General features: G+C 42.3%; 6 protein-coding genes, 2 long non-coding RNA genes and 2 pseudogenes across 28 annotated transcripts in view; 3 read left to right on the forward strand and 7 right to left on the reverse strand.

Moving 5' to 3' along the window:
- The window catches only part of CNTRL (centriolin), a 103,041-nt gene extending 98,017 nt beyond the window's left edge, over positions 1-5,024 (forward strand). For all 13 annotated transcript variants that reach the window (XM_054520555.2, XM_024252857.3, XM_063714025.1 and 10 more), the window contains one exon: positions 1,315-5,024. In XM_054520555.2, coding sequence (XP_054376530.2) covers positions 1,315-1,338 — 24 coding nt within the window. In that variant the 3' untranslated portion in view covers positions 1,339-5,024. The remainder of the gene's footprint in view (positions 1-1,314) is intronic.
- On the reverse strand, positions 832-994 carry LOC112135078 (U2 spliceosomal RNA; annotated as a pseudogene).
- Positions 5,025-5,080: 56 nt separating the features above from the next.
- Positions 5,081-26,065, reverse strand: RAB14 (RAB14, member RAS oncogene family). Its single transcript, NM_001132550.1, is given in 8 exon segments — positions 5,081-5,733; positions 7,085-7,115; positions 7,462-7,549; positions 11,107-11,173; positions 14,719-14,896; positions 16,335-16,388; positions 17,519-17,577; positions 25,839-26,065. Coding segments are annotated over 7 exon segments (648 nt in total). The 5' UTR covers positions 17,571-17,577; positions 25,839-26,065; the 3' UTR covers positions 5,081-5,555.
- A 32,756-nt stretch (positions 26,066-58,821) lies between these two features.
- On the reverse strand, positions 58,822-59,868 carry LOC100432913 (V-type proton ATPase subunit B, brain isoform-like; annotated as a pseudogene).
- Positions 59,869-88,003: 28,135 nt separating this feature from the next.
- On the forward strand, positions 88,004-152,717 carry GSN (gelsolin). 7 transcript variants are annotated; one of them, XM_063713874.1, is made up of 19 exons: positions 88,004-88,046; positions 101,331-101,423; positions 119,895-119,965; positions 121,796-122,000; positions 122,744-122,898; positions 130,503-130,664; positions 132,159-132,308; positions 133,753-133,842; positions 136,927-137,059; positions 138,247-138,335; positions 138,506-138,721; positions 141,117-141,250; positions 144,380-144,470; positions 146,378-146,548; positions 147,173-147,347; positions 148,756-148,880; positions 149,103-149,180; positions 151,257-151,317; positions 152,300-152,715. In XM_063713874.1, the coding sequence occupies exons 3-19, from the start codon at positions 119,942-119,944 to the stop codon at positions 152,467-152,469; spliced, it is 2,229 nt and encodes a 742-aa protein (XP_063569944.1). In that variant the 5' UTR covers positions 88,004-88,046; positions 101,331-101,423; positions 119,895-119,941; the 3' UTR covers positions 152,470-152,715.
- Positions 99,900-106,838, reverse strand: LOC129048009 (uncharacterized). Of its 3 annotated transcripts, none has more exons than XR_008509983.2 (3): positions 106,582-106,838; positions 104,788-104,976; positions 99,900-100,302 (listed from the first exon to the last, which is right to left on the reverse strand). It is a non-coding gene; the product is annotated as an uncharacterized LOC129048009 (long non-coding RNA). The 3 variants fall into 3 exon arrangements; XR_008509985.2 differs by having other exon boundaries at positions 102,841-104,976; XR_008509984.2 differs by lacking the exon at positions 99,900-100,302 and adding an exon at positions 104,047-104,692.
- LOC103891532 (putative uncharacterized protein GSN-AS1) lies at positions 101,420-102,113 on the reverse strand. Its single transcript, XM_054520568.2, has one exon. The coding sequence runs from the start codon at positions 101,909-101,911 to the stop codon at positions 101,420-101,422; it is 492 nt and encodes a 163-aa protein (XP_054376543.2). The 5' UTR covers positions 101,912-102,113.
- A 6,271-nt stretch (positions 152,718-158,988) lies between the features above and the next one.
- STOM (stomatin) lies at positions 158,989-190,197 on the reverse strand. Its single transcript, XM_002820164.5, has 7 exons — positions 190,046-190,197; positions 175,998-176,101; positions 174,501-174,573; positions 173,119-173,201; positions 169,008-169,211; positions 167,941-168,075; positions 158,989-161,316 (listed from the first exon to the last, which is right to left on the reverse strand). Exons 1-7 carry the CDS (start codon positions 190,104-190,106, stop codon positions 161,110-161,112), a joined length of 867 nt encoding a protein of 288 aa, XP_002820210.1. The 5' UTR covers positions 190,107-190,197; the 3' UTR covers positions 158,989-161,109.
- A 22-nt stretch (positions 190,198-190,219) lies between these two features.
- LOC112134993 (uncharacterized) lies at positions 190,220-197,823 on the forward strand. The gene is made up of 3 exons (XR_002916317.3): positions 190,220-190,728; positions 195,145-195,239; positions 195,591-197,823. It is a non-coding gene; the product is annotated as an uncharacterized LOC112134993 (long non-coding RNA).
- A 38,903-nt stretch (positions 197,824-236,726) lies between these two features.
- LOC134759738 (glycosyltransferase 6 domain-containing protein 1-like) lies at positions 236,727-239,550 on the reverse strand. Its single transcript, XM_063714026.1, has 2 exons — positions 239,264-239,550; positions 236,727-237,076 (listed from the first exon to the last, which is right to left on the reverse strand). Exons 1-2 carry the CDS (start codon positions 239,539-239,541, stop codon positions 236,935-236,937), a joined length of 420 nt encoding a protein of 139 aa, XP_063570096.1. The 5' UTR covers positions 239,542-239,550; the 3' UTR covers positions 236,727-236,934.
- Positions 239,551-286,967: the final 47,417 nt, after the last annotated feature.

The following is a 286,967-nucleotide window of genomic DNA, read 5'->3' on the forward strand; positions in this document are numbered from 1 at the left end:
AATATAAAGAGCTTAGACCTGTGAGGCCAATATGAGTCCTAGTTTAGTATGTCTCCCTGCATTTTGTAACTTAACATTTACAAAGTTGGAATTCAGACCTCTCAACCTAGGGTCTATAAAAACCCTGAATTTCACAAAGGTTTTCTGTGTGAGCTTAGACAAGGTTAATAAGCATTTAAGAGGAACATGAAATATACTCATGGAACTGGTAAGTAGTAGCACACACAACTGTCAGAGATAGGTAACAGCTTCCATTTTCGAGTGCCTATTGTGTGCACATACAAAACTTTATCATCTCATTTAATTTTTACATCCTTGGAGGTAGGACTTATCCTTTTATATAGATAAGGAATCTGTACAAAATGATAAACAATTTGGTCAAGGACATAGCAAAGGACAACAGCAGGACTTACGGGCTAATCTGTCTTTACCACAGAGCAGTATATTTTAATGGTGGAGCCACAAGGAGCTTTCAAGGACAGTTGCCTCTTTAATATGCCCAAGGTGGGCAAGTGACTTACCTAGGTCACACAGCTAATTAGCAGCAGGGCCATTAGCAGGGCCATCTGAATATGATTATCTTAACACCATCTGTGGTGGGACCCAGTCAGGTAAAGGCCAAAATCATCATGGGCCTCAGGGCAGGGTTCGAGGAGGAGTGTGAGAGACTGGGCACTGAATAGGGAAGGTTTGGGGATAAGACAGCCCAGAGTAGTGACAGAAGAGTGCACAAGGGCTTAAAAGCCAGGTTCAATTACCAGCTCAAGGTGGCAGCCAGTTATTTAGTTGCTTTAAAGGCAACCAACGCACAATGGGTAGGGGCAAGACTGGTAGAATTATTTAGAAGTCTGGGGTTGTAATCCAGGCCTATGTGGGATAAAAGCCCGAACTAGTTAACAGTTAGGGGGCTGGCTTCTGAGCGTAACATTTTATTTCCCTTTTTTTCTCTTAAGAACAGATACTACACTTGATCTTAGCCAAAAGGCTGAGAGCTCCTTCCAACAAGTTCTACAAGGTCCATCAGAACCACTAGACAGTTACTGACACTGATGCCATCCCTGCTCACAGGATAGATGTTACAGATTTCTTTTTTAAACTAGAACTTTTAATTGGAGGATCTTGAATTTTAGCAGTTTTAACAATAACCGTTTAATTTTTTCTCTCAGAATTTTATACACTGGTTCATCTTAAAACATTTTTCCAAAGAGGTACTCAAGTATGTAATTTACCTATAAGCCATCATGGCATCATTTAGTTAAGACTGTTTTTACTGTTTCAAGAATTTGATTTATCCTTTCTTTTGTCTTACTGTAGGAAAAGAATGCCTCAGCCAGATGAGGAATACTGTCTTGTGTAAATATATTCAAGGAAAACACCTCCACTACCTCACTGACTTCATAATTGGAATGTCACATGGTTTTTTTAATCAAGATGCAGTGAACTGAGATTCTGAAACTCCACTGTAGTTTACTTTGCCTGTACCATTAATGCCAATGTTTTTATAAATCACTTATACATAGTACATATGGGAATAGTTGCATATGGGAATTTAAACCAACATGTGGCTGAGCCTTTTTTTTTTTAATCTTCGTAACATGTTTTTTTAAAAAAACCAGTGATTTTAACTGCATATTTGAACCTACAAACTGGTAAATCTTATTAACAAAAAGAATGTACTTAAGGCCCTCTTTATTTATAGTGTCGAGTTATTTTTGAATTTTGCTTAAAATCTATTTTTCATATGAAAATAAAAGATAACAATCAACTTGGGTCTGTCCTCTGACTTTACACTTCACAGGTCATTCTATGGAAAAGCCATCAAATTTTTACCTTAATTCCAAGTAAGTAATCTTTCAGGTGGTTTTCTTTTACCTGGAGGCTGAAGTACATTATACTTATCAATGAAGGTTTCATCATTTGGAAATACATCAATTATAAAACTATTATGCTTCAGATGCCTTTCCTTAGCCAACATATTCTTTGGTGGAAAATCAGGAAAACTTTGTACCTTGGAGAATCTGACCCAGTGATAAATTCAAATTGTGTTGCCTTTTAAAATTTTGAACTACCATAATTAACAGCTCAACTCCATGATGTATACATTTCTTTAAAAACTAGAATAGTAACTGCTCTCACAGTCTGGCATAATTATTCCCAAGGGGGAAACATGTAATAAGTTTTAAAATATTCTCAGGAACTCTTTTCTAGATCACTACTAGACAGCTTTTGAGTCACAACAGGTATGTTACCCTGTTACTATAATACAGAACAGCACAGTGCAGTAATCCCTCACCCCCAAGGTTTTTTATTCCAAAACAGTTATTTGGCTAGAAGTAGACCATTAAGATACGGGATCAATGGAGTTACAATAAAGACAATTAAAGTGACAACTTATTAATACACAGTAAGTTCTAGAAGGCATCTACTTTCAAAACAAAACGATTTCTTTTTTATTTACATTTTTTGTTTCAAGTCTTAGCAAAATGCTAAAAGGCCTGGCCTAGTCACAATTACTGACATCCTTCTGGGACACAATTTTCTGGGCCTGTGTTGAATGAGGATAAATTATCTTTTCTCTAAAATGCCACATGAACCCTCTCTATACTCCCACATGAAGAGGAATGGAAGGTAATTATTTGGTCTTTCTTTTCTTCTGTTTAAGGGAATGAACTGAACCACTCATTTTTTTTAAAGTCACACTTAAAACAGCAGACACATAGGCAAAAAAGTTCCCCAAAACTACTGTCTTACGGAATTTGAGAAGGGAGGTAATGTATGAAGCTTAACAGCTGGCTTCAAAAGACATCTTTCCAAAGAAATTGTACTACCTCTATTACGTGTAAACCACCAACCAAAAAAAAAAAAAAAGTTACTCCATCAAACACGTTATTATCCATAAAAAAGACTTCAACATTGTACTGGAAGACCTATTTAAGGATAAATAGTACTAAGCACCAATTACTAATCTGAGGGCCTCCTCACAGGTCCAAGGGCAATGAGTAACCTTGAGAAGCAGGTGACTGCACAAGCAGTAAGCTATGGATTAAAAATTAAAAGGATTTCACATTCTTTCCAAAGTGTACTGCCCAGTGTCTGGCACACACATGTTACAATATGACAATTTGCTCTATTTGTGAGCACGTGAGTTTACTACAGGGGATTACACATGCATATGATAGAATCTGGCTCCCGGTACAGTCAAAGGAGAACAGCATCAGCCACCAAATGTGCTGATCTTACACTGAAAAAGGTTGACTGAAAACATTTCAAGGGTAATGTAAACACAAGAATAAAACCGTGGCTCTATTACTTAGTGATGTGGTTTTATATGCTACATATGTAGACCTCTCTTTATACAATGAATATGGACAGTGCTGCAAGAAAAACTGATGACACATCAAATTGTTCACCTAAAGAAAAACCCTATTATAGTTCAGAAAATAATGCAACCAATTTTAATTTAATCTAGATACAGGTACTTTATTTACAAATATTTAGATTAATAGCATTTTGTTACATCAAATGAAGAGTACAGCAGTCTGAATAAATCCTTCGGTCACAAAAACAATAAAACCCACTGTAACTAACTTTGGGAGTCAGGGTATTGCACCTCAACAAGCCGCAGTCTTTAGTTTGTGATTGCTACCTTATATCCCAATGGGTGGTTGGTTTGTTTTGTTTTTGTAAATATACACACACACCAGCAGGTCATGGTCCCTGGGTGAGTCCCTTGTGATGCAACAGTGTAAGCAAAATGGATCACTGTATGTCTTTAACAGAATATACCAATCTACTCCAGAAATCTTATTTTTAAAAAAGTTAAAGACAAAAATAAAAATAAATCCACAAATCAACCAAAGCCTATTTTCTGCACATTCCAGTTTTGGCTTTTATTTAACATTGACTATACAATACTCTGGTACTACCACATGTTTACAACCCAGAAAGATGTACTTTTATGTTAGTGTCTGTAAAGAGGGATTTAAAATGTGTATTTTAAACACAGCAGTTGAGCTGAGTGCATTTTCTATAGTACGCTGAGGTGTTACCTGTTCTACTTCAAATAAATTCTCAATTCCCAGCCACTGAATCATAAACGCAATAAAAAAAAGAAACAGAAATGAAGAACTTAATAAAACATGTTTGTTGTCCAAAGAAATAAGATTGTTTATCTTGCTATACAGTATTAATTCAGTGGCCAAACCACCTGGTGCAAAGTAATAACTTACTTTGTATCAGCACAAGCACTGAAACACCTTTAAAAACACTTTCCCTTTTACGAAACAATTTATGCCAACATGACATAAAACAGCCCCTCATACTGTGAACACAGGGATATCTTATTTCACTGTAGGGTTAAAAATGCACAATTTAAAATCCCTTAACAGCAGACCTGTGGTTCTGACTGTCCAGTTCAGAATCTGACCATTCCAAGAAGATAAAGGTATAAAAGCTTAAAATGTGCAATAATAAACCCAGCCTTTTTTCTTTTTCTATACAGTAAGGCAAGAATGCAGCCTGTAATGCAAAAACGTTTACAAAAAGAGAAAAGCAGGTTAGCACATTGTCGATTGCACAAGAACAGTTAAGAAAATCAGCAGGTAAGCAACAGTGCAAAGATGGAACAGAATCTGCTAGTGTTAATCCTCTGATGCTAGGAGCTCTTTCCAGCATAATGTCCCCAAACACTGCCAGCACCAAGGGGTGGAGCCAGTACTACTTGTGAACTGCAGTTGTGTCTATTTCTTTGTGTGAAATGGAAGGGAGTAACATGGTCACATATAGGTCATACTGTACAAACTGGTATTTTATACTGTTCCAATGCCAGTAATCAATTTATTTTCTTCATTAAAATAATATACACAGAATGTATTGTTAGTTCGATTCCTTCAAATTTTATACATATTTACTTTCTGTTAAAGAGAAAAGGATAAAATGGTATAAAAAAAGATAAAGCTATTAATTAAGCACGAGAGAGAAGATAAATGGATATTTTCCCTGTGCGAGGCTAAGACAGAAGCAAACCTTGTCAAGAAAAATGCCACCCACACAACAGGAAATTTATCCAAAACAAAACAAAAGCAGTTATAGAACCCCTTCTCTACCATCAGAAGTCATTTCACAGCAATAAAACTTATTGGTTACAACAGACATACTTGAACAGTTAAGGATGGGAAGAAAGGCTTAAGAGATCACCAAATTAAACCGTACAGTGAGACAAAGCCTTGCCAAAGGGAGGGTAAAAATCATGAAGTCCAGCATCAGTGCTCAGTTTAAATCATATATTGGTGACATACTTATCACGAGGACAAGGGGGAAAAAAAGTCTAGATTTACCATGCAGGAGAGATTTATTACTCTACTTGCCTTTGATAACCTGATTACATCTAGTTGTTTAGCAGTTTAGTATTGTGTTAAACTGTTTTTACAACAGAGTTTTTTCTTTTTTTTTAATTAAACCCAGTAAGATGTACAGAAGACAATGAGGCAGTAAAAAGTACTGCTTCCAACAGACAGAGGTGAAAGGTCAAATGAGGGGCCACGGCAAAGAGGTCACTAGCAGCCACAGCCTTCTCTCTGGGGTTGGGGTTCACTGGTTAGCCGGCCTCCCTGCGGGGCTGAAGGTTTGTGTTGTACACCAGACTCAGCAGCATTCAGATCCAAGCTTCCATCCTGAATGTTCTGATAGATTTTCTTGGCAGCCTCAAGGAAGGCATCTTCTACATTCTCTCCCCTAAGAGGCAATTGATAACTTTACTGGAGAACCACAGTTTTCTACAAAAGACAAGACACTGACCTTTTGCTAATCTTTAGTTAACTGCCATGATGTCTTCAACTTAACCACTGTCATCTAATAAGAGATTACCAGAACACTGAGCTAAGAGAACATGAAAAACTATTTTCCTTTTTTTTTTGAGACGGAGTCTCACTCTGTCACCAGGCTGGAGTGCAGTGGCCCAATCTCAGCTCACTGCAACCTCCACCTTCCCAGGTTCAAGCGATTCTCCTGCTTCAGCCTCCTGAGTAGCTGGGACTACAGGTGCACACCACCAAGCCCAGCTAATTTTTGTATTTTTAGTAGAGACAGGGTTTCACCATGTTGGCCAGGAGGGTCTCGATCTCCTGACCTCGTGATCCACCTGCCTTGGCTTCCCAAAGTGCTGGGATTACAGGTGTAAGCCACCACGCCCGACCGGAAAACTACTTTCTATGGAAAGCATGCATACATACATACATGTACTGAAAACCCTTTCTACAAACCCTATTTGGACAACTACATGTGTTATATGCAATCATTAAAATACTGTATGTTAATACACACCATGACGATTGAGATAGGTCATTTCTGTGATAACCGAGAGGATACTCCAAACAGAAATGAAATCTCTCCAAACATGCTGAAAAGAATTCCAAGAATAATATAGTCTGCTCAGCCAAGCATGAACTGAGCTGTTTTTAGTCGGGTGATGGTGACATAATCATGCTTAGCCACGTTAACACCTCCATTCAGTTTTCTTTGGACTAATAGCACAGCTGAGACTAAACGAAAACAGGTTAGCCTCTCCTCACCACAAGAAATTTTTGGCCTAATAAATGAAGAATAATGATGGGTGTACCACAGTTCAATAGCAGACATGGAAGAACAATTAGAAAATGTTCACTATACTTCTGAGTAGACACTATTCCCTTAAATCATGCTTTTTAATGTGATCAGAAGTATTACAGGAAGAACAGATTGACCAAGCTTATGTCTGAGATGCCAAACTCAACCTCACTTGTGAAAAGTCAAACACTGTCATTTGTGAAAAGTCAAACACTTTTGAAATGTAAACAAAGTTTCATTTATTAACCTGGGTTACCAACAGGCATAATCAAGGTACAATCTTTTAAGTAACAAAAATTCATATTATTTTGAAATGTAAAAAAGGAAGCAAGGAGATGTTTGCTGTTCTTCCTGCAGTAAGCATTACACATTTATAGATAGTACTTTATATGTGTATATACATTATATACTTTTCATATATACGGTTCTACTTTGAGAAACTTGAATATAATTGAAATATCTATATTTTGGTCACACTTACGTTTTTGCACTCGCTTCGAGGAACAATAAGCCTAAAAATAAAATTCAGACTATAATTAGGACACTTCAAACTAACTCACAAGTGCATTTCTTTAGTAACATCTGAAAAAGTTTCCCATAAGTTTTTAGTACTCCTCCCATAGTATTTTATGAAAAAGTATGTAAGTTTGAGGTGGAGAGTATATTTGTCACTAAATAACTGTACTGCTCCAACATAAATCACACAGAAATAGAAACACATTTTGTTACTTCCTCATTCTTCAGATTTCTGAGGAGTCTGCATTAAAAAAAAATGCAAAAAAAACCCACAAAACTGTCAATCCCACCTTTCCTTAATAATTCTCCCAATTGTGACCATTAAGTCTTAAAGAAACCCACCGTTTTCTTCAGCAAACTGTTTGGCTTCTTCATATGTAACATCTCTCTGTGCCTCCAAATCTGCTTTATTTCCTATGAGAATTATTACCTAATTTGTGATCAAAAGAAAGACACCTTATAACAAAAGCAGTAATTTAAACCAACCATGCAAATTCTGAAATCCAAAAATCCTGATAGAAAAAATAACTGGGCCTAAAAAGAAAACCAAGTACTAGCAATTATCCACTAGACAGGGCTACAGATTCATGAAGTCATTACTACAAAGGACCTTAGCAATGATCTAGGCCAGGGGCTGACAAACTTTCTATAAAGAATAAATAGTATATTCTTCAGGTTTGTGGGCCTCATATGGTCTCTGTTACATGTTCTTTGCTGGTTTTTTTTTTTGTTGTTGTTTTTAACAACCCTTTAAAAATCTAAAAATCATCCTTAGTTCACAAGCCAGTCAAAAACAGGCTGTGGGCTGAATGTGGCCCATAGGCCATACATACTTTGGTGACACCTGGTCTAGTCCAAAGATTACGATATAGCTGAGTAAGATTATTAAGGGTTCATGGACAAGCTCCAGGGGATCTGTAAATACCCTGAAATACTGTAAATACTGTAATTGTGGGCATTCCCTAGAGGAGAAGATTCATGGCTTCCATCAGATTTTCAAACAGTTCTGAGATCCTCAAAAAGTTTGAAAGCCACTAGGTTCAACTCCTTTAGGCTACCAGTGAGGAAATTGAAGCTCAAATAAGGCAAAAGGACTTGCTGAAGGTCACTCAGTGAGTCAGTGGTAGGAGGACATTAGATCTCAGGTAGAAACCCAAACTGTGATCTTGAGACAAATACTATCCTATCCCACACTATCCCTAGACAGGATTGAGTTTATAGTTAACAGTAACTGATAACAGACGTCTATGTGTATATACAAGGGGCAGCTGGGAGTAGGGGAGGGGTTTGGGGGCACATATGCAGTAAGTTCAAATCCAAGGCAAAATATCACCCACCCACCTATATCCACCTTGGAACCACTCATACAAGTGAAGTTAGGCCAAAGTTAAAGGCAGCTCTGCAAAGTTGTAAGAAAAAAATATGTACCCTTGGGAAACAGCAAAGGGCTTTGGCCTTTACCTGGGGTGGGGAGGGGGGTTATGGATAAACTGTCTTTGTACATTTATGAGCTTATTTGACACCAATTGGTAAAATCCTTCCCTTTTTCTCCCTTCCAAACAAATATGGTAATCTAGATATGAACACTTTAGGAATGGATGGTTTCAACTAAAAGGCACTTCAGCCATTAACTTTTTTTTCATGTAAAATTACAGCTCCTGGCTCTTCCACTTTCAAAAATGTGTGTCCATAAACCAAATAATCATTTTGATCTGAATGTAAACCTCATGCAAGGACAGTTAAGTAGTACAACAAAAGTGAGCATTCTTTAAACAGTGTGGACAAAGTGCCCACTGTGAAGGGGAAGAAACTTTCATACACTATCCATTAATCTTTTAAAAGAATAAAATAATGATACTTAAAAAGGACATCAATTTATAAAAAATCAAGTCTGGTAAAGCCACAATGACTAGCATAGGGCCATTATAAGATAGGTACTCAAAACAAGAAATACTGCCCCACTCCTGATTCCCTATGAATCTCCAAATAAGGCTTCTTATCTCCCTGAAAGGGAAGACATAAAATGGCATGCTAATTACAGAGATACAAAACATGCCCACAACAAAATGGTAGAGAATACAACTTCTACACAGAAATCAAGGGCAATTTTATAGAAAATGAAGCACTTAAGAAAAACTACAATTTTTTTTCTCCTGATCTGGTTCTATTTCAAAGTACATAAATGAGGCAGGAAGGACATAGGGCGGGAAGGTTAATTTTATTATACTCCTCCACGGGCCCTCTACAATGAGTTTTGTTTTTAATATTTTACTTGAAAGAGCTATAGACTCACAGAGGCTTACAAAAAATAACAGTGAGGTCCTGTGTACCCTTCACCAAACTTCCCTAATGGTAGGATGTTATGTAACTATAATACACTCTCAAAACCAGGAAACTGACATTGGTACAATCCCCAGCCCTTACTCAGATTTCAGTTTTTACACATTCTCAGGCACATGTGCGTTCGTGCACAGGTGGTTGTATGTAATTTTATCTCAGGTGCAGATCTCCATCATCACTATCAGGATACAGAACTGTTCCATCACTACAAAGAAACTGCTTCTGTGCTGCCCTCTATGTCGTCATACCACTACCACCCTCCACCCCCTTTGCTAATCCCTGGCAATCACTAATCTATTCCCCATCTCTACAATTTTGTCATTTTGAGAATGTTTTCTAAATGAAATCATACAGTATATAAACTTTTGAGATTGGCTTTTTTACTGGGCATGATGCCCTTGAGACCCAACTCAACTGCTGCATATATAAAGAATTCATTCCTACGTACGGCTTAGTAGTACTCCACTATAGAGATGTTCTGAACTGTTTAACCATTCACCTGTCAATGGCCAGGTTGGGAAACACCTAGGTTTCCAGTTTTGGGTTCCTGCAAATAAAGCTGCTATGAACACCCATCTATAGGTGTGTATGTAAACCTTGGGTTTAATGCGATAATGGAAATGAAAGTTTCAGGCACAGTCCCTAGCATGATAGGCAAACAATGTTAACTGACTCTCAATATGATTAAACCAACATTTCCTGATAAAAGCTAATCTTACCACTGATTACACAGTTCTTGAAGGAGGCCTCTACCAAGTGTTGGGGGTATAAAGCCAAGTGAGACACAAGCCTTGTTCCTAAGAAACTCAAGTCACAGCTCAGTGTGTCTTTCCTCACATTGTTCCTGGCATACCCTCAACAATATCTACTGAAACTTCACTCACCCCTCAAGGACCAGCTCAAACTCTGTAAAGCTGCTTTCTCTCCAGACGGCACTGATCATCCTAGGCTCTCCAGCACTGTGCCAGTCCCTCTATTTCTAATTCATGCTTCAATCTACTTTGCAGCACAGTTACCTGCATACCTGCTGGTTCTCTCCCTGCTAGACTATAAGCTCTTTGGGACCAAGGATCCATGTTTATCTTTGTATACTGCAGAGTCTAGCATGGTGGCTGGCCTTTAAAATCTCAATAAATATAATCTCAGTCTGGTTAAGAAGCTAATGTTTTAACACATATAGAATCCTTTTTATTTTTGACTGAAATTTTTATCCTTAATTCTCCTCTTGTAGTTGAAATTTTTATTGAGGTAACGCAGATTCACATGCAGTTGTAAGAAACAGTACAGAAAGATCTCTTCTACATTTTGCCCAGTATCCTCCAATGCTAAAGTTTTATGAAATTAATGCAGATCCCTTTTAAAATCATAATTTCAGATTTCATAGTCTTCACTTCACATGAGATCACCACTACATTCATAATAGTAATGACAAACATGAACAAAAAACCTAGGTATAATAAAATGCAAAACCTGGTTTAATAAGAACTGAAAAATAACTGTTAGGTTTTCTTCAACTAATTGAAGAATACAATAAAAATTCTCTCATTCTTAGTACCTGAAGACAAAAATCTCACCAGTAAATGGCTTCCCTTTTTGGGTTAGCTTAGTTCTTAAATTTTCTGCATAATAAGATGCCATTTAACTTACAGTATTTGGATTGGTGAGATTCCTTGCATCTGTCAACCAGCTGCTTAAGTGGTTATATGTACTTCTTCTGCAAAAATAAAAGTTTAAATTTGTGACTGCCATATAATTATAGAAAAAAAAACTTCAATATTTAAAATACATATTTAATCAACATATCCTAAAATAATAATTTTGCTTTGACCAGTTACTCAGAACAGTAGTTGTGAAATACAACTGCATACTTTTCAAAAATCTAGCCAAACCTATTATTTTTAAATAAACAACTCAACAACTTTGATAATTACAGGTCAGGAGTAAATTGTTTACTCCTAAAAGCATACCGTAAACAGACCAATAAGCAAGCAAGGAACAACACAGTAAATTGATAGAAACGCCAATGTGGAGTCAAAACTCAAATTACTTTGAAATCATACAGATTTTCAATCACAAAGCACAAAGTTGTATCAAAATGCCTAACCATGACACATTTAATGGAAGACACTTTTGCTTGTCTTTAAATTTTAATTTCATTAAAAACCAAGTCACACTATTATAAGCTGGCATACAATTCACCTTTCCTTAATAATTTAAAGAGCAAGCTAACCATAACAGCATAAAATTGACTTTGAAGACATCTGACAAGAATTCAAGTCCCCAGATATCAGTGAAAAAGTTCGTCCTAACTTTGTACTCTTATCTATCAGGCAGCTAAATCATTCTGGAATTCTAACTGTCCTATTTTTCTACTTTCTCCAAGCAAGAGTTTAAAAACTCATAGGCTCATTTGCACTAGCCAAGTAAGCTCTAAGATAAGTAAACAAACCCAAATATTTGTAATAGTATACACAGTAGAATCTACCAAAGGGGTCAAAGATAATAACATTTTTGAGGTTAAAAATGTTTCTGATTTATAGACTCACAGAATATTAGTCTATCTTACTTGTTTAACATGTGAGGAAACGGAAGCCCATAAAGACTTAACTGGTGTCAAAACCAGGCCTAGAACTCTTTTACAAATACCACATGTCCTTTAAGTGTTTCTAGTTTAGTCCTGTGAATATATTTCATGATCTCTACCTGCCAGTTCTCATAGAAAATTTGTTATTCAAAGTATATAGTTCTTTCCCAATGAGAACTGAAAAGAACTCCTTAGTCAGACTTTTATTGTGTTACATATTATTCATAAATCACCACTTAGATGTCAAAAAAAAGTCATATATATCAAAATAGCCCCTTTCCCCCCAATGTTTTAGAATTTTCTAAGTAAACAATGATAAAATATCATTTTTAAAAAGCACAAGCCTTATCTGTGTTTGATATTTGTATTACTGGCATACCCTGACTTTACACAACAGGTATGTTTTACTACTTCATGCATAAACCTTAAACAAGTCTGAACATTTCTACTGACTTTGATGAATTTTAAAATTTCAAAGCTGACACGGAGAGTGAAGTACACAGAAAAGCCTAGTACCAAGATCATATAAACCATATTACTTACAAGTACCATAACTTCTGCCAATGATTCTGGTAATCGTTATTAATTTAAAATTCACTATCATTATAATTTTAAATCTATAAATAAATATTATTCAAATATTAATTGGTGGTACTAGTACTAAAAAAAGTGCTAAAATACTAGATATGTCAAAATGTTATAGCAAAACAATTGTCACGACAGGCTACGCTGTCAATTTAGAAAAGCACCCTGTAACAATGAGAGTTAATGACAAAAATAAAAAGGGACTTCTACGTTTGTAAAATGTCAAAGAGTAACAGAAAAAAATTGGTGTCATGACTGCAACATCAAAGTCACTATAAAGTATCACTTTAGCACCTGACTAAAGCCTGGGGTACTACCTCTTTTCCAGTAACAGTTTTTATTACAATATAATGAACATATCATAAAGCTTATCCTTTTAAAGTATGTAATTTAGTTGTTTTAAGGATAGTTACAAACTTGCGCACTGATCACCACTATCTAATTCTAGAACATTTTCATCACCCCAAAGAGAAACTCTGAACTCACTTAGAAGTCACTCACTCCCCATCCTCTGGCAATCCACTTTCTTTCTCTACAAATTAACCAGAATATAAATTCTCGATATTTCGTAAATGAAATCATACAGTATGCATCTCTTAATGTCTGGTTTCTTCCACTTAGCATAATGTTTTCAAGTTTCATCTATGTTGTGGCATGTATCAGTATTTCCTTCTTCCTTATAGCTGAGTAACATTTCATTGTATGGATATATCACAGTGTTTATCCATTCATCAGTTGATGTACGTTCTGATTGTTCCCAGCTGAAGTACTTTTTTTGATGACTTGAATAGACACAGATTTTACCAAAAGTTAACTATGCTTAAAAGATATGCTTAAAAGCAAAAACAATATTCTTAGCACACATCACCATACTTAAATTTTATTGAGTTTTTAATTATGTGAAGTCCTCAGAAATGCATTCCTTATAAAATTAGACAGTTCTGTGTAGGCAGCCAGGTTTATTAACAGTCTTCCCATAATACTCTTGATCATATCACTGATTGCCTGGCTATAATGAAGGGCATTAAGGCTTGTTTCCCTCTGAGGCCACCCAATTCTAGAATTTACTGAAAACTTTAGGCACTATAATTATAATTAGTCAGTATCTTTATTCTAAGGCAGCATTTCCCAAAGTGTGTTCCTCAATAAAATAAGCTTAGGAAACACCAAATTAAATAAAGTCATACAGCAAAGAATTTCTTACTGCAGAACCTCCCGGAGTCTTAATATGCTAATGCACATTATGACACATCAAGAGGAAACCTTATAAGGCATTTTCCGAAAGGAAATATGCTTTAAACTCTTAATTATCACTTAGTCCCACTCACCCATCTTTACCCCCAAGAAACAGTCACATTGCTTTTGACTGGCACTTTACATCAACATGAAAGGGGATCCAGTTCATTTTCTAGCTTACAGTAGACAAACAGTGCAGGGTCTAATCAAGTGGCACAGTTTTCCATGTTCTCCAAAGTCAAACCTTTATGTACAGTAGTTTTATTACTTTACATCAAGTGCTTTGGAATTCCAGAAACAGTCATGTTGAAATAAATTTAAACCTACTGCATGTAGTATTTGAAGTCATTTCTATCCATTTTAAGAGAAAAAAAATAAGTAAATAAATACTCAAACACCTTCAGATGCAAGCATAAAATTTTTTATAATCTACCATGCTGGATTAGCAAAACTCTTTGCTTGGCCTTCTTTTGAGAGGTGTAAACTTTAACACTAGAGACTAAATAGAGTAAGTCCCAAGAGTGAGTTGCTTGCTTTCTACTTAAAAGAACATTTTATATAAAATATTATTTCTCCTCAAATCATTCAACTGAAGATGCTTTTCAGAACTGTATGCTTCTATTAGCTTCACCCGATATCTCCCTAAATTTTTCTTCAGTCATAAAAACTTTCGGAAAATATCAATATGTTATATATCAAGTTTTACATGGCAACTTAAGAAACCATAAAAAACAAGTAAGTTCATTCACAGTCATACAATTACAAACTAAAAAAAATGCCTAAGTCCATTTTTTTAAAAAATGCCCAAAGTAGATTTATTTTCCCCATATGAAGGTTGAAAAATTATCTCTTACCTAGTGATATCATAGACCATAAGAGCTCCCGCAGCTCCTCTGTAGTAGCTCCGTGTAACAGCCCTAAATCGCTCCTGTCCTGCCGTATCCCAAATCTGCAGTTTTATTTTTTGGCCACTAACTTCGATTATTCTTGTACCAAATTCAACACCAATTGTGTGAGGACAATCAGCCATAACTGTTAGGGAGGAAAAAAAGTAATAGCCCAATTTTCAGAAAACTTCAAATTAAGCCTAGAGGGGGAAAATCCACTAAATAAGCAAATGGCTTACTAATACTTACAGGCTATAAATAGACTAAAGCTACTGCTAAAAAAAAAATTAACAAACACTCAGAAGTAAGAAGTCAGGGAAATGTGACTGTACTAGAATCGGGGTCAGCAAACTTCTAGAAAGGACCAAGCAGAAAATATTTTAAATTTTGCAGGTCAAAAGGTCTTTGCCACAAACTACTCAACTCTGCCACTGAGGCATAAAAGCAGACAGAGACAATATGTAAAACAGGCATGGTTGTATTCCAATAAATTTTATTCACAAAAACAGGCAGTGACTGGATTTGCCCCACTGGCCACCGTTTGCTAACCCCTCGACTAAAATAATCTGCTAAGTAAAAAATAAGGATTTTAATTAATTCTTCACAATATCAACATTGTACCATTTAGCCTTCTTACAATCATTATCTGTAACAGATCAATCAATGGTCTTGGTACCCTAGTTGTTAGTTAAACAGATTCTTATCCCAGAAAATATCAGTGTCTCAAAGAAAATCAGCATGTTTTATATATATATGCATATATTTTAGAGACAGGGTCTTGCTCTGTCACCCATGTTGGAGTGCAGTAGCACAAGCATAGCTCACTGTAACCTCCAACTTCTGGGTTCAAGCAAGCCTCCCACGTAAGTCTCCCAAAGCACTACTGAGATTATAGGCACGAGACACCACACCTGGCTAACATATACTACTTATTATACGATGACAAGTTATATATGTCTAAGCCAATGAACAAATTTATTAGTCCTTTCCTTATAATGAGGCCACTTAAAACCTAAACCCACCATTCTCCAGTACAAGGACACAGACTGCTGGGCACTTCATAAAATGTTACATCAAACCTCTGTGGTAAGCAGCACAAAAATGTCAAAGAAATAATTTCAACTATACAGAAACACTTTCAACTATATTTAGCGTATCAGTTACAACACATTGGTCCCTTCTATCGCCCAAGAAAGAGTAGAAAGAATTCCATTTTAAGTATTTCAAATCTGTTATTTAACAAACGATACATGCAGCAAATTTCTCCTAATAAGATAATTAATTCCTGTAACAGAAAGTCAGAGAATAAAAAAATTAAGTTTGACATTATTTTATGTATTTTTAAAAATTATTTTAACATCAAGAAATCAAAACAAGCGAATCACATTATATAATGTGTATAAAAATCAACACTAAAATATGCTGGCATATTTCATTTTGTCTGTACCCATTTAAAAAAAAGTACAAATATAGGGAAAGGTTATATTTAAATGCATGAAGTACACTGAAAATGACACTTTCTAAAAAGTAGAAACATGGTGATAAAGAAAACTATTAATGTTTACCTCATGTATTGAACTTACATTTTTTTTCTGTAAATTGATGAAGCAAGCAAGATTTTCCTACTCCCATGTCCCCTGTTTAAAAAAAAAGAAGTTTCAGGTGGCAATTACATTTCTCAGTTTTATGCAATGACTGCTATATTCCTTACCATATAACATATCACAAGTTTCTGGGACACTTAACAAATTTTTATTTTCCTACTTTATAATGATTCAAAAGTTTTCACTGTGAGACACAAATGGAATATTATTCCCAAATCTTCAGCAGGGACAGAATTTGGCTGTAAATTATTACTGTTAATAAATAGCCACCAGCTGAGAAGTGCTTATTTTTTTAATGGAATTTTTTTACTTTGAGCTGTTTCAAAATTTTATGTTTTTGTTTTTTGTTTTTTTCCTTTAACTCATGCATAGAAACAAAAAATTTCAAAAAGTGACAAATGGGGTAGCATGTAACAAGCAGAAATAACAAACTGAGTTCTGGAAGCTTGATTCACTAGGTCCCTGTCTTATACTTCTTGTATTATTCTATGAAAGAAAAGAATTTGCATTACATGAAAACCCCAGGAGAAAAGATGTCATCTCTGACTGTACTATAGCAATGTTAACCCTTGATGAAGGAAACATTAGAAAGGACACATTAAGTTCAACATGAAAGCAAATTGTTCTAATGTGAACAATTCATTGAAAAACGTGTACTTTCAAGTGTAGTTTTATGTTTGGATAAATAGCATTAAGACTTAATTTGAGCAAAACCTTCTTGAAACTTAAAAAAAACACCAATTAAGAAAAATACTATATTTTATATATATTACACAATTGATTTGGAATCAAACAATATTCTCTACCAATTTTTCCTTATAACGGAAACCCAGGGGCATCTGAGAGCTTTCACAGTATTTTAGGAATGTTTCTACACTCCTTGAAACACTGATACTTCCTAGCATCAACAAGCTTTCAAGCAGCCTTCAAGAACAATGAACATCACTTCACAAGGTACCCACCAGCACTGTACCACAGAAATATCCATGGCCACAATGCAAAAGCTGCATTGCTAATGCAAAAATAAATCTTATAAAAGGAGTTTTAGTTTTACAGTAAGAAAATCACTCACTCCTGAAGTGGTACTGTTTAAGTATTAACATATAAATATTTTGTATGTTAACCTTCTTTTGGGAACAAGAGTGTAAGTTAAATAAACTTACCAATAATAATATATTTAAAGATGTAAGAGTAGTTGTATGGTGCAGTTGCCATGGTGGCACTAAAAACAAAGAAATCTCTGTTACTTCAGAAGGGAAGCATATACAAGTAATTCAAACAGATCACTGTATCCTTTAAAGGTAGAAAAGGACACTGAATACAAACAAATGTTGGTTACAGTAAGTCAAAATAAAACTGCATTTCATAAACTGATCAAATACACAAATTCTCTTGGATGAATGATGCTTACACATTCTCATGTGCTATCCACAGAAATATAAGAAACCATTTATACCAAAACTCCAATATTTCACTTAATATCCACTAGAACTTAAAAGTATAATTTTAAAAAAATCCAATAAGTATTAATCTGAAAATTGTCAAACAAAAAAATCTTTATGTATTTAAGTTAAACATCACTATAAATAGTCTCTTCTCCCCTTAAAGTCCCCTTCCCTGTTAACTGATCAAGTAAGTTACTAATGATCTACTTGTTCAGAACTCTGATTTTAAACAGAATGGTATATAAAGGAACCACTTAATTTATAAACACAAAACAACGTTTTTACTCTACTTTAAATCAACAGTTAGCAGAGCAAAGAGCAATCGTATGATTTCCAAATCAATGTTGGAACTAGACTGAATCACATGAAACTGTTCTTCCTATAGATTTTTCAAGTCAATGTTTATTGGCATTTTCATACAGCTCAACCTAATACAGGACTTGCACATTATCACACACACACACACATTTTTTGAAGACCAGGCTGGTCTTGAGTCTTGAACTCCTGGCCTTAAGCGTTCCTCCCATCTCAGTCTCCCAAAGTGGTAGGATTACAGGCATGAGCCACTGCTGGGCCCAGCCAGATTAACAACATAGTAAGTGCTTCCCATACACTATTCTAGGGACTGAAAGAAATAATGTCATAAAATTGTACTTATGGTTGCAAAATTTGAAAGCTTGTGTATTAGAAGATATTTCAAAAGATCACAGCCCATTTCTTACCCTCAAATAGACTTAACCTAAAGAATTCTAATTTCTCTTCTACTTAAAAAGAAAACAAAAAACTTTCCAATTTATTCAAATGAATGATCTGAATGTGTAAGACACAGTGCTAGGTCCTAGAGAGAAACAAGGGGGTGAACTGTAAAACTGGTAATAACTTTCAATAAAGTTTATTCTCAAACCAGCTTTCAGCTTAAGACAAAAATTATTTATACATATGAAGATTTCACCCATTTAAAAAAATCTGACTTACAGTATTTTTAAGCCTGGTTTTAGTGTTTCTCTCAATGTCACATTACACAAGCCAGACATTTAATATGACTGGAGAAATTTATTTACTGAAATTACCACCTTACTATATACAATATTTCAAGCAAAAGTTCTATATAATTAATAACATTTAACCCATAGAAAGAATATATATTTAAAACAAGTGTATTATTATAAGGGAAGAGGAAGTTGTTAATTACAGTAAAGTATTAATCACTTCCACACACTACAGTCTTCTCACTTAGCTATCTGTATTACATTTAGTGAAAGTAGAAGCCTTGTTACCCATTCCAGTTTGGCATGTTCTAACACATTTATAATCAGTCTCCTGCATCACAGAAAACTCCCTTAACCAGTTCTTTCAGGAAAGGGAGTTTTTCTAGTTAGATTAACTGATTTTGAACATCACAACAACTTTATTCCCTTTTCCAGGCACTAGGGACTCAAAACTTTTAAGAATGAACTTGGTCCTGAGACTAAAATTGGTCTGGATTATTTACCTGATCTCTGAACCAGATGCCAAACACAAGGGGGAAAAGTAATCTCTTACATTAAAAATATTTAAAGATTATTAACTTCTTAACCTGAATTCTTCCCAGACTCTTCTAATCAATTTTTAATTATTCTAAATTCTTTCCCCATTCAAACCTGGGTAAAAGTAATCACTAAGTCACCTTCAAATTACTGTCTCTTCTGTGCTCTTCTCCCTTGATTTTCCTAATTTCTTTCCCTCTTCTAACTAAAGGTTGTAGCTGTACATACTTTGCTCCTTCTATTTTATGTTAAAGCTATGACTTCTAACAATCCCAAATTTCTACTTCAAATGCTTTAAAGAGTATCATAAAATTGTGACCCAATTTTAGTTGTACTAATTTGTGTACTTGCTAATTATCATACATTCATTAAATGTGAGATAACTAATTTTGAAAATGTATCTTAAAATTACAAACATTCATATAGTAGAAACTACTTCCAAATAAAAGAAATGATCACTATTTCAGATTGAATACCAGGGCTCTGTCTCACCACACCACACATTTTTCTTGCTCGTTTCTTTAAAAATTACAAATAAAAACCATAAAAGCAGAATTAAAGGAAAACTACTCAAACTTGCTAATTTCAGTAAACAAAGGCAGAAAACATCTAACACTGTAGCCACCAACACTCACAACAGGTCTTCCCTTTCTTATTCTAAGAAGATACTGTCTAGATTTAAATATATTTCCATAGTTGACTGATACTAATACATTTCAGTCAAAAGTATTTGCAGTAGAATTATATTCAAATAATAAATATGCTTAATGTTGCTTTAACAAAAGATTTCTCAGTCTCATTTCTTGAACATGAAACATACCATTGTTAAGGTGAGGAATATATTTTTACCTAACTTTGGAAGGGAAAAAATTCTTCCCCTATTATTTAACAGTACTTTTGTTTTAGAGAACTCTTGAGTCTAAAAAAAAGGAGAAATGCTGGTCTAGTTCAAACTCTGAAAACATGAGCCCACTTAACATTACAATCCCCATAAATGAAAAAAAAAAATCTTGGTAATATTCTATAACTTATATACAACTACCGGGACAATTAAAATTCACTTTATTCCACACTTTACAAAAAGTATTCGAATCAAGTTCATATGTAAGTAAAAGATCTTTATTGCCTTTAAAGGAAAAAAAGTACTACATATTTAGACAACAGGCATTTAACACATAATCAACAATTTGCAAACTAATAAGAAATACAATTGTTAGTTACTATTTATTGGGTACTTGACATATGCCAGGCAATTTGCTAAATATTTTACATACAATTTCATTTAATCCTTACTACTATCCTATAACATAGTTAATTATTATCCTCATTTTACAGATGAGGACACAGACTCAAGAGGTAACATGCCCAGGTCACACAGCCAAGTCTGTACTGAACCTAGGACTGTTTTAACTGCAGAGATCTCCCCTCTTAACCACCACACCATCCTGCCCTCTCCACCGTCGTGCCTCCTCCACATGGTTATGAGATGTACCATGTAGCTCTGCAGTATTCACTCGCTTAATTATAATTTAATATTCTGAATAAGATACATGAATTACATTCAGAGGATGCACTGCAGTCAGAATTTATAGATATAAATGACTGGTAATACTAGTAATACTAACTTATAATACTATAATTCATCTACTTAGAAAAAGTTTCTTGAGGACACTTGAGAGTAAACCATGTAATGATCTATACTACTTTTTATAATTCTTACTTAATTCTCACAACTCTGCAGTCATTATCATTATGTCCATGCAAAAAATTGAAGAAACTGAGGTTTGGAGAAATTCACTCATTTGGCCAGTGTTATAAAGTTTGTAAATGGTAGACCTAGAACTTGAACCCAGGCCTGATTCCAAAGACCATGATTTTCTCTAAGGTATTATTAGCTTATTTCAGGCATGTACAGGTAGACTGATAAAATAAAAATCAGAGAAAGAGGAAGGATATTAGTGCATGTAAAATTTAGCTATAAACTACCCTTGCCACCAAGAGAAGTATTTACTAAACTCATAGTAAACACTAACAATTGTGCCATGTATTCAACTGACTCCTTAAAAATATTAATACGCTTAATATTGCTTTAATAAAGGATTTCTCAACCTCATCTCCTGAACATGAAACATACCAGTTTTCACCACTGTGGAAACATACCATTTCACCACTGTGAAAACATACCATTTTTCACCACCATTTTCACCACTGTTAAGGTGAAAAATGTATTTTAAAATGGGGTATGCCATCTTATAAAATTCTGCATATTTCTTTCACTCAACAAAATCATAGACATGTCAGTACATTTAGATCTAAATGGTTACTGAACACATTTTCATGTCAGTACATTTAGATCTAAATGGTTACTGAACACATATTAAACACTAATTATTGTTGTGACAAAAATAGAATGCATGGTTTCTATTTACTGAATCAGACACCTTTCTTAGATTACACAGACATATAAACGACTAGTTTTGAAATGTGTAGGTACACATGTGAAGGTACCTACATACTGCTTGTGGAGCTCCATACATACCGCTTGTGGAAACGTGCCAACATTTTGGAAAGTAATCAGTATATTTAAAAATCTTAACAATAATCCAAATCATCCTTTGGCCCAGAAAGTATCCTACATATACAAAAGCTTCAGCCCGTAAGGCTACAGGTATTAGTGCATTTAATGCACCATTTTTACAGCAAAAAACTGGAAATAATCTATCAGCAAGGAAATGACTGAATAAAGTACATCTATACTACAAAATAATATCCATCTAGTTTAGAAACCATTTTGATCGATATGCACTAACCTGGAAATACATCCGTGATTTTGTTAAGTGAAAAAACACGCTGCAGAGTTTTATGCAATAGCATACCCCACTTTCAAACACACACACACACACACACTCTCTCAACCCTATATTCATATAATATGGAATACACACCAAATTGTGAAAAACACATGGACAGGAGAAAAAGGGAAGAGAGGTATTATTAACTTTTCTTTATATATCCCTGCACTGACTTATTATAATGAATTAAAAATAAAATGTTCTCTACCGATAAATAATTCAAAAGCACTTTTCTATGTAATTTTAATACAGGTTAAAGAATACCCAAACAAAAACAAACAAATCTCCCACTCATAACATTCCCAACATTATTTCCGCATTTACTGATAATAAGAGGAATATCTTATGAAGCCAGTAATACGACTGGCCTCAAAATAAAAAAACCAACACTCAATAGTAGAGGGCATATTTTTGGGGTTTTTTTAATAGCTTAACTACTTACTGTTTGCTCTGATTTTAAAAACTGTTATACAGCTATTCTACTCCTTAGAACCTATGATGTTACTGTATAATTTTTACATAGCTGATCCAAGACATAACAAGGGAAAAGCAACCCACTAAATATTCCAGGTAATTTAATTCTTATCCTTGGTATTTCCATTGATAAGTTTTTTCTGTTTGTTTTTTAACATGCACGACGTTTTGTTAAAAATACTAGAGCTGAGACGGACTGCTTCTGTGGTTCCAATATAAACATATCTGTTAAGTATCTACTAAGCACAAAGCATTGTGCCAGGCTTTGGCAAGATAGCAATGATCAAAAAAGCCAACACTGTCTCTGCCTTCGTGGAACTCAAGAACAGAAGCATGCTGACTTGCTTCAGAGGCCCACTAAAATGGACCACTACTACCTGATTTGTCAGTCAGGTGGATAAAACTTCTGTAGTTAATCTAATAATCTAATCTAATAAAAATAAGTGGTCAATTTCCTCAACAGTAGTACAAATAGCCCACTCACTTAAAAAAAAACCTAACTTTTGACAATATACTTAATGTCACTTTTATATAAATAATGTGAATGATTTTAAAAAGCTAGATTGCTTAATGTGGCAAGAAAAGTAACTTCGATGATCTTCTATATACAGGAAATAAAGTATTCTAATACTGGATCTCTGTTCACAGAAAGAAAGCACTTAACAACCAAAAAGCCAAAAAAAACCCCTGCACTTACTGCTAAAGTTAAAAGGATTAATAGTGAAAATTTTACTACTGATAATGTGTCTGAGATTTGCTTCAAAATAATTTGGCAGGGAGGAGGCAAGTGTATATTGATGAAGCAAGACTGATCACTGTTGACACTGGCTGATAGGTATATGAATGCTCAGTATGCTACTTTATTTTGTATATATTTAAAATTGTCTACAATAAGCAGCTTTTTAAAAGTCAAGTACAGTACCTCTAATACTTCTATTTGTCAAACTGTTGTCTTTAGCCATGCCTGGCATTTTTTACCACATAAAAATGTTTCAAGCCTCTTTTAAAAAACATGAAACATCTCTCAATAGCCCAAGTTTTCACATTTTATTTACCTTAATCAAGTTTCCTCCACTAGCACAATATCTTACTGTAACTATGCAAAGATATTTGATAGTGATAAAAATGAACACTCCAAATTCTGTTGCAAAGTTGAAGTATGCAACAATGATAAAGTTTAACTGTAATACAAAAAAAGCAACAACTTTATAAGATGTAGCTTTAATTTCAAGGAATTTTTAAATAGCTATTATAATCTAAGGTTTTACGTCTTTACAATAACTGCCATTTATTGAGGGCCTAACACATGCCAGCTACTTTATAAACAGTCTCTAATCCTAAAAACTCATTTTTCAAATAAGGAAACTGAAGTATCTACCCGTGGTCATACTACTACTAAATGGAGAGCTAGAATTAAGGCCCAGGTTTAACTCTACATGTAGCTCTCCAAAGCTATGCTCCTCTCTCATTCATTCAAAAGATATTAAACACCCACTATGTGCCTGGCACTGTTACAGGCACTGATCTACTATATGCCAAGCAACGTGCTAAGGGCTTTCTTTAAACCCCATTTAATCCTAGCAACAACTCTAAGATGCAGGTCCAATTATCCCCTTTATAGATAAGGACACTGAGTCCGAAAGGTTAAGTAACTTGCTTAAGATCACTTAACTAGGAAGTGGCAGTAGTGGAGGGGGAACCCTTGACAGTATGACTCCAAAACTCTTAACCACGACATTCCTCTAGGCATGATCAAGTAAAACTGCCTAAACAGAACTTGGAAGAAAAAATTTGGAAAGGCTTGGGGGAATAAAGGGGTAGGAGCTGGATTACTGCAAGGTCAAGTTTGTCCTCAACAATCAAATCTAAATAAAAGGCAGTTGTTCCTCTACAATATTTACCTTAGAAAAATAAAAGAATTTTTTTAAGGCAGTTGGGATAGTAGCGAAATGAGCAGTAAACTTTGCAAGAGTTCAAATCTGGGCTCTGACACTTGCTGTGGGGTCACCAGGAAGGCACCTGTCCTCTTGGAACCCGTTTCTTCTTCAAATATGAAACTGAAATCCTGGCATCTCTCCTTTGGGGTTTGTAAGCATGAGGATTTGCCAGTGTAGTGGTTGACTTTATGGACTTTAGGTCATAAAAGGGTAATCAGCTGTCATCCAATGCGAACACAGTAAAAAAGGAATTAAGTTGTAACTACATTATAAATGGTCATGTCTGTAACCCTAGCCTAATTTTTGAGTGTAGTACAGAAACCACCAGCCACAGTGTGAGCCGAAGCCAGTTTGTAATGTACCATCATCAGCCAGACACACATCACAACTTTAGGCCTCAGTTTCCTCACTTAGGAAGTGGAGACAACTTATCTCCGAGGGCTAGGCGGGGCAAGATAAATACGTATAAAGACACCTAAATATGTACCTGGCCCACAGTTAAAACGCTGAAAACACTCCAACTCTTGTCGTCTTCTCTTAGATTCTAGAAATGCCACAACTTTCTCTTATTTCTAGATGCTCTGTAGGTTCAGGGCCGTAGAGGCTGTCCACGGGCCTCATAGGAACGCACCAAAACCAGGACATCGCAAGCACAGGCGCACAGACCCAGACCCCGGCCCCGGCCCGGCTGCAGGGCCGGGCTCCCCACATTGACAAGGACACCGGAGCTGCCCCGAGACGCCGAGAGGGCTGCGAAGAGCTGCCTTTGTACTCAGAGCCAGACGCGGCCTACGGGACGGGACCGCCACGTCTGGGGCTTGCGAGCTGCAGGGCGGCGAGGCACGCGTAGGTACATCCTGCGGGGGCGGGCTGCGGTCGCGGGGAACAGCGGCGAGGAGAGGGGGGCCCGCGGGAGATGCGCTCTTGCCCAGCCGCGCCGAGAAGGCGGGGAAGGCGAGGCCGGAACACACCCTTCCCTGAACGCCTCGGAGCGCCCCGCCGGTTGGGAAGGGCAGGAGGCTCTGGCCGGAGCCGCGCAGGGGACACCTCCGCCCCCGCCCGGGAGTCCTGTCAGGCCGGCGCCGCGGCGCTCACCGCCGACCCACGGGCTAGCCACGGCCTGACGGGGCCTGGCCCCGGGGCGCCGCCCGCCTGCGGCCCGGTCTCTGCCGTCGCCACACACGCCCCTCTGAAGGACCCAGCGCGAGGAGGTATCAGCCGGCCGGACACTGCGGAAGGCCCGGGTTACCTGGGGGGTTGCTGGTGGCTGGGCAGCTTTCCGGGCGGGAGGGGGGCGTCAGGACCAAGAACAGGAGTGCGGACACAGCGGGAGAGGGGGCGGGGGCGGTCGGCCGAGGCCCCGGCAGGTACACTGGCAGGCCGAGAGGTGCAGACGCGCCGGCAGCAGTAGCGGCAGTAGCGGTGGCAGCGGTGACTGCTCCTGTGGCTCCCTCAGGATCTTCCTCGGGCTGGTCCAAGATGGCGGCGCTCCCTGCACAGGGTTTCCTGTCACCCTCGCAATGGGCCGGACCACAAAAGAAGGGGGGAAGATGCGCGCGCAGCTGGCGGAGCCCGGAAGAGGGTGGCCGAGGCCGGCCCGCTAGCCACGCCCCTTCCTCAGCCCTCACCTCTGGACTTGTCGCGCCGCCGCTGAGGCCCGCCCCACGGGCGCTCACGCCTGGAGGGAAGGTGGAAAGCGCGTATACGCAAGCGCAGTCGCGTGTCCTCGCCTCTTGGGGGAGCTACTGCGCAGGTCTGCGTGGAACCTGGTGGGGGGCGCCTGCGTCTTGGAGAACTAGGGTTGTCGCTCATGGAGACTTTTGAACTATTTTTAAAGCCAACTTTTACCACTTATTGGACGCTTACCGTATACTGGCCACCATGCTAAGCATGCATTTACTGCATTCATTCAACGTCTATTTATGGGGGCATTTACTGTATATACTGCTATATGCTTCGTATATACCGGCCCTGTCCAACAAACCTCGGAGGCACGCATCCCCATTGTATCCATGGCGAAACTGAGGCTCAGGTTGGTCAACTCGCTTGTCCAAGATCACGCAGCTAGGAAGTGACCCTGCATTTCATCTCTATTTTGACTTCACTTTGGGGGTGCCTTTGACGGGGAGAGAGAAATGTTATATTTTTCACAATTTGTCTACCACCTGCCGTCTTCCAACTTGCTATGCCATTATCACTGCCCCAGAAGGTTTCGTGCTTTTCGGGTGCAGGGACACGTTTTGACTTTCTTGGGCCCTGGGCACTTTTGCCTTGTGGCTTGTACATTACACACACACATATATTTCACACACAAGTAAGTTAATATATGTATAAATATTTAACTTATATTTTACAACTGCGTTGATATAAAGATGACGTATCAATATTATATAACAAAATATTTTCTCTGACCTAAAATTTCATTTTTTTCTTCTGACTTTAAAAGAACGTAAGCCGGCCGGGCGCGGTGGCTCACGCCTGTAATCCCAGCACTTTGGGAGGCCACGACGGGCGGATCACGAGGTCAGGAGATCGAGACCATCTTGGCTAACACGGTGAAACCCCGTCTCTACTAAAAATACAAAAAAATTAGCAGGGCGTGGTGCCGGGCGCCTGTAGTCCCAGCTACTCGGGAGACTGAGGCAAGAGAACGGCGTGAACCCGGGAGGCGGGGCTTTCAGTGAGCCGAGATCGCGCCACTGCACTCCAGCCTGGGCGACAGAGCGAGACTCCGTCTCAAAAAAAAAAAAAAAAAAGGAATGTAAGCCAGGAGGGCTGGTATTCTGCGCGCCTGTAATCCTAGCTACTGGGGAGGCTGAGGAGAGAGGATCGCTTGAACCCAGGGGTTCTGGGCCGTAGTGCACTGTGTCACTAGATAGAGTGTCTGTACTTAAGTTCAGGAGGGAGGGACCCCCCCAGGTTGCCTAAGGAGGGATGAACCGGCCCAGGTCGGAAACGGAGCAGGTCAAAACTCCCGTGCTGATCAGTAATGGGATCATACCTGTGAACAGCCACTGCACTGCAGCCTGGGCAACATGGGGAGACCCTGTCTCTAAAATAAGTAAATAAATATTCATTTTTCTTGGCCCCTAAAAGTATTGGAGGCCCTAAGCACTGTGCATACTGTGCTGTGCCTAATGGATAAGGTGGCCCTGCCTTAGTCCCCTACCCCCAAATTAAATCAATCTTTCTCTTAGCATTCAGGACCTTTTATGAACTGGTTCTGCCATGAACAAGTGAGATTTCACTGGAAAAGTGTGTGACAGTTTGTACATCTCATATTTTCTGAGAGATCTGGGTTCGAATTCCTGCTCTATAATCTAATGGTATGCAGTTGTGTATGTGACTTGATTTCTCAGATTGTCAGTCTTTTCTGCAATATGAAAATAGTAATATCTCACATGGATCTTTGTGAAAATTAAATGGGATAGTATATGCAAAATATCTGGTATATAATAAGAAATGGAAATGATTATTACATGATAATCTAATCTAAGGTGATATTGAAATCCTTTTGCAACCCTGGAGGTCTAGACTTCTATTTCCACATTCTTTAATAAGTACAGTTTGTTGTCACACTTTAACATTTTTGAAATTAAGAAATTTGCCTGTGCCAAGTAAAGGAGAAAACTGTGAACCAATGATCATTAATTGCCCAGGTGTGAACTTAGACCTGGCTAGTAAGTTTCCTTATAGCCAATTGTCACCTGAAGGGAGATCTTTATGTAAGCTGATGTTTATTCAACACTTACTATGTACCAGGAACTGTCCTAAGAATCATGCATATTTTCTTATTTAATCCTTACCATATCCCCATGAAGTCAGTACTATATTTACCCCGTTTTATGAATGAAAAAACTGAGCGTCATACAGATCTAAAGTCGTTTAGGTGAAAATTGGGTGGGACTTGAATCTGGCCACATGTAACCTCAGGGCTGTACTAAGCCTTATTCCATTTCCTCCCTTATTTGTGCTTGTTTCACAATAGCCAGCTTAAATGCAAGGTCTCTAACTGCTGCTTTCCTATGTGAAAGACATTACACTTTGATGCAGCTTTGAACAGAAACATTCTTGTGGATGCAGAGTGCCTATCACATGCTAAGGAATGCAATTAAAAAACAGTAGGAATGATCAATTCTTGTAATAAGTCCCAGAATTTTCAAAGTTAGGAGAGTGTATGTGACCAGTTGCAGCATAATTAAGAGGGACTGTCCATTGGGTGCCAAACATCCATTGGGGTTTCTACTTAACTTTTTTAAAAAGTTGTTTCTATAAGAAGAGATGTATACATGGAATATTCACTGCAACACTGTTTGTAATAACAAAAAACTAGAGACAAACGAAATGTCTATCACTAGAAAGCTGTAATAGTAAATTATAGTACATCTATATTGTGAAATACTATGCAGCCATCAAAAAGAATGAGGCCCATGTATATGTCCTGATATGGAACAATGTCTAGGAAATACTTGGAAGGAAAAAAGCAAGGTACAGGAAACTAAATAGTATGCCAACATTTGTTAAACTATAAGAGGAGGGCAAAGAAGACATGTATGTTTATGTAACTAGACATTGAGAGGGGTTTATTCCATGTATACATCTCTTCTTACTCTCTTGGATCTGTTGCTGAAGCCCAAACTTGAAAACAAAAAGTCCACAAGGAGCTCACATTCTACACTGAAAGAACTGCCAGTGGCTGGGGCCAGCTACCTTCTAGCAGGGCATTTGAAGAGCAGTTGTTGAAGAAGCGAGCTCTTCCACTAACTTCTACCTCCACTCCACTACTCCCTCACCTATTCCCCATTTCCAACCCCGTCCCCACAGACACACCATCACCAGTAATCTGTGGAAAGAAAGATTGGAGACATGGGAGGGAAGTCAGCCTTTAGGGAAATTGTAATGTCATGGAAAGAGACCCCTTCTTTCTGTCCCCCCATGGAGACTGTGTCCTCATCTAGAACCAAGGGAGAGGGGCTCCAAAAGAATCACTAGTGAGGATTGGGTGTGCCTGCAGGAAGATGGGACTGACAACTCCCTGGATATCTGTCTGTTTGGGCAGCACTGATCTGCTCTGCCCCATTGCTTCCTGCACAAAGGAGAACACAGATGGAGAGAGACAGCACTGGAGGGGCTTTGGATGGTGTAGGGAGAGCCTTAGACGAAGACGGGCTGAAGTTGCTTCCCCTTATCCCTTCTTCCCACCTTGACTTTCTAGTCCCAGATTGGAGTATGGCAAAGAAGTGTCCATCAGAGAGGAGTGTGGCATCATGACACAAGCTAACCATCTGCTGGAAGATATAGCAAATGTGTGAGGGGTCACCTATTCCTGGGAAGATGCCTGGAATCCTCCAGGTGTGCAGGTTGTTTGTCACCTGCTCTGGCTTCATTTCTGCTTGTATTTTTATAAATTGTTTTGTAAAAGTAGATGTTATTTTATCCTTCATCTCTTCCCAGAGCCTAAACAAAGTCATTTTCAGATCTCTCTATTGTGTTTATTTAAACAAAATTAATTCATCTCCTTATTCTAGGCTTAATTTTATTTGTTCATTTTCCTCTTATGCTTGTGAATTTTGGTTCATAGGCTTATCTTGAATTGGAGATTCCCCCCTACCCCTATGCTCACATCTTTTTTGCGTAGTGGTTTTGGAGTTGCCACCAAACCACACTCAGACTTTAAAATACTGGTGTCCCAGTTCCTGAAGCAGTATTGAAGATTTAGAAGAACTAATACAATTTGTACTCTAAATTTTATTACCACATGTGTGTTCTACCTAATTTAAAAAACTAATATATTTTATTGTAGTTGATTAACTTCCAGAAATGGTCAAAAAAGCTAGTTTAACCAAAAAAAGTTGAGATCAGGTGCGGTCATGGTGGTATGGCCATCGACAATCACCAAAAAAGAAACGGCAATTAATATACTTCAAAATTTAGTAGGTTGACAAAGAAATAAAAATCAAGGGCATGAGACTCATTCGTCTCTGGGTATGAAAAAGGATTAGATTCAGCTTATCACACTAAAAAAGGTGATGCATAAATGTAATGATAAGTACATTCTATATTCAATTGTAAAAGAAATTGTGTGTCCATTGAAATAGTGCCCTTTCATCTCCCCATACACCTTATACCACCCCCTCCCAAAAAATATCCTCTCGTGTCATAGCTTATGAGGGCATGACATTCATAAGGTAAAAAGCATGCTTGAAATTTTCCCAGGAAAGCACCCCACCGGAGACTCATTTATTGTCATTGAAGCATTCCTTTGGCTGACAACCAGAAGTGGGTGGTTTCGATTTAAGAGGCCATGTTACATGAAAAAGAAATATCTTTGAAATTTGTTTGTTTGTTTGTTTGTTTTGAGACTGAGTCTGGCTCTGTCACCCAGGCTGGAATGCAGTGATCTTGGCTCACTGCAACCTCCACCTCCCAGGCTCAGGCCACCCTCCCACCTCAGCCTGGGACCACAGGCATGTGCCACCATGCTTGGTAAACATCTTTCAACTTTAGATTCACACTCAGTGGGGCATAATGACCACACCGGGAGATCCACATGGAAACTGAGACCTACTGAGAAAACAGATTTAACTCTTTCATTGCATGCTTACTCCAAGGCATGCACTTATTCAGAAAAAGGGAAGAGAGATTGATATCTAAATTATTTCTTTATTGCTTTTTCTTACTTTGTACATTTAGTTGAAATAATGCGAGTTAAAAGCATGTGTGATGTAACACAACTGAATTAAAGTGATGATGAAGGTGGCTGTTGAGAACTGAGACTTTACTCTACTTGCAAGCTAACAAGCGAGCCTGCCAGTTTCATGGATACAGGCAGAAGATGTGAGACTTCTGAGTCAAAGACAGAGGTCTGTATTATTCACAGCACAGCAAGCAGCATGAGCATCAGCATATGTGCATCAGTTCTCTTTGTGCCAAAGACCCATGGGCAGTGATATGAAGGGGTACCAGCACACACAGTGGATTGTATTACAGAAGAACCCTGAGCTTAGGGAAATCACATCTTTTATAATGGGAAGTAATTATATCTATTTTTGGTGTAGAGGGAAACACTATCTCTATCCTCCAAGCCTGCCCTACAAACATCCTTGAAAAGACAGTCTAGGACAAAGGGCAGTCAGTGCCTATGCTCACAAAATGTACAGAAACATGAGACCCCTGGAAGGTCATCTCCCAACAGGGGCAGGATTTTTTGTCTTGTAGAATATAGTACTGTATTTGGTGGAGGGAGTTAATGAGTAAATGGTATGCTATGGAGGAAAATATATGGTTTTGAGACTCAAACTGACTTCAGTTTCATTTCCTGTGACCTTAGACAAATCACTTAACTTCTCTCTCTTTTTTTTTTTCTTCCTGTCTCACTTTGTCACACAGGCTGGAGTGCAATGGCACGATATCAGCTCACTGCAGCCTCCACCTCCTGGGCTCAAGCAATACTCCCACCTCAGCCCCCCGAGTAGCTGAGACCACAGGTACATACCACCACATCTGGCTAATATGTGTATGTGTGTGTGTGTGTGTGTGTGTGTGTATTTTTTGTAGAGACAGAGTTTCTTGATGTTGCCCAGATTGGTCTTGAACTCTTGAGCTCAAGGGATCCACCCACCTCGGCCTCCCAAAGTGCTGGGATTACAGGCATAAGCCACTGTGCCTGGCCCAAATCACTTAACTTTGCTGAGCCTCAACTATAAAATGAGATAATAGATTTTCCCCTCGCCCATACACACACGGAATTGTTGTTTAGATTAACTGGGAAAGTGTAACTGAAAGTGTGTGGTACAATATCTAGAATATTCCACGCATTCAACAAATGCCTGGTCCTTCTCTCCTACCTTTATTCACTGATTCCCTCATCCATGTGAATCAGGCACACACTTAGGTTCCTGCCAGAGCCCTGAACCCATTCCCCAGTTGGAAAGCACTTCCTGAGTACCTGCTTAGAATACATGGGTTCAGATGCTGCAAACAAGAGACTAAAAAATGACAGTGGCTTTCACAAGATAGAAATGTATTCTTCCCTCACATGGAAGTCTGGGTAAGTAGTACAGAGGTGATATAGCAGCTTGAAGGCAGCAAGATGTAAGTTCCTCCTTGGTTATGGCACTGCCACCCCCAAATCATGCCTCTATATCATGGCTCAAAATACTTACTCCAGCTAACACCAGGAGAGGGGAGAAAAAGAAGTAGATAGCACGTGCCTTCCTGTTAAGTGTATGATCCAGAAGTTGTACCTATTGCTTTTGCTGACATCCCATTGGTAGGTCACATGGTCACACCTAGCTGCAAGGGATGCAGAGAAATTTAGTCTTTGTTCTGGGGAGGATTATTACTAATGAGGGAAGAAAAGAATGGATACTGAGAAACAACCAGCTATTTTTGCCATACCATCCTTCATTGCCTAAAAGGGGGGCAGGTGTTAGAGCACCTTGAAGGTCCAGGGAGGCTGACGTTAAACCCTGAGGCCACCAAGGTGAGGACAGGGACCATCAGTGGACCATGAAATCTTTCCCACCAGAGCAGTTCCCTTTGGATCCCCATTTGGGGCCCTATGCAGGACTCTGAATAAATAGCATTCCTTTGCCTTGTCTGACTTCTGAACAAGTTGAGAAATTGACAAAAAGATGCAGAGGAAGGCCAGAATATTTTCTTTATTAGTGATATTGCCAGGTTGGAGAAGAAACTTTTAGGGTTGGTAGCTGAAGGGTGCCACTAATAGTGAACCCCAGAAGTGGCCTGCAAAGACTAGGGCAGGCCTCCTGCTGAAGGGAGCAGGGCTGAGGAGCAGCTCCCTCCCTATCAGAAGAAGTGCTGAGTTGGGCATGACCAGGTATTCTCAAATGTACAATCCTTCATCTTTCCAGGAATGGATAAAGCACAGAGAGGAACCAGGAATGTGCTCAGAAAAAAATCCTTCCTCACTGAAACCAGGACTAGGGAAAGGAGATTCCCCTCTACCATCCATGGTGAGCAAAGAGTGGGGCTTAGAATTAGCAGCAAGGGGTGGGGAGGGGGGAGGAAATACCAGTGGAAGTAAGCATAATAGTGCCTACAAATACATGAGGGACCCAAACTGACAAGTCAGAAATCATCCAACACTGTAATTGGATTTCAGTCCCAGCCTTGCTTCTTAGTAGCTGTGTGGCTTTGGAAAGTTACTTAAGGTCTCTAATTCTTCATTTCCTTGTCTCAAAAATCAGGAAATAGCAGCATTTAATACCTATGTGAATTATTAAGAGAAAATGAGGCAGAGCATGAGAAGCTCTTAGCATAGTGCCTGGTAGGGAATAAACACTCAGGAAATAGAAGCTGCTAGAATTATTTCTAAGAGCCAATACGTAGCTCCTGAAAGCAGTTTCCCCAAGTAAGTTAGGAAAGAAGAAAACCTTTATCTGCTATCATGGAATTCAACAGAGATCAGAAAGTTTTCTTTAGAGTAATACAAATAATTGGGGAGAAGAGATGAAGAATGAGAAACAGGCCTCTCTACATAGCATCTGGAACAATCTGGGCTAGGCCTTCACTTTCTCATATTCTCTGTGCCATGAACACACACACACGCACGCATACACGCACCATAGACCAGTCAAGATTCATCTAGAGCTGATATAATAAATCCCTGCTGTCAGGAGACGATATTGCCTTTATAGATATATTAGTTAGGAGAGGCTAGGTTTTACTATGTAAGAAATGACTCCAAAATCTCAGTGGATTTAAACCTTATCACAAAGGTGTGCTTCTTGCTCACTCTCTATGTCCATAATGTGTCAACTACTTCCCTGTTCCACACCATCTTCACTTTAGGACTCAGGCTGACGGAGCACACTGCCTCTCTGTGTCTCTCCCTTTCTCTCTCTGGAACGTTGTCAGATGTCACGGCGGAGGGAAAAGAGACCTGGTGAGTGACGTGCTAAGTCTTCAAGCTTCTGCTCCAAAGTAGCACATGTCACTTACGCTCACATTTTCTTAGCCAGAGCAAGTCTTATAGCCTCATATTGATAGAGTTGGGGTGCATAATTCTCCTTTGGGGAGGTGAATATAGCTGAATGTAACTCAGTCTACCACAGTGGACTCCCCAAGAGCCAGAGAGACAGCCACTAAGAGCTGCTAATATCTGGCTGATCTGGGGCCTTCTCTGCCTCAGTTTTATCCTCTGTGAAATGGAGATACCAGCACCCATCCTGTGAACCTTACAGAGAAGGGCTAGGAACCCACGTGGGATCACCGACATGCATGTGGTTGGGAAACTGTAAAGTACCACACTTGCATGAGAGGGTTTCAATACCAGTATGAGTGCATTGGAAGGGATAAGAACACATTATAAAATATTTCACCCCCTCTCTGCCCACAGGAATGACTTGCCGAGCTTTTTAGCCCATAACCAGGCACTGTGTAAACCACTTCACCTCATTCAGTCTTTGCAATTATACCACAAGGTAAGTAATGTTATTAACTCCACTCACAGATGTGGAAACAACTGAGTGTCCATTGAGGAATGAATGGATGACAAAATGTGATGCATGCCACATTTGGGGATATTGTTGGTAATAATGGGATGTTATTCAGCCTGAAAAAGGAAGGAAATTCTGACACAGGCGACAACAAGGATGAACTATTATGCTAAATGAATTTAGCCAGTCACAAAGAGACACATAGTATAGGATTCCACTTATATGAAGTACGTAGAATAGTCAAATACAGAGACACAGAAAATTGAAAGGTGGTTCCCCTGGTGGATAGAGGAATGGGGAGGTATTATTTAATGAGTACAGTTTCAGTTTGGGATGATGAAAAAGTTCTGAAGATGGATAGTGGTGGCAGTTATACAACAATGCTATTAATGCTATTAAATAGTACACTTAAATGCTATTAAATAGTACACTTAATAGTGGCTATTAAATAGTACACTTAATAGTGGCTATTAAATAGTACACTTAATGCTATTAAATAGTACACTTAATGCTATTAAATAGTACACTTAAAAGTGGCTAAAATGGTAAATTTTATATTATCTATATTTTACCACATAAAAAAGCATATGACAGCAAAAACAAACAAAACCGAAAAAACCCACAAGTCTTAAAATGCCTTGAAACTTTGAGCAATTTGGCTCACACAACAGATCCTTTAGCCACTATGTAAGTAGGTGATGGCATTTGAGTAGTCTGATATTGCTTATAAATACTTCCAGGTGTAAAATTTGCTATTAATAATTAATTGGGGATCTGGCTGGGATAAGGGTAAGGTGGATAAAGCACTGAACTGGGAATGAGAGCTTGAGGTTAGGACTTAGCTGAAACCAGCTGTGTGACCTTGGCTGGGTAGCTTCCCCTGTCTGGGCCTCAATTTTCCTATCTGGAATGTAGAGAGGTTAGTTGATCTTTTCAGTTCAATTTTATTTTTCAGACCAAAGGACCACAGTCTTGCAGGGCAGTTCAAGTAGATGGGGCTCTATCCCCTCTTCCATTCTCTCCCAATAACCACCTCCCCACCAAAAGAAAAAACCCATAGCAAAAAAATATATTTTTTGAAGGGGTTTATGAATTGGACTTCTGTTTAAAAACTTTAAAAACAGCTGGATAAGAGAATCTCTGAGGGCTCTGATATTCTGTATTTGCTTACTGGTGAAGCTGTGAGATTAAGGAGAGGCCGCTGGGTTAACCGTGCATTCATTCATCAATGACTAATGATTGGGCTCAAACCTGGGCTCCTGTCTCCTCCTGTCCACTGAAGCCCTTCAGTGACCACCTTCCCGTTTTTCTGTAGAGGCCCTTATATTGGCCGATGGGGAAGAGACTATGGATACCTTTTAACTGCGCCCTCATAATGCAGATAAAAAAACATAACAAAACAGATATCCCAGCAGGTACACAAGCAAGCATTTTCAGAGCTGAGACTGGAAACCAGACTCTCTAATCCTTATCAGTTGTTTCTCCAAGATTTAAATTCCAACTCTGCAGTTTATTAGCTCTGAGACTTGGGCAAGCATCTTAATCTCTCTTGGCCTCAGTTTCCTCATCTGTAAGATAGGTATAGTGGTCCCTAGTTTATTGGATTGTCGTGAAGGTTATAAATGTGTGTAAAATCCCCTCCACCGTAGCCCTCTATCATTTCCCACCCTCTTCTCTCCCTGCCAGGGAGTCAGCGCCCTCCTGGAGGAGGCTTATAATACAGCCTTCAAGGTTGACTCTGGGCATTGCTTCAGTACAGATTAGAAATTATTTTAGAATCCCCAGAGCATGGTATCTGCGACAAATTAAGCTAGACATAATTTTAAAGTAAGTCTTTCGGTCTCACTTGTTGGACTTTTTTTTTTTTTTTCTTCTGAGACAGAGTCTTGCTCTGTTGCCCAAGATGGAGTGCAGTGGCATGATCTCCACTCACTGCAACCTCCTACTCCCTGATTCAAGCAATTCTCCTGCCTCAGACTCCCGAGTAGCTGGGACTACAGGTGCGCGTGCCACCACACCTGGCTAATTTTTGTATTTTTTTTTTTTTTAGTAGAGTAGGGGTTTCGCCATGTTGGCCAGGCTGGTCTCGAACTTCTGACCTCAAGTGATCCACCCGCCTCGGCCTCCCAAAGTGCTGGGATCACAGGCGTCAGCCACCGCACCTGGCTCTTGCTCTTGACAAAGATCTTTTTCCCGTCCAGAGATTGGACGGGAAAAGGCAGCGTGAAGGAAGGAGAATTTCTTCCTGCCCATATATTTATTTTGAATGTTACAGGTTTAATGTCTGCCCTCCCTCACCCTGAGCTGAGTGGGAAAGGTACCATTTCTGGTGGGTTCACTGCTCGATACCCGGCCTAAGTATATACAAGTTATAAAATCAGAAACAAAATATAATTAGTCTCATCAATAAATGAACCCAGGGCAGCTGGGCTTCACGGAGGAGTGACAAATGGCTTCAAGCAGTCTACATTTTAGGACAATAGCTGGGGTCACTGGCTTCCAAAAACTATTGGGAAAACCACTTCCGGCTTCCTGTATCCCTTGGTCTATTCTGGTATCAAAACGAGAAATCCAGAGGAGCCGATTCAGGCGTACTCCACCAGAGGGCGCAGCAGGCCCACGCCAGGCTCTCTCGACTGCCAGAACTCCCAGCCTGTGGCTACTGCTCCCATTTGTGTTGCTCACGCACACCTGGCTTGGCAGCATTGTTTCGTCAGTCTCTTTGTTAGTTCCTCTGTTTTCCCAAGCCAGAAGAAAGTGAAGAAGTTTGCAGTCAGGTGGGCTTGGATTAAAATCCTGACTCTACCATCAGCTGAGATCTTGGCAAATTAGCATTGTGAGCTGTTGTATTAATATTAATTGGTGACTTCTTCCCAAGGCTGGGGAATCACAAAATTATAGACTCTTGGCATAAGAAGGGGCCTTTGAGATCAGCCTTTAGAGCCCCCACGTGTCATGGATGGGGACACTGAGGCTCAGGCTAGACCAGAGCCCAAGTCTCTCAGCACATGGGCTGGTGTCCTCTCAGCTACACCCAGCTGCCTTCTTTCCAAAATCCATAAAATGATAAAGAGCATTCGTCAATGAATGAATGAATGAAAAGATTAAAACCCTTTCAACCCACGAGCTCATACCTTCTTTTAGAGCAAGGACTTTGGATCCAGACAAAAGCACAGACTGCTGTATCCCTCATCCAGCTTCAGCAATTACTTGACCTGTTCAGTCTCAGTTTCCTTATCTGAATGGTGCAGGGCATACTATGGGGATCATAAAAGCGCCTACCTCACAGGGTTTCGTGAAGATTCAACGAGTGCATGCCTAAAATGCCAGCTCAGGCACCTAGAAGGCATTGAGAAAATGCTAGTTCTTTTTTTCTCCCTTCTCTCCTCCTCCTCCTCCTTTCCTTCCTTCCTTCCTTCCTTCCTCCTCTTCTTCTTTCTTCCTTCCTTCTCCTTCCTTCCCTCTCTTTCCTTCTTTTTCTCTCTTTCTCTCCTCCTCCTTCCTCTTCCTCTTCTCCTTCCCCTTCCTCTTCTCCTTCTCCTTCTCCTTCTTCTTCCTCTTCTTCTTCTTCCATAAGCCAGAAACCAAAGGGTACATGTTAGTTCTACATTTTAAAATCTAGGTTCCATAATCTTTCTGAGTCTCAGTGTTCTTGTCTATAAAGTGGAGAATTTTCAAAGCATTGTGGGAGGATTACATGGCACTACATATATAATAAAACCCACAAAACAGGGCCTGGTTCATGGTAGTGTATAAAATACATTAATAATAAATACTAGTTTATCCTCTTTCATGAAGTAAGGAATGACTGTTTCTAAGAACAAAGAGGGATAAGGCTGCATTCCTACCAATTCCAAAGACTTAGCAGATAGCATTCCCAGGAACACATTTCTCCTGAGTTATCCTATGTCATATTCCTACAGAGCTCTTGTCCAAGGTCTCACAAGCTAACCCACTTTGAAGCCACCCCCAGGAGCTACTGCATTAGTCAAGTCCTTATCTTTTCTCTTCTGGATCTCTGTTGTAGCATCTATGCCTTAGATGGATGAGCGATGCCACCTGGCTGGAGATGTACCTCCTGGGAGTACCTTACTGGGCTGCAGCCACTTGTTAGGACGGAATATAGGCTCCTCGTTGTATGAGCTTCCTAGGGCTGCTATAATAAAAGTACCATGAACTGGGTGGCTTGCAATAACAAAAATGTATTCTCTCACAGTTCTGGAGGCTGGAAGTCCAAAATCAAGGTGTCAGCAGAGCTGTGCTCCCTCTGAGACTGAGTAAATCCTTCCTTGCCCTTGCCCAACTTCTGGTGGTAGCTGGCAATCCTTGTTGTTCTTGGATTCTGGCTGCATCACTCCAGGCTCTACCTGTCATTGTCACATGGCTATCTTCTCCCTGTGTTTGTATCTCCTCTTATAAGGGCACCAGTCATATTGAATTAAGGAACCCCCCCCCCACTCATATATGACCCATCTTAATTTCCATCTAAATTGCATTTGCAAAGACCTCATTTCCAAAAAAGATCAGATTCAAAGGTACCAGGGGTTAGAACTTCAACATACCTTTTTTTTTTCTTTTTGTTGGGGGACACAATTCAACCCATAACATTGGTTAAAAGATCTCTAAAACACCTGAAAATTGGCCGGGTTGGTGGCTCACACTTATAATCCCAGCACTTTGGGAGGCCGAGGTGGATGGATCACCTGAGGTCAGGAGTTCGAGACCAACCTGGCCAACATGGTGAAACCCCATCTCTAATAAAAATACTAAAATTAGCCAGGTGTGGTGGCGAGTGCCTATAATCCCAACTACTTGAGCGGCTGAGGCAGAAGAATTGCTTGAACTCAGGAGGCGGAGTTTGTAGTGAGCCAAGATCACGCCACTGCACTCCAGCCTGGGTGACAGAGTAAGACTCTGTTTCAAAAAAAAAAAAAAAACCTGAAGATTTTAAGAGCTCTCCAATTTACTAGTATTTATAATGTACATGTAAATCAACCAATAGAATCAACATGGTTATGTTAATTTATTGGAAAATTATAATGTTTACGATTAGAAATTATATTACAAGCCATATATTTCAAGTATCATATAAATAATAATTATACCTATAATTGTTTGTAATTTATTAACTGTTAGAATAGTTAATTAATTTTGAAAAAAATAGCTGGGTGAGTGAAACAAAACATTTCTGTGGACTGAAAGGCTCTTAGGCCATCACTTTTCTTATTTATTTATTTATTATTTTTTTCAGCCTCTGCCTCCCGGGTTCTAACGATTCTCCTGCTTCAGCCTCCCAAGTAGCTGGGCTTGCCAACAGGCCTGGCTAATTTTTGTATTTTTAGTAGAGACGGGTTTTTGCCATGTTGGCCAGACTGGTCTCAAACTTCTGACCTCAGGTGATCCACCCGCCTCAGCCTCCCAAAGTTCTGGAATTACAGACGTGATCCTTTGCACCCAGCCCATCACTTTTCAACTCCTGCCTCATGGACCGTCAGAGTGATCATTCTACAAAGCCAATCCAACTATGTCACTCCCATGCTTAGTAACTCTCCATTTTGGCCAACAGCTATCAGGAACAGCTGACAAATCAAACTGCCAACAAACACCTCCAGCTACATCTCCACCACTTCCTGAAGCCTGTACTCAGGGAAAACCTTGCTGCTTTAATCTGACACAGGACAGACATTCACTGGCCAAGACTTTGCTTGTTATATTTCCCCCAGAAACAGTCCCTAACTCTCCCACCTGCCTGCTTTTCTCTGTTTCTTATCCTTCATGGCCCGGCTCAAAAGCCACTTCCTCTGTGATGCCTGCGAGGCCTTGTAATATCCTCCTACCCCCAGGTTCCGTAGTACCTTGCTTCTGTATTTTGCAGGACTTCTTGTTTTCTTGGTATTATAGTGAGATTATTCTATTACCCACTTCTCCCACTAGGCTGGGAGTTCCAGGAAGACAGGAATTTTACCTTGGTCATTGTATTAGTTTGCTAGGACTGCCGTAACAAATAGTACAGGCTCAGTGGCTTAAACAACAGAAAATTATTTTATTCTGGAGGGTAGAAGTCCAAGATCAAGATGTGCAAGCGCTGCATTCTTCTGAGGGTTGGTTTCTTCCTTGGCTTGTGGATGGCTGTCTTCTTCCATCATGGTCTTCCCTCTTGTCTGCCTCCTGATTTCCTCTTCTTTTTTTAGTTCTGGGTTTTGTCCCCCACTTTATTTAGATTTTTAAAGTATTTTTCTAACTTAAGGAGATTTCTTTTTTAAAATTCAACTTTGGCCGGGCACAGTGGCTCACGCCTGTAATCCCAGCACTTTGGGAGGCTGAGGCGGGTGGATCACGAGGTCAGGAGTTTGAGACCAGCCTGGCCAACATGGTGAAACCCTGTCTCTACTAAAAATACAAAAAAAAATTAGCTGGGTGTGGTGGTGGGCACCTGTAATCCCAGCTACTCAGGAGGCTGAGGCAGGAGAATCATTTGAACCTGAGAGGCGGAGATTGCAGTGAGCCAGGATCGCGCCATTGCATTCCAGCCTGGGCAACAGGGCAAGACTCTGTCTCAAAAGAAAAAAATTTAACTTTTAAGTTCAGGAGTACCTGTGCAGGTTTGTTACAGAGGTAAACTTCTGTCCTGGGGGTTTGTTGTACAAATTATTTTGTCACCCAGGTATTAAGTCTAGTACTCATTAGTTCTTTTTCCTGAGCCACTCCCTCCTCCCAACCTAAACCCTCCAATAGGCCCCTAATCTCCTCTTCTTATAGAGATACCATTCATACTGGATTAGGGCCCACCTTAGTGACCTCATTTTAATTTAATTACCTCATTAAAGACCCTGTCTCTAAATACAGTCACATTCTGAGGTACTGGGGGTTAGGACTTCATTTCAATTGGGATGTGGCTGAGTGGCACAATTCAGCCCACAACAGCCATTTCTTTAAATTTTTTAAATTTAATTAAATTTTTAAATATTTCAAATAATATACGAATATATTATTATTATTATTATTATTATAGCCTCAAACAAAACAAGCCCTCCTTTTCCTGCTGTTTTCTACCCAGCTGTTAATACTGCTACCAGGTCTGTTTCAAGCTTTTGCGTATATAAGGGTACATACATAAAGATATAACTTTCGTGTATGTTTCTCTTTTATATAAGTATGATCAAATTGCCCATATTGTTTTGCATATCCTGATCTTATTCATTCTTTTTATGTATATGTATTTTGCAGGAGTCTACCTCATGTCCAGTCTACCTCATGCCCTGAATCACAGTTTAGCTATGATTAAGCATGTTCAGAACATTTATTGAGCTCTTAAGAAGGATGGTCATGGAGTATAGGTCTGCTATGAATTGTCTGGCAGTCATTTAATATTGTATTATATTTTAGGTCTGTCAACCTGAAATAAACAGCAGAGAGACCAGTTCTCCAAAACAAAGACTTTATTTGGGAATAACAGGGAATTGCGATTTTGGGTGCACATGCTATGGTGGACCATAGGTGCACCAAAGGGGACGGGGCAAGAGGAAGCTTTTAAGAAAAAGGAGGAGAGACCAGGCTCGGTGGCTCACGCCTGTAATCCCAGTGCTTTGGGAGGCTGAGGTAGGCGGATCACCGGAGGTCAGGGGTTCGAGACCAGCCTGGCCAATATGGCAAAACCCTGTAACTACTAAAAATACAAAAATGAGCTGGGCATCATGACGTGCACCCGTAATTGCAGCTACTCAGGAGGCTGAGGCACGAGAATCACTTGAACTCAGGAGGCGGAGGTTGCAGTGAGCCAATATTGCACCACTGCACTCCAGCCTAGGTAACAGAGTGAGTCTCTGTCTCACAAAAAAAAAAAAAAAAGAAAGGAGGAAACGTACATGTAAGCTAATTTGAAAAAAAGACCATTGGTTACAGGAGCTTGTTGCAGGAGTTGGCATTAGCTTATTGGTGGAGACAGCCACTGTTGGACAAATGTCCCTGTGCAAGCCAGGTGGCTTATGTGGAATTTCTTGGATAGTTTCTGTTATAGGCATACATGCATGAGGACCCTTCCTTCGTGGCCTCCCAGCTCCATTTTGTGAGAGTTTAGCCTAAGTGACTCCATTTTGTTATTGGCAACTTTCACAAGTTTCATTTTTCTTGTATGTAAAATGGAGGACAATAATATTCATCTCCCAGGGTCCTCAAATGATCTGGTATTTGGAGGTTACCCTACCAGTTTTGTCCAAGCATTCATCCTGCATGACACCTGAAGTCTAATATCTTTATTCAGTTTCACTTCCTTGATGTTTCTCAGAGTCCTGGGGATGCTTTGTTGATGCACAGATCCACCTGGTGGGGGCCAACTCCTCTGGCCGGGCAGTTCTGCCGGGGCTCTGTATCTGCTGCTGCTGCGCTTGCTGCTTCTCTTTACCCGGTCTCCTGGCTCAGTTCCCCAAAACACACCAAATACCAGAAGGTTCAAGTTAGGGGATTTTTTTTTTTTTTAAATAGAGACGAGTCTCACCATGTTGCCCAGGCTGGTCTTGAACTCCTAGGCTCAAGTGATCCTCCTGCCTTGGCTTCCCAAGGTGTGGGATTACAGGGGGGAGCCACAGCACACCACCAAGTTAAGGGATTTTTACCAAAGCCTTCCTGATAGCATTGAGACAGGAATGATACAGCGTTGACCCAGGAGAACAGCACATTCCAGGCAGCAGTTTTATATGACTAGCAAAAGGCAACTGTTAAAATAGCTGCAGAAGCTAGGGGCTGAGAAGACCCTGAAAAACCACGGTGTGGGTCAAGCTGGCTAAGACCAACTAGACCCAACATGGCGCTGGATTTGACTTAGGTCTCACTTAGGACCTCATTATATGGTCATTAATATACTCAATCACACACCCACCAGTGCCAGGACAGATCCTGGAACACCCATATTTGGTGTAAAAATGAGTGGCACCAGAATTCTGAGAAATCTTCACATTTTTCCAGGAACCTTCATGAATATTCCACCTCTTGGTTAAAGAAACCCATGTAGATGGAAACTGCAAACTTCCCTTTCTTTTTTTTCTTCTGCAAACTTTCCCTTTCTTTCCCACACTCCCCTTTCTTTTCTTTTCTTTTCTTTTTTTTTTTTTTTTTGAGACAAAGTTTTGCTCTTGTTGCCCAGGCTGGAGTGCAATGGCACGATCTCGGCTCACCGCAACCTCTGCCTCCCAGGTTCTAGTGATTCTCCTGCCTCAGCTTCCCGACTAGCTGGGATTACAGGCATGCGCCACTGCGCCTGGCTAATTTTTAGTATTTTTAGTAGAGATGGGGTTTCTCCATGTTGGTCAGGCTGGTCTCAAACTCCCGACCTCAGGTGATCCACCCACCTCGGCCTCCCAAAGTGCTGGGATTACAGGCGTGAGTCACTGCACCCAGCTCACACTGCCTTTTCTTGAGTGTGTACTTTTTGTCTTGCAATAACTCTCCAAACTTTCACTATTTTCTGATTTGTCATTGAATTCCTTCCCGCAATGGCGTCAAAAGCCTGGACACCGGCTGGGGCCGAGGTCCTACAGGTATTTGGAGACCTCCCCTAGCCCACTGGTATCTGCATCATTAGTATTCTTACTATTCTCACCTCAGAGATCACAGTAGGTGAAGCTCTTCCCATACTTTCTGTCACTGCATACCCCAGAAGCCGAGGGGGTAGGTTCTGTTAACACATCCATTTTGCAGGTGAAGAATCAGAGGCTCAGGCAGGTTGAGGAACTTTCCCAAGGTCACTCAGCCAATGGGTGGGAGAGCAAGGTCCCGTCCAAAGCATTTTCCAAGGTTTGGCTAGAATCAGTGGTGGAACCACAGCTAATTTCAACTGTTTCACACAAAGACATTAGGTAACTAAACCACCTAGTGAGACAGTTATTCTATTTTCAATTATTTTCCCTTCCTTTTGATTAAATCAAGGAAAGTTTCCGGTTATTTCTAATATGCCAGTAAAAGTTCTCTAATTCCAATCTCCCTTTCTAACAAAGACAGAACAGGCAACCGTATCTAGCCAGAACTTAATCACGTTGTTTTGTTTTCCTTGTATTTATTTTTATGGAAATGAAGTTGATTTTCTATTGATGTAGCAATAGAAATTTTCTTTAAAAATACCAGTTGTTAAAAGTGAATAGATGTACAGAAAAATATTAAGTAAACAATAGTGTGATTCGTTTGTTGAAATGTCAAAAATTGTGAGATCTGGGGCTTCAGGCTTGGCAACAGTGTACGTAATAAAGAGGAACTTAAGCCTGTATGGCAGACTCCATCTCCTGCCCTCTTCAGCGCTGAGGGGCCGCCTCTCTCCCTTATTCTGGCAGAGACCCCGAGGAGGGGCGCCTCGGCCCAGTCCAAGAAAAGCCAGTTAACATCACAAACTCAACCTTTCCATGATGCCACTTTATTGTCCGAAACTTCTCCATTTGAAGGGGATTTCCATCTCCCTTTACATAACAAAAGTCCCCTGACCATGTTCTTCCCAAAATAAAAAAAAGAGCAGCCTGTTTTTCCTTCAGACGCAATTAAATGGCAGCCTGCTTTGCAAGGGCAGTTTATTGAAGGCCTGATCTTCATTAGGTCTTAAGAGCAGCCCCAATTCCCAGCCCAGCCCCCAGAAGGAGAGAGGTAAACTCCCTGATCTAAGTGAAGACTTTCTACAGTGCAGCTTTGATGGTGCCCTCTCCCATGCTAGTGTGCCATGTTTCTCTGGGATATGTTTCTCTCCTTGGCTTGGCATTCAAGGCCCTTCACAATCAGCCCAATACGGAGAGGTAAAAGAGCATTGGGCCAGAACCCTGGATATCAGGGTTCTAGTGCTAGAGTGACCCCAATTTGCTGTGTGCCCTCTGCCGGTTCCCTCCCCTCTTCAGGCCTGTTTTCCCATTCATAGAAAGAAGAGATGGGATTAGGTGGGTCTCTTCCAGGGCTGATATTCTCTGGGCCACAGCGAGAGTCTGAGCTAGTTGACCAGCACACAGTCAAAGAGGCTGAGCTAGCCAGAGCTGAGGCCCAACTCTCAGGCTTGACCACCTCAACCTGGCCACTAAGACGACTTTGATGCTCTGCCACTTTCAACTGATTTTGTGCCTAAGTGTGTTATGTCAGAAAAAACAGGTCTGCTGGGAATTAAGCTGGCCTGCCCTGCTTCTTAAGGGGTCTCCTTGATAAATATCCAAGCCCTACAGAGTGAGGAAGCTGCTCACATCTGACCCCTCAACACTCTCTCCTCCCATCCCAAAGGACTGGTTCCAGCAGGAAAGTCTCCTGTTCTGTCTTTTAAAAGGGAGAATAGGTGGGTTTTTTTTAAGTTGCTATAAAACAGATGCCCAGTATACAAATGTTTGGATCATATGAAATGTATAAAGAAGAGAGTAACAGGCAACTGAAATATTTTCCACCCGCCTCTGCCACGATGCCCTTTATAAACATTTTTGTGTTCATTCTTTCAAGTTTTCTCTAAGAAATAGACAAACATCTTTTTAATGAAGATAGGATCATACTAGAAATACAGTTATAATTTTTAAAAGGTAAAATCATGACTCTTAAAGAAATATAAAATGAGTGCTTGTCAAAGATTTTATTTTACTCGGTTATTAATGAAATAATATATTAAAGCCAGTTCAAAGGAGAATCTGATTAACAGACAAGTATATATAGGCAATCAAGAATGCAGAAATAAATTTGATACATGAAAAATTGGTTATTATTTTTGGGGCAATAAAATGCGATGTTTGGAATTGTCTCTGTACATTTATTTATTGTACATTTATGGGACAAAATTTGCATTTCTATGGGCAAGGATAATTTGCATTACAATTACCTCTAGGGGGCGTATCTGAGTCCCACGGCACCAAAGTATGTTAGCAGTGGTGAATCCACATGGATCTGCATCAACCTCAATTCCTGCCTCCTCAGGGGAAAGAATTTTTCTGAGGTGTTTAAGGCAGAGTAAGAGACTGAGGCAAATTTTAGATCAGGAGTAAAAGTTTATTAAAAATTTTTAGAGCAGGAACAAAAGGAAGTAAAAAGTTACACTTGGAAGAGAGCCAAGTGGGTAACGTGAGAGAGTCCAGTGTGCGGTTTGACCTTGGACTTGGGGTCTTACACAATGGCATGCTGCCAGGGTTGCGTTACTGTTCCCCTGATTCTTCCCTTGGGGTGGGCTCTCTGCGTGCACAGTGGTCTGCCAGCACTTGAGAGGGGCGCATGTGCAGTGTGTTTACTGAAGTTGTACACATGCTCACTTGAGGCATTTTTTCCCTTACCAGTCCGGCGTTCCTACAGGAAGGACATATAGCAGTTAAACTCCGCCATTTTGCCTCTGAGTGCGCATGCTTGAGCCCACTTGCCCAATTCCGGAGCTCTTATCAGGAAGCTGCTGTTCACCGGCTTCAGGTGTTTTCTATTGGGAAACTGCCTTTCCCTAGCACTGGCTTTGACCAATTCTCATTTTAGAGAGATAGTATAATAACCACCTGATGATCACCTAACATTCTGAGTGAGAGGGGTCCTTCTCCTGCCCTGCTCATGTCTGACTACCTACCTACTGTAACATTACTATTACTTTTCTAGAACTCATAGAGTTGTGAAATAGCCTAGTGTGAGACAGGAAAAGACTCCTATAGAATCAGGTAACCCCCAAAGAATCTAGACAACACACAGCATGCCATTAAAAGGACACCTGATAAACGTTCACAATTTGTCACTGAAATATATATCATGGTTACAATAGCTAATATTTGGGGAATGCTTACTCAGGGAGTGTCAGGCACTGTTGTAAGTACTTTATATAAGTATTATCTCACTTTTTATAGGTATTGTTTTACTTATAAAGTACTTTATAAGTATATTATTATTATTTTGAGACAGAGTCTCACTCTGTTGCCTAGGCTGGAGTGCGGTGGCACAATGTCAGCTCACTGCAAACCCTGCCTTCTGGGTTCAAGCCATTCTCGTGCGTCAGCCTCCCGAGAAGCTGGGATTACAGGCGTGTGCCACCACGCCGGCTAAATATTTTTAGTAGAGACAGAGTTTTGCTATGTTGCCGAGACTGGTCTTAAACTCTTGGGCTCAAGTAATCCACCCACCTCAGCCTCCCAAAGTGCTGGAATTACAAGCATGACCGACCGTGCCCAGCCTGAGAGTTTTTTTGTTTTTGTTTTTTAAGAGAATTTCCCTACATCTTTGCCAATAATAAGTAATATCAATCTTTTCAGTATTTGCCAGTCTGATAGGTTAAAAAAAAAAGGGTATCTCGGTGTTGTTTGAATATACATTTATTTATTTATTTTATCTTTTTTTGAGACGGAGTCTCGCTTTGTCGCCCAGTCCGGAGTGCAGTGGTGCGATCTTGGCTCACTGCAACCTCCATCTCCCGGGTTCATGCCATGCTCCTGCCTCAGCCTCCCGAGTAGCTGGGACTACAGGCACCCGCCACCACGCCTGGCTAATTTTTTTTTATTTTTAGTAGAGACGGGGTTCCACTGTGTTAGCCAGGAATGGTCTCAATCTCTTGACCTCGTGATCTGCCCGCCTCAGCCTCCCAAAGTGCTGGGATTACAGGCGTGAGCCACCGCGCTCGGCCTATACATTTATTTTTATCACAAGAATTCTTCAGGACTGTTTTGCAAAGATAATTATCAGTGCCAGAGATTACTTTGTTCCTCTTCCTCTCCCCCTGGTGGTAGAGCTATAAACTCAAAGTAAGGTACAAGGCCATCCTGCAGGTTAGGGGCAGAACTAGGATTCTCCCCAGGGTTTCTGGCTTCTTCCTGAAATAGAGCCTTTCCTGTGGGCTTTCCTGCTACCAATGTTGCTTTTAGTCTGAATACCAGTGGGAATGACTGGGGACCCATCAGTAGTAAACTTGTCCTTCAGTTGGTCAATCAATGGAGATATGATTAGCTAGGCTACCTGAAAAAAAAAAAAACAAAAGAAAACTGAATTTGTATGTATCACTAATGGGCCAAACACTTAAAATAAATAAATAAATAAATAAATAAATAAATTTATTGAGACAGGGTCTCGCTCTGTCACTTAAGCTGGAGTGCAGCGGCACAATCATAGCTCACTGCAGCCCTATTCTCCTGGGCTCAAGTGATGCTCCTATCTCAGCCTCCAGAGTAGCTGGGACCACAGAGGCATGCCACTATGCTGGATAATTTTTAAAATTGTTTGTTGAGACGGGATCTCCCTATGTTGCCTAGGCTAGTCTCGAACTCCTGGGTTCAAGTGATCCTCCCACCTCAGCCTCCCAAAGTGCTGGGATTACAGGCATGAGCTACCATGCTCAGCCAAATGTAAAATAAATAAATAGACTACAAGAAAAATGAGTAAGTTAGTTCTATAGTTTCTTCTATAATTTATAAAACAAATCATAAATGAAAGTTTTAACCAATTGGACTACAAAATGCTTTAAAATGTCTACATGACAAAACAAAAACAAATTTTTTTGTAAAAAGTAACTACAAATGGACTTGAAAGACAAAAGGAGAATTCACCCCCGATCCCAGTCTTTTAAACACAAAAGCGCATATCCGAAATCATTTATGCATTCACCACTTGTCAGGCCAATTATAGGATTAGCAAAGATAATGCCCGTGAGCCCGGGCTGTTCAAAGGCATTTTGCATCAGCCTAGGCACGGCTGTTAGAGCTGTCATTATGATCTTTGTGATTTCCAGCTCTGCAGCCAAAATGTGTCTGGAAAAAGCATCAGACATGGATACAGGTGTGAAGGGGGAGGTGTCCATTAATCACTTTTCCTCCAAAGTGGAAAAGAACTCAGGTTTTCAAACTAGCCACACCCAGATTTGAATCGGGTTCTGCAGCATTTGCCTTTCCTTTGATGAGATGTACACCATCTCGAACGCTTATCTCCTTGCTTGTAAAACGGGTCTATTGAGACCTGCATCTCCGAATGTTTTTGAGGAATGAATAAGATGATTAGTGTAGACTGCCCAGCACACAGCCTCACACTTATTTTGTTTTTTCTTTTTTTTTTTGGAGACAGAGTCTTACTCTGCTGCCCAGGCTGGAGTGTGGTGGCACAATCTCGGCTCACTGCAACCTCCAACTGCCAGGTTCAAATGATTCTCCTGCCTCAGCCTCCCAAGTAGCTGGGACTACCAGCACCCGCCACCATGCCTGGCTAATTTTTGTATTTTTAGTAAAGACGGGGTTTCACCGTATTGGCCAGGCTGGTCTCGAACTCCTGACCTTGTGATTCCTCCTGCCTCAGCCTCCCAAAGTGCTGGGATTACAGGCATGAGCCACTGCGCCCGGCGGAGCCTGGCGCTTATTAGACAATCAAAAAATGTGTACTCCCCTCCCATTGCCTTCTCTGGGAGCTCACCCAGACTCTTCAAGTCATTCCTCCATCAATATTGGTTGGGCAACTATGCATGCTGGGTACCGTGCAGGTGCTGCAGAGACCAGCATTAGCATGGGAGAGGCACTTTCTGCCTTCCTGGAGCTTACAGTCTCACTAGGACATCAGACACGGGACAGATAATTTTACAAAAACAAATTAGTTAGAATTGAAGGAAAGCTATGAGGAAAAGCAACCCAGATTGTATCAGGAGCCTCTTGACTGAGTCATAGGGGATGAGGTGGCAGGAAGGTGTTCAGAAAGGTCCTCAGAGAAAGGGACCTGATGGATGGGGGAATTTGTGTTTGTTGGAGCCGTCCAGGCTGAGAGAAGACCTGGTAATGTCTGAACAAGATGGCACAGGGTTACCTGGGGTAAATTAATAAGAAATATAAATATTGGTCTCTGCCCCAGTCCCTGGCACAGAGCTCCTAAAATTCTTACAATTTCCTGAGACATAGGTGAGCTAGGAGCATCTTTTATTCTAGTATTTGATCTTTGACCCTGGCTCCTGACACAGAGCTCCTAATTCCTTGGAATTTCCTAGATGATAGGAGTATCTTTGTTTCAATAAGGCAACTCTTATTGGGCTCCTGGATGGGGGCTGGTCACCAGAAAGGCCAAGCCACTGTTAGAAGCTTGGAGCTTTCAGCCCCACCTCCATTCTCCAAAGAGGGAGAAGGGCTGAAATGCAGTTAATAATTGATCATGCCTACGTGATGAAGGCTCTATAAATATCCCTGAAGTATGAGGTTCAGTGAGCTTCTGGGTTGGCCAACACATCTGAGTGCCAGGAGGTGGTGCACCCCAACTCTATGGGGACAGAAGCTCCTGCAATCAGCACCTCTCCAGACGTTGCCCCATGTGTCTTTTCATCTGGCTGTTCATCTGTATCCATTATTTTAACTTTTATTAAGACACTGAAGGCTTGGCATGGTGGCTCACACTTGTAATCCTAGCACTTTGGGAGGCCGAGGTGGGAGGATCATCTGAGGTCAGGAGTTTGAGACCAGCCTGGCCAATATGGTGAAACCCCGACTCTACTAAAAATACAAAAATTAGCCAGGCGTGGTGGTGCGTGCCTGTAAACGCAGCTACTAAGGAGGCTGAGACAGGAGGATTGCTTGAACCCAGGAGGTGGAGTTTGCAGTGAGCCGAGGTGGCGCCACTGCCCTCCAGCCTGGGCAACAGAGCGAGACTCCATCTCAAAAAAAAAAAAAAAAAAAAAAGACACTGGTAAACGTGTTTCCCTGAGTTCTGTGAGCCTCACTAGCAAATTAATTGGACCCAAGTTGGTGGTAGTGGGAGCCTCGATTTATAGCTCATCGGTCAGAAGTGTAGATGATAACCTACTACTTGTGTATCTAAAGTGGGGAACAGTCTTGTGGGACTGAGCCCTTCACCTGTGGAATCCAACACAGTCTTTAGATAGATAGTATTAGAATTGAATTCAGTAAGAGGACACCCAGCAGATGTCCCCTGGAGAATTGCTTGGTGTGAGGGGAAATACACCCCCACATTTGTGTCAGAGTGTTGTGTTGAGTGGTACGTGAGAATAGATACACACTTCAGTTTTTTGGGTTTTTTTTTTCTATATTTATTACCTGGGGATACCAAGCGAAGGCCAGTGTGGCTGGAGCCTGGGGAGGGCAGTTGCCACTCAGGCTCAGCACTCCCAGCTTAGGAATTCTGGCTCCAGCACCCCACATGGATTCATCCCAGCTTCAGCCTCCCACATGGATTCATCCCAGCTTTAGCCTCCCACATGGATTCATCCCAGCTTCAGGCTGGACATCCTGGGGCCAGGAATGCACTACTTCTGGGGTGACCTGGTCCATATGGGGGCTAGTTAGTGTGCCCAGAATTTCAAGTGCAGCCTGCTGGCTGCTGCACCACTGCAACGAGGAAGTGGACACCCAGCTGCAAGTTCTTGATCTTAATGGTGATGCAGTCACTCACTCTCCTTTGCCAAGGCTCACTTTCCCATCTCTGATATTTATCCTGTGTTGTAATTACCTACTCAAATGTCTACCTCCATTATCTTAGGAAGCTAAGGAGAAGGAAGTATGCCTTCCTCCTCCTTCTGTCCCCAGCTCCTAGCACAGACCCTGCACACCCGAGGTGCTGCAGAGAGCACATTTGTCGAATGAATCATAAACGATACTTTGCAAATATTTACTTATTTGCAAATATTTACTTATTTGATCTTAGATAACTGTTACCCCCCAGTTCTATGTTTTGTTCTATGTTTTGTTGAGCATCTACTGTGTGCTAGACACATTACGTATGGAATCTCATTGATTTATATATATACATATATGTACATATATATATATATTTTTTTTTTTTTTTTTGAGATAGGGTCTTGCTGTGTTACCCAGACTGGAGTGCAGTGGTGTGATCTTGGCTCACTGCAACCTCTGCCTCCCAAGCTCGAGTGATCCTCTCACCTCAGCCTCCCAGGTAGCTGGGACTACAGATGTGTGCCACCATACCTGGCTAATTTTTGTAGAGATGAAGTTTCACCATTTTGCCCAGGCTGGTCTCAAACTCCTGGACTCAAGCGATCTGCCTGCCTCAGTCTCCCAAAGTGCTGGAATTACAGGCGAGAGCCACTGTGCCCGGCCCTTAGCCCTTTATTTTAAAGAAATTCAGATAAACAGACAAGTTGAAAGAACAGTACAGTAAACACCCACACATCCTTCATCTAGATTCAGTAATTTTGCCACAGTTTTTAAATCTCTGTGTGCATGTATGTACACACAGACACACACGCACACATACACACATGCTCACTTTCTTTTTCTCTTCCTGAACCATTTGAAAGTTGCTGATATTAAGACTCTTCACTCCTAATATCTTTAGCAAATATCTCCTAAGAAGAAGGCCACTTTCTACATAATCATGATGCCATTGTCACAATCAATAAACATAAGACACAAAAGTAGTGTCTAAGAACAGCCCATGTTTGCATTCTCCTGTTGGCCTGATATATCCTTTATAGCTTTTTAATTTTCATCCAGTAGTATAGAGAGCACATAATTGTCATAACTCTCAAGTCTCCATTAACCTGGAACAGTTCCCTCCCCCTACTTTTTCTTCAGTCTTTCATAATGAAATTAAAAATTTTATTATTGTTATTTTTTTTGAGACAGTCTTGCACTGTCGCCCAGGCTGGAGTGCAGTGGCATAATCTCAGCTCACTGCAACCTCCGCCTCCTGGGTTCAAGCGATTCTCCTGCCTCAGCCTCCTGAGCAGCTGGGACTGCGGGCATGCACCACCACACCTGGCTAATTTTGTATTTTTAGTAGAATTGGGGTTTCGCCGTGTTGGCCAGGCTGGTCTCAAACTTCTGACCTCAGGTGATCCACCTGCCTCAGCGTCCCAAAGTGCTGGGATTACAGACATGAGCCACCATGCCCAGCCTCATAATGAAATTTTGAGAAATCCAAGCCAGTTGTTTTATAAATGTTCCACAATTTAGGTTTGTCATTATAAGATTAAGTTATACATTTTTGGGCCAAAATGCTATTCAGGTGATTCTATGTCTTTCCAGGGTGTCACACATGTTGTCAGCTTGTCTCATTACTGGGGATGCTAAGTTTGATCGGTTGGTTAAAGTGGTGGTTATCAGAAATCTTCATTGTAAAGTTACCCATTTATCTTTGTAATTAAGTAATTTCTGGGGAGACACTTTGAGACTATGTGGATCCAACAACTTCTCACCCAGTGTTTTAGCATTCACTGATAATTTTACCTGAATCAATTATTTCTATCATGGTTGCAAAATAGTGTTTTTCTAATTTCATCTACACTTTTTCTTTTTCTTTTTGGTTAGAGTATCACTATATACTCATGGATTCTTTTTTTACACACTCATGGACTGTATAAATTCAATGTGTAGAAATCCTTTTTGATTCAATGTGTAGAAATCCTTTGAGTAGAGGGATATTTTTTAATTCAATGTGTAGAAATCCTTTGTGATCATTTTTCATTTTGATGTTCAAATTGTCTCATATTTGACCAGTGTGAGCTGCTTGTTTGAGCTGGCTGCCGTGTGCTTTGATGTGGCTCCAATAGCTTTGAACCTTCTTTGTTTTCTGGTACAAGATATTCCAGGCTCAAATTTTACCCTTATTTTATGGAGGAGGAAAAGGAGGCTCAGAGAGAGAAAACGGCTTGCTTTCTCACAGTGTTTGGGAGATCCTGCTCAAGCTCAGGACATTCAATTCCAAATTTTTAGGAAAGTAGCTAAACTGGAAGGCCAGGCAATCCTATAGTGCAGAAAGGACCTCATGAAGAGATGTAGCTAAATCCTTAGCTGTCTGCACACAGAGCTTGCCCAATAAGATGGAGACATCTGGATGCTAACTTTGAACTTAGATAATTAGTAACACATTTCAAAGATATTTTATTTATTGAGGAAGTTGTAATGTGGGGGAGAAGAGCCTGGGTTTTGGAGTAAGGAAGAACCAAGGTTTCCTTTAAGACTAAAGCAGATTCAGCCCTTGTGTGTCTCTGGGTAAGTTACTTCGCCTTGTTGAATCCCAGACTTTTTCTGTTGGTAAAATGGGGTACTCATACCCACCTCATAGTTAAATGGGTTCATTCATAGAAAGTGCCTAGTGTAGTGTCTGGCACATGCTGATGCTCAATAGACAAAAGCTACCTTTACCATCAGTGCCGTTGCTATTATTATTATTAAAATCTGAGAAAATCCTGTTATTCAGTGGGTTAATGTGATAGAAAAAGCAATAGATTTAGATTCTTAAAGACCCTCGTCCACCCTCTGTGACCTAGGATAAGTCCTGTTCCCACTCTCGTGAACTTCATTTTATTCACACGTAAATCAGTGTTCATAATCTCTTCCCTGCAAACTTCACAGCGTCACTCAACAGATTTCATGAGCACTTACTACGTACAGGGTAATCACATCCCTAACGCTAAAACCAAAGGGTAAGCATCGCTGTACTCCTCCTTTAATACGTGATCAATTGGCAGTCCAGGGCCAACGAGAAGCAAAGCTGGGATTCCATCAGGCTCTCTCTGACCTCCATGTTTGTCCTTTTCCATAGGTCACACTGTTCAGAAGGAGAAAGAAGAGCTCGCTGTGAAAAACGCTCTGCAAAGCTGCAGAGCCCTGTGAAGGTGAAAGAGTACTATCATCAGCAAATGGCATTCCTTCCGTGGAAAATGTCACTGGGAGGAAAGCAGGTGACTTTGGATTTCTTTTTTCTTCTTTTCTATCCTTGTAAAGGATTTCCTTCTTCTCTATCTTTTGATAACTCCTGAAAGCCTTAGGTTAATATTATCTACCAAGGACTCCTACAGTTCAAACAAGAACTGGGTGAAGGTAGCGGAGATCGAGCCAGCCCAGAACCAACTGCCTCAACTGAAGAAACTGATCAGAATAGCCCTTTGAAGCTGTAATTCACTTCAGACATGATTTTGAAGAAGAAGAAAAAACAAAAAACAAAAAACAGTAACGTCTGTGGGTATCAGAACTCCAGCCAATTCAACTGAGAGCTGGGAAGAGGGAAGAGAAAGTGCTGCAAGTTTTCAACAGAGTGACCACAGAGTCCTACAGTATGAGCTCTCGTGGTGATGTAGCAGGCAGGCTTCTATTGTTTTAAAGATGGGGAATCATGAAAAAGAGAGAGAGAGAGAAGGGAAAGATGGGAAAAAATTTGAATCTTAAAAATATAAAAGCAGGCCAGGTGCAGTAGCTCACACCTGTAATCCTAGCACTTTGGGGCGCCGTAGCGGGCGGATCACCTGAGGTCAGGAGTTCGAGACCAGCCTGGCCTACATGGTGAAACCCCATGTCTACTAAAAATATAAAAATTAGCCAGGCATGGTGGTGGGTGCCTGTAAATCCAGCTACTTGGGAATCTGAGGCAGGAGAATCGCTTGAACCCAGGAGGCGGAGGTTGAAGTGAGCTGAGATTATGCCACTGCACTCCAGCCTGGGTGACAGAGCGAGACTCTGTCTCAAATATATATATGTATATAAAAGCATTTGCAGCTGTTCCAGATTAATATGGGAGGAAGTGATGGGAAAGACCAGAAGATTTGATAATCCCAAATCTAACTTGTTATAATGTGGTACAACGTAGACTGGTTTTCCTTGAGGTCAGGAACTGGACCTGCTTCATGACTGTCCAGTGCTGAGCACAGGGTGTGGCATCTGGTGGGATCTTAGGAAACATTTATGTGATGAGGAAATCTAGGGAGATTGAAGAAGATTGAAAATCTTTTTGACACCTTAGGGCCCTCACTATGATTGCAAAAATTATTAGTCTGTATAGATTAAAGCCAGGCTTCTGATTTATTTGGTGGGGCTGGTTAGTCAGTTATCCCTTTTTCACTGCCTCAGGCACTCTTGGCAGTTACATAAGTAAAAAGCCATGTGTGTATGCATGATAGGGATGAACGTATCAGTTAAGGGGCAGACTCCAATTTTGCAACCTCTTTAAAAAATATATTTTATTGTGGTTAGAACATGTAACATGATAACTACCCATTTAACAAATTTTCAAGTGTACAATATGGTATCATCGACTATAGATGTAATATTGTACAGCAGATCTATGGAGCTTATTCAATCTTGCTATCCTGAGCCAAGAAAATAAAAAGTATTTGTGTTTGTGAAATTGATTGGAAGAACTCTGCCTAAGGAAAGGCAACAGTTAGGTCTCAGGCAGGCCGGAAACCAAAACTCCATGGATCATAGAAGTAGAGACTTATGGGCACTTCCTTTCAAGAACCTCCGCTTTCCTTGATGTTTGCTTTGTGGCTGAGGAGCCAAAGTGGCTGGATGGCACTCTCAGCTTACAATTCAGAGGAACCATTGTTGAGTCCCCTGATAGAAGCTTTCATCCCTTGGGCTTTGTGGTGGATTAAAGACAGCTACAAATTCCCTATCACTTCTCTGTTGAGAGGGGAAATGTGTTTCCTCAGCCCTTGAATCTGGGTTGGCCTGAGACTGCTTAACTAACAATATGTGGTAGAAGTGATGCTCTCTGTCAGCTTTGAGGTAGGCCTTTAATAAGACTAACAACCTCCTCTTCCTCCCTCTTGGAGCCCTGAGCTGCCACATAAGAAGTCCAGGCTAGCCAGGTGCGGTGGCTCATGCCTGTAATCCCAATACTTAGGGAGACTGAGGCAGGTGGATCACAAGATCAAGAGTTCAAGACCAGCCTGATTAACATGGTGAAACCCCGTCTCTACTAAAAATACAAAAAATTAGTCGGGCTGGTGGCATGCACCTGTAATCCCAGTTACTCAGGAGGCTGAGGCAGGAGAATCTCTTGAACCCAGGAGGCAGAGGTTGCAGTGAGCTGAGATCATGCCATTGCACTCTAGCCTGGGTGACAGAGCGAGATTCCATCTCAAAAAAAAAAAAAAAAAAAAAAAAAAAAAATCCAGGCTCTTCTGCCAGACACACAGAATAAGACCACTGAGGCACGGGAGGTCAAATAAAGATGCTATCTTTGATGTTCAGTCCAGTTAAACCTTCAGATGTTTCCAACCTCACCTAGCAACTGGCTGCAACCTCATAAGAGACTCCAAGCAAGAACAAGTGAGCTGAGCCCAGCCAACCCACAGAACCATGAGAGATAACAATGTTTTACTGTTTTAAGCCACAGAGTTTTGGAGTGGTTTGTTGTACAGCAACAGATAACCAAAAGAGACCCTAAAACCTATAGTAGCAAGGCCTAGAGTCTCAGGACAGGAAGTCTGACATTTGGAGAGCAGATGTTAGGTGTCACCTTGAGCAATTCCGCCCCTTTGTTCCTGAAGCAATTGTTTTGATTGGGATTCAGTTTGCCTTCATTGAGCAACAGAAAACCCCAGACAATAATGCCTTGAACAAATCGAAAGTTTCTTTCTCTCACAAAAGTCTGGGTAAGTGATCCAGACTGGAATAGTGCTCTAAGATGTCAGGGACCCTGGTTCTTCATGTTTTTTAATGCAGTGCATGACCTAAGCCTCGTGGGTCAAGATGACACTTCAGGCAGTAGGACAGAGGAAGGGATGCAAACACAAAGGGTGCTTTCTCCTGTAGAAGGTTATTTAAAGCCACCACATGTCGCTTTTTCTTGTATTCCATTGGTTAATATGTATCTCATGGCCGTGCCTAGCTGCAAAGGAGACTAGAAAATGGTATCTTGATTTTGGGTGGCCACGCATCCAGCTCTAAATTCTACTACTTCTAGTAAGAAAGACTATTGGGAGACACTTAGCAGTGCCTGCCTCACTGCTACATCTTGAAAAGTAATAGAGAGACACAGGAAATGGTATCACATATGGGATGCTGACTCACAGCACCGATCCCTTCCAGAGGGGAGCAAGCAGTTATCTCCCCATGGGCACTGTGAGCCTCCACAAGGCCGTTCTAGTCAGGTCAGAGAAGGGTGAATGATATCGTTGGCAGGCATGGTAAGAGTAGGAATTTGAGTAATTGAGCCATTTCTACCTTCTCCTCCACCTGCATGTTCATATATAGTGGCTAAGTCTGTATAAGTGTAACCTGGGAAGCCTTGTCAACCAGGAACCTCTTCTCTGGCTGTAGAAACTCCTTGAAGTGCTTCAGTAGACGAACTCCTATCTGTTAGGATAACCAATACATGTTTCTCATATTGGTACGCCAGAAATTCGGCTGTGGTTAGTACCGGGTGAGGGATGACAATCCACCCAATAGTTGGGTCATTAGCCAAGTTCAAAAACAGGCAGATGTTGTCCATTGAGCCATTTTCTTCAACACCAGATTTGAAGAACCAGGCAGTTTCCATGTTTACATCCCTAGCAGCAAATACAATTGGAAAATTTTCCTCAGTGTAGTCTACATCTTTGGATTCATTTAGCAAACCAGTCTGGTGGCAGATTTGAGCTGCAGTCTTTGTGTAGTAACCCAGCAGCAGAGAAGATAAAAATTTTCTGCCCCGGCAATACTGTTCGTACCAACTATGGCTGAAATGCTGGTCCGAATCATGTCCTCTGGGTAGATTTGACGTTGAGGATTGGTTGGCCATCCCATGATATCAAAGAAATCTTCAGCCAGTACAAGAGGACCTCTGTCAATGGGTTTTCCCGATCCAATTAATACCCAACAAAGCATATCCTCAGACACTGATGTTTGGAGAATATCCCCAATCCCTTGAAATACCTGAACCACTGCCTTGGAGCCACCAACTTCTAGAATTTGCCCATGTCTCTATGCCATCTAGTAATGTCCAGTGGACAATCTCAGCATCTATGGGAAACTTAACGTGATCTAAGATCACTAGTAGACCATGGACTCTTGATACTGTGATGTATGTAAGGCAAGGCTGGGAGAGGTAGTTCCGACTAACTGCCAGCACCTGCTCCTGAACTCCCATCACCAGCGGGCTTGGGTAGTTTGGGTGTGGCCCATTCATAACCCCACACATCGCCTGCAGCGCCATCATCTTGACATAGCATTTTCCCTGTGTGTCTCCACATTGTCTTCCCTCTGTATTTGTCTGTTTCTGTGTCCAAATTCCCCTTTTTAAGTGACATCAGTCACATTATATTACTATTAGGGCCCAGCCTGATTATCTCATTTTAACTTGATTATTTCTGTAAAGACCCTATTTCCAATTAAGATTGCATTCAAACATCCTAGAGGTCAGGACTTCAACACTGTTTTGTGTGGGGGTTGGGGATTCAACTCATAACAATTCAACTCATAACAAAGTCTGTTGTCTGCAATCAGCTCTTGGGTGCTGATATCTGTATGCTCTGTAACAGAAGCAAACCTAAGCAAAGAAAGAGAATGTACTGGAAGTATATTGGGTGGCTCCTGGAACCAAAAGAGAACTTCAACAAACAGGCCTCCGGAGAGGCAAAAATTCCTGGACATCGCCTTAGGGCCTGCCTTCCAGATGATTCTGTGTCAATATCCTTCTGGCCAAGTATCCTTTTTCTCAAGATACAAATTCTTGGAAGAGTCAGTTGGGTTAGCCTGTGGTGGAACCAGGACCTGTTTGGGGCTTGTGAGTGGGATCAACTGACGGACAGTCCTGCTAGAGTCTCATGGGGTACAGGAGGGGCAGTTCTCCAAAAGAAAGTGAGGGGCGGCTACTAAAGATGGGGGAGGCATGTGTTGTGCAGATGAAACCGCAGGAGTTTGCTACACATTGTACTTTGTTTAAGAAAGACTTCCAGCTCAGGCAGCTGTGTTTCTAAATGTTATGGCACTTAAAGGAGCCATTTAGTCATCTGGAAAATGCAGAGTTGTGGGGAAATGCAGTGTCATGTGTTAAAAAGAGCACTCTTGGTGAAATCAGGAGAGCAGGTTTTGTTTGGCTTTTTTAAATATTTGCAGATGGTATAATTCCATCTTGAAAACAAGGGAATCAACTGAAAAGCTCTTGGAAACAAGAAAGTTCAACCAAGTATCAAGTTACCAACTGGAAATAAAAATGATGCCATACAGATCAATTAGAAAGAAAGCATAAAAGAACCAAAGACATTATTCAACTTAGCTACAAAGGCAGCTTGTAAAAGAATAAACTTGGAAAGAAGTGCAAAGGGCATCTATTAAGAGAAAACATCAGATTCTCCTCGGAGGCGTAAAAGACAAAGGGTAGAAAGACTTGGGATAATAAAGATGCCATTTCTCCCTAGATAAATGGATTAATTCACTGAAAGATTTCAGGTGAGCAAACAAAATCAAATCTGAGCCAATCAAAATCCTAATCAGGTCTTTTAACTTGAAAATATGAGTCTAAAACTCATAGGAAGAGTCCCTGTCCGTGGATGTCAGATCCTCAGCCAAAAAGCTTCCCCCCAGGTTTTGATTTTTGGTTTTGTCATTTAATGATCTGTGAGACCTTGGGGCAGGTAATGTAACCTCTTTGGGCCTTAGTTTTTTCTCCTGTGAAGAGGGATAATCCTATCTTTCTGCTTCACAGAGCTGTAGCAATGATCATGTGAGAGAAAGTATTTGGAAGTGTCTCATAAACTGAAAGCACGTTTCATGCTATAGTTGCTATTTTTATTCTTCCATGATGCCAGATAAATAGGAAAAATCACAATGCAAAAGGAGTCCATTGCTCTGCAAGAAGATAAACACCTCTGATTAAACTCGGATACATGATGATTTGTAAATATTTGATTCCTGTGAAGGAGAGAAAAAAGCTAATGCAAGCTGTTTGCTGCTCAGTAAGTGAGGGCTCACTCTCTGGTTATGGAACTGAGCAAAATGCTTATGGCCTCCCCTCTGTCTCCAACCCCAAACCCCTGTGTTGTCATTTGTAGAGTGAAAGGTTTTGGACTTCAGGGTGTTTGACAGCATGAACTTTGGAGTCTCTACAGATCTTGGTTCAAAATGTAGTGCCAGCAATTACTTTGGACAACTTATTATTTCTTTTCTTGGATTCCAAAATCCATCAGACAGGCATGATAATAATCTCTATTATTATATCTATTAGTATTTCTTAAAGGGATGATAATAATATCTACCTCATCAATCTTCAGGAAGACTTGAGAGTTAAATGGGATAATAAATACTAAGTGCCTGGAATCTAGTAAAAGCTCAATAAATGAGCATTATAAGTAATTAACTATCATAATTACTATCATTATTATTACTCTAAGGGCCTTTGCAGCTTTAAAATCTAAGATAATATGTCAGAGAAAAGCTAAAACAGGGAGGAAACAGAAAAGATTCCCTTAATAGGGCTTGAATCAGTACTTGCAAGGGAGAGATTTTTCTGGAAGATGGCTTGTGTATTCATCATAAGGCCTCATTTAACCTTGGTGACTCACAGAGTTTGGCTGGGCCTGCTGTCCTCTGGAAAAGGGGGATAGAGGAGTAAGGAACCAAAGGGGGCTAGACAGGGGAAAGCCATGGCCTGGAGACCACAGTGGATGGTTCCTTAGAGAGTCTAGTCCAAGGTTTTTAACTTTATAAAATATATGTTAAACTGAGGAATTTCTTTTTCTGCAAATAAGTTTTGAGGTAGGCACTGTTGGTTGCCAAACCAAAGCTATGCCCTTTTCATTCCTTGACAGCGCAGCTCTGATAATTGTTCAGGATCAGACAGCTGAGTGGCTCAGGAGAGAATGGTGCAGCCTCAGGACAAGGGGCAGGAGGAAGCCTGATTATTCTGGCCAGTGATTGGTTTAGACATGGGCATGTGATACAATTCTGGCCAATGAGATATCAGGGGATGTAAGGCAGGTCATCTTTTCCTTAAGAAAGAGGAAAATTTTCCTAGAAACCCGGCCTGCTCCTGGGCTTCTGGGTAAATTTTCCTCATCCTTAAGGAAAGGGTGACTGACGTACCTACATCTCTGGCAGGAACATAAAACAGCACAACCCCTATGGAGGGTACATTAGTTTCCTATCACTGCTGTAACAAATTACCATAAACTTGGTGACTTAACACAACACAATTTATTCTCTTAAAGTTCTGGAGTTCAGCAGTCTCCCTGGGCTAGAATGAAGGTGTTGGCAGGGCTGTGCTCCCTCTGAAGGCTCCGGGGAGAATCCACTTCCCTGCCTTTTCTGGCTTCTAGAGTTTCGCTCCTTGCATTCCTTGGCACATGGCTCCTTCCTTCATCTTCAAGGCCAGCCACGTAGCATCTTCCGATCTCTGTTCTGTCTTCATACTGCCTTCTCCTCCATGGTAAAATCTCCTTCTGCCCCTCCTTTATAAGGAAAGTTACGATTACATTTAGAGATCACTTCGATAATTCAAGACACTCTCCGCATCTTAAGATTCTTAATCACATCTGCAAAGTCCCTTTTGCCATATAAGCTAACATCGCAAGGTTCCAGGAATTAGGATCTGGTTATCTGTGGGGGCCATTCATTAGCCTACCACAGAGGGGATTTTGGTACTAACTAGCAAAATTACTTGTACATTTATTTTTTTCAAGGTCGGGGTTATTGAGGTATAATTTACATATAGTAAAATTCATTTTTGACGGGGGTGGGAGCAGTGTTTTGCTCTTGTTGCCTAGGCTGGAGTGCAATGGTGCAATCTTGGCTCACTGCAACCTCTGACTCCTGGTTTTAAGAGATTCTCCTGCCTCAGCCTCCTGAGTAGCTGGAATTACAGGCATGCACCACCATGCCCAGCTAATTTTTGTATTTTTAGTAGAAACAGAGTTTCACCAGGTTGGCCAGGCTGGTCTCGAACTCCTGACCTCAGGTGATCCATCTACCTTGGCCTCCCAAAGTGCTGGGATTACAGGTGTGAGCCACTGCACCTAGCCATATTTTTAGTGCACAATTGTATGAGTTTTGATCAGCACATATAGTTGTGTAATTATATCACAATCAAAATGTACACTAGTTTCAAGAAATTAATTTATGTTGCCCCTTAGTAGTCAAACCACCCCCTTGGCTTAGCCCCTGGCAACCACTGGTCTGTTCTCTGTCCCTGTAATATTGCCTTTTTGAGAATGTCATATAAATGGAATCATAGCATATGTAGCTTTTTAAATCTGGCTTCTTTCCCTTAGCACAGTGCATTTGAAATTCATCCATGTTGTAGTAGGTCAGAAGTTTGTTCCTTTTAATCAGTGGGTAGCAATTAGATTAAATAGATGTATCACAATGTATTCATCAGATGAAAGAAACTTGAATTGCTTCTAGTTTTTGGTGATTATGAATAAAGCTTCTATAAATGTTCAGGTACAGACAAATGTTGTGAAAATATGTTTTCATGTCTCTTGAGTAAATATGTAGGAAAAGGATTGTTGGCCATTTTATAAATATATTACATGTTACATTTTATAAGGGACTGGCAAAATGTTTTCCAAAGTGGCTGTGCCATTTTGCATTCCCACTAGTAATGTATGAGAGTTCCAGTTGCTCCACGTCCTCATCAGCATTTAGCATTGTCAGTTTTCTTTCTCTTAATTTTAGCCATTCTGAGAGGTAGGCAGTGGTGTAGTGATCCCATTTCTAGATAGCTATCACAGATATGCAGTAGCAAAAATATTAAAAGGTGCATGTGCTGGGCTAGCCACTGCAGCTCCATTTGTAATAGCAAGATAATGGAAACCCAAATTTTAATCAATGGAAAACTAATTGAATAAATGATGGTACATCCCCCAAATGAAGTATTATGCAGCTGCTACAAGGAACAAGAAATTACTCCACTACTATGTGTGATCTCCAGGATATATTTTTAAGTAAAAAGAGAAAAGTATGTATATAGTATGCAATCATTTATCTACAAATAAGAGAAAAACTATAAAAATTTAATAAAATATTACCATAGCAAAAGGGAAGGAATAGAAAGGAAGCTACAGGGATGGAAGCTAGGCTTCTAAAAATATAGCTTGCATTGTAGATTTAACTTTGGAACAATGTAAACATTTTGTGTAATTACACACAAAATTAAGAAAAAATCAAATTCCTAGGAAGTAAAAATAATGTTAAATTAAAATGACCCTGTGTGTCCAGTTGATGACATAACCACACAAAGAAGACTTTAGTGACCTTAAATCACTATCATTTGATTCCATACTCCTAGAAGACTATATCTGGCAAAAAGAGCTGTGTATTACAGGATTAAAATAATAATTATGTTGATATCCTTAAAATTAAGATATTTGGCATAGTTGATAGGAGATATAAATCTAAGATTGATAAGATTGAGTAAAAACTCTATAATCCTCCACTTCAATTGGAAGTATCAGTATGGATGCATTATACCTTCTCTTTCTTTTTTTTTTTTTTTGAGTCAGGTCTCGCTCTGTCACCCATGCAGGAGTGCAGTGGCATGATCAGGGGTCACTGCAGCCTTGACCTCCCGGGCTCAAGCAATCCTCATGCCTCAGCCCCTCTAGTAGCTGGAACTACAGGTGTGCACCACCATGCCCAGTTAATTTTTTAAAAACATATTATTAGAGACAAGGTCTCACTTTGTTGCCCAGGCTGGTCTCCAACTCCTGAGTTCAAGTGATGCTCCTGCCTCGGCCTCCCAAAGAATTGGGATTATAGGCATGAACCACTGAGCTTGGTCCCTTTTATCTTTAGAAAACAATATACATCTCCTAGCTATGCCTACTAAAAATAATTGAAATTCAAGTAAACTGTGAAAAGAAAAACACTTTTTAAAAAAGAGACAAGGTCTTGCTAAGTTGCCCAGGCTGGAGTGCAGTGGCTATTCACAGGTGCAATCATGGCTCTCTATAGCCTTGAACTCTTGGGCTCAAGTGACCCTCTTGCCTCAGCCTCTTGAGTAGCTAGGACTACAGATGTGTGCCACCATGTCCAGCTTGAAAAACACATTTTAAAGACAACCAGAGAAATATAAATGTTATAGTATATTTACTGAAACTCAGAAATGATTGTCAATATGTTAAACTGTGATAATGGTATTGTATTTTTTAAAAAGAACTTGTACCTTTTAGAGATATGTTCTGAAATATTTATAGAAGAAATAATATGATATCTAGGATTTGCCTCAAAATTATCTGAGGGCAGGGGAAGGAAAGGTAATGTGAACACGTAGATGATTCAGGATGAGTATTTAGTGGCAATTGTAAAAGCTGGATGGTGGGTACATTAGGATCATTATACTACTCTTTCTACATTTGAGTGGTTTTAACATTTTCCATAATAAAAAAGATTTTTTTTTAAAAAAAAGGAGATGTGAAGAAAGGAGATGTGAAGATAGTTGTCTGAGGATGCTATGCTCAGAGCTGCTGCAGTCACTTTGTGAGAATGAAAGAGCAAGCTTAAGGCCTAAAGCATCCAATTTGATAGATATTCCATTTCTATAAATTCAAATTTCTTAACTTAATTATAAAGCTAGTTAATGCAAAAATGAGGCAATTATGATGGACACAAATATTGAAACTAGGGTTTATCCATGTATATTCATGAGACTTTTTTGGTTGCAACTAATAGAAACCTTAGCATAGTTTAGGCAAAATTTGGAGATTTATTATGGAGATTCAGAATTCTAGGACAGAAGTGCCACCAAGACTCATGAAGAACATAGTTCACAATATCAGGTCCCTCCATATCCTTTCTCCAGCTCTCATCACTGCTCTTCAGCGTTACCATGACTGTCTATCACCACCCTCTCATTGCAGACCAGCTTCCTTCATTTTCCAGCCCACATCATGGAAAACTTGCACAAGTCCAAGTTCAGCCATTCGGATAGAGACAGATTTTTTTCTCCAGACCCAGTTCCAAAACTTCTGGAAGAAGAGCTTGATTGGTCCGGAAGCTGAGATTGTCCCATCCAGTGGGGAGGGCCCACTCCTAAGTGAGTCATGGCCAGAGTTTAAGGCGTGTGTGACATGGCTGCTCCTGTGGTTCCTGTGGTGTTCCTGTAGGGAGAAGAGCAATTCCCAGAGACGTGTAGGTGGGAAGTGGGAGGCAGACAGAGCCATAGGTATCTATGTAGTTGAGTCAGGCCAGATCATGAGTTCATGAATGGGTGCAAAAATTGCTGAGAATGATGCCTTGGGCAGGTTGAATTTTGGTTGACTGGGGAAAGCCAGCCAGCGGGGCAAGGAAGACTCGGTTCCCAGCTTCCTCGGTTCTTGGTTCCCGGTTCCAGGGTGCTCACAGGGGCTTGCTCAAGTTCAGTGGTCATTGCAGCCCATGGATAGTCAGGAACCAGCCAGACCAGAGGTGCTCCGGCCTTGGTGCTCAGGGAAAGAAAGGCTATATCAGTGCTCAAGGGCCCATCTACTCCCACGCAAGGGAGCCCCCACCACACTGCTGTCTGGCATTTGTCCCGCATTGTTCCACTTCTTACAACACCATCAGGCTTAAAAATACAACGCAACAACTGTAGCCTTCCAACTGTGCAGCCTCTGACTTCCACCTTCCATTCTAGTGACATAGTATTGAGAACATCCTGACTCACACCCATAAGTAGTTGCAAACTGAAATCGTTTTTCTTCATCTTCCATTGCAATGTCAGTCAGGCTTTTAAGCTACTTTTCAATTAAACTGATCCAGAAGCTTGAGAGAGAAGTGAGTAGAAAATGTTTTATTTGAGTTGAAATCACTAATCTAGCCAATAGCTGTGGGTATTCTGTAGTATTCATTTGAATCAGGAGGAAAAGAGCATCCAAGATTTAAAATAAGTACAAAAAGCATTCAAAATAGAATAATCAAATCACCAAATCAAATAATCAAATTGACTTAGTTGTTACACTGGGATCCTAATGAACCCCAATGTTAGCCCTACTTGACTCACAAGATTCTGGTAATGGGTCACTGATAAAGCCCAGGTAAAGCAACCTCACCCCGCCACCACCTCCAGTGCCCACCACACCCCGCCACTGCAAGGGAGTCTCACCAATGAAGGCCATCCACGAAAAGGGGCAGTCTTCAGTTCATTAGGAGAATATGTATATGCTATGCTATGTATTTGCATAGAAATGAATAAGGTGCTTCCACATTCTCTCCTTTATTTGATCCCAACAAAGGGAGTTAGATAGGACAGATGTTATTTTATAAAGGAGACGACTGAGTCTCAGAGAAGTGCTATAAAGTATCCCCGTTAGCCAATGATAAATAAAGAAGAAAACAATTGTTATAACTTCAAGCCCTTGACTCTTCTTTTGGCAGAGAGGGGGGCGGGACAGAGTCTCACTCTGTTGCCCAGGCTGGAGTGCAATGACGCGATCTCAGCTCACTGCAACCTCTGCCTCCCAGGTTCAAGCAATTCTCCTGCCTCAGCCTCCTGAGTAGCTGGGATTACAGGTGTTCACCACCACACCCAAGCCCTTGTCTCTTTCCTTAATCCTCCCTCGCTCTCTTTCGTCTCCCTCCTTCTCCCTTCTTTCCTTCCCTTCCTTCACTTCCCTTCTCTTGCCTTCCTTCTTTCCTTTTTCTCTCCCCCTCTCCCTTCCCCCTCTTGTCCCTCCTTCCTTCCATAAGCATTTATTGAGTCTTACTATGGGTGAAGACCTAGGCTTGAAACTGGGGGTTTGAAAATACATGAGATCTGGTTACTGCTCTGAAAGAACACAGCGGGGGAACAGATGTATTCAAAGCTAAAAATGGATACACTATGGAGGCATTCAGAGGCAAGGAGGACATTGAACTGGGCCTTGAAGGATAAGTAACACGACCAGGTAGAGATCGTGGAAATGGGAAAGGCATCCTAGGCAGAGGGAACAGAGAGAGCAAATGCCTTAGAAGACACACAAGCATAGATTGTTGGTGGGGCAGGCAGGGCAGAAACCCTGGTGTCTGGGGAAGAAGGCAAGTAGGTGAGGCTGGTGCTAGATCAAGGAAGGCCTTGGAGGCTGTGCTAAGAGGTTTGGAAGGTGATGGGGGCTGTTGAAGATTTTTAGGCAGGGAAATGGCAGGGTTATGTTTTTAAGAAAGATCATTTAGAGGCATGATGTAGTGGATGATTAGCACGAGATGAGATTGGGGGCACTGAGGCCAGTTAGGGGACTCTTGTGACAATCTAGATATAAGATGATAACATAGGAGCTGAGGCAATGGGAGATGGTGAGGAGGGGCTTATTTCAAAAGATTGAGGAGATAGACTTGATAGGACTTGGCAACAGAGGTGCAGGCAGGATGATGTCTAAGGAGATGCGAGAGACCGGGTGTGGTGGCTCACACCTGTAATCCCAGCACTCTGGGAGGCTGAGGCGAGTGGATCACCTGACTCCAGGAGTTTGAGATCATCCTGAGCAACATGGTGAAACCCTGTCTGTACAAAAAAAAAAAATTTTTTTTAATACAAAAATTTAGCCAGGCATGGTGGCATGTGCCTGTGGTCCAAGATACTCGGGAGGCTGAGGCAGGAGGATCACCTGAGCCCAGGAGGTGGAGGCTGCAGTGAGCCGTGATCATGCCACTGCATTCCAGCCTGGGTGACAGCCTGAGACCCTGTCTCAAAAAATAAAAAATAAAAAAATAAGATGCAAGAAAGTAACCATGAAGTGGTTCATGCCACTTAATTCCTTCCCAAATAACATGTCCTTATCATCTCTTCTTTTCAGAGGATATATTTCTATTTATCTATTCTTTCTCTCTGACACGACTTTCTCAAGACTGGTTCTCCTTCTTTCTGGTTTGGGCAGCAATATTTTTTTCCACTTCCTGTTTTCTGGTGTCTGATTCCTCAATAAACAAGGTCATGGTGAGAAATAGCCACATGTATACCTGGGGACTTTCTGCCCTGGTCACCAGTGACTGGACCAGGTGGGCACCTGAGCAAGCTGGGCCAATCAGAGTCCTTCTCTGTGTTCTTGAAATTAGGGAAAGAAAATGGCTGCTGCTTTCTTGAAAGAAATGGAAACTAGGTGGCTTTGGCTGATGATTCAAGTGGCTGTTTCCTGAGAAGTAAAAAAGCTGGTTTTTAGTGAGTGAGAATAATGACGTCTATGCTCAGGGAGAAACAGATGAGAGAAGAAAGAGGGCTGTGTGGTTCCCATAGAACTTGGAGATGATGCTGCCTTATCCTGAAGCTAGGATGTGAGTCTAGCCTTTGGCTCCCTGTTGCTTGAGCTAGCTCTGGTCATACTTTCATACATTTGTCTACAGATGCTGTTACAAAACTCACACACCAATGACTGTATCTTCTGGAAGTACCTTTGCATTTGTGCAATTTACTCTCTAGATCCTTCTCTTTTTTTTTTTTTTTTTGAGATGGAGTCTCACTCTGTCGCCCAGGCTGGAGTGCAGTGGCGCAATCTTGGCTCACTGCAACCTCCACCTCCTGGGTTCAAGTGAATCTCCTGCCTCAGCCTCCTGAGTAGCTGGGATTACAGGCACCCACCACTACACCCAGCTAATTTTTTGTATTTTTAGTAGATACGGGGTTTCACCATGTTGGCCAGGCTGGTTTCGAGCTCCTGACCTTGTGATTTGCCCACCTCGGCCTCCCAAGATGGCATGAGCCACGGCGCCCAGCCGATCCATCCCTTTTTGGCTTATCACGCCTGTTTGGTGTGTGTGTGTGTGTCTGCTTTGAGATAGGGTCTGGCTCTGTCACCCAGGCTGTAGTGCAGTTGTGTGATCTTGGCTCACTGCAACCTCTGCTTCCTAGGCTCAATCCATCCTCCTACCTTAGCCTCCCAAGTAGCTGAGACTATAGGCATGTGCCACCACACCTGGCTAATTTTTTGTATTTTTAGTAGAGACGGGGTTTCACCATGTTGGCCAGGCTGGTCTCGAACTCCTGACCTCATGATTCACCTGCTTCGGCCTCCCAAAATGCTGGGGTTACAGGTGTGAGCCACCACGCCCCTCCGATCCTTCCCTTTTTTGCTTATCACGCCTGTTTGGTGTGTGTGTGTGTGTGTGTGTGTGTGTGTATGCTTTGAGATAGGTCTGGCTCCTACCTTAGCCTCCCAAGTAGCTGGGACTACAGGAACTTGCCACCATGCCTGACTAATTTTTTGTATTTTTTTTTGTAGAGTTGGGGTTTTGCCACGTTGTCCAGACTGGTCTTAAACTCCTGAGCTCTAGCTATCCTCCTGCCTTGGCATCCCAGCATGCTGAGATTACAGGCATGAGCCACTGCACCCGGCCCTGTTTGTTTTTTAAGTAAATTTTTTAATTGAAGTATAACATACATGCAGCTGATGTTCTTTTTTTTTTTTTTTTTTTTTTAGCGTTTACCCAGGCTAAAGTGCAGTGGCATGATCTTAGTTCACTGCAACCTCCGTCTCCCGGGTTCAAGTGGTTCTCCTGCCTCAGCCTCCCAATTAGCTGAGTTTATAGGCACCTGCCACCACACTTAGCTAATTTTTAATTTTTAATTCTTTTCATTTTTAGTTGAGACAGAGTTTCACCATGTTGGCCAGGCTGGTTTCGAACTCCTGGCCTCAAGTGATCCACCCAACTTGGCCTCCCAAAATGCTAGGATTATAGGCGTGAGCTACCATGCCCAGCCTGATGTTCATTTTTAAACAACTCATTTGCAATTATTTTTAAAATCATCATTCTAAATTAAATATAAGAAATAATATTGTTATATCGCCTCTAAACATTGACTGAAAAATGTGCTGATGCTGGTAGGTAATGGACAAATGGAAGTGTTGAGGGTAGGTGAATGGGTGTGGAGAAAGACATACAAATGGCTGGGTGCGATGGCTCACACCTGTAATCCCAGCACTTTGGGAGGCCGAGGCAGGAAGATCACCTGAGGTCAGAGTTCCAGACCAGCCTGGCCAATGTGGTGAAACCCTGTCTCTATTAAAAATACAAAAAAATTAGCTGGGCGTGGTGGCAGACACCTGTAATCCCAGCTACTCAGGAGGCTGAGGCAGGAGAATCACTTGAATCCGGGAGGCAGAGGTTGCAGTGAGCTGAGATCATGCCATTGCACTCCAGCCTGGGCGACAAGAGCAAAACTCTGTCTCCAAAACAAACAAACAAACAAAAGACATACAAATAATTCAAGTATAATTTGAAAAATTAGAAGCATTTATTCAACAAATGCTTATTCAATGCCCACTATGTACCAGACACTGTAAAAAAAAATGCCAGGAAGTCAGTCCCATGGAACTTAAGTGTTGATGGGGGTATATAAAAAGAGATGTGGCCAAACCAGGAAGGGTCAATTCATTTTACCCCAGGGATAAGAAATGGGGAAGGTAGCATTTGAGCTGGGCTTAAAAGGAGAAGTAGAATTTTGACAGTTGAGTAGGTAGAAAAAGGGCATTATATGTTCAGAAACCAGCGTGAGCTAAGGTATGGGGGAGTGATGGTTCAAGGACAAGCTTGGGGAGCTGGGAGAAGACTCCTGTGGCCAGTGGTGGATTATGAGTTTGGGAAGGTGGACAGTGGCAGGAAATGAAGCTGGAGGGGCTCCAGGAGGCAGATTTCAAAAGATCTTGAATGCCACATATGACAGAGACATTTACTGTTCACCAAGTATCTATCTACCTACTTTCCACATTTCCTAGTCTTTTGGCAGTTGGAGGAACCACATGACTACTTTCACCAATGGGCTATAGGCAAAAGCCACACATGTTAGTTCTGGGCTAAAGCGTAAAAGAGTGAGTGTGAGCTCTGCCTTAGCTTTCCTGCCTTGCTGTAATGAACAAGGCAGCCACGTCTTCCAAGTGCAACTTTAATATGGTGGCCCCTGCATCAGTCTGGGGTCCGTGAGTGATTATGTGGAGCACATGCATTGGATATGTGTCATGAGCAAGAAATAAACTTTTGCTGTATTAAGACACTAGGATTTTGGGGGGCCAATTAGTTACTATAATATAACCTAACTTTTCCTGACTGATACAGCAGAGTAAGAAATTCAGAATTTACCCTGGAGGTGGAGAGTAGCTTGTCTTAGTCAGTTTGGGGGGCTATAGGAAAATACCATGAACTGGATGGCTTATAAACAAAAGACATTTATTTCTCACAGTTCTGGAAGCTGGAAGTCTAAGATCAGGGTGCCAGCATAGCTGGGCTCTGGTGAGAGCCCTCTTCTGGGTTGCAGACTACCAGCTTCTCATTGTGCCTCACATGGTGGGACGAGAGCTAGCTGGGTCTTTAGCCTCTTCTTATAAGGACACTAATCCCATTCATGAGGGCTCCCCTCATAACTGAATTACCTCCCAAAGGCCCCACTTCCAAATAGCATCACATTGGGGTTAGAATATCAGCCTACAAATTTTGGTGGTCACAAGCTTCCAGTCCATTGCATAACCCTTGACAGGTTTTAAGCAGGTGAGTAACGTTGTCAGATTTGGCAGACAACTGCCATCCAGATTGTCCCTATCCATTTGTAACAGTGGTGCCGTTAGCCATTGTCTCCTCTCAGGAGGGTTTGAGCTTGTTCAGTTCAGCTCCCATATTTCTTGTTATCTTTCCCTTACCAAGTACAGAGGCCCAGAGCTTTCTTTTCACCACTGCTCTGGGCCCAGAGCCCCATTCCACTGCTACGAGCTTATGGGTTTTGTCCTGCAGCATTATGTATCAGCAACCTGGAGTCACGGGACAGGTTCATCTCGAAGTTATATGGTATGAGTGGGCATCTCTCCAGCTTGGCAGGCATCAGTGTGTTCACTGCTAATGGAGTGACATATTTACCAGCTGCCCACAGTGGAACAAAGTGCATAGATGAATTTGGTGCAGGAACAGGCAGTTCTGTCTCTATTTGGTGCAGGAACTGGCGGTTCTCTCTCTGGTTATGGCTGAGAGATCTGTGACAATGACTCAAGTCTCATCCTGCTTCTTGTTGCTCAAACCATGTCCCTTGAAGCCCTTCTTTGCTGGTTCCATTCACCTGTCTCCACTGAACTTCAGGTCCTCTTCCTTTTTGGTAAACTACCCTACATCAGCTCCCAGGCTGGCAGAGCTCTTGGGGTGACCCTCCCTTCACTTTCTTCTCCTCCTTTCCTCTGGTCTCCTACTGTTTTGAGAAAATCCTTCTTTCTCCTTTTTTGGCTTCCTCAATAGTACTTCCTTCTTTCTCTCTACCAGTTCCTCTGTTCTCTCGTTCTTTAGCAGAAGACTTGATGACCTATTAGATCTAGAGTCTGGATCATCAGCAATTAAAACAAGCCAAAAAAGAAAAAAGATAATTTCCTTTTCCTTAAGTGGTCAGGAGCGCTCAGCCTTCAAACTGCATAATACAGTTGGGGCAAAAATTGTGGCAGGTAGGCAAAGAAAGGGAAGCAACTACAAAACAGCTCAGCTTTGATCCTAAACAGTTTTAGCCTCCACAGCCTGCTACATGCGTAATAGCAAGACTTGGCTTCCCGTGAAACAAGATCACCTGCTCTAAATGCCTTCGGCTTTATACCATTTACAGAGTCTCTCAGTCCTGGGTTTCATTCTTATTTAAATGTAAGTTATTTCTCTTCCCTTTTCTCTCTCCCAAGTTCCTGCTCCCTCAAACTCCTGTCTCCGGGGTCCACCACACAGGAGGAAAGAATTATTTAAAAGCAGAGCCTCTTTACGTAAAGAGGTCATGCTTCTCTTTAGGATGATTTTAGCCTTTCTTCTCCAGACCAGGCTGTGGTCTTTGGCTTTGCACAACCAAAAGACCTTTAGAAAGATTCTTCTCTCCCCTAAAAGAGCAATTTTCTCCCAAAGATGAATTCTTCTGCTAGCCCTTTTAGCAATGAGCACACATAGCAATATGTTTGTGTCTCCACCACATGTTTTATTTCTAATATTATTATTATTATTTTGAATAGCTAATACATATATCTAGTTTAAAATTCAAAAGCAACAAAAGGATATACACAGAAGAATCTCCTTTTGCCCCACCTGCCAGCTACCTAGTATTCTCCCCAGGGGTGATTAGTGTTACCAGTTTCTTATATACCCTTACAAAAGTATTTTACGTAAGTACAAGCAAATACATATATCTTCATTTTATTTATGTATTTGTTTGTTTGTTTATTTATTTTGAGACAGAGTCTCTCTGTCGCCCAGGCTGGAGTGCAGTGGCGTGATCTCGGCTCACTGCAAGCTCCGCCTCCTGGGTTCACACCATTCTCCTGCCTCAGCCTCCCGAGTAGCTGGGACTACAGGCACCCGCCACCATGCCCGGCTAATTTTTTGCATTTTTAGTAGAGACAGGGTTTCCATATTAGCCAGGATGGTCTCCATCTCCTGACCTTGTGATCTGCCCGCCTCGGCCTCCCAAAGTGCTGGGATTACAGGCGTGAGCCACCATGCCCGGCCATTTATTTGTTTTTGAGACAGGGTCTCGCTATGTCATCCAGTCTAGAGTGCAGTGGCACAACAGTCAGTGCATCCTCAACTTCCTGGGCTCAAGTGATCCTTCCACCTAGTCCCTGAGTATCTGGGAGTAGCCGTGTGCCACCATGCCTGGCTAATTTTTGTATTTTTTATAGAGACGGGATATCACTGTGTTTCCCAGGCTGGTCTCAAACTCCTGGCCTCAAGTGGTCCTCCCGTCTCAGTCTCCCAAAGTGCTGAGATTACGGGCATAAGCCACCATGCCTCGCTCATGTATCTATTCTTTCCCCTCTTTATTTTTAACACATATGCTGATATTCCATGCACATAAAAATACAGATATAGCTTGAAAATGCCCCTATTTTACTACATAAGGATTTCCCCATTCTTTTTTTATAATGGAATGGCATTCTACTATGTGCATGTATTATGATTTATTTAAATAAATTTATTTATTTAAATAATCCTCTTTTGGTGAACCTTTAGGTGATTTCCATTATTTTGCTATTGCAAGCAATGCTTAATAACTTGTAAATATGCCATTTTGCCCATTTGAGTACATCTGTAGGAAAAATTCCTGGGAGTGGAACTGCTGGATCATAGAGAATAGCTGTTCCAATTGTCCTTTTTCATCTTGCATCAATTTACACTCTAACTAGACATCAAGAAATTCTGTTTTCCCACACAGTGCTTTACATGATTTCTAGAAAAATCCTTCTGGGATCATGAGGGAATTGTTTGGAGGGAGAGGACCTAGAGATACCTATGAGAGAGATGGTGAGTTCTCGGTAAAGTGGGGCGGGGGGAGATCTACTCTCTTCAGGGGTCAAAGGAGCCTTTTTAGAGGAAGATATTTTGAATTGGGTCTTAAGAAATCAAGAGCTTACTAAGCAAAAGCGGGAGGGGAAGGCTATGTGCCTGTGCTGGCTCTTCTTGGGAGTTTAATCTGTTTAATCTGAAGAGATTTTCTTTTTTTGAGAAGAAAAACATTGTATGCCTGAGGATATACCTTGCAGAAATTACCTATAGGATTAAGGAGCCAAAAGAAAACATGATGTATATATGCACTTGAATATTATTTAGCCATTAAAAAGAATGAAATTTTGTCATTTGCAGCAACATGGGTGGAACTGAAAGTCATTATGTTAGGTGAAATAAGCTAGGCACAGAAAGACAAATATTGCATGTTCCTACTCATCTGTGAGAGTGAAAACCATGGGTCTCGAGGATGTAGAAAGTAGAATTGTGGCTGGGGAGGGTAAGGAGGAAGAGAGGATGAAGAGAAGTTGGCTGAAGGCTACAAAAATGTAGTCAGATAAAAGAAATAAGTTCTAGGCTGGGCTCGGTGGCTTATGCCTGTAATCCCAGCACTTTGGGAGGCTGAGGTAGGTGGATCACCTGAGGTCAGGAGTTCAAGACCAGTCTGGCCAACATGGTGAAACCCCATCTCTACTAAAAATACAACAACAACAACAAAAATTAGCTGGCCGTGGTGGCAGACGTCTGTAGTCCCAGCTACTCAGGAGGCTGAGACAGGAGAATCGCTTGAACCCAGAAGGTAGAGGCTGCAGTGAGCCGAGATCGTGCCACTGCACTCCAGCCTGGGCAAAACAGAATGAGACTACATCTCAAAAAAAGAAAAAAAAAAGGAATAAGTTCTAGAATTGATAGTACAGTAAATTATAATTAACAATAATTTATTGTATATTTCAAAATAGCTAGAACAGAAGATTTGTAATGTTCCCAACACAAAAAAGATAAATGTTTGAGGCAATAGAGATCCAAATTACCCTGATTCAATCATTACACACATTACACATTGTATATGCATGTGTCAAAATATCATATGTACCCCAAAATACGTACAACTATTATTTATCAATTAAAAAAAAGTAAGAAACAGGAAATCATTTGATAAAGGTCAAGTAATCATTATATATGTACTCTATGGAAAAGAAAAGTATGATAATTAATAGTAACTATAATAATAGTAGCTATAATTTATTAAGAGCTACCATGTGTCAGGCATTAGTTTAAATATTACACATACATTTTAAAAAGCCCATTTAATCCGCATACCAATTCTCTGCATAAGGCACTATAATTTCCAGTTTGCAAATGAGAAAATCGAGAATCAAAGATGATAAGTAACTTCCCAAAGTTAACCTAACAAGGAATTTTCAGAGCAAGGCTTCCAAAAAGGTATGTGACCCCTGAAAGCCTGTACTCTCACTTGCTAGAATAACCCCTTCCATTAGCTCATTGAACTCTCAAGAATTCTAGGGGAGGTTTCCTGGAGATGAAGTGATTACAGGTGAGAAAACTGAGGCTCAGCCAGATGTGGTGGCTCCCGTCTGTAATCCCAGCACTTTGAGAGGCCAAGGCAGGCAGATCACTTGAGGTCAGGAGTTCGAGACCAGCCTGGCCAACATGGCGAAACCCCATCTCTACTAAAGATACAAAAATTAGGTGGGCGTGTTGGTGTGCACCTGTAATCTCAGCTACTCAGGAGGCTGAGGCAGGAGAATCACTTGAACCTGGGAGGTGGAAGTTGCAGTGAGCCAAGATTGTGTCACTGCACTCCAGCCTAGGTAACAGAGTGAGACCCTGTCTCAAAACAAAACAAAAAAATGAAACAAAACAAAAAGCCAGAGGCTCAGGAGGTTAAATGACTTGTTCAGAAAAAGTATAAAGAACATATTGCAACGTGGAAAAATGTTTGCTTAATAATGTAAGGAGGAAAAAACGATTGTCTATAATTGCTTAAATGTGATGATGACAACTATGTAAAAATAGAAACATCTGTGGGTGTGCTGACTACCCATCCGGAGTATTCTAGGGCAGTCCTCGGTTTACAGTGTCAGACTGTTGTCAGTCCTATATCTGGTGCTATGCTCTGATTTCAGGGAACTTGGGGAAACATGACTACTTTACGTAAAGATAAAGACTATATTGAATAAGAGGCTGAGGAAGGCGGATTACTTGAGGCCAGGAGTTCAAGGCCGAGGCCATCCTGGCCAACATGGTGAAACCCTGTCTCTACTAAAAATACAAATATTAGCTGGGCGTGGTGGCGTGTGCCTGTAATCCCAGCTACTCGGGAGGCTGAGGCATGAGAATTGCTTGAACCCAGGAGGAGGAGGTTGCAGTGAGCCGGGATTGCACCACTGCACTCCAGCCTGGGTGACAGAGTGAGACTCCTTATCAAAAAAAAAAAAAAAAAAAAAAGACTACATTGAAGATATTTAAGTAGTTACTGATTTTTTTTTTTAAATATGAAACTTGGAAAGACTAAGGGGTGATATCTGATACAAATCTAGAAGATTGCAGAAGCAGACATTTTGAGAAGGTATCTTAGCCTTACTAATTAATGTAAATTGATATCAACATCTTGCCTACTCATTAAAAGGTTACTCCAGTTATTGGATTTCTGTGGTGATTGTTTTTTAAAGGTTAGCCTTGACCAATTCTATTATAAGTTTTTTTTTTCCCCAGCAGCATAAGTGAGCAGAATCAAGAGAGGAGACTGATATTTATTTCAAATAGTAAAAATAAAAAATATCAATTAGTTTCTTCAGAAAGTTTACTTGGAATGTCTTTATTTGATCGTCTGTTCATCCTGCCTTCATGTTAGTTCATCTCTTTATTCATTTCATTCATCCATTCATTCATTCAACATTTACTAGTCTCCTAATGTATACCAAATTCTGTGTTGGGCACTGGGAGCATAATAGTGAACAAGACTTGGTCCCTGCCCATGAGGGATTCACTGATAGAGCTAGAAACATAAACAGGTAAGTATAACACAGTGTGATAAGTGTCGTTGCAATTCATTCAATTCAGTGTGTATTGAAGGTCTGATCTGTCCAGGGTGCTGTGCTGGGCATTTTTACAGGAAGCAGAGATTGAGATATCTGGCCCTGCCCTCAGGGAGCTCAAAGTCTAGTGTGGGAGATGGTAAACAACCCAGTAATGAAATCATTACAAATAACCATCACTTACAAGGGAATTAAGCAGAGTTCTGGAGTGGAGAATAACAAGACAGGGGAGCCTATTTCAGCAGAATGGTCCGGGAAGTACTATGATGGAGGCATGTGCAAAGAACTGTGGAACCACAGAGGGGCTGCTAATGTAATACACCCTGGAGGAGACAGGGAAGGCTTTGCAAGGAGGGTGCTCTAAAACTGAGCCTGAAAAAATAAAGGAGAGTTAAACAGGGGGAAAGTGTCAGGACAGGCAGTCCCAAGAAAGAGAGCTGGGGTGCCAAGGCTTGAAGGTTTTGGGGTGATACAAAGCATGGCTTGCCAGGAACCAGCAGGATTCTGTGGCATAGGGGCATGAGGTTCAGGTGGGAAGGGGATGAGATGAGGCTGGAGGGATAAAGCAAGGCCAGATCATGTGTGGCCACCAACGCCAGGCTAAAGCAGCTCAGCGCTTGTCTGGATTAGTGATAAAACGTAGAGCTTACCAGCCCGTGACTGTTGGCACTGGGGATTCCCAGAGCCTTTCATGGGTCTCATGAAGCCAGACTACATCTGCTGTATTAATATTTTATGCCATGATCAAGTAGTATACTTTAAAATAGAAATCACAGCTTGCTGCTGAAGATTTAACTGCTTTTCTTTTTCAGCTCTAGGGAAAAACAGGCTTGAAAGTCTTTCTGGGGTACTTCACCTTAAACTGTTTAAAGGCTCCTCCCCCATCCCTACAGGGGGACATGTAGGGCATCTGGAGACAAGAAAGAGGGACAGGTATACAAACAAATTTGATACAAGATTTCTAGCCAGCTAAGACTTTGGAGAATGGCTGTGTGAGAAGCTGAGCATAAGTCTGGACTAAGCATAGAGGAAGCTGGACAGCTCCCTGAGACCCCGGGGGGGCTCACCTAAGGACCTGAATCTGCAGGGTCATCTGGCTGAGGTCAAGGTCAAAGCAGCAAGACTGCGCCAGGGAGAAAGCAAAACTCTAGACTGCCTGCTTGGTGTGACCAAGGGGTTCAATGGGGGATGAACCCCTTTTCGCTGGGACTGCCTCAGCCTCAGAATTTGGGGAGCATTCAGGAGGAGAGGAAATCTCCATCAGGGAAATGTGCTTCTTGCTCATTAGATACTGGTTTCTCAAGTTGGAGGTTTTGGTTTGAGAAAAAATGAAATGAAGTGATTGCATTTGCACTGTACATTTTTGAAGACATTCTTACAGATTCCAGATGTAAAGTAAGACAACCTAGAGTGACTTGACCTAAGAGCTAACGTTTTGAAAGGCAATTGAATGGCTCTTATGAAACAAATGCTCTCTGGTTCTGCCTGGGACAGGAAACCTGTGCTGGGGCTAGTGCAGCACAACCAGGGGCTGGAAAAGCTCCTGGTTTTATGAGCCAGGTATAATCTCTCTTGGAGGTACTTTGTTCTATTGTCCCAGTTTGTCGATGACACAAGGGAGACTCAGAGGAGTGGATGACTTGCCCAGGGTCGTTTGCAAGGTAGAGGAGACACAGGGTGGAACTCGGATGTTCTACTTCCCTGGGCAAAGCTTTTAGAACTTCACAGCAAAGTCTGCTACGGCTGACAACAGTGATGAGAGAGGAGAAAAACCAGGAAAAAGAAACAGAAGCTCAAAAGAACAGGGAGAAGGGAATGTAGGAAGGAGAAAGTGGAAGGGGAGGAGGAGAAAGGAGGGAGATCAACTTTGGACTAAAACTTTAATCCAATCATCAGTTTTTTTGTTTGTTTTAAGTTTCTCTAAATTCCTAAGAAGGTAATGCATTGCTGGCCCGATTGTGTTTCAACTCCAAGAAACAGCACAACATTTGAAAAGCCCATTGTTCGGTGTTGTGATAATATAACTCTCTGTAAATGGTGCAGTCCACTGTACAAAGTACTGCCCCCTCCCATCCCACTGGTGACCTGCGGGGACAGCTGAATGCCTTCTGGTCCGCTGAGCCCAGAAGAGTGGGGCTGGGCTTTCAGAAACAGCTGGGCTGATTCATCTAGAACAAAAGCCAGCTCTTCCTGCTAAATCCCTGGCAGGCATGGGCTGTTAGGGCTGTGGGCCCCTGTGCCCCTCCACAGGAAACGTCTTGATTTTGCTCCAACAGTGTCAGTCTCCTGTGAGAGCCTGCGACAGCTTCCTCCTGCCCAGTGCCTTCAGCCCGGCATGCTCCCAGCCCCACATGAAAAGCAGTGGCTTTGGAGCAAAACCTGGGTTCCAGTCCCAGCTCTGCCATTCCCTAGTTGTGAAATGTAAATAAGAGATTTCACCTTGCTGTGCCTCAGTTTCTCGATCTATGAACTGGGAGTGAGAGTAGTTCCAACCTCAGAAATTTGTTGTCAGCTTTGGAGGAGATAATGCCCAGAGCAGGCACCCATGAATATGGTTTCCTTCCGTTTTTTATAAGACCCATCCATCTTGCCATCTGGCTTGGTCTCCCATAACTCAGTGGATGTACCCTGTATCCCTGACACACTGGCTCAAGCTCATTCACCTTAAACACCTCTACGCCCGTGCCTAGGGGGTTCCCATGATGACACCAGCCACTGTTGACAGAGCCCTTTATATGCCTCAGGCCTTGACATAGAGAATTCATTTAATTTCCCCATAATTCTTTGAGTGGATATTATTATCAGAGGAAGAAACCAAGGCTCAGAGAGGTTGAGTAACTCAGGCTGTCCTGTCCTTCAAGGCCTCTGAGTACAAAAATAGCACCATCTCCAAGATTTTTTTGGTGTGGGTGTGTTTAAGGGATTTTATGAATTACTTTTTGTTTCTAAAGCACAACAGTTCACAATCTTTCTGAAAGTAGTTCCACATTTCTTGAACAGCTCCAAATACCTTCCATAGAAGGTTGTTCCAAAGAAACAACGAGTTGTAGTCAACCATTATATGAAGTGTACAGAGAGGGGCCTAACATCAGACCCTAACATTGTCGAGATGAAATTAAATAATTGTTGATCCTCAGTAGGTAGCATGGAAAAGACCTTACCTTTCCCTTGGCCTTCTTTCACTCTGGCTGTAGAAAGAATCTGGGCTTTGGAGACAGACCTGGATTCAAATCCCAGCTCTACCACTCACCTAGCTGTGGAAGCTTAAGCAGATTACTTATCCTTTTTGAACCTATTTATTTTATTTGTAAAATTGGAGATAAGAATACCTAACTTAGAGGGTAATTGTCAGGCTCAATTGAAATAATAAATTGACCAGCATAGAGTAAGCACTCAGAATGTGGTAGTTATAATTATGCTTTTAGTTATTATTTTGCATGCCACTGTCACAGGGCCAGCTCTGTTAAGCTGTAGAGGAAGAACCTCCAGGCAGTTTTGCTCTTTCCTGAAAAATCTAACCTGGGAGGCTGGCTAGCTGGGAAATCCTCTGCTGTGTAACAGTGAAGTCACTGATGCTTATGCTGTTTAGCATCTTACTGGTATTTATTGGGCATAATTACAGAATCATAGCTGCTAGGAATCCAAGACTTAGGGCTGAGCTGGCAGTGCTTTTATGGAACACATAGTTTTAAGTTCTCATTAAAATAGTGGGACAAACACATTCCTGCCTGGGGCATTCAGAACATGTCTAGATTAATGGCTCTTGAAATTCAAAGAGCAACCCTCTCTTGAGTCCTCCTTTAGTGTCCCCAATCACTCTATCTGACCAAACTCATCTGTGGTCACTTTCCTCATTCACCAATTCATTAATCCAATAAAAATGTGCTAAACGTCTGCTCTGTGCCAAGCACTATTTGACACTGGGATGATGTTGGAAAACCAAGCAAACACATTTTCTCCTTCCACTGAGCTGCCAATCTAATGAGATATACACATAAATGTACAATCTGAATGCAGTGACTCGAATGGGGGAAGCCCAGGGTTTTGAGCAGTGGTGTGCCGGTAAATGTTAAACGACAGGCTCTTGGTGGGAGGGAGAAGGAAAACCCTGATTTATAGCCTTTCGTGATCTCCATGGTGTAAATATTCCCACCGTGGGGACTGGGCTACCAGCATGATGTCACTGAGTGTGGAGTTGAGAATAGAAATGCAATTGCACACAATTATACAGTATTTCTACCATATAGATAAATGGTGAAAATAACCTTAAGAGCACAGATAATAGTGAAATATAGTAAAATAATTATGAAGTACAAGTTTTGAGAATTTATTACCTCTATTTATGTATTAGTCATTTTCACACTGCTAGAAAGACATACCTGAGACTGGGTAATTTATGAAGGAAAGAGGTTTAATTGACTCACAGTCCTGCATGGCTGGGAGGCCTCAGGAAACTTATAATCACGGTGGAAAGGGAAGCAGGCAAGTCTTACGTGGTGGCAGGAGAGAGAGTGTGTGAAGGAGGAACTGTCAAACACTCCTAAAAGAATCAGGTCTCGGCTGGGCAAGGTGGCTCACGCCTGTAATCCCAGCACTTTGGGAGGCCGAGGCCGGCGGATCACCTGAGGTCGGGAGTTTGAGACCAGCCTGACCAACATGGAGAAACCCTGTCTCTACTAAAAACACAAAATTAGCCGGGCGTTGTTGCGGGTGCCTGTAATCCCAGCTACTCGGGAGGCTGAAGCAGAAGAATCGCTTGAACCTGGGAGGTGGAGGTTGCGGTGAACCGAGATTGCACCATTGCACTCCAACCTAGGAACAAGAGGGAAACTCCGTCTCAAAAAAAAAAAAAAAAAAATCAGGTCTCGTGAGAACTCACCATCATGAGAACGGCATGGGGGAAACTGCCCCCATGATCCAATTACCTCCCTTCCACTGGGTCCCTTCCTTGACACTTGGGGATTATGGGGATTACAATTCGAGATGAGATTTGGGTGGGGACACAGAGCTAGACCATATCAATTTATAATTTACTTAATTATAAGTTTATGTAGATTGTTATTGAAGGCTGTGCTTAATACAGCCTTAATACAGCTGTCTGTAAGAATATATGGAAATGTGGCCAGGTGTGATGGCTTACTCCTATAATCCCAGCACTTTCGAAGGCTGAGGTGGGAGGATCTCTTGAGCCCAAAAGTTTAAGACCAGCCTGGTAATATAGAGAGACTTCATCTCTACAAATAATATAAAAATTAGCCAGGCCTGGTGGGATGTACCTGTGGTCCCACCTACTTGGGAGGCTGAGGCAGGAGGATTGCTTGAGCCCAGAGGTCAAGGCTGCAGGAAGCCACATTTGTGCCACTGACTCCAGCCTGGGTGACAGTGAAATCTTGTCTCAGAAAAATCCACAAAAATTCATGGAAATTGAGCAATCAGTTCGTAAGAAAACAACACTAAACACACTAAATCAGTTCTTAAGAACACAACACTAGTTCAACACTAAAGGGGACGGAGGCTGGAGAAAATAACAGTCTCCTTTCCTTCTTCCAGCTCTGTCTTTCTCTGACCTCCACACCTTTGCTTATTCTGTGCTCTTAGCAGAAGATGCTGTTCCCTTCCTCACCTCCACTCTTATTCTTTCCATCCTTTCAAGGCTGACTGAATCCAAGCTGTTGTCTCTGCTAGGCTTCCCCTTCCCTTTTCTCTGGGAAGTGCACCCCCTCCACCCACAGGTTACAGTGGGAGCAGCCAGGTTTGTGCAGTGGGACCCTGTCACTCGGGTCAGAGTTAATTAGATAAAGGGTAGGCATCTGATCCAACTTAGAATGTGGACCACAAACAAAGATTCCAGCTTGCTGCTGGTAAAAGCCATTTTCTGGAAAGCAGAAATGCTTGTGTGATGTGAGCAGACAGGCAGAGATGAAAGATGGGGGAGAGAGTACTTTCTGGGTTCCCTTTAGTACTCAGGTCCTGCTTGTGGTCTGATCCTGAGGCCCAGCTGCACTCCTGCCCTAGTGTTCCATGGGATATTTCAGGATCTCCTGAGAGTGTTCTCTCAAGTAATCCCTTGTACGAAATCCCTGTCTCATCCTCTGCTTCTAGGGACCTACTACAAGGCATTCGATGCTCAATAAATACTTGTGCTGATAACTTCTCTTTCTGAAGCCAGCTCCAGGAGAGGTCTGTAATCAGAAGAGCCCCTGAATCCTGAAGCCTCCCGGGCTGGCCAGCCCCAACATCTCCTCTATGAGTTTCTCCACACCCTTCTAGTCATTTAACAAGTCTCACTGGCTTTCTCTGTGAATACAATGGAAGATGGTCACCTCAAAATGGTGGCCTTGGCCTTCAGAGATCATCAGTCCTCACATGCCCAGTTAATTAACCATGATTGTCATGTCTCAACTTCCAGCTCCAAATTCTAATAGTCCATCTTTGTTCTGCCATCCACTCCTCATGCTGTCAACTGTGTTGTGGGGGAAGGTTACAGTACAAACCTGGGTACAAGTGAGGGCCGTCTTGTTGGGTGGGAAGAGGCGTTCTCAGAGGAGGGAGAAGGCACCCCCAAATTGTCTAATGCCTGGCCTGTGTGTGGCCTTCATTTCTCCCCAGACTCACTCTGGGAAGGAGGTGGTCTTCTGGCAAAAGAAGATATCATAGTTCTTCCATCAGAGGAGATCCTTATCAGCAAGACATTCACTCTGAGGTGAGGATCCAGGACAAACAGGCCTTACCGGTGCCTAGATCCAATGGAGGGAGAAGTACAAAGAGGTATCTAGAAAGGAATGAAGACAGGATACCAAGAAGACTTCTAGGCATCCATGAAAGGCAGACTTGATATATCCTGCCAGCTATAAAATACACATGTTGAGGCATAAAGCAAAGCACCAGGAGATTTCTAGAAGTGTTCCTAGAGGGGTACTCCCATGTAAGTATTGGTTATCATCATCACAATCATCATCAATCAATCATCATCATCATTATCTTCATTATCATTTTTATGAATTCCTGGTGATGCCCGTTCCCATGTTCCTCTCCAGCCACCAAATGGAGCAATTACAGGGTTATGGGTAGGCATCTGATCCAACTTAGAATGTGGAACCTTGGATCCAGCTTAGAATGTGAACCTTTCTGCTTTCTTGGCCTCAGTTTCCCCATCTCTAAAGGGAGGAGTTGGACCAGACGTTCTCCAATGTCTCCTCCATCTTGATGTGGTATTCTCCAGTTCTATGGGGACACAGATTCAGAGTTCCACCTCCCTTTGTCTGAGAGCAGTTGCTGGGGCTGGAAATGATATGTTAGATAATTCAAAGGCATGTGTACGCCGGGGCTTATAATCAAAGAGTCCAGAGCCAAATAAGCCTGTGTTTTTGCTTTTCTCCCCAGCAGCCTTGCATTGGGCCACAGGCAGCCTCTGGAGAAAAGAGAGTAGCAGAGATGGTGTGAGCCTCCCTGGGGGGTGGATACCTTGCTTCAATTCTCAGAGAAAGTGGAACTGGGCAGAATTTCCCAAGCCAGGAAAGGTGGCAGAGTGTGACATAAGACATTGAGCAAAGAAGCGAGGGCCAAGGACTCAGGCATAGAAGAGCAGACTGCACAGTATCAGTAGTGTGACCTCCAGAGAGTACTTAACCCTTTCTGTGGGCTTGGCTTGCTCATCTGAAAAATACACATGGCAATGCCTCCCTTGGGAGGCCAGGTAGGGAGGTGAGAATGAAAGTCGGTAATACGTGGGAAGCCCAGAGCATGGCATGAGGCATTCAAGAAATGATTCTTGTATTTACTGGTGTTGAGCAAAGAGAGAGTGGCAGGAGGAAGAGCCAGGGCGAGATTCCCCGGGTCCTGTGGCTTCCCTGGCTGCTATTCAATGGAAAAACCAGGGAGTGAGTTTTTCCGCTGTGCTCTTGGATTCTGTGCTACTTAAACAACAGCCTTTTCTGCTCTGATCCCCAGCACCCGGCAATTACCGACTCTAGTACATTTTACCTTGTGTTAAGAGGGAGCTTTACCCTGGCTGAACATGGGGCTGCTGCCAGCACCCAGGCTGGGAATGGACATCTCTGTCATGTGGTGCAGTCTCCTGTGGAGTGTGTGAATCCTTCCAAATTGGAGTCACGCGGCAACTCCAAAAGCCCTGGGAACTCATGTGTTCACCAGGACTGTTGGGAGGCCGTCTTAGCCTTGCTGCATTATAAATGGCTATCGTCTCAAATGCATATGAGATGCTGTTGAGATCAACAAAGTATTACATTTGTTTAAAAGTGACCTTGCACTCATCTTTCTACCCAATGTGGATTTCCTCAATCTCCTAAAACAATATCTGCCATGACACTAATAAGAACATCCCTTCCGTTTATGCAGAAGCCACAGTCCCTATCATTGTGCTGAGAGTCTTTTTCTCACTGAGTCTTCTCAACCGCCCCATGAAGAGGCAATTCAGGATGCCCATTTGACAAACGAGGAAACGGAGACTTAGATATGTGAGCTCGCTTGCCCAAAGTTACAGGACTAGTCGATGTCTGGGGTTTCAAACCAGGCCTTCTGACTCCGAGGCGCCTGCTTAATGGTCCACTTTAAGGACCAGGGATGCACTTGGCATTTTCGTTACTTCATTCGGAATGAGCTGGGAATCGCTCTTCCTCCTTATTCCCTTCCATGGGAGGGAATCTCCCCTGCTTTGCGTGCAGCCTATGTCGCTCTTCGAGGGCTTTGTCTCCTGAAGTCCGTTCTCTCCAGGGCTGAAATCTGCCTCCGCTGGTGCTAGTTGAGCATTGCTCGCTTGCCCGCCCCATCTGAGCTCTTTGGCCCCAGCCCAGCTCAGGAGCTGCCCTGGGTCTCCTCCCCGACCCTAGGCCTCTTCAGATCTCCCTTTCGTGCTCTGGGCCTCAGTTTCCTCCAGGGGAAAGCAGAGGGCTTGGTACCTTCCTGCGAGGTGAAGCGAGGGGTCGCCCTGGATGAAGGCGAGCTTGGAGCCACCCGCCCTGCAGCCGACGGGAGGGCCTGGCGCTCCTCCCCCACCCGCCGGCCGGGCCGCCCCGCCCCGAGGGCGGCTCCCGCCCGCGCCCTGCCCACCCCGGCCGCGCGCACCACAACGCCCCCGCCCCGCCGCCCGGAACCAGCTGAGCACAGCTGGACCCAACAGCCTCTGTCTCCAGCGCCGCAGCAGCAGGTAGGGGAGGCGCGCGGCCCCGGCCCCGGGCATCTGGGGGTCCCGGGCTGATTTGAGTCCTTCCTCTCCCTTCCTTCCTGGTCCTGTCTCGCCCGCGCCTGGAGCTCGGCCCGGCCGCGGGGGCATCGCTGGAAAAGGGCTTCCTCGCTCACTTTTCCCGTCTTCCAAGGGACCAAAGAGTGTGGATGGGAGCTGGGGGATGGGGAGACGCCGGAGCAGGAGAGGAGAGGGGCCAGGCCTCCACCCCGTGATCCCACTGTGCTGCTAGCACCTGAGCTCCTCGACCCCGCCCCCGGGATGGGGGAACTGGCCTGGGGTCACCCCTGCACTTGGGGTGTCTGACCCGGGCATGCAGGGGACCACCAGCTACAGTCTGGGCGGTGACTCCGCTGGGGAGTCCACTCAGAGGACCCTTGCCTCCTGGACGATACCTGTGCCTGCTCTCCTCTCCGGCTGCTTCCTCTTTCTGGGGACTGTTAGAAAGTTCTTCCTTATACTGTCTGAAATCTTCAGGCGCCTGCTACCTGTAGGTGCTGGCTCCTCCCCGGCCCTGCAGTGTTCCCTTCCCTGACTCACACGGAAGCTTCTTCTGGAGTTGAAGACAGTGACTGGAACCCCTTCTCCCTGAACCCCCATGTCTTCTGGGGTCCAGCCCCCCAGAACCTAAATAACAGCAACTTCCCTCTGGTCCAGTGCAGGCTGGCTGGTCTGGGCAGTACCCAGGGGGAAGCCCCAGTCCTTGGAAGGCTGGGGGCTGGGGGTGTGGGTGAGCAGGAGACATTGGCTTTCTTCCTAGCTCCTTGTCTGCCCAGACATCTGCCACTTTATCCTGTCTTCACACCCTCCTCAGAGCATGGAAGGGACCTTTAAAACACCCAGAACTCATTCTGGGCTGTCCTGAGGGTAATTGGACTTTGTGGAAGGCGGGGCCTCTGGGGAGGTGCCTCTCGCTTTTGTTTGGCCTCTGGGGACTTTTCAAACACTTAATCCTGTGTGTCCTGTTCTCCCAGGACCACATTTCTGACCAGGGCACCAGGACCTCTCACCGCTCTGCCCTTCACAGCGACCATAGCTTGCTAGAATCTTACCCCATCTCCATTTCACAGTTGAGAAAAGTCAAGGACCCAGAGAGTTTATGATGGGCTAATCGTCACACAGTGAGGCAGGGTAGGGCGGAGATCCAATTCTGGTCGGCCCTTTGCAAACTCCTTGCTGGGAGGGACTCTAGCCTCCTTCTTGGGTGTTCCATTTACTAAAGGGACAAGCATTCCCCACCCCCCTGTACATACACACTTGGGGGTGCTGGTTGGTGTTTCTTGGGGCTGTTAAGGGGGAGAGGCTTGGAAACAGAGGAGGAACGATGGGGGTGGGAACGGTCGGCTTTCAGCTCCTTTGAAACTCTATTTTTCTTTCTGGGGCCTTGCTATTTATAAATGCCAGGGAAATTGTAAACAGCCAGGGAGCTTGGGTTGGTACTCGGTGAGTTACACAGCAGCAAAGAGGGTTTCTGTGTGAATCAGGGAAGGAAAGTTTACTCCAGAATTTTCCACAGTCCTTTTATTAGGGACTAACATGAGCCTGGAAACAGGCTGCTCCCAGGAGGGGTGGCTGCAGGGTTTGCCTGGCATGGCATTTCCTTCCTGCCTCCCTCCTTTCAGCACTTCTCTGGGCCTGTATTCTGTGTCTTGCCCTGTGAGGGGCCCAAGAGCCTCGGAAGAGGACAGAGCTCTCTGTCCTCAAGATGCTTGCCATCTGTAGTGGTTGACACTTTCGTGCCATATTAAGAGTGACTTCAGCCTGCAAGAGGAGTGACTAATTTTGTCTAGGTGAGCCAGACCTCAGAATGAGTAATCACTTACCAGGAGAAACAGGAGTTGGGGGAAAAGACATTCTGAGAAGCAGGAACCACTTGTGCAAAGGCACTGAGGTTTTCTGAGCCATCCATGTGGCTAGCGTGGAGGATGGGAGAAGGGCGGGGTGGTGGGAGGTGAGACTCTAAATGAAAATGGAACTAGATTATAAGCTAAGGGTTTGGACCTCATCCTGAAGGCAATGAAGAGCTGAGAAAGGGTTTTGACAGAGCAGTGATTTTTAAAAACTCATTATTCTGAATGGCTGATGTAGGGGATGCATTGAACGAGGCTGATCTGGAGGCAGGAAGGCCCTGAGGAGGCTGTTGCATGATTCAAGTGAAGTAGAATGCAGGCCTGAACTAGAGCAGTGGCCACTGGGATGGGTCAGAGCAGCAGATTCTGGAAGCCCAGCTGAAGGTCTCAGAACCTGCTGTAAATTTCATCTAAAAGCAGACAACAGGCTATACCTACTGGAGAAGGCTGCTAAGGTATTCAGCATTGTAATTTTTTTTTTCTTTTTCAGGAGTTTTAAAACAAACAAACAAAAATTGTTAAAGAATCCCTCCAAGCCCTCCTCTTTCCCCAGAGGTCGCCACTGTTAACAATGGTGTGTGCACTCCTGCCAAACACATTGATTGGATGTCTTCACTCTTAGCCATCCAGTGACAGTGGGTCACTTTCCCCTACTCCATGTGAATAGTTTGGGTCATTTGTGACGTGGGTTATAGAGATGATTTCTGCTTGGTCTGTGGTACGTTGCTGAGACACTGATCTCTGGTTTTCTTTAAGAAAACTTTTACATCCTATGTCTACGGCCTCTGGGTGTGTATATTTACTTATCAGAGACCACAGGTGTGAGAGAAGTTAGAAGCACTGACTTGGAAATGGACCCCCAGTCTTGGTTCTTTGGGTGACCTTGGGCAAATCCTATCTCTCTGAGCATCCGCTTCCTCATCTGTGAAATGGAGAGATGTTGGTTTGCATGATAATAATAACAAGCTATCTTTTAACTGGGCATGGTGGCTCGCACCTGCAGTTCCAGCATTTTGGGAGGCCGAGTTGGGTGGATGGCTTAAGCCAGGAGTTTGAGACCAGCCTGGTCAACATGGTGAAACCCTGTCTCTACTGAAAATACATGGTGGGATGCGCCTGTAATCCTAGCTGCTTGGGAGGCTGAGGTATGAGAATTGCTTAAACCCTGGAGACGGAGGTTACAGTAAGCCGAAATCACGCCACTGCACTCCATCCTGGATGACAGAGCAAGACTGTCTCAAAACAAACAAAGAAAAGACAAAAAAAGCTATCTTTTAATATACCAAGCACTGGAACATTAATTACTGTATTGATTCCTTGCAACCATTCCTCTGAGGTAGATACTAGTATCTTCTTTCACAGATGAGGAAACTGAGTCTGAGGCTGAATAGCATGCGCCGGGTTGTGTGGCTATTGGGTGATGGTGCAAAGATTCCAGAGGTCTGATGACAGAGCCATAGCTATTAATGACTGCACTAAACATTCTCTTGAAAATTCTTTCTAGTCCTGGTATTAGGAGAACTGGTAAGGGAGTTTGTTATGCTTTTATGAGGGGTGGGTGTCGGTATGCAGAGCTTGGAGGGCTCAGCCCTGCAGCAGAGAGGCCTGGAGGGGCCTCCCAGGGCTATTTGTAAACTCATACTTTCCTGTGCCATCCACAGGACCCTCGAGTGCAGGTCAATCTCCCCTCCATTTCAGGGAATCCAGGCTCCAAGAGGACACAGGACTTGCCCAGCAAGGTCATGTGGTGAGGTGAGAGCCCAGCCAGGACTGGTCCCCCCTTTTCATCAATCAAACCCATGCTCTGGAAGTCTATCTGGCGAAGCCAGGAAAACTGGACACCCTCCTGCTCCTTGGTTATTCCCTGAGAAAATGCCAGCAGAAGCAGAGAAAAGCACGTCCCAGGGGTTATGCATTTTTGGGAGGAAGGGAAAAAAAGAGACCAGTGTTTAGGCAGCCGGGGGATGCTAAGTAAAAATATCTCCTCGCTTTCAACTGAGTGAGCGTGTGTCATATTTCAGCCTGATGTGGTTTGTGAAGTTGGAGACCACAGGCAGGCTAAGTTCCTGCTGCTGGCCAGCTTCCCCTCCCCTCTCTCCCTCCCCTGCCATATGCCTGCTCTCCTCTGCCCTGCCTGGGACCACATCAGCAATTTAAGAATAGGGCAGAGAAAAGCAGTGGGTGTTGTGGGCAAGGGTGGACAGCTGAAGGCCTGGGCTTGGGTCCCCGCTTTGCCAGTGACAAAGTGCTGGGTGACTTGGGCTAATGCATGCCTTTCTCTGGGCCCCAGTGTCCATTCTGCACTGTGGGGTGGACAGCATAATGTCACCCTTCCCAGCTCTGATGGCCTCTGAGTTGGAGGGCTTTATGCTCCCCACATGAACTTGGGTCCGGCATGTCTGAGACACAAAGTGAGCCCGCAGTGGTGCAGCTGGTGATTCAGCTACTGTTCTTGAATTTAATCTTTTTAGACTGAATTGATTGCCCCATTTTGCAGATAAGGAAGTTGAGGCCTAGGATTCATTTATGTATCCCATTCCCTGCTCTACAAGCAACAATAATAAGGGCCACCATATGTAACACACTTACTATGTATGTTCACCTTTTGCTTTCACTGTCTTCTTTAATCTTTTAACAGATCTACGAGGGAGAGATATTGACTCCATTCTACAGATGAGGAAACTGAGGCTCAGCTTAGAACAATGAAAGGACTTACGTTCTCTTCTTTGAGTCTCACAATAGTCCTGGGGTTGTCATTATGTGACCTATTTTACCAGTGAGGAAACTCAGGCCTGGAGATGTGAGCTCCCTTGCCCAGGGGTCCCCAGGGGTCACACAAGGCCTGTCAGTTTCCTTCCCAGGCCCTCCTGCTCCTCCCTCCTCCCTTGCTTGCTCTGCCTCATAGGGAGCCTCTTCACCTCTTGCTTTCAGTGCCTGGGTTAAGGGATGAGAACAGTTTTCTTCCTGGGCTATAAAGTATCCCTGAAATTGACTCTTCCCAAAAGTGATCCAGAAAGGCTTTAAGCCATGGAGCCTTGCAGGGAACTCCAGCGAAGGGGTCGCACCAGTGGGAGTGGATTCGTTTATTCTGCTGAGCTGGCTAAGCAAACAGTCCTGTTATTTTCCAACCTCAATAAGAATATCATTGGAGCCAGACTTATTTGCAAAGAATATCATCGGAGCCAGACTTATTTGCCAAGCAAAGTATATGTATTCTACATATGTGAGCCTTCAGGGTGGGGCTTGGCCCTTAATTTCCCTGCTACAGACGCTGTGGCTGGGCTGGGTTTTGGTGGGTACTAAGTAAATACTAGTTAACTTCTTGGGTGTATGTTGATGATGTGGGTGGCATATGTACTTTTTTCTCCCCACCTCCAAGGACCTTTTCCCCCCACCCTTATTATTTCTATTTCACTTGTGATAGAAAATTTAGAAAATAAAAAAGTATATATAAAAAAAGAAGTGTTCATAACTAACCAGAGAAAATCACTGCCAACACCTGGGTGCCCTTCCTTCCTGATATTTTCAGTGCATTTTTTTTACCCCCACACAATTATCCTATATTTATAATTGTCTGTTCTGACTTTCTGTTTTTTCTCAACATTATATCATAAGTATTTTTCTCATGTTATTAAGGATTCTTTTTAAATTTAATTTTTAAAAGTTTAAAAATTTTTTAAAGTTTAAAAGCATACTATACCTAAGTAGATAAATGTTTATTCTAATTTAAATCTTTTATTCCAGTAGTCCAGGGGATTAAAAAATGAAATAATGCTTTTTATTTATTAACAAAAAGGCTGAGACAGGATTTACCCAAGATCACCCCAAAGAACCAAGACTGGGGCTCCCCAGGGCTGTAGTTTGCATCCATAAATACAGAGAGAATAATGTTTATAATCTCAAGTACAAAAACTTCTGGTGAAAAGGTTGATCAAAGGCTAGCTGTATTTCTCCCCCTTCCAATGGCTTTCTACTGAGTCTCTCTCGCCTACAGGACCCTACTTTGCTCCATAATTAAGCAGCAAAGTATTTCAAGGGCTGTTCAGATTCTAGAAACTCATAGCTGCAGATGAAATAGACAGATAAGTCAGATATCGAATACAGACATTAAAAGATCTGGGCACTAGGCTGTACCCTGTTATTGTCACTGGCTCTTTAGCCCTTAAACAAGGGACTTGCCTCCTGCTTTTTTTTGTTACGGTAGAAATAAATGCCCACCCGAGTTTTCGTCACTCACTATTATTCTATCTTTGGTGTGCATATACCATGTTCCCTTAACGATCCTCAATTATGAAACATTTAGGCAGTTTATAAACAATACTGCAATGAACAACCTAGTGCATGATTTTTTTTGTGTGTTCTTCTTTTATTATTTCCTAGAAGTGAGCCCTAGAAATGGAGTTCCTGAGACAAAATGACACATTTTATAGCTTTTTCATGTTAAAAAAAAATTCAGTGACACTTGTTAAAACACGGTAAGGAAGTCTTTATTCAGGACCATCGCCCTGGGTATAGGGATCACTGCAACAGGGTCCTACAGTGAGGGGGAGAGTTTGGGCTCAACTCCTAATACAGCATGGGCGAGTGGGAATTGATAGCTGCAGAGCAGGGTGGGGGTCAGCGGATGGAAAATTACTGAAAGGAAGCTCAGGAATAAGGGGTATTCTTGCTAAACCGACCTAACAAAATTATTGATGAAGACAAACCAGGGTGATTCAAACATCACTGGGGGCATGGTGGAGGATGAGGGACCTGATCAGATATCAAGGATGAGGGGTTCTGGCTAAACAGACTTAGCAGGATTCTTTTGCTAAAACTGGATTTTACAAGGAAGTGCACAGTTGGGCCTAGGAGAAGGTTCAGAAGCCTGGCTAAAGTTTGGCCAAGCAAAGAATCTGTGTCATGCTAAATTTTGCCAAATTTCTTCTCATAAAGGTTACAGTAGTCCTTATTCCTACCAGCCATCCATGAGAATGGCAGCATTCTTTCGGAGCATCTGAAGCTGGTTATAAAAAGCTCAGCTGTCCTGTTATAGAGTACAGTGACCATTTTCCCGAAACGTTACATTTCATTCATTCATTTGGCAAATACACTTGCACAATTCAGCAGCGATAAAGCATGACAAGTTAAGATCCCAGGCCGAAGAAGCGGAGAGAACTTGATTCTCCTTCCGGTTTATGTTTTGCACTTGCCCTAAGACCTTGAGGACATCACCTCACTGAGTTTCATTTTTCTCAGCTATACAGTTAGGGCTTCAATACCCACTTCACAGAATTCTACAAAGTACCTAACACGATGCTTGGCCAGTGCAATCATGTGGATGCTGGGAATTTGTATTATCTCATCTGATTCCAAAGAGCCCTGGGAAGGAGGCAGGTAGGGACAGATCCTTCCCGTTTCACGGACTCAGAAAAGAAACGGCCATATTTCTTGGTGTCCTGAGCTTCACTTCAGGAAGTGGTAGTCCAACGGAACTGTGTCGTTCAGAACGGAGGTAAAATGGGCTTTTGTGGGCTAGCCTGTACCCATCCCCCTCCCACCTCCCCTCCCGCCACAGTACCTGTTTCTCTTGGAAGGCAAGTTCCCAGTTCCAGTGGCAGCGAGAATTCTTTCTATGCTCTTTTAGAAGGTGGGAGATGCCTGCCTAGCCTGTTCAGTGGTCTTAAAAAAAAAGACCATAAAATTCATGGTTGCATAAAATATAGTTTTCATAGATTTAAATTGCATTTTAAATGCACTAAGTCTTCATCTTTGAGCTTTTCAGAAATGTGGGATTTCAGACTCCATCTTTAGGGTTGCCTTATTTAGCAAATAAAAAACAGCATGCCAGTTAAGCATGAGTATGCCCCTTGGAATGTTTGGGGCATAATTATACCAAGACATCTTATTGTCTTTCTGACATTTAGATTTAACTGGGCATCTCATGTTTTATCTGGCAACCCTACCCACCTTGGGCCTACTGAATCCAAATCTGGATTTTCACAGGATCCCCATGGAATTCGTGTGCGAATTCAAGTGTGAGAAGCATTGCACTGGGAGCCTCGCCATCAAAGCCCAGAATGAATCCTTTTTGTAACGAATCTGTTGGTAAAATAGAATGCACTGTTTATAAAGAGCCTGATTATTCCCAAATCAGCCATTTGCACACATCTGTGTGTTCATATGTTAGGTTTTCTGAATACAGGGTACCCTTGCACTGTTGTCAGCTGAAGGGAAGAATTCTTTGCTTTGGTAAGAAGCCCTAGCCCCTCTCAAGGACCTATTTTCCTCATTTGTAAAATGGGCTACATCCTTAGCATCCGTGCCAGCCTGTGATGACCAGCTGAGGTGGCCCCAAGGGGATGCATGGCTACAGCCCACGCCAGGTCCCTCCTCAGCCTCCTCACAAAGGACCAAAGGACTTGGCTCTGTGATCCCATCCCCCAGAGACACTGGTGTGACTGTGGTGACCCTTGGCATAGGGCACCCCCCCGACTGCCTCCTCATCTCAAAACTTTCCAGACTGGGACTTTTATAGCAGGGCTTTAGGAATCACCTGGCTCTACCCTGTCACTTCATGGCTACAGATACTTGTGCCCTGAGAGAGCAAGTGAATTTCCCAAAGCCAACAGCAAGCCCTCTGATTGCTGCTCTACCAAACCAAAATGATTTCAGTTCTCATGAAACCTAAGGCCTGACTAAGGAAGATTAAGAAACCTGGTGGTGGTTGGGACCTGTAGTGGGGTGGAGGGAGGGGGGAAGGATAGCATTAGGAGATATACCTAATGTAAATGACGAGTTAATGGGTGCAGCACACCAACATGGCACATGTATACATAGGTAACAAACCTGCAGGTTGTGCACATGTATCCTAGAACTTAAAGTATAATAAAAAAAAAAGAAAGAAAGAAAGCTGGTGGTGATCATACCCCTAGTTTGTCTTGGTTGTGTGGTCTTGGGTAAGTCATTTCTCTCTCTAATCTATTCCCTGCCCCCGCCCCTCCATAATATGGGGAATAGCACCTTTTCCTGTTCCCCCTAGGTCTACTTTCTACCTGGTTAAGGTTTTATTTTAAGATCCAGTGGTAGATCTTTGTCTGTCAATTGGTCCTAGAGTGGAATGCTTTATGAAGTCACTGGTAAGTGTGTTAGGTCAGAGACTTAATACCATGACATCATGAAAGATGTCTTTAGACCCTTTCTCTCCTCATTGCTAACAAAGATTTTGTGAACTGTGTTTCAGCTGGACAAAAAAGATGTTCTAGAGCATTCTAAGATAGCCTGGGGCTTTTGTTAAAATGCGGACTCTGGTTCCGCAAGTCTAGGGTGGGGCCTGAGGCTCTGCATTTCTAGTGATGCAGATGTAGTTGGTCCAGAGATCACACTTTCAGTTGTAAGATTTGAAATCAATCTGTTATTAATGTAGAATCAATACTTATGAGATAAGGGACTTAAGAGGCAAGTCCCTTGTTCAGGGCTAAAGAGCCAGTGACAGTAACAGGGTCTAGCCTGGAGCCCAGATCTTTTAATATCTTGTCTTCGATTTTTGACTTATCTGTTTATTTTATCTGCAGCTATGAGTTTCTAGAATCTGAACAGCCCTTGAAATACTTTGCTGCTTAATTATGGAGCAAAGTAGGGTCCGTCTTTAAGAGAGAGAGACTCAGTAGAAAGCCATTGGAAGGGGGAGAAATACAGCTAGCATTTGATCAACACTTTCACCAGAAGTTTTTATACTTGAGATTATAAACATTATTCTTTCTGTATTTATGGATGCAAAATACAGCCCCGGGGAGGCCCCAGTCTGTTTTTGTATGCCTCTGAGCTAAGAATGGTTTTATAGTTTTAAAGTGTGGTTAAAAAACAACAATAACAAACAAACAAGGAAGAATATGCAACAGAGAGGGTGTGTAGCCTTTGGAGCCTAAAATATTTACGGTCTGGCCTTTTACAGAAAAAGTTTGCTGACCCATGATCTAGAGTACCCAAAGATTTGCATGTTCTTTTTTTTTTCTAGTCAGCAAGAGGCCCAGCCTTACAGCTTTGAAATATAGTGAGGTCAAGATGTAGGGGAGGCAGCCTGCGTTGGTGGGAACTGCCCAGACATCTTAGCTGTGTGACCCTGACCACATTACTTCACCTCTCTTGTGAAGCTTGTGTCCTAGCTTCGCAAAATGAAGACAAAGATTGCTGCCTGATAGAGTTATTACAACGATGAGACATGATGCCTGTAGAGTTTAACGCTTGGAAGGTGCACAGAAAATGATAACTATTGTTATTAGGGGTGGCCATTTGAACCCTTATGGCATTAATGGACAGATATTATGTTACTCCCATTAGGTCTGAAGGCCCTCCCAATGAACTGGGAGCAGTCTTTTAGGAGAGAAAAATACTCTGCTCCAGCCTCCCCCCATCCCGTCCCCAGAGCAGAAAGCTCCTTTTTAGCCAGCTAGACAGACAGGGTTCCGTGGTGGCTTGCACACTTTCATCGGGCAAGCTCTCTCCCCAAAGACTGGCCTTTCCACAGCTGAGACTATTAGAAGGCGTCTTCTGTTCCTATGTCCTAAGATGTGATTCAGCAAACAGGCACGTAGTGAGAGCCCCAGGCTGGGATTGTGAGTGCTGGAATGAAACCCTTCTCTTTATGGCTCCAAGTGTGTGGGCGGTGGACTAGAGTCAGTGGTTTTGCCGACCTGTTTTTAAGCTGCTACAGCCTTAAGGTCCAAAATGGAAAGTAGACCAACTTGGAGTCAGCTGGGGCTAATTCTAAACCTGGCTGAGTTTGAAAACTCGGAGGCTCCTGGGGTGTGTCTGAATCTCAGGGAGAGTGTAATGCTTTTCTTGCCCATAGATGGCAGCATCTGCACTCTTAGCCGGTTCTGCGAATGTGTGTGTGCACATGCACGTATGTGTTACACACGTGTGCACGCATGGGAGTCATAGTTTCTTACTCTGGCAAATCTTGAGCTGTGGTGGTCCCAGCCCTAGGCCAGGCTCTGGGATACACGGGAGCAATTGGGGAGGCTGACTTGCAAATAGACTATTACAGTAGAGTGTGACCGGGCAGACTAGGGGGTGTGGAGGTCTGTACGGAGACTACATGGAGGACTCAGGAACACAGTGCCATTGCATCTGGCTGGAGCCCGGTGGGGTATAGTGGAAGACAGGAAGCCATGAGGGCCAAGGCTCAAGGAGTTGAAGGAGACAGGTCATGAAGAATGTGGAGAGGTTTGTTAAGGATCTTGGACTTTATCTGGGGCAATAGTGGAGCCATGGTAGAGTCTGGGCAGGGGAGTGGCATGGTCTGGGCTTGCTCTGAGGAGGATGCATTGTAGGAGGGAGAGGATGCAGGAGGATCAGTTAGGAAGGTTCTGCAGTCATGCAGGCGAGAGGTGATGGGGCTATGGACCCAGATGTTGGCATTGGGGTGGGGAGAAGGGGGGACACTCTGGAGGCAGTCAGGGGTTGAACTAGCAAGACATGGTGGTACATTGGAGGGGAGAGTGACAGAGCAAAAGGGGTGAGGTGGTGTGTCGAGGAGGGTCAGGGCCTGGTGTCTGGACTGATCCACTGGGTGGATGGTGGATGGTGGATGGTAGTGCTGTTTGCAAAGATGAGGTGCAGTGGGGGAGGAGCACGTTGCACTTGGGAACAAATGCAGCACCACCATGTGCATCTGAGGATGAGAGTGCAATTTGGGGTGTGTAGAAAGAAGGGGGGCTGGATTCGAAAGGCTCATCCTCACACAGAGTTGACAGAGTGCGGGAGGTCATTAGTCATTTGCAGAAACAACAAAACCCAACTCTGCTTTGGTCTGTCCCTTGGAACCAGGAAGTTTCTGCCATAGTCTTTGAGAAAGACCCACAGAAGTGGGCACCAGGTCCTGCAGCCCAGATAAGTGTCTGGCCTCTGACCTCTCTGGTTTTGGGTACCGTGACTCCACTTCCGTGGCTGTGTCCCGTATCAGTCACAATGCACAAGTCATCAGGACTGTCTGAACCATTTACTGTCAGCCTGAGAACAGGGCTTGTTTGTGTCTTAATCCCAGGAGCCTGCACGGCCCTGCCATCTTCGGAATCTTGGACTCTCCCCTCGGCTTGGGGAAGCTGGTTTAGGCAGAGAAATTTTCCAGTGTGGGCAGGAGCCAGTTTGCTCAGCTTCCCTCTGAGTGTAGATGACTGGAATTCTTAGTGGCGAAGAAGGGTGAAGATCCAAGTTGTCCCTGAGAGGCGGGATGACTAAGCTGATACTCCATGATGAGCTGATGTGGGATGGTCCTTCATCCACTCATCTAGCATATGTCCACTGGCACTGCTATTTGCAGGGCACATGCCATGCTGAAGCTTCAGAGGTGAAGCAGACAGAATCCTTGCCTCCAAGGAGCTTACAGCCTAGAGGGAGAGAAAGTCCTATCACCAGACACTGATAATGCAGTCTTGCTCAGCAGTAGTGCATTAGAACAATAATAGACTGATGCTGAGGCACAGAGCTGCGAATATGACATATCAACAGGGTGGGTCCCCAAACCGCACATGTGCAGGATGAGAAAGATACAATTTGCAGGCAAAAGACTTAGAAATTTAATTAATAATCAGGGTAATAATTAGAGTAAACATATGCCTTGTGCAAAACCCTGAACATGTTTTATCTCATGGTAGGTTCTAATATTATCCCTCTTTGAACAGAAAAGGCAACTGAGACTCCGAGAAGTGATGTAGCTTGCTCAAGTTACACAGTTAAGTGAGGGCCCAGTTTATATAACTTCAGAGTACTAAAGTATAGCTCTGAAGTTGACTGTAAACTGAATTCAGCCATGCAATAGGGCTGCCTTAAATGCAAATGGGATTTTAGGCTCAATTAATAGAAGCATGATATCTCTAATGAAGGAGGTGAGAGTCCTGCTCGCCCTGCCCTGGGTAGAGCTTGACTGATTGTCTAATTCTGGGTCTTGTGCTGTCAGTAGGGACAGGGTTCATCTGGAGCAGATCAGGGAACAGGGTGAGTGAACTGGAAACCCTGGTCTCAGGAAGAGCTGGAGGAAAGGGGGTGCACAATTTGTAGAAGACTTGAGGGGCCCAGGATCACTGTCTTCAAATCTCCAAACAGCCATCAGGAAAGCGGGGGACAGACCTGTTCTGGCTGACCCAGGAGGAGGCAGAGCTAGTACCAGCAGGTACAAGGCATAAGAAGAGAGAGATTTTAGTGCATCCTTAGGACAATTCCTTTACCCAGCCAAACCCTCCAGCAGCAGGTCTTGCAGCATTGGCAGGTAGCGAGTGCCCTGTTGCTGGATGTGTGCAAGTACTGATTGTGTAACCCCTGGTGGAGGGGAGGAAAGGAGTTGAAACATCAAATGGGGATTTGACCAGATGACCTTGAACTCCCCCTGAGGCTGACATTCTGTGCCCTTTGTTTACAGGTGGTGCTCATAGCTCTCTTTGTCCAGTGCTTCGGCCTTGGTCCCAGCGCCTTCCCACGGAGCAGCACTCTTCGCCCCGCACAGCCTTGTTAGGTAGGTAGAGCAATGCAGACACCTATCCTCCTCTTAAACCCCACCCTGGCTGCCCAGGGAAGCCTGGAGGGGACTTCAGTGGTGGAAACAGCCGCTGTAGCCACAGTGGATTCAGTGGGAGTCCCTGAGGTCTTCCTAATAAGGCTCAGAGTGCGTCTCTGCTCCTTTCTTGTCCTTGAGAGGGAGGTCAGGCGAGAGTGATCTTGTGGGGAGGAGGCCGGGAGTGGGCTCGGTGCCCGGATGCCTGGCCCCCACCCTGGCCGTGCTGCTTGCTTGCTGTGTGACTTTAGGAGAGTTGCTTTCCCTCTCAAGGCCTTGGTGGCTCTTCTGTAGAAGAGTAGAGTCCCCATAAAGAGGAGGTACAGGAATTCTTCCCGGAGGCTTTGGAGAGGTGAGAAAAATGGGGGTCCATTTGCCAAGTCTCCAGACTTGTTGACCAGAGGAGGAGCACCTGAGGTGTGTGAGTCATGGGGAAGCGGATGAGTCATGCCCGCTGGGGCCAGCTGGCAGGGTGGGGCCCACCTGACTATCAGATTCACAGGTGACCTGCTGAAGTAGGCAGAGAGGTGGGGGGAGGAGTGCAGAGTCCTGGGCTGGAAGCCAGGAGACTGGCTCACCTCCCAGCTTCAGCCTCGGTTTCTCCACCTGTAGGATGGGTGCCTTGGTCTCCCCCTACCCACCTAGCAAAGCTGCTGTGTGGACCCAATGAGCTTGTAGATGCCAAAGGGCTTTGTGACCAGTAAGACAGGAAGGATCACTACTAGGGAGAATTGCCCGGCTTCCAACACCCAAACAGAAGTGAGTTTCTAATGAGCAATTGTGCAAGAACCCAGGAAAACACCCCTCCAGCCCACGCCATCCCTTTTCTGCCAAAAGGAGAAGGGGATGAATGAATACAGGACTTTTGCGTCTGCTGTGGCCCAGCTGGCTTCCAGATGGTGACATGAGCCGCCCACAGCTGGAGCTGTTCCTCTTTCCCAAAGCTCAGGTGAAAGGGCTTTTTGATGGTCCCCAGGATGTTGTGCCCCAAAAGCCAGGGATTCCCAAAAGGCCTGCCGGGCCCAGAAAGGTGACTCGCCCCATCAGCCGCTACCCAAAGGTTCTACTGACAAAGAGGTGGCCCTAGTGCTGCCCTAATAGGCGGACTTGAGGGCCAGGTCTTGGCTCTGATGCGTCTGCCTTTGAGACTGAGCCCTGATAACTCCAAAAGCCAAGTTGCCTCAAAGTGATCTGTCAACAAAAAGAATGTTATGCTCTGTTGATGCTTTTGGTAACTATGATACAGGGGCCCTGTCTTCTGCAGACCCTGCAGGGCCAGGCTGGCATAGGCCCAGCTGAGCACCCATCGCCTGAGAGCTTTGCTTATTCACCACCCTTTATTCCTCTGCCCCCTGCAATGTACCAGCCCTGTGCTCACCTCCACGGAACCTTGGTTCAATCAGGGAGGCCCCAGTGACCTCCTCGTTGTCCAGTCCAGTGTTCTTTCCTCAGGACTCCGTGTTCCAGTCTCTAGTGCAGTTCTAGAAACTCCCTCCTTTTGCTTCTGAGAGGCTGCACTGTCTGATTTATTTCCTCCTCTCTTTTTAGTTAGGGCCCTGTTTTTCCTCCTGACTTTTTGAGTTAGGGCCCTGGTTTTTTTCAGTTAGGGCCCTGTTTTTCCTCCTGTCTTTTTTAGTTAGGGCCCTGTTTTTCTCTTTCTTTCCTTCTTTCTTTTTTTCTTTTCTTTTCTTTTCTTTTCTTTCTTTTTCTTTTTTTAGACGGAGTCTTGCTGTGGTGCCCAGGCTGGAGTGCAGTGGCACGATCTCAGCTCACTGCAACCTCCTCCTCCCAGGTACAAGTGATTCTCCTGCCTCGGCCTCTTGAGTAGCTGGGACTACAGGCATGTGCCACCATCCGGCTAATGTTTGTGTTTTTAGTAGAGATAGGATTTTACCATGTTGGCCAGGCTGGTCTCAAACTCCTGACCTCAAGTGATCTGCCTGCCTTGGCCTCCCAAAGTGCTGGGATTATAGGTGTGAGCCATGACGCCCGGCCCAGGGCCCTGTTTTTTCTGCCTCAGTGTTCCCTAGGATTCTGCCCACCTTCTTGTCTTGATTTATGTATATAGATTCATTCATTCATTCATATATTCATTCATTTGAGAGATATTTAGGCTCTGAGCTGGGTGTTGGAGAATCAGCAAAAAATAAGACTTTCCCATTCTTCATAGGTCTTCCGGTAGATCATTATTTACACTGAAGATTAATTCTTGCTGTGAAGGAAACGATCAGGTTATGGGAGTGTGTGGGATTGGGTGGGAGTGGTGAGGTCTTATCTGGACAGATCAGGGAAGCCTCCCCTAAAAAGTGAGACCTGAAGAGGGAGAGGGAGGTGGCTGAGTGAGCAGGGAATGGAGGAGCCCCCTAGGCAGAGAGGCGGCCTGGGTAAGGCTTTAGTGTGGGGGAGTCCTTGAGGAACTGAAAGAAGTGAGGGAGGCTGGCCAGGGAGGGGGTGTGGCAAGAGGAAGGCCTGGGGGCCAGGCAGCACCTAGGTTATGTGGGCCCTTGAGTTTGGATTTTATGCTAGACCTCTGGGAACCATTGGAAGTTTTAAAGCAGGAGGGTGACTTGCCCAGATTTCGTTATCAGAACCCTTGAAAGAGACAGACACAAGGACCATCCTGATAAGCCATGAGGGTGCAATTTTTGGTTCTTCCACAGCAGGGTGTCCTGATGCTGTGCCTCGGTACAGGGCTTGTCATTGGGCAGTCCTGGGAAACGTGCACTTTCCCAGGATTCTCTCGGCTCTTTGCAATTTTTAGTTTACCCAGCCAGCGCTTGCTAAGCTGCTGCAGTGGAGAGGGAGGTGAAGCAGACACCACCCGGCCCTCGGAGATCCACTCTAATCCAAGACGGAGACAGTGGAAGTTAACGCCCAGAGTGCTCTGTGATAAGTGCCAAGGGGCTCAGGGAGCCAAAGAGTGCTTTTCCTACTTGAGAGTCAAACAAGGCTGAGAAGGGGGAGTTGGGCATTCCAGGCAAGAAGGCCCCGTAGGTGGAGGCTTGGCCGCTGGAGGAGCCCGCTGTGCCTGGCGGCTAGTGAGCAGGAGTGTGAGGGTTGAGGTGGGGAGCTGGTCAGAGAGGTTTTGAATGCTGGGTTTCTATCCTCTGGGTACCAGGGAGCCATGGACAGGTCCTCAGCTGAGGAGTGACTTGATCCATGGGATTTCAGAACAATCAGTCCATGGCAGGCAGAGCAGAGGGTGGATCAGAGGACGGCAGCGCTGGGAGCTGGTTGGAGAGAATGAGTACCATTGCTGAAGCCTTGTCACTCCCCCCACCGCACACACACAGCAACATCCTCAATGCCCCTTTCTGTTCCATACCTCTGTTTGGTTATCCCCGCATTGGCCAGCCAGCCTGAGCTGTCCAAAGCCCTTTCACAGCAGCACTGGGGTGTGTTAAACCCTGGGCTCCAGAGGCAAACAGGTCTGGGCCTGAAACATCACTGTAGCCTTGACTTGCTCTGTGCCCTTGGACAAGTTCCTTACTCTTCTCAGCCTCAGTTTCCACATCTGTGAAATGGGCATGATAAGAGAGTTGGTAATGATTAAACAATGGGGAAATCGAGTCCTTAGCACATGTCTGGTGTATAACGATGGCTGTGTTAGCTTTGTGTCCTTGTGGATTGTAATGGCCCAGTCGATGTTGTAATCTGCCCCTCGGGGAGTTCTTGTCTTTGCACACAAATCTGAATTCTCAACTAGAAACAAGATGTCCCCAGCAGCCCCAAAGGAAGCCTCTAGTGGGACACTGAGAGGGTTGGACATGCTGTTACCCACTGGGACCCAGCACAGGGCTGGGCACACAGAAGCCTGGACTGGGTTTTATTTGTCCCTTTATCCCCAGCACTCAGCACAAGGCTGGTATAGCATGGCCAGCTGGCTGGGTTCTCAAAAATACTAAACAAAAAAATGAAATTAAAAAAAAATTATTGATCTTGGACATCATCCCCCAGCACCTTTATTTTATAGCTGAGGAATCTGGGGCCCAGAGAGGAACAGTGGCTCATCCAAGGCCACTCAGCTCCTCAGTGGCAGGCCCTGGACCTGTTCATTTCTCCCTGCTCACATGTTTATTACAATTCTAATTTTTGAAATCCTGGTAAGTTAAAAATGGCATCATGTCCCACCTCCTTAGTTTACCTTTGGGGAAACTGGGGCCCAGAGAGTGGTAGTGACTCCTTCAGGTCCTCAGAGAGGGAGAAGCAGGAGAAGGGCCTCCTCTCCACAAAGCATACCCCCACTAATCAGCAGTAGGCAGGCAGGTTCTTCCCCCCAAAATTGACTGCCTCGTGCTTAAGGAAGCAAAGCGGAATGTGAACAATAGTTTCCTGAGGAAGTGTTGGGTTTTAATTGTGTTGAGGAGAAGAACCATTTCCGGAACTGTGTGTGCCTGTGATGCCTGTGGAGTTGGCTTGGCACAGCTATTTCCAGACTAATCCTGAGTCCTATTTATAGGCTGAGATGATTAGGTTGGCCTGTGTCAGGAGAGGCCCACATAGCTCCCCCCAGCCTCGCGATGGCCGAGGAAGAAGCCCTCGGGGGCAATTCTGACCCATGGGTGAGTAGTACGGGTTCTGGGGTGGTCCCCGAAGCCAGCTCAGAGGAGGGACGCCAGGGAGACCCGAGGGAAAGTCCCGCTCCTGACTCCTAGTTCAACCACCAGCCAGGCCCTCTGCAGAGATGAAACCAGTCCCGATCCTATTCTCTCCCTGCTTAAAAATCCTCAGTGCATCGGATCAGGCCAGGACTCTGTAGCAGTCAGACCCCTTCTCCCTGAGGTATCCACTGTCTCAACCCCAGCCATGCCTCTTCAAACTGTTTACGCTTCCTTGCGCGGGCCACACCCCCGAGCCTTTGCTTCTGTTGTTCCCACCTCCCCAAAGGGGAAACTCCATTTTCCTCCAAGGTTCTGCCCCAATGCCCCTCCTCCGTGGCTCTGTTGGGCCGTGGGTGCTCCCTCCTTTGTGCTCCCAGGGCCCACAACTGCTTGAATGACTATTGGTGTTCCTGTTTGTGTGCCCACTGGGCCGGGAAGTCCCAAGGCAGGGCCTGACACAGAGAAAGAAAGGAGACAATTTGTGATTGAACAGCCACTATGACCATCATTCTCCTTACCTGTCTGATGAGAGCTGATCTTCAAGCCACTGTGTACAGTAGGTATTTTTTAAAGGTGTGTAGAAGTGAGAGTCAGACTTCGGACTTCAGAGTCAGACAGCCCTGGATTTCTAATGGTGTAACCTTGGGCTGAACTGCTCTGAGCCTTTGTTCCTCCATCTATAAAAGGAGACAATGCCAGCCATGGGTTTTGGGAAGGATTCAACAAGACAATGCTTATAAAGTACTTATCATGTGGCCTCATCACAATGGGCTTCTATGAGCATAGGAGGTGTTATTTGCAGGTGGGGACGTTCATTCTGGGGACATCCCTATCTAGGGCCCCACACAAAGGAGTGGCTGAGACTCCAAGTCTTGGAGCCTCCGACTCCACCCTGTGTTCTCCCTCCCCTCCCTCTCTTGGCCCCCTGGGCCTATTCTGTTCCCCAGATCAGGGAAAGCTTTGTTTGGCGATTGTTTTTCCTAAGAAGTTTCCTCTGTGGGGCCTCTGGGTGACTCAGAGCCCTGAGTCACCCGGAGGCTGAGGACAGGGGGAGGAGTGGGAGGGAGGCGGAGGGAATGGAGAGACGAGAAGAGGAAAAGGCTCTAATTCTAGCTCTGGCTCTCCCACTGTTCGATCAACTGGGTCTGACCAGGCCCCCCTCTCCTGCCTAGCCTCAGTTTCCCCAAATGTGAAAGGAAGATGTGGGCCCAGTCCTGGCTGAGCCTCAGAATCACAGGTTCCCGGGCCCCACCCTAGACCTACAGACTCAGAGGCTAGGGGTGGGGCCTGGGAATCTATTGTTTCCTGAGCTCCCTGGGTGATCCTGCTGCACACCTGGTCCACAGAGGTGTTAGGGAACCGCTGGGTTCAAACCTGCTCCCAGCTGGGCCTCAGAGCAGCTCGGCCTCTGGTTGAACTTCACTGACCCACAGGGAGCGCCCTTCGCTTGCAGAATGCTTTGGCAGAATAGTGCACAGGAAGCACGTGGGCTTTTTTTTTTTTTTTTTAGAAACAGCTTTATTGAAATATAATTTACATGATTTATTGGGGTAAATTTACATATAATTTACATACACATAATTCACTCAATTCAATAATGTTTAGTACCTTTACAGAGTTATGCAACCATCATCACAATCCAGTTGGGAAGATTTTCATCATCCCCAAAAGGATCCCTCATGCTTGCTTACGTTCGTCTCTACGCACACCCCATAGCTGACCACGCATCTGCTGTCTCTTTGTTGTTTTATTGTTGTTGTTTGTTTCGTCCCCCAGGCTGGAGTGCAGTGGTGTGATCTCTGCTCACTGCAGCCTCAAATTCCTGGGCTCAAGCGATCCTCCCACCTCAGCCTCCTGAGTGCCTGGGACCACAGGCACACGCCATCACGCCTGGCTAATTTTTGTATTTTTTGTAGAGATGGGGACTTGTGGTGATGCCCAGGCTGATCTTGAACTCCTGAATTCAATGGATTCCTCCTGCCTCAGCCTTCCAAAGTGCTGGGATTATAGGCGTGAGCCACCTCGCCTGGCCTGCTTTCTGTCTCCCCGAAGATCCAGAGCTGTGTTCATTCCAGCTGCAAATTATTGCCCTTCCATTACTCCTCTGTATGAGAGGGAATAATCCTACCCTCCCTGTAGGGGGTTGTTTGAATTTCACTAATGTGCACAGTGTCTGATGCACCCGAGGAGCTGGGCACATGGGAGGCTGGTACGCAGGGCACAGGACATAACACAGATGCCCAGGCACGGTTGGCACAGGCCTAGCAAACATTTTAAAGCACTCATTCTGTGCCAGCTTCTTAGATTAAGCATCCTACATGCATTACCTACTTTAATCCTCGGTGAATGTGAGGATCAGTTCCATTTTATAACTGAAGAAACAGGCACTGAGACGGGAAGTCACTTTTACAGACTCACATAGATGATAGTTGATAGGGCTGGGAGTCCATCCCAGAGCCTGTCCTCCCTAAACATCATCCTGTCCCCTTCCTGATGTGAATCACCAAGCAAGGGACAATACAATTCATAGATCCAGGACAAGGTTTATGGCACATACTTCTAAGGGGTGGGACCTGGTATGATGAACACGGCATTCAAGAGATAGTACATGGTATAGAGTCTGTCATGAAACAGACATGACATGGTGCATGAAGCATGACCCAGGGGTAAGAGGCATGGGATGCCGCAAAAGGGAGACACACAGGACAAAGCAAGAGGAACGCAGGGCCTGGTACGTGGCACAGTCACAGGGTATGTGACACTGGGCATGACACACTCTATGATGCAGAGACATGGTACTTAGGGTTTGAGACTTGAGCTATGGCAACTGGGCAGGCTCTTGGCCACAGTGGGACCCTTTGTCATCAGGGATCCTCCATTATGTTGGTGCCTGTGGCCCCAGCAAGCAACGGCAGGAACCAAGTTTCTCCTCCTCACAAAGGCCTGTTTTTTTTTTTACTTTTTTTCTTTTTTTCTCCCTCCTCCTCCCTGTCTCTTTGGATGCCAAAGAGTGGGAGTGTCCCAGCGGAGTGGTGGCCAGAGTAACCCCCTGCCATCCCACCAGCTCAGACAAGGGTCAAGGCTTGGGGCCAAACCCACGGCTCAGGAAGGGTTTGCCAGGCCCCCAGATCCCCTCTCTCTGAGATAGCTGTGAGCACCAATGTTGGCTGGGGCAAAAGCCAGGTAATTTTCCTCTAAGCTGTCCTCCCTCCGCTCCCCTCCCTGCCTGCTGGTGCTGGCTGTGAGCACGTCTGCATTCCGGAGCTTAGGAGAGAGAGAACCTGCTGCTGTTAAGGTTGAGGAAGTAGATTGCTAACAGCTGCTGTAGGAGGGGGTGGATGTGCGGAAGAGGAGGCCATGAATTGCAGGCTAACATTTCTTGAGCCTCTTGGCACCTGGCACTCACTACCTCATCTTGTCCCATTTGCACAAAGCCCCAGTAGCCCGGTGAGGAGACAGGCCCAGAGAGGCAAAGAACTTGCCTGAGGTCACACAGGGAGGCAGAGCCAAGGCTAGACCGTCTCCCGGAGGCAGGCAGGGGAGGTTGTATAGAGGCGATGGCGCAGGGGATGTTGTTGGGGGGTTAGTGGGCAATGAGACTGCAAGGGCTTGTGGGCCCCAGATCACAGAGGACCGAACTCAGGAGTCCTGACTTCTTTCTGTCTGCACCGAGGTCCATGGAAGGGATGAGGCAATCTGTATGAGTGACAGGCCCAGTGCAGGGAGAGTTTAAGGGAGTGAGGGAGCTGATATTATGATCCCAGGGAAAAGATGGGGACACCAAACCAGGACAGTGGCTGGAGTGTGGGGGTGAGAAGTGGGTATAAAGTGGGGAGGAGGTGAGCTTGGTCTCTGCTCTGGTCTCAGCCTTTATGTACTGTCTTGGTGGGATGACTGTGATTGGGTCCTGCCTCCAAGGGTATCCCAGAGGGTTCTAGAAGCTCCCACATGGACAGGCACTTGGAGGATAGTGCTGGTGACTGGGCAGGTGCCTGGATGGAGGTGAGGCCTAAAGCACACCCGGGGACAGAAGGCAGCACCCACACAGGAGCCCAACTTCGTGCGAGGGACTGTATTTTAGGTGCTGGATCTTGTTTAAATCTTCCAGCTGGCTATGATTATCCTCTAAGCTGGGGAAGGAAGAAAAGCATTCCAGTACTATACCTCTGTTTGGGTTAAAGGAGGGGAAAGTATTTTAAATAAAACCTATTAGAGTTAAAAGGATGAGTAGCAATAAAAATATCTTTGAATCTCTGATGGTTCTATTGTAGTCAAAAGTTTTAGATAAATTGTGAAGAATCTCTAATCATGCTATGTGGAGTTTTTCTCTTTTAAAAAATACAAGTTGTTGTATATACTTAAGGTATATAACGTGATGTTATAGAATACATTTAGATAGTAAAAAGGTTACTATAGTGAAGCAAATGAACATATTCATCATCTCAGTTGGCACAAAAGTAATTGCGATTTCTGCCATTACTTTCAATGATGAAAAACACAATTACTTTTGCACCAAACTAATCAAATCTCATTTAGCATGAATCCCAAAATACAGTACAGCTTATTCCCTGCAGTCCTCATGTTGCACATTAGTGCTCTTTTTTATTTTTAAATTTTTATTTTTGTTATTTTTAATATATAGAGAGACAGGGTCTCACTATGTTGCCCTGGTTGGTCTTGAACTCTGGGGCTCAAGCGATCCTCCCTCCTCAGCCTCCCAAAGTGCTGGGATTACAGGCACGAGCTCTCTAGACTTGTTCATTCCACGTATCTGCTACCTTGCGCCCTCCATATCCTCATTCGTGGATTCAACCAACCACAGATCAGAAATACTAAGAAAAAAATAAATAAATAAACAGTAAAAATAATACACATTTTAAAAACAGTACAGTGTAACAACTGTTTACATAGTTTATTGTTACATAGAAATTTATTTACATTTTTATGTAACAACTACAGTATAACAACTATGTAAATAGCATTTACATTGTATTAGGTTTTATAAGTTATCTAGAGAGATTTAAAGTATAATACATGAGAGGATATATGTAGGTTGTATGCAAATACTGTACTATGCCATTTTATATATTGGCGTACTGCATTTGCAGATTTTGGTATCTGAGGGAGGTCCTGGAACCAACTGATCCCCCGTGGATAGGGAGGGACAACTATTCTCTGATATGTCTCCCCACTGGACTTTTTTTTTTTTTTTTGAGTTGGAGTCTTGCTCTGTCGCCCAGCCTGGAGTGCAGTGGCGTGATCTCGGCTCACTGCAACCTCGTGGGTTCAAGCCATTCTCCTGGCTCAGCCTCCTGAGTAGCTGGGACCACAGATGTCCACCACCATGCTCGGCTAATTTTTTGTATTTTTAGTAGAGACGGGTTTTCACCATGTTAGCCAGGCTGGTCTCGAACTCTTGGCCTCAAGTGATCTGCCTGCCTCTGTCTCCCAAAGTGCTGGAATTACAGGTGTGAGCCACCGCGCCCGGCCCCCATTGGACTTTTTCTCTAACTGATTTGTACTTGTATCAAGTTCTGGTGAGCCCGTGAGATAATATGGCCATCCTATGCCTGTGGACACTGAAGCTCAGAGAGGTTGAGTCACTTGCTCAGCGTCACTCAATTGTAAGTGCTAGGACTGGGATCCAGAGCCCTCACTTTTTTGTTTTTTGTTTTTTGCTTTTTTGAGTCAGGGTTTCACTTTGTCACCCAGGCTGGAGTGCAGTGGCACAATCATAACTTACTGTAGCCTCGACTTCCCAGGCTCAAGTGATCCTCCCACTCAGCCTCCCCAGTAGCTAGGACTACTGGTGTATGTCATCACCCTGGCTAATTTTTAAATTTTTTGTAGAGACAGGGTCTCACTCTGTTTCCCAGGCTGTTCTCAAACTACTGGGTTTAAGCCATCCTGCAGTGGGCTCCCAAAGTGCTGGGATCTTAGGCATGAACCACTGTGCCCAGCCAAGAGCCCTTGTTCTTTTGAGTGGGGCAGAACAGGCGAAGTCAGAGAGGAGGGGAGGGGGTGTCATTAGGAGTCTCATGGAGGGGATTGGGTAGCAAGGCTGGCTCTGTAGATGTTGGCTTGAGGCCCTCTCCTGAGATGCATCCCCATCCCTGGTACCAGCCTTGTTTGGAACCCTCCCTGTCTCCCTCGCTTTGTATGCAAAGACACAGAGGTAGAGGGGTAGATATGAGGTAGGTGTAGGGCAGGTATAGGGGCCAGTGAGCTGTATGTGTGTATAGGGTCTGGACACGTGCTGGAGGTCGTCTTTGGATGTTATGCTTGCTGAGCACCTGCTGTGTGCCAAACACAGTGCCAGGGGCTCCTTCAGTCCTACCAGACACCCCACCAGGTTGGCATCTTCACCCCATTTTACAGAGGAGGAAATTGAAGTGCCGCAGAAGGTGCCCCTGGCGCAATTTCCCTGGTGGTAGGGATTTGGGCTCTGTCCAGATTCATCCCTGTACATTGCCTCATATTCCTTAGGTTGGAAGGTCACTTGTCCTCACCCTGTTGGTCATTTTTGGTATCTCCAGCCCACAGAGACTCCGCAGGCACTCCTGGATCCCATTGTCTTTTCCCTCTTCCCCGCACCTGCCCCCTTTTGTCTTTCTCAGGGAGTTCTCCCTGCAGAGTGCCTTTGCAGGGTATGGTCCTCAGATCCCTCACATTTATGGTCTCATTTAATCCTCTCTACTAGCCTTCAAGAAAGGCACTTTGAACCCTGATTTTCCACATCCAGACAATGGGCTCACACTTCCTGCCAGAGCCCAGCAAGGAAGAAATCTTGGCCATAGTTGGTATGGGCCAAGTTGGGGACACAGTTGGGGACATAGTTGGGGACACAGAAGGGCTTTGTTTGGAGCCAGCAGCAGGAGGGATGTGGCACCATCATCTGATGCCCTGCATCATTCATTGTCCCCATCGGGAAGTTGGTTGGCCTGGGGAAGCTTCCAGCATTCCTGGTAGATCCCAGTGAAGGATGAATCTGATCCCTAGGCAGGCAGGAGAGGACCCTGGCCAGATGCACAAACTTGTTTGCTTTTTGCTGTGTGTCTTTTAGCATTCTTGAGTCCCAGGGCCTGAAGAGTTCTTAGACATGGGCCGATTTTCCTGTCACCTGTGTCCTCTCAACCTCGTCACCACTGGGCAGCTCATTATCTCTCTGGAAAAGGGGAAGGAAACCAGCATTTGTCTTTCCATTTTTTTTTTTTTTTTAACTGTGGTAACATACACACAACATAAAATTTGCCATTTAATAGGCCGGGCGCAGTGGTTCACACCTGTAATGCTAGCACTTTGGGAGGCCAAGGAGGGCAGATCACTTGAGGTTAGGAGTTCGAGATCAGCCTGGCCAACATGGTAAAACCCCGTCTCTACTAAAAATACAAAAATTAGCCAGAAATCACTTGAACCTGGGAGGCGGAGGCGGCAGTGAGCCGAGATCATGCCACTGCACTCCGGCCTGGGTGACAGAGCGAGACCCCATCGCAAAAAAAAAAAAAAGAAAGGCATTTTTAACCCTATCTTACATGTAAGGAAATTGAGGCTCAGAGAGATAGAAACTTATCCAAGTCTCTCTTTTAACATTAAAAGCAGCCTCTCCTTTATATGTGCTTATTCTGTACCAAGCACTGTGCTAAGCCCCAAATGTTCTTTACCTTATTAAATTCACACAACTACCCTAGGAAAAAAGTATTATAATCCCCGTTTTATAGATGAGGAAACGGAGGCTCAGAAAGCCAGAGCAACTTGCTCAAAGCCACACTGCTAATAAGTTACAGACCGGGGACTTAAATGCAGGCATTTCTGGTGGGAGCTCTTTCCACGATCACATACAGAAGGTTGCTGTCTTTGTTTTTCTCCCTCTTGGAAAGTCCTTCCTCTGCAGAGCAGGAAGCTGCCTCCTGTGGCTTCTCCTGCTCATTTTGGCTTGGGTTGGGGCATTGTAGACCCTGCCTTCCCCTGCAGCTCTGCAGAGCCCATGTCTCTCCAAAGTCTTCTGCTGGTTCCACGGTCCCATCATCTGCAGCCAGGCCTCCCCATCTTGTTGTGGATTTGCGTTTGTGCCTGGGCTTCCCAGGGGTGGGTGGTGAGGTGCTAAAGGGGCTAGGACACAGTTATTTGCAGCCCTGGCTACTGAGCCACCACACCTCTCAGGGCCATTTCCTCCCCAAGAGAAGGGGAGACAGACTGCTGAAGTGGGTCCTAGCAAGAAGGGCCCAGAGCTCATACCCATGGCCAAATCTGGCTGCTTCCAGGACATGGAGTCAGGAAGTAGCAGGGCCAGGCCCCTCCAGATGTCCAGCCCTGGGTCCCAGCACTAGGTGGGGCTGGCTCCGGAAGCTGGGAAAGGACCATGGCTTTGGTCCCTGAGACAGTTGGTCTCTTGGAGTTGGCTTCAGCCAAGCCCCGCTGGCCATCTCCCCAACAGCTGGCCACTCCCAGGATGGACTTGGCCAAAGCAGTAGGCCAGCCAGCCCCGATGGGGAGCACTGCTGTGTCATGGAGACCCAGGCCTCAGTTCTGGCCTGGTTGTTGAGAGACCTGAGTTCTAGATCTACTCTGCCAGGCACTTGTTTGACTTTGTGACCCTGAAAAGTCACCCTCTTGTTCTTGATGTGATCATCTACAAAAGAGAAGACAGACTAATGACCACTGCTGCTAGTAAGTCCTGCTCTGAACAACATACTCCAACAGTCTCACTTCTGTTCCCCCAAAAGTCCTGCAACTGGGCATCACTGTCCCTGTTTACAGATGAGTGACCTGAGGCTCAGAGAAGGAGGGTAACTTGCTCCACCTTACACAGCCCAGACCTGAACTCTAGCGTCTCACCGTGAAATCTGTAACCTTTCTCCTGCACCATCACATACCGAAGGCAGGCCTCTGTGCAGAAAACAGGCTGCTCAGAAAGAAGAGTGCTTACTTTTGGGGAGCTCCTGTACATCACATACTGGGCTTCCTCACTGCTCCATGCTCTAGGTACCATTCTCCCCCTTTAAAGATGAGGAAACTGAGGTCTGGATTGCAGGATCTGAGTCCAGATTCACAAACCTGTCCACAGGGCTTGCCGAAACTTGTTCAGGCCCTGTCCAGTTCCACTGGGTTTCATAACTGGCTTCTCTGTTTACTGACCATTGTCCCAATTAGCAAAATCCCTGGTCAGAAGGGCGGGTGCTCCCAGGAGGACCCAGAGAACAGCAGTGAGCCAAAAAGCAAATAGACTCCAAGAGAGGGCTTTCTATGAGTGGCTGGCTGCCTGGAAAATCAAGAACAACAGTGTTTGGAGTGAAGAGAAAAGAACAGGGTGGTGTCTTCCAGGCCCAGCCAAGGCCTTTTTGTACACTGTGGCCGGGGATGGAAGCAGCGGGGGATGGAAGGGGCGGGGGAGGCCACCTCCTCTGGTCTCTGGTAGGGGGTCCCGCAGACATATAGAGACCAAGGTTACAGAGGAAACGAGGGCCCAGAGCTGGTTGTGTTGTGGAGGTCCTGGGTCAACTACAGGGGAAGGAGGGGTCCCCCAGGGGGACATGGGCTGTATAGCCCCCATCCTGTGGCAGACACAGAGAATCTGCCTACTGTGTGCCTGGAGCTGGGCAGAACCCAGGAATAGCCGAGATCAGAGGTCAAGGAGACCTCCGAGGTGCACAGAAGCACAGAGACCAGGACGTGCTCATGTACTGAGTTGGTAGCAGAAGGGCTGCCTCCAAATCAAAGAAACCATAGCAGACCTGAGTGCCATGTGGCCCAGAGTGCAGGTGCCACAGCCAGTCCTGCAGTAAGTGGCCACAGCCTGGGGATCTTCCAGGCCTTTGGCCTGGGCACTCACATCAGGTGTGTGAAAGGCTGGAGGGCTTTCCCGGTGTCACCTCCTGCCCTGGCCTGGGAAGTGTCATGGGGACAGCTGCCCCGGAGACTCCTGGCTGCCAGGCTTGACTTGGGCTTGATTGATTTAGCCTGTTACCTGGAAAGGGCACTGCTGCTCCCTGCCCGGGTCAGGTGGTGCTAGGAGCTCCTGCTTGGTCTCCGCAGACAGAGCCTGGGCTCTGAAGCCAGTCAGACTTATGTTTGAATCTTGGCAACACCTCTTTCCAGTTGAGTGACTTGAACCTCCCTGAGTCTCAGTTTCCCAGGCTGGGCCCAGAGATGAGGTGGCATGCTGCTATCAGTGACTGCAGTGCCTCCTTCCTCAAGTCAGGGGCTGTGGACTGTCTGATCCAGAAGGGCCTGCAGAGGTGACCTGGCCCAATGTACCCATTTTACAGATGGAACCCTGAAGCTCAGAGACTTGTAGGTCCTGGATTTGCTTGTACAACCAGTATCTGGGAGTGCTCGGGCTAGGAAAGAGGTTTAGAGTCAGAGCATCAGGCCGTACCCTGTATTTTGCATATGAAGACACTGAAACCCAGAAAGGTACAGTGACTTGCCCAAGGTCACCAGGAAGTCAGTGTCAGCGCCAGCCCTGGCACTCGGGCCTCTTCCTTTCCACTTAGTGGTCCTTCTCTTGTACCTGAATTCCCCCATTCCCTTGAACTCATACATCTTCTTCCAGGCTGGAAGCAGAGTAAGACAATGTTGCCCCCATCGTGGTCCCCACTCATCAGTGCCCTGTAGCAAGGGCTCCAGGGTCTGTAGTGAGGGCTCCCAGAGGGCAAGGGTGGGGTCTGTTCACCAGCTCTCCCTTATATGGCAGGCAAAGCTGCAGGCCCTTCGTGATCATTAACGTGGTCCCTGGGCTTATGGTCAGTGGCCTCTGGGGCCAAGGTCAAACCACAGCAGCCCCTCTATTAATCAGCAACTATGCAGGTCAGAGTCACACTGCTCTGGAAGGGGCCACTTAGCTGGGCAGTTGCTGGCCCAGGTTCAGTCTGGGGGCTGGGCGGCTAAGAAAATTTCTTCCTACTTGTCTGAATTTTCCAAATTTTCTAATGAGCAGGCATCACTATAAGCATATTTTAAAAGTGATTGTTTCTAGATTTGTGTTTTATAAAAGAACAAAACTGTATTGGATATACACTTGTAAAGTTTCAAACGCTTATACAATTTTTTCCGCTAGTATATTGAGGTATAATTTACATATCATAGTGATTCACTCACTAAGTATACATATAGTTCTATGAATTTTAGTAGATTTAATTGGTTGTATAATCTTCACCATAATCTAGTGTTAGAATATTTTTATCACCCCAAAAAGTTCCTTATGCCAGCTACAGTGATCTAGGCACTTTCTCCAGCCTCAGGCAGCCACGGCAATGTTTGAGGATGAAATTCTCCTCCTTCTTCCCTTTCCAGCAAATGGCCTTAACAGTTTGGTGCGCTTACCCTCTGATTTTTTAAGGGTGTATGCAAAAACAGGCACCATTGTAAAAAGGAGAAGAGGAGATATACTATAGCCATTGTTGTGCAATTGCTTTCTGCACTTGGAGATCTCCCTGTGTTTATTGAGTGCCTACTATATGCCAGGCACAATCAGATGTAGCTCATTCTTTTTTTCACAGCTGCATAGTGTCTATTGTATGGTGGCTCCATCATTTATTTAACCAGGACATTTGGGTCTTTTCCAGTTTTCTTCAAACAATGCTTCAGTGAACATGCTTGCACATATATTTTTGTGTTTGTTGGTAAGTAATTCTGTAGAAAGTGAAACTGTTGTTGCATTGTGTGTTTTGAGTTTGGACAAATTTTTTATCTAGAGAGGTGAAACTGGTTTATGCTTCCATTAAGGGCCTATGGGAGCTGTGGGGTTTTTTAAAAAAATATCATCCTTCACATGGCTAGGGGGAAGGGAGAGCTCTCTGAATTTAGGCCAGAGCTGGCCCACTGCAGGCTGGGCAGGCCCAGGCCTGGACTTGGAGCCCTGAGAACTCAGGTATCCCTCTGGGGCCCCCCACAGACACCGAGACAAAGTTCAGACTCTTCAGTGTGGCACACAGGCCTCGGTGACCCCTGCTGCCCTCTGCAGCCTCCTCTGCTCTTGCTCCCTGTGTTTCATACTGGACCCCTGGTAATTCACTGGATATGGTTATGTTTGCCTGCCCTTTGCCTATGCATCCCCTCCCCCTGGAATGTCTTTTCTTCTTAATCTCCATCCTCCCTGTCCTTCAAGGCCTGGGTCACAAGTCCCTTTCTCCACGAAGCCTTCTTAAAATCTCTCCAGCCTGAATTGTCTTCTCTGTGTTCCTTTAGCCTTTTATCTGAACCACATCCCCCCTTAGGTGGGAGCAGGTTGTGGGTGGGAGAGGGCAAACTTCAGCCTCATTAGATAGAGGCTGGACTTCCGGAAGAGTTGGGAAGGGGGACCATAGTTTCTGGGGACAGGTGGAGAACTCACATTTACCTAGCTGCCGGCCAGGCTATTTTCTTACCCACAGACCGATTTAATCCTCAACTACTGTACTCATTTAGTAGATGAGAAGAATGAGACATTGAAAACTTGCACAGTGGAGGTGGGAATGAAAGCCAGCTCTCCAACTCTCCAGTCCTCTTTCCTGTCACTGCATCAGGCTGCAGGGTGAAGGGGAGGTCTGGGATACAAAGAGAACTTAGAGGTGGAGCAGCTGGATTCTGCGCAGTGCTAGGAGGGAGGAGAGGGGTTGGAGCAGGTGGGAAGCAGGCCTCCTTCAGTTTGGATAGCACTTCCCCTAACCCAAAGACTCTAGTGGGAGGGTGGAGGGATGGGGATGGGAAGGGAGCCTGGGAATGAGGAGGAAAGGCAAACTCTCTCTTCCCCCAGGGAAGTCAATGAATAGTACCTCAAATGGAAACCAAACAAAACAACTTCAAGAAGTAACAAGGGCTTGCTTAGAGACATGAAGGTAAACCCTGAACCATCAGCTAAAAGAGGTAGATAGCAGTGGTTGCCCCTGGGGAGAGGTAAATGTGATGGAGAGGGAACAACTGTGTACAAACATGTGACTTTACGTTTTGATCAAAATAAGACTTTCAAAAAACGAACACTTTTTAAAAAGAAGGAAAGAAAAGTAGGAGGGGCTATCCCAGGAGCTGAGCGTTCTGCCACGCCCCTTTGAGTCCTGCTGGCTTCACCTGCCCACGGGAGCCAGGTCCCCTGCCCTGCTGCGGTGCATGCTGCCTGGTGGGGGTTCTGCCCAGGCCCACTACTGCCTGAGTTGAAATCCAGGCAGCACCATTTACAAGCTGTGTGCAAGTTGCTTCACCACTCTGCGCTGTTCCCCCCTCTGTAAAATGGGTTGGCTGTTGTACCCTCTCTGAAAAGGATGTGCTGATGCCTCGGTGAAAAGCTTTCAAAAATTGTTAGTTCGTGTTATTTTTTTGCTGGAGGTGTGGAGAGGCGAGGGGGCTCGCGTGCGTCACAGGAGGCTCAGCTGGGCTCGCCGCCGTTCGTGCCTGCGCCCATTTAGTGTGCACAGAGCTAGCGCCTGCTGTATGCCAGGCCCGGTGCTGGGTCCCCGCCCCGGAGCTGGGGTGCAGGGGCTGCCGCGCCCGGTCGGGTCGATCCGGGTGGGAACCCAGATGTCTCCAAGATCCGAGACAGATCCCCGCCCCGCGCCCTCCCTGCGGGGCGGTCCCCGGCTTGGGCGGGATGGGCGGGCGGCTACTTAAGGTCGGCGACCCGAGCCCGCGGCTGCCGACTGGGTCCCCTGCCGCTGTCGCCACCATGGCTCCGCACCGCCCCGCGCCCGCGCTGCTCTGCGCGCTGTCCCTGGCGCTGTGCGAGCTGTCGCTGCCCGTCCGCGCGGCCACTGCGTCGCGAGGGGCGTCCCAGGCGGGGGCGCCTCAGGGGCGGGTGCCCGAGGCGCGGGTGAGTTCCCCGGGGGGCCCCGGGGCTCCCGGAGTAACTCTCTATTGTAAGTTCTTACAGATACAGCGCTAGGAAAAGGGGAGTAATTCAGGTCTAGAATGGAAAAACTGTTTTGTTGCTTTGTAAGTATCTCTTGCCGCTTCCGGGGCTCTGGCTCGCAGACGAGGGTGGGAGCCTCGGGGGCCCTGGCTGTTCCTTCCCAGGAAGCTAACCTCACCTTGGCCGGATTTCTTTTCCCCTGTCCCCCTCTTAACATCTTACCTCCTGCCTCCTGATTTCTCCTTTTCCTTCTCTGATTTCTTCTCCCCTCTGCCTCACTTCTCTCCTTCCCTCTTCTGATGTCTTCTTCCATTTACGATTCCCTGTTTTCATTTGATCTCTCTCCTCCAATATTTCCTTCTTTCTTGGATGACCTCGCCTGTCTGCTTATGGTCATTACTATCATTTCTTCTCTCATTTCGGCTGTCTTCCCTGCCCTGTCTGGTTTCGTGTTTTTCCACCCTTCTGCCTGAGTTCTTCTCCCCACCTCGTTTCTCTGACTTCTCCCCTCTGATTTTTACTCCCACCAGATCTCTTCTCCGGCCGGAGGTGACCTGCACCTGCTGATTTTTGTCCTCGACTCCAGCCTAACCCTCCTGCGCCCTCCCCGGCCCCAGCCCCAGTGCATGTGTAATAGCCTCCCCATTTTTAACCACCTCATCTCCAACAGCCTCCTGCAGACCCTGGTGCATCCTCTTCTCCTCTTCCAAGAAATGAAATTTGGGGGTGGGGTGTTGCGGGGCAGGAGGGAGGAGGCAGACAGCGCAGGAGGCCACTTGGGCTCAGCCATTTGGACCCTTCTTGGGGGTATGATGGGGATGGGTGCAGAGAGGAGAGGGGGCTCCTGTGGATCACAGGAGGCTCAGGTGGGCTCACCTCGGTTTGCAAGTGCACCCACTTAGTGTGCACAGAGCTAGTGCCTGCTGTCTGCCAGGCCCCGTGCTGGAAATCTTTCCACTTCCAAAGAGCAAAAGCAAACAGGCTGTGTGACCTTCGGTCAGTCCCCTCCTCTCTTTGAGCCTCAGTTTCTCTATCTGCAGATTGGGGTTGGAAAATGAGCTCTCAGAGGGCCCTTTAGTTTTAAGAGCCATTGAAGATGCTGGAAAGGAGCAAGCTGAGGCCCTGGGGACCCTTAGATTTACTATTGCCATCTGAGGGGTCTACCCATAGTCCCAGAGCTTGTGATCTTGGAGCCTGGGGCAACCCCTGCTATGCTGTTTCCTAGCTGGAGGTCCCTGGCAGAGTCCTTTCACCTCTCTGTGCCTCAGTTATCACATCCAATTGGCAATAAGAAAAGAAGGGAGGCCGGGCGTGGTGGCTCACGCCTGTAATCCCAACACTTTGGGAGGCCAAGGCAGGTGGATCACCTGAGGTCAGGAGTTCCAGATCAGCCTGACCAACATGGCAAAACCCTGTCTCTACTAAAAATACAAAATTAGCCAGGCATAGTAGCGCATGCCTGTAATCCCAGCTACTCAGGAGGCTGAGGCAGGAGAATCGCTTGAACCTGGGAGGCAGAGGTTACAGTGAGTCGAGATTGCACCATTGCACTCCAGCCTGGACAACAGTGCGAAACTCTGTCTCAAAAAAAAAAAAAAAAAAAGAAAGAAAGAAAAGAAAGGAGCAGGGAGATAGAGCCCTCTGTACCCTCCATCACCAGAAAAAGCTGAAGAGGGGCTGAGTAGGAGGGACAGATGCTGGCCAGGGCACAGGATTTGAAGCATAAAACTCTTGCCCTGTTTGCTGACTCACTGAGACAGGGTACTCAGAAGGGGACAGACTTGCCTGGGGCATGGGGAGAGCAGGAGGCTCAAGTGAGATGCTCTTGGTGCTAGAAACCGCCCTCCCTCGTGCCCGGGGTCTCTCCCTGCCAGGACCCTGCCCCGCTTAGGCTCTGCCCTGTCTCATCCCAGCCCAACAGCATGGTGGTGGAACACCCCGAGTTCCTCAAGGCAGGGAAGGAGCCTGGCCTGCAGATCTGGCGTGTGGAGAAGTTCGATCTGGTGCCCGTGCCCACCAACCTTTATGGAGACTTCTTCACGGGCGACGCCTACGTCATCCTGAAGACAGTGCAGCTGAGGAATGGAAATCTGCAGTACGACCTCCACTACTGGCTGGGTGAGGCTGGCCCTGCCCGGCCCCTGCCCCAGCCCCCATTCTGAACAGTGCAGACCTTTGGGGCATGTACCCCAGGGAGGGAACTGATTATTGAGCACCTAGTATGTGCTGGGCCCTTGACTGGTGGTTCATGTCCTTAGACTCTAGAGCCAGCCTGGCCAAGTTCACACCCCTACTCTGCCCCTGACCCATGTTCTGTCCTTTGGCAAGTCACTCAGTGTCCCTGTGGAGTGGACATGATGATAGCCCTGCACTACCTCACAGGAATGTTGTGAGCGTTAAACACCTTACTGTGACACTCAGAACTGTGGGTGAATTGGAGACCCTGGACCTCTCCACAACTTCCCTGGCCCAGCTCCAGGCACTCCCCAGTTTGCCCTTGAGTCAGGAGCCCGGAGTCCCTGCCACACCTCTGCTGTGGGATGCTGTAAGTTCTGCCCCCTTGCTGAGCCTCAGTTTCCTAATCTATGAATTGATCTGATGCTCCCAGTCCTGAGTTTACGCTCAGGAGGGCTGAGAATGAACATAAGGGAATATGACAGAGCTGGGAGGACATTTAGAGAAAAATGAGGTCCATCGTCCCATTATACAGATGGATTAACTGAGGCTCACAGAAGGCAAGGGCTTTCTCAGCTTCAACAGCTAGGTCAGGGCAGTGCTGGGGTTCCTCCTCCTCCTCCTCTTCCCTAGGGGTCTGGGATACTTCTGGAAAGCCAGGCTCATGTTGCTCTGATGTCCCCTAGGCAATGAGTGCAGCCAGGATGAGAGCGGGGCGGCCGCCATCTTTACCGTGCAGCTGGATGACTACCTGAACGGCCGGGCCGTGCAGCACCGTGAGGTCCAGGGCTTTGAGTCGGCCACCTTCCTAGGCTACTTCAAGTCTGGCCTGAAGTACAAGGTGGGTTGGGCCCCACCTTGCTTGAGCGGTAGGGACAGATGCACCAGTAACAGGGCTCACTCAGGCCCATCTATCTTTCGGCCTTGTGAGGCAGTGGGCAGACCGATCAGAGGTCAGGCTTTGGAGTCAACCAACATTGTGTTTAAATCCTGGCCTCTTTCTAGCTGTGTGAGCTTGGACAAACCACACTGCCTTTCTGAGCCTCTGGTTCCTTATCTTAAAATGGGGAGAAGAAAATTCCCCGTAAGTTCATGGTGTTGTCTTCCTAGCGCCAACAGTGAGGAGTGGGCCAGAGGTGAAAATCCAGTTCTTGCAGGCCCCGGGGGGCTTTGGCCTAGTCCCGTTCTGGTACCCCTTAATTCTAAGGCCTTGCCAACAGAGTGCCCTGTGTTAAGTATGTAGTAGGGCACTGTTAGTCACATCCCTCTTTCTGTTCACTAGAATCCCCTTCGAACTTGAACTCTTCAGAGTCTGGACCAAGACAGAGCTCTTTTCCCAAGCTCCTTGCCAGGTGGGGCAGAGCAAGGCCAAACTGGGAGCTCCAAGAGGCTGCACCCTAATATGCTGGTGACTTCCTGCAAGCCACTTGACCTCCTTGAGCCTCCCTTTCCTCTCTAGTTACCTGAGAGCCAGTTGTACCTGCCCTACAGGGCTCGAGAGGATTTGGTGCGGGGGTGGCTGGGAAATGCCTTGCGTGGGGCTTGGCCATCTGGAAGGGCTATGGGAACACTGTAGTTTTACAAAGCTGCTTTCACAGCCAGGTGGGCCTTAATGTCAGAGTCCAGATCTCATTTTACCAGGGGAGAAGGGGAACTGAGACACAGAAAGTCTTAAGCAATTGGCCCAGAGTCACACAGCGAATTGGTGCCAGACCCAGGACTAGAACCCAGATGTTCTGACTCTTAGCATTCTTTCCACTAAACCAACCTACTTCTAATGACCAGGGTCCTAGGGTAGGGTCCAAGCCTGTCTGTGCTGCTGATGTGCTGTGTGACCTTAGAGAAGTCACTGTTCCTCTCTGGACCTCAGGATCATCTATGTCAATGGAGTGGTGACCTTGTCTGCCCTGGTGAGGCACAAGAGATTGAATGATGGGAAAGCGCCAATGAGACTCAGATAGCAACGGGCAGGGTGTGTCCTGGGAACCCGCAGTCCAGGGCTGGGCAGGGCTGGGCTGGATTCCCTGGAGCCCCCTGTGTGCCAGTTTCCCTTTGCACTGAGCTCCTCCTGCTGAGGTGTCCAGCTCTGCCTTCTTCCCACAGCCCTTTCTGGGGCCTTGATACCTTGCAGAAGGAGAGGTAAGAAGTTTGGGAGCCAGGACCCTGAGCTGGAGAAGGACCAGGTCTTTTTGCAACTTCTGGAGTAAGAAGTGGAAAGAACACTTGCCCAGGAATCAGAGAGATTGGGATTCAGGTCGGAAGGCTACCGGTTGTAATTGCCGTGAGACTTTGGGCAAGTCTTGTATCTTTGGGCGGGTGTTCTCAATCATCCTTCATTCATCATTCATTCAACAAATATTTACTGGGCCTCAATAACAGCAGCACCAGCTCATTGTTGCTACACTGTGGCAGACATGGTACTGGGAATGTAGGTTATCTCGTTTCAGCCTCACAACTGTCCTGGGAGGTAAGTAATTCCAATTCCATTTTACAAATGAGACTGGAGGCTCAGAGAGGTCACATAAGCTATATTCAAACCAGGCTTGTGTTCCCTTAACTCTGCCAGGCCCTGTGATGGGTGCTGGGGTGCCCAAGTGAAGAAGGTGGGTCCCTGCCCTTGAGAGTGTCCCAAGGAGTTGGGGAGACTGGCAGGCTCACGAAGAGTTAATCCATTGCCTCCAGGTGGGGTGACGTGGGATCCCAGGGAGTGCTCAGCTCTGAGAGGGGTTCAGGGATGAGATAGATGAGTAGGTGTTTGCTAATCTATCTTGTCCTAGTCACCGTTTCTTAGGGCATAACCTGACAGTCTAACATGGTTACAAAAATGAGAGTTCTCATATACACAGGAAGGGTGATTTTCCAGGTCAGAGAATGTTGCAGAGCAGGTCATAGGCTCCCCAGATTTTTAGGAATAAACAAGGATGATAAGAACTCTTACCGTGTATTAAGCCTTGACTACAAGATCTCATTTAATTCTCACTGTAGCCTTTAGGGTGGATGGTAATGCTCCCATTTCATAGATGAGGAAGCTGAGGCTCAGAGGAGTAAACTAACTTGCCTAAGTTCCCACAGCTGGTAAAAGGTGCTTATCATTGAACACTTATCTATTACTTTCTGTGTGTCAGGGACTCTTCTGGGTGCTTTACTCATTTAACTCATTTTACCCTACCAGGTAGGGTATCTGTTAGCACCATTTTATAAATGAGGCTACTAAGGCACAGAGATGTTAAGCAACTTTTCCAAGGTCACACAGCTAGTAAGTGATTGGACTAGTGTGCAAACCCAGGTGTGAAGGGCCTAGCACAGACCTGGTTCAGAGTAGACATTTGAAGGCTCCCTGATCTTTGATCCTCGCTCGGATATGGCCTGGGATCTACTTGGATAGCCAGGTTCCCTGGCCCCCCGATGATTTTCCAGGATGTTCTTGGATCACACTCGAGGAAAGCTCCAGCTGGGCCCAGATTTGGGGCTTCCGTCCTGAAAGGCGCTGGCTCCTGGTGCGAATGGGAGGCCCAGGGCTGGTCCTGTTTACCACCTTCTGCAAGTCCTCAGGCTGCCCCCGCACTTGGCAGGTCCAGCCCAAGGTTCTCGCCCCGGCGCCCTCATCAATTATAGATCCCGGAGGAGCAGGGCTTGTTACGCAAGACTTGTTCCTGTGAAAGCCTCTTCGTCTGAGCCAATTCTGTCCTTGGAGTGTGAGAAGGGGCAGGGAGGGGACAGCGAGCCACTAGAAAGGGCTGACATGGGGCTTGGCCCTCTTGTTCTGTGACCCCCAAATCCTTAGATCACTGCCCTGCAAGAGAGTTCAGAATCCCTTGATTCTCCGCCCCTCCTCCTCCCACTCTGCAGACCCCCATTTTTGGACTGAATCCTGGAGACCCCCTGGGGCTGGGTTATTTGAAACCCATTGTTCAAATGGAATCTGGGCTAGGCAGAGACCTAGGAGCCCTTGGACCTGCGGAACACAATTAGGAACCCATAGAATCACTGGAACCTTTCTGTCCTCCCTCCCTCCTATTCCTTAGATAAGGAGCTCTGAGTTTAGAGGGTGGAGGGGACCAAGCCTGATCAATTCATTTTTCTTTGTTTTAGAAACAGATTAACTTTTGTTTTCATGTAAATCTTCATTGCTTCTTTTCCTCCTTCTTCTTGACTACAAGAGTAATATAAGCTTATTGTAAAATGTCAAACATTACAGAAATATAGGTTCTAGAAAATAAAAGCCCTCCCAACATGATTCTCCCCTTGGAGATATATACCATATAGTGGCTAATTTCTTTCTCTCTCTCTCTGAATGTATATAGGTAGACAGACACATATATATGTAATCACTTTAATTTGGAAAGTGGCTTTTAAAACAATTTATCCTGTAGAATTTTGTTCAAATAATTTGATGCCAATCTTGCTCACCTAATGATTAGACCATAGAAAGCAGCAATCAATGCTAAAGATTATAGTCAAAAACAGGAAAAACTTCAAAAAACTTCTTTCCCCTGCCCTTGTAGATCCACTAATGTCTTCTAAGAGCTTGCTTTAATTTATTTTTGTTAATTAATCTTTCCAATTCTAATTTCCTAGACCAGTAAAATTAGAGGAGTTAATTAATCAGGAAGCTCATGGCTGCAATAAAATAATTCAACATCAAGAGTTATGTTATAAGGCCGGGTGCGGTGGCTCACACTTGTAATCCCAACACTTTGGGAGGCCGAGATGGGTGGATCATTTGAGGTCAGGAGTTCGAGACCTGCCTGGCCAACATGGTGAAACCCCGTCTCTACTAAAAACACAAAAATTAGCCAGGCATGGTGGCGGGTGCCTGTAATCTCAGCAACTCAGGAGGCTGAGGCAGGAGAATCACTTGAATCTGGGAGGCAGAGGTTGCAGTGAGCCGAGATTGCGCCACTGCATTCCAGCCTGGGCGATGGAACGAGACTCCGTCTCAAAAAAAAAAAAAAAAAAAAGAATTATTTTATAAATGAATACAGAGAATTTTTAAGAAGTGAGATTTATGACATGAAGCAACCCTTTTCCTTTTTAAAAAATAGGGTAAAGATTTTAATAACAAAAATGAAAGGCATACTTCAACAAGTAAAATATTTAGAGGGGTAAAAATTTTTTCTTTCCTCCCGTTTCCTTGTCTCCGAGGAATCAATAGAAACAGTGAGTCCTTCTAGCACCTTTTGGAAAAGGTTTGCACATCCACTCTCTCATTATGTCCAGCTGAATGAAGTCCCCTGGTTAGGAGTTCCTAGGCTGACAGTTGAATGAAGCTGGGTCCCTGGAAGGGGGATCTTGGGGACAGAACCCAGCGCTGCCGCCCAGCACTGGGCTCTGGACACAATGCTTAATCTCTTTGAATCTCCGTTTCCTCGCCTTTGAAGTGGGATAATTATTAATAGTTCCTGCATCAGGGGCTTGTTGTCAGAACTTCATTGCATGCAATTAAAGCAGGTGCCCCAGCTTTGGCAAAGCTCGGTAAGTGGCAGCCACTGTGCTTGTTTCAGGTAAGCACAGCTGAGCACAGGTGAGCGCAGGGTGTTGCATTTTCTTCCCTGGCTGTTCTTCCTCACTTGTTCTGGGCAGGCTTGGTTACATCGGTCTCAGAACCCTCCTGTCTTTCTGCGCTTCCCCTGCATTGCCCTGACCTATGTCCTTTGCACTCTGCCTGGCTCTCCAATCCCAGGCCTCAAGGCCGTCCAGCCCTCGGGCCCCCTCAGTTGTGACTGCAGTTGTGACTGCAGCTGGTCGGTCCCTCACCCCAGAGTCCCAACTCACTCCTTCCTGATGATGGAAAAGTTACTGTCTTGCTTCCCAGTTTTGGGCAGCAAATTCAGGAGCAGAAGTCACAGTCTTACCCCTTGCTGCACACTGAGGTCAGTCATAGCGTGGCCAACCCACAGCTCCCTTGGAGGGACCTTGGAAGCAGGGTGGAAGACAGGTTGTCAGCTCTGTGAGCACTGGTCGCCCTGCTAGTTCCAAGGGACTCTTGAAAGGCCTTAGCTGAGACCAAGAAGGGACACCAGGGGGTCCTCCAACCACTGGCAACCCAAAAATATCCATTACTTGAAAGAGGGCTCTGAATAGTGGCTTGTTCCTGCCTCCCATCATGGATGACTGAGTGATCTTTTCTCTAAGAAAACCTGATATTGGCTGGCGCAGTGGCTCATGCCTGTAATTCCAGCACTTTGGGAGGCCAAGGCAGGAGGATCACATGAGGCTTGGAGTTCGAGACCAGCCTGGCCAACATGGTGAAACTTCATCTCTACAAAAAATACAAAAATTAGCTGGGCGTGGTGGTACACATCTGTAATCACAGCTACTTTGGAGGCTGAAGCACAAGAATTGCTGGAACCCAGGAGGTGGAGGCTGCAGTGAATTGAGATTACACCACTGCACTCCAGCCTGGGCAACAGAGTGAGAAACCTGATATTGAGAGAAGAATGTGGATCTTACAGATTCAGACATGCCTGGGTTTGAATTCTAGCTCCACCACCTACCATCTGTATGATCTTGGGCAAGTCCTGTCACCTGTGGGCCCCATTTTGCACGTCCGTGCAATGGAGCAATGATGCCTCCCTTGCAGGCGATGTGTGAAGAATGCCCGGCACAGTGGGCATCATCATTTCACAAACACGTATATTGCTGACTACAGAAAGACATAGCAGGAGCCCAATATACACAGACTCCCTTTGCCCCTTGCCCTCCTCTACGCTTTGTGGCTAGAATTAGACTTAGCACAGTGGGCTGAGGGGCCCTGGATGGGGTGGCTGCATTGCTGGCCTGAGTGGAAGCCCTCTGCTTCCACCCCATGTGTCTCCGGAGCAGGGAGACGAGCACCTGATCGGGAGGAGGAAACAAGGTTTCCAGCCTTGGCTTGGCCATACACTTGCTGAGCGCCCTTGAGTAAGTCACTTCACTTCTCTGGGCTTCAGTTTACTGTGGGTAAAGTGGGGTGCTGTAGAAGGACCTTTCCAACTCTGATTTGACAACTCTGGGCGTGGAGCTGGGGACTGCTCACAGGAAAGCCCAGCTGACTTTCCTTGGCTTGCTCCTGAGTGAGGGCAGTTGTGACTGCAGCAGGGAAGCTCTCCTGAACACCCTGCTCTGGCATGCAGTAATGATTACAGAGGGTTGGAGAGCAGGAGCTTGTGTCTCCACTTCAGAAAGGAGAGGCCTGAGGCTCGGAAAGGGCAAGTGACTTACCCAAAGCCATCCAGCATTGTTGTGGTAGGGCACCTGTCCCTTACCCATAGCTGCTCTGAAGGGACTGCTGGGTTGGAGTTGCTGCGGTACCGTAGGGGAAAGCAGAAGGGTGGCATGGGCTGGAACAATCCAGAAAGACTTCTCAGAGAGCCTTGAAGGATAGAAAGATTTGGATTTGTACCTCTCAAAGTGGCTTTTGCAAAATACTCAAGCCGGAGGCAGGATATGGTGAAGAAAAGTGGTTCTTGGGCTGAGTTCAGTGACTCACTCCTGTAATCCCAGTGCCCAAGGATCTCTTGAGGCCAGGAGTTCAAGACCAGTTTAAGCAGCATAGTGAGACCCCATGTCTACAATAAAATAAAATAAGCTGGGCACTGTGGCTCATGCCTGTAGTCTTAGCCACTCAAGAAGCTGAGATGGGAGGATCATTCAAGTCCAGGAGTTTGAGGTTACAGTGAGCTGTGATTATACCAGTGCCCTGCAGCCTGGGACAGAGTGAAACCCTGTTGAAAGGAAGGAAGAGAGAGAGAGAGAGGAAGGAAGGAGAGAAAGAAAGAGAGAAAGAGAGAAAGGAAGGAAGGAAAAGAAAGAAAGAGGGAAAGAGAACAAAAGAAAAGAAAGAAAAAAGAAAGAGGGGAAGAAAGAAAAGCACTTCTTTGTTCAATAAGATAGGGAAATGCTGTATAAAACAAAAGGCAAGCAGGTGTATTCACCATAGGATTGACAGAGCCTTTATTATGCACATGTGTGTTGTATAACAGTCAGGGAGGGTGAGTGAGAAGCATTCCCTATGCTTATTTGACCATGGAACTCTTTCCTTGCAGAATGTCTTAGGGGACTAGTGTGCCTTTGGGAAATGCTGGTTTTGAGGAAGGAATTGTTGCAGTTTTTTTGATTTAGAAAGTGGCTACAGGGTTCCTTGTTAGTGGAGTATGGGATTCAAAGGGATGGCAGAAAGATGCAGTGGGCAGGGAATCTCTCACTTCTTAGCTGTGTGGCCTTGGGCAAATTTTATTCCTTTCCTAAACCTCGGTTTCCTACTCTGAAATGGGCATAAGAATGTTCCAGTCTCAAACAAGATAATGGGTATGAAAATCCTGAGTTAACTGAGAATCACTGTGTTGCTGGAAAGCCACTGGTCCGCAAGCCGGAATTTCCTTCACCTCAATTCTGTCCCCTTCTTCCATATCTGCTTCCCTAGGCCTTCTCCCCTGGGCTAATGCTGTCTCTTTGGCCCCACAGAAAGGAGGTGTGGCATCGGGATTCAAGCACGTGGTACCCAACGAGGTGGTGGTACAGAGACTCTTCCAGGTCAAAGGGCGGCGTGTGGTCCGTGCCACCGAGGTACCTGTGTCCTGGGAGAGCTTCAACAATGGCGACTGCTTCATCCTGGACCTGGGCAACGTGAGTCCTGCTTTCCTCTTTCCCAGGAGCCACTGAGGTGCTCCTTGTCTGAACAGGGACTTGGGTACATCCACATGAACAAATGCATAGACGCAGGTGGGCAAACCACAGGGACCAGCATTGTTCCTGTACAGATATGTCTGTATGCAAAGACTCCCACAAATGTAGACTCACACCATGGGTATAGTGCGTACGTGGACTTTGATTGACATATAGACTTCCTGGCACCTTCTGTTCATATGTACATCTTGTGTCCTTTTTCACATGCTTATCAATATGTAACAGTCATGGGCAAACACTCTGGGCTTTTGCCCACCAGGTGTGCACATGTGCACCATCATGAATGCCCACACATGTATACTCGGGTATGTTGTTTAAGGTCCCGCATGTGTATGTCATACATTTAGTTGCACATGCCCATGATCTATGACAATGTGTGTGGGATGCCCTTACCCAGGCCCACCTTATAGATGTGTGATGCTTTGTACACACTTGTCTCACAAATCCCTGTGAGCGCAGACCTGCAAATGGACATGGCCCTTCTACCCCAAAGCTCATATGCTTATACACCTGTGATATAATGTCCGTGCAAACATGAGCACACACTGATTTAGTGTAAGCTTTTTATTAAAGCGTCATAGGCACACAGAGGAGTATGTGAATCCTGAGTGTACGGCTTGGTGGATTACACAGAGCGAACACACTCACGTAACACTGGATCATGAAGCAGAACCTCACCAGCCCCTAGAAGGCCCCTTTTGCCCCCTTTCAGTGCCCTCACCCCAAGGGCAACCATCATCCTGAACTTTCTCAACAGCATAGATGAATTTTGCCTGTTTCTGAACTTTGTAGACATGGAACCTTGTTCTTTTATGTCTGACCTTTTGCTCAACATTACATTTCTGAGATGCATCCGTATTGTTGCATTTAGTTGTAGATTGTTCATTTTCCTTGCTGTGGAAGATTCAGTTGTATGGGTGTACCACGATTTATGTATCCTTTATGTTGTTGATGGGCACTTGAGGTGGCTCCTGGTTTGGGGCTATTACAGACAGTGCTACTCTGAACATTCTTGCACAAGTCTTTTGGTGGACATACCACGTACTTCTGTCAGATGTATTCCTAGAAGGAGGATTGCTGGGTCATAAGTAAATAGGTATATTCGGCTTTAGTGGCTATGGCCAAATGGTTTTCCAAAATGGTTGTGCCAATTTATATTCCTTTCAGCAGGCAAATATTTTTGCACACATTCTAGATGTAGTTGTACCTGTGAAAAAATTCATATCCTCGGACATGCACTCCCATCCCCTGGTGTGTGCAGATCACACTTAATTGTACGTGAATAATGCACGTGTGCAGACTGTGCCAGCCTTCACCTGGGCAAGTGCAGAACAGGGTGAGCCTGCACACCACACGCCACACTCCCCAAGCCCTGTCACTGGGTGGGGCTTATAGGAAGGCGGGGCACTGACTTCCTGGGTCTCTGTCTTCCAGGACATCCACCAGTGGTGTGGTTCCAACAGCAATCGGTTTGAAAGACTGAAGGCCACTCAGGTGTCCAAGGGCATCCGGGACAACGAGCGGAGTGGCCGGGCCCGAGTGCACGTGTCTGAGGAGGGCGCTGAGCCTGAGGCGATGCTTCAGGTGCCTGTGGGGTGCGCAGTGGGGTGGCCATGGGGACACGCTGCTCATGAATGTCTTCTGTTCAGTAGGCAATTTGAGGCAAATTTGAGGAAAAAAACACCTTCCGCTCTACCCCTCCTTTTTATTTTTAAAATACTTTTTTATTTTAATTTTTGAGACAGGGTCTTATTCATTGTTGCCTGAGCTGGAGTGCAGGGTCATGATCACAGCTCACTGCAGCCTTGACCTCCTGGGCTCAAGTGATCCTCCTGCCTCAGCCTCCCGAGTAGCTGGGACCACAGGCGAGTGCTACCAAGCCAGGCTAATTTTTGAATTTTTTGTAGGAATGACGTCTTGCTATGTTGCTCAGGCTGGTCTCCAGCTTCTGGGCTCAAACCATCCACCTGCCTCAACCTCCCAAAATGCTGGGATTATAAGCATGAGTCACCATGCTGGCCCTGCCTCACTTTTGAGGCTGTTTTTCCATCAAACCTGATCACTTTAGGGAGCAAGGGAGATCAGTTTCCTGCACAACTCCCAGACTCCCCTGAGAGGTGGGACTGGAACCCAAGGCTGTGCTGGGAGTGTGAGCTGCATTCTCCAGTGGGGAGGGCCAGGTCCTCTGCAAAGCTAAGGAGAACAGTCTCTTAGCATCCCCAGAGGGCCAGTTTTGTGCTAGAACAAGGTCAGAAGGAGACCACTGAGCCCCAATCCCCTCAATTCTCTTCTGACTATTCCTGGTAGTTTTTGGCCCATTTAGTCACATGATGGGATTGTCAGCCATTGTGCTTTGAGGACATATCAATAGAGGCAAGATTCACCAGGAAAAGGAGGAGACCATGAGCTCTGCTCCATGCCACTTGGTTCCTGCTTTTCTGGGGGCATCCAATTCCAGCTTTTGGAGAGAGTAGAAGGGTGATTATTATTATGGGAAGGGATCTGGATACCAACCATGGCTTGGGAGGGACAGTGGGAGTGAAAATAGGCTCCGAGGCCACAGGGATGGAGGTTCAGATTCTGGCTTAGCCACCTAATAGCTGTGTGAGTAGGTGACTTCATCTCTCTGGACCTCAGATTCCTCTTCTGTAAAATGAGAGTGATAGTCTGTGCCTCCTGGCCTGGGTGTGAGGATGCAGTGAGATCTTTTAAAGGTAGGCGGTAGAAGGTGTTCAATAGCTGTAGTTATCACGATTAGCCGGTAGACGAAATATCTGAAGAGCTATCTGGAGGCAGAGGAGCAGGAGTGTTCTCCTGGAGTTTCTGAGTCAGGGAGACAAGGTGGAAGGGACCTCTGATGAACAGATCTGGACATGTGAGCAGATGCAGGATGTCTCTAAAGGAGGTCAGACTCCATGGGGAGAGTCACAGTGGATGCCCTTGTGATCCTTGCCTGCCTGGGAGCTATCTCAGGGCCTGGCCCCTCCCTCACAGCCACCCTTCCTCTCCATCTCTCCATCTCCTACAGGTGCTGGGCCCCAAGCCGGCTCTGCCTGCAGGTACCGAGGACACCGCCAAGGAGGATGCGGCCAACCGCAAGCTGGCCAAACTCTACAAGGTGGGCACCAGATGCACTGTCTGCCTGGGCATGGGGTCACGACAGGGTGGTGGAAGACCTGGTCTTCCCCACTCCACTGCTGTGGGACCTTGAGCAAAGCAGCCCTTTGGAGGGGGGCCTCGGCTTTCTCACGTCTCCAGTGGACGCTCGTGTACTTCCTTTGCTTTCCTGCACTAGGAGCATGCGATCAACTCCGGACACATCTGTGTCACGCTCATACATGAGGTCTCTCTTTCTGAGTCTCAGTGTCCTAGTCTGTAAAGTGGGAAGAAGAGCAGAATGGTCGACTTTGCAGGATTTCTGGGAGTCCACAGATAAAATGGATGTGAAAACAGCTTAGAAAATACTTAGGGAAATACTACAGAAATGGTGTGTATGTGGGGAGGTTGGGGGTGTGGATTATAGTTAATGACTTTATTCATGATTTCTTTCTTGTGATTTTCACAACTGAATCGAGGCTTGGCTCCAGCTAGGGAACTCTCTTGGCTGAGCTCTGGGAGAAAGCTCAGTCATACTTACATTGTGCCCCAAGTATTTTCAGTAAAACAACAAAATGGGGATGTTGATTCTCACCACCGCCAAAGAAGAACTACTACATTACTGATTTTTTTCTGATTATGAAGTAATACATGTTTATTGTTAAAAAAAAAAGAACAGTATTCAAAATATAAAAAGAAAATAAAAGTCCATGCAATTTCACTAGTTTAAAAAACCAGTATTACTTTTAAAATGTGTTTTAATTACAAAAATGACAATACCCAGTTAAAGAATCAGCCTCTCCTCCTCACGAGAGAACACATCTTTGTCCAGCCACAGCTTTCTGTGCCTAGTTACTTTTCCATTTCCATCTTATTATTTTATTTTGAGATAGGGTCTTGCTCTGTCACCCAGGCTGCAGTACAATGGCACAATCACAGCTCACTGCGACCTCTGCCTACTGGGCTCAAGCGATCTCTTGCCTCAGCCTTCTAAGTAGCTGGGACTACAGATGTACGCCACCACACTCAGCTAACTTTTGTATTTTTTGTAGAGATGAGGTTTCGCCATGTTGCCCAGGCTGGTCTCAAACTCCTGGGCTCATGTGATCTGCCCACCTCAGCCTCCCAAAGTGCTGGGATTACAGACCTGAGCCAACGCTCCCAGCCATTTCTATTTTATGTAACTGGATCCAAACTATTCATGCTGTTGTGTGGTCTTTTTTCCACTCAACATGGTCAGGAATATCTTTCTATAATAAATCTCAACACAGCCCTTTATAACAGCTGTATAGTATTCTATTTTATGAATGTAAGAATTTAAGCAAATCCTAATTGATGGACATTAGGATGTTCCACCTTTTCCAATTACAGACGTCCCTCTTGGTGCACTTGTGCTAAGTACAGCACAGCACTAGGGCAAGTTCCTAGACAAGGAACTGCTGGTCACAGGCCGAAGAATGAGTTAGTGGTTGAAAATACTGGTTCTGGGCCAGGCGTGGTGGCTCACCCCTGTAATCCCAGCACTTTCAGATGCCGAGGTGGGCGGATCACCTGAGGTCAGGAGTTCGAGACCAGCCTGGCCAACATGGTGAAACACCGTCTCTACTAAAAATACAAAATATTAGCCAGGCGTGGTGGTGGGTGCCTCTAATCCTAGCTCTCCTCCTAAGGGAGGAGAATCACTTGAACCCGGGAGGTGGAGATTGCAGTGAGCCGAGATCGCGCCATTGCACTCCAGCCTGGGTGACAAGAGCGAGACTCCGTCTCAAAAAAATAAATAAATAAATAAATAAAATAAAATAAGAAAATACTGGTTCTTGGGTCAGGAGTCAGACTACCTGTGTTTGAATTCCAGGTCAGCTATTTCTAGCTGTGCAAGTTCCTTAACCACTCAGTGCCTTGGGTTCCTTGTGACTGAGACAGGGATAGTAACAGAACTATCATATGCAAGGATTAAAGGGGTTCTATAATTATATAAGTTATAGAAATTGCTTAGAACAGTGACTGGCACAGACTAGTAAGTACTCAATTCATATAGAATAATTATTATTTAAAGGACTGCTACCTCACAGTCAACTGTACTCTGGAACAGCTCCCAAATTACTCTTATCAGAGATCTTAAATGCCAGTTTACCCAGAGCCTTGCCAACTGGATATTGTTAAACTTTTGAATTTTGACTCTTAAGATAGACTTTTTTTTTTGAACTTGGGTGAACTTTTTATTTTAGAATAATTTTTAAGTTTACAGAAAAATTGTAAAGATAGTACAAAGAGTTCCTATATACCATTCACTCAGCTTCTCCTTAGCATCTTAGCATAACCAGGAACATTTGTCAAAACTAAGAAATTAACATTGCTTCAATACCATTAACTAAACTATAGACTTTAGCCAGATTTCCCCAGTTTTTTATTCTAGGTTCCAATCCAGGATACCAGATTGCATTTAGCTCTTTTTACTTTTATTTTTCTTTTCTTCTCTTTTATTTACTTATTTATTTTCGAGACAGAGTCTGGCTCTGTTACCCAGGCTGGAGTGTAGTGATGCAGTCACAGCTCACCATAGCCCCGACCTCCTGGGCTCAAGTGATCCTCCCACTTCAGCCTCCCAAGTAGCTGGGGCCATAGGCATGTGCCACCAGGCCTTGCTACTTTTTGTATTTTTTGTAGAGATGGGATCTCGCCATGTTGCCCAGGCTGGTCTCGAACTCCTGGGCTCATGCCATCCACCCACCTGGGCCTCCCAAAGTGCTGGGATTAAAGGTGTGTGACACTGCAACCGGCCTCTTCTCTTTTTTTTAAATAGTAAAGTTGAATACATTTTCAGCAAACTATGCAGTTCCCCTCTGCCACCCAGTTCCCCAAATTTTATCCCGCGCTCCCTTCCCATGTGCAATTTGTGTTACCCTGGAGTGTAGGTCAGCAGATGTGGTTCTGACAAAGCAGAAAAGGAAAAAGAATGTCGAAATGTGTGCGAGAGGAAGCCCAGGTGTTACTCTGCAGGGCCATTTGGGACGGGGGGGCGGGAGGTGGGGCAAGATGGTGGAAGTCTCAGGGCTGGGCAGCCACAGACACTCATGTGCTGGTTCCTTCTGCTTCCTCCCCTCAGGTCTCCAATGGTGCAGGGACCATGTCCGTCTCCCTCGTGGCTGATGAGAACCCCTTCGCCCAGGGGGCCCTGAAGTCAGAGGACTGCTTCATCCTGGACCATGGCAAGGATGGGAAAATCTTTGTCTGGAAAGGTACTGGAGACAGGGGAAGGGTCCCAGCTGGCCTGTAGGATCTTGGGTGGGATGTCCTGCAGCTCCCAGGAACTCAGCTCCCAGGGAGCGTGGAGTGTGCCTGGTGCAATGGAAATCAGAAGTCTTGGACTGAGGCCTTGGTTTTGCATTTGACATACTGTGTGATCTTGGGCACTTTACTTACCCTTTCTGGGCCTCAGATTCCTGATCTGGGCTAAAATGGATGTTTCCCAAGTGCATTATAACGTCAGTTCTCTGAGAGGCTAATTGGCATCCTGTAGAAATTATGTAGAAAACATCTAACTGTATGGTCAGATAAGTTCATGGGCAACAGCAGATTTAAAAATGTTCAAGTTTGTTTACTGTAGGACTTTTAACTTGTTCATTTACAGGGGGGCTTTTCGTGAAGATGATCTGGTTTGGGAAATGCTAAGCTAGAAGTTCATAAACTCTTTGGGTACTATCTTGTGGGAATTCTCTCGGAAACCGTTGGCCCAGATGTTTCTCAGAGGCCCTGAGATGTTCTGAGAGGACCCATCAATATCCTCCCGTGATTCTCTAAGGCTCATCTTGGGGAAGAGGACAGAGGAGAGGGAGGCAGTGGGAGGACAGAGAGAAAGGGAGAGAGTAGGGAGAACGAGAGAGAGAGAGACTATTATAATTATTACTCTCTAGGCCGCCTGGGCCCTGGGCCAGCTGATCTGGACCTTGGCCTTGGCAGTGAGAAGGCTGGGACTGAGGGCCAGCACTGGCTGGCCAGGAGCTCCTTGGCACGGGAATGCCCTCAGGGTGGCAGCTTCTCACTCACTGAGTAACCTAGGTCAAGTAATTTAATCTCTCTAAGACCCTAGCTTCCTTATAGATATTCAGGAAAAGATTAGCAACTTTTTTTTATTACTTAAGACTATTCTGTGGATTAAATAATCTATGCATAGTTCTAAGCACAAAATACATGCTCACTAAATGGACCACAATAGTGTTGTGATTGGTGTCACTGGTCAGCCCCAGGCTGGACTCCAGGAGCTCTAGTGAGTGGTCAGCTCTGGGGGTCTCTGGCCTTGGCTGTCCACAGTCTAAGAAGAGTAGGGAGGGAAGTTTGGCAGCTCCTTCTCCTGGACTGTTGGAAGTCAGGATGCAGCAGGATCCCGGGCCTCTAACCCTCCATCACTTCCTCTGGCTGCCAACAGGCAAGCAGGCAAACACAGAGGAGAGGAAGGCTGCCCTCAAAACAGCCTCTGACTTCATCACCAAGATGGACTACCCCAAGCAGACTCAGGTGAGTCTTGGAGGCCAGGTAGGATGGGAAGGGGTGGGGCCTGTTTGGAGGGGATGGGCTGGAGTAGGGCGGGTGTCCCACCCTCAGTGTGGATGGGGTATCTGAGGCTCCCCTGGGGACCCCTGCTGGGCAGCCCAGCCACATCCTGCTCCTCTGCCTCCCCTCCCCAGGTCTCGGTCCTTCCCGAGGGCGGTGAGACCCCACTGTTCAAGCAGTTCTTCAAGAACTGGCGGGACCCAGACCAGACAGATGGCCTGGGCTTGTCCTACCTTTCCAGCCATATCGCCAACGTGGAGCGGGTGCCCTTCGACGCCGCCACACTGCACACCTCCACTGCCATGGCCGCCCAGCACGGCATGGATGACGATGGCACAGGCCAGAAACAGGTACGTTTAGGGCGTGGGGTGGGTGTGTCCAGGCCCCTCCCTCACTTTCCCCATGCACTGCCTCTTGCTTCCCCAAGGAGGTTTCTCTCTGAGGTTTGCACAATTTTGGTAGCTGAGATTCTTTGGTGTTACTTAGTTTTTACAGCCAATGCACCCTGTGTATCAGGCCCTGAGCCAAGTGTCTTGGCCCCACCTTGCCCCAAGGAGTGCCTGGTCTGGGAGGGGAGTTGACCACAGCCACAGACCTGTGTGATCAGTGGAAGATGGGAGGGAGCACAGGGGATTGTGCGGACACAGGAAGCAGCAGGGGTGGTTGGTCAGGGCAGCCTGCGCAGAGATGAGAACCCTTGGGTGGGGTCTCAGAGTAGGAGTAGAGCTTTGCTGCCGGAGAGGAAGAGCAGAGAGTGGTGGGCATTCCAGGAGGGACTTGCTATGTTTGGAAAGGAGGGAGCTATCCCAGGGGGCTAGTGCTGATGGCATCCCCAGGGAGGGGCCTTGAATGCCAATTTCAAGGGTGTGGACTTGATCCTCTAACCAGTGGGTGCTAGTGAGGGGTTTTTCTTTTTATTAAATCAGAAATGCAACAGGCTCAGATCTATGCTTTATCTTTTTTTTTTTTTTTTAATAGAGACAGGGTCTCGCCATGTTGCCCAGGCTAGTTTCAAACTCCTGGGCTCAAGCAATCCTCCTGCCTTGGCCCTCCAAAGTGTTGGAATTACAGGCATGAGCCACTGCGCCTGGCCACGTGCTTTAGAAACTCACCGTGAAAATGGGTTGGAATATGACTCCAGGATATCATTAGAAGAAAAAAATCAGTCAAAAAATAAATAAAAGAAAAATAAAAAGAAAACTAAGAAAATGGATTGGAGGCAGGAAAATGAAGATAGAGAGCTTATAAGGAGCTTGTTCTAATAGTGCAGGGGAGAGATGATGACCTTGAGACTAAGAAGGTCACAGTGGAGAAGGGGAAGAGGGGTGTGGGGTTCAGCGGTGTTTAGGAGGTAGAATCCGCCTCAGGCAAACTTGATTCCATTCCTAATAATAGGAATAACAAACGTGTTCATTTTTATGTATTATTGTTTTTAGTTTGGTGTTAGCATTCATTCGTTGCTTCAGTGGATAGGGAGAATGCATTGAAAATATTTCGGGTGGGGCAGTGTGGTAAGACCCCTTGCAGCCTGACTGTGAGACTTTGGGCAAGTTACATAACCTCTTTGAGCTTCACTTTCTCACTTGTAAAGTGGGGTTTCATCCCACTCCACCACCTTCAAGAATGTTCAAAATCCAGAGATTCTAGGATTCTGTTTCCCAGGACTTGGACGACTCCGTGTCTTCATAGCTCCACCAGGTGGCGCTGCCGGGCCTCGTGACCACTTGGAAAAAGCGGTGTCACCAGAACGCTGCGGAGACCTGCCAGCAGGGGTCACGCTGAGGTCGCCTCGTGGTGCCCCTGCCTCTGCAGGTGACCTATGAAATTCCTGGCAGGCCCAGCACGGTGGCTCACGCCTGTAATCCCAGCCCTTTGGGTGGCGGAGGCGGGCGGATCACCTGAGGTCAGGAGTTCGAGACCAGCCTGGCCAACATGGTGAAACCCCATCTCTACTAAAAATACAAAACTTAGCTGGCCATGGTGGCAGGCACCTGTAATCCCAGCTACTCGGGAGGCTGAGACAGAACAATTGCTTGAACCTGGGAGGCAGAGGTTGCAGTGAGCCGAGATTGCGCCATTGCATTCTAGCCTGGGCGCCAAGAGTGAAACCTCGTCTCAAAAAAAAAAAAAAAAGAGAAAAAAGAGAAAAAAAGAAAGAATCCAGGCAGCTCAGTAACGATAGAGATAATGGTGATATTAGTAAGACAATAATAATAATTATGATAATAAGAGCAGCTGCCACCTACAGAGCAGTCCCTTTGTGCCGGGCCCCATGCTAGACTTTCATGAGTAAACTCATTTGAGCCTCACAGTACTTTGAGGTAGGTACTATGATTATCCCCATTTTTCAGGTGGGAAAACTGAGGCTAAGAGCGGTTAAACCAGTTGTCTGAGGTCTCATGGCCCAGAAGGGGATGAGGGGTCTGATTTGGGGTCTGTGTCTGGCTCTTCCCCTCACTGTACTGCATTCCTTTGGAGCTGCCTTGACGATCCTCAGCGAAGGACAGACGGGCTGGGGCAGGGCATGGTATGAGGGGCCCGGGCAGGAACCCTGACCCAGAGTCCCAGCCCTGCCTCCTAGTGGCTCTGTGAGTTGGGCAAACCATTTAACTCCAGTCCGAGCCCAAGTGATTAAAAGTTCATCCCATGGTCTAACCACAACCTACCACGCTGCAGTTTCCTGGCTTGCCTGAGCTGGGGGGTGGGGGTGCTGCACAGCATCTGACCCCAGCTTTGCTCCTGCAGATCTGGAGAATTGAAGGTTCCAACAAAGTGCCCGTGGACCCTGCCACATATGGACAGTTCTATGGAGGCGACAGCTACATCATTCTGTACAACTACCGCCATGGTGGCCGCCAGGGGCAGATAATCTACAACTGGTGAGGTTCTGGGGCCATCGGTGTGTGTCGTGGGGGTACTGGCTGGGCCCTGAGCAGGGCTGAAGACAGACTGAGGGTGTGAGGGCCTGAGGTGGGACCACCACTCCCTGCTGGGAGAGGCTCTTGTCCACAGGGCAACACCATTTGCTTATTTCTCCAAACAACTTTGAAACTCTTCTTACCAAATGATTATACATCTATTGTAGGATATAGTGAATGTGGAGAAACAAACAGAACATCTCCCACAAATCCATGACAAGTACTATGCACACCAGGGTTTATCCTCCCACACATATTTTTCAAGCCAAAAATTTTTTAAATTTATATTTATTTATTTATTTATTTATTTTGAGACAGAGTTTTGCTCTTGTTGCCCAGGCTGGAGTGCAATGGTGCAGTCTTGCTCACTGCAACCTCTGCCTCCCAAGTTCAAGCAATTCTCCTGCCTCAACCTCTCTAGTAGCTGGGATTACAGGCGCCCGCCACCATGCCTGGCTAGTTTTTTGTATTTTTAGTAAAGACGGAGTTTCACTATGTTGACCAGGCTGGTCTTGAACTCCTGACCTCAGATGATCCATCTGCCTCAGCCTCCCAAAGTGGTGGGGTTACAGGCGTGAGCCACCACACCCAGTCCCAAAATTATTTTAAACAGAGAATACATTTACATGGTTCAAAAATCAAAACAGAATATAAAGGTATTTATTGAGAAATCTTATTCCCACCCCTGTCCCTCTCTACCCCATTCTCTAGACCCCACCCCTTCTTGGGTAACTGCTTTAATCTCTTGCATATCCTTCCAGTAACTCTTCCTGAAAAAAAATACATATGCAAATAATTTATAGCCTGGTCCCTCTGTATATTGCCCTGCACCTTGCTTTTCTGACTCCATTCTTCCTAGAGATCAATAATGTCAGTACATAGAGACATAGAGAGCTTCCTCATTCTTTTTTACAGTTGCATAATAGTCCTTTGGATGGCTGTACTATAGTTTATTTAACAAATTCCTTGATGATGCGTACTTGGCTTGATTCCAGTCTTTCTCTATTACAAACATTGCTGTGATTAGTAACCTTAAACAAATATCATTTTGAACATGCAGAGAAATGCCTCTAGAGTAAGTTCCCAGAAGTGAGATTGCTGGGTCAAAGAGTAACTGCACTTGTCATTTTGATAGATAGCCCCCAATTTCCCTTCATAGTGTTTGTAGCATTTTACATTCCCACCAAGCAACCTGTGAGAGTCCCTGGTTCCCTATAGTCACACCTGTGGATTGTGTGGTCAAACTTTTGGGTGTTTGCCAATCTTATGGTTTATAAAATGGTGTCTCAGAGTATTTTTAACTTGTATTTCTCTTACTATACAGTCTAAAACTTTTTGTCTGATTATTGACTGTTGGATTTTTTTCTTCTTTTTTTTTTTTTTTTTTTTTGAGACAGGGTCTCACTCTGTTGCCCAGGCTGGAGTGCAGTGGTGCGATCTCTGCTCACCACAACCTCTGCCCCCGGGGCTCAAGCGATTATCTTGCCTCAGCCTCCTGAGTAGCTGGGACTACTTGCCACTACTCACCACCACGCCTGGCTACTTTTTGTACTTTATGGATGGGGCTTTGCCATATTGCCCAGGCTGGTCTCGAACTCCTCAAGTGTTCCGCCTGCCTCAGCCTCCCAAAGTGTTGGGATTATAGGCATGAGCCACCACGCCAAGCTGGATTCCTTCTTTTTTAAACTTATTTTGAAATAATATTAGACACTTGCTGAAAAGTTGCAAAAATAGTACAGACAGTTCTCGTATATCCATTACCCAATGGAGTATTCACCTATGTTCACATCTTACATAACCCTTACATAACCATAGCACAATTAACAAAGCCAGGAAGTGGACATTGACGCAATACTACTTACTAATCTATAGGCTTTACCTAAATTTCCTCAGTTTTCTCATTACTGTTTTTTTTTTTTTTTAGACAGAGTCTTGCTCTGTCGCCAGGCTGGAGTTACAGTGGCATGATCTCGGCTCACTGCAACTTCTGCCTCCCAGGTTCAAGCAATTCTCCTGCCTCAGCCTCCCGAATATCTGGGACTACAGGTGTGCACCACCACACCCGACTAATTTTTGTATTTTTAGTAGAGACGGAGTTTCACCATGTTGGGCAGGCTGGTTTTGAACTCCTGACCTCAACTGATCTGCCTGCCTTGGCCTCCCAAAGTGCTGGGATGACAGGCGTGAGCCATCGCGCCCAGTCCCCACTACTGTTCTTTTCCTGATCTAGGATCTAACCCAGGATCCCACATGGCATTTACTCATCATGTCTCCAGAGTCTCTGAATCTATGGCAGTTGTCTGGTCTTTCCTTTTTTTCACGCCCTTAACACTTTTAAAGACTACTAGTCAGTTATTTTGTAGAATGTCTCTCAATTTGACAACCCCAGACATTTAAAAACAGCTTAAATTTTTTTTTTTTTTTTACTAGATAATACATACACCTGGTACAAAATTTGTGAGAAGACTGTTTAAAAAATTAGATGCATCAGCACATTAATAGGTCAGATTTTGTTTGCTTCTATGACGACATATGTTGGTTACGGAAAACTTAGACAATATGCAAAGAGGTGGGATAGAAAGGCAAATTCCCCCTAAATCTTCCCCCTAAGGGCAATTACCATGGACCTTTTGGTGAACATCTGTGCAGACCTCTCTGCACGTGTTCATGGGGGGCTTAATCACTGACATCTTTTCCTACAAATAGGCTCTCGTAACACTTGCTATTCTGCGACCTGCTTTTCTGCCCAGAGAAATGTCCTGGCCACTTTTCTGCATCTCAGATTTGAGTCTCAGAGCATCTTCTCTGTGGCTGTTCAGCATGGGATGACCCAGCCAGTCTCCTGTGGGACACATTTAGCATAAGGAGATCCATGCGTTGCACTCAGATCTCTGTAAGCGGGCGAGATGCTAGGCTGAGAGTGGAAGTGTTGGTGTGGTTCCTGGCTCTCATTGTTCTGAGAGTCCCCTTCCCTCTCTATCTGTTTCATTACTGGTGATGGGGAGATGTGTAGGTTTCTCATACTCAGGGCAAGGGAGAGGCTCAGGGCTCTGTGTGTACCTGGATGCTGAATCTCACTTCACCTTCCAGGCAGGGTGCCCAGTCTACCCAGGATGAGGTCGCTGCGTCTGCCATCCTGACTGCTCAGCTGGATGAGGAGCTGGGAGGTACCCCTGTCCAGGTGAGCCCAGCCCACCACCTCTCTGGGCTGCAGCCTGAGCTTTGTCCTTCTCTTCACTCATCTGTCTGACTCTCATCCATCCATTCGTTTGTCCATCCATCCATCCATCCATCCATCCATCCATCCATCCATCCATCCATCCATCCATGTATCCATCCATCCATCCATCCATCCATCCATCCATCCATCCGTGGAACAGGTATTTATTTAGGGCTTCCATGTGTTCCACACTGCATCTGTAGCCATGGACACACAGACACACTGCCCCTGCCCTAATGGACTTTGCTGTCTTGGGTGGTAGTAGACACTCAACACACATGCACACCAATGGCTATGACAGATGCAGCGAGTGAAATTGACAAGACCTTGGGAGAGAGACATGGGAGAGGCGATATGGCTGAGCACGGATGTGAAACCAGCATGCTTTGGTTTGAATCCTGTCCTTACCTCTGGGCAACGTTGGGCAAGTCACTTAGCCTCTCTGTGCCTCTGTGTCCTCAAAATAGGGGTAATAACAGTACCGTCCCACAGGATTGCTGTGAGGATTAAGAGTTAACATTTGTAAGCATTTAGAGTCATGCCTGGCATATAAGAAGTCCCCCCTTATACATATGTGTTAAGTACGAGGACGCAAATCCTAGGTAGGATCCTATTGGATTAGAAAAGCCCACCCCTGTCCCAGGAGGGGACTGTTCAACTGGGACCTAATGCACGTGTAGGAGTTGCCCAGGCAGAGTGAAGGAAAGCACATTCTGGGTAAAGGGTGGTAGACGTGCAAAGGTCCTGAGGTGGGAGGGGGCGTTGGGTGTTAAAGCAAGGGGAAAATGCCATGATTTGAGGCTAGAGAGATGCTCAGAGGGGCCAGACCACCAGAGGCCATGGTGACGATGTTGACCTTGATGCTGAGAACAACAGGAAGTTGCTGAATGATAAGTCTGAGGTGTAGGGATTTCTGGCTTAAAAAGTCACTCTGGACAGGTGCTGGAGGGCAGCAGAGCTGGTTTGTGGAGATGTGGGGGAAGCGGACAACAATTGTGCCTCCTCCATCCTATGGTGGGAGTGGGCAGGGCTCTAGATTGGCATCGGGGGTTCGTGCACTGACCTTTGACTATGATAGACTGGGTGCTGGGCACTAAATGAGATAATGACCATCTTAGCTCAGTGCATCCTGACAACAGCCTCGGGGGTAGCATCCTTGGCTGCGTTTTTCAGAGGAGGAACTCAAGAGGTTGAGACACGTGCCCAAGTTCTCACCATCAGGGTGCAGTTGGGGTCTAAGCCCTAACTCAGCGGTGGTGGGTCGTGGTGGGAAGCGACTGCCATACGTCTGACGTACATGTGAGGTTTTCTTCTGGACATAGTTAGCCGGGGCCACGGTAAGGTGCTGCACACAGGGCAGGAGCAGCTGTGAGGGTGTACATCTTCCCTGCCTCACTCCCACCACCAAGCCCCTGACTGCTGCCTGCATCTGGGGTGCACTGGCTGTGCAGGAGGGGGTTTTCTGGATCTAGAATGCTCTGTTCTTACCACTCCACCAGCAGTCATGCCCAGGCCTGACGTCAGCATTCTGGAAGAATGTCCACCAGCGGTCCCTGTGCTTCTATTTAAGGGAACATTTGCAAACACAGGCTCTCCTGGTTCTTGGACCAGGCTGAGGGTCAGAAAGGCACGTCCTCATGGAGATGGAGAGCAGCCCAGCAGCAGTGCCCTGGGGACCTCAGACAATAGCACTGTCTCCACCCTTCCTGGAATTCTGGTGTCCCTGCCTGTGTGTTGTCGGGTCACATTCCATGCCACACACAGACACAAGCATGATGGCTTCGTCTGGAGGGATGGGCCCAGTGCGACATAGAAGGACTGAAGCCTGCCCCCAAGGTCCCTGACTCGCTCCCCTGTCTCCCTGCCAGAGCCGTGTGGTCCAAGGCAAGGAGCCCGCCCACCTCATGAGCCTGTTTGGTGGGAAGCCCATGATCATCTACAAGGGCGGCACCTCCCGCGAGGGCGGGCAGACAGCCCCTGCCAGCACCCGCCTCTTCCAGGTCCGTGCCAACAGCGCTGGAGCCACCCGGGCTGTCGAGGTAATTTCCAGGTCCTGGAACACAGAAGGGATTGGCCTCCCTGAAACCTCCCAGCTCAATGGCCAGATCTCCAGGCACAGGAACAGGGGCGGGGGGAGGTGAGTGAGGGGGTAAGAAGCAGCTTTTTGTATTTTCCTGTCCTGGCCACAGGGTTGTCTGTCTTAGACTTCCCCCTGTTTCAAGGATACCCAGTGTCCCTTGCACACTTTGTATAGTGGACAGCTCACTATCTACCATTCTGTACATCAGGATGTCATTCTTGATTACCTTCCAGTTGTCTACTCTCCCTTTCATGGAGGAAGGCATAGATCTGGACATGATTCCCAGGATGGTCTGAGCAGCCTAGAGGGGAATGGGACTCTCACCTCCTTTGTTCTAGGCACTCAACTTCTGTTAATGCAGCCCTGAATTCTAGAATCATGTTGGCTAGTCACGGTGCATTAGTGACTCATGGGAGTCAACCAAGGCCATCAGGGTCCAAAGTCTATGCCCTCAGCTCTGATGGGCTGTGCTCCTCCAAGTCCCCACCTGAAAGCTACTCCTGCTGCAGGGTCTCCTGGGCTGTGAGGAGGGGGCTGAGGGCTTTTTGTCTGGTTCCTGATTAACCAAGCTGTACCCTCCCAGGTATTGCCTAAGGCTGGTGCACTGAACTCCAACGATGCCTTTGTTCTGAAAACCCCCTCAGCCGCCTACCTGTGGGTGGGTACAGGAGCCAGCAAGGCAGAGAAGACGGGGGCCCAGGAGCTGCTCAGGGTGCTGCGGGCCCAACCTGTGCAGGTGGCAGAAGGCAGCGAGCCAGGTAGGAGCCGAGGTGGGGGGCCTGCTGCTCTCCAGATGCAGCTGTTAGGTTTCCCTTCTTTCCTGTGGCTTGGGGGCTCTAAATCCTCCCCTCTACCCCGCCCCAGGGCCTGTCCCCTAATGTATGTTAAATAAAAGCAGTTGCATTAAAATGAGGGCTATGGTCAGAGAGAAGGAGGTCTCCAGGAGCTAAAGAAAGGAGAGCCTAGCCTGGGCGTGGTGGTTCATGCCTGTAATCCCAGCACTTTGGGAGGTTAAGGCAGGCGGATCACCTGAGGTCAGGAGTTCAAGACTAGCCTGACCAACATGGAGAAACCCCATCTCTACTAAAATACAAAATTAGCCAGACATGGTGGCACATGCCTGTAATCCCAGCTACTCGGGAGGCTGAGGCAGGAGAATCGCTTGAACCCGAGAAGTGGAGGTTGCGGTGAGCTGAGATCACACTATTGCACTCCAGCCTGGGCAACAGGAGTAAAACTCTGTCTCAAAAAGAAGAAAGACAGAAAGAAAGAAAGGAGAGCCCAGTGTGGGAAGGCGCAGTTGGGCTGTGGAAGGAGGCGGTCCCTTGCTGGGAAGCCTTGAAAGGTGGTAGGCAGGGCTGATAGCATCAGAGGGGCAGTGGTCTCCTTATATCTCTAGACTCTCCATGGACAGAAATGCCACCAGCCTGCTCTGTTTCCAGAATGTGGGCCAGGCAGCTCTTCCTTCTGCCAGCCTGCAGTCTTTATACTGTTACTTTGAGTTCATTCACAGCTGCTTGATGCTTAACAGAAATGGTGAAGAGTGACTTGGTCTAAAGCAGCTCTGTCCAGCAGAACCTTCTATGCAGATGGACATGTTCTGTATCTGCCGGGTCCAATTTGACAGCCATTAGTCACGTGTGGCTGTTGAGCACTTGAAATGTGACCAGTGGGAATTAGTGGGAATGAAGAACTGAACTTTTAGTTAAATTTAATTTTAATGAATTTAAATTTAAATGGCTGCACATGGACAGAGCAGGTATAGTGGAAAGAGTATAGGTATTAGAATCAGACAAGATTTGTATCCTGGTCTTAACACTTACCATCTGTGTGACCTTGAGTGAGTTGCTTAACCTCTCCGAGCCACAATTGCCTCTTTAGCTGAGTGGAGCTAATGATCCTCATCCTGCAATGCTGTCGTCAGCCTCAAGCCAATAGTAGTCCTGGCTGTGTGACTACCGCCAAGTCTGCCCTCTCTGGGCCTCTATTTCGTCACCTTCCAATTCACTCAGGCCTCTTCCCTCTGGATCTCCTGGGATTTTTAGGATGGAGGGAGGAGAGGGAGAGCAGTTGGTTGCGCTTGGGCAGGGCTGGTCCCAGGGTCCGATGAGATGGGAGAGAGGGATGATGGTATCCCTTGGCAACTGGCGTGGCCTCCCCTCACAGATGGCTTCTGGGAGGCCCTGGGCGGGAAGTCTGCCTACCGCACCTCCCCACGGCTGAAGGACAAGAAGATGGATGCCCATCCTCCTCGCCTCTTTGCCTGCTCCAACAAGATTGGACGTTTTGTGGTGAGCCCCTGCGGAGGTCACACCTCTGCTTTCCCCTCGGGAGGCGAGTTCCACAGGACTGGCCGGCAGCAGGGGCAGGAGAAACAGTTCTGACGGCATGGCACAGAGGAAGGGGCCCCCTGCCAGCTGCAGTCAGCTGTGCCACTCCCTCAGGGGGCAGATAGAGGAAGCCCACCCAGGGGAGGGAAGACATCTCGCTGATGCTCTTTCGTTCCTTCCCAGATCGAAGAGGTTCCTGGTGAGCTCATGCAGGAAGACCTGGCTACGGATGATGTCATGCTTCTGGACACCTGGGACCAGGTGGGTGAAGGATAGGTGAAGGCTCTCTGTGCCAGAGGGAGTGGGAGAAACTAGACCTCCAGTTCTATGATCAGTTGCTAGAAGGACCTCAAAGAGGCAGTGCCAGGTGTTGCCAGAAAAGTCTCTAAGGGTACTGGAAGTCACTTCTTCTTTCGGAGCTTCCATTTCCTCATCCGTAAACTGGGAGTGGCGGTACCTCCCTTACAGATGCACTCACCTTGAAGGTGCAAAACGCCCTACAAAGGCAAATCACATGACCTTCATCATTCTCTCCCAGACCTTGCGGGAGCGTGAACTCTTCCTTTAAATCTGTTGGCGGAGGAAGTTGAACTTAGCAGCATCGTGTTTGCAGGCATAAACTGTCCAGTGTCACCTAGAGGCTCTAGAGGGCTCCTGCTTCTGGTTTGAGGGCTCTGGGCTCTGTCTCCACTTCGTCTCCTAGAGAAGGCCATTATGTAGGACTTGGCAGGGGAAGATGCCATTCACTCACTCAACCAATATTAATTGGGCACTGCTTTGTGCCAGGTGCTTTATGTTTGAGATGCTAGGGATAGAGCAATGAATAAAGTAGGCATTTTCCTGCCCTCCCAGGGCTTACGTTCTCATGGGGGTGTCAGGTCAGTCACCTTTCCTATCAAGGTGGCTTCTCCCAGAGTCCTCAGAGTTATGGAGCGGCTGGCCACGAAGGCATAAGACTCTAAACTACCCACAGTGCTGCTCGGAATCCCCAGTTGGAAGATCAGGACCAAAAATGGTTGCAGCTTGAGCCATTCAGCAGTTGTCATTGATTGATCCATTGGCTGCTTAATCTGTTTGTTCATCTGTTAGGGATTCAGTCAGCCAACATTTATTCAGCACCACTGTCTTCCAGGCAAAATGCTGAGTGCTGAGAATCCTATGATGAGCAAAATAGATAGAATGCCTGCCTTCGAGGGGCTTCCACTTTAGTTGGGAACACATTTATAAATAAGTAAGAGAGGACCAGACACGGTGGCTCGCGCTTGTAAACCCAGCACTTTGAGAGGCTGAGGTGGGCAGATCACTTGAGGTCAGGAGTTCAAGACCAGCCTGGCCAACATGGTGAAACCCCATCTCTACTAAAAATACAAAAAAATTAGCCAGGCTTGGTGGTGGGTGCCTGTAATCCCAGCTACTTGGGAGGTCGAGGCAGAAGAATCACTTGAACCCAGGAGGCGGAGGTTGCAGTGAGCTGAGATCACACCACTGCACTCCAGCCTGGGTGACAGAGTGAGACTCCGTCTTAAAAAAAGTGAGAGAAACCAAGTCTGACATTTTATTGTGTAATGCCATTTTATCAATGCTAGGTGCTCTTTGAAGTAATATTTTAGATATGCATAAAAATAGATGATACATAAAAATCAGCTAAATAATGTGTAATAGAACTTGTAACAAGACTCAAAATGGCGATAGTGGTGGGTGAGTTATTTTTCTTCCAAGCCTTAGGCCCATTTTGACAAAGATGCACACAGACAGGCACACAGTAGACTCTCAGTGCATATTTGTTGGATGAATAAATGAGTGAGAATATGTTTGGCCACTCATTTGTTGAACGAGTGAATGCTGTTCAAGAGATAACTCATGGACCTTTAGAGAAGAATCTCAAACTCAATGTCTGATGGCACCTGGTTGGCAACGTTAGCGAGTGAAGCAGGCTGGGATGGGGAGACATGAGGAAGCAGTGGAGTCTGAGGCAAACTAGAACTGCTCATCTCAAAGGGGCGGCTCCTGCACAGCTTGACTCAAGTGAGGTTTGAAGGCCCAGGCTGCTAGATCCTCCAATTTTTTAAGAGAAGTTGGAAATCTAGATTTTTATGTCATCAACGGTTTAAAAAGACATTGTTGGCCAACACAAGGTAGTGGGTGAGCAAACAAAACATGTTTGTAGGTTGCCAGTTTTCAACCTCTGTTCCAAATCCCTCCAGTCTTAGTTAATGGGCTCTGTTAGTAAGGGGAGGGCTTTGTCTGGTCTGACACCTGGCCCCTCCCCAGTCTTCCTCCAGCCGTGAATTTGATCAGCACTCCTCATGTACCTTTCATGTCTCATCTCACCTCCAGGTCTTTGTGTGGGTTGGAAAGGATTCTCAAGAAGAAGAAAAGACAGAAGCCTTGACTTCTGGTGAGGACCCAAGTCCCTGGGTGGGGGGGTCCATTGCTTGTGGGGTGGTGGGAGTGGCTCCTGTACAGGTATGGGAATGAGCATCTTTCCAGGGGACTGATGGACAAGATAGGGTGGGGACTTCCTCCTCTGTGGGCCAGCCCCTCATAAATCCTGCGTGGGATAGTGAAGAACACGTCAGTTCCTTCAGAAACCCTGAGGCTTCTGAAAGAAGCCTCTCCTCTGTTCCAGGAGAAGGAAGGAACAGATGAGAAGTCACTTCAAGTTCCCAGAATACTCAGGAGCTGAACTTGTCAAGGTTTAGATGTGGCAAAGCAGGCCAGGCATAGTGACTCATGCATGTAATCCCAGCATTTTGGGAGGCCAAGGCAGGAGGATGACTTGAGCCCAGGAGTTTGAGAGCAGCCCGGGCAACATAGTGAAACCCCATCTCTAGAAAAAATACAAAAAAATTAGCCAGGCGTGTTGGTGTACACCCGTGGTCCCAGCTACTCAAGAGGTTGAGGTCAGAGGATTGCTTGAGCCCAGGAGTTCATGGCTGCTGTGAGCCATGATCGCACCACTATACTGTAGCCTGGGTGACAGAACGAGATGGTGTCTCAAAATGAAAAAAAAAAAAGAAAAAGAAAAAGATGTTGCAAAGCAGATTCCTGGTAGCTGAATAGATCTGATTTATGAGCTGGGAGCCCAAAAGTTGGTTCTCATATCTTCCAGTAGGTGACTGCAAGGGAAATAAGCTTTATGAAGCAGGAGGTTAAGCCGTAGCCCTGTCCCTTCCTGTGTTCCTGAGCAGGGTGGTGGAGAACCCACATGGGTATCATGCCTTTAAAGGAGGATGGGGCCCAGGGCAGGGGGTGGGCAGTAGGGACAGTAGGACCATAGACCCTCTTCTTTGTCAACTCCTGTCCTGAGTCACCCTCTCCCTGGTGTGGGAGGCACTAAGAATTACTGGGGTTTCCTTTTCTTGCACGTGTGTCTGCAGCTAAGCGGTACATCGAGACGGACCCAGCCAATCGGGATCGGCGGACGCCCATCACCGTGGTGAAGCAAGGCTTTGAGCCTCCCTCCTTCGTGGGCTGGTTCCTTGGCTGGGATGATGATTACTGGTCTGTGGACCCCTTGGACAGGGCCATCGCTGAGCTGGCTGCCTGAGGAGGGGCAGGACCCATCCATGTCACCGGTCAGTGCCTTTTGGAACTGTCCTTCCCTCAAAGAGGCCTTACAGCGAGCAGAGCAACTCTGCTATGAGTGTGTGTGTGTGTGTGTTTTGTTTCTTTTTTTTTTTTTTTTTTTTTACAGTATCCAAAAATAGCCCTGCAAAAATTCAGAGTCCTTGCAAAATTGTCTAAAATGTCTGTGTTTGGGAAATTAAATTCAATAAAAACATTTTGAAGTGTGTACTCTAGTGTGGCTCATTTCCTTGTGCCCATCTGACAGTGAGAGCCAGCGTCTTCTCTGCCTGTGTCCCTGGTAATTCTGAGAATGCCCAGAGAGGTGCCTAGCATTTGCCTGTAAACTAGTAGAAAAGCTACATCCACCCTGTGCGTGGATCCTGGTGCCCTGAGAGGCGATGCCACAGTGAGTTGAGAGGTGTGTAGATTGTCCTGGGGGATACCTATGCGAAAGGAAATAGGGAGGGGCTAGGCGCGGTGGCTCACACATGTAATCCCGGCACTTTGGGAGACCGAGGCAGGCAGATCACCTGAGATCAGGAGTTTGAGACCAGCCTGGCCAACATGGTGAAAGCCTGTCTCTACTAAAAATAAAAAATTAGCCAGGCGTGGTGGCACATGCCTGTAATCCCACCTACTCGGGAGGCTGAGACAGGAGAATCTCTTGAACCCAGGAGGCAGACGTTGCAGTCAGCTGAGATTGCACCATTGCACTCCAGCCTGGGTGACAGAGCGAGATTCTGTCTCAAAAGAAAGGAAATAGGTGGGGAACCAAGGAAGACTGGGAGAGCCATCAGACCCTCGACGCAAGTCTGACCCTAGGTGGAGAAAAAAGGGAGAGAAGGTTGTGCGGAAGTGTCTTAGTGGTCATTTATTTAATCCAGGAAGATTTGGCAAAGCTTGTCGGCAGTCCCAAAGCCAAATTCAGTGTTCTTTTTAAATTTAATGGTATAGTCCCATTTTTGTTGTTTTTTATTGTGGCAAACTGTACATAACAGAGTATTTATTTTAACCACTTGTGTGTATTTCAGTAACATTGCATATACAGTGTTGTGTAGCCATCACCACTCTCTGTACCCAAACCTTTTTGATAATCCCCAATATAAATACTCTGCCCATTACATACTAATTCTCCATTCTTCCCTATTTGCCAGCCCCTGGTAACCTGTATTTTACTTTCAGTCTCAGAATTTGACTATTCCAGGGACCTCATATAAGTGGAATCATACAACATTTGTCCTCTGTGTGTGGCTTATTTCACTTAGCAGAATGTTTTCAAGACTTTTCCTTGTTGTAGCATATATCAACTTTTCACTCCTTTTTGTGGCTGAGTAATATTCTACTGCGTGTCTATACCACATCTGGTTTATTCAGCCATCAATGGACTCTTTGTTATTTGTGCCTTTTGGCTATTGTGCATAAGGCTGCTATGAACACGAGCATCTGTTCGATTCAAAGTGTTCTTGAGCCAGAGTCAAAGTCAGCCAGCAAAGGAATCGTGTGTCTCTCGTAAGCAGGCGTGCCTTATCTGCCCCCTGCGCTCAGTCTTTGGGAGGCCTGACCTTGGGACACATGTGGGATGAAGTTCAAAGCCAGCAGCCAGAGCCCTTATCAATTATATGCCCTGCAGTAGAAAGCGGGCAGGGTGCATCCTCATAGCTGCCACATCCTGTAGCAGCTGCTTGGACCTTCCTTGCTACCTCTGGTTCCCACAGATTCATTCTGCTGCCCCAAAGCTATGTGGAGAAATCACTGCAGCAGCTGCCAGCACAAGAGCCGCCCCCGGATGCTCTCAAAGTTTGCGGTCTTCAGGGTATGGGAAAGGGACTCTTCTGTGCCTTCTTGGTCCCCTGGGTCCTGACTCTCTACTCATGCTCAGCATGTCACACAGTCCCTCTTGGATATTTCTATGTTGTTTCATAATCTTTTCTCCTGGGAGACTCTAAACCAGTCCAAGGAACCTGCTGGAGGACATTCCCCAGTCCTCCCCTCTGTCCATTTGGTCTCTTCTCACCTTGTTTTCCCCGCTCTTGTTCTGTGTTGCCTCCCACCACCATTCCATCCGGTCTCTTCTCACCTTGTTTTCCCCGCTCTTGTTCTGTGTTGCCTCCCACCACCATTCCATCCCCATTGAATTATGATGTGAAAGCTCCCAAGCATATGACTGTAAAAGAACAGAAACCAGCATGAGGGCTTAAATGATGGGCAGGCTGTGTGTGTGTGTGTGTGTGTGTGTGTGTGTGTGTGTGTATGTGTGTTTACACTGTTGTCTCCAAAGCTGGCTGATCACCCAAATTGCAACTTTTTAAAAGCATGGATTCCCCAAGGGCCGTTCCTCCAGAGATTCTGATTCATCGCAGAAGTGTGGAGGGTAGTGGAGAAGGAATTTTCTGGGTGAAACATGGAGGGAAGATCAAGTCACTTTCAGGCAGAGAGTGCAGCAAGTACAGGCAGGGGGCTGTGAGGGGAACAGCGTGCTCAGGGACAGACAGCAGCCTGGAGTGGCAGGCCTCTGAGCTGAGAAGCAGGCTGGGGCTTTGAATGCCACACCAAGGGTTTGGACTTGATCCCATAATGCCTGCCTTGCCTACCCCCAAAGGTTTGCTTTCATGGTGAAAGCAATCAACTTGACAAAGTCCTGGTACAGAAGTGGCATTTACCACCCAAAGCTTCTAGGGCTTTCACGAGAGGCAGGTAGAGGCCTGTCTAGACAGAGCTAGCTTCCTTCCTAGAAATTTGTGGGAGGTAAAATTTCAGGTAGACCTGCCCATTAATTCTTCATTTCAGTTTATGTCGGCATTCAAGGGTATGGCTGTGGCCTCCGAAGAGAGTTGTGCAATGCTCTGAGAAAGAAAATAGCCTGGGGCCACTGAGATGCTGACTTCTTATTTTTCTCTCAAAGGCAGAAAAGCCAATCAGGAGCACTATCACTTCAACCACACATCTTATCTTTCTAACAGTCGCAGACGTCATCATCTCCTACCATGGAAAAATCATTGTGAAATAATGAGACAGATGCCAGAGGCACAACGCTAGGCTTGGATCCTGGGTCCAATCTTGGGCAATTCAGTTGAACAGATATTTATTTTGTACTTACTTTGTGCAAGGCATTATAGATATAATACTTAAAAGAAACTTTTGGAGCCTCAAGTTACCTACCTACAAAATGGTAATGTTGTATTAATACCTAGCTGGAGGTGGTATAGTATAGTGGCTAGTAGCTGGCTTTTGGAGTCAGACCTGGGCTCAAATCTAGCTCTACCACTCATTAGCAGTGTGATCTTAAGTTCTTTGCCATTTCCTTAGCTGAAAAATGGGAGTAAGAACAGTGTCACCCCACTTAGAATTCTCATGAGGATTAAGGGAGGTAATGGTTAGCACAGTGTCTGGCCTATAGTAAGTGCTCGAAAATGGTTAAAAATAATGAAAGCACCTAGGCCACAGCAGAACCTAGTATTCAACCACGCAGGCAAAGGCCTAATGTACTGTGGATCAGAAAGGATGTTTTTGGCTGTAAGCAGTGGAGAGCTAACTCAAACCAAATTAAACTGTAAGCACACTTATGTGCTCTCATACATCATCAGTTCAGAGTTGAGGGGGCCTTCATGGTTGACTAAACCTAGTGGGCCTGAGTTTCCTGCTCATTCTCTTCGCCCTCGCTAGTCTGGTAGTAAAATATCTGTAGGTGTTCTGGTTGCTCCACACCCATGAACAGCAGTGCCCAGAGGAAAAGAGGACTGTTTCTAGAAAAGTTTTCAGAAAAGGGAGGAGGAACTGCTCCCAAGTCCACGGAAAACCTTTCCTCAGGTCTCAAGAGCCCATGTTGGGTCACATAATCATTCCTGATGGAATCATGGGCTAGAAGGATGGAATTATTCATAGGCCAGTTAGGTTCATCCTAGCAGGTGGGGGTGAATTCTTCTCCTGAGGTCAGAGCTCTCAGGGGGAGGTATCTGAACAAAGTCATGGCTCCTAGGAAGGAGGGAGGAGATAAATGGATGCTGGGTAGACCGCCCTTTTGTTGGAGACTTCCGGGGGCCAGATGCGGAAAATTAAAAGTAATGGCTCCTTACAGTTCTGTGGCATCCAGTAATTTTCAGACTGCTCAATTTCCAGTCATTTTCCCCTGGAATCTTTTAGGGAAGATTTGCAGCCTACATTATGATTACTATGTTTCTGGAGTTTATTGTAAAACCACAGTTTTAACAGCGGCTTCAATTTCCTTTCTCACTAAACTCTTCTGGCTACAGGATAGATTGAAAGGGGCTGTATCCCATTAGCAAGTATGACTGGTTTAGGCAAATCCTAGCTTGATCTGAACCTGGGTCTGCTGTAGACCTGATGTTAACAACATCACAGGAGGAGATCATCACTAATATCCCCGGGGATTTTCCTGGGGCCTGGTCAACACAGCCAAATGAGATTATGAATGGACATGAGAAAAGATGTGTAAAGTGTCTTGCACAGTGCTGGCATTCAACCGTGGTTCCTTTTGCCTTCTTCTTGGTTCCTATAAAAACTCTTCAGGTAACTGCAAAGCTTTGTAGTTGGATCTTAGACATGATCTAGCCCAGGATTTCTTAAGTCTTTGGATAGGTTTGGGAGTGGGGCCGGTGTACCCCCAAAGGATCCAAATTTGTGTTGTGCACACTATGTGCAGTTTTCAGACGAAGCTCTGTAGCTTCCAACACATTCTCAAAAGGTCTGAGACCCAAACAGCTGGACTATAATCTCCTTGTTTTACAGGTGAGGAAAATGAGGCTGAGAGAGCATATGACTTATCCAAGGTCACATTACAAGATGGATGCTGTAGCAAGGAAAGCACTCCAGAGCAGTGATTTTCAAACAGAAATATGTAGAATTCTATGAGGTGCTTCTGTGATTTTATAAACATTAGATTCAAATTCCATGTTTAAAGTGGTAATAAAAACAGACAAGCAAAATGGAGAAATCGAATGTAGACTCTGAATATAAGATTGAAACTCTTTCATAACTCTAATATTGTTTTTCAAAACAGCCTCATTGTTCTCATTGAGTTACTTTATATTCAGTAAATGTTATAAATGTGAACTCAAGAATTTATCCTGGCAAAAGACACTGTAAACCTTTTACCAATGCAGTTACCTTTGAAAAAAGGGGTTTGCTGCTGAAAGTAAGGGGAAGGGGCACTTGATTCACTATTTACTAGCCAAGTAACTGTGAGACCAGGTTTGTGAGTATCACAAGAAATGATATATTTTAAAAGGCTACATAAGCTGAAAGTCTATGGAACACTGGTTTCCTTCTGCTCAGGACACTGTGTTATGGCATTTGTGGTTACAAATGCCCAATCGGGCCGGTTGCAGTGGCTCACACATGTAATCCCAGCACTTTGGGAGGCTGAGGTGGGCAGATCACCTGAGGTCAGGAGTTCGAGACCAGCCTGGCCAACATGGTGAAACCCCGTCTCTACTAAAAATACAAAAATTAGCCGGGCGTGGTGGCATGCGCCTGTAATCCCAGCTACTGGGGAGGCTGAGGCAGGAGAATTGCTTGAAACCAGGAGGCAGAGGTTGCAGTGAGCCAAGATCACACCACTGCACTCCAGCCTGGGTGACAAGTGCAAGACTTCCTCTCAAAAAAAAAAAAACAAAAACAAAAACAAATGCCCAATTGACTCTCCTCTTTTTATAATGAACTTTGGCTGAATCGGATGGCCCAAAACGAAAGTTTAAGTTTAGGGCCTGGTTAGGTGTGAATGTAAAGACAAATGAACTTTGATAGTCTTGGGAAAAGTTGTGCTCTATCTACAAAATGGTGGTGGTGGTGTGTGGATGGGGGCACTAGAGGCAGGCAGTGTCACACGAAGATACACTGATACACCTCACAAGTCTTCGGCATTAGATCTGGGTTTGAATCCCAGCTCTGTTCCTTTCTAACCATGTGACTTTGGCTGTTTTAACCTTTGAGCCTCAGTGTTCTCATCTACAAAATGGTGATAATAAAGTGTCTATCAAACCATTTTGAGATAAAATGATAGAATGTACATACACGTATTTGTGCACAGAGCTGAGTGACTGGTGCTCCCAAATGGTAGCCACTAATTCAAGACAGTTCTGTCAGATGTTGCAGGTAAAACACATTGGTTTTTTACCATTATTTGTTTCTTTTTAAGTAAAGGCTATGTCTATGTGATTAACCGGGTGACAGCAAGAAGTGGGTTCCTGTCCCGTTTGGAAGAAGGCAAAAGAAAATGAAGTCAGTTAAAGCTTTGTGGTGGTGGAGGGTGTGTGTGGATCTCTAAACTCCCCAGGGAAAATGTGTGGGCCAGTGCACCAGAGGGTGCCTGGACCTGGGAGACAGCAGATGGCCCACAGCAGCCTGTCCCCTTCCCCTGGCCCACAAAGCACACGAAGAAGCCAACCAGCCAGCTCAGAACCGGAGGATCTAATGTACTACTTCTGAAAACGGAAATCCATATACGTTCAATACAGGCTGAAACAGACTCTCACCCCAAAAATATTAGTGAAAGTGCATACACTTTATTATGTACATTGTTGGAAAGGGAGGCCACCTGGAAAAACTTCCGCACTGGCACTGTGTTCCTAGAGCTCCTTCTATGCATCCCTCCCAAGTGATTTAATTTCAACCTATTGGACTATGAATTCACAAGGCAGAAAAGTCAAGGTCATTTGGTATCTGGAGACAGGAGAACTCAAGGAACCAAAAGCACTGTTACTCTAAGTCTCAGAGAAGATTTTCAGTCAGGATATGGAGCCTCCTGGTCCTCAAGGGTGAGCCACTTCACACAACAGATAAAACCATCATTTTAAAATTCAAAATGTAAGTGCAACTTGAGTTTAAGTTGCACTGCTCCATACCTCTAATAAACTCAGCTAGGAGCCAGGAGACATGGTAGTTCAAGGCTTCCTAAAATAAGCTTGAAATTGGGGTACAGGGGAAGGGACATCCATTGGCTGGATGGACAGAGTGGTTGAGCTAAGGAGAGCTATATAAAGGCTTGTGCTGGGAAAGAAAGCTGTTATGCTTAGACTTCTCTAGGTGAACTCAGAGTCTCAAAGAGGAAATGTTACAAATGTCACCCGCCAGCTTTCTGGCCAGTAAGCAGAATGCCAGGTTGCTCAGATTCATAGACATTTGCAAAACAGAAGATGTCTCCTAATATTATAGACCAAGAATTTGTTGTCCAGAGGAGCTGACCAGTTCCTCTTTCAGCATCAATATACATGATAGAAGAATGACTAGGTAAATTTAAAAAGACCTACATCTATATAGACATTGTAAGTTTGACAGTATCTGCCCAAGATCATTAGACACTATATAGTGAATATATTGGGAAGTCCTTACACTATGGAATGAATGGGTTTGTAATCAACATATTTCACAGTGTACCACAGTTAACAGCATGCAGTTAGTAAAATATAATGGTTTCCTGAAGTTATCTCTTAAAAAAGTATTTTAGTCCTTAAGCTATTCAAATGGATATATAACAATTGCATATAGAACGTAGAGAAAATTTTATTACAAAATTAAAACTATTTAAAACCTGATATATGAAAATAGGCAACAGTTAGAAAAAAGCACTTTTGTGACAAATATTTAGCTGGTTTGAAAGACAGAACAAAGAGGAATCATTTACTCATAAAGAAGGCTCAAATAAGTTAAAACAGGGATGTATTTTTAAAATGACCACTATAGTAGTGAATTTAAAAGTCTTTGAAGGGTTAGAGTAATCTTTTTCATTAGTCTTGGCTATTTCCTCTAGTTCTGACAAGTACAGGCAAGAAAATGGCTACTCTCAAGTAAGGATTATTCTGAAACATGGTCTGGATTTAGAAAATAAACGAACATTAGAGAAATTTCCTTAATTAAGCTCTCCAAGCCAGGTGTGGTAGCTCATGCCTATAATCCCAGCACTTTGGGAGGCAGAGGTGGGTGGATCACCCAAGGTTAGGAGTTCGTGACTAGCCTGGCCAACATGGTGAAACCCCATCTCTATTAAAAAAAAAAAAACACAAAAATTAGCTGGGCATGGTGGCATGAGCCTGTAATCCCAGCTACTGGGGAGGCTGAGGCAGAAGAATCTCTTGAACCCAGGAGGCGGAGGTTGCAGTGAGCCAAGATCATGCTATTGCACTCCAGCCTGGACAACAAGAGTGAAACTCCATCTCAAAAAAAAAAAAAAAGACTCTCTGGAGGTAAGGCACATATGACCTAGAGAAGCTGGTTGTGGCATAAGGTCATCACTTTCTGCAAAGCATTTATCCAGTCAGCGGTGTCAGGTGGCAGTTACAGCCCAGGTTCTTGCCTCTGGCCTGGGTGCTTAGGGGGTTCAGAATGAGTCAGTGGAAGTCAAAACAAGAGGGATCTAACCTACTACATAATAATCTAAAAATACAAACTTTTAACTATTTTAAGACTAACAGATTACCTTATATAAATCACCAATCTCTCAGTATTTACAAGCTAACAATTCTTTCACCTGTTTTTATAACTGCTATACATTCTGGGAACACCACAATTGACATATGGAAAAGGAAAAGCCCTACCCTCTCTTTGTGAGTTAAAGGCTAATTTGGTCCCCTACTTCATGCTTGGAAGGCTAGCGCTCATCTCTACACTAGCCTAGATGGCTGTGTTTTGCCCCTATGATTCCTTGCAGCATATCTATGGGCAGAGGGAAGATAATTGTTGAGTTTTTCTCAGCAGCAATGGTGGTCAGTGTCTGCAGGTACCGGAGCTGAAGGGCTGCAGGAGACTCAGTGATGACCATGGAGGCTTCTTTCAGAGCCCTGGATGCATTCATTTCTCCTTCAGCTGCAATAACCTATGGACAGGTGAAAGGAGGGGTTGAACTGGAGAAAACCACATGGGGACACGCAGCACTCAACCTGGGGTATGTATACCTTAGGTGGTCCACAAAACTTTCCAGGGTGTATGCCAGAATAGTTTCAAGGAAATCAGTTTCTACATACTCAGTTTCCATATGCTTCTTTTTCTAAAACTGACTTGCCTGACTAGTGCCTGGATCAACACATTCTCTTTTACTATAGCCTTTTTCCCATTTTCCAGGGTAACAAACAAAGGGATAATTCAAAATACTGTGCAGGATTGAGAAAGCGAGTAACTTTAATGACTGCAGGCAAATCCTTTTGCAAGTTAGCAGGATTTCCAATTCTCTGATGAGTACCTTACTAAACTGAAAGCTGACAGGTCATTATAAATATTTTTTGATGAAAGACTGTGATATGATTTTTTTAGCACATAAATTCAAAGGGAGTACTAAGAACTGTATGATACTACTTTAAACAAAACTTCCATTTCCATCTACTTATTTATGTAAATAAGGTTTCAAAGTCCTTATAGCTATAAAAATGAAAAATAGGAATAAAATTGATGCTGAATCCTGTCTCATTCTAGCATTAAACAACAGCCATCTATACTTGTACGATTTAATTCTCATTCATCTTATGAAGACAAGCATTTCCAGTAAAAATTGACTTCTGGTGCTGGGTGCAGTGGCTCACACCTGTAATCCCAAAACTTTGGGAAGCCAAGGCGGGCAGATCACTTGAGGTCAGGAGTTTGAGACCAGCCTGGCCAACATGGCAAAACCCCCTCTCTACTAAAAGTACAAAAATTAGCCGGGCGTTGTGGCAAGCACCTGTAAACCCAGCTACTCAGGAGGCTGAGACAGGAGAATTGCTTGAACCCGGGAGGTTGCAGTGAGCCGAGATCATGCCACTGCTGGACTCCAGCTTGGGTGACAGAATGAGACTCCGTTTCAAAAAAAAAAAAAAATTGACTTCTTATTTAGGAGAAATTCTGAAATGTTTGTAGAACCTTGTTTTTAGTTACAGGAAATTTTTAAAAATTAATTCTAACTTATGGACTAAATATGTTGCAGTATGTTAATAAAATAATTCATGACAAAATATATGTTAGGAAAAGAATCTGGGGGAAGTGAAGGTGCAATAAAAAACTTAAGTTGAAGAAGAAGAAGAAAAAAACAATAAAAAGCTCCTGACAGTTAAGAGTTTACTTACATATTTTTAATGGATAACTAAATCATTATTATTTCTCACTTGGTACATTTAAAAGAATGATGTTAACAGTTTTATTTTAAAATGTCAATATTTACAACATGCCAGGAATTATATTCTTGGCAAGTACATAAATTCAAGATGAAAATTTTTACATGCCAATTTAAAACGTTTGATGGGCTTTATAGTTTTTCTAAATTCTGTAAGGGGTTTCACAGGCAAAAAAAGTTTGAAGGTCACTCGAGTAGTGGACAGAACAGGAGCTCTGGAGTCAAATGGACTTGAGTTCAAATCCCAAATCTAACATTTACCAGCCGAATGTCCTCAGAGAGGTTACTGAACATCCTGAACCTCAGTTTCCCATTCTTAAAGCAGACTAACATGTACTTCAGAGGACCACTTGCGAGGAAGACAGAGAAAGTATATAAAGTGCTAAATGAATAAAGGGGGCTATTATAGAGGAATGGCAAGTGACAAGACCTGATTTTTGGGTCCAACTATGCTTTAATGCACAAAAGATTCAAGGTAGTTACTTTAATTCATAATCCTAGAAGAAGGAAAGGTATTAAGATACCATAATTATCAAGATTAAAAGTACAATTTCTCCAGGTTATTATCTTCACTTGAATCTCAAATAATTAATGGTCCATAATACTCCATGAATATCAGAATTGGAGGTGATGGTCTTCTGCCCAGTGAAATTTCATTTACTTACACAGCAAAATTTGGGGGCCTTCTAGGTGTTAATAAGCCCTGTGTAGGAGAAGCTAAGGATAGAGTGGAATCCCTAGCCTTCTTCAGCTCCTGGTCAGGTAGGGAAGGCAGACAAGGAAGTAGATCATTTCTTTCTAGTGTGATAAATGCTGACAGACATATGTACAAGGCACAGTGTTAGCACACAGAAGAAAGCAACTTTTCCAGAGGGTGATGTGGTGAGGTTATAGAAGTTGAATATTAAATGATAAAATGTTTGCTGTTTAGAAAAAGATGAGGAAGAATATTTTGGGCAGAACACATGAAACGGTACTGAGGTATAAAAATGGTATATTCCAGAAAACTGTCAACAGCTGAATACTATGGCAGGAAGAGGGGGAAGGTGGGGGATGAATGGGGCTGGGTTCTGAAGGGCAGTGAGGGCCAGGGTGTTTGGTCTTCATTCTGTAGGCAATGGGAAGCTGCAGAATGATTTTAAGCAGATAAGTAATCTCCATCAGATCTAGTTTGAAAAAACTCTCCAACGGATGTCTGAGGTTAGAAGAGAAGGCAGTGAAAGCTGCTAGTGGAACTGCTTTGGAGTGGCTGGTGCAATTCACAGGTGGTGGGGACAGAGAATGAAATGGTTTGGGGAGCTATTCTCCCTCCCCGAAGGACAGTGAATCAATGGAATTTGGAGACTAGGTAGGAGGAGGAAAGGGGGACACAGGCTGAGACCCAGGTTTCCAGGTTTTGGTTGCATAGGTTAGTGCCATTAATGGAGATAGGATACAGAATATGGTACTTACTGAGAAAAAGGATCTAGTTTACAGGATAAAAACCTTAATTTATCAAAGTCACCCACCATGTCCTGCCTAGGTCTGTGAGAAGGGACAAGTGCCAGCTTTGCTCAAAGAAAACCACAGAACTGTATTCCAAGGTAGGCACTACAGAGAATACATCAGAAATCCCCTGCTGAGAGCAGTGGGCTCTCATTTTTTCCATATCATCTCAGATGTCCAATTAGGCACTTTTTTCTCTGGACATGGACCAACTGAAAAGATATCTCATTTCCCACCACCAATCAATACACAATCGCTTGGCTGAGAAGCCAGACCCACCGGGCTGGGCACACATTTTGTTCATAGAAAAGCCACACTGAGCAAGCTGCCAAAGATGTAAACAACACCACCGGCTTTGTCCAAATACAGGCCAAGTACACTCCGTTGATAGGATCTTAGAGAGCAAAGCAAGCTATTTGTGGGTGTGCAGGGCTTTTGTCGAATGTGCAGTAATTTCATAGCAATCAACATTTCATATTTATAGAACATCATTTTAAAGTCTGGCATTTTCATGTATGTGAAATTGGTTCTACCTGTCCGTTCTGTAGACCAGGCGATCTGGGCAGAGGAAAAGGCAGAGAAAGGTGATCTGTATTTCTGCACTCCACCGTCTCAATTAATAGACTTCTACACCCAGAAACATGAGCCCAAAAGCATGTGCCAGGTGTTTTTCTGAGAGTTATGAAAAGGAAATAAAAGCTGATGCAAACACAAAAGATATTACATTTCAGGCCACTAAGAGCTGGTCTAAACACTTTAAAAACCAAACCTAACATACAGAGAAACACATGGGAGAATCTGTCCTCTTCTGTGACTGGCTTCTTTCACTCAAATTATGTGTGTGAGCACTTACATTCATTCTCTTTGCTATGTAGTATGCCTCCGTGTGAATAAAGCAGACTTCATTCATTCAGCTAGGAATGGACATTTGGGTATTCTACAGTTTGGGTCAATGTGCTGCTGTGAACATTCTAGTACATGCCTTTTGGTAAACATATGAGTACATTTCTGTTAGATTCATACTTAGGAGTTGGAGCTGCTGGCTCATAGGGTATACAAATGTTCAGTTTGAATAGACATTGCCAGACTATTTTCCAAAGTGGTTGTATTAAGTCACACTGCCACCAGCAGAATATGAGAGTTCTAGTTCCTCTCTCACCCACACTTGGTTCTTTTCCATTCTTTTCAGGCCATTCTGATCGCTGTCTAGTGCGACATCTGCTTATAATGTGAATTTGCATTTCCCACATGGCTAATCAGCCTAAGAAATTTTTCTATAAAGTCTCTTAATCTTTAGATTATTCCACTCTATCTCACCTTTCCTGTGCAATTTATTTATTGAAGAAACTGTGACCCCCTATTTTCCATGAGAATTTCAATACAATAAGCCTATGGTTGTTGCAGGGTTATCGTATTTTACAGAAGGGCTAGGCTCATTGTGATTCTATGTGTGAACTCCAAGACACGGTGCCCAGGTTCATGAGACTCTGCTTCTAAACTAACCCTACAGCCCTGTCCAAGTGGGAGCATGGCAATTCAGAATTCTAAGCAGTTTCTTCTACCTTTTCTTACTGTTATAAAGGGAAGATAGAAATTTTCTTTCCAAACTCTTAAGAATGCTATGGAAGAGGCTCATAGCCCATCCTGGGAAGTCAGTACTAGAGGAGGCAGTGAGGAGCAGAGGGGAATTCTAATTTCCACTGCCACTAATCAACTGCGCGAACTTGCGGATGTCACTTAACTTTTCAGGGCTTCAATTTTTCCTTTGAATACCGGGATGGCAAACAAGTTTCATTTTTTTTTAAGTTTTTATTATTTATTTAATTTTTTATTTAATTTAATTTTTTTGAGAAGAAGTCCTGCTCTGTCGCCCAGGCTGAAGTGCAGTGGCGCAATCTCAGCTCACTGCAACCTCCACCTCCAGGGTTCAAGCAATTCTTCTGTCTCAGCCTCCCCAGTAGCTGGGATTACAGGCGCCTACCACCACGCCGGGCTACTCTTTGTATTTTTAGTAAAGACGGGGTTTCACCATGGTGGCCAGGCTGGTCTTGAACTCCTCACCTCAGGTGATCCACCCACCTCAGCCTCCCAAAGTGCTGGGATTACAGACATGAGCCACTGTGCTTGGCCTCAAGTTTTGTTTTTTAGAGCTTACTCTAAGCAGTTGAGGGTTGTTACCTGGAGTGCTATAGAAGGGTTCTGAGGCCAAGTCTAAGCTCAGTGGAAAACAGTGCTGTGGTTAATTACTAGCATGGGAATAGCAGGATGGAGTGGTAGCATCTGGGCTAGGTATTTGCCACCTATGGAAGATAATCTCTGAGGATCCTTTGGACTCTGACATTCTACATAGTATATGTATGGTACATTCTACTATTCAATCTGGTTTGGAAATGAGGCTTTTGGCTAATAACATATTCTAGTTAAAAGCAATTCCTAATTTTCAAAATAAGTAGATGATAGGGCACATTTAATAACATCATAAACATAATTTAATATTCTAAATGTAATAGTTTTGAAAGAAGGTACTTGAGGGTTCTGCAGTACTATCAGGTTATCATCACAAAGCAACAATGATCATATTAGGCAAACCTAAAAATTCTGGTTAATACAAAATTCTGAAGTCGTATGTCAAATGAGCTACTATCCTATTTGATGCTGGCTAAGAAATTATAGTGACCGGTTTGTGGCTTAAAGAGCATCCTAAGAAAAGAACAGGGTTCTGTGGTCAGCCAATGACCACCAGCTACGACTATTTTCTAACAACAACAAATTGGTTTGCTCCTTGTGTCTTGGGAGATTTGTCAAGTCCACAGCAACTCCTCCTATGAAAACTGCTCCTCTTCTTCAACCCATTCACAGGCATAGGGCTGTGGAACCATATTATTATGCTATCTTTGCACTTTGACCAAAGTTGGACCAAAAAGAATCCCTCTTCTGTGAATGTGGAATTAGGGCTGGTCTGTGTTCTTTAGTGTTCACCTGGCAGACATGTAAACCTGGGAGCTAGACATTCTCCACCACAAGCTATCTACAGTGAGATGTGGCACAGGAAAGGGAATTCCTGTTCCTGTTCCAGTTCCCTGAACTGCCTTCTGGTTCCAATTTTGGTGAGACTTGCCCCTACTTCCTACCCTTGGGTTTGGTGAGATATCCCTGAACTTTTACACATTATCATCTTTAAAGATACTCTTTTCTAGGTTAGGTTAACAAATATTTCCTCAGTGCCTCCCAGAGGAGCCATGCCACCCATGCAGGGTTAAGACATAGGCAGATGATGATGAAAAGAAGGAAGAAAAAAGGCAGATGTCAAAGTAAGAGAATATAAACAGGAGGAAAAGAGAGAATGAGGAATAGGAAACAGTAAAAGGGAAAAAGAGCCTGAGAAAAGAAACAGAACAAAAAAGAAGCCAAAAATAAGTAAGAGATGGGTGGTAAGGATGGAACGATGACCCACTTGCTCTGAAGTTGGAACTGTTAATTTGACCTTAATATTGAATTGGGAGAATAAAGTATGGTACACACAGTCATAAAAGAATGAGGTAACTCTACATGTACTGATATGCCCATAGATATTAATATTAAATGAAAAAAGCAGAGCGCAGAACAACATGTACAGTATAACCCTACTTTTGTAAAACAAACAAGCCAGTGATCCAAAAACCTGGTCAAATAAAATCCAAATACACTCAACTGTTAAGAGTGGTGACCTCTGGGGGAAATATGATTTGAAGTTACGGGGAGGGCTTTCACTTCTACTAACTTTACCACTTCAAGATTATTTCAATTTTTTACAGCAAGCATGTTTTACTTTTTTTATAATTATTAATAAAAGAGAAAACTCAGTAAGAAAAACAAGTTTAAAAAAAATGTTACCTTGGCGCGGGCCTCGCGGGACGCTTCTGCTTCTGCAGCCATAGCTCTCTGGAGCTGCACAGGTAGTTTCACATCCTTAATTTCCACACGCTCTACCTTTATTCCCCAGGCATCAGTGGCATCATCCAGAGTAGACTGTTAGGAAGAGAGAAGGCAAGTTAAATCTGCTCAGCCCAGCCCAGATGCCGACAGAGGCTGTATTCATTGGGATTTTGAGGAGATAAGGTGCTGGGGAGAGTTGTGGAGAGACAGTTACTCCACGGTGGAACGAATGGTGACGCAGGGGCTGGCTCACTGATCCTGATTCTGTTGCTAACAAGCTAACGCAGGGGTTAGCAGCTTCTTCTAAAAGGGCCATATAGTGATTGTTTATTTGTAGTCTCTGTCTCAACTATTTAACCCAGCTGTTGTAGTCAAAAGCAGCCATGGATAATATATAAATAAATGGCTGTGGCTATACTCCAGTCAAACTTTACTTACAAAAACTACAGCCTGTAGGCTACAGTTTGCCAACTCCTGAGCTAATGTGACTCTGTGTAAGCCATATTACTCCTTTGTGCTTCAACTTCCTCCCTTTAGAATGTCAGGAATGAAACCACACATCTATTTCATAGGTTGTTGTGGATATCAAATACGATCATAGATTTTACCCATGATGAAGTCTATACAAATAATAAGAATCCAGAGTTATAGCACTTTATCTTTTTTGAATAAGCTATGCTTAACTGAATATCTGTTACTCAAGAAAGACTGGAAAGCACAATAGTTATAATTCATGGGACTCACACACAGAATAAAGCTTTAGGAATACTGACACTATCTTGTAGAATAGACTCTGTTCTAAACAAAAAGGTTATTACTGATTCTGGAAAAAAATACACACTGAAGAAAATTTTTAAAAAATGTATGCATGAGTGTTATGAACTCATGAACTGCTAATGTGAAAAATATCCCCTTCTGCCAAATTTGAAAAATTTTACTATGAAGAAAAAAACACGGTCACAACCATTGACTCTTTGCTTCATTTTTCAGCTTCTGGGGGGTAACAGCATCGACGCACTCCCTACCTGCATGTTGTGTGCAATTTCTTCTCTGTCAGAGAGGATCTGAGAAAGGTTCTTGGTGCCCAGAACATTCCTCAGAGTAGTTTGTGCCAAAAGACGGGTTGCTGAGTCAGCGTTGGTGATATTTGCCACAGCCAGGGTTGCATTCTGAACGCGGTAATAGACCACACCATCTACGCTAATTGTCACTGAATCCTTTGTGAGGATCTACAAGATGAAGGAAGCAATTTTACATCTGTCAACGACTTTTTTTTAACATAACTGTAAGGAATGTTATTCTACAGAATATCTTATAACACTAGCTGATTTTCTTTAGTAAGGCATCAGAAAGTTAACTGTATCTTTGAAAATTTAATAAATTATTCAAGTCCATTAATTCATTCAGTCATATAAATAATATTGAGATATCACTCAACAGCAGGCACTGTACTAGGTACCAGGGATTAAGGTAAGAAAAAACTTGGTTCCTACTTTGAAGGAGGTTAGGGAATCAAAGGAAGCTCTTAGGGTCAGCTGTGGGTGGCAGGGGTGATACCTGAATTGAATCTTGAAGAAAGGAATACAATTTTTCTGAGGGTGTTGGGTGGAGTGGAAGAATATTCAAGAGAGAGGCACTAGAGAGTCAAGGTTTGATAAACTACAAGTTCCACAATATGACTGGAACAAAAAGTGCATGGGGAATGTTTTTAAAGGGCAAGGTCAGCATAAAAACATATTTTGCTGCATGCTACATAAAGATGCTAAACATGACATATTTTTGTTTCAAGCTAAGAAGTTATCTGAGTGAGAGGCTCCAGGAAAACAGTTACATCAATCACTTAAAACTCACTGGGACTCAGTTTTGTCATTTGTAAAGTAGAGATTAATTATAGTACCTACTTTGCATTCTTGCTAGAATTAATGCGTTAAATACATTCAACTGCTCAGAAAAGTTCCTGGCACATAAGAGCTGTCTTATTAGTTCATCTTGGATAATGGTGGTAACTTTACTGAATAAAACACTGACTTGATTAACTGTAATAAGTTAATTTAGACAATAATAAACCAGCTGGGCATGATGGCATACACCTGTAGTTCCAACCACTCAGGAGGCTGAGGCAGGAAGATTGCTCCAGCCTGGGAATTCCAGCCTCTCTCACTCACAACATCAGGCTGGCACATTTCTACTGATCATTTAAATGTCCTTCTCTCTGTGAAACTTCCTTGACTTACTTGGCAGAGTTAAGCACTCTTCCCTTGCACATCCACTGCACCTTACTATAGTGACATTATTTATTCACATTTCTACTTCTCTCTTAGACTATGAATTTCTTAAGGGCAATTCTTTGTAACTCTAACACTGGCAGAGTACTTGAAACATAGCGGGTAGTCAATAAATGAGAGCTGAACTGAACTGAAATGTGGTCCTGAGAACAGTGACTGATGAGGAACACAGCAGTGAGAGTTAGGAGACCTGAACTGAGTCCCAGCTCTGCCTTCAGGTCCCTGGATGGCCTCTAGCAAGGCTTTTAACCCATTTGACCAACAGATTCCTCATTTGTGAGATGGCGCTAATAATACTGCCTAATCTATCCAAATTTCTGTGAAGATCAAATAAGAACATACTTGTGAATGAAGCCCTTTTGAAAGAGTAAACAGCTATGAAAATGGAAGGTAATAACAACAATGTTGTAACATGGCTGTTCAGCCCTGCCAGACATCAAAGCAGTGATCCTTTTTTAGTAATCTCAAAATACTTCTAACATGGAAGAGAAGTGGAGGATTTATAAATAAATGTACAGTGTATTACCATCTTGTATGAAAACTAATTATTTCCCATGACATGATGGGAAAATGTGTGTCATTCCCAAATTCTTGCCACTTTGACTTTGCCACAGCTTCTTTCTAAAGCTACAGCTTCTCTGCCTACTGTTTATCATCAGCAAGGGTTTATCTCCCTTCACAGAAACTTCACAGGGGATCAGAAAAAGGATTGCTGCCAAGTTCCAATCTGCTTTGCATTCAGCAGCTTGCAGAAGAGGAGAGAGCCACTGGAAAGCAGAAGCTTAAACAGCAACTCTGCCAGATGTCTGTAATGTTTATAGTGGAAAATGCCAGAATGTCCAGCTACCCTGAAAGGGGCTCCTTCTGAGACTCAATCTTCCTTAGACGATGGGAAAACATACAGAGAATACAGTGATACTCTCAGTCTTGTTCTTATGAGTAAAATGTGGGCAAAATGATTTCTGGCATCGCTAACTGGGTGGATTACAAAGTCTGACCTCACCCACTTCTTGGATCAGTACCAACAAGGAAGTTCCTGAGCTGGTTTCTGGTATTTGTGACATGAGAAGGCAACATGGCCAGGCTCCATCACCATGCTGAGTATCTGGCCTTTGACCAGGAAACACTGACAGCATTCTTCTGTCCTTCCCCCTTCATGATGTTTTTAAGTTTTCTGTATGCAACGGTTATTAAGCCTCCTAAGGACATGGTTCCCAGGATGGCCATCACTTTTTCGGGGGCTATAAGGGAGCTCATGTACAATGTATTTAGCATGGAGCTGTGGAAAAAACAGCACTATACAAGGAATTCAAAGAGCTCAATTTTAGTCTTGGCTCTGGCACTGTAATCTGGAGGAATTCCTTTGTTTCACTGCAACTATATACTTTCTAGGGATTCTGCCGTGAGTTTCATCTATGATAATATTTGTGAAGTAGTTTGAAAAGGCACAAAATAATCACTAGTATAAAATATTATGTTTTATCTAAAATGCCCAACAAGCAGTTTCTAATTCTTTGGTTTCTAACCAATTTATCTAGAATAAAGCCTTAAGAAAAAAAATAATGTACTAATAGGGTTTTCTATCAGAAACCCATAGAAGAGAAATGTGGTAGTAAAAATGGTGATGGTAATAACAATGATGATATTATTATACTTACATTAGCATTACACTATGTTTTGTAATAATCATCCCTCGGTATCTGTGGGAGATTGATTCTAGGACCCCCAGAGGATACCAAAATCCAAGGATGCTCAAGTCTCTTATATACAGTGGCACAATATTTGCATATAACTTATGCACATCCTCCTTTATACATTAAATCCTTTCTAAAGTGCTTATAATACTTAACACAATGTAAATACTATGTAAATAGTTGCTATACTATACCGTTTTTAAAAATTTGTATTATTGTATCATTGTCTATTGCTTTTTTCCCCAAATATTTTTGATCCATGGAGCCAACCGTATAATCTATGTACATTTTCCTGTACACTTTAAATCATCTCTAGATTACTTCTATTATCCAATACAATATCTACACATCACTTTATTCATGTGGATTCAATGACATGCTTAATGCATGGCAAATTCAAGTTTTGCTTTTTGGAACTTTGTGGAGTTTTTTCCTAATATTTTCGGTCTGTGGTTGGCTGAATCCCTGTATGCAAAACCCATGCATGCAAAGGGCCAAGTGTAATAGTAACAGTAAGCACTTAATATTTATCAGCCATTGCTCTAAGCACTTGGCACATATATCTCACTTCTCAGAACCACCTTATACAGTAGTTCTTACTATTACAATCTCTATTTTCTGGATGAGGAAACTGAGGCACAGAAAAGTTAAAGAACTTGCTTAAGGTCACTGAGCTAGAAATGCTGAAGGCAGTCAAGGTCTAAAGCCTCTGGCAGGGCACGGTGGCTCATGTCTGTAATCCCAGCACTTTAGGAGGCCAGAACAGATCACCTGAGGTCAGGAGTTCAAGACCAGCCTGGCCAACATGGCAAAATACCATCTCTACTAAAAATACAAAAAAATACATCTCTACTAAAAATCCCATCTCTACTAAAAATACAAAAAAATTAGCCGGGCGTGGTGGCGCACATCTATAGTCTCAGCTACTCAGGAGGCTGAGGCACGAGAATCACTTGAACCCAGGCAGCGGAGGTTGCAGTGAGCCAAGATCGCACTACTGCACTTCAGCCTGGGTGACAGAGCAAGACTCCAATTAAAAAACAAACAAACAAAAATTTAAAATAAATAAATAAATAAAGCCTACACTCTAACTATTCTGTCCCTCATTGTAAAGCACTTTCATATATGATATCTCAGTTATTCAAAGAAAACCTTACCTCCTGAGGAGGAATATCAAATGAAATAGTTCTCATGTCCACTTTGATGAAGCTGTCAGTGCATGGCAGAATAAAAAACAAACCTGCAACAAAGATACACACATTATACAGACACCAGCAACCTAATCAGTTCACTTCTCCATTCAGTTTTAAGAAAATCAACATAGTGAACTGAAAAGTCACCAGTTCATCTTCGTGAATGAGCCAGAAGCCAGGAATGACAACTTTGATTCCTCTTGCTTACTTCCCACATTTGACTGTCCCCACTAAGGTCTGTGGAGTTCATTTCCTTAATCCACTGTTGCTATCACTCTTCCCCCCACCGCCCCACTGGGACCAATGCAATCGTTTCCCAGGCCATCTTTCTATTTTTTTGTAGTTTCTCTCCTATAATCTATTTCCTAAGCTGCAAGCAGAGCAATTCCCCCTAAAATACAAACCCTCCCCCACGCATGGTCCTGCATAACCCGCCTTTGTTCCCCTCTTCAGCCACTTCCCCTCTCTTCACACCCTGCACTCTTGCTGGACTGATCCACTTGCAGTTTCTTGAATCTGCAATACTCTCCTCTTTGTTGCTTTGGGTATGTTGCTATTTCCGCTGCAAACACCTCCTGTTGGTTAACACCTTTTCAGACCTCAAGACTCAGTGAAGATGTAACTTCCAGAAAGCCTTGCCTCAGCCTACTACTAGTTCAGATCAGTAACACTTCTCTGGTTTTCTCTTTTCCCACAGCTCTCTGTGAGTACTTGATCATAATACTTATCACATAGGATTGTAGCTATCTGTTTTCCTTGTTGGTTCCTACCACTAGATAGGAAGATCCTTGAGGGTAGGGACTGTGTTTTAGTCTCCCTTGAATTCCCAGAGCCTGGAACACAGTAGGAGCTTAATTGAAGTTTGCCAAATGAATGACTGAAAGTCTTTCTTTGGTAGAGATTCTCATGCTCAAACTTGTATAGCTGTACTATTCTTGGCCTAGGTGGTAATCTTATCAGCTCAAATGGGAAAGGGAGGGGAAGGGTAGGAAGGAAAGGGTAACAAAAGATTGGCTAGAACCACTGCTATTGTTATACAACTCCTGCTACATGAACTCTTATCTAAGACAGAGTAGAAGAGGCCCTCATAAGGGAAATCACATCAATAAAAAAATTTTAGGCTGGGCACAGTGGCTCACGTCTGTAATCCTAGTGCTTTGGGAGGCTGGGGTGGGATGATTGCTTGAGGTCAGGAGTTCAAGGGTGCAGTGAGACATGAGCATGCCACTGCACTCCAGCCTGGGCAACGGAATGACACCCTGTCTTTAAAAAAACAACTACATAAAAATAAAAATAAAAAAAGAACTTTAGTTTTCAGATAAACAATCTAGAATCCCAGTACTGACCAGGTCCTTTGGCTCCTCCTTGTAAAATGCGACCCAATCTAAAGATGATGGCTCTTTCATACTCTTTTATAATCTAGAATAAACACATGAATGATAATTTAACATGAAGAGTACAAATATTTACATGCATGGCTTCTTAAATATACATTTCTGCTCTCTGAACAGATTAGATGCCTCATCTTTTTTCTTTAGAACCAGATCATATCTATAAATCACATGTCCAATGTTTACCTTCTCAAAGTTTATTTATTATTTTCTTACTGATTACAAAAGCAATAGATATTCACCGTATAAATTTATGAAGGACAGAATAGTATACAGAAACAAATCCATAACCTCACTCCTCAGCTGTTAACATTGTTATTCAGTTACTCATGCAGGCCAGGCATGGTGGCTCACGCCTGTAATTTCAGCATTTTGGGAGGCCAAGGTGGGCAGATCACGGAGGTTAGGAGTTCAAGACCAGCCTGGCCAACATGGTGAAACCCCGTTTCTACTAAAAATACAAAAATTATCCAGGTATGGTGGTGGGTGCCTATAATCCCAGCTACTCAGGAGGATGAGGCAGGAGAATCACTTGAACCTAGAAGGTGGTGGTTGCATTGAGCTGAGATTGCACCACCCACTGCACTCCAGCCTGGGCCACAGGGTGACTCCGTCTCAAAAAAAAAAAAAATAAATAAGAATAATAATCCCAGCTACACGGGAGGCTGAGGCAGGAGAATCGCTTGATCCCGGGAGGCAGAGGTTGCAGTGAGCCGCGATCGCGCCACTGCACTCCAGCCTGGGCGACAGAGCAAGGCTGGCTCAAAAAAAAAAAAAAAAAAAAAAAAAAAAAAAAAAAAAAAAAAATTACTCATGCACTGTTAATTCAGAAAAACAAAAAGCTGAAGTCTTCACAGTTTTTCTTCTGATTCCCTTATGAATAAATTGATCTGAAAATGCTTGGAGCATATTTCATCTTCTTAGAAATATGTAAATGATAGTCATATATCAAAGTATTAACAACTTTGTAGAAAAAATAACCAGCACTGAGGGTATTTATGACGTGCCAGGCATTGTGATAAGTACATTTAGACACATAATTCATTTAATCCTCGCAACACTCCTATGAAGTAGGTACTGTTACTTTCTCCCATTTTACAGGTCAGGAAACAGCAAAGGTCACACAATAAATAGTAAAGCCAGCAGTCAAACCCCATCATCCTAACTCTGAAGAACTTGTTCTCTCAGAACCATCTCACATCCCTGGCCCCAGGAAATTTTTGATGGTGATCCTTACTTTAGTCCATGGGGAAGGGCAATGGCTGAAAAGAAGTTTTAAGGTTCCATTTTAATAGGTGGGTAGAAGAATAAATTTTCCAAAAGAAAGATGAAGAAATAAGACTTATGAGAGAGACAGTCTGTCTCTTTCTCACACACACACAGGCACACACGAAGTAGGTTTATGGAGGTAGGAGTTGACCCCTTCCCAGAAGTGAATGAAATGTTCTTTACCTTTATGCACATCCATATTGAGATTGGGAAAGTTATAACTGTGAATAAGAATGAGAATGCCACCAAAATCCATCCACAAGGTCCAAGGCCCTTACTGGGGCTGTCTGTTGAAAACAAAAAATATACAACTCTCACAACTGTTTAGCATAATCACCACCATCTTCATCCTTACCATTTGCTGAGTACCTATGTGTTTGGCACTACACCAGCTGTTTTACATGAATTTCCCCATCTAATCCTCATACAGCCCTGAAGTGTAGGTACTACTTTCCCTTATCTATGTAATGTCATAACACAAGTATATTTCCACATTATTCATTACTTTATTCAGCAAACATTTATTAAGCATCTACTATTTATTAGGCCTTCTTCTTTGTACTGAAGTCATAACAATGAGTAAGACCCAATCCCAGCTTTCAGGGTTAAAGTTTAGTGGGAAAGTCAGACAAACACATAATTATAATATTAGGTGGTAAGTACAGATATAGAGTATCTGTTCAGAATATTTTGAAGACACAGAATGAGTTAACTCACGCAGTTAGGATGGAGGTGAGAATGTAATGGGGTGGGGAGGTGATGGTGGCTGTCAGAGAGTTTCCTGAAGGATGTAATAGTAAGAAAATATCAATGAAAAGAAAGTGGAGGCTGGGCGTGGTGGCTCACGCCTGTAATCCCAGCACTTTGGGAGGCCGAGACAGGTGGATCACTAGAGATCAAGAATTCAAGACCAGCCTGATCAACATGATAAAACCCCGTCTCTACTAAAAATACAAAAATTAGCTAGGCGTTGTGGCGAGTGCCTGTAATCCCAGCTACTGGGAAGGCTGAGGCAGAAGAATTGCATGAACCCAGGAGGTGGAGGTTGCAGTGAGCCAAGATTGCACCACTGTACTCCAGCCTGGGCAATAGAGGAAGAAGAGTCTGTCAAAAGAAAAGAAAAGAAAAGAAAAGAAAAGAAAAGAAAAGAAAAGAAAAGGGAAAGAGGGAAAAGGCATTAGAGCATTTTAGCTAGGAGTACAGTATGAATAAAGGTGAAAACCATATGATATGAGTACAAAGTTGTTTAGAGCCTCTTTTTAAAAATTACACCTGTAAAATATTTCACTAGGTTTATGCAGCATCATTTATTGCCCACTTCCTGATTACACAGGTTGTTTGATTTCTTAGTGCTATAAACAGTGTTGTAGTGAACGTCTTTGTACATAGTTTTCCTCTCACATTTCTAATTGTTTCCTGTTCCTGTAATATGAAACAGCTTTTCCGTCTGATTACAAAGGTAATAATGCAAAAAATTCACAGAAGTATAACAAAGGAGGGAAAAATTACTTTAAATTCAGAGGTATTTTGGTATATTCTTTGAAAATTTTCCTTGTGTACACACCATATTTTTAAATGATTTATTTATTTATTTATTTTTTGAGACAGAGTCTTGCTCTGCTGCCCAGGCTGGAGTGCAGTAGCACAGTCTCACCTCACTGCAACCTCCACCTCCTGGGTTCATGCGATTCTCCCGTCTCAGTCTCCTGAGTAACTGGGATTACAGCCACCCACCACCACGCCCGGCTACTCTTTGTATTTAGTAGAGATGGGATTTCACCATGTTGGCCAGGCTGGTCTCGAACTCCTGACGTCAAGTGATCTACCCACATGGCCTTCCAAAGTGCTGGGATTACAGGCATAAGCCACTGCGTCCGGCCTTAAATGATATTTTTAAAAATAAATAAATAAATAAAATGTGTAACCAATTTTTCTTCCCTGTAGCTATTCTCTTTCACCTTCTTTTTTGGCCTTCGTGGCTGTGCATTTGTGTTTTTGAAGTTACGCTTGCATAAAGTTTAAAAAGTCAAACCATTCTATAAGATTAGTACAAAAAAGGGCATTCCCATGCTCACCTCTTCCAATTTCCTCCTCCTCAAAAACATTTGCTATTTTGACCATTTTGATATCTACCTCCTTGTTTCTAAATAATATGCTTTGCGGCTGCATGCAGTGGCTCATGCCTGTAATCCCAGCACTTTGGGAGGCTGAGGAGGGAGGATCCCTTGAGCCCAGGAGTTTGAGACTAGCCTGGGCAACATAGGGAGACTCTGTCTCTACTTTAAAAAAAAAACTAATAATAATAATATGTTTCTGCCAGGCATGGTGGCTCACGCCTGTAATCCCAGCACTTTCGGAGGTGGAGGTGGGAGGATTGCTTGAGCTCAGGAGTTTGAGACCAGCATGGGCAACCTAGTGAGACTCCCATCTCTACTTGAAACTTTTTAATAAAAATTAGCTGGGTGTGGCGGCACACACCTGTAGTCCCAGCTACTGAGGAGACTGAAATAGGGGGATTGCTTGAGTCTGGGAGTTCGTGGCTGCAGTGAGCTGTGATGTACCCCAGCCTGGGCAACAAAGTGAGGAAAGAAAGAAAGAAAGAAAAGGAAGGAAGGAAGGAAGGAAGGAAGGAAGGAAGGAAATGCTTGTTTTGTTACTTCTTGCTTTTTCAGTTTTGAGGACTATTAACTTTCTACTACAGAAAAAGATTTAGTTCTCTTTCCTCCCCATTACCCCCACCACATACTTATACCCAGCTTTCCAATATAATTACATCATAACTTCATTTAGATTAATATGAGATTTTATATTATGAATTTGTAAGTGCAATTTAAAGCTAAGCCAAGTAGTGAGGTATCACTGGTTTTCTCTTCCTGTACCATTTTTGTTTTTTCTGGAGTTACCGTCTTATTTTTTCCCTTTGTTTGGTTTTCAACGTACTTATTGATCCAACCTTTAAATCAATTGCCTAAATTTCGTCTCAAAGAGGTCAGGTATACTATCAATTTTATCTTGTGGAAGAATTCTCTCTCAGAGCCTTGTGTGGACTTCCTTCATCTGGTATGCACGGCTATCATTCTGCGATTGCTTTCACTATCATCCTGGGAACTCCCATCACCTCAATGTTGTGTTCCTATTTTCTGTATCCAGTGTCATCCTCATTTTTAGTTTGCTTTTCCTTTCTGTAGAGGACATAGAGACTGAGAAGGCCAAGGGATATAGTAGGTTTTCTTATCAACAACTTGGAAGGCTTCTGCTGTATTTTCAGGAGCTATTTTAATGACAGAGGGGAGAAAAGGTGTCAGGCACATGTTACTGCTCAGAAGAATGTGCAAAATGGCAGTAAGATGGGGCTTGGAATAAATAGGAGGCCAAGAAATAAGCAGAGTGTTCAGGCTGGGAACATGGGAGAAGAGAGACACATGTTGACACCCAGGTCAAGTGCTCTAAAACATAGGATGAAAAATCAGAAATATAGTGAGTACTTGGGTTGTATGTGACTTTGTGGTTTTCTGATCCTGTGTCATAGCGTGAGGTAAATGTCTTCATGTATACTTAAATAAAATGATCTAAAGTAATCCTGGAGGTTTCTAAGTTATAATTTAGGGGTACAGACATATTCATTGAGAGAATATTCAAAGCAGGGCCATAGTACTGTTTGTGAAGAAAGCTTTATCTAGTATTACCATAACTGATCATGAAACAACAGTGGCTGTTTTGAGGGGTTGTCTATACCCCAGGCATTTTTTAAAGTTACTTTAGACACGTATCTCATCTAACTCTTACAACAGTGCTGTGAGGGTATTTTTAACTCCCTTTTACGAATGAGTTAACTAAAGCAACATTTAACTTTCCCAAAGTCACACAATGGAAGACCTGGGACTCAAATATGGGTCATCTTACTCCAAAGCCCGTGTTCTAAATTTACCCCTCAATTAAAAAAATCCTCATTAAGAATGTTTTCACGGTTGAGCACTTTCTCAAGACAGTATCCAAACTGGGAAAGCATGGCTAGAGTTGTGAGAATGAAATCTGATATTTTTACAGAGGAAGTCCTCTTAATGCCAGCCATGCCTATTTATAGCAAAAGACAGTTTCAAGGCTCTGTGACAGACACAGGTCTAGGTTTCCAGGGTGAAATGAATTCCAAACAAGGACAGATTGACCACAAATACTTATTTATCTGACAGCATTTGGTGCCTTTTCAAATACTGTCCAAGTCTCCCATAACATACTAGAGTAAAAACTCCCTGAGGGCAGGGATGTTGCTTATTCACTTTTATATTCTCAATGTCTAGCACAGTATCCTGCATAGTAGAATAGATATAAAATAAAATACTCCTCAGCAAGTTTTCTAGCTAGATATGTTTTTTTCTTTCCTTTGAATCTCGATAGCATTTTTTGAAAATTCTTATGGCACTTATATCTTGTCTAATCTTTTATTTTTTATTTATTTTTAATTGACCTTCCAATGTAGGATTTTAATCTTTTATTATTTTTTAATCTAATATTTTAATTTCTTGTGCATTTATATCCCTTATTACACTGAGATTCCCTGAGAACGAGGAGTAACTATGTTTGAATTTCACTTCTGATACTTCTTAGTTGCATGATCTTTACCTTTGAACCTTAGTTTCCTTACTGGTGGAAAGTAAAGATTATTAGGCTGGCCTTGTAGAATACAGATAAAATGATCAGTAAATGTAGATGATAGTTTTCTGTAATCCTTCTATTATTTTACTTAAGTGTTTGTATCTTCATGAAGAAAAATGGGAAAATAGCACTTACCCTTTTTGATCAAAAGCCTCTTAAACAATTTAATTTGCCCTTTGCTTCATACCTGCCCCAGTCTGGCTAGGCTGGGACATTCAAAGACTCTCAAGAAGTTCATTTTTGAGGACAAGCCAAAAAGTTCAGCCCAGTCTTTTTTGTGTCAGTTCCCACGTCACATTGTGTTTTTGAAAACCCCAGATGTGTACATGGGATTGCAAATCACCAGGAACAAGGAATTAAGTACACATTTTGAAAACTGGATTTGGTCTTTCACATATCAAACGCTTGGCTAGAAATAATCAGTGTATACACTGGGAAAATGGCACTTTCATATTTTTCTAATGCCTTTAAATTGAAAGTATCCTATCTTCAACTCTCAAAATTCTTCCCCACCTGGTTACACCTCAAAAAAGGTACACAGTATCTAAGTTGGGAATGCATCACTAGAGTTCTGAGAATGAAATCTGATGTTTTTACAGAGGAAGCCCTCTTAATTCCAGCTGTGCCTATTTATAGCACGTTGTGCTATAAATGCATAGCTCAGAGGTGAGGCTTAAACTCTAGCAGGCTTATAAATGAACCCTTAGCCAGCTACCACTTCTGGGAATAAGAGAAAAGAAATTCTCACTCACTAAAATCTCAGGAAATTCATTTCCTTCAAGTTTCCCACGTATTACTTTAGGACTGAATCCTTCCTACCAGTTTTATGGGGAAAGGGACAAATAGTGATGTTTTGGTTAATACACTTGTGGACTTTTTTTTTTTTTTTTTAGACATAATCTCACCCTGTCGCCCAGGCTGGAGTGCAGTGGCGAGATCTCGGCTCACTGCAAGCTCTGCCCCCCGGGGTTCACGCCATTCTCCTGCCTCAGCCTCCCCAGTAGCTGGGACTACAGGTGCCCACCACCATGCCTGGCTAATTTTTTGTATTTTTAGTAGAGATGGGGTTTCACCATGTTAGCCAGGATGGTCTCGATCTCCTGACCTCGTGATCTGCCGGCCTCGGCCTCCCAAAGTGCTGGGATTACAGGCATGAACCAATGCACCCGGCCACGTGTGGGTATTTTGCTGGTTGAGAATGTTCCTAAAAATTAGGGATCCTATGACACTCGGTTGTGAATACTACTTTGCCATAGTTTAGAGCAATGGTCCCCAACCTTTTTGGCACCAGGGACCAGTTTTGTGGAAGACAATTTTTCCACAGGAAAGGGTTGGGGAGCATGGTTTTGGGATGAAACTGTCCCACCACAGATCATCAGGCATTAGGTTCTCACAAGGAACACACAACCTAGATCCCTCATATGTGCAGTTCACAACAGGGTTTGTGCTCTTGTGAGAATCTAATGTTGCTGATCTGATGCGTCTGTGGCCTGGGAGTTGGGGACTCCTGGTTTAGAGCATTTTTTTTTCTTTTATTACCAAAATGGCAGTAGAATAAACTTTTAACTAATCAAAGAAGGATCTGAATGTGGACATAAGCCTGTACATTTGCATTTTTGTACTGAACATTCAAGTTGGGCTTACCTCCAGGAAACTCACATACATTTTCTAAAATTGCTTTTTTACTTTAAAAGCAAAAGTTACTATAAAAATTAGAAATGATAGCTCAACAAACAGAAAAATTATCTATACTTTATCTCTGGATTTTTTTGCCTTGATATACGTCTTTTAAACCTTTTCTAGCTTGTGTTTTTTCAATAACGAAAGAATGGTATACACAGTGATTTAAAATCTTCTCCCTCCCATCCATGTTATGAACATTTTTTCATATCAGCACATATTCTTTATCATTATTAAAGATTAATTAATTAATTCCATTGTTTTATATGATGACATTTGTTGTGTCCAAATTTCTCACTTAGAAACTGCTGCATTGAATATATATTTAGCAGTGTTTCTGTACCTGCTTATTTCCTGTGTAAGTTAATTTTTCTGAAAAGATGACATTATACAACTCAAAATTCTCTTATTCTGAAGGTATCTTTTGTTACTACTCCTAATAACTACCATTTATTAATTCCTATAACATGTTAGCCACATGTAGCTCCTCCGTACATACATGAGTATTTATAATGTTTACAAAAATCTGTGGAGTAGGTGTTAAAATATGCCTCCTGAAGTTCGAAAGTAATAAGGCTAAAGACCTTGTAGGAAGAAACAAAAGAAAACCAAGCAAACCATGAAACAAATGAAATTTGTTGTGTAGTAATTTTTGTGTAAGTTTCTGGAAAGGCAGTTAAACATTCTTTCCAAGATGACAACACAGGCTGATTAGTCCAGAGGGCTGTAGTTGTCCCCGTTCCCCATCAGCTGATTTACTTTCAGATCCATTAACCTTAGCACTACTGGAAATCATGTGGAGTAATAAATCCACTCATCACTGAGATTTTATTATTGTAAAGTTCAAAAGATAACTGGATTTCCTCTGCTGAGAATCTGAGTGTGAGTCATAAGCCTTATCCTACACAATAAGAAAGGATGGGCTAAGGAATTACTGAAATACCTAAACTGCAACAGCTAACGGACACTTTTTTCCTTCTGCCTTCACAGAGTGCAAATAAAACACTTCATGTTGTAAATTGATGAGAGCAGTCCTGCCTGGGTGGGGCAAGACAGAAAGGCTGGAAGTTTAGTCTCAAAAACACATGCTATTCAGTTGTAGCAGCACTTTTTAGGGGTAACAGTAGGTCAAACTGAAAAGTCTTGGCACTTTTTGAACTTTCTTCTTAAAAACATATGTATTCAGGATTAAGTGTTACTTTTGGCCACTACGATTCTTCATCAGTGATTCTTTGTCAGGATTGGCAAACTTTTCCTGTAAAGAAGCAGGAACTAAATATTTTGGGCTTTGCAGTCTGTTGCAACTACTCAACTCTACATTTGCAGTGCAAAAGCAGCCATAGATACTACCTACATAAACGGCACAGCTGTTCCAATAAAACTTATGGACACAAATCTGAATTTCACATAATTTTCGTGTGTAATGAAAAAGTATTCTTTTGTCTTTTTAAAATCATTTAAAAATATAAGAACTATTTCATAACTTGTGGGACATACAGAAACAGAGTCAGCTAGATTTGGACAATGGGCTGTTACACGCTGTTCCTGTTTTATGTCAGCCAACTATTTATTTGAGGAGGAAGACTTGCATAAATTAAATAATGCATTTGATCTTTCTTCCAGCTATTCAAATAAGGGTACATTTCCAAGCTTCTCAGTTTCTCTCTTTTGCTTTTTGAAACAAGGCCTTTATAAGGCCTGATAAACAAAAACTCCTGGTGAAAATAAGCAAAAGGGCAGGTAGAGTAAGTGAATATAAATTCCTCTTCAATTAATCAAATTTTTACTATAACTAAGTTTTTCAAATGACTGGAATTTTAGGAGAAAAAGACAAAGAAGGGAAGGACATAACAGAAGCGAAGGAAAATAAGAGAAATAGAATAAGTAAAAATGGGAGAAACAAAAATGAAGACAGAATCTTACAAAGAGAGATAGATTAAAAAAGCTAGAAGTGAGAAAGAGGCAGAGTTTACCACATGGAAGGGTCTCGATAAATATATGTTAAAAAATGATAATGTTTCATTAGAGATCAAAACTTGCAATTCATTTAAGGCAGAAGATTTCAAAGCAAACAAGCACACACTATAGCCTGCCTTTCAAATTAGTATTTTAATTAGGCACGGCTTAGTTGTTCGTAGAGAAGAAATTATTCTCGGGGCTAGAGTAGCTACAGGCCAGATGGTATCAAGTTAAAAACCATGACTGAAGACTGTAACTTTTCCTCCCTGTTAAAATTCATCTACAGTTATAAACGCTAGATCAAAAGAACTGATACTGATGAAGCACTATGTGGTTTGAATTACAAAGCTTAAAATGTGTTTACTATGAAATACTAAGGAAAACAAATGGACTAATACTTCTAAGAAAGATTCACAATAACAGTTATTCTTTGCTTAGCTCAAAAAGAATAAGGAAAGTAAATAAGCATAAATGTCTTATTTCCTAAATATTTTAAGAATTTTCTGTAGTTTTCCTGCATTCAAATGTTTCAGGCCATACAAGAGGAAAAAAATAGGTGAGAGCAACAGCAATAATTTTAAATTTGGACCTCTCAGTCTAAAATAATGCTGCAATAGCACTTTACCCTTTTAAAACAACATTTATCACACTTGTAATTATTCTATTCAGTTGTCTGTTTCATGAGATTTTGGTTTTATGAAAACAGTATAGCATAATAGGTTCACAGATGGCTCTGCCACTTACTAGCTGTGTGATCTTGAGAAAGTACCTTATTACTCAACTGTGCCTCAGTCTACCCATTTAAACACAGGGCTAATAAGAGTACCTCCTCAGAGGGTTAGTGTGATGAGTAAATAAGCTAATATGGAAGATACTTAGTGTATAACAGGTACTCAAAAAACATTTGTTAAATAGTTGCTGGATGAGTTGAGTGTGTTGTTTCTTTGGGGGAAAAGAAAAAAAAAAGACTGCCTCTTACGTAAGACAAACTGAAACAGCAGACAGGATCCTGGGATACAGTACAGAACCATCTCCTGCCCCAAGTAGTTGTCAACTGCTTTCCCTCAGTATTTTCTTTTTTACAAAAAAATCAGACCTTTTCCAACCGTGAGGTTAGAGAATTCAGGAAAGCAGAAGGATGGGCTGAACGTGGCCCATGTCTGGAAGCACCAAAACATTTATGTTCAGGAAAATTGGAGAGAAAAACAATTTCATAATGGGTATTAAGTTAATTAAATTTCATCTAGGCCTGAAATACATGAAAACAGAACAAAAACCTTCCCACTTTTTACGTTTTTTTTTTTCCAGCTCTTTTACTTGAACAACTTAAAATTATTCACAATTAAGTTTTTCGCATATAAGTCTTTGGAGGGTAACATCGTTTTCATTTAAAAATGGGAAATGGAAGCAGAAGAAAACTAGATGATAAAGTTCTCAGTTCTTCACTGTGATTAACAGCTAAGCAGTGGCTAAAAGCTTGCATTTTTGGTGTTAGATTCCAAATCTACCACTAAATTTTCTTATCAGTAAAATGGGGAAAAGAACAGTACTTATTTCACTCAGTTGTTGTGAAGATAAAATGAGAAAATATGTAAAGGGCTTGACACTTAGGAAGTATTCAACAAGCAGTAGCCATTATTATTACCACAACTTTAAGATCACTATTGATAAGTTTAGAGGAAGAAACTTTTTATGAAGTGAATTACCTTTTGGGATCTGGGCACTATGGAGAAAATATCAACTAACAATCTGCTTGGGGATTCTATCTCTGGAGGAGAAACAGACCACACTTGGGGCAGTAAGTCAGAGTTCTAAATGTTCTTGGACCATCCTTCATACAAATCTCTTAAGTGATGGTAGGGTGATCTCAACCTAAATCTTTTAATTCTAAATTCCACTCTCATTTCACTATACTCTACTACCTTACCATAGTGCTCACTTTAACTGGATCACAAGTTCAGTATAGTTTTCATTGTCTGAGACTTTAGGACTTTATTGGTTGTATCTTCAAGGATAGTCTTCTGAAATGTGAGACCAAATGCTTGGAGTTCAAGTTTCTTTACTAGTCCCAGCAAAATAGAGAAAGATTAAAAAAGAATGTAGCAACAAGTGTGTGTCAATAGAAAATTATTTTAATTAAAATGATCTATTTTAATTATCAACAAGTGTGTGTCAATAGAAAATTATCTATTGACACACACTTCCTTCTTTCTACTAACCATGACCTCTAACTTCTCTTTCCATGCTTTAATAAATAAAAGGAGATTTCTTATTAAGGACAATATATTATCTTCGCAATTATAATCCTTTTATTGATAATATAAACCCAGACAAATAGTCTATCTGTAATAATATATAATAAACACAATGGCCATGCCCTAAAATCAACAACTTAGGTTATAACAAACTTAATAAAATAAATGGCAAACAGAAAAACTGCTCCACCAACATAAGGCTAAGGCAAACACTTAACAATGTTATTTACTCCACGGGGATTTTTATCTCCCTGCCTGCTTCCTTTTTCTTTGAACAAATGTTTTTGTATACCTACTACGTACTTGATACTGGGCTACTACAGTGAAGGACACAACCTCTGCTTTCAAAAGTGTGGTCTAAAGGCCAGTCTTGGTAGCTCACGCCTGTTGTCCCAGCACTCTGGGAGGGTAAAGTGGGATCGCTTGAGTCCAGGAGTTCGAGATCAGCTGGGGCAACATAGTGAGACCCTGAGTTTTAAAAAAATAAAAGAATTAGCTGGGTGTGGTGGTGCACACCTGTAGTCCCAGCTACTCGAGGGGCTGAGGTGGGAGGATCACCTGAGGCTACAGTGAGTTATGACTGCACCATTGCACTCCAGCCTGGGCGACAGAGCAAGACCCTGTCTCAAAAAGAAAAAGTGTAGTTTAATTATGGGAGGGGAGGGGACAGATGAGTCAAACTGATAAATATGTTATGTAATACACATTATGATAGAGATATGCACAGGATACCAGGCAGATGCAGGGAAAGGGTATTCACTTTTTTTGTAGTTACAATAGTTTTCAGGAAATTGCTTTTCCATGTCTTCTTAAAAAAACTGATTTTGAATTCCATCTGTGTCACTTTATCAACATCTTTAATTTTTTTTTTCCTCAAAGCTGACTAGGAATCAGTGACTGTCTTTTACTACGTAAAATTTATACCATCAAATGGCACCAAAAATCTATTTAATCATGAATAAATATGCCAGTTTTGTAGACTTGGTCTTCCATAAGTTAATTTATGACCACTGATGGAATAACTCAGATTAATTATTGAAGAAGTTACAAAGTTCTCTCCAATCTGATTGGCTATAATGACTGAAATAAACAATCAGTCTCCCAAAGGGTTTTATTTGTTGACATGGCTCTTAATTACAGTGATACATTCTTTGCAATTACTTGCATTATTTCATTACAAAGTGAATGCACTGCCTTTAAGAAAAACTAGTCTTGCCCTAGGCCTGGTCCTATTTACCTACCTAGGACTAATTCTCAGTAAAGACAAAGAGGCAGAGTTTAGGCTTTTATAATTCCACTGCTTCTTTCACAAGCAGCCTTCTGTAAGTCATCACTGAAGCTGTGTTCCTCCAGGCTTTTTTAGTTTATTGTCTCTCAACTTAAGTACTGAAGTTAGACAAGGTTCTACATTTTGGTATCCATCTCTGGGATAGGGAAAATGGTTCAGAAAATCAGATAGCTGGGGTTTGAAACAGCGCTGAAAATTTTAGAAACTGTGATTTTACCACGTGAGCCTCAGTATCCTTATTGTGAAATGGTGAATAATGACTTTTTCCTTGTAGAGCTGTTACAGAATGCAATTAGATAATGTTTGTAAAGCACTTAAACTGTGTTTTGGCACAGGTAAAGCATTCAATAACCTCTATTTAATAAATTCCAGCAATAGCTTTCCTAGTAGTGTCAAATTTCTTAGGTTTACATTAAAAAAACACAGACTATGCAAAATTTTATTTGTATGTCTAATTTTTGAGAGGAAGTGGTGGTTTTCATTAGATCTTGAAAGATTTCTGTCTAAACAGTAGTTAAGTGTAGAACCAATAAAAAAAACTGGAAGTTAAAAACTCATCTGTGACCACTTGTCTGTAAATAAACATTAAGTACAAAGATCATGTTGATTCTCAAAGAACTCCAAGCAGATTTGCCACTGCAGTTTCCCACCAGGAGGTCAGGGTATTGAGGAATGCATGCTAATACCCACCTTCTTATCTAGGAAAAGACAACTAACTACCGAAGAGGCAGTTACCACCCATTTTTTTCCTATTCAAGTTTTAGAATCAGTCAAATCTAGATTTAAATACAAACTATGTGACTTTAAGTAATTTAACTTCTTTGACTATCAGTTTCATCAAGTATAATATGGGGATAAGAATACCTACCACATCATCTGTTGTGAAGATTCAATAAAATAATATATACATAAAATACGTGGCACTGGGGGGGTCGCGGTGGCTCATGCCTGTAATCCTAGCACTTTGGGAGGCCGAGGCATGTGGATCACTTGAGGTCAGGAGTTTGAGACCAGCCTGACCAACATGGTGAAACCCCGTCTCTACAAAAAATACAAAATCAGCTGGGCATGGTGGTGCACGCCTGTAATCCCAGCTACTTGGGAGGATGAGGCAGGAGAATCACTTGAACTCGGGAGGCGGAGGTTGCAGTGAGCGGAGATCACACTCCAGCCTGGGCAAGAAAAGCGAAACTCCGTCTCAAAAAAAAAAAAAAAAAAAAAAAAAGTGGGTACAGGCTTTAGTTTCAATTTTTCTTGTTGTGGTTGCTATTATTCTCATCAATTCCTCCCTGTTACACTCTCCATTTGGGAAGATAATCCTGCAACGTTATTAGTAGAGAAAAAGTGAGGAATAAAGATTTCTGTAATTCCTTTGATGCTCCTGGGAAGGAACTGAACACATGGATCCCTGGACAAGGGAAATGGAACTTATAGCTAAGATGCTGTGGATAAAGCTGGCTTTAGGGATAATCAGAATAGATGACTCCAATGTCATGTTCTTTGCGGGGTCCTGGAAAGGAACACCCAGCCCTCTAAATTGCTTTCACTGCCACCCTGCCTGAAATTCCATCTTTAGAAACACTGTAATTCCTCTGGGTCACTAAGAGCTCCTGAGTGGATACCAGGACTCCTGAGAGGTCCACCATCTCTCTTTATTGGAACCCCCTCCCCAGAGTACTAGTTCCTCCACAGGGGAACGAGACTGAGCCACTCGCAGCTCCTGCCTTGAAGACTGGGAAGGGAGGGTGGGGTGAGGGTGGGAGAACTCAGGGTTCCTGGCGAGGAACAAAAGCCGGGAAGGAGAGTTCTCCAAAACGCAGAGGAAAGCGGAGGGGGAAAAATGGGGCAGAAAGTGGAGCTAGAAAGAGAGGTGAGAAGAAAGCCAGAGAGACTTCTTCCTTCTGCAAATCGGTCTAAGTTTCGGGAGGTGGGGTTGGGGGAGGAGGGGGTTCAACCTGGGGCCGGGCCAGGGCTGGGTGGAGGAGGCGGCCTTCGAGAGGGCGAGTCGGGAAAGAAGGGGAGTGGGCAAAGGGTGAGATGTGGGGGTCCCGGTCCCCGCCTCGCTGGCTGCCAGTTCCCTCTGCGTTTCCTTGTCCGCGTGCGTGACACGAGATAGTGCGGCGCTGGCATGGGGCCTGGCATCTGGCGGCCGCGAGATAACCCGAGCCCGCGTGATGGGAAACGTGCCGTTGGCACCCCGCCACCCCTCCATCGTGACCCCAGTCTGCCAAACAGGGTTCGTGATGCTCAGTTTACTAGGGAGGAGCCGCAGCTTTGAGATCTCGCCCAGTCCGAAGCAGCGGAGACTGGCCAGGAGTCCGGCTGTCAGACCTCGGAGCGCACGCTGCGGGCGGGGGCTCGGTCCACGGGGGAGGGTCAGGGGACGCGAGACTCACCCCTGAAGGAGTCGGGGAGCCGCTGGGCTTCGGAGTCCGCTGTGTGCCGCTTCTCGGCCATGCTGCCCGAGACGCAGTCGCACTCCCCAGTCCTCGTCGCCAAACCCGGAGCCGCCGGGAATGCCCTGAAGAGCCAGAGGCTCAAGACCCAGATTGCCGCCCCGCTCCCAATCGAGGGCCCGCCCTCGCGAGAGTTGGCCAATCAACTCCCAGGATCGAGGAGGCCCCACCTCCCAATCCCCGCCCTCCGGTCCCTCCACAGCGGGGCTGCTTCGCAGTCACTTCCCGCTAGTTCTGTGGGCTGAGAGGCGTGGCCTGAGGGGCGAGAGCCCCCAAGGCTGTGGGTGCGAGGCCGGGGTCCTGCACCGGAAGGGAGGGCGGAAGCCACGGGACGTGGAGCGGAGGGTGAGGATAATGGGGAGGTAGCCGCAGAGGATGACCCGAGGCAAAAGTGCAAGTGAGGAAAAGTCGCCCTGCCGAGCCGAGGTACCGGACCAAGGCGCCTCCTCTGGGCTGAGGAGTTAGAGGGAAGAAAATGGCGCCCTGTCATGAGGGCGTGAGGTCCGAGTTGAGGGGAGAAGACTGAGGGGCACAGAAGTGGCCGAAGTGAGGGCACTGAGGTCAGCCTGAGCTGAGAGGGCCGACAGATCACGCCGCAGCCGAAGTGAACGAAATTGAGTCAGGTGTGTTAAGAAAATCAAAATGTATAAATTTGGAAAAGGAGAGGAGGCCGGGCGCGGTGGCTCACGCCTGTAATCCCAGCACGTTGGAAGGCCGAGGCGGGTAGATCACCTGAGGTCAGAAGTTCGAGACCAGCCTGGCCAACATGGTGAAACCCCGTCTCTGCTAAAAATACAAAAATTAGCCGGGCGTGTGGCACGCGCCTGTAATCCCAGCTACTTGGGAGGCTGAGGCAGGAGAATCGCTTGAACTTGGGAGGCGGAGGTTGCAGTGAGCCGAGATGGCCTGGGCGACAGAGCGAGACTCCATCTCAAAAAAACAAAACAAAAAACAGGAGAGGAGACTTTATTTCTTGTAAGGGGTTACAGCCTGCAAGGTGGCCATTCCGCAGGCTGGAGAATGGCCAGGACTAGAGACAGGCACTTCGTCGGAGAAGGGGTTGGAGTAGCGGCTTTATGCTGAACAGCTTGGGTAGACATGCATATTCAGCAGGTGACAGGAGGAGCTATGAATATTCATGAGGGTGGTCCTGCTGCATGCCCATTGAGCAAACATGCATGTAACATACAACCCATGTTCATTTTGGAGTGAAGAGTTACCATTTAAATGTTAAATGCCTGGCCTGCATGGTGACGTCCCCATCTCTACAAAAAGTAAAAAAAAATAGCCAGGTGGGATGGTGTGTGCTTGGGGTCCCAACTAGTCAGGAGGCTGGGGCGGGAGGATCACTTGAGCCCCAGAGGTGGAGGCTGCAGTGATGTATGATCAGATCACTGCACTCCAGCCTGATGGACTCTAAAAAATAATAATAATACGTGTATTACAGTTACACCCCATGCGTCAAAAGCTCTTTTCAGGACAGGGAGGTGTGCAAGTATGCAGTCTGTGTAAACTAGCCAGAGCCAGTCCATGGTCGGTAGTCTTCCCATGAGGAGAAAGTTACTGAAATCAGCGTCTTGTCCAATTAAAGCTGTAGTGATGGCTGGTGGAATAGGGGTTCCATTTGGCCACATCTGGTGGAGCTGCAAATTGTTTTAATATTGCTTATCTCGAGGCCAGTGCTTGTTAAGCTGCTAGAGAAAGAGAAAAACCTTGTGGCAGTTAGAACACAGTTTATTCTCTAAGTGAAGGGATGTGTGCCTTAACCTTTGCCCGGCATGACCTTAGGTATAATTTGTTTATAATTTGGTATCTTATTGTCACAAAGAGTCTGTTCTGTCAGTCTTATGATCTGTGTTTTAACATTAATGCTGGTCAGCTGTTGTGTCTAAACTCCAATACGATGAAGTTACAATGAGGCGTGTCTGACCTTCTGTCCTGTCATTGGCTGGGAACTCAGTTTTAAAGTTTTCTGGCGTCCCCTTGGCTGCAAGGGAGTCCATTCAGTCGGTGGGGTCATTTATTCAAACAAAATCTTCTTGGAGCATCTTCCATGTGGCAGGGAGTGTGCTAAGGGCCTCGTGGAGTTTATCTTATACTCTAGTGGGGAAATGGGCAACAAACAAGTAATTGAATCATTACACATGGTGAAGGGAGCTGTGAAAGGAGTGGAATATTCGGAGAACAGCAAAGGTTAGGACAGGGGAACACCTCTGTAAGGAAGGGGCTTTGAGATGTCGCCTGAGAAATGAGAAGGAGCCAGCCTGGGGAAGGGGAATAAACGGTGCAGGAGGTGGGAAAGGGTATCCCAGGTAGAGGGAAAAGCATGTGCAAGGGCATTCCCAACCTCAAGCCTTCTCTTGGGTTGTGGCTGAAGACCTCACATTTGGAAAGTAGGCTGTGTTTGCATTAGACTTGTTCTATTGCACAGTGTTCAAAGTATGTTAATGTACACAAGGTGCACTTATAAAAACATTCGATTTTGAAATAAGTACAGATTCACAGGAATTTGCAACAACAGTACAGAGAGGTCACATGTCCCCTCTACCCAGTTTCCCCTAATAGTTAACGTCTTACTTAACTAGAGTATCAAAACCAGGAAACTGACAGTGGCACAAAATGTATTTATAGTTCTGTGCCATTTTAACATGTGTAGATTGATATAACCACAGTAATTGATACAGAACTATTGCATTACCACAAAGATCTCCCTCAGGAGGAGCACTTTTTTCTTCTATTTTAATGTGCTCAATATTTGGCTGTGTACTGCCCAACACCATGTGGCGCTTAGGTCATATGAAATGGTAGACTTTCTCTCTGATTTTATAGCTCTGGAGCTTTGTGACTATCAGGACAGAAACTGGAGCAGACACAACAGGTGTTAAGAGAGGCATTAAGATGATCTTTGCTTCCAGGAACAGGCTCCAGCATGTGATCAAAACCTGACTCAGAGCTTGCAGTTGACTTCTAGTCAAATACTGGCCAAGAACTGTTTGTATTCCTGGGATGGAGTGCAGCTTGTGCAGTCACTTTGTTAGCCTTCTGGAGAAGATAAGGAGGGGAGTACAGTAATTTAATGATCCCTTCTCTCTAAATCATCCTTGAGAAAGTCCATAGCTTCATTTTTCCATTCTGTAACGAATAAGCCCTGGAGACATAAACTTCCCGTTTATCCTGTCATTCCCAGGAAAGAGGAGCAAATACACAAAAAGCTAATTAAACCCTTCAGTAGAGGAGGCCTTGATTACAAATTGCATATTGTGAAAAAGGATTTAGTTTTCATTTTTGTTGGAAAGGAAAATGGTATTTCAAAATGAATTTAATATGTGTACCCCTATCAGTTACCTAAGCCCGAGTCTCAAGACAATCTTAACAATGTAGTGTCCCTTCTGGAGAATTAGAAGTGTCTCCCTTTGGGGCAAAGACTTTGGTAAACACTTGTTGGCTCTGGTTTGAGATTGCGTCAGTTCTAAAACTAATTCCTGGCCCTAAACTAAGAACAAGCTTTGACTTGATTTTTAAACTGCTTTTAGAATGGAGTTTCCAATTTTTTATTTAAATATGCTTACTCTCACTTGCCCATGAAATTGGTGTATTCTGGCTTTCTCGTGCATATTCTGTTATAAATGTATTGATTAAATGTACTTTAAAAATCAATTTCTCACTGTTAAGATTAGAAAAAAGCAAATGTAAGTACATCCCTTTCTCCTTTTGGAGGATTTTTAATCTTAAATTTTCTCCCAGTAATGATTAGAAGTTAGAATGATTTTTTTTAAAGAACATTCTGGCCAGGCGCAGTGGCTCACGCCTGTATCCCAGAACTTTGGGAGGCCGAGGTAGGCAGATCACTTGAGGTCAGGAGTTTGGGACCAGCCTGGGCAACATGGTAAAACCCCGTCTCTACTGAAAATACAAAAAATTAGCCGGGCATGGTGGCGCATGCTTGTAATCCCAGCTACTTGGGAGGCTGAGGCAGGAGAATTGCTTGAACCCGGGAGGCGGAGGTTGCAGTGAGCAGAGATCATGCCACTGCACTCCAGCTTAGGCAACAGAGTGAGACTCCATCTCAAAAAATAAAATAAAATAAAAAAATAAATAACATTATGCTTTTTAAATGGAGCCATATAAAATTGTGAGCACTTTGAAGACAGAATTTCTTATCACCTCTAACAATACTGCTATTACAATTTTGGTGAATTTTTCCTCTAGTTGTTATTTGAAGGATACTTATATATAGTTTGAAAATCAGAGTAGATGTTCCATATTTCCTTTATTTTTATTTATTTTATTATTTATTATTATTTTTTAGATGGAGTGTTGCTCTGTCACCCAGGCTGGAGTGCAATGGCACGATCTCGACTCACTGCAACCTCTGCCTCCTGGGTTCAAGCAATTCTGCCTCAGCCTCCCGAGTAGCTGGGACTACAGGCACCTGCCACCACGCCTGGCTAATTTTTTGTATTTTTAGTAGAGACAGGGTTTCACTGTGTTAGCCAGGATGGTCTCGATCTCCTGACCTCGTGATCCACCTGCCTCGGCCTCCCAAAGTGCTGGGATTACAGGCGTGAGCCACGGTGCCCAGCCGTTCCATATTTCCTTTATGTTTTATTTTGCTGTTATTTGCCTAGCATATTCAAGGTACCAAATTAAGTATTGATTGATGGTAATAGTGATAACATTAAGACTTGGAGATCAGGTTAAAGACAGATATGCACCATGAATCCGTAATTGAATAAGTCAGAAGGAAATTTAATTAGCCTTTTTCCTGTGTCCATAGCAGTGCTTTAACAAGCACAACAGAAAAGTCTTTTTTTTTCCCTTTAAATTGCTAATCCAGGATGTTTTCGATGCTTTTATGGAAGTCAGCTAACTAAATACCTTGAGAGAACAGCAATACCATCAAATTACATCTGTCTGTGACATTTTCTCTAGGATGGGACTAACAAATTTGATCTTTTTTTTTTTTTTTTAATATGTATTAACTCACACTTATTGCATTACAACAAGGTTCTTCTCTTCTTAGCTCTTCTCTTTTTCAGGAAATTACTCCAGGATTTGAATCATCACAAGAGATTCACCGGAGGATTTTATACACTTGGGCTGTGGCAGCAGACTAATTACACCACAGCACTAGGTAAGATATCGGGAGTCCGGATCCTCAGGACTTATGAAAATAAAAAGCATTACTGTAATATTAGTGCTATTTATTGGAGTTATCTATGAAAAGAATCTTATTAATCTGCTTTTTTATTAGTTCACTTAGCAAATATTTATTGCATACCAACTATGTGCCAGGCATTGTTCCAGGTGTTTGGGCCACATCAGGGACAAAAAAGACCAAAATTCCTATCCTCATGGATCTCACATTCTAGTATTCCTTTCCATATGCATTAGCTTGCTAGGGTTTCCATAACAAAATATGACAGACGGGGTAGCTTAAACAACAGGAATTAAATTTTTTTTTTTTTTTTTTTTACACTTCTAGAGGCTAGAAGTCCAAGATCAAGATGTTAGCAAGGTTGGTTTCTCCTAAGGACCATGAAGGAAGGATGTTCCAGGCCTCTGTTTTGACTTGTAGATAAATGTCTTCTTCCTGTGTCTTCACATTGTTTTTTGTTTGTGTGTCTGTGTCCAAATTTCTTCTTCTTAGAAGGATACCAGTCATATTAAATTAGAGTTCATCCTAATGACTTTATTTTAACTTAATTACCTCTTTAAAGATCCTTTATCCCAAGATAGTCACATGCTGAGATATATGGTGTTAGGACTTCAACATGTGAATTTTGGCAGAACACAGCCCATAGTATCACATATGATTACTGTGTATCCATATCTTTGTATTGTCTGTTTTTTCCTATCCACATCCCTGAGATATCCAAAGCCATTTATGTTTACTTGCAAAATGTGTCCAGTGACCTGTAATTATGAGTGATTACTTTTCTAGGTATGACTTATTATTTTGAAAGTTTTACTTTTTAATTGACATATAATAAAGGTATACATTTTCAGGGCACATGTGATTATTGAATACATTTGTATAATTTGTAAAGGTCAAATCAGTGTAATTGGGATATCTATCACCTTGTTTGTTTTTTATTTATGTTAGAAACATTTGAATTATTGTCTTTTCGCTATTTTGAAATATACAAGACATAATTTATTTTTAAGCTACACTAGAAAGTTCTTGGTTAGGAAGGATTATTCTACTCGGAATGATGCTCCATCTAGTGTTCACCATATTCTACTACTTTTGTTAAAGTTTTAAAAATGAATAAAGAGGAAACTGTGTTGAAGAAGGGGTCCTCTATTTAACAGTTAGGTTCTTACTCACAGAGCACTATGGATTCATAGTAAAAAAAAAAAAAAAAAAAAAAATTGTTTCAAATACCATATGTGGGAGGAAAGAGCAGTCTATATAAGACATTACTTTCAATAATTCAAGAAATATCGTTACCATCATTTACTGTCACCACTATTTACAATGTACTTTTATCCCATGAGGAGACTGAGACTGAGTTTAGTCATTTACCCAAAATTTCACAGATCTTGGTCAGGTACAAGTCAGTGATGGAGGTATTGTTTGCCCTACATACACTGTGTAATTCCTGAATTTGAACTCCTAATTATCCAGAATAAATAAAAAGAGACAAAAAGACAAACTTGTCCTGATGCACTTTTTAGATACGAACACATGTAAGCATATACCTAACTGGGTACTGAAGTTTCCCTTCAATTTTAGTACATTTTAATCCTTGTCTTATATTGAAATGTTATCTTTTTGTTCAGTATTTTATCATTGTTGATGTGCTGTGTCAATATGTGTCTGTCCATCTTAGATAGTAAATTTATAAATGACAGGACCTAATGCACAACCAAATCAGCATATTATAGTTTATTTCATTGTATATCTTGAATTAAATTGAAAAATTTAAATAACTGTTTAAAAGTTTGGACTTTCCTCTTTGTAGTTTTAAAACATAATTTTTGTTTTTCTCTTGTACAAATTGAATGGGGCAGCTTGACTGCTTGGAGGCATCAGGAAAGGCTTCCAGGGAAAGACGAGTTTAGTAGGATAAACATGGCTTACAACAGGATGCTTCAGGAATACAGAAAAGTCCTTGTAAATTCATAGGAGTATGTCAGAGCTTGACACTTTTGGGTAAATGTAAGTAGTAACATATGCAGGCAGTGGTGTTAAAAAATGACAGTGGATTAAAAGGCATAGCCTAAACTTAAAAGGTAACTACGAAGCTGCTCAAAGAGCTTAACAATGGGAGTGGAATGAACATATTGGACTTATCAAAATACTATATAATAGACAATCTAAATAGGCTTATATATATTAAATAATTGAATTAATAATGATAATTTCTAGAACAGAAAGCACCAAGCCCAGATGGGCTCATTGGCAAATCCTACCAAATATTTAAGAAAAATATTGTACCAATGCTCTATAATCTTTCAGAAGACAGAAGCAGAGGAAACATTTCCTAACTCATTTTATGAGGCCATAATTACTCTAATATGTAATACCAAAATCAGACAGAGACATTAGAAAAAAAGAAAACTACAGACAAATATGTCTCATGAACATAGATGCAAAAGTCCTCAACAAAATATTAGCAAATCCAATCCAATGATGTATAAAGATAATTGTGCATTATGACCAAGTACAGTTTATTTTAATAATGCAAATCTGGTTCACCATTTGAAAATCAATTAATGTAATCTGTCATATCAACAGGCTAAAGAAGAAAAATCACATAATCATATCAATAGATGCAGAAAAAGCATCTGACAAAAACCAGCTCTCATTCATGATCAGAACTCTCAGCAAACTAGTAATAGAGGGGAACTTACTCAACTTGATAAAGAACATCTGCAAAAATCTTTCAGCTAACATCATACTTAATGGTAAGAAATTGAAGCTTTCCCACTAAGATCAGGAGCAAGGCAAGGACGTCTCCTTTGACCAACCCTTTTCAACATCATATTTATTGGAAGTCCTAGCTAATGCAATAAGACAAGAAAAGGAAGTAAAAAGTATACAGATTGGGAAAAAGAAAATAGAACTGCCTTTGTTTGCAGATGACATGATTGTCTATGTAGAAAATCTGAAAGAATTGACCAAAAAAAACCCTCCTGGAGCTAATAAGCAATTATAACAAGGTGGCAAAAATAGGTTGATATACAAAAGTTAATTGCTTTCCTATATGCCAGCAACAAACAAATGAGATTTGAAATTAAAACCAAAATCCCATTTACAATAGTACCCCCAACTTAAATACTTAGGCATAAAACTAACAAAAATATGTAAGACCTTTATGAGAGAAGTTATAAAACTCTGATGAAGATATAAAAAGCTAAATGAAAGGAGAGAGATTCCATGTTTATGGATAGGAAGACTCAGTATTACCAAGACATCACTTCTTCCCAACTTGATGTATAGATCCAAGGCAGACCAAACTGAAATCCCAGAAAATAATTTCCTGGATGTTAACAGATTCTTTTTTTTTTTTTTTTCCTGAAACGGAGTCTCGCTGTGTTGCCCAGGCTGGAGTGCAGTGGCGCCATCTCGGCTCACTGCAAGCTCCGCCTCCCAGGTTCACGCCTTTCTCCTGCCTCAGCTTCCTGAGTAGCTGGGACTACAGGCACCCGCCACCACGCCTGGCTAATTTTTTGTATTTATAGTAGAGATGGGGTTTCACCCTGTTAACCAGGATGGTCTCAATCTCCTGACCTCGTGATCCCCCCGCCTCGGCCTCCCAAAGTGCTGGGATTACAGGCGTGAGCCACCGTGCCCGGCCTATTAACAGATTCTTAAGTTTATAAGGACAGGCAAAAGACCTAGTATAGCAAACATAATATTGAAGAAGCACAAAGTTGGAGGACTGTCACTACCTGACTTCAAGACTTACTATAAAGCTACAGTAATAAGGACAGTACGGTATTTGCCAAATAATAGAAAAATAGATCAATGGAACAGAATAGAGAGCACAGGTATAGACCCATACTATCAACTGATTTTTTTATAAAGGAGCAAAGGGAATACAATGGAGAAAAGATAAGTTTTCAACAAATGGTGCTGAACAAGGGGATGTTCACATGCAAAAAGATGAATCTAGACACAGATCTTAAACTTCACAAAAATCAGCTCAAAATGGATTATAGACTGAAATGTAAAATGCTAAACTATGAAACTCCTAGAAGAAAACATAGAAGAAAATCTAGATGACCTTGGGTTTGAGGTGAATATTTTAGATCCAACACCAAAGGCATGATCCATGAAAGAAATAATTGATAAGTTGTACTTCATTAAATTAAAAACATTTAATCTGTGAAAGCACTGTCAAGAGAATGAAATGACAAGCCACAGACTGGGAGAAAATATTTGCAAAATATATTTGATAAAGGACTGGTGTCCAAAGTACTCTAAAAACTCACCAAAGAAGACATACAGGTAGCAAATAAGCATATGAAATTGTCGACATTGTATGCCATTAGCAAATTGCAAATTAAAACAAGATACCACTACATACATATTAGAATGTCTCAAATGCAAAACATTAACAATGCCAAATGCAAATGCTGGTGTAGCAAGAACTCTTCATTCATTGCCGGTGGGAATGCATAATGGTAGAGCCGTTACACAGTGCCAATCATAATCCGAAAGACAAAATCCCAAATGCCATAATCTCAAATGCCTATGAAGTGTTCGGTTGTGTTTTTATGTTTCTCAAACAAACCTCCCTTTACAAATGTAAGTAAATGTCTTTAAAAAATCGTTTTTTAATTATCTTTCCAGAATTATATTGTGATTTTGGTCTATCAGGATCGGGATTTTTGGGATTTTAGACTTTAGGGATTTTGATCTTTTGGGATTTCAACATTTGATATTATAGCATTTGCAATTGTATCTTTCAGGAGTATGGCCCAAACCCCAGCCATGTAGAAAACAGTTTGATAATTTCTTAAAAAACTAAACACCCTGCCACTGTTGAAAACAGTTTGTCAATATCTTAAAAAACCTAAACATACTTTTGCCATACAATCCAGTAATCATGTGCCTTGGTATTTACTCAGATGAGTTGAAAAGTTATGTCCACATAAAACCTGCATGCAGATGTTTATAGCAGCTTTATTCATAATTGTCAAAAATTGGAGGCAACCAAATTGTCTCTTAGTAGGTGAATGGATAAATAAACTGTAGTACATCCAGGCAATGGAATATTTTTCAGTGCTAAAAAGAAATAAGCTATCTGCTGGGTGCAGTGGCTCACACCTATAATCCCAGCAGTTTGGGAGGCCGAGGTGGATGGATCACTTGTGCCCAAGAGTTCGAGACCACCCTGGCCAACATGGCAAAAACCTGTCTCTACAAAAAATACAAAAATTAGCCAAACGTGGTGGCATGTGCCTGTAGTCCCAGCTACTTGGGGGACTGAGACAGGAGGATTGCTTGAGCCCAGAAAGGAGAGGCTGCAGTGAGCCATGTTTGTGCCACTGCATTCCAGCCTGGGCAACAGAGTGAGACCCTGTCTCAAAAAAAAAAAAAAAAAAGAAAAGAAAAGGAAGCCATCAAGCTATGAAAAGACATAGAGAAATCTTAAATGCACATTGCTAAGTGAAATGAGCCAATCTGAAAAAGCTATATACTATATGACTTCAACCATATGACATTCTGGAAAAGACAAAACTATGGAGACAGTAGAAAGGTCAATGGTTGTGAGAGATTGAAGGGAGGGAGGAAAAAATGTGAAGAATGTAGGGAATTTTTAGGGAAGTGAAACTATTCTATATGGTACTATAATGGTGAATGAATGTCCTTATGTGTTTGTCAAAACCCATAGAATGTACAACACCAAAAGTGAACTCTAATGTCAACTATGGACTTTGGATGATAATAAAATGTCAATATAGGCTAGTTGATTGTAACAAAGGCAAGAGGTGTTAATTGTGGGGAGGCTGTGTGTGTGTGTGTATGTGTGTATGTGTATGTATGTGTGTGTGAGGGAGCAAAAGTCATAAAAGGAAATTCTCTGCACTTTCTGCTCTATTTTGCTGTGAACTTAAAACTGCTCTAAAAATAAAGTTGATTTTTTAAAAAAGCATGCTATCAGTAAGCCACCCAGACTTCAATGTGTTTCACTCTTGAATGAATTCACATCAGGCATCCTTTTTACATAACTTTAGATTGATTTTTTAAAATGAGATTTAGAATATAACACTGATGATCCTGCCAGACAAAAAAGCTTCTTGTAAACATATATACCATTAGGAAGCAAAAGAAAGGAGGAAGTTAAACAAATAAAAGATACATAACAAATAGCTTCATATTTAATGAATTGATCCCAGTATGTGATTTGGGACTAGCTGACCATAAAATATCCTCCTACTACCCTTGAAATATTTTTTCTTGGGTCTTCAGACATAATAGCTCTGGAGCTACTGGGTCCAGTTACTGTATCATTGGGTGTTTTATGGGTGCTATTTGTACACTGTATCTTTATTTTAAAAACCTATTTTGGCTGGGTGCAGTGGCTCACGCCTGTAATCCCAGCACTTTGGGAGGCCAATGTGGGTGGATCACTTGAGGTGAGGAGTTGGAGACCAACCTGGCCAACATGGTGAAACCTCATCTCTACTAAATATACGAAAAATTAGCCAGGCATGGTGGCATGTGCCTGTAATCCCAGCTACTCGAAAGGCTGAGGCAGGAGAATCGCTTGAATCTGGGAGGCAGAGGTTGCAGGTAGCTGAGAGTGTGCCACTGCACTCCAGCTTGGGTGACAGAATGAGACTCCAATTCAAAAAAAAAAAAACAAACCAAACCAAAACAAAAAAAAACGTGTTTTGAGAAGTCAGCAATGGTCAGTTCAATATTGGCCATTAAGTAATTCAAGCATTGTAATGTAAGGTTTGATTATTGTATTTGTGTTACCTATCGTTTTACAGTACTAAATTCCCATAAGCCATGACAAGTTACCTTTACAAGTTACATTCATGTTTTACCTTTCTTTATATTGACTATTCTTCGTTTATAGAGAAGAGGTGAATGAGTGAAATATTAGCTACTATAAAATAATAGCTACCATGTCTATAAAATAATAGACTACCTGGTCTATTAGATGCCAGTAATCATATTAATAGCTTTATATAATTATCTCCTTTAATCTTTGCAAAAAGTCTGCATGATAGTTCTCAGCCCTCTTCTAAATTGAGGGAACTAAGGTTCAAAGAGATCAACTAATTTGGTCAAAGTCACACAGGAAGGCAGTACAGAGTAATGGTTAAGTGCACAGTCTTTGCAGCCTAATTCCCTGTGTTAGTATTCTTGTTCCACCATTTCCTAAATCTGTGACTTTAGGCAAGTTATCTAACTTCTTTAATGTCATTTTTCTCATCTGCAAAATGAAAGACTAAGTGAAATAATTCATGTAAAGTGCTCAGCACAGTGACTGGTACAGAGTGAGTCCTTCATAAATGTTAGTGGTTATTAAAAGTAATTGTATATTACACAGTCATTGTATATTCTTTTTATTATTACAAATAGGTGACAACATGGATTTAAATTTAAGTCTCCCTGGCCCTGAAGTTCCCTTCTTTTCCTTTATTCAACTCTCTCTGTGTAAATTTTTAGTCATTGCTGAAGAGAGAACTGATTCTCCTAAATGGCTTTACCTCTGTGAAAAAACAGATTTGCCAATTTATCAGTCAGTATAGGCTAGGTTTGCTGCATTAGTGAACAACTTTTATACATCCTTAGTTTATCACGAAAAAGTTTATTTGTCATTTCCATTTTATGTCCTATGTGGTTTGACTGGGAGACTTTTTTCATTATAGTCACCCAGGAATCTAGGCTGATGGATGCTCCATTTGCCGTATGTTTTATCATGGGCAAGGCAGAAAAAAAGGGATATGGTGACTTCTGCATTGGTTCTTAAATATTTCTTTTTAGAAGTGACGTGTCACTGCTGCTTATAATTTCATTTGTCAAAGCCAGTAGCATGACCAGGTCTAACTTCAAGGGCTTTAGGAAAGACAGGAGAATTAGACATAAGTGAGCAGCATTAATAACTACCACAGCAGCCAGGCACAGTGGCTCACGCCAGTAATCCCAGCACTTTGGGAGGCTGAGGCAGGTGGATCACGAGGTCAGGAGATCGATACCATCCTGGCTAACACGGCGAAACCCCGTCTCTACTAAAAATACAAAAAAAAATTAGGCAGGCGTGGTGGTGGGCGCCTGTAGTCCCAAAAACTCAGGAGGCTGAGGCAGGAGAATGTGGTGAACCCGGGAGGTGGAGCTTGCAGTGGGCAGAGATCGCGCCACTGCACTCCAGCCTGGGTGACAGAGTGAGACTCCGTCTCAAAAATAAAATAAAATAACTACCACAGCAAATTGAACTTTTTGAGTTTCCTAATTTGATATTTCTCTTTTTGATTTCTAAATTTCTTCTTATGTGTATAGATTCATTTGGTAAAAACCTAAAGATAACTTCATAGAAATAGTTCTCTTTCAGAGAGGTCCATCGGAGTTATCTGGATACATTTTCCAAAATGATGTGCCCAGGCCCCACTCAAGACTTAATGAATTGAAATATATGAGAGTCAGGCTCTGGGCGTGTACATTTTGAAAAAGCTCCTCGTATGGTGCTGGCTTGCACTCTGTTGTGTTTATGCAATAGTAAACTGTTACGTGTTTTCAAGGATCTTGCTGAAGACAGATGGGAGGAAACAGCTGAAAGAATCAGAAAGAGGAAGGGACAAGGCAGAAATTACGACTCAAGTGTGGCAGGGTTCTGAGCTCAGACTTAAGCTGTACTTACCTTAGAAGTTCACATTGGGAGATATATCTGGGCATGCCTAGATGAGTGGTGGGTCAGTCATCAGGGTTCCCTTTTTATAAGGGAACATGGATCCTCCTGGGAAAAACTTCATCTTAAATTGAGAGACTTTTTTCCCCAACATTTAATTGAAAAATTTTTAATCATACGGAAGGTTGAAAGAATTTACCTACCATTTAGATTCGATAGATGCTATTATTTTGCTGTGTTTGCTTTATTTGCTAATTTTTATAGCCACTGATGATCATTATCTGAATCAATTATTTCATTGAGGAGTGGGCATTGGCAAATGGTGATTTTTCTGATGTATCATTTCTTCTACATTTATTATCTACATTCTTCTATTAAAAGAGAACTTCCCCCTTATCAATTGGAGATGAAGTAAATTTTCCTAAAAAGACATCATAAATGCTTCATTATTTTAATTTGGAAAGAGTTTTCAGGAACCTATGTTTGGTTTAAGGACAGTTGACCTACATTGTAGTGAACAGATGAGCTGAGTATAGCAGAGGCTTGTGCATATTTTTCTACAGCCCAACCCTCAGAATGCTAGAGCAAGGTAGCTGCGGTGAAAAATAGTGTAGAAATTACAGTGGCTATATCACTGAGGACATAAAGACTTGGCAGCGTGATCAGAGCTCACTGCAACCTCCGCCTCCCAGGTTCAAGCAGTTCTTTGCCTCAGCCTCCCGAGTAGCTGGGATTACAGGCGCCTGCCACCACGCCTAGCTAATTTTTGCATTTTTAGTAGAGACGGAGTTTCACCATCTTGGCCAGGCTGGTCTTGAACTCCTGACCTCATGATCCACCTGCCTTGGCCTACCAAAGTGCTGGGATTACAGGCATGAGGCACTGCACCCAGCCCAAAAAGATCCTGTCTAGGTAAAGGAAACGCATAGGCGTAAGTGATGGATAGAGTTTGAAAAGCAGAGAAAAGATGGCAGGTGGCTCAGATTGAAAGAGAAATTCCAAATATACTAGTTAACTAGTTGAGGGAACCAGAGAATCTCTGGATATTTAATGACAGGCTTAAATAAGCTAATCTCTGATGGAAGTCAGCATTGCATGAATGGTTGAAGGGCCAAAACCATGATATATCTCTTTATTTGTTCAAGTGTTTTTTTTGTGCTTCTCAGTGCCATGTGATGTTTTTTATGATAAATACTGAGATTTAACAATATATAAATTAAATGTTTATTCTTGATAAAATTAATAGCTCCTGAAAAGTTAAAATGATCTAGAAATAAGAATTCTTTTAATCTATACTGAATGTAGGGGTTGTGGTTACTAAAAATTAGTCAAACCATATTTGGGAATTAAAGAAATAATGATTGCTGGTGGGGTGTGGTGGCTCACGCCTGTAATCCCAACACTTTGGGAGGCCAAGGCAGGTGGATCACTTGAAGCTAGGAGTTTGAGACCAGCCTGGCCAACCTGGTGAAATATATATATATAAATTTGCTGGGTGTGGTGGTGCATGCCTGCAATCCCAGCTACTTGGGAGGCTGAGGCATGAGAATCACTTGAATGTGGGAGACAGAGGTTACTGTGAGCCTAGATCGCACCACTGCACTCCAGCCTGGGTGACAGAGCGAGACTCTGTCTCAAAAAAAAGAAAGACTGCTTTTTCCCTTTCACTTACCCTTTTTTTTGGAAAATTGAAACAAAGTGACTTTCTTGTTATCTCTTGTTTCTTGTAAACAGTGAAAATTGTTTCTTAATTGGGAGAAAAGAACTTGACAGCTATTGCTGTGGTTGGTTATATTTTTATTATTTATTGGCTAAATGTACATAGACTGAAAGGAAAATTAAAAGACAAACTATACACTAAATCCTGGAAAACAGTATATATTATAATCTGCATTTCATAAAATTAAGGGATAATTTTATACATATTTCCTCAAACAGTAATATAATTAAATTATGCTTAGTATTCAACAAAGTGATTAGAATTCAGTTGTAGTGGTACTTATCTTTTTAAAAAATATAAAAGTTACCATGTTTTTACAGAGTGGAAATACAGTAATTAATAAAAGTGTTCGGTTGTGTAGGCTATTTTCTTTCCCCTGAGTGAAGCTAATCCGTTAGTTTTGTGCTCCATATGCAGTCGTTGGATCATTTTTAAATGATCAATGATCATTCTTAAATGTGTCAATGAAAAGCGCCAAACTTTGTCAAATATTTGAAGAGATTTATTCTGAAACAAATATGGGTAACCATGGCCTAAGGCACAGTCTCAAGAGGTCCTAAGAACATGAGCCCAAGGTGGTTAAGTTACAGCTTGATTTTATAGGTTTTATGGAGACATACAACATCAATTATTACATGTGAGATATACATTAGTTTGGTCCAGAAAGGTGGGACAACTCAAGATGGGGAGGGGAAGGAGGGAACTTCCAGGTCATAAGATTTTCTGATTGGCAATTAATTGAAAGAGTTATTATCTAAAGACCTAGAATCAATAGAACAGAATGTCTAGGTTAAAATAAGGGGTTGTGAAGACCAAGGTTTTATCATGCAGATGAAGCCTCCAGGTAGCAGGCTTCAGAGCTCTTATCAGACCTGAAAAGCTGCTACACTCTTAATTAATTTTCTCCTGGATCAGGAAAAAGACCTGGAAAGGAATGGGAATTCTCTATAGAATGCAAATTTTCCCAAGAGACAGCTTTGCAGGACTACTTCAAAATATGTCAAAGAAATACATTTTGGGGTAAAATACTTCAATTTCTTTCAGGGTCTGCTATCCATTATGTGATGCTATACTAGAATCAGGCTGGAATTTGGTGTCCTATTGCTACAAAAAGTCTGTTTTGTCAGTCTTAAGATCTCTGTTTTAGTGTTAATACTGGTCAGCTGTACCTGAATTCCAAAGCAAGGAGGGTATAATGAGGCATGTCTGACCCCCACTTCTCATCATGGCCTGAACTGGTTTTTCAGGTTAATTTTGGAATGCCCTTGGCCGAGGGGAGGGTCCATCAGCTGATTGGGGAGTTTAGAATTTTATTTTTGGTTTATAATACTAATTATAATAAATGAATATAAAATTTTAAATAAAATATTTAAAGCTGGAATTTCTAATTTGTTTTGAAAATTTAATTAAATACTGGTAAACATCTTATAAAAATAAAATGAATTATGACTCTAGAATTAACACCCAAATGTCAGTATAAAACTGGGACCCCCAAACTCACTATGCTAAAGAGAATAACTTGCTTCATACTTATTAAACCTAGACATATACACGCATAGATTCAAGAATAAGTAACATGAGCTGGGCATGGTTGGCTCATGCCTCTGATCCCAGCACTTTGAGGAGCCAAGGAGGGAGAATCATTTGAAGCCAGGAGTTCAAGATCAATTCTGGTGTTACTGGAAAAGGGTCCTGATCCAGAACCCAAGAGAGGGTTCTTGGATCTTGCACAAGAGAGAATTCAGGGCAAGTCCATAGAGTAAAGTGAAAGCAAGTTTTACGAAAGTAAAGGAATAAAAGAATGGCTACTTCTATAGGCAGAGCAAGAGCCTGAGCTCTGGTTGGCCATTTTTATGGTTAATTCTTGATTATATGCTAAACAAGGGGTGGATTATTCATGAGTTATCCAGGAAAGGGGGGCAATTCTTGGAACTGAGGTTCTTCCCCCACTTATTTATTTATTTTTATTTTTATTTTTGAGACAGAGTCTTGCTCTGTCACCCAGGCTGGAGTGCAGTGGCACCATCTCAGCCCTCTGCAACCTCTGCCTCCCAGGTTCAGGCGATTCTCCTGCCTCAGCCTCCCGAGTAGCTGGAACTATAGGTGTGTGCCATCATGCCCGGCTAGTTTTTGTATTTTTAGTAGAGACGGGGTTTCACCATATTGGCTGGGCTAGTCTTGAACTCCTGACTTCGTGATCTGCCCACCTCAGCCTCCCAAAGTGCTGGGATTACAGGTGTGAGCCACTGTGCCCAGCTAGTCCCCTTTTGGACCATATAGGGTAACTTCCTGATGTTGCCACGGCTTTTGTAAACTGTCATCATGCTGGTGGGAGGGTCTCTTAGCATGCTAATGCATTTAGTTAGTGTATAATGAGCATTGAGGATGACCAGAGGTCACTCTTGTTGCCATCTTGGTTTTGGTGGGTTTTGGCCAGCTTCTGTACCACAACCTACTTTATTGGCAAGGTCTTTATGACCTATATCTTGTGCCGACCTCCTGTCTGATCCTGTGACTAAGAATGCCTTAACCTCCTGGGAATGCAGCCCAGCACCTCTCAGCCTTATTTTACCCAGCCCCTATTAAAGATGGAGTCACTCTGGCTTAAACGCCTCTGACACTGGCAACATAGTGCGATGCAGACTTAAAAAAAAGTATCAGCCAGGCATGGTGGCTCACTCCTATAGTTCCAGCTAGTCAGGAGGCTGAGGTGGGAAAAGCTCTTTAGCCCAGGAATTTGAAGTTGCAGTGAGATATGATCATTGCCGCTACATTCCAGCCTGGATGACGGAGCAAGACCTTGTCTCTACAAAAAATTAAAAAAACATTTTTTAAGTGTAATATGAATTGTTTAATATTATAGACTGTTTCTCAGCTACCATGTATAACAGTGCTGAATAGTATACCAATCAGTGATTATCACTGGATATTCCAAGTGAAACCTGAAAAGAAGCCAAAAAAAAAAAAAAAAAAAAGGGACATTTGACACTCTGAGACATTGGTAAAGTGTCTATTTCATTCATGCTCTCAGAGAGGAAGGATTTGTCAAACTATTTGTATTTTCTCTTACCAAAGTGTTTCTACCTTTGTCCAAATTTTCTCTGTTGTCCAAAGCACAGTCTCGGACAGCAGAGGCACAACTCACACACCTACATAGCATGCCAGGGTAGTCACCTTTTTTTTTTTTTTTTTTTTTTTTTTTGAGACAGTGTCGTTCTGTTGCCCAGGCTGGAGTGCAGTGGTGTGATTTCAGCTCACTGCAACCTCTGCCTTCTGGGTTCAAGTGATTCTCACACCTCAGCCTCCTAAGTAGCTGGGATTACAGGGGTGCACCACCACACCTGGCTAATTTTTGTATTTTTAGTAGAGGTGGGGTTTCACCATGTTGGCCAGGCTGGTCTCAAACTCTTGACCTCAAGAGATCCGACTGCCTCAGCCTTTCAAAGTACTGGGATTACAGGCGTGAGCCACTGTGCCCAGCCAGTCACCTTTTATTTTGAGCAAGAGCTGTGGAGAAACATTTACTTGGAGCCTAAATGAAGTTAGTGTCACAAAAGGGAATATTTAAGGTTATAGATTGCACTGTGGCAGCTCTGAGTGCTTGATGGTGAGTTACATATACCAGTGTGTTTTTTCATAAGTTGATAGCCCTCTCTTGATGATACATAGGGCCCTGTAATGTGTGGGACCTAGGCGCCCAGTTCTAAGGTTGGCATTGAGTCTTAGCATTAAGTGTGCACATGTTCAGATCACGCTCCTGTTTTCCAGTAGAGTAATTATTCCCACAGCTGTTTCTTTTTCTTTTTCCTTTTTATTGAGACAGGATCTCATTCTATCACCCAGGCTGGAGAGTGGTGGTGTCATCAAGGCTCACTGCACCTGGGCTCAGGTGACTCTTCTGCCTCAGCCTCCTGAGTAACTGGGACCACCGGTGCATGCTATACCTGGCTAATTTCTTTTTAAATTATTTGTAGAGACAGGGTTTCATCATGTTGCTCAGACTGGTATCAAACTCCTGGGCTCAAGCAAGCCTCTCACCTTGGACTCCCAACGTGCTAAGATTACAGGTTTGAGCCACCGTGTCCAGCCACATGGCTGTTTCTATCATTCTGTATTCCAGAGATCACCAGTTCTAGTCTTCTGCAGGGGTGGTTGCTCAATGTGATGAGTAAGAGAGGGGAACTACAGATCTACCTCCTTTTAAGTTTTGTATTAATTTTTCTTAATTTTGAAATAATTTTAGATTTATAAAAGAGCTGCAAAGATGGTACAGAGAGTTCCTGTGTACTCTTTATCAAGCTTCACCTGTTGTTAACATCTTTCATAATCATGGTGCATTTATCGAAACTAAGAAATTAACATGAGTATGATGCTATGAACTAAACCATAGACTTTATTAGGATCTCACCAGTTTTTCTGCTGACGTCTTTATTTATTTATTTATTTATTTATTATTATTATTATACTTTAGGTTTTAGGATACATGTGCACAACGTGCAGGTTAATTACATATGTATACATGTGCCATGCTGGTGCGCTGCACTCACTAACTCGTCATCTAGCATTAGGTATATCTCCCAATGCTATCCCTCCCCCCTCCCCCCGCCCCACAACAGTCCCCAGAGTGTGATGTTCCCCTTCCTGTGTCCATGTGTTCTCATTGTTCAATTCCCACCTATGAGTGAGAATATGCGGTGTTTGTTTTTTTGTTCTTGCGATAGTTTACTGAGAATGATGATTTCCAATTTCATCCATGTCCCTACAAAGGACATGAACTCATCCTTTTTTATGGCTGTGTAGTATTCCATGGTGTATATGTGCCACATTTTCTTAATCCAGTCTATCATTGTTGGACATTTGGGTTGGTTCCAAGTCTTTGCTATTGTGAATAGTGCCGCAATAAACATACGTGTGCATGTGTCTTTATAGCAGCATGATTTATAGTCCTTTGGGTATATACCCAGTAATGGGATGGCTGGGTCAAATGGTATTTCTAGTTCTAGATCCCTGAGGAATCGCCACACTGACTTCCACAATGGTTGAACTAGTTTACAGTCCCACCAACAGTGTAAAAGTGTTCCTATTTCTCCACAGCCTCTCCAGCACCTGTTGTTTCCTGACATTTTAATGATTGCCATTCTAACTGGTGTGAGATGGTATCTCATTGTGGTTTTGATTTGCATTTCTCTGATGGCCAGTGATGATGAGCATTTTTTCATGTGTTTTTTGGCTGCATAAATGTCTTCTTTTGAGAAGTGTCTGTTCATGTCCTTCGCCCACTTTTTGATGGGGTTGTTTGTTTTTTTCTTGTAAATTTGTTGGAGTTCATTGTAGATTCTGGATCTTAGCCCTTTGTCAGATGAGTAGGTTGCAAAAATTTTCTCCCATTTTGTAGGTTGCCTGTTCACTCTGATGGTAGTTTGCTTTGCTGTGCAGAAGCTCTTTAGTTTAATTAGATCCCATTTGTCAATTTTGGCTTTTGTTGCCATTGCTTTTGGTGTTTTAGACATTAAGTCCTTGCCCATGATATCACATTGTATTTGGTCATCATGACTCCTTAGTCTCCAATCTGTGCCCGTTTTTTTGGTCTTGTCTTTCATGGCCTTGGGGATTTTTGAAGAATAATGGCCAGGTATTTTGTAGAATGCCCCTTAACTTAGATTTGTCTGATATTGGGATTTATCATGATTAGATTGGGAATATGGGTTTGGGGGAAGAATACCACAGAGGTGAACTGCCCTTTCCATTGCATCGTATGAGGGGTGCATGATATCCACGTGACTATGAGTGCTGATGTTAACCTTGATCACTTGGTTAAGGTGGTGTCTGAAAGGTTTCTCTAGTTACTCTTTTTCCATACTTTATTCTTTAGAAGCAAGACACTAAGTACAGCCCACAATCAAGGAGTGGAGAATTTATTTTAAAACTGCATTCTACCAATCCTTATTTAATACTCCCCCACCCCCACTTCCAAAAGTCCACTTGGTTCCTGAGCCTTTAGAAGATTCTGTGTTATATATCAGCTTAGTTTTTGGCTTTTCCTACTGTATCCTAAGTCATTTTTCTGTTTTCCAGTCTCCACAATTTTGTTGCTATTGTCTCTTTTTTCTCTCTGTATTTGTAGGTTTGTGAGTTTTTTTTTTTAATCCCTTTACTGTAGCTTAGTGGGGCTTCAGAGAGATTAAAATTGGATTTTTATGTTCAATCTGCCTTCTTTATTTGGAAGCTCTGGGAGAAACTTTTTTTTTTTTTTTTTTTTTTTGAGACGGAGTCTCATTCTGTCACTCAGGCTGGTGTGCAGTGGTGTGATCTCGGCTCACTGCAACCTCCACCTCCCAGGTTCAAGCAATTCTCCTGTCTCAGCCTCCCGAGTAGCTGGGACTACAGGCACATGCCACCATACCCGGATAATTTTTGTATTTTTAGTAGAGACAGGGCTTCACCATATTGGTTAGGTTGGTCTCGAACTCTTGACCTCAGGAGATCCAAACCGCCTCAGCCTCCCAAAGTGCTGGCATTACAGGCATGAGCCACCGTGCCCAGCCAGAGAAACATTTTATCGTCATCAAAATTGATATTTAATCTGTGTTTAGATTTGCCATTTCTGCTTGTCTTAATTCTGCCATTGATATAATACATGAAATTACTGAATACTTTTTGGGCACCATTGTTGTTTTGTAAAGCATTGTGATCAGTCAGAAATTCAGTTCACAGCTAGAGAAGAAACTCTTCTAGTATTGGCTGGTGTTACTGGCCCTGATTTTCAAAGGTAAATTAGCGTTACTGCTATAAAGCAGGGATTACAATGGGGTGCTTCTGTATACTCCAATGCCCAGTTACTAAGGTTACCAAAAAACAAAGTGGGATTGGGCACCTCAGGAGTCAAAGTTTGAGTCAGTTCACCAGGCAAAGAACCTTAACTGGCGTAAGCTAGCCAAAGGCAACCTAAACTTGAATGGGTTGAGGAGCGGAGTTACAATATCCACTATGGCTTCTTGACCAGTTACATAAAGGAGGACTGTAGCTCTCTGTGTATCTGCTCTCCTTTCTCTTTCACCTTTTGTTTTCCTACAATTTTATAGAGTGTTTTGATGTAAGATATGTTTACCATTTAGTGACTGAGTTGCACTTTTTTATTTTTTATGCATTTTAATAATTTTTATTACTTTTTTAATAAAGATAATATATCTGTTACTACATCTGTGTAACACATCTGTGTGGCTTATAAATACCATTCTATTCTGTACTCAGAACAGCAGATACTGTTCTGTACTCTGCTTTCCTCGCTGCATGATATATATTAGTGCATAGGAAGAGTCCTTCTTTTTTTCAGCTCTGTAGATGTACCAATGTTTCTTTAACCAATGCCCTATAGAAAATGTCTTGGGTTTGTTTCTCATTTTTTGGCTTTACAAACAATGCTGCAGTGAATAACTTCATATGAACCTCATTGTGTAGGTTTGTAGGTATATTTGCATAAACATTCTCAGAAGTAGCAGAGTATCAATTTAGTATTATAATGTATCTAGAGTGGGATTATCTATCATCTGTTTTAATACGGACAATCAGGAAAATAGCAATCATTTCTAGTACTTACAACAGGGAAAATTTAATGCAGGAAAGTGGTTACCAGGTGTTGGAGGAACTGAGCACCTAATGGAGAAAGGGGAGCAATTCAGATATTAGTAACAACAGAAAACCATTGCCTGTAGCCTGGAAAGACAAAAGAAGACAACAATCACTGAATTCTGGAGCTGGAGGTCATTTACTGGAGGCTAGGGCCTCTATGGACCTGTGTGATGAGAACTGGAGCCGCTGAGGAGATGCAGTCACTGCCAGAGAAGTGACTGAGTTAGAAGAGGAAGGGGGAGAAATGTGCTGGTTTATTCCTTCCCTCCTCATCCTCCAATCTTTCAGAAACCAGCTGATATGAGTCTGGGAATCGCAGTCAATGGGTCAACCCCTTGCGATACAAAGCAGAGCAGGGAAGGGCAAGGACTGCATTTGAGGACAAATGGACTCAGAAACCATATTGTTCACCCCTTCTGTTACTCAGCATTCAAGTTCACCCTTCTACTCATGTTTAATACCTTCATACTTCTGTCTGTCATACAAACAAGAGGAGAGACACCAAGTCCCATCAATCATTGTATTCACCTCAAGTTTGGGATCTACTGGTGATCCTCATTCCTTCCTATCAGGTCTGGATGTGTCTTTGTGGCCTGGTGACCTACGAACTAGATTGTGAATTAAGCAACCACTGACACTTTCCATGCAAAACTGTGGGGGAAGGGGAAGGGGACAAAATAGAAATCATTGGTTAATAGATACATAACAAATACACATGAATGCTACAATTCTTGTTGCTGTAAAAAGTCACAAGGATGAAGTTGATTTTTATCATTTCCTTTTTCTACCACTTATTCCATATTTCCTTTGTTTTCAGCTAGGACTGCAAATGGTTTGGGTTCTTTACTTGCAGGATGATTGTATCAGTCAGGATAAAGCCAGAACAACAGAAACCACACTTGGTATTTCAACAGAGATAATTTAACATAAGGAATTGGCTACAGAGTTTTGGGGAACCAAAAAAGCAAAATAAATAAGTAAATAAATAAATAAATAAATAAAAAGGTCAGGGGCAGATATTGAACATTTGAACATAGATCTAGTAACTATAGGAAGAAGCTACCACTCCTATGGCTGAGGACACACAAGGAAGTTTGCACCAAAGGAAACTTAAAGGAGAGGCATCTCAGACTTCTGAGGAGGGGCCACTGTCTAACTCTTGCTGGCTCATTGATGAGACATGTTGAGGCTGGTTCTAGGAATGCCAAAAAAAAGTTGAATATTATAAATGATAGCCACTTGTCAAGAAGGAAGCATATCCTGTCTCACTCCTTCTGCCTTGAAGAACTAACAGGAAGCCAACTGGCAAAGTAGAAATATAGTTCTCATAGTCCCAGCCCTGTGGTCATAAAGAAGAGTATAAATGTGTGAGTTTGGACTGAGAGACAATGGCATAACAACTGGGACAGCTCATTACTTTGCTTACTCAATATTCACACACAACTTTCTCTGTATATTTGAGCTTTCCGTACAGCAATTTAAAAATGGCAGCTTTTTCTTTAACAAGATACAGCTATCCTTTGTAGAAATTGACACTCTTGGCCGGGTGCAGAGACTCACTAATCCCAGAACTTTGGGAGGCCGAGGCAGGTGGTCACTTGAGCCCAGAAGTTCGAGACCAGTCTGGGCAACATGATGAAACCTCATCTCTACTAAAAATAAAAAAAATAAAAAAAATAGCTGAGCATGGTGGCACATGCCTGTAATCCCAGCTACTCAGGAGGCTGAGGCACGAGAATAGCTTGAACCTGGGAGGTGGAGGTTGCAGTGAGTGGAGATTGTGCCATTGCACTCTAGCCTGGGTGACAGAACAAGACTTGGTCTCAAAAAAGTAAATAAACATGAATAAATAAATTGACACTCTCACCCTTTCCCCATAAACGGTTGATCCCAAATTACATTAATCTCTGGATTTTGTGTTAATTACTCCTCAATTCAGTAAAGTCCCTTATGAACCTTCTGTAACCTAAAGATGAAATTGTAAAGTTAACAATTGCCATTAATTTTTAAAATTACAGTGGGAAAGGAGAAGAAAAAAAGTTAATATATACAGAAATACATAAATACACACATATACATTAAGCAAGTAAGAAATAACGCTTAGTTATTAGTCTTTATTTCTGTCTAGTCATGAGCCTGTGGTTAGTGTCCCTTCCTCCCCAGCTCATTTCATGCTTCCTGTACTCTGAGCCAGCATATACCAAGTGGTGTGATCCAAACTGTCATTCCTGAAGGGTCTGAATCGTCAGCAGTCCTGTCTTTTCTTGGTTATTGTAGTTTACCATTAACTTTTACTGTCAGCATTGGGAATATAGGGGTGCCATGTTGCCATGAATGACGGCATCCTCATATATAGTCCTTCCTGGCCTCACTTTGTAGCAGCAACCCAATGTTTCTTTAGTTGTCAGGATCAATCACTCCAGCCAGTAATTCCCTTCTTTGCCCATTGGTTCAGTTGCATATGGAGTCTAAAACGGCCATTTAGCTGTTAGAAATTCAGTGGAAACTGTCTTGGGAATAAAGCAGAGTTCAAATTATGGGAAGCGGAATTCTGTGAAGTATAACAGTGAGAGAAGCCACTTTCCCTTCTACTCCTTGATTATGGACTTGTGTATTGAGGCGTTGGGAGAAATAGTGCCATACGTTGGTCAATGGCTCAAAGCATATGTTGTTCTTTGAAGACAGTCCCAACCTTACAAAATGTTTCTCAGCTCATGTTGTAACTGAGTCTGTAGTAGGCCATTGCATTGTTATATCAGGCCAGATATTTCTAGATGGTGGGGTGTATAGTAAGGCTAGTTATTTCCATGATTTGCAAACTCTAATTACACTTCTAAGATGTGTTCCTTAGAAGCTGTGTTGAGTAGGATACCATGATATTGAGTAAGGAATTATGTGGTAGTGTTGGCAGAAACACGATGGGCAGGAGAGGCAAAACCATACACAGAATAGTTGTCTATTCTAGCACAAACAAATGGCTTTCATTTCCATGATGGAAGGGGTGCTTTATAATCAACTTACCAACACACAGTTGGCTGATCCCCTTGGGAAATGGTGCCATATTGGAGACTCACAGTTTAGATTCTGTTCTTGGTAATTTGGGAACTCAACAGTGCCAACAGTCAGATTAGCTTGGTGAGGGGAAGTCCACTTTGTTGGGTCTGTGCTTCATTTCTGCCACTATGGCCATTTTGTACACAAGCCTATTAAAACAGAAGATGAGGAAAGGTGCTGACTGATAGTCCCAGAACAAGTCACTTTGTTCACCCCTATTATTGAGGCCTCCTCTACAGTGGATGTACCTTGTAAGCACTCACACAAATTCCTTCACATTTAGCGCTCATTCTGAAAGATCTGTGCATGTGTCTCTTCTTCAGTCTTCCTTGTTATCAATCTTCCAGGCTTGTTCTTTTCAATTTCCTGACCAGGTGACCAAAGTATTATTCACTGTCCACAGATGAGTGTACACCTGTACCACAGGCCACCCCTCCTTCCTGGCTGAGGGGACTTCAAGGTATACTGCCAAAACTTCTGCCCTCTGGGAGGGTTTTCCCTCACCATTCCCCTTCAGTGGCATCTCTGAGTGAGTATACTGGTACTAGTGTAATGTGGACACCCTTCTGTGAACCAGGCCCAAGTTGGTTTAAAAATTTTTTTAAATTTTTATTTAGAAAATTTTATATTGACACATAATAATTGTACATATTTATGAGGTACATAGTTATGTTGGGATATATGCAATGTATAGTGATGAGATCAGGGTAATTAGCATATCCATCACCTCAAACATTTATCATTTCTTTGTGTTGGGAACATTCAATATTCTTTTTCTAGCTATGTGAAACTATAATATATTGTTAATTATAGTCATCCTATAGTGGCATAGAACACTATAACTTATTTCTCCTATCTATTTGTTTCCTTTAACAAAGCTCTATCTCCCTCTTCCCCCTACTCTTCTCAGCCTTTAGTATCCTTTGTTCTACTTTTTACTTCTATGAGATCAACTTTTTTTAGCTTCCACATGTGAGTGAGAACATGCAGTGTTTGACATTATGTTCCTGGCTTATTTTGCTTAACATAATGTCCTCCATTTCCATCCATGTTGCCCTGAATTACAGGATTTTATTCTTTATTATGGCTGAATAGTACTCCATTGTGTGTGTGTGCATATATATATATATATATATGTATCTTTGTGTGTGTATATAAATATATATATTTACCACATTTTTCTTATTCATCCATCTGTTGTTGGACACGTAGGTTGATTCCTTATCTTGGCTCTCCTGAATAGTGCTGCAGTAAACATGGGCATGCAGGTTTCTTTTCAATATGTTGATTTCATTTCCTTTGGATAAATACCCAGTAGAGGAATTTCAGGATCATACTGTGGCTCTATTTGTAGTTTTCTGAGGAACCTCCATACTGTTTTCCCTACTGGCTGTACTAGTTTACATTCCCACCAAGTGTATGAGAGTTCCCTTCTCTCTGCATCCTTGCCAGCATTTTTTTTTTTGTATTTTTGATAATAGCCAGCCTGACTGGGGTGAGATGTTATATCATTGTGGTTGTGATTTACATTTTCCTGATAATTAGTGATATTGAGCATTTTTTCATATACCTGTTGGTCATTTGCATGTTTCCTTTGGAAAATGTCTGTTCAGATCACTTGCCCATTTTTAATCATATTGTTTGTTTGTTTGTTTGCTGTTGAGATATTTGAGTTCCTGTGTATTCTGGATATCAATCCCTGGTCAGATGAGTAGTTTGCAGATATTTTTTCCCATTCTGTAAGTTGTCTTTTCACTGTGTTGATTGTTTTCTTTGCTGTGCAGAAGATTTTTAGTTTGATATAATCCCATTTATTTTTGCATTTGTTGCCTGTGCTTTTGAGGTCTTGTTCATAAAGTCTTTTCCCAGAGCAATGTCCTGAAGCATTTCCCCTAAAAGCTTTCTTCTAGTACTTTTATAGTTTTGGGTTTTACATTTAGGTCTTTGATCCATTTTGAGTTGATTTTTGTGTATGGTGAGAGATAGGGGTCTAGTTTCATTCTTCTGTGTATACATACTCAGTTTTCCCAGCACTATTTATTTATTTATTTATTTGAAACAGGGTCTTGCTTTATCACCCAGACTGGAGTGCAATGGTACGATCACGGCTTACTGCAACCTCAACTTCCCAGGCTCAAGTGGTCCTCCCAACTCAGCCTCCCAAGTCACTGGGACTATTGGTGCATGCCACTGCACCTGGCTGTTTTAAAAAAATATATTTTGTGTGTTTGTAGAGAGGGGTCTCCCTTTGTTGCCCAGGCTGGTCTTGGACTTCTGGGCTCCAGCAATCCTCCCTGCTCACCCTCCCAAAGTGTTGTGATTACAGGCATGAGCCATTGTGCCTGGCCCAGCACTGTTTATTGAAGAGATTGTCCTTTCCCCAATGTATGTTCTTGGTCCCTTTGCCAAAAATCAGTTGGCTGTAGATACATAGATTAATTTCTGGGTTCTCTATTCTGTCTCATTGGTCTATGTGTCTGTTTTTATGTCAGTGCGATGCTGTTTTGGTTACTGTGCTTTGTGGTATATTTTGAAGTCAGGTAGTATGATGCCTCCAGCTTTGTTTTTTTGCTTGGGTTTGCCTTGGCTATTCAAGATCTTTTGTGGTCCTGTATAAATTTTAGGATTTTTTTGTTTCTATGAAGAATGTCATTGGTATTTTGACAGGGATAAGGCCCAAGTGTATTTTTCTCCCTCTTTCAACAGGTCATAAGAACTCCCCATGAAACCACAAGTGCTAGTTGAGGGAGAGGCCGAAAGGCATCAGAAGTAGGTGCTGTGGGGGCTGGGCCACCTGCTGGTGTAACTCGCTTGTGCTCTGAGGTTGCTTGAGTCTGATCTTGCACATACATGTCTATTTGATAATGGATTGCTGCTGCACATTATTATAGCTAGGTCTTGTTCATAATGGGCAAGTTTTGTCATGTAATCATTAGGTCATGTAATAGGAATTCCATGGTTAAACAGTTTTTACCAGGGCATAATAGTGAGCTATGAGCTGCTTCTTTAAGGGAGCAGAGGAGCGTATGGTTCTTTCAGCTAGCTATGTGTTGTGTCATTTTCCTGTCGAGGCTTGCCAGAGGAGCCATGCAGCACTCTTACCACAGACACTCGGAGCAACACTGGATAGACAGACTGGAATGGCACTGCCTCGACCCACTGTAGAGCCTTCTCTTGCTTCAGGCACCACTCAGAAGTAGCAGCATTAGAAGTTACTTGGTGTAACCGGATCAGAGCAGAGCATCCACTTGTGGTTTGTGTTGCCTACAAAATCTAAAGAGGCCCACGACTAGCACAATAATCCTGAACTTGGAGAACAAAGACTGCGTAACATTACCTATTGATATAGCGGCCAGATGTGACTTTGGTTGTTTTTCCTTCATATGTGGTTGTATATAAAATAGTACATTTTGTTAAGTGGGAACTTTTTTGGATTTGTATTATGGTAAGAAAGGTGTATGTGTGTCCTGTAAGCTGTCTGAATATTTCTTTCTTTCTTTTTGGTCTACATAGCATCTCTTGGTCTGGGAAAACTTCCCTTCCCAATTTAGGTGGTTCTGATGAGTAAAGGTAAATTACCAGATAGCAAAGCAAGAGGGCATTCTAGAAAATAAGATCAGTGGAAGCAAAGGCCTATGGGCATTGTGGGTTCTGGGAGCAGTAATTAGTTCAGTTGAGTAGTAAGTAGCACTAGGGGTGAAGAGTATGAAGAGTGGAGTGGTGGGAGATGAAATTGGAAATGTTAGGTAGGGCTATACTGGAAGGAGCTTCATGTACCATATGAAGAAGGTGGACAAAATCCTATGCTGAGGGGAAAGTAGTGATGATTTTTTTTTTTTTTTTTTACAGGGCTGTGATGTGATCACCTCACATTGGTGTGAGATACTCCATGAGGGAGAATTGGAGATGAGCAATACTAGGGGTAGAACTATTATTTAAGATTACCTAGTAATTCTGAATAAAATGATGAGACATGAGCTAAGTAAGGTAGTGTGAATTAGAGGAGAAAATGAATTTAAATGATACATAGGAAGTGGAATTGACGGACTCGGTGGCTGACTATATGTCGAGTGGGAAGAGAGAACAAGAATTTATATATGTGGTTAAAAATTTTATACTTGTGTGACACAATCTGGTTTGAGCTTGAGTGGGGTTCAGAGAGATCTGGGCCTAGTATAGAGTGACCAGCTGTTCTGGTTTATCCAAGATTAAGGGATTTCGATTTCCTGGGATGTGAGACTTCCAATGCTAAAACTGTGAAAGTCCCCAGCAAACCAGGACAAATTGGTCACACTAGCCTAATATGAACGGGCAGACAGATTAGTGACAGGAGCTTATCGGCATAAGCACTGAAACACCTTCTGGGATAACCATGACCTGGCAAGAGAGCCTTTAGTGGTGCAAAGAAATGGTGATCCTTGATAATGCATGGTACTTGCCATTCAAATCTACCCCCCAATGGATCCAATCTGGGATTCCACGGAGAAAGGAGGTTGGAAGTAAAATACGAAAGAACTGTTTCACTAATCTGTGACCCCGTTTAACAGAGTGTAACTCAGAGGGGACAGATTCTCACCGTGGACCCCACAGCTCTGGAAACCTGAGGGCTTTAGTACGTTGGGAAATTCAGTTAAATACAGGTTGGGGGAGTTGCAAGGGATGGAAAGGGTGGGGGAAAGGTAGAAGGAGGAACTGGTAACCAGTACTAGTACAAGAAGAGCTAAAATACTTAGCAGAGCAGAATAACATCTGTGCAGTGGGGTATAAATCAGTGAAATATGAGTTATTACAGCAAAGGTAACATCGGCGGCTTTTCTTGAAGCAATTCCTTTCAGAAGGAATGTGTTGATTACTTTCTTTGTTATGTTGCACCATCTAGTGGTAACTCTCAAGTACTTTTTTCCTAGCTAGATGTTTAAAAGGCAGATGAATTAAAAACTTGAGAACTGTTTCCAAAGTCGTCATTTAGTCATTTATTCATTCATTCATCATTCATTCATTCATTATTCATTCATTCATTCATTCATTCATTAACTTCACAAATACTGAGGGAGTATGTATACCTTCTATATTGCAGTTACATTTCTAGGCACTGGGGTTACAGCTGTGAACAAAACTGAAAGAACCCTGAACTCATGGAAGCTTACATTGATGAAAGAGTACATTTCATTTTTTTCCTATGTGAATGTTCTATTTTCAAAGCACCATTTACTGAAAAGATTATCTTTTTTTCTTTAGGACTCTGCAGTGCCGTTACTGTTGTATATGAAGTGTCCATTTATATGTGAGTCATTGCCTATCTTGGTTACGCTCCATTGATTTATTTGTCAATTTCTGTGACAATATCATCTTGTCTTTATCATTTTACTTTATAATCACTGTTAATATTTAGTACAGCAAGAAATCCCACCTTATTTTTTAAAAGAATGTTTTGGGTAGTCTTGGCCTTTAAATTTTCCATAAAGTTTAAAATCAGTCTGTAAAATTCTGTCAAAAAAAAACCGCTATTGGGAATATTTATTGGAATTGAACTGAATCATTAAATCATTTTAGAGTGAACTGATATTGTTATACTGTTGAGCCTTCCAATTCACCATTTACTTCAGTTTTCCTTAGTGTCTTTCAATAGACATAAAAGTCTTATATATCTTTTGGTGCACTTATTTGTAGGTACTTGTTTTTTTAGGCTAAAAAGGCATCTGTAAAAAATTATTTGCTAACAATTTATGGCTGGTGTTTGGAAATGTAACTACTTTTGTCATATTGATTATTCATCTAGGGATTTTGCTAAATGCTCATATAATTTGAATAAATCTCTTTTTCCTACATATACAATTTATCATTTGTAGATAATTATACCATTAATTTGTTTTTCTTATCCTTCATGTACTAGTTAGAAGCTCTAGTACAACATAGAATAGAAATGGCGATATTAGGCACCCTTTAATTGTTCCTGACTTTAGAGGAAAAGCTTTTGACATAAAACATTAATTTTCTTTGGTTTTCTACAGATAATTTTTGTTAGATTAGGAACTTTCATTCTATTTCTTTTTTCTTAAGGGTTTAAAAATCATGAATGGATATTAAGTTTCATCAAATGCTTTAGAAATTTTGCATCTATGTAGAAATACTATAACTTTTTTTCTGCTTGAATCTCTTAATGTGGTGAAGAACTGGTACCAATTCTACTGAAACTATTCAAAAAATTCGAGGAGGAAGGACTCCTCCCTAACTCATTCTATAAAGCCAGCATCACCCTGATAGCAAAATCTGGCAAAGATATAATGATAAAAGAAAACTACAGGCCAATATCCCTGATGAATATATATGTAAAAATCCTCAATAAAATACTAGCAAACCGAATTCAGAAGCACATTAAAAGTTAATTCATCATGATCAAGTTGGTTTCATTCCTGGGATGCAAGGTTGGTTCAACATACACAAATCAATAAATGTGATTCACCACATAAACAGAATTAAAAACAAAAACCATATGATCATCTCAATAGACACAGAAAAAGCTTTTTATAAAATTCAACATCCTTCATGATAAAAGCCCTCTAAAAAAATAGTCACCAAAGGAACATACCTCAAAATAAGAGCCATCTATGATAAACCAGCCAACATCATACTGAAGGGGCAAAAACTGGAAGCATTCCCCTGGATAAATGGAAAAAGACAAGAATGCCCGCTGTCACTACTCCTATTCAACATAGTAATGAAAGTCCTTGCCAGAGCAATCAGGCAAAAGGAAGAAATAAAAGACATCCAAATAGGAAAAGAAGAAGTCAAACTATCTCTCTTTGCTGATGATAGGAATCTATACATAGAAAACCCTAAAGACTACCAAAAGTTTCCTAGAACTGATAAACAACTTCAGCAAAATTTCCAGATACAGAATCAATGTACAAAAATCAGTAACATTTCTATATACCAATAACATTGAAGCTGAGAGCCAAACCAAGAATGCAATCCCATTTACAATAGCTGCAACAAACAAACAAACAAACAAAAATGAAAAAATGCTAAGAATACAAGTAACGATGCAGGTGAAAGATCTCTCCAAGAACTACAAAGCACTGCTGAAAAAAGCCATACATGGTACAAACAAATGGAAAAACAGTCCATGCTCATGGATTAGAAGAATCGATATTGTTAAAATGGCTAAAAGCAATCTACAGATTCAATGCTATTCTTATCAAGCTACCAACATTATTTTTCACAGAACTAGAAAAAACTATTCTAAAATTCATATGGAACCAAAAAAGAGTATGAATAGCCAAAGCAATCCTAAGCAAAAAGAACAAAGCTGGAGGCATCACATTATCAACTTCAAACTATACTACAAGGCTACAGTATCAAAACAACATGGTACTGGGACAAAAACAGTCGCATAGACCAATGGAACAGAATAGAGAACCCAGAAGTAAAGCCAAACGCCTACAACCACCTGATCTTTAACAAAGTCAGCAAAAATAAACAATGGGGAAAGGACTGTCTATTCAAGAAATGGTGCTGGGATAACTGGCTAGCCATATGCAGAAGACTGAAACTGGACCCCTACCATTCACCAAATACAAAAGTTAACTCAAGATGAATTAAATATTTAAATGTAAGACCTCAAACTATAAGAATCCTAGAAGAAAACCTAAGAAACCCATTCTGGACATCAGTCTTGGGAAATAATTCATAACTGAGTCCTCAAAAGCAATTGCAACAGAAACAAATTCACCAGTGGTACCTAATTAAAGTAACAAGCTTCCAATTAAAGCTACCAATTAAAGTAACTATCAACAGCGTAAACAACCTACAGAATAGGAGAAAATGTTTGCAAACTATGCATTTGACAAAAGTCTAATACCTAGAGCTATAAGGAACCTAAACAAATCAGCAAGCAAAAAACCAATAACCCTATTTAAAAAATGAGCAAAAGACATGAACAGACAGTTCTCAAAAGAAGACCTACAAGTGGGCAACAAATACATGAAAAAATGCTCCACATCACTAATTGTCAGAGAAGTGCAAATCAAAACCATAATGAGATACCATCTCATACCAGTTAGAATGGCTATTATTATTATTATTTTATTTTTATTATATTATATTTTAGATGGAATCTCACTCTGTTGCCAGGCTGGAGTGCAGTGGCACGATCTTGGCTTGCTGCAACCTCCGCCTCCTGGGTTCAAGTGACTCTCCTGCCTCAGCCTCCTGTGTAGCTGGGTCTACAGGCACACACCACCATGCCCAGCTAATTTTTTTATTTTTAGTAGAGATGGGGTTTCACCATGTTGGCCAGGATGTCTCCATCTCTTGACCTCGTGATCCACCCGCCTCAGCCTCCCGAAGTGCTGGGATTACAGTAGTGAGCTACTGCGCCTGGCTGGCTATTATTAAAAAATAAAAATAAATAGATGCTGGCAAGCCTGCAGAGAAAAGGGAAACTTATACACTATTGGTAGGAATGTAAATTAGTTCAGCTACTGTGGAAGGCTGTTTGTTGAGTTGTGTGAGTTCTTTATATATTCTACACACCTAACTCATCAGATAAATTATTTGCAAATATTTTCTCCCATTTTATGGATTGTCTTTCCACTTTGTTGATAGTATTCTTTGATACACTAAAGTTTTGTATTTTGATGAATTCTAATTTATTTTTTTCTTTTGATTGTGCTTTTGGTGTCATATCTAAGAAACCATTGCCAGCTGTGCATGGTAGTGCACACCTGTTGTCTCAGTTACTTGGGAGGCTGAGGCAGGAGGATCCCTTGAGCCCAGGAGTTTGAGGTTTTAATACTGTACTATAGTGAGACAGTGTATTATAGTGAAACAGCATAGTAAAACTTTGTCTCTAAAATAAAAATTCTTTTTAAAGAAATAAATCTTTGCTAAATCCAAGATAATGATGTATTCCTATATTTTCTTCTAAGAGTTTCATAGTTTTAGCTCTTATATTTAGATTTTTGATCCATTTTGAGTTAACTTTTGTAAATGGTCTGAGGTAAGGGCCTAGTGTTATTTTGCGGGACAATTTTCTTCTTGTGTCATTTGTAATTTTATATTTTTCTAAAATAATTTCTATTTCATCCATATATTCAAATTTATTAAAGTTGCTTATAATATGCTTTGTTAGCTTTTAAATATCTGTATTAATGGTAACAGTAGCTCCCCTTTTATATATGATACTGTTACTTGTGCTTTCTTTTTTTCTTATTTAATTTTGCCAGTGGTTTGTCAATTTTATTAGTCTTTTTAAATAGAAACCACTACTAGCAAAGAAATAGAACATTGTCAGTCTTTCTTCTTTTCTGGGCACTGATGATACTGTAGACCTTGGCCTGATAACTAGTTGGGTTTTGTTTGTTTGTTTGTTTGTTTGAGACAGGGTTTCACTTTATTGCCCAGGCTAGAGTGCAGTGAGTGCACAACAGCACCTCACTGTAGTCTTGACCTCCTGGGCTCATGTGATTCTCCCACCTCAGCCTCCTGAGTGGGACTGCAGATGAGCACCACCACTCTCAGCTAATTTTTACATTTTTTTTTTTTGTAGAAACAAGGTCCCACTATGTTACCCAGGCTGGTCTCAAGCTTCTGGACTCAAATGATCCTCCTGCCTCAGCCTCCCAAAGTGCTGGAATTACAGGTGTGAGCCACTATTCCCAGCCATAACTGGTTGTTTTTGCTATGTATTACTCAACTACATATTACTCAACTGATGTTTTTGCTAAACATTACTCATTCATTCAATACATATTTTGAGCACCTACTATGTATTGAGGATACATCAGTGAACAGACAGAAAATTCTGCTCTCCTGAAGCTTACATTCTGGTTGGGGAGATAGATAATAAATAAATAAAATAAGTAAATTACATAATATTTTAGTACCTTAGAAGGGATTAAAGGCTGTGAAGAAAAATAACTAGGGAAATGGATAAAGAGGGAACAGACTACTGGAATTTAAAAAAAAAAAAAGGTAGACATGTAAGACCTCATTGAGGGTACGTATTTCTTAAAAATTAGTTTGAAATAATTATGTGTTTACAGGAAGTTACAAAGATGATTCAGAGAGTTCTATTAGCCTTCACTAGTTATCCCTAATAGTTGCATTCTTGTGTAACTATAGTACAGTATAAAAACCAAGAAAGTAGCATTAGTATAATGTGTGCATATAGTAGTATGCCATTTTATCCCACATATAGATTCCTGTACCAATACCACAGTCAAGGTACTGAACTAGGTTGGGAGCAGTGGCTCACACTTGTGATCCCAGCACTTTGGGAGGCTGAGATGGGTGGGATCACTTGAGGCCAGGAGTTCAAGACCAGCCTGGCCAACCTGGTAAAACCCCGTCTCTACTAAAAATACAAAAATTAGCCAGGTGTGGTGGTGTGTGCCTGTAGTTCCAGCTAGTTGGGAGGCTGAAGCATGAGAATCGCTTGAACCCAGGAGGCGGAGGTTGTAATGAGCCGAGATCGTGCCACTGCACTCCAGCCTGGGTGACGGAGCCACACTCTGTTAAAAAAAGAAAAGATGCAGAACTATTCTATCCTCATAAAGATATTCCTTATGCTATGTTATAACACAAAGGTATCTTTATAGTTCACCTTACTCCCCTCACTTCTACCATCACTAACTCCTGGCAACCATTCATCTATTCTCCACCTCTCTAATTTTGTCATTTCAAAAATGTTATATAGATAGAATCATACAGTATGTAACCTTTTGAAACTATCTTTTTTCACTCAGCACAATGCCTTTTTGGTCTATCTGAGTTCCTTTATTTGTGTATTCTATGGTGTTAGTATACCACAGTTTGTTTAACCATTTACCCATTGAAGGACATTTTGGTTGTTTCCAGTTTCTGGCTATTACAAATAAAGCTGCCATGAGCATTGATGTGCAGGGTTTTGTGTAGATATCAGATTTCTCTAGGGTAAATACTAAAAGTGCAATTCCTGGGTTGCATGGTTGTATATATTTAGTTTTTTAAGAAACTGCCAAAATATTTTTCAGAGTGGCTGTACCATTTCATCAGTAATGGTGGGATGAGAAATGTTGTTTCTCTGCATCTTGCCAGAACATGGTATTGTTACAATTTTTATTAATATTTTAGCTCTTCTAATAGAACCTGGCTAATCTGAATTTATTTCAGAAATGAAAGCTTAATTTTGATTAATAAAACCAATCAATATAATTCACTTTATTAAGAAATACTGGAAAAAACTATGTGATCATCTCCATGGACACACAGTTTGATGAAATTTACCAAATATTCATGATAAAAATTCTTAGCATACTAGAATAAAAGAAAATTTCCTGCCAACTAGGTCAGGATAAAAATGAAAGAAAAAAAAAAGAAGAAAAAAGAAAATTTCCTTGGTACAATAAAAGTATGTACAATGTAATACCTAGAGCAACCACTTAAAAAATCTATATGAAGAGATACACTCGAAAACACTATCAATAAATCAAAATGGAATTCTGAAAAATGTTCAGGTAACCCACAGAAAGGCAAGAAAAGAGAAACAGAGAAACAAAAAAACAAAGGGAACAAACAGAAAAGAAAAAATAAAATGTCAGACCTAAGCCCTAACATATCGGTATTAATAATCAGTGAGCCCTAGACTCCCTCCTTTATCCCGTTTGCCCCTCAAGGTTTTCAAAAGCACCACTCATTCTCTTAAAGGACTTTTATTAAATAGGTGGATGACCCCAGGGGAAAGGTCATCTCAAATGCCAGGCTAACCCTCCTGAGCCTCTCTCTGTCTTTCTGGCTCAGTAATTACCCTCCTGGCTAAGTAATTCCAAAGAGTTATGATAGATTTCTGATGTCACAAAGAAAATTCTTAAAAAATACTTTTTTCAGCTTTGTTTTAGGGCCTCAGCCTTAGGTTGTATTTCCTAGTGCAGTTTTTCGGAAAACATTGGTGACCTCTCTCATCTAATGCTTTCTCTGCTCTTGTAGATGCTTTACTTTTTCCCTGTCATTTTAATGAGATTTGGGGCAAGACCATGGAAAAGGATGTAAAGATGGTACAGGCTTATTATTCCCTGAGCTTCTATCCTCTTAGATCCTGGGCTGGGAATTCTACATAATCTTGTTAGCTCTGTGATGTCCTCAATTGGTAAAAGATTTGGATCTTATTGCCTAGACTAGAGATTGACAAATTATGGCCTGTGGTCTGCCTCTGTTTGCATGACCCATGAGCTAATAATTTTTTTTTTTTACATTTCTTAAACTTGTTTTTGAATAGTTTTAGATTTACAAAATTTTGTGAAAATAGTAGAGTTCCCATATGACCCACACCCAATTTCCCCTATTATTAACATCTTACATTCGTATAGTACATTTGTCACAATTAATGAGCCAATATTGATGCATATTATTGACTCAAGTCTACACTTTTCATTTCCTTAGTTTTTAGCTAATGTCCTTTTTCTGTTCCAGGCTCCCAACCAAGATTCCTCACTACGTTTAGTAATCAAATCTGTTGAGACTCCTCTTGGTTTTGACAGTTTCTCAGACTTTCTTTGTTTACGATGACTTTGACAGTTTGAGGAGTGTTAATAACTGCAAAGTTTTGAGGGCCTACAGAATGTCTCTCAGTTGGGATTTGTCTGATGTGTTTATCAAGAACACACTAAAGTTATGGGTTTTTGGGTGGAAGACCACAAAGATAAATTGCCTATAGTAGACTCCTGAGACTGTCATAACAAAGTACCACAAATTATGTGACTTTCAAATAACAGAAATTTATTCTTTCTCACAGTTCTGGAGGCCAGAAGTCCAAAAGTGTTAACCGGGTTGGTTTCTTCTGACAGCTGTGAGGAAGAATCTATTTCACACCTCTCTCCTTAGCTTCTGGTGATGACTGTAAATTTTTGGTGTTCCTTGGCTTATAAATACATCATTCTGATTTCTGCCTCTGTCTTCACCTAGCTATCCTCTCTGTGTGTCTGTCAAAATTTCCCTCGTCTTATAAAAGACACCAGTCATATTGGATTAAGGCCCACCTTAATGACCTCACCTTAACTAATTGTAACTGCAAAGACTATTTGCAAATAAGGTTCCATTCACAAGGACAGGGGTAGACAAAACTTGAAAACAGAGACTCATTTTCTTCTAAAATGCTTTCTCTGAAAGATTTTAAAAAGAAAAGCGTGGAAATTTGAAAGAAAAATAAGTCTCAGGACCCCAAAAGCAGTAAGCCAAAGGTCAAGCTGGGAACTGTGTTAGGCAAACTTGCCTCCCATTTTATTCCTAAATAAGATAGCTACAAAGATTAAAAAAAAAAAAAAAAAAGCTACATACCTCCCTCACAATTTATCCACAAGGAAATTTCTTGTGGGCCTCAAGATCTTTACCCTAAAACAGTTCTGTTGAATTTCACCCTGGCAAAGTAAATTGGTAGCTTATCTTCACAGGTGCAGGTCAAAGACATAACTCAAAGTGATCCCTCTGCTCACCTGAGAGAAACGCACACCTGATTGCTTCCTCTGCCCTGTTGTTTATGTAAAAATGTAGATTCACTAACCCAGACTAAGGCATAAGAGATTATTCCTTTACCCTCCTCTCACATGTAAATTGTGTATTCAGTGAAAGGCTAATCAGGCTCAAAAGAATACAGCCTTTTCTCTCTTATCTACCTATGACCTGAAAGCCGCCCTCCTTCCTGCCCCTTTGAGTTGTCCTGCCTTTTCGAACCAAACCAATGTACATCTTGCACATACTGATTAATGTCTCATGTCTCCCTAAAATGTATAAAACTAAGCTGTGCCCCAACTACCTTGGACACATGTCGACAGGACCTCCTGAGGCGGTGTCGCAGGTGCATCCTTAATCTTGGGAAAATAAACTTTCTAAATTGGGGGAGAAAAAGAACTTCAGCACATCTTTTTTTGGGGACACAATTTAACCCATAACAGTGCCATTCTCGTCACATCATATGAAGGACACGAGCTATCAACATGGCTTATCACTGTTGATGTTAACCTTAATCACTTGGCTACGGTAGTTTTTGTCAAGTTTCTCCACGGTAAAGTTACTCTCTTCCCTCCCGCTTCTGTATTATTCTCTTTGGACAGAAGTCATTATGTTCAGCCCACACTTACTAAGCCAGAAGGATGGGAAATTATTCTCTACCTCCTTGAGGGCAGAGTATTTACATCAATTATTTGGAATTCTTTTGCGATCATTCATTTATTCATATCTGTGTGGACTCATGGATGTTTGTTTTATATTTTGAGTTAGAATTCAGTTCTACATTATTTATTTTGTTGCTCAAATTGTTCCATTGGAAGCTCTTTTAGTTGGCTTCTTTTTGCCTTTGGCACACCCTTATCATTGTGTTCTTTTTGAGAACTTCCTTGCTTTGGGACTAGAATATACTCCAGGATCATCGGCATGGGTAGGGAAAATGTACAGAAACGGTATGAGAATATGTCCCCCTTTTGTACATATTCCATACCCAACCTCTGGAATCAGCCATTTCTCCAAGGAGCTGTGGTTCCTTTTATTGGTGAATGGTGTTAAAAACCAACATTTTGGTTCTAGGTCTATTTGTTGCTACTGGAGTGTCATTGTTTCTAAGCCCCTCTCAGCTGACAGAACAAGGAAATATATGTTTCTACTAACCTGTGTATCCACACATATGTTTATAAACATTTCTACATGTATTCATTTGTATTGATACTAAGCTAAACATGAGTTCATACTGATGTCTCCAACACATCATTACTCATCATGTGGTAATCATGCATTACCACATGGATCATTCTGGCCTCCTCCTCTGGTGTGTCTGTAATCTCACATTCCAACAGTAAGAAACATGGCTCCCACCATCCACCATCCATTTACTTAGCTGTTCAATTCCAGTGTGTCCATGTATGGTAGTTTCAGAATTATTAACCTGTACCCCCACGGAAACAACAATTTGGCCAACTAGAGTCCAGCACTTACGTACAGTTCCTTTTTGGTCTTACAGTCTCCACTCATTTCCAAAGTTAGGTCAGGATGTTTTCCTCACAAACTCTTCAGTGAGATCATTTCATGCATTTGTAATACATTTAGATTATTTTTTGTCACACTCTATATTCTGTCCTGTGATCTCCTGACCCCCTATATGATTTTTCAAAAATTTGCATACATTAAGATGTGGTTGGTGCTGTAAAATTCTATGGGCTTTGACATATGCATAGTGACATGTATCAACCATTACAGAATCATACATAATAGTTTCACTATCCTGAAAAATCCCCTGGGCTTCACTTATTTAGCCCTCCCTTCCCCAAGATCCTGGCAATCACTGATCTGTTTACCATCTCTATAGTTTTGCCTTTTCCAAAATGTCATGTAAATGGAATCATACATAATCTGTGATAGTCAATTTTATGTATAAACTTAAATGAGTTAGGGGATGCCTAGGTAGCTGATAAAACATTATTTCTGGGTGTGTTTATGAAGGTGTTTCTGGAAGAGATTAGCATTTGGATCAGTGAGACTGAGTAAAGAAGATCTGCTCTCACCAATGTGAGTGGGCATCATCCAATTTATTGAGTGTCTGAGTAGATCAAAAAGGTAGAGAGAGGGTGGATTTGCTCCCTCTTTGAGCTGGGCCATCCATCTTCTCCTGCCCTCAGACATTGGCGCTCCAGGTGCTCAGGACTTAGTGTTTGAACTAAATTACACCACCAGCTTTCCTGGTTCTCCAGCTTGCAGATGGCAGAGTGTGGGACTTCTCAGACTCAACAGTGTGAGCCAACTCCTGTAATAAATTTTCTCTTTCTTTGTGTGTTATCACTACACACACACACACACACACACACCCCACAGTTGTTCTCAGTATCCATGAGGGATTTGTTCGAGGACCCCTGTAGATACCAAAATCTGTGGATGTTCAAGTTCCTTATATAAAATGGCATAGTATTTGCATGTAACCTACACACACCCTGCTGTATACTTTAAATCATCTCTAGGTTACTTATAATACCTAACACAATATAAACACTATGTAAATAGTTGTTAGGTTGTATACTTTAGGAAATAATGACCAGAAAAAAAAGTCTACTTATTCAGGATAATTTTTTTTTTCTGAGTATTCTTGATCCTTGGTGGGTTGAATCTGCAGATTTGGAACTTGGGGATATGGAAGGCTGACTGCATATATGTATCTCCATCCTATTGGCTGTTTCATTGGGGCACCCTGACTAGTACAGTGCATAGTTCCTCACCTACTTTTGAGGCTGTGGTTGCAATGGCAATATAGGTTTCAGAGCCTATACAGAGCTATTCGAGTCTTCTTTGTTCACTTTGTTCACTGAAGCTCCTGCTTGATTCTGCTGATGCTTCCTGCAGGGGTGAATGCACTTTCTCAGGCCTGGTTCCACTAGGTGAGGTGTGGGAGATTCCAGGCCATGGGTCAGTGAGTGCTTCCCTGAACCTGACCTCTGGGCTGGCCAGTGACAGTGGGGCTCTTGCTTGATCCCTGCTGGTGTTACCTGAGGGCGTGGAAGGTGCTTTCCTGCCCTCCCTAGTGCCAGCTTATGGGTGGAGGATGCTGGGGCTATGGATAGACAATAATTCTCAGGGCCTGCTCATCAGGTCACTTGGTGCTGATGAGCTTCCTTACTGCATCTCTGCTACTGCTGCTGAGGTGGGAAACATCTACCTGGGTGCCTTCTGCCACTGATGTTGGAGGGAGAGTGTCAGGAAACAGTGGGCATGGGTTACTCTGGGTCAGGAATCAGCATGGCTTGGCTAGATCTTCTGCTTCTGTGTTTCTCACGAAGCTGTAATCAAGATGTTGGCTGCCAGTAAGGTCTCATCTGAATACTCAACTGGAGAAAGATCTGCTTTCAAGTGCCCTGATGTGGTTGTTAGATGTATTCAGTTCCTTAAGTGTTATTGGACTAACAGTCTCAGTTCCTTTCTGGCTGTCGGCTAGAGGCTGCCCTCAGTTACTTGCTGAAGGAGTCCAACATGGCAACTTGCTGCATCCAAAGCAGCAAGCAAGCAAGTCCAGTAGCAAGACAGAAGTCACAATCTTATGTAACCTAACCATGAAAATGACACCTCATTACCTCTGTCATATTCTTTTTGTTGGAAGCAAGTCATTACATTCAGCTCACACTCAAGGTTAGGGAGCGGGGGAAGTAGATTACACAAGGACATGAATACCAGAAGTGGATCATTAAGGACCATAGTAGAGTCTGTCTGCCACAGTCATCATCAATATTCCTTACAATTTTAGAGTTTTAGTGGCCAATAATAGTTACCATTTGTAGAATACTTAGTAAACCTCAGTTTTTTCCATTTTTTCTCTCATTAAAGGGGATTAAAATATAACTAATTGTGACTTTAGAACCTCCAGTTCTTATAACATCTTTCTTTCTTTCTTTCTTTCTCTCTCTCTCTTTCTCTCTCTCTCTTTCTTTCTTTCTTTCTTTCTTTCTTTCTTTCTTTCTTTCTTTCTTTTCTTTCTTTCTTTCTTTCTTTCTTTCTCTCTCTCTCTCTCCCCCTCCCTCCCTCTCTCCTGTCTCTCTCTCTCTCTATCTCTCTCTTTCTCCCCTTTCTCTCCTTTCTCTCTCTGTCACCCAGGCTGGAATGCATTGGCATGATCTCAGCTCACTGCAACCTCTATCTCCCAGGTTCAAGTTATTCTCCTGCCTCAGCCTCCTGAAGTAGCTGGGACTACAGGCACACACCACCACACCGGGCTAATTTTTGTATTTTTAGTAGAGAAGGGGTTTCACCATGTTGGTCAGGTTGGTCTCGAACTCCTGATCTCAAGTGATCTGCCCACCTTAGCCTCCCAAAGTACTGGGATTACAGGCAGGAGCCTTTTTTCTTTTTTTGAGACAGGGTCTCACTCTGTCACCCAGGCTGGAGTGCAGTAGCATGATCACAGCACACTGCAGCCTCAGTCTTCTGGGCTTAAGCAATCCTCCTACTTCAGCCTCCTGAATAGCTAGGACTACAGGGGCACACCACCACACCTAGCTACTTTTTTTGTTGTTTTTTGTAGAGATGGGGATCTCACTATGTTGCCCCAGCTTGTCTCCAACTCCTGGGCTCAAGTGATCCTCCCATCTCAGCCTCCCAAAGTGCTGGGATTACAGGCACGAGCCACTGTGCCTAGCCTTCTTATAACTATGCTATGATGCCTCACTAAATTTATGAAAACATAATTAGTATGATTACATATTCTTAAAGAGGCAAGTGCTTCCTTTCCTGAACCATCCTAGCATTTTAGTTATGTCTTCCTTGTGATTTTGAGCACTTTTAAACTTGCAAAAGAAATATTTGTGAATAGTCTTCTCTCCCTTGCTAGACTGTAGGCTCTTTGAGGATAAATTATTATTTGAGACAGGGTCTCACTCTGTCACTCAGGCTAGAGTGCAGTGGCTTGAATAAGGCTTACTGCAGCCTCGACCTCCTGGGCTCAAGCAGTTATCTTACCTCAGCCTCCTGAGTAGCTGGGACCACAAGTGCATGCCACCATGACCAGCTAATTGTTGTATATTTTGTAGAGATGGGGTATCACCATGTTGCCCAGGCTGGTCTCCAACTCCTGGGCTCAAGTGATCTGCCCACCTCAGCCTCCCAAAGTACTAGGATTGCAGGCATGAGCCATCACACTCGGCCTGACAAATTATGGTTTTTAACATTTTTTTATACCTGACTGCACCCAAAAGAGTACATTTACTGTGGAGTTCAGTAAATATCTATTTAAAAAAAAAAGTCCCATAGCATTTTTAAAAATATGAACTCAACATCTCTTTGTATCAATAAAAGTAAGATATATATTTGATTTAGATATCTCTAGCTCACCTAAGTTCACTCAGATACTAGACAGACTGAATACTAATTAAGGAGATTAATCACAAGCAATTTATATCCAAACACTGAAAAATGTAGTAAATATCTGATGTATGAGTTGATGAATATTCATTTTTCTCCATATATATATATATCCCTTTGACATAGTCTCTGTGCATGTTTTTGTGCATGAGTGTATGTGCATGTGTGTGTATATATAGACACACGTATATATACACACATACATATATACATATATGTTTATATATGTATATGTTTTATATATACATGTGTATGTGTATACATACATATATACACACACGTATATACTCATGTATATACATACACATATATATGTTTCTGAGCTAGAGTCTGGGTGTGTTTCTTCGTAAGAAAATTTTATGCCTCCAAAGTATTTCCACATTATTTATAATAATATATAATAACATCACATTGTATAAGTAATAACATTAAATTATCATCCATTTATTCTTTATCCAGCATAGGTAGAATTAGATGGTTCAAAATTGCAAAGAGAAACATAATTTATTTTGGAAGATTGTACATTTTTGTAAGTTTCTAAAAAGCTAAAAACTTTCATGAATTTTGTACTTGCGAAATTATTGTGATTCCTTTGTTAATTCATAAACCTAATGGGATAACCATCACCTTTCTGATTGCCATGCTATCTTAACATTTTTAATTTGGGGAAGGGTTCTAAACTTTGTATCCCAATTATATTCTTGTGATAACAGCTTAGTAGGTTTATTGACAAAAAAATATATGGTTAGGTAGCTTTCATATAGGCTGTTAAGTTTATTTGTGGTGTCCTGAACATTTCCTTTCTGCTATTCTTTAATGAAGGTTACAACCTCATGGGGTGTACCACCAAAAATTGCACTATGGTAATAGAAATCTCCTTGTCCAAAGGGGATGAAAGCTGCTGATTTAGGTCTTCTCTCATAGGGGAAATCTTTAGCATTTTTCAAATACCACCATGCATGGAGTTGAGCTACAGATGTGCCCAGGATTTCTATTCCAAAGTCGTTCTTGAAGATCTGGTTTACAGACATAGCGAAGAGAAAGTCGAATTCATGCTGGATGTAATCTGTGATGTACCCATTTAAGTTCTTCATGTATATGAAATTAAAGTCTTGCCATGTGAGATATTTTACTACAGTAAATATTTTGCATGTCTGAAGGGGACCTAACTCTATTTGAGGTAGCTTGTTGATGTCATTCAACAAGATGTAAAAGATAACATTGTAGCCAGTCATAAATTACTTATTAGCAGATTGTATGAACTCTTTCAGGTACTGATTTATAAATCTTTGAAACTTAAAAAAAACCAAAAAATTATTTTGCTAAAAACTGTCAGGAGAATATATGCCATTTAAACATGCTGTCTCACATATGTGTCAATGACATTAAGCAAGGTAAGTATAGAGAAGTTGGTCTATAGCTTCAATTGCATTGGTTAGTGAAAGAGAATATAGTATGTTTGGGGACCTGAAAAAAAATCATAAAGTTTAATCCTAAAACTTAAAGTATAATAATAATAAAATTAAAAAAAAAAGGTGTGAGAGAGTTAAATGGATATTAATGAAAAGACTGCTGAAGTGGTGTTAAGGACTCAGCCAAGGCTGGAGAAAATAACCACTGTAAATAATTATACAGGACAGCCAGAAATAATGATTAGGATTAATTATGAATAGATCTTTAGACGTAGAAAATCCATGGGTACTCATCCATATTTTTCCAAAATAAAAAAGAATGACTATTAGTAGCACCTACTTTCCAGCAGCAAATACAGTCAACCCTATGGTAATGTTCAGCCTCTTGTAACGTATTTCCAAGGCCTGTCTGTTGTAAGTTCCTTCCCATATGACCAGAGCAAGCCAGTCAGTTCTTGTTACAACATCTGGTCGTTTTCTGTTGAACAAATGGGAAACAAATTAAGCAGATAGCACTTTATTATGACTGTACAAGTTGTTGTCCAAGTGATAATGGCTAATGATTATAGAGTACTTACTGTGTGTTTAAGTGTTTACATAACTCATTTAATCCCTGCAATGTCCTATAAGGTAAGTACTATTATTATCCTTATTTTTCATGAGGAAACTTGAGCACAAATTGATAGAGTAAATTTCTTAGTATCACATGGCTAATAAATGGCAGATCAGGATTCAAGACCCAGCTGGTCTGACTTCAGAGTGTATACTTTAGTTGTTACATGATACTGCCTTTTGAGCCCAGGGATTATTTTCTTTGAGTTCTGACTGCAGTTTAAACTTAGGTAACCCAATGTCTGAACAGCTCTATGATTTTTGCTTAAACCCAACAGTAGCACTGTGTCCTCATGTGTTCTTGGTTTTTGCCTCCTCCTTTTTCTTTTTCTTTCTTCCTGAAAGATCTATACTACTACTCCATTTTTACCTTTTCCCTAGTGCTTTAAACCTATTGATGTAACCTGGAAGAAAATTACATTAGTCTCAAAAGGGAGAAAAAACATTAGATTTGTTTCTAATAATAACAAAATGACAGCAAAAGTAGCAGCATTAATAATACGAATAGTTTGGCTGGAGGCAAGGCATTAAAGGATTAAAGCAAATTAAGACCTTCATTTTGAAAGGAATTGAATACAAAGTGAGATGCCATTTTGCTTTTGATGGGTGCAAATTTTAATTATAAATCCAGACCCAGACAAAGTAGGATTTGGCAACCTTTAATAGTATGTTAATAGTAGTCATCATCATAATAATATAATAAATAATAAATCCTTCAAAAGTATTCCCTCTTACTGTTTTAGTACTTCTTTAACATACAATTTTATTTGTTTGTTTTGTTTTGTTCTGTTTTGAGACGGAGCCTTGCTCCGTCTCAGGCCAGAGTGCAGTGGTGCGATTTCGGCTCACTGCAACCTCCATTTCTCGGGTTCAAGTGATTCTTCTGCCTCACCCTCTCGAGTAGCTGGGACTACAGGCACGTGCCACCACACCTGGCTAATTTTTGTATTTTTAGTAGAGATGGGGTTTCACCATATTGGCCAGGCTGGTCTTGAACTCCTGACCTCGTGATCTGCCTGCCTTGGCCTCCCAAAGTGCTGGGATTACAGGCATAAGCCCCTGTGCCCAGCCAATTTTATTTTATTTTTTAAATTCAGTTATTTAAAACCCCTCTGTCTCTATTTTTTTTTTTTTTTTTTTGGAGATGGAGTTTCGTTCTTCTTGTCCAGGCTGGAGTGCGATGGTACAGTCTTGGCTCACTGCAACCCCCGCCTCCCAGGTTCAACCGATTCTCCTGCCTCAGCCTCCCAAGTAGCTGGGATTACAGGTACCTGCCACTATGTCTGGCTAATTTTTGTATTTTTAGTAAAGACGGGTTTTGCCATGTTAGCCAGGCTGGCCTTGAACTCCTGGCCTCCAGTGATCTGCCTGCGTTGATCTCCCAAAGGGCTGGGATTACAGGCATGAGCCACCGCTCCTGGCCAAAACCCCTCTCTATTTTTAGAATTTCTAGTCATACACTTCTATTTGACTCACAAACCTCAAAATCCATCTTACAACTAACCCAATGTATCCTTGTGATAGTGATGATGCTTATAAATTAGTCATGCTACAGATGCAAATTGGTACCTATTTGAGAAGAAGAAAGGGTTTGAGGATTATCCCTCTTTCCTCATGAGATCAGATTAAAGGTTTGCTGCCAGAATAAAAGAAAAAGAGTCTCTGAAAGCGGAAGGCAATTAAAAACTCCTGTTAAGAAATTGTTTAATAGGCTGGATGCGGTGGCTCACACCTGTAATCCCAGCCCTTTGGGAGACCAACGCAGGCAGATCACTGGAGGCCAAGAGTTCGAGGCCAGCCTGGCCAACATGGCAAAACCCATCTTTACTAAAATTACAAAAATTAGCCCGGTGTGGTGGCACATGCCTGTTAGTCCCATATTCTGAGTACAGATTTGCTTTACTTGTCTGCAAACCTGCCAGCTTTGTTGACTTGCAGAATATCTTACTCATTACTATGGTATCACACACAACATTGCTTTACCCAAGGTACACACTTTATGGTGAAAGTAGTGTGGCAGTTGACTTATTTCAATAAAATTATTTGGTCTTACTGTGTGCCTCTTTGTTCAGGGGCAGCTGGTCTGGTAGAAAGTGGAACAGCCAGCAGAAGTCTCAATTTCAGTGCTGATTCAGAAACCAATTTCCTGAAAGGTTGAGGCACTATCCTATAATATGTCATCATGTGTTGAATCAATGACCAATGTAAGACACTGTTTCTTCCAAAGCTAAAATACACAGTCCATAAAGCAAAGTGGATGTGGGAATGTTCCTGCTCACGATTACAGCTCATGGAATGTTTGCTTGCTATTGTTATGAACTTGGGTTCCATGGGTTTGGAGTTCCTAGTTTCTAAGGGAGGAATCTTCTTTTAGGGAACAAATTCATGGTTCTGTGAAGCTTAATGGCAGATCATATGAGGTTCCTCATGCTGCTGAACTAATAGGCAGAAATAGTGTTAGTGTACTGGCTGGGGCAACTGATCTTCATCATCAAGGAGATACTAAGTTTCTACTACACAGTGATGGCAAGGAGAGCTGCATATAGAACCCAAGGAATTCTCTGGGGTGCCTCTTAGTACTTCCATTTCCAGTAATAATGGTCAATGGGAAATTGTGGCAACTCATTCAGTAAGGTGGGACCACTAAAGGACTCAGAAATGAGTCTTAAGGAATGGAGGTTTGGGTCACTATCAGTTAAGAATATAAGGAAACCATGAAACAGTGGCAATTAACTATCTCCTTTTATTATCAGCCTCCTGAACAGCTACAGAGATGGGACTTAGTAGTGATGTATTATGTTAATTACTTTCTTCCCTTTCACTGCTACCTTATCTAGAATACCAGAGGGTTAGTCTTATAGTTTAGGTTCCAGTGGGAATATGACTGAATTGTTATCACCTCATGATGATACAGCAGCTGATGGAACTTTGTGTTTCTCCTTTTTTTGGAACATGAGATTCTTCATCAAAGTGAAGTTTGAGAAATGATGCTGAATGGAAAAAGGGGTGGATTGTGCTAGTTGTTCTCCATTTACTTTCCCCCTATCCTTAGCCTTTCTCTGCCTGGCTGTATATCTTAGGAACAGACTGATCACCCAAGGTCCCTTGAGTTATGGCTTCCAGTGGGTTCTGCTAAAGGGAGGCACCAGCATAAGATGAGAGAGCAGGAAGATAGAAAGATTGAGTTATCTCTTTTTCTGCTTTCTCTCTCCAGTTTGTTGAGATATAGAGGGTGGCCATGTCCTTCTAAGACTACAACTTCTGTTGGGTGGCTCTTCTTTCATGCTTCCAGCAATCTCTGGTCTCTGGTAATGCCATTCTTTTCCTTGCCCCTTTAGGCATAGGAGTGGTCACAGCTTCCTGCTGTTGCAAACCCCTGGGTGCCTACATATCCTTTGTCTCTAAACCTTGCCCAAATCTCTGCAAACAATCCCGTAATTGAAGTTACCGCATATTGCTTGAGTTGTTTCTCTTATATCCCTACAGATTCAGTATCTGAGAAGGTTAGAAAACACCATGAGGCCTGAGCAGATGATGTTCAGCAGGACACAGGTGATCTGATTATGAAGTATAATATTTGCAATGAAAATTTCCAGAAAGAAAGTATACAGATAAAATGCTAAAGTTTCATGGTACCATACTGTGGAGTATTATGATATAGAATGAAGCATAGAGGAGGGAAATAATATATATGGCCTAAGATATCCATATGTTTGATAAAGAGATAACAGGTATTAAAATGAATTTGAAATTTCAATGCTAGAAGGTATCACTAAGATTTAATGAGATATGATTCACGATAATTGTGGAAGCGTATAATTTGTTCAAAAAGTGTATCTGAGAGAAAGAGTGGGATCTTCTCGTGTAAATCAAGGCTATATTGACCTATATTTAGATCTAGGAAACTGAGCATGTATCTAAATGGAGAAAGAAACAAGTGATATAGGAGGACTATAGCATAAACTGATAGAACAGTACTAGAAAATTCCAGGGTATTTGTTATCCACATCTGTTCCGTCAGTATATAATTTCTTCACCTCCTGTCTTCCTGCCTGGATCACCATTATTAGTAGCCTAGTTTGTGACCTTTAATTTTTTTTGTATATTTATGTGATTCTATAGATAACATGTACAATATAAACATATACATATATACATATATGTGTATATATGCAGTCATTTAAAATCTTATTTATTTTACAGTAATGAAATAATGGACACTTTTTTGCATCTGCTTTTCTCACTCAATGCTACTTTGTGAAATCTCCCCAGGTTATCTAAAATAGTTCTTATTCATTATTTTTAATGGCTACATAATATTCTAAGATGTGGACACTTTGTTTAGCCATTTCTTTACTAATGGACATTCATTTTATCTCTGGAATTTTTGTCACTATGAAAATAAATGCAATAAATTTTCTTAATCTTATGTCTTTATGTATTGGTGCTGTTATTTTACTGGATAATCCCAGGAGTGAGATTGCTGGGCCTAAGGGTATATGTATTGTTTATTTTTAATAGATAGTACCCAGTTATTTTTTAAAGGCTCTAATACTTCACATTTCCACGAGCACTTTTCCTACATTTTTAAATTTTAGATTTGACATTTTGCAGTTTGAAGGGTATAAATAACAGCTCATTATTAAATTATTTTACAATTATCTGATCTGTAGTGAATTTGAGCATCTTTTCTTTACTTTTTTTTTTTTTTTTTTTTGAGATGGAATCTCGCTCTTTCACCCAGGCTGGAGTGCAGTGGTGCAATCTCAGGTCATTGCAGCCTCTGCCTCCTGGGTTCAAGCGATCCTTCCACCTTAGACTCCTGGGTAGCTGGGACTACAGCCGTGTGCCACCATGCCCAGCTAATTTTTGTATTTTTAGTAGAGAGGGGGGGTTTTACCATGTTGGCCAAGCTGGTCTCGAACTCCTGACCTCAGGTGATCTGCCTGCCTCAGCCTCCCAAAGTTCTGGGATTACAGGCGTGAGCCACCGTGCCCAGCCTGAGCATCTTTTCATAAGCTTTTTAGTCATCTTGATTTAGTCTATTATGAGTTTCATATTTTTTGTTGCATTGTTAAATTTTTCTCAGCAATTTATGAGTGCCTTGTATTTAGATAATTACTCTTTCATTTGTATTACAAATCATTTCTAACCAGGTGGTTTTCTTATCTATTAATTTTTTAAGCAAATAAAAATTTAGAAATTTTTGTATATTCAAATATAGCTTTTTAAACAGCTATTAGGTTTCTGGCATTAAGATCTTCTTGGCTGGGCCTGGTAGCTCACACCTGTAATCTCAGCACTTTGGGAGGCTGAGGTGGGAGAACTGCTTGAGGCTAGCAGTTCAAGACCAGCCTCAGTAACATAGGGAGATCCTGACTCTACAAAAAAAAAACAAAAAACAAAAAACAAAAAACCTAAAATGTTAGGCCAGGTGCGGTGGCTCACGCCTGTAACCCCAGCAGTTTGGGAGGCCAAGGCAGGTAGATCATCTGAGGTCAGGAGTTTGAAACCAGCCTGGCCAACATGGTGAAACCCCATCTTTACTAAAAAAATACAAAAATTAGCCAGGCATGGTGGCATATGCCTGTAATCCCAGCTACTCAGGAGGCTGAGGCAGGAGAATCACTTGAACCCAGGAGACGGAGGTTGCAGTGATCCGAGATCAAGCCACTGCACTCCAGCCTGGGCAACAGTGCAAGACTCTGTCTCAAAAAACAAACAAAAACAAAACAAAACAACCTAAACAAAAAACTCTAAGATCTCCTCCTTACCTAGATTTTGCATGTTGTAGATTTTTTAACATAATTTTTATTGTTTTATTTTCTACATTTAAGTCTTAAATTAAGTAAATTTGTTAAGTAAATAAAATTCAATAAATATTAACATTAAATAAATCCATCAGGAATTTATTTTTATATATGGCATAAGATGGAGGCCCACTTTTTTCCACTTGGATTGCCAGTAGTGTAGTGTGAGTAGTGTAATTTATTAACTAACCCATTCTTTTCTCACTGATTTAAAAAATACTATTGTTATATGTTAACTTTCACGTATACTGTGGTCTAATTTTGGATTCACTATTCCTCTAATCCATTCCTTGTTGGTTTGATTACAGTAATGTTATAGTATGTTCTGATATTTGTTGAGACAAAATCCTCTTTAACTTTCTTGTTTTTCACACTTCCCTTGGCTGTTCTGAGACATTTATCCTTTCATATTTACTTTAAGCTTATAGTTTTTTCTTTTAATAAGAACTGACAATGAGCATCTTCCCTAATATCTCACATACTAAAGAAGTCATTTCATTTCTTCTCTATGTGTCTTAAATTAAAAGCTAATATGATTCTTAATAGTAAAGCACAAGCTTTCCAATTAATACCTGTTACTACCAGTATTTCATTGTTCTGAAAGTGCTAGTCATTGCCATTAGACAAGAAATTATATGCATTCATTTATTCTATAAATATTGAGCCTCTACTATGTGTAGGCACTTTTCTAGGCACATTCTAGTTAGGAGAGACAGATAATAAATGAATAAACAAATATATAGTGTGTCAGATGTTGATGAGTACAGTGGAGAAAAATAAAGCTGGGTAAGAGAGAAAGAGAATGGGAGTTTGTGTCATTTTATACAGGGTGGGTGGAGAAGGCTTCACTGATAAAGTAACATTTGACAGGAGTCTTGAAGGAAGTGAAAGAATGAACCATTTTGCTATTTGGAGGATGAATGGTTCGTGCAGAAAGAACAGAATGTGCAAATGCCCTAAGGTGAAGCGTGCTTCATGTATCTGAGGAACATCAAGGAGGCCAGTGTGATTGGAGTGGAGTGACGGAGGGAGACAATAGTTGAAGATGAGGTCAGAGATAAACGTTGGACAGCTATTTTATTTATAATTGAGAGAAGACATTTATGGTATACACAGCTGACAAAGGATTAGTATCAATAATATATTCTTTTTTTTTTTTTTTGAGACAAAGTCTCACTCACTCACTCACTCTGTCACCCAGGCTGGAGAGCAGTGGTGTGATCTCGGCTCACTGCCACCTCTGCCTTCCAGGTTCAAGCGATTTTTCTGCCTCAGCCTCCTGAGTAGCTGGGATTACAGGTGCCTGCCACCATGCCAAGCTAATTTTTGTATTTTTAGTAGAGATGGGGTTTCACCGTTTTGGCCAGGCTGGTCTCAAACTCCTGACCTGAAGTGATCCACCCACCTCGGTCTCCCGAAGTGCTGGGATTACAGGTGTGAGCCACCGTGCCTGGCCTCAATAATATATTCTATAAATCAACACAGCACAAATAATTCAACAGAAATGGGCAAAATATATGAAGACATTTCACTAAAGAGGAAGTGCGTGTGACCAACAAACACATGAAGAATTGTTCCGCTGCTTTAGTAATTAAAGAAATTCAAATGGCTACAAAGAGATAAGTTTTTCTGCCCATTCTATTGGCAATACAGAGTGTCCGAGAGCATGCACATAAATAGGATCTGTTCTCCTTTGCTGGTGAAAATTTAAACTGGTGTGTCTTCTTTGAAAAATAATGTTGGCACTATCTCATAGGTTGAACATCCACATATTTTACCACTCAGGGACTCCTCATCTACCCAAAGAGCCATCGATAAGAATATTTAAAGCAGCACTGTTCATAATAGCAAAAACTTAGAAACAATTGGAGTACTCATTAACAAGGCCGTGGATAAATAAACTGTGGTATATTTTCACAGTCAATTATTATGCAGCCATCAAAATGAATTACAATGATGTACACTTTCTGGATGAATCTTCACAATCTAACATTAAGGAGAAAAGTAGGTCCTTGAAAATTACATGCAGTGTAATATCCTCTTTATAAAGTTATAAACAACTACAGATTAAAAATGGACTTTCCCCCCAGAATATAAAGGATATAAATTTATATTTTAAAACAGAAAGCAAGGGAATGATAAACCAGGGTTCATGATGGGGGCTGTTCCAGGGGGTCAAGTGAGGACAGAGGAAGGGTATTAGCAGGGATACAGGCCAGGCACAATGGCTCATGCCTGTAATCCCAGCATTTTGGGAGGCTGAGATGGGTGGATCACTTGAGGTCAGGAGCTCAAAACCAGCCTGGCCAACATAGTGAAACCCCGTCTCTTCTAAAAATACAAAAAAATTAGCTGGGCATGGGGGCGGGCACCTGTAATCCCAGATACTTGGGACGCTGAGGCAGGAGAATTGCTTGAACCTGGGAGGTGGAGGTTGCAGTGAGCCGAGATCAAGCCGCTGCACTCCAGCCTGGGCGACAGAGCAAGACTTCGTCTCAGGAAAAAAAAAAAAAAAAAAAAAAGAAAGGATACAAAACTAGCTGTTGAAGCTATTGAAGGTGGTAATTTTTGTTTCATTAAAAATATACAAGCAAGCAAACAAATAATATATGGATTTTGCGTAAACCAATGATGACATGTCATGAACCAAGGATTATTCTAATTCTGTGCACCTGCATCCCACTGAAAAATATAAACATGGAAAATTCACAGAAGATGAAATACAGATGAATAGTAAACATATAAAAAGATGCTCAAACTCAATAATAATTAGAGAAATAAATGTTGAATGCAGATATTGTAACAGTTTTGCCAATAGTAAAATGTTTGATATTACTAGACATATCAAGTAGATAAGTAAAATGACAAAATAAATAAAATATTACTAGCATTTGTCCACTGAAGATGAGAAAATAAATGGTACAATTACTAAAGGGCAATTTAGCAACATGAAACAAAATTTAAAAACTATGTCCTTTTAACTCATGAGTTTACCCTAGGAATTTATTTTACAGGTAAATTTACACAATGATGTACAAAAATATATGTACAAGGATATTCACTGAAACATTAATTATAACAGCCCCCAAACTATAAACAATAAAAAAACCAATAGAAATGGGCTAAATAAATTCATATATAACCATAAAATAGTATATTAATTAACCATTAAAAAATGAAGTTCTCCCCTGAGTGTTAATGCCCAAAGCAAGAGGTCATTAGTGGCATTTTCAGGCTGCCTCTAAAGACATGTTTTCTTTCTCCTAATAATACCATGAATGTTAAACTAGATAGAGCATGACAGCTTTGTCATTATAACCCTTAATTGCCTTGATAAATTGATTCTTGATAAATAGACCCTAGGTTAATGTGTAAAATAAAAGTAAAACCTCTAAGTCCTAGAAACATCCCAGATTAGCCAAAATTTGATGACGGAAAAAAATCTTCCTCTTCAAATTGACGTATATTATTACTGTCATTATTTTGTGAGCAGAATTTTTTGTTCCTACTTGGAATTAAACCAACTTGAGAGAGCGGAGGTACTTCTACTTGATCATTCCTGGATACAAAGAGAAAATCAAGTTAAGAGCAATCCACTCACTCAACAAGTATTTGTTGTGCTCCTATATATTTTTTTATTTTTTATTTTTTGAGATGAGGTCTTAATCTGTTACCTGGGCTAGTGTGCAGTGGCATGATCACAGGCACTGCAGCCTCGACCTCCTAGGCTCGATCCTCCCACCTCAGCCTCCTAAGTAGCTAGGACTACATGTGTGCACTACCAAGTCTGGCTAATTTTTTGTGTCCCTATATGATGACAGGCACCGTTTGGTACTGATTCTACAACTGTGAACATTTAGATCTAGCTCCTGCCCTCAGGAAGCTTATAGACTAACAGGAAAGACAATATTAAACAGACAGTTACAGAACAGAGTGACAAGCGCTAACAGGCAAAAGCTGAGCTCCATGGGAGCATATAAGTGCAGCATCCAACATAAATTTGTGATTAAGGGAAACCACATGAAGAAGAAATATGCAAACTGGGTCTGGAAGCATAAGGGCTAGTCCAGGAAAGAGGTGTATGATAATGAGGTCATGGCTAAAGGCAAGGTATAGTTCTTGGGAGGGGAATATGTTTTAAAAATTAATAGAGCAGGCAGAATAATGTCTACTCAGACAAAAACGGAAATTTAACTCATTTCTCAATCATTAGTGGCTTACTGTGTGATAGGTACTCTGTTATGTGTTGAAAGGATGGGGTTGGAGTAGAGGTCCAGATATGTCTTTGATTTTCACTTAAAGATAGGATACACCTGAGGTTTTGTTATACTTTTAAGTTAATTATTCAACTAACAATGTTATTAGCCAACTTTTCTTGTGTAAACCTTGATGGGATATTTTGGAAAATAAGAATAACTTTAGCTGGGCATGGTGGTGAGTGCCTATAGTTCCAGCTACTTGGGAAACTGAGGCGGGAGGATTACTTGAGCCCAGGAGTTTGAGTCCAGCCTGGGCAACATAGCAATACCTTGGAAGCAGAAGGAGGATGAGGAGAAGGAGGAGGAGGCGGAGGAACTTTATACGCTTGTGCATCCAGAAAGATGGAGTAGTCCTAAATTTCCTTAATCCTCCCACTAAGTATAGCTAAAAATCCATGATACAATACAAACATAAGAAGACTCATACATAAAAAATGATGAGTTCATGTCCTTTGTAGGGACATGGATGAAATTGGAAATCATCATTCTCAGTAAACTATCGCAAGGACAAAAAACCAAACACCGCATGTTCTCACTCATAGATGGGAATCGAACAATGAGAACACATGAACACAGGAAGGGGAACATCACACTCTGGGGACTGTTGTGGGGTGGGGGGAGGGGGGAGGGATAGCATTAGGAGATATACCTAATGCTAAATGGCGAGTTAATGGGTGCAGCATACCAGCATGGCACATGTATACATATGTAACTAACCTGTACATTGTGCACATGTACCCTAAAACTTAAAGTATAATAATAATAATAAAAAAAAGAAGACTCAGAAAGGTAGAGAAGACGGCAGATCAGTTAGGGACCTAGGAACCCAAGGATTAACGTCATGGTTCGTTCCCTGGGTTATTTTTCTGCAGTATATAATCTCAAAGTAGGTGCTGGAGAAGTCAGCAAGCCAGCAATGCCAATGGGCACAGAACCAAAAAAATCCCTAAGAAAAACCTAGTCTTTATAGTTAAGGGACCAGGAAAAAGGCAATGCAGTAAGACAGAAAACTTTTAGGCACTAACCATTCTACTCCAGCCAAATAACACAGAAACACTGTGGCTTCCACCTCTACTAACTCCAGCAAAGGTCAAGTAAAGAGTCTAAACTTCCACTCTTGCCAGACTGTAATGAGGCTCCTTCTCCTCCTTACCGGTGTGGAGTCGGAGGAAATTAGTAGACGTTAGAACGTTGACCACTGCTCAGCAACTGAGGCCACCCCGCTGCAGTGTTAGTAGAGATCGTGTAGAGAGTCTGATCTCCCATTTCCACTCATCAGTAACAAGGAGTTCCCCACTCTAAACTCCCACCCCTGGTTTCTGTGGAAGCAGAGTGGAGAACTTGGAATTTCACCTCGAACTGTTGGTATTGAGGCAGCATCATCTCATTTCCCAGCTGGAGCAGTGTCGGAGGACAGTTGAGAAAATACAGGATTTAAATTAAATTGAGAGGCTGGGCGCCATGGCTCACGCCTGTAATCCCAACATTTTGGGAGGCTGAGGCGCGAGAATCACTCGAACCCTGGAAGCCGAGATTGCACCACTGCACTCCAGCCTGGGCACAGAGCGAGACTCTGTCTCCAATAAATAAATAAATAAATAAATAAATAAATGAAGGAATAAGTAAATAAATAAATAAAACTGGGAGTCTCATGATACCCAAAATGTTCAGGTTTCAATTTAAAAAATTATTCATCATACTAATAACAAGAAAGATCTCAACTTGATTTAGAAAAGGCAATCTGCACATGCCAACATAACACAGACACTAGAATTAGCTGACAAAGATTTTAAAACAGCCAGTGTAAAAATATTTCAATGAGCAATTACAAACACACTGGAAACATATAAAAAAATAGAAAGTCACCACAAAGAAATAGAAAGTCTTACAAAAGATATAGAGGATATAAAAAAGTAGCAAATGTAAACTTTAAAACTTAAAAATACAATAAAGAACTCAGTGGATAGGTTCAACAGCAGAATGGAGAGGACAGAGGAAAGAATCAATGAACTTGAAGATAAAATAGTGGAAATCACTCAATCTGAAGAAGAGAAAAGCATACTTTAATAAAAAAGATCAGAGCCTTAGGGACATGGGTACTAAAAGTACAACATACATATAATTGAAATCTCAGAAGGAGAGGAAAAAGCAGGTGGGGCTGAAAAAGTATTTAAAAAAAATCATGGCTGAAAATTCCTCAAATTTGGCAAAAGACAAATAGATTTAAGAAGCTGAATGAACTCCAACCAGAATCAACCCAAAGAATTCATGCCAAGGGATTTGATAATCAGACTTCTGAAAACTAAAAAGGAAAAATCTTGAAAGCAGCCAGAGAGAAATTATCAAGTATAAAGGAAAAACAATTCCAGTATAAGTGGATTTCTTTTCTTTTCTTTTTTTTGAGACAGAGTTTTGCTCTTGTTGCCCAGGCTGGAGCACAGTGGTGTGACATCAGCTCACTGCAACCTCCACCTCTCGGGTTCAAGCAATTCTCCTGCCTCAGCCTCCCAAGTAGCTGGGATTACAGGTGCCCGCCACCACACCTGGCTAAGTTTTTGTACTTTTACTAGAGATGGGGTTTCACCATGTTGGCCAGGCTGGTCTTGAACTGCTGACCTCAGGTGATCTACCCGCCTTGGCCTCCCGAAGTGCTAAGATTATAGGCGTGAGCCACAGTGCCTGACTGTAAGTGGATTTGTTATAAGAAATAATGGAAGCCAAAAGGAAGTAGCACAATATTTTTCAGGTGCTGTGAGAAAATAATTGTCAACCAAAATGTTCCTGGTTATTTTAATTTTGAAGCATCCATTTGAGGACTACTACACAGCAATAAAAAGGAGTAGACTATTAATAATACTATGACCAGGTTGGATCTCAGTGGCATTATGCTGAGTGAAAAATTCATCTCAATAGGTCATATACTGTGTGATTCCATTTATAAAATATTCTCGAAATGACAAAACTATAGAGACAGAAAATAGATTAGTAGCGCTATCGTTTGTTCAGGCGGGTCTAGGAGAGTGAGTTTAATGAGACTTTTTTTGGTAATGAAATAGTTCTGTATGTCAATTGCTTTGGTGGTTACTGAATCTATACATGTGATAAAATGACATAACTATATAGGCACCTTATCTCAGTGTTCATTTCCTGATTTTGATTATTATTGCTACAATGATGTAATATATAACATTGGGGGAATTGAGCAAAAGGTAAACATGACCTCTCTTTGCAACTCTCTGTGAATCTATTATTATTTCGAAATAAAATGAAAGAAAAAAATGTAAAGAGTATATCTTTTGTGATATTTTCAGTGTCTTTAGCCAAAGATATTTCATTATGGGATTCTCCAGGACTGGTGCTCTTCCCAAATCCAAATTGTCCACAACCTAAATTCATTAAAAATATACAGTGACAAATGGATAACTTTTAAAAAGTTCATTATTCTGAGAGTTGATTGGTTTCACTAATTTTGGGGTCCTACACAATAATCAATGGTAGATAACATGGTTAACTAAAAGGGCTTATCATAATCTAAAGAAAAATATTATCCTGGACAGAGATAATTAAATAATAGCAAGGATAAAACATATGTTCCCTGTAAGCAGGTGAGTGTGAGAGCAAAATTTGGAAATGTGCACATACACATGTTCATATAAACTCATATACATGTATATATGCATGAGCATAGAATATTTCTCAACTTATACTCAAGAAATTTATCACATGATTGCCTCTAGGGAATTCAGTATAGTTTTCTGTTCTTTCTGCCTACCATCACCATTAGAATCCATTTGACTTCAGCCAGTTTGCCCTCAATGGGTAACAGACAGATTCTTACCAGCAGACATATATCTTCTGCAGGTGATTCTTTATTCTTTAGATAAATGAAAAACGTTATTTTAGTTTTGAATTAGAATAAATGCTTATTGTACTTAGAATAACAAAAAATGTCTGGAATTTAAGTTCATTCATTCACTCATTTGTTAGCCATATAATTACTAAATGCTTACTAATTATACCAGGCGTAATGCTATAGTTCTGGAATACTTGACAAAATCCAGGCCTGCCATTAGCTTATGGTCTGTTGATTCCTTTTTGACTAAGATAACCCTTTATTACCTTCAAAAAGGTAGTACTAATACTATTACAACTGGCCATGGATCCTTTCTGTTAAGGTACATTACTCCTGGAGGGCAAATAATGTGTAGAACATGATACCAAACCAATAGGATAAATTTTAAAAGCTCTCACAATATAGCTGCTTTTCAAATAGCATTCAGTAACATTGCATTGCTTACAAAAAAGACCATAGAAGAGGGTATTGGGAGGTAAGAATCTGAATTATTCTATATGAGAAAATTTTTAACACATTAAAAATTTGTTCCCCAATACGGCCATATTTCTATAGCAGGTTACTTTGAGTCTTGTTCATATTAGATAGAAATTTGATGTATTTTAAAATTTATCTAAAATAGCAGCCCCAATCTATCCTCTTATCTTGCCTTATTTCTTTCTTCATAGCATTGCTATACAAAATATACCATCCCTGACATTATATACTTCTTGTTCATTGTCCATCTTCCCCGCTAAAACGTAAAACTTCTTAAGAGCAGTAACTTTGGGTCTTTGCTATTTTTCCAGCACTTAGAACAGGGCCTGGCATCAAGAAAGTGACAAATAAATATTTATTGAATGTTGAAAACATGAAAGAATTAATGTATATTTCCCCCCAAGAAGGTAATTACTGTTCATTTAGGAGTGTTATTATCTTTTGAACAAAGCTCAGCATTTTAGATCAACTTTGCCAATCACTAAAAATGACGATTCATCAGTATTTTCTATTTACCTGAAATGATGCTCAATCAATGTCAGTGATAAAGCAAACAAAATCATTAACAGTACTTTTCTTTTAGATAGCATTCTCTCCTAGAAAAGGAAGAAAAAAAGGGTTTTTTCTGAAAGTAAAAAATTACTTTCTTATTATAGTCTAACAACAAATTTATGGAAATTTTACCACCATTCTAAGTGTCTGATTCTTGAATGCTCAGCCTTAGGAAGAGGCATACTTGGATCAGGGATACCACATATTCTGTTTAGAGTGCCTGGAAATCACCCTTAGGAGGGCAGCTGATCCTTTTTAGACTAGATGCAAACTGTATGACACTCCTTTTGCATTCCTTCATCAAAGTCCACCCTGCTTGCATAAAAGAAATTCAATAAAACTCTCCTCCTATTTCACTTGTGCTTCTGCGACCATAGAATGAGATAATTATGAAGATGTCTTTGTCCACTTGGATGTATTCTGCCCCAAACTTGATTTTTATGTATTTTTTTCTTCACAAAGATAGTAAGACTGATGCATTACTCAAAGACTATAAGACTATGAACCTAAAAATATATGAGCTCTTTCAAAGGTGCATCTTTGTAAACAGTGATAAAAATTCTAAATTAAAGGCATTAAGCTCTAAAATGGAATCTTTGGCTCCAGCCAATGCATCGAGCTTGTGTTGCAGGTGTTAGATATCTGTTTACAAGTGTAAATTGGCTTTTGGTGGACATTATCCAAGAGGAGGTCTTGCTTTTGGGTTATGTATTAGAGTAAAATAGAGGTCTCTGATACTTAATTTTTGAACCCTTAATTTGTAAGTGAAATGTTTTAGACCTGTTCCTTCTAACACAGTAGCCATTAGCCACATGTGGCTAGTGAGCACATGAAACATGGCTAGTCCAAATAGTGGAGTTTGAAGATTTAGTATGAAGAAAAGAATTTAAGATATCTCAATAATTTTTTATATTGACTAACCTGTTGAAATGAAATTTTGATTGTCGTGAGTAAGTGTATTTGATTAGTGAGTAAAATGTATTATTAAAGGACATTTTATCTGTTTCTTTTTACCTTTTACAGTGTGGCTCCTAAAATATTTAAAGTGACAAATATGACTTGAATTATATTTTGGTTGGAAAGTTTTTGTATAGGTAATACCATACTGGGCAGGCTTAAATTGAACCCAATTTTAGTGTCCCAGCAATCAGAAATGATGACCTTTTAAAGTCAAGATCATTTGAAATACCATGTGAATGAGGTAAGAGTGTGGTTCATCTTGCCAGATTATTTTCTGACAAAGTGCCCTCAATGACATTATTCTTAAAAGCCAGTAATAATGTTGATGTGCCACCCATTATTCTGTACAATATACATTTAAAACCAAAGTTTGGGGATAATCCCTACCTATGATTTTGCCATAATTATCCAAACATTTATATAGTTCCTTCCTAAGAGTCACTTTACCTTTAGTTTTGGTGATGTAAAGAGAAGTGCTAGGACAGGCGTTTCTCAAGCATTATATTTTTGGGTCTTTGCAAAAATCATATATTGTGTATTATTCTCCTGCTGTTTGAGTCTTCTATTAATGGTGATGTCACCAGACTCTTTTCATGATGAAAGCATTAGAAAGTCACTGTCATAATGATTGGTAGCAAGTTCTCATTGCTACCAAACAATAGAACTTTGTCCTATTTGAAAAATTAAAGGATTTTTTTAAATGTTCTGCTTTTAGTTTTCTTTGTTGCACTTCCTTAACTTTCTTGATCTTGCAGAAATATATTTCAAATGTTGTGTTGTGTGTGTATTTGTGTTTTTCTGTGTGTATGTTATGTTATATATGTATGTATGACAGAGAAAAAGTGCAATGTTGCTTCTTTTACATCCTCTTTTAGGCATGGTCCAAGGATCCCAGGCAGGGCTAATCCCTTCTTATTCTTTCTTAGAATGTTTGTAAAGTACCTATTTTTGTAATTATAGAAATAAAACGTTTTATGTTATAAAATGTGTCAAGTGCATAAAAGCACAAAGAAGAAAATGATAACCAAAGGTATCACACTATCCTGAGATAATTGCTCTTTGAGTGTTGAATAAATATTTGGTTTTATTTTTTATCTTTAAAAAATCACATTGTATTTTATTTTAAGTTCTGGGATACATGTGCAGGATGTGCACGTTTGTTACATAGGTAAACATGTGCCAAGGTGGTTCGCTACACCTATTACTCATCACCTAGGTATTAAGCCCCACATGCATTAGCTATTTTTCCTGATGCTCTCCCTCCCCTGGTCCCCCGACAGGCCCCCATAATCACTGTTTTTCGTTTTTTACTAATATATATTTTTGTACGTATCTATGGGGTATGTGTGATATTTTGTTACATGCATAGAATATATAATGATCAAGTCAGGGTATTTAGGATATCCGTTACCTCCAGCATTTATCATTTCTGTGTGTTGGGAACATTTCAAGTCCTCTCTTCTAGCTATTTTGAAATATACACGGTTAACTGTTGTCACCCTATTCTGCTATCAAACATTAGAACTTATTCCTTCTATTTAACTATGTTTATATCCATTAGCCAACCTGTCTCCATCCCACCCCACACACCCTTTCCAGCCTCAGGTAACTATCATTTTGCTCTCTACCTCTATGAGATCAACTTTTTAAATTCCCACATATGAGTGAGAACATGCAATAATTGTCTTTCTGTGGCTGGCTTATGTCACTTAACGTAATGACCTCCAGTTTCATCCATGTTGCTGCAAATAATAGGATTTCATTTTTTATGGTTAAATAATATTCTATATTCTATTGTGCATATATAGCACATTCTCTTCATCTGTTCCTCCACTGATGGGCACTTAGGCTTATTCCAAATTTTGGCTGTTGTGAATAGTGCTGCAATAAATGTATCCCTTTGCTCTACTGATTTCCTTTCCTTTGGATAAATATCCAGTAGTGAGATTGCTGGATCATATGGTAATTCCAGTTTTTACTTTTTGAGAAATCTTCATACCATTTCCTTAATGGCTGTACTAATTTATATTCCTACACGCAGAGTATAAGCATTATCTTTTCTTCACGTCTCACCAGCATCTGTTATTTTTTGTGTTTTTGATGATAGCCATTCTAATGGGAGTAAAGTGATATCTCAATGTGGTTTTGATTTGCATGTCCTTGATAATTAGTCATTTTGAGCATTTTAAAATACAGCTGTTGGACATTTGTGTGTCATCTTTTTTTTCTTCTTCTTCTTCTTTTTTGAGATGGAGACTCGCTCTGTCACCCAGGCTGGAGTGCAGTGGCTGCAATCTCTGCCTCCCGGGTTCAAGCAATTCTCTGTCTCAGCCTCCTGAGTAGCTGGGATTACAGGTGCCTGCCACCACGCCCGGCTAATTTTTTTGTATTTTTAGTATAGACGGGGTTTCACCATCTTGGCCAGGCTGGTCTTGAACTCCTGACCTTGTGATCCACCCACCTTGGCCTCCCAAAGTGCTGGGATTACAGGTGTGAGCCACCGCGCCCGGCCTACGTGTCATCTTTTGAGAAATGTTTATTCAGATCCTTTGCCTACTTTTTTTTTTTTGACAAAGTCTTGCTTTGTTGCCCAGGCTGGAGTGCTGTGGTGAGATCTCAGCTCACTGCAATCTTTGCCTCCCGAGTTCAAGAGTGCTGTGGTGCGATCTTGGCTCACTGCAACCTCCACCTCCTGAGTTCGAGCAATTCTTCTATCCCGAGTAGCTGGGATTTCAGGCGCACGTCACCATGCCTGGCTAATTTTTATATTTTTAATATTTGTATTTTAATAGATTTTAATGGAATAAATTTAATAGAATAAATTAAATAATTTAATTTATTAAAATATTAAATAAATATATTTATATAATATTTTGTATTTTTAATAGAGACAGGGATTCACCATGTTGGCTGGGCTGGTCTCGAACTCCGCCGACCTCAGCCTCCCAAAGTGCTGGGATTACAGGCGTGGGCCACCGCACCTGGCCCTTTGCCTACTTTTAATAGGATTATTTAGGACTTTTTGCTTTTGAGTTGTTTGAGTTCTTTGTATATTCTGAATATTAGTGCCCTGTTAGATAAATAATTTGCAAATATTTTTCCCCATTCTATAGGTTGTCTTTTCACTCTGTTGATTGTTTCCTTTGCTTGTCCAGAAGCTTTTCAGCTTGATATAGTGCCATTTGTCTATTGTTGTTTTTGTTGCCTGTGCTTTTGGGGTCTTAGCCATAAAATCTTTGCCTAGAACAATGTTCTGGAGTGTTTTTCCCAATGTTTTCTTCTAGAACTTGTATAGTTTTGTGGCTTATGTTTAAGTATTTGATCATTTTTAGTTGATTTTTGTATGTGATAAGAGATAGGGGTCTAGTTTCAGTCTTTTTCATATGGACATCCAGTTTTCCAAGCACCATTTATTAAAGAGACTGTTCTTTCCCCAATGTATATTCTTGGCACCTTTGTAAAATATCAGTTGGCTGTAAATACGTGGATTAATTTCTGGGTTCTCTATTGTGTTCCATTGGCCTATGTGTCTGTTTTTAATGCCAGTAACATGCTGTTTTGGTTACTATGGCTTTGTAGTATATGTTCAAATCAGGTAGTGTGATGCTCCCACTTTGTTTTGCATAGGATTGCTTTGGCTATTTGGGGTCTTTTATGGTTCCATATGAATTTTAGGATTGTTTTTTCTACTACTGTGAATAATGTAATTGGTATTTTGATAGGGATTGCATTGAATGCGTATATTGCTTTGGGTAGTATTGTAATTTTGACAATATTTATCCTTCTGATCTATGAGCATGTGATGTCTTTCCATTTGTCTGTGACCTCTTCAGTTGCTATTATCAGTGTTTTGTAGTTTGCCTTGTAGAGGTCTTTCACCTCCTTAGTTAAATTTGTTTCTAAGTATTTCATTCTTCTCGTAGCTATTGTGGAGGGGATAGCTTTTTGATTTCTTTTTCAGCTAGGCTATTATTAGTGTTTAGAGATACTACTGCTTTTTTTAACTTCTATTTTAGGTTCAGGGGTACATGTGCAGGTTTGTTATATAAGTAAATTGTGTGCCATGGGGATATGGTATACAGATTATTTCATTATGCAAGTAATAAGCATAGTACCTGATAGGCAGTTTTTCAGTCCTCACCCTCCTTCCACCCTCCACCTTCAAGTAGGCCCTGGTGTCTGTTGTTCCCTTCTTTGTGTTCGTGTGTACTCAATGTTTAGCTCCTACTTATAAGTAAGAATATGTGGTATTTGGTTTTCTGTTCCTACATTAGTTTGCCTAGGATAATGGCCTCCAGTTCCATCCATGTTACTGCAAAGGACATGATTTTGTTCTTTTTTTATGGCTGCATGGTATTACATGGTATATATGTACCATATTTTCTTTATCCAGTCTATCATTGATGGACAGTTAGGCTGATTTCATGTCTTTGCTATTGTGAATAATGCTGTGATGAACATATATGTGCATGTGTCTTTATGGTAGAACAAAATTTACATTTCTATGGGTAAATACCCAGTAATGGGATTCCTGGGTTGAATGGTAATTCTCTTTCAAGTTCTTTGAGAAACCACCAAACTGCTTTCCACAACAGCTGAACTAATTTTCATTCCCACCAGCAGTATATAAGCTTTCCCTTTTCTCTGCAGCCTTGCTGTCATCTGTTATTTTTTGACTTTTTAATAATGGCCATTCTGACTGGTGTTAGATGGTATCACATTGTGGTTTTGACTCACATTTTTCTAATGATTAGTAATGTTGAATATTTTTTCATATGGTGTTGGCCACATGCATGTCTTCTTTTGAAAAGTGTCTGTTCATGTCTTCTGCCCACTTTTTAATGGAATTTTTTTTGCTTGTTAATTTGTTTAAGTTCCTTATAGATTCTGGGTATTAGACCTTTGTTCAATGCTTAGTTTGCAAATACTTTCATTGATTCTGTAGGTTGTCTGTTTACTCTGTTGATAGTTCCCTTCACTGTGCAGAAGTTTGTTAGTTTCATCAGGTCCTATTTGTCAATTTTTGTTTTTGTTGCAATTGCTTTTGGAATCTTTATCATAAAATCTATGTCCAGAATGGTATTTCCTATGTTGTCTTCCAGGGTTTTTATAGTTTTAGGTTTTACATTTCAGTCTTTAATGTAAGAGTTAAACTCAATTTAATCTTGAGCTGATTTTTGTATGTGGTATAAAGAAGAGGTCCATTTTCAATCTTCTGCATATGACTAGCCAGTTATCCCAGCACCATTTATTGAATAGGGAATCCTTTCCCTGTTGTTTGTTTTTGTCAACTTTAGCTAAGATTAGATGGTTATAGGTGTGCAGTATTATTTCTGGGCTCTCTGTTCTGTTCCATTGGTCATTGTGTCTGTTTTTGTCCCAGTACCATGCTGTTTTGGTTACTGTAACTTTGTAGTACAGTTCAAAGTCAGGTAATGTGATGCCTCCAGCTTTATTCTTTTTGCTTAGGATTGCCTTGGCTATTCAGGCTCTTTTTTGGTTCCCTATGAATTTTAAAGTAGTTTTTTCTAATTCTGTGCAGAGTGTGATTGTTAGTTTGATAGGAATAGCATTGTATCTGTAAATTGCTTTGGGTGGTATGGCCTTTTTAACAATATTGATTCTTCTTATCCATGAACATGGAATGTTTTTCCATTTGTCTGTGTCATCTTTGAGCAGTGTTTTGTAATTCTCATTGTAGAGATATTTTACCTCCAAGGTTTGCTGTATTCCTAGGTACTTTATCCTTTTTGTGGCATTCTGAATGTGGTTGTGTTCTTGATTTGGCTCTTGGCTTGGACGTTGTTGGTTTATAGAAATGCTACTGATTTTTATACATTGACTTTGTATCCTGAAACTTTGCTGAAGTTGTTTATCAGATCTAGGAACTTTTGGGCAGAGACTATGGAGTTTTCTAGGTATAGAAACTCTTCACAGATGATAATCTGTGAAGAGAGATAGTTTGACTTCCTGTTTGTATGCCTTTTATTTCCTTTTCCTGTTTGTATGCTTTTTATTTCTTTCTCTTACCTGATTTCTCTGGCTAGGACTTCCAGTACTATGTTGAATAGGAGTGGTGAGAGAGAGCTTCCTTGTCTTATTCTAGTTCTCAAGGGGAATGTTTCCAGCTTTTGCCAATTCAGTATGGTCTTGGGTGTGGCTTTGTCATAGATGGCTCTTACTATTTTGAAATGTGTTCCTTCAGAACCTAGTTTGTTGAGGGTTTTTAACATGAAGGAATGTTGAATTTTACTGAAAGCCTTTTCTGCATCTATTGATATGATCATGTGCTTTTTTAGTTCTGTTTATGTGATGAATCACATTTATTGATTTGTGTATGTTGAACCAACCTTGCATCTCAGGGATAAAGCCTCCTTGATCCTGGTAGATTAGCTTTTTGATGTACTGCTGGATTTGGCTTGCTAGTATTTTGTCAAGGACTTTTGCATCTATGTTCATCAAGGATATTGGCCTGAAGTTTCCTTTTTTGTTGTGTCTCTGCTAGGTTTTGGTATCAGGACAATGCTGGCCTCATAGGATGAGTTAGGGAAGAGTCTCTCCTCAATTTCTTGGATGGTTTCAGTAGAATTGGTACCAGCTCTTCTTTATACATCTGGTAGATGTTGGTTATGAATCTATGTGGTCCTGGGCATTTTCTGATTTGTAGGCTTTTTATTACTGATTCACTTTTGGAACTCTTTATTGGTCTATTCAGGGATTCAATTTCTTCTTGGTTCAATCTTGGAGGTTGTATGTTTCCAGGAATTTATTTGTTTCTTCTAGGTTTTCTAGTTTGTGTGCATATAGGTATTTATAGTAGTCTCTGAAGGTTTTTTTTTGCATTTCTCTGGGGTGGGTGGTAATATCCTCTTTCTCTTTTCTGATTGTGTTTATTTGGATTGTCTCTCTTTTTCTTTATTAGTCTAGCCTGCAGTCTATCTTATTTATTCTTTCAAAAAAACAACTCATCATAGATTCACTGATCTTTCATATGGTTTTGTGTGTGTCTCAGTTTCCTTCAGGTCAGCTCTGATTTTGGTTATTTTTTGTTTTCTGCTAGCTTGGGGGTTGGTTTGCTTTTGTTTCTCTAGTTCCTCTAAGGGTGAGTTAAGTTTTTAATTGGAGATCTTTCTGACTTTTTGATGTGGGCATTTAGCACTATAAACTTCCCTCTTAACACTGCTTTAGCTGTGTACCAGAGATTATGGTATGTTGTGTCTTTATTCTCTTTAGTTTCAAAGAATTTTTTGATTTATGCCTTAATTTCATTGTTTACCCAACAGTCATTAAAGAGGAAGTTGTTTAATTTCCACGCAATTGCATGGGTTTGAGCAATTTTCTTCATATTGATTTCTATTTTTATTGCACTGTGGTCCAAAAGTGTGGTTGGTATAATTTCTTTTTTTAATTTGCTGAGGATTGTTTTATGATCGATTGTGTGGTCAATTTTAGAATACATGCCATGTGCAGATGAGAAGAATGTATATTCTATTGTTTTTGGGTGGAGAATTCTGTAGATGTCTGTTAGGTCCATTTGGTCAAGTGTCAAATTCAGGTACCAAATATCTTTGGTAGTTTTCTGCCTTAATGATCTGTCTAACACAGTCAGTGGGGTGTTGGTCTCCCACTATTATTGTGTGGTTATCTAAGTCTTGTCATAAGTCTCTAAGAACTTCTCTAAGACCTTGCTTTATGAACCTGGGTGCTCCTGTGTTAGGTGCATATCTATATTTAGTATAGTTAGGTCTTCTTATTGAATTGAGCCCTTTATCATTCTGTAATGCCCTTCTTTGTCTTTTTTGATCTTTGTTGGTTTAAAGCCTATTTTGCCTGAAATTAGAAGAGCTTACCCTGCTTTTTTTCTGTTTTCCATTTTCTTGGTAAATTTTTGTTCATCCCTTTACTTTGAATCTGTGGTTGTAATTGCATGTGAGATGGGTCTCTTGAAGACAGCATACAGTTGGGTCTTGCTTCTTTATCCAACTTGCCACTCTGTGCCTTTTATTTGGGGCATTTATCCTGTTTACATTCAAGGATAATTTTAATATGTACAGATTTGATTCTGTCATCATGTTGTTAGCAGGTTATTATGCAGACTTAATTTTATGGTTCATTTGTAGTGTCAATGGTCTTCATATTTAAGTGTGTTTTTGTGGTGGCTGGTAATGGTCTTTCCTTTGCATATTTAGCACTCCCTTGAGGACCTTTTTTAAGGCAGGTTTGGTGGTAATGAATTCCCTTAGCATTTGTTTGTCTGAAAAGGATCTTATTTCTCCTTTACTTATAAAGTTTAGTTTGGTTGGATATGAAATTCTTGGTTGGAGTTTCTTTTCTTTAAGAATGCTAAATATAGACCCCCAGTATCTTCTGACTTGTAGACTTTCTGATGAAGGGTTTTCTGTTAGCCTGATATGGTTCCCTTGTAGGTGACCTGCCCCTTCCCTCCAGTTGCCTTTAACGTTTTTTTCTTTCATTTTGACGTTGGAGAATCTGATGACTATGTGTCTTGGGGATGGTCATCTTATGTAGCATCTTGCAGGGGCTCTGTGCATTTCCTGAATTTGAATGTTGGCCTCTCTAGTGAAGTTGGGGAAATTTTCATGGATGATATCCTCAAGTATGTTTTCCAGGTTGTATGCTTTCTCTCCCTTTCTTTCTGGGATGCCAAAGAGTCATAGATCTTGTCTCTCTACATAATTCCATATTTCTCACAGGTTTTGTCCATTCTTCTTTATTCTTTAATTTTTATCTGACAGAGTTATTTTGAATAACTAGTCTTCAAGCTCTGAGATTCTTTCCTCAGCTTGGTTGATTCTGCTGTTAATACTTGTGACTGTGTTATGAAATTATTAAAGTGAGCTTTCCAGCTCTATCAGCTCAGTTTGCTTCTTTCTTAAAATGGCCATTTCATCTTTTATCTCCTGTTTCATTTTATTATATCCCTTAGAGTCCTTGGATTGGGTTTTGACTTTCTCCTGAATCTTGATGATCTTTTTTCCTATCCATATTCTGAATTCTACTTCTGTCATTTCAGCCATTTCAGCCTGGTTAAGAACCATTGCCAGAGAACCTAGTGTAGTCATTTGGAGGTAAGAAGACACTCTGGCTTTTTGAGTTGCCAGAGTTCTGGAAATGGCTCTTTCTCTCCTGTGTGGACCATTGTTTCTTCAGTCTTTGAAGTTGCTGTCCTTTGGATGAGATTTTTTGCTTTTATCTTCTTTGATGCCCTTGGGGGTTTCATTGTGGTATAAGGTAAGTTCAGTTGACTGATTTCATTTCTGGAAGATTTTAGGGGCCAAAGCTCGGCTCAGTACTCCTAAGCTGCATGCTTTAACTCTAGGGGGCTGGCAGCAGGCCCCGGCTTTGTTCTCTGGCCCCTTAAGATTAGGAATCTGCTGCACTGGGGAGGGCCAAGGTGTTCCTCGTTCTCTGGACACAACACTACAATGGGTCTTACTGGACAGAGTGCTTCATTGGGGTGGTGGCAGTGGGATCTGTGCTCACTCACTTGCATATGACAGCAGCTGTGGGCAGCATGGTGGGGTGTACACATGTCAGCTGGAGCAGGGCACCAATAGGAGCAGGGCTGGTGTGTTCCTGTGTGCACTTGCACCAGCAGCATGGCAGAGGTGGGGTGCTGGTAGGAGCAGATTTGCCAGTGTCCATGCTCGCACTCATGCTGGTGGTGGCAGGGGAAGGGTGCCCTGGTGGGCATGGGGCTGCAGACCTCTATGCATGCGTTTGCAGAGGTGGTGACATTGGAGGCAGGGCTGCTGGCATCCATGTGCATGTACATGCCAGTGGCAGCACTGGAGTGGGGCAGGGTTGCTGGTGTCCATGTACAAGTTGATGCAAGGAATGGCAGCACAGCTGGGTGCCCATGCATCAGAGGGGTGGAGGGACGGTTGCCAGGTACTTTCACACCCGCAGCCATGTGTACACATGTGCCAGTCAGGGAGGGGAGGTAAGATCCAACTGCTCATGTGTATCAGCAAAGCATTGGGAGGGTGGGCATGAGTGAGCGCATGCCAGAAAAGCAGTGTAGAGGAAGCTGTGGTAGCAGGAGGATGCAAGTGGGCTGCTATGTGTCAGCAAAGGTTGTTCTGCTGGAGCTCTTCGATGGTCAGGTGCAGTCCGCTAGCAAAGGGGCTATGATGAGGACCCCCAGGAAGGACCCTGGTTGGGCATTCAAGGCTATGCTACAAGCAGGCATGGCCAGGTTAGTGGCCCCAGGAGAGGCCAGCAGACAGGGGGACACTCAGATCAGACTGGCCCCATATCATAGGCAAGATCGCCTTGCTCGGTCCAGGTCCAACAGCCACCCTAAGGCTAAAGTCTCATGAAGGAAAATGGTGAGGCTTGGGAATTGGCATCCCTTCCCATGCTCCACTGCAGACGTTCCCACATCAAACCCTCTGGGCTTCACACATCCTGGAGTCCTGTTCCTACTACCTCTCTAAGCAGTTCTCCTTGTCAGCTCAAGTGTCCATGGGGGTCATGGGATCTCAGACTGCCAGGATACTAGAGGTCTGTGGTAAGAGTGGGCCACTTCTCACCTGTTCAACTCACCCCTTCCCCAGGAGTCACTGGGGGCCAGGAATGAGTGCTGGTGCTCAGTAGCACCATGCAGGGTTCCCAGCTTCCCCTCCTTTCAACCCAGCATCCATGTCTTCCCTCTGTCCACTCTCAGTGTCTTCCCTCTGAAGATCTGCTTGGAGTGTGCCAGTCTTCCCAATGTCCTGGTGTCTCAGTGGCAGATGTTACTCCTGGCTGTGTCAAGTTGGCCTTCTTGGTTCCTACACTGCTACTGATTTTTGTATGTTGATTTTGTATCTTCAACAAGGACTTACTACTCCCATTTTGTTGTTTATTTTCTAGCTATTTTGTGGTCTTCTCTTCCTTCCTGTATTCCTTTTTTCTCTGGTGGTATGTTTTAATTTCTTCCGTTTTATTTTTTGTATATCTGTTGTAGGGTTTTTGGTTTGTTTGTTTATTTGTTTGTTTGTTTTCTGTTGCCCTGGCTGGAGTGCAGTGGTGCGATCTCAGCTCACTGCAACCTCCACCTCCTGGGTTCAAGCAATTCTCATGCCTCAGCTTCCTAACTAGCTGGGACTACAGGCATGTGCCTCCACGCCTGGCTGATTTTTGTATTTCTAGTAGAGACAGGGTTTCACCATGTTGGCCAGGCTGATCTCAAACTCCTGACCTCAAGTAATCTACCCATCTTGGCCTCCCAAAGTTGTAGATTTTTGATTTGAGGTTACCATGAGGCTTGCAGATAACAACATTATTTTAAACTGATGACAACACTAAGTTCAAAAACAAACACACTAACAAACGAGCAAAGAGAAAACTAATAAAACCTTTAAACTTTAACTTCATCCTCTTGCTTTTTAACATTTTGTTGTTTTTATTTATATCTTGCTATATGCTATGTCTTGAAAATTTGCTGTAATTATTATTATTTTTGATAGGTTCATCTTTACATCTTTCTATTCAAGATATGAATAGTTTATATACCATAGTTACAGTGTTATCATATTCTGTGTTTTTCAGCATACCTACTATTACCAGTGAGTTTTGTACCGTCACATGATTTCTTATTGCTTGTTAACATCCTTTTCTTTCAGATTGAAGAACTCCCCTTAGCATTTCTTGTAGGACATGACTGGTGTTGATGAAATCCTTCAGCTTGGTTTGTCTGGAAAAGTCTTTATTTATCCTTTTTGTTTGAAGGATATTTTTGCTGGATATACTTTTTTTTTTTTTTTTTTTTTTTGAGGCACAGCCTCACTCTGTCACCCAGGCTGGAGTGCAGGGCTGTAATCTTGGCTCACTGCAACCTCTGCCTCCCGGGTTTAAGCGATGCTCCTACCTCAGCCTCCAGAGTAGCTGGGATTACAGGCTTGCACCACCATGCCCATCTAATTTTTGTATTTTTAGTAGAGACGGGGTTTCACCATGTTGGCCAGGCTGGTCTCAGACTCCTGACCCAAGTGATCCGCCCTCCTCAGCCTCCCAAAGTGTTGGAATTACAGGCGTGAGCCACTGCGCCTGGCTTGGATATACTATTCTAATGTAATTTTTTTTTCCGTTGGCACTTTAAATATGTCATGACACTCTCTCCTTGCCTATAAGGTTTCCACTGAAAAGTCTGCTGCTAGATATATTGCAGCTCCTTTGTATGTTATTTCTTCTCTCTTGCAGCTTGCTTGATCCTTGCTTTATCCTTGACTTTTGGGAGTTTGATTATTAAATGTCTTGAGGTAGTCTTATTTGGGTTGAATCTGCTTGGTGTTCTATAACCTTCTTGTACATGAATGTTGATATCTTTCACCAGGTTTGGAAAGTTCTCTGTTGTCTCTTTGAATAAACTTTCTACCCTTATCTCTCTCTGTACCTCCTCTTTAAGGCCAGCAACTCTTAGATTTGCCTTTTTGAGGCTATTTTCTAGATCTTGTAGGCATACTTTATTTTTTTATATTCTTTTTTCTTTTGTCTCTTCTGACTGTGTATTTTCCAATAGCCTGTCTTCAAGCTCACTCATTATTCTTCTGCTTAATCAATTCTGCTGTTGTGGGCCTCTGATGCACACTTCAGTATGTCAATTAAATTTTTCAGCTCCAGAATTTCTGCTTGATTTTTCAAAATTATTTTAATCTCTTTGTTAAAGTTATCTGATAGGATTATGAATTCCTTCTCTGCGATATTTTGAATTTCACTGAGCTTCCTCAAAGCAGCTATTTTGAATTCTCTGAAAGGTCACATATCTCTGTTACTCTGAGATTGGTCACTGGTACCTTATTTAGTTCATTTGGGAGGTCATGTTTTCCTAGATGGTGTTGATGCTTGTGGATGTTTGTCAATGTCTGGGCATTGAAGAGTCAGGTGCTTACTATAGCCTTTGCAGTTTGAGCTTGTTTATACCCTTCCACCTTGGGAAGGCTTTCCAAGTATTCAAAGGGAATTGGATATTGTTATCTAAGTCTTTGGTTACTGCAGCTGTATCTGCATTAGGGGTCACCCCAAGCCTAGGAAAGTAACACTGTGATGCTTGCAGACTCATAGTTATACCATCTTGGTGGTCTTGCATAAGTCTGAGAGAATTTCCTGGATTACCTGGCAGAGACTCTTGTTCTCTTCCCTTACTTTCCCCCAAACAAATGCAGTCTCTCTGTCCATGCTAAGCTGCCTAAAGCTGGGGTAGGGGTGACACAAGCACTCCTGTGTCCACCACCACTGAGACTGCACTGGGTCAGAACTGAAGCCAGCACAACACTGGGTCTCACCCAAGGCCCACAGCAACCACTGCCTGACTACTTGCCAGTGTTCACTCAGGGCCCAAGGGCTGTTCAGTCAGCAGGTGGTAAATCCAACCAGGCTTGTGTCCCCCTCTTCATGGCAGTGAGCTCCCCTCCCCAGCACAGGGAGGGCCCACAAATGCTATCTGGAAGCCAAGGCCTGGAGTTGGGAACCTTAGGAATCTACTTGATACTCTATTCTACTGTGGCTGAGCTGGTACCCAAGCCACAAGACAAAGTCCTTCTTACTCTTCCCTCTCCTTTCCTCAAGTAGGAGTCTCTGCCTATGGTCACCACCACCTCCGGCCCATGGCAAGTACTTCCTGATGTTCACTCAAGGCCCAAGGTCTCTTCAGTCAGCTTGTGGTGAATGTTGCCATGCCTGGGTCTCTCCTTTAAGGGCAATGGGCTCCCCTGTGGCCGAGGACATGTCCAGAAATGCCATCCAGAAGCCAAGGCCTGGAATTGGGGTTGCCAGGAGCCCACTTCGTGCTGTAACCCACCATGGTCAAGCTGGTACCCAAGCTGCAAAACAAAGCCTCCTTTACTCTTCCCTCTCCTTTTCTCAAGCAAAAGGAGTCTCTTCCCATGGCCACGGCAGCTGGGAATGTGCTGGGTCACACCTGAAGCCAACACTAATGGATCTTACTTAAGGCCCATGCAGAGTACTGCCTGGCTACAGCTAATGTTTATTCAAAAACCCAAAACTCTGAAAACTAAGGCAAATGCAAATTAAAACCACTATAATATACCACTACACACCTAGTAGAATGGCTGAAATTAAGAACACTAACCATACTAAGTGTTGGTGAGGATGCAGAAAACTAGACCTCTCATAAGCTGTTGGTGGGAATGTAAAATGACACCACTATTTTGGAAAAAAGTTTGACAGTCTCTTAAGTTAAGCATACACTTACCATATGACCTGGCAGTTCCACTCCTAGGTATTTATCTGAGGGAAATGGAAGCTTATATCCCTAAAAAGACCCATACATGATTATTCATACTTGCTTTATCAGTAATAGCCAAAAAGTGGTAACAGCCCAAATGTTCAGGTGAATGATCAAACAAATTATAGTATAACAAGACAGTGGAATAATACGAGTAATAAAAAGGAATGAAGTACTGATACATGCTACAACATAATTAAACCCCAAAATGATTATTCTTCGAAAGAAGCCAGGCAAAAAAACAGCACATATGGCATGATTCTTTTTATATAAAATTCTCAAAATATCCACATAGGAAGGAAGTCAAAAAATAAAATACAATTCTTAAAATGTAAAACATGTAAACTATATAGTGCACATTTTTACATTTTGGCTGCCCAGAATCTGAACACCCTTTTAAAGGAGGAATCCTAAATTTGAGAGGCAGCAATATCCTTCTGTCCAGAATGGAAGTTGAAATTTTCTCTTCCCACTTCTTGCAGCTAAAACACGGGCACAGGACCCAAATTACCTGGCATGCTAAGGCCATGCTAATAAGATGGTACTACCCAGGACTATGTAAACTACCTGAGACTTTGACCCTTAAGGGGGTTCAGTTTGAGGTTATTTGAAGTGGAGTCAAGGATTAACATTACAGCAGATGTTTCCAAGAGTATGGAGGTCAGTAGTGAGATATTGAGTGTCAGGGTGATGGGGTCAGAGTTGGTGTTCAAACAGATTATTCCTATGGCAGGATCTTATCTGTGCATTTCCTCCCTCAGACCCTATTTCTCTCTCTGCAACTATTTGTAAACACTGTGAGCCACTTCCTACTGTTCTGTAGTAGACATTACTATTACTCACCACTATCCAGATCTCTCTTCCTTCCTAGCAGTTGGTAGACTACTTACTAGCCCTCTTGGACTTGGGGAGGTGCATGTGATAAGTCCAGTTGAGGCACTGAAGAGCCCCTGCATGATTCTCTAGTGTCTCTCCTGACATGGTGACCAGCAGCATTCCAGATAGTGGGGCTTCCATCATTCTGGGTCCCCAAATGACAATATGGAACAGAATTCCTGACCCCAACCTTCACTGGCTCTGTAGGATGAGTAAGAAACTTTTCTTATGTGTGTTAGGCCACTAGTATTTGGGAGTTTAATATTCTGATCTAATTAATATTCAAGAATGTATCCGTTCCATAAATTCTTTCTGTTTAGATGAATCAGGATTGGTTTCTGTGCCCTGACAAATTCAGGTGTTGGTACTATAGTGAGAATTGTAGGTAGCATGGAGATAGGAGGAATCTAGAATTGGTTATCAGGCCATGTTTGGAGATAAAGGCAATTTAAAAATCATACTAGGAGCAAAGTCACCAAAATGGCAAAGAAGAAACAATCTGGCTTTACTGTCCCCCACAGAAAACCAAAAAAAAAAAATCCATTGCCAAGATTATCACTGGCAGTATCTCAGAACTCAAAGTTGAGGCTTAGACAATCCGTAGGGCCACAGGGAAGTGAAAAACTTCGAGTATACAGTAAGAGAAATAGGCTTCTCCATCCATGATACCCCTCCCGCAGTCTACCATGCACCAGGTATGGAACGTTCCTCCCAGACTCATGGTTTCTACACTGGAAAAAGTGAGATTGAAGCCGGCAGCCAGCTTCACCATCACGTTGGGTTCCCTTGCAGGAAAATCATTCCTGCCTCATCTTACGGGAAGCATTGCGAGTGCCTGTAGGGAGAAAAACTCCTGAGGGCAGCTAGAAACAAAGAGAGGAGGCAGGAGTACTAACCTCAGCCCTCAAAATTCTGCTCTTTATCTCAGCCAAAGGAGATGCCAAATCAGAGTTGCTGTTCAGCAGCACCATGCTGTGGGAGGCACGTGCTCCACAGGTCTTCTGGGCGCAAACCCTTAGCCAGCCTTCCCACACATCTGGGGTATTCCCTTTAGAACCCTTTGCTCAATCTAGGACCAGCAGTGCTGTCTTAGTCTGTTTGTGTTGCTATAAAGGAATACCCAACGCTGAGTAATTTATAGAGAAAAGAGGTTTATTTGGCTCATGGTTCTACAGGCTATATAAGCAGCGTGGCACTGGCATCTGCCTCTGGTGAGGGCCTCAGCTACCACTCATAGCAGAAGGAGAAGGGGAACTGATGTGTGCAGAAATCACATAGCAAGACAGGAGGCAAGAGAGAGAGGTAGGGAGGTGCCAGGTTCTTTTTAACAGCTGGCTGTATAGCTTTCAAAGGAATTAACAGAGCAAGAAATCACTCATTACTATGAGGACCGCACCAAGACATTCATGAGGGTTTTGCCCCCATGACCAAAACACCCCCAAGTAGGCCCCATCCCCAACATTGAGGATCAAATTTCAACATGCGGTTTGGAGGGGCCAAATATGCAAACTATAGCAAGTGCTTTGAATGTTTGTAAAAGCCGAGACAAACCTGGGTTTAAGGCACCATCTTCTAGTCCTAAAAAGGAGGCAATGATCTGGGCTTAGGGAACTCACAGGCAGCTGCAAAGAACCTCTAAGGAAACATGCCATAGAGAGACCAAAACAAACCAAACAACAAAGATGGGAATAAATATCTAATTCCTCAATATGAAGCCATAAACATACATTTATAAGAAACAACAGCAAATGAAATCATGACCTCCCCAAATGAACAAAGCAAGGAGCCAGTGACCAACACTTACAAGAGGGTAATGTGTGAGCTTTACTATTAATTCTACTCAAGCAATTCCAAAGAATTGAAGAGAAAGAATACTTCCAAACTCATTTTACAGACCAGGATTACCCTGATACCAAAACCAGACAAGGACATAACCAAAAAAAGCAATCTAGAGGCCAGTATCTCTAATAAACATACATGCAAAAATCCTCAACAAAATGCTAGCAAACCAAATACAATAACACATTAAAAATATCATTCACCATGATCAAGTGGGATTTATCTCAGGGATACAAGGATGATTTAACATATGCAAATCAATAAATATGATACATAACATTAACAGAATCAAGAGCAAAAGGAATATGATCATTTCAATAGATGCTGAAAAAGCATTCAATGAAATTTAACATTCTTTATGATAATAATTCTCAACTAACTGGGTATAAAAGGAACATACCTCAAAATAATAAAGGCATGTATAACAGACATACAGTTAACATCATACTTAATGGGAGAAAATTAAAAGCCTTTTCTCTAAGAACACTGTCACCTTTTCAGGAGTAGATGATGCCTTAAGCCCAGGTTTGTCTCAGCTCTCGCAAACATTCAAAGCATTTGCTATGGTTTGGATATAGCAAGGATGCCTACTTCCACCACTTTTATTCAATACAGTACTGGAACTCCTAGCCAAAGCAATTAGGCAAGAGAAAGAAATAAAAGGCATCCAAATTGGAAAGGAAGAAATCAAAGTATCCTTGCTCACAGACAACATATCATATTTAGAAAAACCTAGACTTTACCAAAAAACTGTTTTTGGCATCACACTACCTGACTTCAACATATATACTACAGAGCCATAGTAACAAACACAGCATGGTACTGGCATAAAAACAGAAACATAGACAAATGGAACAGAATAGAAAACTCAGAAATAAATTTACACGTTTATAACCAACTTATTTTTGACAGACACCAAGAACATACATTGGGGAAAAGGACAGCTTCCTCAATAAGTGGTGCTGGAAAAACTGGATAACCATGTACAGAAGAATGAAGCTAGACCCCTAACTCTCACCAAATAAAAAATCAAATCAAAATGAATTGAAGACTTAAACCTAAGACCTGAAACTCTGAAACTACTAGAAGAAAACCTCAGGGAAACACTTGAAGACACTGGTTTGTGCAAAGACTTTTTGGGTAAGATCTAAAAAGCATAGGCAACAAAAGGAAAAATAGACAAATGGGACCACGTGAAGCTGAAAGCCTCTGAACAGCAAAGGAAACAATTAACAAAGTGAATAAACAACTCACGGAATGGGAGAAAATAATTGCAAACTATGCATCTGACAGGAGATTAATAACCAACATATGTAAGGAGCTCAAACAACTCAATAGCAAAAAACCCAAACAATCCAATTTAAAAATGAGCAAAAGATCTGAGTAGACATTTCTTGAAAGAAGACATAAAAATGGCCAACTGGTATCTTTAAAAATGCTCAGCATCACCAATCATTAGGGAAATTCAAATCAAAACTACAGTGAAATGTCATCTCACCTCAGTTAAAATGACTTATCAAAAGGACAAAAAATATTAGATGCTGATGAGGATGCAGAGAAAGGAGAATGCTCATACACTGTTGGTAGGAATGTAAATTAGTATAGCCACTATGGAGAATAGCACGGAGGTTCCTCAAAAAACTAAAAATAGAACTACCATATGATCCAGCAATCCCATTGCTGAATCCAAAAGAAATGAAATCTTCTTTTGAATCCAAAAGAAAGGAACCCAAAGGAAAGGAAATCTTCTTTTGAATCCAAAAGAAAGGAAATCACTATATTGAAGTAATATCTGCACTCCCATGTTTCCTGCAGCACTATTCACAATAGCCAAGATATTGAGTCAACCTGTGTCCAACAACAGATGAGTGGATAAAGAACAAGTGGTATAGATACACAATGGAATATTACTCAGCCATAAAAAAGAATGAACTCCTGTCATTTGCGGCAATGTGGATGGAACTGGAGATCATGTTAAGTGAAATAAGCTAGGAACAGAAAGACAAATTTTACATGTGCTCACTCATATGTGGGTGCCAAAAAAATGGATCTCATGGAGGTAGAGAGTTGATTGGTGGTTATTAAAGGTTAAGAAAGGTAGGGGTATGGGAAGATGAAGAAAGATGAATTAATGAGTACAAAGTACAAAAGTACAATCAAATAGAGGTAATAAGATCTAGTCTTTGAAAGTACAGTCGGGTGGCTATAGTCAAAAATAATATATTGTATAGTTCCAAATAGCTAGAAGAAAGTAATTGGAATGTTCCCAACATAAGGAAACATGTTTGAGATTATGGATATCCCAGTTACCCTGATTTGATCATTATACACTGTATGCATTTATCAAAATATTACACATACCCCCTAAATATGTACAACTATTATGCATCAATAAAAAATCATATCAGTATTCAAAAATAAGTATCTAGAAGCCCAAGGAATATAGTAGTAAACAGCTAATTAAATTATCCCTGGAGTCACATGAATAAGGTCATTATTGAAGCCAAAGACTTTTGGCATGCTGTGGTTTGAATGTGTCCCCCAAATTTCATGTGTTGGAAATTTAACCCCCAAATTCGTATGTTGATGGCATTTGAAGATGGGGCCTTTGGGAAAAAATCAGGATTAGGTAAGGCCATCAGGTGAGGCCCTCTGATGAGAATGGTGGCTTTATAAGAAGAAAAAGGGAGGTCCGAGCTGGCAAGCTCTTGACCTCTTGCCATATGATGTCCTCCACCATGTTATGATGAGCAAGAAGGCCCTCACCAGATGCCAGCCCCTCTGCCTTGGGCTTCCCAGCCTCCAGAACCATGAGCTAAATAAAATTCCACTCTTTACAAATTACCCAGTCTGTGGTATTCCGTTATAGCAACAAAAAATAGACTAAGGGCAATTATGGTTCTTGCTATAAAAATATACAATGATTATGACAACAATGATAATGACAGCTACCACTCATATAACTCTTACTATGTGCCAGCCACTGTCCTAAGAACTTTGTATATATTGACTTAGTGAAATAAAGGACATAAATAAATCAACAGCCAACAGACAGATTAAATGGCTGCATCTAATGGTGCTAGAGAGCTTAAATAAAAAGCGCAAATCTGAAGTCAAAGCGTCCTTTGCAGAAGCTGCATCCTTCATGTCTTTTGGCCTTCCTCTGCCCCTCTAGCCCTAGGGATGGTTGCAGCTTCTCAGTTTCTTCACTGTCCCTTTTAGCTTCTTATCAATTCCATCATCTGTGTAACCAATTTTCACATGAGAATCTCTCATTTGAAATACCCATATTTTCCTGGTTGGACCCTTATTTGATATAGTTTCTAGTACTAGGAGTTTTCTGTTATCAGCCTTTGATGTATAACAAACCACCCCAAACCTGAATAGGTTAAAGCAACAATGCTTTAGCATTTCTCATGAATCTATGGGTCATTTGTGTGGTTCTGTTGATCTGGGCCAGGCTCAGCTAATCTCAGCTAGGGAGCACTCATGGTAGGTCAGTTGGAGGTGTGCTGGTTCATATTCACATAACTAGCTGTTGGAAAACTGTCATCTGGGGGCAATGCAAAAGGCCATGGATAATAATGGCCATTTATGCAAACTACCAAAAGCCCTGAGGAATAGACCCTCACAATAATTCTGGGATTGCTCACCTATTTGAGTTGGAATACCATGAAACCTCCTTAAAAAGTAGAATAGGGTGACTAGAAATGTTTGGCATGTAATAGTAGCATAGTTATTGAAATTATCTTATCACCTGTAGTTGCTTGGGAGGAAATGTCAATTGAAGGAAAGACTTTGCGACATTAAGTAGCTTCTGTACTCCATTGTGGTTATAATGAGTGCAAGGTCTATAGGATGGAATTGCTGCTTCTGATTGTCCTAGAGAGCTTATATAAGTAAAATAACAAGTCTAGAAATTTAAACTCTCACCTCAAAGCATGGACACAGAACCAGATGACTTTTATGGTGCCATTTTATTTGCGAGTGTGTGTGCAAGTCCCTTTCAGCTCCTTAGCAATTTCACAAGGAATTCCATGTGTGGCCATAGTCACACATGGCTAAGGATAAAACCCAAAATATACTTGTGTGATGTATGTAAGTAGAATGAAATTTGAATATACAAAATATTCTATATTCTAAAAATCTCTTTTGTTAAAGTTAGAGAATTGGAAAAGACTAGGACCCTCATGTGGGATGAGAACATTTGGGTGGATTCAGATGAATCTGAGAACTTGAAATTCTAAATCTCAAGGTTCGCTTGTCAGTGGAAACAACTCCTCCTGATATGCTGAGGAAATAAGTCTTTCCCTGCTTATAGAGGCTCTTATGACCCCATCCAAGATAGCTGATTTATAGGGTGATGCCTATTTTCTTTACTTGTAGACTTAATACCTAGAGTTAGACACAGCATGCCCCAGGGAGAGAATTCAAGATCCGCTCCAATAGTACATTAAAAGAATTTCAAGCTCTTGCTGATTTATATTAGTAGGGAAACACATGTGGGAATGGATTATAAGACTGTTAGACCAAGATAAATGGAATATAATATTGAATTGAGCTGAAGTTACTAAAACAGGGAAATTTACCTGAGATTCTGGATTTAGTATGTTATCTTACTAGTGGTTCTAAGCATTTTCTTGGTTGTTAAACTAAAATTCGAATTCAGTGGTAGTCCACAATAAATGAGACTGAGATGCCATAACTTCCCAGGCATTATGTGAGAAATCCAAAAGTTTAGTTAGGGAGACAGGAATATTGGAGTGACTGAATTTATTATGTTCAGTCCATTCCCCTTCCCTCTATGTCCTTTGGTTGGGGGTGAGACTTAGAGGACATTTTTCTTCACCAAGTCATTAAGAAATGAATCAGTGTGAGGAGATACTAAAATAGACTCTGATTTAAATAAAAATGATATGTTTCTATATTACTGGAAAAACTCTAGGCCTGGTCAGCAGAAATGTAACTTGAGTTGCCACAATAAGTTGTGGTCTCTTGCTATGTTCCCACACCTAAGTCAGTTTACAGAACTTGAATCCCTTGATTGAAGGGAGGCTATGTCACCTTGAGGGAGGACCTGTGGTTATTTGCTAGGACACCTATGTCCTTGGGGGAAATGTAGAATGGACACTAGTTCTGAGTTGACAATAATTTCTAGGGGCTAGAAATGCTGTTGTGGTCTACTGAAGAGAGTGAAGACTTATGGAGAATAGGGGATAAATTGTGCCCTCAATTTATCTCACAGTGACCCCAGTATATAAGAGCCACCGTGTGGTTTTTGCTCTAGTTCCTGAATGTATGGTTGGAATATTTATCCTTAGCAACTGGTCAAGTATTTACATCTGAACTTGACCTATGGAGAAATGGTTAATACAGTAAAAAGGGCCAAATGGAAGCCAATGGAAAAGGCTCTCCTACTAAAACAGCAAATCAAAATTAATAGCACCTCCCTGTGGAAATTGTAATTGTGAAGATTAGTGCTATCATTTAAAGACTTGAATATTGTGGGCTTTTGGTTCCTAGCACTTGCCTGCTTAGCCAATATAAAACCCAGATGGAGTCGGAGAATGCCTGTGAATCACTGTAAAGTAAATTAAGTGCTGACCCCAATGGCAGCTACTTTTCCAGTTGTATCTTTGCTGGAGCAAATTAGCATAGTCCTTGGTATTTGGTATGCAGCTGGCAAATGTGTTTTTCCCTATATTGATTAGTGAGGATTATCAAAAGCAGTTTGCTTTCACCTGGCAGAGACATCAGTAAACTCCAGAGGTATGTGAACTCTCCTATGTTGTTGTAATACAGTCCACAGGGTCCTTGATCATGAGAACAGCTCATAGGATACTATTGTTAGCAACAAGCTGATTGGATCTTTTGAGCAGAAAATAGCAAGAGTCACAGTTGTTATTCTAACACAAATGTATACAAAGAGGTGGAAGAAAAACCCCATAGAAATTTAGGGGCCTGACAATCAACACTGTGTCTAAGGAGCATGTAGACATATTGCTCTAGACAAGCAAGTTCCTGTGCCTTGCACCACTTTCAACTAAATCAGAGGCACAATGCTCAGGGGGACTCTGGCTATTGGAGGTGACATATACTGCATTTGGGTGTGCCACTCTTATTTGTTGAGCAACTGGTAACCATTCCAATTTTGAGTGAGGCCCAAGACAAGAGAAGGGTCTACTTAAAGTCCAGTTTGTAGAGAAAGGTCTGTGCCACTTAGCAGACTCAAGTGGCAAATACAGACACTGGGTGAGGCATTTTGCATGACCCAGGTAGAAGATGAATGCCTGATACATAAGAAATTTACTTGAGCTATGTCTCTTCTAAACACCATGAACTTAATGCTGTCTGATCCAATAAACTAAAAGCTTGGTGTATGCATCTGCAATCCATGAAATGGAAGTGGTTTATATGAGATTCGATTTGTGCAGATTGGTAAATTGGTGACAAGAAAGTCTGAGATCCTTTATGGGCTTCTGAAATAGGCAGAGTGTGAGGATATATGTATCACATAAAAATGCTCACCAAAGAGCAATCTCAGCAGAGGAAGCTCTCAATAATCAAGTTGATGAGATAATCTATTCTGTGACTGAGTTCAGTCAGCCTTTTTCTACAGCCACCACAGTATTTGCTCAATGGGCCTATATACAAAGTGGCATTGGTGCAGGGATGGAAGCTGTGACAAGGCTCAGTAAGATAGATTTCCTCTCATCAGTGATGATCTGGCTATCCCCACTGCTAAATGCCCAATCTGCCAACAGCAGAGACCATGGTGGCATATTGGTTACCTTGAATCTTTTCCATTATGTAAAAGCAAGAAATTTGTCCCCCAATAAAAATATGTTTGGTAGAGATTTGCTTTCCTTTCTTACAGTTCTTCTGCCAGGACCACCATTTGCAGCTTTATCCATTGCTTCAGACTAAAGAGGCTTTATCCTTTGCCTCAGACTAAAGAGATATATTTTGCTGTGAAGTAAGTGCAACAGTAGACTCACACCCATGGAGTCCATTGCTCTTACCATGCAACTCATCACTGGAAGCAGGTCACTTTATGAAATGGTGAAATGGCTTGCTGAAGATTCTGTTACAATGTGAGCTGTGAGACAGCACTCTCTGTGGTTGGGTGCTGTCCTAAAGTATGTGGGATATGCCTTAAAATAGTGGTTACTATGTCATACTGTCTTCTCCATAGCTACAATGCATGAGGTAGAGGCGTGAGGCCCTCTTTTACAATTACACCAAATAACACAATGGCATCATTTTTGTTTCCATCTCTGCAAGCTTGGGTTCAGTGGGTTTGGAGGCCCTAGAGCCTCAGAAAGAAATGTATTCACCAGGAAACAGAATCATCATTCCGTCGACTGGAAATTGAGACTTGCTCTTGGACATTTTGTATTCTCATCATGCTGAATCAACAGCCAGAGGAGTTCTCTGTATTGGGTCAGGGGACCCAATTATCAAGGGTCCAAAATTATCAAGAAGAAAGTTGGTTGCTACTATACAATAGTGGAATGGGGCTATATTTACAGCTCAAGGTGTTCGCTGGGGGCCTCCCACTACAATTTTATCCAATAGCCATTGTTAAGGGAAAACTGTGGCAATCTAATAAAGACTCACCAAAGACTCAGGTCCCATAGGGAGAACAATTATGCCATTCCACCAGGTAAAGAACAGTATCTAGCTGAGCTTTTAGCAGAGGGGAAGGAACATGGAATGGGTGGTGAAAGAAATGTGATAAATATGAACTTGACCTTGTGACCAGTTATGGAAATGAGGACTGCAGCAGGCATGCATATTCTTCTTATTTATATATTATAAACATAAATATATATTTCTATATATTAGTCAATTATCTCTTTTCTTTTTTCTTCTTTTATTTTAAAATGAGGAATGTTAGTTATTTTTGTGAAAGTTGTCAGGATCAGAATGGAGTCACTTGTGTCAAACCCTAACAACAACAAAAATAAAGCCAGAAGGCCGACAAGAGAAGGCCCTCATGCACACATGCCTATGATAAGAATGATTACAAAGACTCTCTGAACAGCTCTTACACACAGTTTGCTATATGAGTCACAAGGACAGCTAGCCAGATGCACAAAAACACTTGTCTTACATACCAATAATGAACGGGTATTTACTCCTGCAATAAGCCCCTGTAACCAAAGTTATCTTTGTTTCAGAACAAATTATGTATACTTTTCCCTTTTACATTTAAAGGCATCCCCTTGCCTCAACCTCTTTCGATATGCCTATGGGCTCCATAGCCTACATATCCCAGATTTGCAAATGCTCTGCATACTCCTGAAAAAACTTATTATCTGTGGAGAATCTCTCTCTGTTATTTACACTGATATTCTTTTATTAGTTTAGATCAGAGTTCACAAAACTGTGAGGAGCCAAGTACAGTTCTGATGGAGAAGAACTCACTTCATGTGGGCTTCCTGGACATGGTGAGAGACACTATGACAGATGGTATTTTGTGTTCCACCTTTTTGGGAAGAGAGTGGCCATTTGTGCAAAAGTTAATTGAATTCTAGTAGGTGGAAGCACTGTCATTTTATGAAAGTTAAGTATGGATAGAAGGGTAAAAATGGGTGCTTTGTGGCACAATGATTGGACTGTAGTAGCTATTTGCCTGTTTACTCTTGAATCTTCCATTTTTTCCTGTGCTCTGCTCAATGTGGCAGAGGTCCATATTACCCAGACTCCCTTGCTCTCTGATGATTGCTGAAAAATACTGACAGAAGAGAGGAGGGTAGGAGGAGCAGAAAAGCCTGGATGTCCCCTCCACACCCTCACTATGGGTACCATATCAATTAGTAGCTGAAACTCCTCTCTGTTTTGTGTCACCTCATGCCAGGTAACTTCTGCTAGGTTCTAGCTCTTTCTAGACATCCTACATTTTTCTCCTTCAACTTTTAGGATATTATTGCTTTTATTTAAAAATAATTTTTATTTAAAAATTATGGGTTGCCTCTTCTCCCTTGTATCTCTCCCAAGCTCTTCTATCACCTTCATGTCCAATTCCCTATATTAAATCCCCACTGTTTGAAATACCTAGAATAGTAGTTTCTGCTTCACTAGCTAGACTCTGACTATTGATAAGATGTGTGTGTGCATCTACAACCATCTGATCTTTGACAAACCTGACAAAAACAAGAAATGGGGAAAAGATTCCCTATTTAATAAATAGTGCTGGGAAAACTGGCTAGCCATATGTAGAAAGCTGAAACTGGATCCCTTCCTTACACCTTATACAAAAATTAATTCAAGATGGACTAAAGATTTAAATGTTAGACCTAAAACCATAAAAACCCTAGAAGAAAACCTAGGCAATACCATTTAGGACATAGGCATGGGCAAGGACTTCATGTCTAAAACACCAAAAGCAATGACAACAAAAGCCAAAATTGAGAAATGGGATCTAATTAAACTAAAGAGCTTCTGCACAGCAAAAGAAACTACCATCAGAGTGAACAGGCAACCTACAGAATGGGAGAAAATTTTTGCAATCTACCCATCTGACAAAGGGCTAATATCCAGAATCTACAAAGAACTTAAACAAATTTACAAGAAAAAATGAAACAACCCCATCAAAAAGTGGGTGAAGGATATGAACAGACACATCTCAAAAGAAGATATTTATGCAGCCAACAGACACATGAAAAAATGCTCATCATCACTGGTCATCAGAGAAATGCAAATCAAAACCACAATGAGATACCATCTCACACCAGTTAGAATGGCTATCATTAAAAAGTCAGGAAACAACAGGTGCTGGAGAGGATGTGGAGAAATAGGAACACTTTTACACTGTTGGTGGGACTGTAAACTAGTTCAACCACTGTGGAAGACAGTGTGGCGATTCCTCAAGGATCTAGAACTAGAAATACTATTTGACCCAGCCATCCCATTACTGGGTATATACCCAAAGGGTTATAAATCATGCTGCTATAAAGACACATGCACACATATATTTATTGCAGCACTATTCACAATAGCAAAGACTTGGAACCAACCCAAATGCCCATCAATGATAGACTGGATTAAGAAAATGTGGCACATATACACCATGGACTACTATGCAGCCACAAAAAAGGATGAGTTCATGTCCTTTGTAGGGACATGGATGAAGCTACAAACCATCATTCTGAGCAAACTATCACAAGGACAGAATACCACACACCGCATGTTCTCACTCATAGGTGGGAATTGAACAATGAGAACACTTGGACACAGGAAGGGAAAAAATCACACACCGGGGCCTGTCGTGGGGTGGGGGTATGGGGGAGGGATAGCATTAGGAGATATACCTAATGTAAATGACGAGTTAATGGATGCAGCACACCAACATGGCACATATATACATATGTAACAAACCTCCATGTTGTGCACATGTACCCTAGAACTTAAAGTATAATAATAAAAAAAAGGAAAAAAATAAAATAAAACTGGGCCGCAATCCTTGTACCATATACAAGAACCAACTCAAGGGATTAAAGACTTAAATGTAAAACCTAAAACTACAAGAACCCTGAAAGACAACCTAGGCAATACCATGCAGAACATAGGCAAGGGGAAAAATACAAAGATGCATCTTTTTGGCAAATACAAAGATGCCAAAAGGAATTGCAGCAAAAGCAAAAATTAACAAATGGGATCTAATTAAACTGAAGATATTCTCCACACAAAAATAAAATATCAATAGAGTAAACAGACAACCTATAGGATGGAAGAAATATTCTGCAAACTGTACATCTGAGAAAAGCCTAATATTTAGTATTTATAAGAAACTTTAACAACTTTACGAGAAAAAAACCCATAAAAAAGCAGGTAAAGAACATGAACAGACATTTTTTGGAAGTAATAATAATAAAACAAGTTTTTATTATTCCTTCTTTGAAATGGAGGTAAAATACATATAAAGAAAAGCACAGATCTTATGTATTTGCTTGCATGAGATTTGACAAAATGTACATGTGATTGCACAACTCCTAGATGAACATATGGAACATTCATTTTACCTTAGGCTCCTTTCAAATTCAGTTCCAGTTCTTCAGGGGTAAATGTTATACTGACTTCTAGAAACTCATACTCACCTGTTTTTAATCCTTATATAATAAAATTATGTAATAACATAAAATAAATAAATTTTAGGACTGCTTTTCTATTTCTGTGAAGAATTTTATTAGTGTTTTAATAGGGAATTACATTGAATCTGTTGATTGCTTTGGGGAGTATGGACATTTTAACAATATCGATCCTTCCACTCCATTAATATGGAATATCTTTCAAATTTTGTGTTCCTTTCGATTTTTCTCATCAATGTTTCATAATTTTTATTATAGAGCTCTTTCACTTCTTTTGTTAATTTCTAAGTATTTAATTCTATGTGTGGGTATTGTAAGTGGGATTACTTTTTTTTCAGATTCTTCACTGTTGGCATGTGGAAATGCTACTAATTTTTGTATGTTGATTTTGTATGCTGCAACTTTACTGAATTTATCAGTTCTAATCATTCTTTGATGGAGTTTTTAGATTTTTTTCAAATATAAAGTCATATCATCTGCAAAAAAAGAAATTATAGCCATAAACTTTCCAAATTTGATTTAAAATAAAATTATAAACTTACGGATCCAAGAAGTTTAGCAAATCCCCTGAGAAATAAAAATACTAAAGAAACCGCACGTAGGAAACCACAAGGCAGATTGCTGTATTTTGTGCCAGTGGTTCTCACACTTTGCTGCATACTATTATAGAATCACCTGGGAAGCTTGTAAAAATCCCAGTGTCCAGGCTTCACCCCATGCCACCTGACTTGGAATCTCTGAGTGGGGCCCCAGGCATCAATATTAGCTCTCCAAGTAATTCTAGGGTACAGCCAAGTTTGACAACCAGCATTTCGTGCCCCCTATCTCTGAGAAAGAGGCATTAACTCCTGCAAGCAATGTCCCACACATGTGGGTGTCCAGCTGCTTGCCATTTACCTGATAAAGGTAAAATAAGTGAGCTTTTAGTGGGACCCTGGACAAGCTCTTTACCTGGTCCAGGCTGCCACAGCCCTTAAGACCAGTCATACTTTACATAGTTCAATGGGTCTGAAGTAGACTGGAATGGTGGTTGAAGAATGTGGCTAGCTTTGATTGGAAACTTACAGCAGAGGCCCACTGAATTCCAGAGCAAGGAACCATCATTTTCCTCTTTTAAATAGGAGTTACTACAATTTTCCGTTCTCTTTCTTCCTTGTTTCTCACTGTAGTGTGTTTGGATATGAGCTAAACTTGCCATTTATGTCACAGATTGCAGAACAGTCAGACAAGCTGTCTAAAGGATCAAAGGAGAAATGATTACTATCTGGAGAAGCAGACTCTGAGTAGCCTGGCCTCTGACATTATCTGTGGATTCAGTGGTCTGTTAGGAGAAGGGGCTGTGCTGGAGTAGTATATAACATTTTTGGATCACGGTAGAAGGGAATATTTTGAATGTATGGGAAGAAGTGATTGACAGCCAGACAGCCATAAGTGGAAAGTGGTAGATACTTTTAGAGGGTAGATACCCAGCTCACAACAATATGTGCTTCTCTGAGAACTACCCATAGTGTAATCATTCTTCAGTAAACATACTCCAGGACACAGCTGCTGGGAGCAGGAGTGGTGCTGTGACGTTTGAGTTTTCTTTCCTAGGAATTTAGAATTTTGAAGGAAGAAACCCTGAGACTGGAGATGGTTGGAACTGAGTCATATTAATGGCAGACCACTAGGGAGAGTCCACAATTTTCAGTTGCAGAGGCCCCTAAGCTTTCTTGGTTCTTACTCATGGCCTGGTTGCAGTGATATACTGGTAAATTTTTAACAACTGACACTTTAAAAAAAGAAAGAAGGAAATTAAGGAAAGGAAAAAGAGCCCTGGTTTCTAGTGTTTGTTGACTCCCATGGTTTAAATACTCCCACCACGGCCTATTATCACAGTGATGTCCCTGAACAGGGAGTTGGGAAGTATTGCCTATAATAGACTCTCACAAGCCAGTATGCGCCGGCTTTAGCACACCCCTGCTCCCCTGTCCATTCTCCCTTGTATTCACAGAATTCTCCAGTAGCCTCCCAGTAAACTCCTTTTGGGGTTTAGATAGCTAAGGCTTATTTTAACTAATTGTTAAACTCATTTATTTTAACTAATAAGGCTTTTTTTTATAGCCACATCCTTTAAATATTAATTGCCATTTTCATTTGTATGCAAAATTGACATCTATTTCTACAAATGTGCAGAGTCTTCACCAGCTCCGGAAAAGAATATTTTTAATCGCTTCAGTCGCTTAGGATAACAGGGTTATCTTTGGAAATTCCTGCCCTCTCGTGTCCAGTATAGAGAACTGCTTTTGTGTTCTCTAAAGCTGTGAATGTTAGCGGACAACCAGGAGGTGAGTTAGAGGCTCTTGATGGCAACAGGGGACTATTCCCAGGGTATAGACGGGCGAGTGTTAATGTTCCCAATGTTTGTTTATTAATGAAGTCCAAGAAACTCGGTACTAATGACATGTTGAGCTAGATAATTCTTTGTTGTAGGATGGTTTTTTGTTTTGTTTTGTTTTGTTTTGATTTTGGAGACAGTCTCTCTCTGTCTCCCAGGCTGGAGTGAGTGCAGTGGCACAATCTCAGCTCACTGCAACCTCCGCCTCCTTGGTTCAAGCGATTCTCATGACTCAGCCTCCTGAGTATCTGGGATTACAGGTGCCCACAACCACACCTGGCTAATTTTTGTATTTTTAGTAGAGACAGGGTCTCACCATGATGGCCAGGCTGGTCTTGAACTCCTGACCTCAAGTGATCCGCCTGCCTTGGCCTCCCAAAGTGCTGTGATTATAGGCAGGAGCCACTGTGCCCGGCTGGTTTTGTTTTGTTCTGTTTTTAAGACAGGGTCTCACTTTGTTGTCCACGTGGGAGAGCAGTGGTACAATCATAGCTCACTGCAGCTTTGAACCCCTGGGGTCAGGTGATCCTCTCACCTCAGCCTCCCGAGTACCTGGGACTACAGGCACAGGCCACCATGCCTGGCTAATTTTTTTCTTTTTCTTCTTGTATTTTGTGTAGAGACACGGTTTCGCCATGTTGCCCAGGATGTTTAGCAACATTCCTGGCCTCTACCCAGTATGTAGATAGCACCCACCCCTCCACCAACTGTGACAACCAAAAATACCTCCAGACATTGCCATTGCCAAATGTCCCGTGGGATGGAGAGGAGAGTGATTCCCAGGCTGAGAACCACTGCTCTATGCTGATGAAGCAAATTTATTTTACACATGGCTGACCTTGAAGTAGCACTGAGTCCACCAGCTTATGGCACCAAGTTGGAGCTTAAGCCTACAGCCCAGGCTGTAACTCCTGAGTTCCCGTACTCCTGAGTTCCCATACTGTATACTACAGGAGGAAAAGTTCCAGGTGCCAGATATCCAAACACTTGCTTTTTAATAGGACACATAGTCTATAATAAAAAATGTAAAACTTTCCAACTAAAGCAAAACATATCAAGGCATGATCGGAATAGATGTTGGTGCATTCATTCATTTGTTCAGTAAATATTTGTTAAGGAGTACTTCTGAAATAGGTGATGCAGTAGGTGCTAGAGCTGATGCAATGGCAGACTATGGCCCTGCCTTTAAGGAGCTAATCATCCTAGAGGAGTTCAATGGAGATATTGTCAGTTATAAGTAAGAGAGTCCAATTCCAGCTGGTTTAAACAATCATGGGACTTTACTGGCCCATGCATTTGAAAAGCCCACAGACAGTGCAGACCTTAGGTAAGGCTGGATCCAATGGCTCAAAGTTGTCACCAGGGCCTGAGTTTCCTTCAGTGTCTCTGCTCTTCCTTTCCTATTGTCAATTTCATCCTAAGGTGGACTTCCCTTGTCCAGCAGCCCCTATTTTTACACGTGTCCTCATTTCTAGTAGAAGACTCGAAATTCACTTTGTTTCGACTACTTTAGGTCACCTGCCCACCCTTGAATCAATAGTTGTCACCAGAGAAATGGAAAGTCCTGATGGATTGATTTAGCCAAGAGTACTTGCTTCAAGCATGGCACCAGTTTCCATAGAAATCACATAAATTCCCTGAAGGAGATCAGGAATTGCTGGGAAGGGAGAGAGAGCACCAGAAATGCTGGGTGAATATGGGGTGGTCAGCCAGCCCTTTTCACACAGGCTCTGCCAGGTGATTTCATCCGGTCCCAAAGCACCATTCCTGTGGATTTCCATGAAGGTCTTATTGTAGCACTTTGGGCTTCATACCTGCTGCTTGCCCCTCTGAAACCTCATTACATCCACTGTTCACAGTGAACCCTTCTCTCCTTTCAACGCTCAGTTCAGAGTCAGATTATCTGAGGCTTCTTCTACCTTCCTGAGCCATCCTTCTTTCATACTCCCTTAGCCCTGGTACTACCTATGCCTCATAACTGGTCAGGTTTCATGTTCCTGCTTCTCCAATTTTAGACTTACATTTTGCCTTTAAAGAGTTTGGGGTCTCCTAAATCCCCTCTCTTTAATGCCTAACAAAGGCATTGAGAGCGTTGATGTTGATTTCTTTGGTGTCTCCTATTTCAACAATAAGATGGTTAAAGTGTGTGTGTGTGTGTGTGTGTGTGTGTGTGTAAAACAGCGTGAGAAAGAAGTATGGAGCTGTGGAAAGAGCACAGGATTAGTAAGATAATCTATAGGCAGACAGTCCTGGGTTTAAATCCTGGATCAGCACTCTTTCAGATCTCAGACATTCACCAGTGGATCCCTACTTGACTCTTTTCTTTCCTTAAAAGGTATGTATAGTGTGTTACACATTCACTTTCTATGACTTTTCACGCTTGTGAATATGCAATCATGCCAGTGTTATTTGTTTACATTAGGCACATTTAACAAACAGCACATTAAATAAGTGCTTATAAGTACTGCCATAGTTGAGGTTCCTGATAGTGGTGGCTTTGGCTAAGAGAGAGCAAAGAGGGACAAAGAGAAATCCTTCAGGCCTTGAACAAATTTTTCCCCTTTTGGCTGAATGTGGTTCCCAGATTTGAGGTGGAGTGGAAGGAGGAAGTATGGTTTATTCCTTCCACCTACTCCTCTGCCTGATCACACCTCCTGAAGCCCTGCCCTGATATAACCGCTCAGTGCAGGGCCATGGTGTTTACATCAGCCCTCCATGCACAATGTAAAGATAAGAATGATAACGATATTTTATTTTTTGAAACAGGGTCTGTGTTGCCCAGGCTGGAGCGCAGTGGCGCGATCTTGGCTCACGTAACCTCCACCTCCTGGGTTCAAGTGATCTTCCCACTTCAACCTCCTGAGTAGCTAGGACTACAGGCACACACCACCACACCTGGCTAATTTTTGTATTTTTTACAGAGACGGGGTTTCGCCCTGCTACCAAGGCTGATCTCGAACTCCTGGAGTCAAATGATCCACCTGCCTTGGCCTCCCAATGTGTTGGGATTATGGGGGTTAAGCCACCGTGCCTAACCGATTTTTTTTTTTAACATGATGCTTTTAAACTTACTTAATGCATTTGGGGCAGGTTTAATGCATAAAAAGCGGGAGATGGTAGAGGCCTGGGAAGATATATAGTTGTGCTTTCCATGATATGAAACATGGCCCTCTGAATGCACTGTCAACACATCTGTCCTTGTGAGTTTCCCTGCTTTGAGCCTCAGTTCAGTCACTTACCACTTACAAAAAGTTACTTGATGGGAGAGCTATTTCTCCAGTCTACTCCTTGATGTCAACCCTCCAAGTTGGGGTATGATGGGCTGAGGAACGCTGAGGTTTAGACTAGCTAAGTGGTGGGACCAGCTGATGACCGACTGTTCTCTGATGAAGCCCACATCAGTCACCTAC

The sequence above is a fragment of the Pongo abelii genome, chromosome 13, assembly GCF_028885655.2.
Source record: "Pongo abelii isolate AG06213 chromosome 13, NHGRI_mPonAbe1-v2.0_pri, whole genome shotgun sequence".
NCBI lineage: Eukaryota > Metazoa > Chordata > Mammalia > Primates > Hominidae > Pongo > Pongo abelii.

Coding starts and splice junctions, on each gene's coding strand:
- LOC103891532 (XM_054520568.2), bottom strand. CDS start 101,911: ATGACTCATCCGCTTCCCCATGACTCACACACCTCAGGTGCTCCTCCT.
- GSN (XM_024251744.3), top strand. CDS start 119,625: ATGGGCGGGCGGCTACTTAAGGTCGGCGACCCGAGCCCGCGGCTGCCG. Junction 138,722..141,116: donor ATGGCACAGGCCAGAAACAG/GTACGTTTAGGG, acceptor TTGCTCCTGCAG/ATCTGGAGAATTGAAGGTTC. Junction 149,181..151,256: donor TTCTGGACACCTGGGACCAG/GTGGGTGAAGGA, acceptor TCTCACCTCCAG/GTCTTTGTGTGGGTTGGAAA.
- STOM (XM_002820164.5), bottom strand. CDS start 190,106: ATGGCCGAGAAGCGGCACACAGCGGACTCCGAAGCCCAGCGGCTCCCC. Junction 176,102..190,045: donor GCTCCCCGACTCCTTCAGGG/GTGAGTCTCGCG, acceptor TGTTTTCAACAG/ACAGCCCCAGTAAGGGCCTT. Junction 174,574..175,997: donor CAATATGGATGTGCATAAAG/GTAAAGAACATT, acceptor TGTTTATTCTAG/ATTATAAAAGAGTATGAAAG.
- LOC134759738 (XM_063714026.1), bottom strand. CDS start 239,541: ATGGAACCCAAGTTCATAACAATAGCAAGCAAACATTCCATGAGCTGT. Junction 237,077..239,263: donor CCTGAACAAAGAGGCACACA/GTAAGACCAAAT, acceptor TTTGTTCAACAG/AAAACGACCAGATGTTGTAA.